Consider the following 288,358-nt stretch of genomic DNA (forward strand, 5'->3'; position numbering starts at 1 on the left):
GCCTACTACTCTAATCTGTAAAAAAAAAAAAAAACACAGCCAAATGGACAAAGATGGAGCTGTTTCTGGAAATTACAGACCTTATTATAAAATCTTGTATATTCATGGATAAAAAGGAGAATAGAACGTCAAGGCATGTTACACACCATGAAGTATTGAGTAGACTTTGCAGGGTTGAGGTATGTCCGAGAACTAAAACAAGACACAAGCTTTTAGATTTTATTTAAATCAAACTGACATAAACATAAAACCTTTGGTGAGAGGCCAATATGTGGCCAGCGCTCACACGTTTGATTATATCTACTATAAAAATGAAACAAAAATAGTTTAAATTTATAATGTTTAACAGCCAGAAGCAAACGGAAGGCCTTTGAAATAAATGCTCAATTTTACGGCACCAGCCTTTTAGAATTGTACGGGGCCCTTCCCTGTTCATATCTAGTACTGCCTAGTGAAGGCGAGACATCACTACCTGAAGCCACCAGAGTTGGCTGGGCTCGGAGCAAACACATGCAGGACCTGCTGGGGAAAGAAAAAACAGATTCCAAAACACTAAAATGGATACGCTTTTTCTTCTAGAATTAAAGATTTCCTTTCTTAAATCACCCACTCAATCACACAATATGATGCAGAAGAAAATAAAATAAGATAAATCATCCTTGGTTGTAAAAGGGCCTTTGCCAGAGCTCAAGCACACGTGATTAAACTGGTCCAATAAAATGTTGATCCATTCAGTTCTGGGATGAATACAGTGGGATAAAGAGTCAGGAGTCTGATCACAGAGATGTAACAACAAGCCACATCCAGAGAGTATATTGCACTCCATCACATCCTCGCTCCCTCAAACAGTTGTGCACAGTATGGAAAAAAACTGGAGACTGTTTAGAGTTTTTATAGTTTAGTTTTTTTTGTGGTTTATCCTTGTTTCAATTGTAAGGATTCAGGAAAACTGTAATAAGAAAAGGAAGGGGGAAGAAGTAGTAAGATGATAAAGAAAGAACTGTATCACTGGATGTAGAGTCAAGATGATACAGGTGGGTTGTATGACATGTTATCCCCACAACAGTCCACACCATAATGCAGGTGTCATCCAGGACACAGACTGTAGCTCACTTTCAAATTTTCTGGATCTTTTCCCCGACCACAACGGGGTTTTCTTTTCTTATCTTTTCAGCTGCATCAGCTTTATAGTCATAGGAGCAACTGTGCATGTCAGAGTAACGGTGTGTCCCACAGAATATATTCCCACATCGGCAATCAAAGCCTGCAAAAAAAAAAAGTTAATAGTTAAAAGTGACTTTATAAATAAATCTTATCCTAGAAAAACCCAATAAGGCAACCATGGCCTTTTGTAGATGTGAACATACTCTTAGAGGTTCAAAATACCTCAAGAGGCAACATATCTCCTTTGAGGCAAAATGGATTTAGGGTATGTTCACACGTACAAAAAAATTGGCACAGGCCTCATTTCTAAAGCTTACATTTAAAAACCACCCAAAACACTACCATGAAAAAAGGTTTAATAATGAACATTAGAGTCTTCTTACTTCCAATTGCTAGCCTCTCAATTTGAGCATGGCGGATGCAGAGATCCGAGCTAAATTAAAACCGATGTAAATTGTAGGTATAGGCTATTTTCACACTGACTTCATGTTATTTTATTTCAGGTTTCCATTACATTTGGGTGGACAGAGACCATGACATCAGCAAGAACAGTTATTTCTTAAAGGGGTACTCCGGCCCCAAGACATCTTATCCCCTACCCAAAGGATAGGGGATAAGATGTCTGATCGCGGGGGGTCCCGCTGCAGGGACCCCTGCAATCTAGCATGCAGTTCCCACCTGTTAGCACTGCTGGAAGCTCTCGGTGTTATGCCTCCCGAACACGGGGACGGAGTATCGTGATGTCACGCCCCGCCCCCTCAATGCAAGTCTATGGGAGGGGGCGTGACGGCTGTCATGCCTCCTCCCATAGACTTGCATTGAGGGGGCGGGGTTTGATGTCACACGGAGGCAGAGTCGTGATGCCAGATCGATACGCCGTCCCCGTGGTCGGGAGGCATAACACAGAGCCTCCAGCAATGCCTACAGGGTGCTGCATGCTAGATTGCGGTGGGGGGGGGGGGGTCCCCAGTGGCAGGACCCCCGCGATCAGACTTCTTATCCCCTATCGTTTAGATAGGGTATAAGATGTCTTGGGGCCGGAGTACCCTTTTAATGACAACCTGACAGCATAAAGCGGAGCTACACTCTCATTGACCACACACAATTGTGTTTAGTACAGACCTGTAAGTCCAACTTTTTTGCGGCACTCATGGCAACGGTTTGTCTTCTTGACTTTGGCCTTCTGTGGAGAGCGCTCTTGTTCTTCGGAAGAATTCTGTGCACTATCTGAAGCTGCAGCTACAGAAAACATGAATTATAATTACACAAAATGGCTCCCATCACATCTCTGCCCTGTACAAGGATAAAAATCCCGCCAAAGCAAATAATCACTTACCATCATCACTGTCTAACGTCTGTTCTGTTTCATTATGTTTTCTCTTGCCCCTTCTCGAGCCTTCTTGCAACACACTGCGCTGAACTCCCCCCTTTTCTACGCTTGAAAAACTGAAACCCTTCTCTGAGAGTCTGCAATCTGGAATATCCAATAGCAACACCTTCCATAGCTAGTTTTAAGTAAATCCCCAGTTTTCTAGCAAGAACTACACCCCAATTTTCATAGATGACACTTCTAAAAATCCTTTCTTCCCCAACACTGACTAACATGTTAATTGCACATATGTTTCAAGAGACCTCTGATTTCTAGCCCGTTTTTGAGGTTCCTGTGTTTGGGTAACATTATCATACACATCAAATCTAAAAAGGGGTTATCCAAAATGTCTTATGACCTATCCACAGTGATAAATATCTGATTCATGGGGATGTGACCTAAGAAATCTCCACAGATTACATGAACAGGGATTCCTTGTTCTTTATGCTAATGGAACAGGAGCAAACACGCTTGCCAAAGTTTTATTCACTCTGAAGAAGCTGAGAACAGTGCTCAGCTACCTTAAAGCATTCCCATATTAAGTGAAAGGAACAGCAGTCAAATATTCCCACTGTCGCTGCTTTCACTCAAGGGACCAAATACTTATGACCAGCCCTGTGACTAGGAAAACATCTTGGGATAATCCCTTTAATACTTTAGTAACATCCATAGTCAGTAAGACATTGTAACTCCATACTGAATAATGTTCAAAGGCAATTATTCAGGGAAAAGTTATATAACTGGGTAGTTGCACACTATATACGTGTGTGTATATATACATATATATATCATGCACAAGCTTATAAAAAAAAAAAAAGGACAAAGCATTTGGCACTGAAAAAGAATACAGTACTAACCTAGTGCCTTCTCCGATTCAGTAATTCTGTCATCTGGGGTTTCCCCTTGTGAAGACGAGGCTGATTCTGGTTGGGGAAGAGAACTGGCAGAAAGAAAAACACAATATGAATTTATGATAAAAAACGCAGGTGGACAACATCTATGGGGCAAGGACCAAATGTACAGTACCACCTAAACAGACCTACAATGTACTAACTGGGATAAAAGGAATACCATGAAAATAAGTGGGACGCTGGGAGTATTTCTTAGAATGTTCTACTTTGGAAATGTACTTACCTGTCTTGTGTCTGTGGAGCCACAGACTCTGTTTGTTCATCCACCTTTGAACTGACTACATGATGTGGAGCGGAAGCCTCCACCCCACTTCCCACCGACACCACTGAAGAAACAAAATTTATATATATTTGTTAATCAAAAAAGCAATATACTATACAGGGAGCTGGTACCATAAGGGTACGTCCACATGTTCATATTTTCTGCTGCAGACTTGCTGTAGCAAATTTTGTTACCCAGTGAAGTCATCGGCATCAAATCTGCCGCAGCCAAAGTACGCACGTGTGAACGAACCCTTACACAAGATTACTTCACAATTTTACCTGGAGGACTATTTCTGCCAGTGCTGCTGCTGTTCTGTCTTTGTAGAAATTCTTTGTAGCAGACGGAGCAGAGTCCATTGGTACGTGGATTACCATAGAAGCCACAGCCGTTAGAACAAAGTAGAGGAGCCTGATTATGGTTTGTCTCTTGCGCCATATTCATCCACCATGCACCTGAACACAAAGGGAACAGAAGCTGCCATTAATATATTGGAAATAGATCTAAATCACAGCGACTTGTAAAAACTTTAGTCAGACAAAATGCAATGTACATGCCCTGCTTTCTGGTTTGAAAGAGACCTGGAAACTGGTTACTGACTTGCTTACAGCTGCAGTGATACAATATTTGTCCCCTATTCGTTTCTCTTCCCATATGGTTCAGCCTGTACACTAGGATGCCTCCTAATGTGAATACAAAGTGTGTCCATAGGTTTTTACAGCTGGCCTGCGTAAAATGTATGTTGTAAAGTTCAGAGGAGATTCTTTGGGTGAAGTAGGACTCCACAATTCTCCCTCAAGCTGCAGTGCATTGCACTGCTAAGGGGCTGTATAGGCAATGTATCCCTACTGTAGTCTATATTGACATCACAGTTTCTCATCCTCCTTATGTATACTTAAGGCACTTTAACCTGTGTCAACCAATGATTACTACACAGAAGCAGACATACCACATGTGCAGCATTGGTCCAGCATGTTTATGGAATGTAGAGAGTAGGGATGCCCCGATACCGATACTGGTATCGGGGCCGATACTAGCCATTTGCATGGCATCGGGGACTCATTTAATGTCCCCGATACCTGGTGCCGCTCTGCTGCCTCATTCTTCCATCCTCCTGTCCGCATCATAGTGTTCCATGGAGGAGCATGTGACACACACATCACTCCGCCTCCTCCCCTGCGCTCACCGTAACGCTACGCAGGAAGCAGAGTGACGTGCATGTCACATGCTCCTCCATAGGATGACACGATGCGGACCGGAGGAGAACGGGGCAGCAGAGCGGCAGCACCAGCACCCAACCCGAGGAGGTGAGCTGCCTGCAAGGAGGGGGCTGTTCTACTAATGTCTAAACGGGGGAGGGCCCTGCTACTTATGTCTACAGGGGGGATGCTGTCTACAAGGGGGGCAGCTGCTAATGTCTGCAGGGGGATACTACCTACTATTAAAGACAATCTTACAGCAGAGTCACCTGCACTAACTTGAATTTATAGGTAGATAGGTCAGGAGAACCGGTTTCTACCGGTGCTCACCATGTCGTCATCGGTCTCACCGCCAATGCAAATTCCCTGTTCTGTCCAATGGAGAAGAGAGATCTTGGCTCATATTACAGCAGCCGCCTCCATTGTACACAACGAGGAACCCACAAATCAGCACGGTAAGCAGCGCCAGAAACCGGGTCACCCTGGTGTCAGATTCCCTTTAAAATACTCGTACTTGGTATCGGCAAGTACTAGAATGAAAGTATCGGTACTCGTACTCTGTCTTTAAAAAAAATGGTATTAGGACATCCCTAGTAGAGAGGTCCCAAAACTTTCTTCTGCGGGTTTTTTTTTTTTTTTTTTTTTGTAGTGTTCCTCGAAGTTACTGCAAATTTCTCTTCTTGCACTTCCTGTGGTTAGCGTCTGACAGACACTTCTCCTGTTCACTTCACATCTATCTATCTATCTATCTTTATTTTATAATTCCAGCCTGATCAAGGGTATTTAAGATGTGAAATGTAGTAAAACAATTATAAAATTTATTTATGGCTAGGAGTATTTTGGGAAATGACAAATTTTTGGGGGGCATAAAGTTCATGTAGTGAACACGTGACGGACACCCAATCCAAATCAAGCCTACAGTGGGGACATGCTGCCTGTAGTATTTGAATATTCGCTGTAAATATCACATGCAGAAATATATACATGGAATCTCATTCCGTTTTTTTTTTTTTTTTTATAAATTCAATAAAAAAAAATAGAGTACAAATCTATAAAAATACATTTGCGGGATTCCACTCTTGCACGTCAGTTGTTTGAAGAGGCTGCAGAGCCAGTGGCCCCTTCAATGTTTACTTCTGCTTGCTCTTGTGACCACCGTACTTTTAGTGAACAGGGCAACCTGCAGTATCGAACGTCCACTCTAATAGTATTAATAGCCTATGCTGAGGATGGATACATTCTCCACACTTTCTCTAAAAAGATCCATTCACACATATGGGACTCTACTAGCTTTCTAACACAGTTTCTGGCATTAGGTATTGTTCCGCAAGCAGTATTCATTATCCAGGACTACCCCCATGCCCCTGTGGCATTTCAGGTTTGCGGGATTTTGTGGGAGCCACAGTATGTTCTGTGACTGCTCATTCCCGCAAGTTTTATATCAGGTCTTGCAGAATCCCAGTCAGTCCTTTACCCTGCAGTACTATTGTAGCGCAGTTCACTGCACCCAGGCCAATTTGTTAGTACTACAATGGCAGGCCTAGGAGCCTTAACTATATCTCTGGAGGCCACTTTAATTAATCAGATCTGGTAATCAGAGCCCAGAGGGACCATAACCCATAATCTAAACACCTAAATGCTGCAGTCAATCACATGGTCTCTACAGGGTTAAAGTGCACTTTGTAAAATGAAACTCTATTCTGTAGGTCCATATGACTGCAATGATACCAATAGGTTTTGTTTTAATTAATTACTTAGAAAGTCTCTCTTGTAAAAGAAGTAGTATTCTTAAAATTGTCCTCTTGCTTTTAACGTTTACGGGGGATGTACGAGGGCTCGTTTTTTGTGCAGTGATCTTTATTTTAGTTTTTATTGGTGCCATCTTGTTTTGATGGGACTTTTTGATCGCTTTTTATTTTTTTTCTGGTATACGAAGTGACCAAAAATGTGCAATTCTGGCATTTTTTTTTTTTTACGTTTACACCATTGACCGTGTGGTTTCTTTAACCCATTGACCGTGTGGTTTCTGTGACCTTAAACAAGTCTGACCTGTGTGACTTTAAGCATTAATAACTCTGGGATGCTTTTACTTATTCTGAGAGTTTTTTCCATGACATATTCTACTTTACGTTAGTGGTGAATTTTGAATCGATACTTGCATGATTCTTTGTGAAAAATTCGAAAATTTCATGAAAATTTGGGAAAATTGCGCATTTTTCTAACTTTGAAACTCTCTGCTTGTAAGGAAAAGACATCCCAAATAAATTATATATTGATTTACATATACAATATGTCTACTTGATGTTGTCATTATAAAGTTGACATGTTTTTTTTTACTTTATGAAGACATTAGAGGGCCAGTTCAGTTTGAAGTGGATTTGAGGGGCCTTTCTGTAATAGATTACCCCATTATAAAAACTGCACCCCTCAAAGTATTCAAAATGATATTCAGAAAGTTTGACCCTTTAGGTGTTTCACAGGAATAGCAGCAAAGTGGAAGTGAAAACTAAAAAAAAATTACTAACACGATCTTGTAGCCACTTTTTTTTATTTTTATTTTTTTAGGGTTAAACGGAGAAAAAGACCCCCAAAATTTGTAACCCAATTTCTCTCAAGTAAGGAAATATCTAACATGTGGAGGTAAAGTGCTCTGTTGATCAACTAAAGGGCTCTTAAAAAGGAAGGAGCGACATTTGGCTTTTGAAAAGCAAATTTTGCTGAAATGGTTTTTGGGGAGCATGTCTCATTTAGGAAGCCCCCATGGTGCCAGAACAGAGAGAGGAAGAGGGGGGGGGGGGGGGGGGGGAAAATAAATAAAAAAACACCCCTCAGGAAATGTAACAAGGGGAACAGTGAGCCTTAATACCCCACAGATGTTTAACGTATTTACATTAAATTTAGACGTGAAAATAAAAAAATTAAGATTTTTTTTCACTAAAATGTTATTGTTGCCCCATATTCATTTTCACAAGAGGGAAGTAGGGGAAAAAAGGCCCCCACAATTTGTAACCCCAAATGTGGACGTAAAGTGCTCTGCGGGCGCACAACAGAGCTAATAACAGAAGGAGCGCAATTGGGCTTTTGGAGAGAAAACTTGGCTGGAATTGGAGCTTTGTATGTGACTTTACAAAGCCCCCATGGTGCCAGAATAGTGGACCCCCCACATGTGACCCCATTTTGGAAACTACACCCCTCAAGGAATGTAATAAGAGGTGCAGTGAGAATTTAAACCCCACTGGTGTTTGACAGATTTTTGGAACAGTAGGCTGTGCAAATGAAAACATTTTTCATTTTCACGGACCACTGTTGCAAAAATCTTTCTGACACCTATGGGGTGTAAATGCTCACTGTACCCCTTATTACATGAGGGGTGTAGTTTCGAAAATAGGAGTTACATGTGGGTGGGTTTTCTTTGGCATTTGTCAGAAATGCTGCAACTATCAGCCACCCTTGTGCAAATCACTAATTTAGGCCTCAAATGTACTTTGTGCGCTCTCACTTCTTAGCCCTGTTGTGCGCCCACAGAGCACTTTTCGTTTACATATGGGGTATTTCTGTACTCAGGAGAAATTGTGTTACAAATTTTGGGGGTCTTTTTCTCCTTTTACTTCTTGTGAAAATAAAAAATATGGGGCAACACTAGCATGTTCGTGTAGAAAATTTTATTTTATTCACACTAACCCAACTTTTCTATTTCATGAGGAGGAGAAAAAAAAAAAAAATCGTACGGTAATACCCCATGTGTGTCAATAAACTGTTGCCTTGAAATACGACAGGGCTCTGAAGAGAGCTCCATACGCATGATTAAATTAGGGGTTTTCATACCCTACGGCAGTGTTTTGCAACAGCTGGAGGCTCCCTGTTTGGGAAACAGTGCCGTACAAGGCCTTTTTTTTTTTGGGGGGGGGGGGCGAGGGAGTAACTGTTTAAGGGTGTGTTTATATGTAGTATTTTACTCTTTATTTTGTGCAAGTTTAGTACTTTACAGTACTTACACACAGTCTGGTTTACAACGAGTTTCCCGCTACAAGCTTGAGCCACGGCGGACCACCCTAGGCTATATGCCGGGGTAGCCGCTGTTAGATCATGGAACACATCACAGTAAATGTACGGTGTTGTGCGCTAAGTGAGGTTAGCAGCACAGTACATTTACCACGCTCACCCTTAAGGGGTTAATGTTATATTTTAATAGTTCTGTCATTTATACATGCGGCGATACCAAATATGTTTAGGTCTTTAAAAAAATAAAAAATATGGGGAAAGTAATTATTTAAATATGTATATGCTTCACAATGCTGTGCCTCATAAGTTAATTACTCTGAAGCGAGGGGAGCATTTGCAGCAGGCTGTCATGGATACTAAGAGTAGTTATATTCTTGACCTGACAGATTCTGCCCAGGAAGACTGTGTACAGGCCGACTATACAAATTGGAATTGACTGCTGAGCATAAGAGATTCTTTGTCCGGTAGAGGTACTTTGAGAGTGGCGAGGGGACAGGTAGACTGCTCGCCTCTATTTCTAAGAGCCCAACAATGGGTGCATATATTGGTTATTTCCAAGACTTCGGTAGCGGGAAGTGGCCGATAAGGATATTTTACAGGTGATGCTAGCCTTCTATCAGATCAACATCACCGAAAAAGATCCTCCTGATCAATAATGATAATTATTAAAACATAACCTTTATCATTCTGTACTAAAATAGGCAGTTGAACACAAAACCGTGAAAAAAGTGCAACACAGGACACGACAATGCTAAGATTCTCCAAACTTACGACGAGAGTGAGAGGGCACGGGACACACAGGCATGCCTGATGAAGAAGTCTTCCTTTGAAACACGTTGCATCATGGGTGAATAAACATTTCCTTTGCTGTGTGTCCAGCGCCCTCTCACTACTGTCATAATATTGGAGGATTTTACAATGCCGTGATTTTCATTGGGCGCGGAGCGGCTGCAGGCACCTCTAATGTTCTCTTTTCCATAGTTACACTTTGTGGAGTGTATCTATATGGGGTAAGCGTTCCCTTACTTACATCTAAATATTTTAAATGATATAACACCACGAAGAGCTGTCTCTATCTTGTTTTAGTTCTATCAGGACACTTACACCTCTAAAACAGTTTGTTCTCTTGCAGAGTTGGATGATTTTGTGAGTGGTGTCTCCTTGCCTGCTCTCTCCCCAGATCAGCGAGACAAGCTGCACTCACCTCTCACTCTGGAGAAGGACTCCGCGAATGGAAAGTCCCCGGGTATTGACTGAATCCCTAGTGAGGTATATAAGCAATTTCAGGGTGTCCTGCCGCCACAGCTTCTGCAGGTGCTAGAGTCGGAAGAATCAGGAGGTCAAATTCTGAAGCTGGCGCGGGTGCTCCCAAAATAGATTTTTGGGAGTTGTTCTCTCTTTAGTCCATGTGGACCAAACCAGCTTTATGCCAGGTAAGTCTACCGTGGACAACATTTGACGGGTATTTCTTAAAGGGGTACTCTGGTGGAATTATTATTATTTTTTTTTTTAATCAACAGGTGCCAGAAAGTGTAAATTACTTCTCTATAAAAAATATTAACCCTTCCCATACTTAGCTGCTGAATACTACGGAGGAAGTTTTATTTCTTTTTGAATTTCTTTTCTGTCTGGCCACAGTGCTCTCTGCTGAAACCTCTGTTCATGTCAGGAACTGTCCAGAGTAGGAGGAAATCCCCATAGCAAACCTCTCCTGCTCTGGACAGTTCCCTGACATGGACAGAGGTGTCAGCAGAGAGCACTGTGGTCAGACAAAAGAAATTCAAAGAAAAAAATAAAGGAAAAAAATAAACTTCCTCTGTTGTATACAGCAGCTGATAAGTACTGGAAGGGTTAAGATTTTTTAATAGAAATACATTTACAAATCTGTTTAACCTTCTAGCACGTTTATTTAAAAAAAAACAAATTATTCCACCGGAGTACCCCTTTAAACTGCAAATGACACAGGAAGATACTGGTGCTAGGACCATTTTTTCACTCTACGCTGCCAAAGCGTTTGATAGCAATGAGTGAAATTACATCTGGAGAGTTATGAGGTGTATGGGGTTCTGGTCTAGATTTCCAGCTTATGTTTGGCCGTTATATCAGGATCTGAAGGCCCGATTCAGTGAATGGTCAACTTCTGTGTCTGTTTGAGTTGTAGATGGGTACACAGCAGGGGTGCCCCATCCCCGCTACTTGTCACACTAACCATCGAACCACTTGCTTGCTTGGTACGATCATCTGTGGATATTGTGGAGTTCCGATATGGTGGCATTGAAAAGCAATTAGCACTATATGCAGATTATACGATATGGTTCCTCCGTGATACTGCACGGTCCCTGGCTCCTGTTATGCGATTGATCTCTGACTTTGGCTTCTTTTCTGGCTTACTTATTAATTGGGATAGCTTTGTTTTGATGCCCCTGGACCGTTACCTCTTATCCCTCAGATTGAAGAGTCCCATATATAGCTGGTCACTAGTTTTTAGGAGTTTTAAATATTAAGAACAGATAAACCTGTTAATGCATGATTTTGTACCCACTAACCTGTTGGTTACAACCTTTTGCACAGAGCCTGACAACTGGGGGGTCTCACGATAGTAGCAGAAGGAAGGTGCAGGAAGCAGTAGATAGTGTGCTGGGCCCCCTATTTACTAGACAGGCTGCTGAGGACCACAGTTACATATATACATAGTGATAATCCCTAAGTGTATGTGAACTTTAGAAATTGGCTGACCAACTAATCAACCGATTAACGATAATGAAAATAGTTGACAACTATTTTAATTATCCATTAGTTGCCAATTAATCGATTGTTTCAGCCCAAATGCCCATATTACCATAAAGCGCACCACATGAAAAAAGGATAGCAGCACCCCCCCCCCCCAAAAAAAAAAAAAAGTTGCAAAATTGTGTTTTTTCTCCATAGTTTTGCCACATCTGTAGGCCAGTTTGGGGACCACTGCCCCAGAGGATACGTGTCTGATAACGAGGATCAGAATTCTGGAGCCCATAAAGGAAATTAATTAAGTGATCAGGCATGCACGCTGCAGTGACTTTCACTCAGGGGACAATTGACCTCTGTCCTCAGTGAAAGTCCCAACAGACATCATCTGGATCGGCTAGTTATCCCCTGGATACAAAATAACTACTTCAGAATTAAAATAAAAACAAAAGGCTGGAACACAAAAAAATAAATAAATAAATAAATAAAATAAAAAAAGGGGGGGGGGGGTTCAACACAACAATTAATCCCTGAAGGACATTGTCGTTTTTCCTCCTCCCCTTCTATAAATCATAACACATTCAATTTTGCACCTACAGACCCATGTAAGGGCTTTTTTTCTTGCATCACCAATTTTATAACAATCTTTGAACGCTGCTAATAGCCCGGCCGCGGCGATCACCCGGGCTGGCTATTAACCATGGCTGTGGAGTCTGAGTCGGCCGAAATTTTGGGTACCTGGAGTCAGAAAACAATGCACCGACTCCTACTCAATTTAGATTGAATAAAAAATAAAAAAAGTTAAAAAATGTCCCAATTCACAAAGTTATAATTAATGACTTCTCTACTGTAAGAATAAAGACCAATGCATGCAGTGCCTCACTTAACCGCAAAACAAACACGTTAAGTGACTGAAGAAGCTCTTCATGTGCTTCACTATATGGCACACAATTAGGAGCAGCAATACTTCTACTTTCCATAGTGTTGTGTTCTGCTATTACAGGGAACCCATGGGTAACCCAGCCTCTCACTGATAAGGGATTAAGTAAATATGTTTTTTGCAGGACTAGAGACACTTGTATAAGTGAAGTGAATGGAGGGTCAATAGTTCAAGACTGAAGCTGTAAACCATTGGAAAAACTGCTGCCATTCAGATAAGGCTATAAAAACTTGTAAACTCCGATTGTTATCTTAAACTTTAAACATGACTATGGGATTCTACTAGGGAAATTATGTTTTCTAATAAATGCCCCTTCCTGGATCCTCCCACTGCCCTATCTTCAGCAGCAGATCAGCACACAAAAAAGGAGAAGGCAGCAGCTTCTGCCCAACTACCTCTCTCTGTTAGAAGAGCTTAGAAGAACTTGGTGGAACAGCTTCTTGGATTCAACTGTAAATGTTTATAAATACATTTGCATATTAATACAGAGGAGTCAGAAGTACAAAAAACTGTGGAGTCGGAACATTTATCTACCGACTCCACAGCCCTGCTATTAAACCTTTATATCGCCATTGTCTGTGGTGATCTAAAAGGGATCTTATCACAATCTCTGGTGGTCTAATGGGATGGATGCCGCGCCGCCCCCCCCCCCTCCCCCCAATACACACAACCCCAACCCCCCTCCCCCCAATACACACAACCCCAACCCCCCCAATATCTCACACACACATACCCATTTTTAAGTAAAACATGATGGAAACCAAACAAATCTGGTATTTCTATATCAGGCCGACCTAAAGAATAAAATAACATGCAAGTTTGATCACAAGATGATTGGCGTATAAAATAAAAAAATTGCAAAATTTCACATAATTTTTTTTTAGTTTTGGAGTATATGTTATGGAAAAATGAAAGGTGTCATTACAAAGTACAATCGGTGCTGCAATAACATCTCATATGGCTCTGTAGATGGAAAAATAAGAGTTTTGGCTATTATAGGGAGAGGATTAGAAACCAAAAGCGCAAAAACTAAATAAACAAATAAAGACCTTATTTACATACTATTTTGGTTAAAATTATTTTGTATACCAGGACAAGTGGATCATCATGAGGGACAAGTAGATTGTGCTTCGTTTTAGTCCCTTGGACAAGTAGCGTTATTTGAAATATCTACACCCCTGGCCGTGATCTGTAGTTTATCGGTACCATTTTTGATGGGACTTTGATAACTTTTTATTAATATTTTTATGGTACATAAAGTGACCAAAAATGCACAATTTTGGACTTTGGTATTTTTTTTTACTTGTACGCCATCAACCGTGGCTAACCTTATATTTTTTTTTAGTACGGACATTTACGCATGCAGAGATACCACATGTTTATTTTTATTACATTATTTCATTTAAAAATGGTAAAAGGGGGCGATTTAAACTTTTAATAGGGAAGAACCGAGAACCCTCCTGTCGTCCAGTAAGCTGATCGGGACATCGTGATTATGTCGCGATAGTCCCGATCAACTCCGCTGAGCTGCCGGGATACTTTTGGTTTAGTTTTAGATGCCGCAATCAACTTTGATCGCGGCGTCTAAAGGGTTAATGCAGGGCATTAACCCTGGGTCCTGGCTGCTGACAGCAGTCGGGACCCATGGGGTTTAAATAGTGCTCCGCTCGAGAGACCAGTTTAAACCTTGTTAACGGGACCAGGGTGTACAGGTACAGCCTGAGTTCTTAGGAATTTGGAGACGGGGGCATACGCCCTGCATCCCCAAGGTGTTAAAGGGGTTGTCCGTTGAAATGTTTTTGCTTTTGTCCCCATGTGCCTATAAAAATAACACTAAACTTCCCTTACTCGTAGCTTCGGGATCAGGACACCCTGTCTCCACTGACAGTCTGCTTTACCAGAGCCAAATGGAGCTGTAGAAGTGATGTCACAGCGCCGCTCTAACAATCACTGGGCGCATCAGTGTTCCTGTCTTGGCAAGTAATTGGTCAGCAGCACTAACAGTCCTCCCCCCAGCTGTAGACCCTATGCTCTGCAGCTCGGGGAAAAGCAGGGTCACTGGCTGAAGACAGGGTCCTCAGATATAGGAGCTATGAAAGAGCAGAGAAAGGAGAGTTAGTATGTGTTATTTTTTTTTATAGGCAGGCTGGGAACAGCAAGATAAAACATTTCACTTGAGGGGGGGGGGGGATAATTTTTCTTCTTTCTGGCTTCAGCTTGTAGTTTAGTTTTTTTATTTTTTGTTTAAAAGCCTAGAAAAACCTCCAAGTTTCAGTCTAACTTAATTTTTCCCCCTGAGCATAAAATGACTTGCATAAATGGTTTTCACAGGTATATTCCTACAACAGAGTTGGACAGACAGCAATGGGAAAAAAGCCCCGGCAGCTGGGAGCAATTGCCAGCTCTGTGCACCCTTCACAGCTGCTGCCAAATGCCTAAAATACTACATTGTCTATGACAGGACCCAGCTCTACTTGTTAAGGCAGAAGTGTCACAAGCAGCTGCTGTGTTCTTTCATCCTCCATTGAACATGTTTATCTGATCATATGTGCTACAGCTTCTTGACTAGAAGGAGAAAAAATAAAATTAAAAAAATTAAAGCTTATTCAGTTCTTTCCGATCTTCTAACGTCAAGTAACATGATCTCCCATCTTAAGATACAACCGAGTTAAAAAAAATCCCTTACAAGAGACAAGTGAAGAAGGTAAACACCAGCAGGTACGTTATACGTGTCACAACTTTCCATCGGATTCCATGCACATGCCATCACTTAGCGTAACAACTCCCAAACTATCCAAGTGACAAGTCATCGTGTATTCAGGTAATTGATGTTGTAACAAGGTGATGTCAATGTGAATAGGATGTCTTCATTGATGAACGGGAAGAAGCCACAGCATATTCATGAGGTGACGCACGAGAAGATGTCTCATGGACTGAATGGTACAAATCATGGCTTTCTAGAACCTTCATAGGGGAAAAAACACCAAATAACTACAGGAAACCATAAGGTTCTGTACCAGATCAAATTCTACTTCTTATTAAAGATTAAGGGTCTAGTCACATGTACCGCATCCGCTGTGTATTTGAATCTGCGCATTTGATGTTGTAAAGTATGCTGCGGATGCGAGTTATATTAAAAACAATGGTTTCTCATTTCAGCGGTGTATTTTACTAGTCTCTAGAGATGAGCGAACTTACAGTAAATTCGAATCGTCACGAACTTCTCGGCTCGGCAGTTGATGACTTTTTCTGCATAAATTAGTTCAGCTTTCAGGTGCTCCGGTGGGCTGGAAAAGGTGGATACAGTCCTAGGAAAGAGTCTCCTAGGACTGTATCCACCTTTTCCAGCCCACCGGAGCACCGGAAAGCTGAACTAATTTATGCAGGAAAAGTCATCAACTGCCGAGCGGAGAAGTTCGTGACGAATCGAATTTACTGTAAGTTCGCTCATCTCTACTAGTCTCAAGCGTTTTTCTTGAATTCATGCAATTTTGCTGTGCTGTCGGCTGTCTGGGCATGCTGGGAGTTGTAGCTTTGCAACAGCTGTATGTCCCCTGCACCAGATTATACATAGCAGTGGTCTTCAACCTGCGGACCTTCAGATGTTGCAAAACTACAACTCCCAGCATGCCCGGACAGCCGTTGGCTGTCCGAGCATGCTGGGAATAGTAGTTTTGCAACATCTGGAGGTCCGCAGGTTGAAGACCACTGAGATTATATTATAATAAATATATATATATATATCTTAAAAGTTTCAACTTGCATCCTAAGATACTACTGTCTGTGTCCTGCCTCACTATCCTTTCCGAGACTCACCCCATTTACACGCTATATGCCACATGAACACATACCCGAGTCTCAGTACACGGATCAGGAGTATCTAACTCTTAGAACCATTTCTGCTCCTGATTTGTACTGCCCCATGGATTCTTATTATGGAAATGGAACCTGACTATTTGACCTTTTACCCTACATGTCTTGTTCCTATACGATACAATTGATCTTCTGTACTGTTGCTTTGAAACAATTTTCAATAAAACTTTGACTTAAAAAAAAAAAAAAAAAAAAAAAAGCTTCAACTTGAAGGAAACAGATTCTGGTAGTGTTGGCCCATGAGGAAGTGCACTCGTTACTGCTAAAAACACCTTCTCAAAACTGTTGCAACATCCAAGCTGTCATCCTTTTCCCTTAGGTGTTAATCCACATATATAGATGTGAGAGGACACCGGCTTCATGTAAGCCACACATCCCACAATAGGGACAGTTTCCATGGACACAACAGCATCAGAGGGATTAAAAGGCAAAACAATAGGATCTGAAGAAAGCACCTGGGAGGCAAGTTTGTGGGGAAGTGGGCCCAGACGAAACATGTTCATACAGGGGGGAAAAACATGGCGGACATGTCCGGAAACATGTACTTTTTATATACGGAGTAAAGAGAACTAAATAAGAGTCAACAACAGAATCATGTCCTGTAAAGCATCAGCAGGTCACACAACATTGAGAAATCCCCTATATTCTTAGGAGGGATTCCTCATATTCACCACCAGCCCTACTTCTATTTATCCTGAGGATACAGCAATGTCACCCCAAATGTCTAGAAAAAAAATATATATATATATATATATATATATAAATGAAAAATTCCTACACTTTATTATACATCATTTAAAAAAAATACAATTAAATAAAATAAAAATATTCTCTGACTTGTTTCAGCAATGTCTTTCTTTGATAATCTCTGCCAAAGTCCTGCAGTTTTACAAGCCTGGCAATGAGACCACCAATTCCCGAATTCGGTATGCCTTAGTGTTGCCACTAGAAAAGGAGTTCTATTGTGGTTCCTAAAGCCTCAAACTTTATACGTACTACATAACAGCACAGAGGGAATTGTTTAAGAAATATAAGAAGAAATTTGAGTAAAACATAGCTGAGTGACATTAGAGAATGAAAAATAAAAATATTAAGTATTACAGATTTAATATGGTGATTAGGAAGCATCTGAGATGTGCAGGTTTAATGTAGAAACTTTAATGGGAAAACTTGAGATTCAAACCGCCTGTGTGATTCACGGAAGATTTCACTCTATACATTAAAAGTGGCAAAAGCCATTGTTAAGATCCACAGTTTGCGACAGAATTAGGCTGGGTTCACATCACGTTTTCTCCCATACGGGAGTGCGTACGGCTAAAACCTCGCGCTCCCGTATGCCTTTCTATGCGCTCCCGTATGTAATTCATTTCAATGACCCAGCCGGAGTGAAACGTTCGGTGGCTAATTTTTGTGCCGTATGCGCTTTTACAACCAGACCTAAAAACATGGTTGACCACAGTTTTAGGTCCGGGGGAAAAGCGCATACAGCGCAAAAATGAGCCGACGGAACGTTTCACTCCGTCCGGCTCATTGAAATGAATGACATACGGGAGCGCATAGAAAGGCATACGGAAGCGCAAAGTTTTAGCTCCCCCCTGCTGTATGCGCTCTCGTATGGGACAAAACGTGATGTGAACCAGCCCTTAATATGAATAACTGCGGCATGTTCCTATTTTCCATGGCGATATCGCCCAAAGCTTTAGGATGACAGTGTTATTTTACCTGTGCAAATCGTCAAGTAAAATCTGCAGCATGTCAGTGGTGTGTTCACCCTATTGTCTCTGTCAGATTTTACCCAAGTCTCTCTGGGGAGGCAGAGATGGTGTACACAGCTGTATCTATGCTTGTAGCTGCTGACAGCCGCAATCTATGCCTTATACCCTCAAGAGATTCCAATTACAGAAAGGAGAAATCCTACATGGAAAATGTGAGCACTTCAGGTGAATGTGAGGGATATATGGTAGTTAAAGGGGAGTTGACAGGCACTAAACCCAACACACAAGGGCTCTGGTGCACGAGAACAGGATTAAAATTGTGTATTACTCACCCGAATCCATGCTGCCAATCTGGAGACATAACGTAATAGCCTCCATTGCTAATATGCGCAATCCAGACCCAGCATACTCAACAACCCTGCCTCCTTCAATATGCCCACCCACCATAAATATTCATGAGACCCCCCCCCCCCCCCCCCCCCCTTCACCCAAAGATCAAAAGTAGATGCCGCACTCATTTAGGGATAGATTGATGCATTGTATAGTGTAGACTGTGTTGCATCGCACAGTGACCCAATCAAAGATGAATTTCTTGCCACTTTCGGGTTGCAACATGATCCCATATAGAGATGAGCGAATTTACAGTAAATTCGATTCGTCACGAACTTCTCAGCTCGGCAGTTGATGACTTTTCCTGCATAAATTAGTTCAGCTTTCCGGTGGGCTGGAAAAGGTGGATACAGTCCTAGGAGACTCTTTGCTAGGACTGTATCCACCTTTCCCAGCCCACCGGAGCACCTGAAAGCTGAACTAATTTATGCAGGATAAGTCATCAACTGCCGAGCCGAGAAGTTCGTGACAAATCGAATTTACTGTAAATTCGCTCATCTCTAATCCCATTCACCAACTTTAGCTGAGATGCACAAAATGAGACGGTAACCCGACCCATTTTGGACAAAGTAGTCATGTAGCTCCAGCCTAAAAATTACAAGACCAATATTATTATTGTTGGATATGACTGACAAAAAAAAAAAAAAAAACCTCATGGAGCTTTAAAAACATAAATATGATATATACATACACAAGTATATAAGAAGATTACACATTCAGAATAATAATCTCTATACAGATAAGTAAGTACACTAACAGGCCCAGAACGCGGCACCTTAGTGATGTCACATACAAGTGATCAATGACACTAATGTTACCCCCTTGGCCTTGTGCTTTAGGTGGAGACACACGCTGGCACTGTACGTCACAACAACTGGGACGGAAACTTACTGGGGCAGAATTCTACCACCATATCAGCTGCAGTAAACCAGCAAGGCCACTACACAACAAACAGACCCCGTTCATAGTCTATATCAGGGTTTCCCAACCAGGGTGCCTCCAGCTGTTGCAAAACTACAACTCCCAGCATGCCCGGACAGCCGAAGGCTGTCCGGGCATGCTGGGAGTTGTAGTTTTGCAACAGCACGAGGAACCCTGGTTGGGAAACACTGGTCTATATGCTGAAGTTGTGGCTCTGCCGAACAGCTGATCGACCTCCATCTGATGCCTTGCCGAAACAAATCCCACCAAGAGCATCATCTGCAAAGAGTTTGTATGTTTCCTCCCACACAAACCTACTAATAGGTGGATTTGGACTGTATGACCCAGTGGGGACAGGGTTCAAATTGAGTGAGGACATGCTCTAAACAGCAAAAGAACTATGTTGGTGCTCTATAAATAAAAGGAATTCTTCTTATTACTACCACCTAGTCCAGCACGGTTGCTCAGGTGTGCCCCAGCCGTTCACTGTTCCTGACTTTGTGCCATTCTAAACCCAGTGCAGCCTCAGCCTAGTTCATACGTCATCAAGATAGACATTGGAGGGAGATTTATCAACACATGTCCAGAGGAAAAGTTGCCCATAGCAACCAATCAGATCGCTTCTTTCATTTTCAACAAGGCCTCTGAAAAATTAAAGAAGGGATCTGATTGGTTGCTATGGACAACTGGACAACTTTTCCTTTGCACAGGTTTTGATAAATCTCCCCCCATTATGTAGGGCAGTAAACACAGAGACTGGGATGTAGCATTAAAGCAGTGTTTATTATTTTATAGCCCGAGCAGGTTTGTTTCTCTTTTCACGAAACCAGAAAAGCCGTCATCACTAAAATGTCACACAGGTCCAGAGGCAACGATATCCACGAACATGAAGCATCTTCTGGGCTCACAAGACGTTAGGTAGCGGAGAGGTGACAAGGCCGTACCCAGGCTGTCAATCACAGCTAAGTAGGCGCACTTACAGTTGGAGACGCTGTGACTGCTTAGCAACGCCGAACGCCCCAATACTACCGAGTCTCAAGTAGTTATCGGGCAGTGCAGCATTGCAAAGTAGTCACAGCATCCCAGACTAATCGGGCCTACTCAGCTGTGATTGACAGCCTAGGCACAGAAGTTGTCACCTCTCTGCGTCCTGATGTCTCACGAGACCAGACGACACTTATGTTCAGAGATATAGCCGCTCCTGGACCTGTTCAAGATTTTAGCGATGAGGGCTGTGATGTTGGCGGTGCCCAGGCTGTCAATAAAACATGAGTAGGCACTTTTAAAACTCATTTTGCGCAAGGATGTGAAGGAGGACATGGTGAGAAATCTTATTTCACCCCTACATAATGTGGGGCCACCAGTTAAAGGAGTAGTCTAGTCCTGAAAAACTTATCACCTATCCTAAGCATAGGGGATACGTTTCAGATAACGGGGGGGGGGGGGGGGGTCCTACTGTAATCTCCCATACGGGGCTCCGGCAGCCCATGGGAAGGGGGTGTGTTGACCACAGCACAAAGCGGCAACTGACATGCCCCCTCAATAAAACTATGGTAGAGACGGAACGCTGCCTCCAGCAATCTCCAGCTCTGCCATAGCGCTGTATTGAGGGGGAGTGTCAGCTGCCGCTTAGTGCCGTGGTTGACACATGCTATGGGGCTGGAGAGCCGGGGACCCGTACAAGAGATCGCGGGATCCTAGCAGTCAGACCCCCCCCGTTATCTGAAACGTATCCCCTATGCTTAGGATAGGTGATAAGTTTTTCAGGACTAGACTACTCCTTTAACTGGTGGCCCCAAGAAATAAGATTTCTCACCATGTCCTCCTTCACATCCTAGCACAAAATGAGTTTTAAAAGTGGCTACTCATGTTTTATTGACAGCCGGGCTACTCAGGTGAAAACCGTTTTTTTCTCTTTTAAATCAACTGGTGGCAGAAAGTTAAACATATTTGTAAATTACTTCTATTAAAAAATCTTAATCCTTCCAGTACTTATTAGCTGCTGAATGCTACAGAGGAAATTCCTTTCTTTTTGGAACACTGATGACATCACGAACACAGTGCTCTCTGCTGACATCTCTGTCCATTTTAGCAACCATGCATAGCAGATGTATGCTAAGGGCAGCATGGTGGCTCAGTGGTTAGCACTGCTGCCTTGCAGTGCTGGGGACTTGGGTTCAAATCCCACTAAGGACAACAATAAATAAAGCGTTATTATAATAACGTCAGCAGAGAGAACTGTTGTCGTGATGTCATCAGAGAGCATTCCAAAAGAATTTCCTCTGTAGTATTCAGCAGCTAATAAGTACAGGAAGGATTAAGATTTTTTAATAGAAGTGATTTACAAATATGTTTAACTTTCTGCCACCAGTTGATTTAAAAGAAAAGGTTTTCACCGGAGTACCCCTTTAAATAGGGTAAAATCTGGTGACATGTCCCCTTCAAATGAGCAGTCTGGGGAACTAAACTTATCCCCTGTCCACAGGGTAGGGGATAAGTGTCTGATCGCAGGGGGTCTGACTATTAGGACCCCCTGCAACCTCCTTGTACAGGGCATGGCTAATGACATGTCCTTAAAGAGGTACTCCAGTGGCCAGCATTCAGAAATTTTTGCGCTGCGAGGGTCGGCCATGCCCCTCGTGACATCACTGCCATGCCCCCTCAATGCAAGTCTATGGGAGGGGGTGTTGACAGCTGTCACACCCCTACCAAAGACTTGCATTGAGGGGGCTTGGCCATGATGTCATGAGGGGCGCGGTCGACCCCTGAGGCGCAAAAACAGTGTTCGGAACACTTACTTCTGAACGCTGGCCAGTGGAGTACCTCTTTAAAGCACTCTGGCCCCCACCTAAGTCGCACAAGAGCGACAGCCCGCTCAGCCAGTCACCAGCCGAGATGGGGTTCCGGGTCAGCAAGTGATTGGATGAGTGGGCTGTAACTTCTGCTCATCTTCAAGTGTGGGGGCTGGAGTGCTCAAAAGTTTGGCAAGTTCAATGCCAGGCCCCATTTAGGAGATTGCAGAGGTAGGAACATCACAATTAGACAATTATACTTTATACTATGGATAGAGGATACGTTTTGTTCCTCGGTATACCCCTTTAAGGAATAATAACAAAGCAGATGGTTGGCAGAAAAATTACCACCTGATCCTTCTAGTCTGCCCTATTCTCCTTTATTGTCAGATGAGGACAGATCGATCAGTTTGTCTCATAGGTTTATTACTACAGATTTACAAACCACAAAAAAAAATAAAAAAAAATAAAAAAAAATGTTCCCCTTATTTTGATTGTTCTCATTAAAACATTCCCTCCTGATCCCTATTTAATACTTTAACATATGTAACATTTCAATTGTTTCCTCCAGACCAGTGGTCTCCAAACTGTGGACCTCCAGATATTGCAAAACTACAGCTCTTGGCTGTCTGGGCAATGCTGGGAGTTGTAGTTTTGCAATCTGGGCTCCATGTAATTCCAACAGGGAATTACATAAGGAACATGTCCTTGTGAAGTTGCAAAACTACAACTCCCAGCATAGCCGGACAGCCAACATGTTGGGAGTTTTAGTTTTGAAAGCACGGCATAGTGTTATTCCGATAGGTCAAAGTCCACCAAACTGTGGACCTCCTGATGTTGCAAAACTACAACTCCCAACATTCCGAGACAATGATTGGCTGTCTGGGCATGCTGAGAGCTGTAGTTTTGCAATCTCTGGAGATCCACTGCACTATACAGCAGTGTTTCCCAACCAGAGTGCCTCCAGCTGTTGCAAAACTACAACTCCCAGCATGCCCGGACAGCCAACGGCTGTCCGGACATGCTGGGAGTTGTAGTTTTTCAACAGCTGGAGGCACCCTGGTTGGGAAACACTGCTATAGAGATTTAGTTAAATCTTCCCCAATGTTCAGGACCTTCCACTAGTGGTAAATTAAGGAGAATCCATTGTAATGAAACCAACGGGATTCAAGTTACGATGACTATCAGGATCCCCTCGGAGCAGAGGAACCGCCTGTGTGAATACAGGAGCTGCGGTTTCGGTGCTGTGTTGTACCCCCCCTATAGGGCGACAGGACACGACAATACAGAGGCCCTGCCCCACCTGGAGAACGGGGCAGGACACCGGGCACAATCCTGGCAGGGTCGGTGTAGACACTCACCTCACACACAGGCGGTGGAGTCAGGGTACGGGGAGAGGGGGGAGACCCCTGGGTATACAGTCCCCGGAGAGCCGCTTTATCAATGTCACCGGAGGCCCACAGCAGAGAGCGCCGCGCCCCCCGCGTCCCTGGAATTTCCGCCTTCGCACCTCCAGCTGTTGGCTCTTAGGGTGTACCGCCGGTATGGCTCCCGTTTCCTAACACAAACAACAAGACTGGGCTACGGTGAGAAGCGCTACCGGTGTCAGTCACTTCCTTCTTCTACACTTCCGGTTTTCCCTTCCACTTCCGGTGATGGTAGGCTTCTTGCTCTTCCCACTCCTTCTATGGGTGGTGACGTGCTGTGACGTCATCAAGATGGAACGTCGGCCCGCTGTGCTGCGTCGGAATCTATGGTCCCATCAGCTGTTTGTGAAGCTGCAGCTCCCGGCATGCATTGCGGCCCCCGATGGCATGCTGGGAAGTGTAGTTTGACATCAGCTGACAGATCTTTATGCCATTGAGTCTTAGCCCGCTGCCCACCCCCAGTCACATGTGTGGACATGATCGTGGGTACATAGGGTCACGGTGCTCAGCCAGCGGGGAGGAGCCCGGCACGACTGAAACGTGTTATTTTTCTGTATCCCCCCCCTTATCTGTGCCAAGATGGCGTCCATACAAGCTGCCAAGCGGGCGCTCAGGGCTCAGCTGAAGCAGAAGCTAGCGGCCCTAAGCGACCTAGAGAAGCTTCAACAGTCCCAGGCAGTGACTCGGAAGGTGTGTGCTGCACGAAACTATCGCCCGGGCAACATGGTGGGGAGTTCTGACCTCAATAGTATTATGTGAGGGAGGGGGCGACACAATTTATAGACAGGCGAACAGTGTGCTTATAAATAAAGTTTATAAAAAAAAAAAAAAAACTGCCATTGCTGTAGAAAGAGGCGGGGCACGTGCCATCCAGTCAGGCGGCAGCTTCTATTTTGTAAACTGAACGCTTATTGGTTGTTTTGGGTAACAGGCTGTTGTTACCTGTAGCAACCAAAATGGAAAGCAGACCTGGGATTGATTGTTGTGGGCAACAGAGGCTGTTTTAAAAAAAAAATTTTTATCAAGGTTTCTCTATATGTGGTCCATTGAAAAGTACACCTGTGGTCAGCTGACACTCACCGGCCACTTTATTGGGTACACCTGTTCAATCGCTTGTTATCACAAATAGCCGGTCAGTGATTTATGGTCTACTCCTTCAATATGGTTCCACAAAACCGTCGGTCTATCAGGAGGAGTGGGCTATGGAGCTTGGCTGTACCTAGGGTTGTCACCTGGCCGGTATTTTGGCCACTTGTATTTTTATATTAAAAATACTGGCAGTACATTGCCGGTATTTATCCAACCAACCCCCCTCCAACTCCTGGAATGTTGCACCATATGCTATATCTGTTTTTCAAAACCAGAGCGCATCCAGCTGTTACAAAACTACAACTCCCAGCATGCCCGGACAGCCGTTGGCTGTCAGGGCATGCTAGGAGTTGTAGTTTTGCAACAGCTGGAGGCACCCCTGGTTTGGAAACTGACCTATACTATATACTACTATATAGTCCAACATGCTGGGAGTTGTAGTTTTCGTTTGGGACAGCTGCTGAGCCACAGTACCAAAAATTGTACTGTTAAAAACTACAGATCGGGGCGCAAAAAATGGGCCCTCATACATGCCCGTATAAGGAGAAATAAAAAAGTTATAGGGGTCAAAATAGGACAAAATATCCCCCACACGTGTGTATCCGGTGATGTTACGCATATATAATTAATTATGCAAATTAGCATAGCCCAGTATGTTTTGTTTTTTTTTTGCAAGAAAGGTGGCGACCCTAGTTGTACCTCCATTGCACAGTACTGGGATAAAGATCTGCCCCTCTGCCATTAGACCAGTGTTATCCAAATAGTGTGTCTCCTGCTGTTGCAAAACTACAATCATGCCCAGACAGCCTTCAACAGGATGGGATATTTATCAATACCTGTGCAGAGTAAAGGTTGCCCATAGCAACCAATCAGATTGCTTCTTTCATTTTTCAAGGCCTTGTTAAAAATGAAAGAAGCAATTTGGTTCCTATGGGCAACTGCACCACTCTTCCTCTACACAGGTTTTGATGAATCTCCCCAACACTGTTTGGAAAACACTGAATCAAACAGCCGTTTCTGTAAAATTGTAAGAGACTAATTTCACGATTGTCTCTCGGAGGTATCGGGTTCCATTATTGTTAGTACCTAAAAATAGGATGCCGACATAAATTTGTAATGGAAGTACCCCTATTGTCGAACGGAATTGCCCATAGTGACTCAGTTTGGGTGTATCTCCTATTTTAAAGGGGTACTCCACTTTCCAGCATTCCGGCTGCGTTCGGAACTAATGTTCCAAACGCTGTGCGCGCGCGCACTGCGGTGTGGGTCACGCCCCCTTGTGACATCAGGCCACGACCCCTCAATGTAAGTCTATGTAAGGGGGTGAGGCGGCCGTTACGTACCCTCCCATAGACTTGTATTGGGGGCGTGGCCGACCCTCGCGGCGTGTGCACTGCATTCGGAAATAAACGTTCTGAACTCAGCGGGAAGGCTGGCCAGTGGAGTACCCCTTTAAGCGGACTCAGGATGGGGGCTGTTGCCTTTTGAAATAGTGCATGACTCCTTACAGCCACAAAAGTGAATGGAGTCTGCTGCTTCCGTCAACAGTATGTCGGGATCCCATTTTTGGCGGTTTGCCAATGGACATGTTTAAAAAGGGCACGTAACGTAAAGTATTTATACCTTAATCCTGCTTTTCCCACAGAGCCTCTTGTGTGTTTGAAGTGCAGCTCAGCTCCTGGTACCAAACCTCTTGTTTGGCTGGAGTGTCTGATTTTACACACTTTTGCACAAATTTCTAGGGCAGAATTTACAAAAAGTGACTATGTTAAAGGACATCTGCAACGTGATTAACACTTATCCCCTATCCACAGGATACATCTCTATGGGAGAGGCAGCATTCGTGCCTCCCCGTCTCCCCCATAGAACTGTATGGGGACAGGGAGGAGACGGGGCATCACCGTCGACCTCTAGGTCGACGCTACGTCACCATGAGCTCTAATGGCGGCGCCCCGTTAGGGAGATCGAGGGGGGTCCCAGCAGTCGGACCCCCCGTAATCAAACACTTATCCCCCCTGTGGATAGGGGATAAGTGTCATACCGCTGCAGTTGTCCTTTAAGTGTTTTTTCTCCTCCTTTATTTTGGATGGTGGTTTGGTGCCATTGCAGCAAAGTGTCCCACAGCATTTGATAACTATGGTGCAATGGCACCAAACAACTACCCCAAAAAAGGGTGGAAAAAAATCACATACCATTTTTGCCTGTGTACCGACACTTTCTTCCTTGGCATGGATTTCCACCATGACAGACCTCTTTTCACAAAAAAAAAGGCTACCTACCTACCAGGAGGGGTGAAGGACTTAAAAAGTAGACTGGTTGCTAGCTGCGGTGTGCAGTGTTATTTCACGAAGATGGAAATCTGTGATCCCCCCTACAATTACTGACTGGTTTAGGGAGGTGCTATTTTTTCTTGGTATGGAGGAGTATATGGCTGCTGCGCGATCTGGTCCTCTGACTTTTTCTACTCACTGACTACCATGGTTGGACTTTCTTGAGACTCCAGAGTATTGCATCTTCTCTTTATCAGGAGCAAGCATTCATAGGAACACTTATGTGCCCAATAATGTCCTATGTAGAAGGGATTTTAGGGTGGTTTTACACAAACAATACTTTTTGTGTTATTTTTCTTCACTTTTGATGAAAAAAATAAGTTAAAATAGCCCAATTTAAATGCCACCCAATAAAACCTGCATAAAATACACATGGAAATCATGGCATTTGCACTCTGGTCAGTGTTGGTCTCTGGTAATCTGTTCCCCGCTAATCACCAGGGACTTCAAAACTCATCAGAACCCTGCCAACTGGATGTCCTACTCCAAGGGGAAAATTCTATCAATATTTCAGTCTTGGAAAGTCCAAGGGGTTATCCAGCAAAATGTTTTTTTTGTTTGTTTGTTTTTTTTTGTTTTTAAGTGCCCAGCTGAAACCAGGCATAGTTTTTTTCTTAGATTATAACACAGCCTTAGCACTTTTATTGAAGAAAACATTTTGCTGGATAACCCCTTTATTGCTTTAAAGACCAGATCATGTTTCCTTTTTTTCATTATTTTAGTTTTTTTTTCTCCTTGACTCCTAAGAGCCATAACTTTCATTTTTCCTTTTATGAAGCTGTTTGAGGGCTTATTTTTTGTATGGCAAGCTGTAGTTTTTTAGAGGTAGATGTAGAAATGTTATACTTCTACCCTCTAGATCAGTGATTCCCAACCGGGGTGCTGCGGGATTTTGCTGTCAAAATTATTTTTTTTTTATTTCCCGGCGCGCTGACCGTGCATCCGTCCATGCATCCCCCAGTGTCCCCCTCCCCACTGCAGCCCAGTGGGTGCCTTGCCAGAGAGGGGAAGTATGCGGAAGCTGCACCGGGCTGATGTAGGGACCTGTGCCCCAGCGTCCCCCTACCCCCTGTGGCGCAGTGAATGACTGTCCTGCCGGAGCCCTGGGTTGATGCCCTGCCGGAGAGGGGAAGAACGGGGAAGAAAAAAGGGCTTGCTTATGGTACTGTACCATGTCCATCCCCTCCCCTCTCAGCCATGTCCATCCCCCCCCTCACCCATGTCCATCCCCCCCCTCACCCATGTCCGTCCCCCCCTCACCCATGTCCGTCCCCCCCTCACCCATGTCCGTCCCCCCCTCACCCATGTCCGTCCCCCCCTCACCCATGTCCGTCCCCCCCTCACCCATGTCCGTCCCCCCTCACCCATGTCCGTCCCCCCTCACCCATGTCCGTCCCCCCCTCACCCATGTCCGTCCCCCCCTCACCCATGTCCGTCCCCCCCTCACCCATGTCCGTCCCCCCTCACCCATGTCCGTCCCCCCCTCACCCATGTCCGTCCCCCCCCTCACCCATGTCCGTCCCCCCCCTCACCCATGTCCATCCCCCCTCCTTACCCATGTCCATCCTCACCCATGTCCATCCCCCTCCTTACCCATGTCCATCCCCCCTCCTCACCCATGTCCATCCCCCCTCCGCACCCATGTCCATCCTCACCCATTTCCATCCCCCCCTCACCCATGTCCATCCCCCCCTCTTCTCACCCATTTCCATCCCCCTTCTCACCCATGTCCATCCTCCCCCCTCACCCATGTTTATTCTCCTGTCACCCATGTCCACCCCCCTGTCCATCCCTGTCACCCAGGTTCACCCCAGTCTACTCCTTGTCACCCACACACCTCTACACCCCTCTGCCACCCTGTACACTCTTTTTACACCCATCTGTCACCCATATGCACTCCTCTACACCCCTCTGTCACCCATGTACACTCCTCTACACCCCTCTGTCACCCATGTACACCCCTCTGCCACCCATGTATACTCCTCTACACCCCTCTGCCACCCATGTGTCTTTTACACCCATCTGTCACTCCTCTATCACCCATGTACACCCCTCTGCCACCCATGTACACTCCTCTACACCCCTCTGTCACTTCTCCACACCCCTCTGTCACCCATGTACACCCCCGTTACCCATGTACACCCCTCTGTCACCCATGTAAACTCCTCTACACCCCTCTGCCACTCATGTACACTCCTCTGCAACCCATGTACACTCCTCTACACACCTCTGTCGCCCATGTACACCCCTCTGCCAACCATGTACACTCTTTTACACCCATTTGTCACCCCTCTATCACCCATGTACACTCCTCTACACCCCTCTGTCACCCATGTACACTCCTCTACACCCCTCTGCCACCCATGTACACTCCTCTATACCCCTCTGCCACCCATGTACACTCCTCTACACCCCTCTGCCACCACTGTAAACCCCTCTCTCACCCCCGTACACTCCTTTACACACCTGTCTCCCCTGTACACCCCTCTTTTACCCCTTTACACCTATACGCCCCTGTATTCCTCTTCATTTGTAAAAGGGGAATCTGGAGGCTAATGCGGAGCCTAATAGATTTGTTTTGCAGGTTTAACGGTGAAGAGTTGTGGCTGGAAGAAATGGTCAGGACCAGACGGAGAAGAACATGGAACAATGCTTATCAGAGAAGACGTCACATGTGAGTTGCTGTATAAAGCAGCACTTTAAACTACATACCCACTGATAAATAGATATTGGATATTGTGTATTGCGGCCTTTTTCCTTTATTTTAATTTTTTAAATTTTTTTTAATTTTGTCAACTTCTGTAGAGGTGCCACACGATTATTTTTTTTCGCGGGGTGCCAGGAGCCAAAAAAGGTTGGGAAACACTGCTCTAGATCATTCAGTCACCTGAGCATATGTACAGTACACTGCAATACTTATGTTTTGCGGTGTACTGCTATTTTGCCTTTAAAAAGGCAGCTGGCTGCCTTGACAACCAATTAAGCCGATCAGAGAACTGACTGGGGTGACAGTGACAACATCTACATTATTTGAGCACTTAGAGGTTAAGCCCTCTAGGATTGTTGCAAGATTTCAGCTCTGAAGCTTGCAAAATTGCTCATGCAGATTTTTACATACAGGCTGTAAGTAAAGAATAGTAAAGTATATTGCCCAACAAAAAGAATTCCAAAGGCACTCACCTAGTACTGTGTGACTTCTTTGTTTTATAACATAAATGCAGGATAAGGTGGCCTTATGCCGCTACAAGTGTAAGACGCCAGTGCATTAAGGTTGGTGACTAGAGATGAGCGAACTTACAGTAGATTCGATTTGTCACGAACTTCTCGGCTCGGCAGTTGATGACTTATCCTGCATAAATTAGTTCAGCTTTCAGGTCCTCCCGTGGGCCGGAAAAGGTGGATACAGTCCTAGGAGACTCTTTCCTAGGACTGAATCCACCTTTTCCAGCCCACCGGAGCACATGAAAGCTGAACTAATTTATGCAGGATAAGTCATCAACTGCCGAGCCGAGAAGTTCGTGACGAATCGAATTTACTGTAAATTCGCTCATCTCTATTGGTGACAGCTGTTTCTTTCCATTAGGAACTTGAACAGACCATGTAGAATTGATATCAGAGTCTTCCTATAGCACTGTGTTTAGTTTTTTTTCAAATAGATCTTAAGTATTTATATACATGTAGTTGTATTTCACAACACTGTTCTATTTGTATGCATTTTTCCACTCACCTGTGCTTCACGTCACTAGAAGGGGAGTGTACATAAGGAGGAGTTCATAGCTTAGAGGAAATGGTCTAAGTTCCTAGCGGAAAGAAACAGCTGTCACCTATCTTAACACACTGGTGTCTTACACTAGTAGTGGCATATGGCTGCCTTATCCTGCATTCGTGTTATAAAATAAAGAAGTCACACAGTACTCGGTGAGTGCCCTTGGAATTCTCTTTATTGGACATTATAATGTACTGCTATGCTATGCAAAAGAGCACCATCAATTCGGACTGGTGTGCATTCACACGTTCACCACAGTAAGCCACACATTAAGGCAGACCGGAGCTAAGGGGATACTTGCAGTGCCTGCACTCTCTGTTTTTTTTTTCTTAATTGTAAAATATATTGCAATTCATAAACTGTAAAGTGGGATGACCAGATAATCCTAAAACACATTTACAAAAACTATTAATACATGTGGCATGGATACAATGACTTTTATGTTTGTTAGTGGTTACCTTGTGTCACCTATAAGGCAATACAACAAAGAACATGTTGCCGAGGCCACCCACTGGGAAAATCCAACACCAACAACAAAAGCGTCAGCAACAAGAATGTATGAAACATTACAAAAGTTTATTTATTGAGAATCATATAAAAAATGCATCATAGCAATTAATAAGCACAGTGTACACAGCTGGAAGAAAAGGCAGGAACATACAGGCTCAAAGTGAAGGGTATTAGAATGAAAAGAACACTGACAAACGTTGCATAAACAGGGGACTCAAATGAAGAAATGCAGTCAATGCAGAGAGGCTAAATAAACTGAGTACAAGTGCAACAACAGTCAGAGAAAAGGACAAGTGTATATTACCACAACAGAGCCATGTAGTTACCTGCACCTACCCCAACGCACGTTTCACGCCAATGCGCTTCGTCAGGCAACGTTTGTCAGTGTTCTTTTCATTCTAATACCCTTCACTTTGAGCCTGTATGTTCCTGCCTTTTCTTCCAGCTGTGTACACTGTGCTTTTTAATTGCTATGATGCATTTTTTATATTATTCTCAATAAATAAACTTTTGTAATGTTTCATACATTCTTGTTTCTGACACTTTTGTTGTTGGTGTTGGTAGTGGTTACCTTGTGTTGAAAAAAGTTGCATTTTTTTTTCGTCTGCAAATCCAGTTCCTTCACTCATTTTTAGACCTCCATGATATGCAGTTTGCAACCTGCTCCTCGCTTCATTTTCTTCAAGTGCACATTACGTATGAGCTCTACATATTGGGGGAGATTTATTAAAACCTGTCTAGAGGAAAAGTTGCTGAGTTGCCCATAGCAACCAATCAGATCACTTCCTTCATCAAGAAGCAATGTGAAAGAAAAGGCCTCTGCAAAATGAAAGAAGCGATCTGATTGGTTGCTATGGGCAACTCAGCAACTTTTCCTCTAGACAGGTTTTGATAAATCTCCCCCATAGAGTATATTTTAGGAAAAGCTTTAATTATACATGCATATCAAACATATGCACTGGGCACCATTAACCCAACAGTGGTCAAAAAGTCTTATTGAAGAGTGTCCACCTGGCCTTTGGTTGATGTTTATTTTTTTTTTCAACTATAAAGTTGAAATCAGATTGTGCATTTCTAGACAGAGTACTAATGCACACACCAAACACATTGCTCTTAACATTATTTGTGTTACATAAAGTGCGGTATAAAGACTGACATGCAGTATTAGTTTTTTTTAAATTAGGTTTATTAGCTTATTATTATTAGGTTTATGTGCATAGTTTCTCATGATAAAATATTCTTGCAGTTACTCTCTCACCACCGCTACCAGAGCGCTAAGCGCATTGCTGTTTTTCTGAATATGTCTGATGAGATCCAGACTGGAGACATCATACGTGACATTTTCCGTCAAGACAAATCTTGCTTTATTCCACGTTACCAGCCTCGCAGTACACATATGGATATGGTGAGCCTCGGTTCACTGGAGGAAATCAACCTGTTACCAGTAACCACATGGAACGTACGCCAGCCTGGAGAAGAAGACTGCAGACAGGAGGCATTGGCCACTGGTGAGAGCCTCTGTAGGGTTATATTTTGTCAATCTACTCAGGTCACATTTGTTTTGTAGGAATAGTCTTCTGTCATGGTATACCAAATACAAGAATTATATCATTTTCATCAATTTTTTTAAACTATTGGGGTTTATGGAATTTTTAAGGTAAAAAAGCAGAGAGAGCAATGAACTACTTTGAAGGAATGAACACAAGTATAAGCCTAGAAACGCATATGCAGTTTTAAATAGCATTTTTGAGCCAAATCCAAAAGAAATAGGAACAAATAACTTGACAGTATTCTTCTGATTTCGGGGGTCCTGTCTATCCTCTATCTTTTTGGTAATAAAAACCTGTTAAAAGAGAATCGATCACTGCAACTAGATCTCTCCTTTTATAAGATAACATACTTCCTTCATACTGTATTTTCAGTTTATCCATAGCACTGTAGGGAGGAGAAATTTGAATGGAGATACAACTCATCATTGGAGTGTTAAATGATGGTGAAGAAGAAGCTTTTTCAAGTGTTCGTTGAGGGTTTCCATTGATCAATGGGGTCCCCATTGGATAGGAGACAACCATGTTTGGTGGAAAACCGTTTGAAATGACTCCAAAAAGTAAAATTAGTTTAAAACAACAGCAACTTCTACCTATAGCCCTTCTGCTAACTCAGATTTTGCAATAGCTAGGACTCCAAAGGGTGAATATCGCTGGTGAAATATATTACATTTCTGCAATTTTTCTTTATGGCTATGGACACATTTCCTAGTTTTTGATGCATTTTTATCTTATATAGAATAAAATACTGTAATTGGTTTTAATACATGTTTACAGTTTTTCTTGTGCAGGTTACACTGTAAACTGCTCAGATCTGTTCAGTCTTAATCCCAACAACTGGCTTCTTGTTGACTCAATCATCAGCCGTCTTCTCATTCTTGTGAATGGTCATCTAACCACAGATTATATCAGATTGGAGCTTAGATGTGCCTTTATTAGAAGAATGAGTATAGTCTGAATATTGAACCAACATGAGCTGGCTATAAGGATTAAGATCCATTGAAGTTGAGCAGCTTGCAGTGTATTGTAAGAAGTGTAAGCTGCAAAAATGGTGAAAATAATGTTCTAAAACCAACTTCAGAAATGTTTTATTCTGCATAAAATATATTATTCACAAAAAATATGTAAAGGTGTCCATAGCCTTTGAATTGCCACAATTATTACGAAGGCATTAGCAGCAACCTACAATGTAACCTGACATCCCTCTAGATTTCGGTATCTACAGACACCTTGCCCTTTTGCTATTATAGCTGGCTGATGCAAGCAATATTAGATAACTAAAGGTTTCAGTAAAGCCCCAGTCATAAACTCTTGAAAATGTACAACAACTACTTATATACAAACAAATTATTACAGGAGGACTGGATCTTGTGCTTGTACCAGGACTTGGATTTGACGACAAAGGTCACCGTTTGGGAAGGGGTAAAGGCTATTATGATACTTTCTTAGAGCGCTACAGTCGTCATCTTTCTGACAAACCATATACCATCGCTTTGGCTTTTCAAGAGCAGATTTGTGACTCCATCCCTGTAACGGAAAATGATTTTGAGATAGATGAAGTCATCTGCGCCTGAGACCCGGAGATGCTAAAGAAATGACGACGTGATAATTTTCCAATCTCGACAGCGTCTTGCCCTTAGATCTTTCCTTCCTCTTCATTTAACCACCGTTCAGTTGTACCTGCTATCAGAATAAAGCTATGCTCCATATTCTCGAAACCTCATTAGTCTCATCTTTTCTAATATAGCTGAAAGAGAAAGTGTGTGAACTCTTTATTTCTGCATGAATGGCTCAGAAATCTGATGTAATTTGGATAAAAGAACGTAAATATATTCAGATGGGATGTCCAAGATTCAGGCAAATTCCCCAAGCAGGAAAGATCTATAAGAATGGAAAAGTAATATGAAAATGTCTTAATTAACTTGCCATCAAAATCCTTATCTGGCAGCTGTCAATGTGGTGTATAGTCTAGGCTTCAGTAACACGAAGGGGGGGTTCACTCAGTAAGTGCTGTATCACTCCTAGCTTTTTATTCCTAAGGTTGTTTTGGTTTGACCCCTACAATTTAACACTTATGTATTAACGGGGACATTTATCATGGTTTGCTTTGGTAAGTGAGTTCTATAGGCATTTTTTTTTTTTTGCTTTGGGTTTGCTTATCATACACGCATTTATCATACTATCACAGGGGGTTGATAAATTTGGCTCACATAAGCAAAAACCAATAATCACTTTGGAATACCATTTTCTTAGCACACATAAGCAAAAAAAAAAATAAAATGTATGTGTTTTTCCTCCTAAATGTACTTACACGTTTTTTTTTTCTTTTCAGGTCCGTCTATCCTGTGGGCTACTTCAGATTTGGTGGACTAAGATGACCAGCGTTTTTTTGTTTAATATTAACAACATTTTGTAACAAGGGCTTGTGGGGGAGTGTTTTTTTTTTGGAATGTTTTTTTAAATGTGTTTTTTTTATTTACTTTACAGGCTCAGTAGTGGAAGCCGTCTTATAGACTGAGTCATATACTAAGCTGGGGCTTAGCGTTAGCCCCAAAAACAGCTAGCGCTAACCCCAGATTATTACCCCGGTAACCACCACCACAGGGGTGTTGGGAAGAGCCGGTACCAACAGGCCCAGAGCGTCAAAAATTGCGCTTCTGGGCCTAGGTGGTAACAGGCTGGCGTTATTTAGGCTGGGGAGGGCCAGTAACAATGGTCCTCGCCCACCGTGGTAACGTTAGGCTGTTGCTGTTTGTTTGGTGTCTGGCTGAGAATAAAAATACAGGGAACCCAATGTGTTTTTCTTTTATTATTAAAATTATTTATGGGGGAAAAATAAATGCATAGGGTTCCCCATATTTTCATTCTCAGCCAGATACCAACCAAGCAGCAACAGCCTGACATTACCAGGGTGGGCGAAGACCATTGTTACTGGCCCTCCCCAGACTAATACCAGCCTGTTACTGCTTAGGCCCAGGAGTGCCATATTTGACGCTCCGAGCCTGTTGGTACCGGCTCTTCCCGACACCCCTGTGGTTGTGGGTACTGGGGTAATAATTGTGGGTTAGTGCTATCTGTTTTTGGTGCTAAGCCCTGGCTTCCACTATTAAAGGGGTATTCCAGGCAAAAACATTTTTATCCCCTAACCAAAGGATAGGGGATAAGATGTCTGTTCGCGGGGGGCCCGCCGCTTGGACCCCCCGCGATTTCCCTGCAGCACCCGCATTCTATGTGAGAGCTGCGTCTCCAGTTTCGGAAACCTCCGGGTTTCCGGGACGGGGGACGTGATGTCACGCCACGCCCCCTCCATTCATGTCTATGAGAGAGGGTGTGATGGCTGTCACGCCCCCTCCCATAGACATGAATGGAGGGGGCGTGGCGTGACATCACGTCCCCAGTCCCGGAAACCCGGAGGTTTCCAAAACTGGAGACTCAGCTCCTGCATAGAATGCGGGTGCTGCAGGGAGATCGCGGGGGGTCCCAGTAGCGGGCTCCCCGCAATCAGACATCTTATCCCCTATCCTTTGGATAGGGGATAAAATGTTTTTGCCCGGAATACCCCTTTTAAGTCTGTAAAGTAAATAAAATAAAAAAAAATGTTTAAAAAACTTTTATTCCAAAAACACTCCCTCACAAGTCCTCGTTAACCATTTTATTAACATTAAACAAAAAAAACAAAAAACACTGGTCATCGTCGTAGTCCACAGGATACACGGATCTGAAATGAGGAGAAAGAAAACTAGAAAATAAATTAGTACATTTATTGTAACCCACCTGAACATTTCCCGCCTGCACCGCACAGCATGACTACAACTCCCAGCATGCCCTTACAGTAAGGACATAATGGGAGTTGTAGTCATGCAGCAGGGCTGGGGGGAGATGTGCAAGCGGTGACAAGCTTGTCACCTTCCCCCACTGCATGACTACAGCTCCAAGCATGCCCTTACAGTAAGGACATGCTGGGAGTTGTAGTCATGCGGCACAGGCAGAGGACAAGCTTGTCATCCACCCCCCCCATCTAACACACTCCCCCCGTGCCACACAACTACAATTCCCAGCATGTCCTTATAGTAAGGACATGCACGAAGTTGCAGTGATGTGTGGGGGAGGGTGACAAGCTTGTCACCCTCCTGTACATCTCCTACTTGCTTGTCCCACCGTGCCTGTGAAAACGAAAGTTGAAAAAAAGGCACAAAAAAGTCTCACCTGTAACATTTTGCACAGCTTCGCTCCCCTACCACCCGCCCACATATACCACCCACCCGCTAGCTATTGCAGGACTACAACTCTCAGCATGCCCTTACAGTGAGGACATGCTGGGATTTGTAGTCCCAACACCTTGCAGGCAGGTGGTGGATGTGAGTGGGTGCCGGGGAGCGAAGCTGTGCAAAAAGCCTCACGTGCAACTTTTTGTGCCACTTTTTAAAAAAGCTGTCATAGGCCAGGTCTGACCTTTCTGACACTTGCGACTTTGTGAAGGGAGTTTGCGACTTTTATTTGCTTACGTGCGACTTTCGCAATGATAAATCCTGGATCACTGCAAAGTAAAAACTGAAAAAGTAGGGCAGATTGGTAAAAATTGCTTAGGTGCACGTGCGACCTTTGTAAGCAAAAAAAGCTTCTTAAATCCCTTCATAAATCTCCCTCTAAGTGTTAAAGGCTGGAATACCCATTTAAGTATAAGCTCAATTTGTCATGTCTCCTAAGGGAAAGCCACCCGACAAAACAGTCATTAGATGTGTTACTTACACATGTCAGAATGTCACCCTTTTAGGCTTTAGATATCAGGGCTCCAATTCATGTGAGAGCCTCAACCTGCAGACTGAGCTACACCTTGTTTTTTAGCCCAATAACCGGCTGTCATAAGCACCTATGCTGATTTGGCCAAACTGAAAACCAGGACTGGCCTGAAAACAGACTTTAGTCATCAGCAGCAATGGTCTGCTAGGGATTCAACTATTCTTGGATTCTTCATATCTGATCCAGCTTTTCCTCGATAAGAAATGCGCTTTCTAAACAGGGTAGCTACGTCAACCAGCAGTCTAAGCTACACTTTTTTTTAAAGTCTATTAGGCTGGGTTCACATCACGTTTTTGCCATACTGTTTTCAATCTGTTTTTCTAAAGAAAACCGTATGGCAAAAAAAGGATGGAACAGTATGGAAAAAAGTAAACTGTATGAGTTTTTAAACAGTATACTGTTTTTAAAAGTGCATACAGTTCCGTCAGTTTTTATAGAAAAAAAAAACCCATACGTTTTAGAAAATGTCCATTTTTAATGGAAGGGGTCTTGGGTGAGGACTTTAGGATGCAAATGCGCATGTGCAAAGTAAAAAAAGTATACGTTTTCCCATATGGAACCGTATACATGTGCGTTTTCCATTGACGTCTATGTTAAAAAAAAAATGTATGCGGTTGCAGTACGGTTTTTAAACCGGAGACAAAATCGTGGTCAACCACTGTTTTGACTCCTGTTTAAAAACCGTACTGCAACCACATAGGTTTTTTTTAACAATGACGAGTGACGTCCTCAACGCGATGTCACCGTGCACAGTGACAGCGCAGGACGCCGCCGGAGCCAGAAGTACCCCGGGAACAGGTAATTATAACACCGGGGATGGGGGAGGCAATGGGGCAGCGGTGGTGGTTGGACTCAGGAGGACCCCAGGACAGGCCGGGGGAGAGAAGCGGGTGGCGGTCTCTGGCCCCACAAAAGCCGCTGCAGTTCATTGATTTAAAGCGCCCGCGTTAAATCATTGATCTGCAGCGGCTTCTGCCCCGGCGGGGGGGGAGGGAAGAAATAGCTGATAACTTATACCGGGATATCGGTATAAGTTATCGCCTATCGGCCTGAAAGGTACCAGATTATCGGCCCTAAAAAATCAATATCCTTATAAATTCTTCAGCATGTTTTCGTATCCATCTATGCCCCTCATGACCCATTCCAATATCTGTCATGGCTTCACAGCAGCTGTCTAAAATTGGTTGCTGTAGACAAATTTGTTATTACAGTTATCTTGCATATAAGAACAAAGCACGTCAGGATTTTCTGTCTGTCATATATGAAAAAGAAATAAAGTATTGAGGCAAATAGACGTACACTTGCGCACTATTATTAGAGCGCTATGGAAGCTATGTACATGTGAAATAGGGCCATGTGCTGGTGGCTGGAGAGTGCTACATAGTGATGTTTTCTATACACAGACGTTGCGTCAGAATTTAAAGAACTGGTATTTTACAATGACTTTGTTCAGCAGTTTGGCTGTGATCTGCTGTGCAGCAATCTATTACCAAGAGTACAGTGGTCCCTCAACATACGATGGTAATCCGTTCCAAATGGACCATCGTTTGTTGAAACCATCGTATGTTGAGGGATCCGTGCAATGTAAAGTATAGGACAGTGGTCTACAACCTGCGGACCTCCAGATGTTGCAAAACTACAACACCCAGCATGCCCGGACAGCCGTTGGCTGTCCGGGCATGCTGGGAGTTGTTGTTTTGCAACATCTGGAGATCCGCAGGTTGAAGACTACTGGTATAGGAAGTTGTACTCGCCTGTCCACGCCGCTCCGGACGTCACCGCTCGTCACCGCTGCCCTGGATGTCGCCTTCAATCGCTGTCGCCACGTCCCCGAGGTGTCCCCGACGCTTCGGCAAGGCCTCTGCTTCCCCAGCATCCTCGCTCTCTGTCGCCGCCATCACGCTGCTACGCACGCTGCTCCTATTGGATGACGGGACGGCGTGCGCAGCGACGTGATGACGACGATGGAGAGTGTCGACCATGCAGGGGATCCCGAAGAGGACGCGCCGGAGCCCCGAGGACAGGTAAGTGATCGTCAGTGGACCACACGGAGCACCGTAAATGGCTATATGGTGACAGCTGAAGCAGTCAGCGCTGCCGGATAGCCGTTTATGCGATGGCCCTGACATAAAAAAGCATTGTATGTTGATGCTGGCCTCTGAGAGGCCATCGCATATGGAAATTATCGTATGTCGGGGCCATCGTAGGTCGGGGGGGTCACAAGATTATGATATGAGCCCAATCATGACTACACTGCTGTTTAGCTCTAAAACCTATATAACAATTCGCAAAGCATCCATGACATCCTACCATGATTTTTGATGGCCAAAGTCAAAATCTTTAGTCGACGCTTCGTAGAACACCATGTTATTGGTGCACGCTACATTTGCTTTTTAATATTTTCCGCCATACAATTACATTGCACAAATTAGAATTAGAGCATTGGCAGCTGAAAGAACAGATCAGTTCACCGCAAACCACACTGCTGTAATTGGAAGGCAGATGTATAAATTAATAGAGGTTATCAGAAAGCAGGGCAGCACAACAGACTTGAGGGGAGTGCAAGCTGGATGACTCGGTCACAAGTCCCATAAATCCATATAGAAAAACAGCAGCACACCAGGAATCCGTGAATAATGTGTGGCTTTTATTCACCAAAACATCAGAGGTTGCGACGTTTCAGCCGTCTCGCACGGCCTTTGTCAAGCAGTGACTAGTACAAAATGCAAAGTATATATAGCATACAGGTGTGATTCAATTAGTGATGTGACATGTTTACAATCAAAAGAAGAAACGGTTCAGTGACAGTATGATCATAGGCTACAGGACATATGACAATCACCGCATATACAGTACAGACCAAAAGTTTGGAAACACCTTCTCATTCAGAGTTTTCTTTATTTTCATGACTATGAAAATTGTAGATTCACACTGAAGGCATCAAAACTATGAATTAACACATGTGGAATTATATACAAAACAAAAAAGTGTGAAACAACTGAAAATATGTCATATTCTAGGTTCTTCAAAGTAGCCACTTTTTGCTTTGATTACTGCTTTGCACACTCTTGGCATTGTCTTGTTGAACTTCAAGAGGTAGTCACCTGAAATGGTCTTCCAACAGTCTTGAAGGAGTTCCCAGAGATGCTTAGCACTTGTTGGCCCTTTTTGCCTTCACTCTGCGGTCCAGCTCACCCCAAACCATCTTGATTGGGTTCAGGTCCGGTGACTGTGGAGGCCAGGTCATCTGGTGCAGCACCCCATCACTCTTCTTCTTGGTCAAATAACCCTTACACAGCCTGGAGGTTTGTTTGGGGTCATTGTCCTGTTTAAAAATAAATGATGGTCCAACTAAACGCAAACCGGATGGAATAGCATGCCGCTGCAAGATGCTGTGGTAGCCATGCTGGTTCAGTATGCCTTCAATTTTGAATAAATCCCCAACAGTGTCACCAGCAAAGCACCCCCACACCATCACACCTCCTCCTCCTCCACACCAGCACACCTGTGAAGTGAAAACCATTTCTGGTAACTACCTCTTGAATCTCAACAAGAGAATGCCAAGAGTGTGCAAAGCAGTAATCAAAGCAAAAGGTGGCTACTTTGAAGAACCTAGAATATGACAGATTTTCAGTTGTTTCACACTTTTCTGTTATATATATAATTCCACATGTGTTACTTCATAGTTTTGATGCCTTCAGTGTGAATCTACAATTTTCTTAGTCATGAAAATAAAGAAAACTCTGAATGAGAAGGTCCAAACTTTTGGTCTGTACTGTACATAAGATGCCTGCCGCATATGACATTAAAACAATCGTGAAAATACATTCACACACGTGTTCTTTTGTTTACCCGATGTCATATCCGGTCTGGGCCGGAAATGGTAGAGACACCATTGCATTGTACTCCGTACAGCGTTCCCGCATGTCCCCTTGGGCGATGCAAGTGCCGAAGCTCCTCCTCCTAGGTAGGTACACTCATTATGGATATCACCTGCACTGATATTATTTACTTTATGACTGTTGCTGTGTTGTATTTTCCCGATTGTTTTAATTTCATATGCGGCAGGCATGTACCTTATTTTTCGCCTGGGGGAAAAAGCCGATGCATCTTATACGGCGAATACACCCCTATCGCGGCGGTCCCTGCGGCCATCAGCGGCCGGGACCCGCGGCTAATACAGGACATCACCGATCACGGTGATGCCCTGTATTAACCCTTCAGACGCGGCGATCAAAGCTGACCACGTCTGAAGGGAAAGTGACACTAACCCGGCTGTTCAGTCAGGCTGTTCGGGACCGCCACGATTTCACCGCGGCGGTCCCGAACAGCCCAACTGAATAGCCGGGTTAGTGCTTACAGGACACCGGGAGGGACCTTACCTGCCTCCTCGGTGTCTTCTCCGTTCAGGGATCCCCTGTATGGCCAGCACTCTCCCTCCTCGTCATCACGTCGTGGCGTACGTGCTTCGGCGTGCGTAACGACGTGATGATGGCGACGGAGAGCAAGGATACCCGGCCGGCAGCAGAGACATTCCGGAGCAACAGGGACACGGCGACAGCGATGGAGCGACATCCAGGGCAGCGGTGACGGGTCCGGAGCGGCGGGGACACGTGAGTATTACCTCCTATGCAGTGGTCTTCAATCTGTGGACCTCCAGATGTTGCAAAACTACAACTTCCAGCATGCCCGGACAGCCAACGGTTGCTTCATGTCCTGTAGCCTATGATCATACTGTCACTGAACCGTTTCTCCTTTTGATTGTAAACATGTCACGTCACTAATTGAATCACACCTGTATGCTATATATACTTTGCATTGTTTACTAGTCACTGCTTGACAAAGGCTGTGCGAGACGGCTGAAACGTCGCAACCTCTGATGTTTTGCTGAATAAAAGCCACACATTATTCACGGATTCCTGGTGTGCTGCTGTTTTTCTATATAAATTAATAGAGGATCACGTGGAAGAGGGTTCTGGTCCAATTCCTTGCACTTGTGTCTATTATTTATGCATCTGGGGCATTTCAGTTTATGTTGTTCTTTGAAGTTTTGTTAATGTTTGAACATTTCCCATATGAATTCCCTTGTGGATTGCTCTGAACGGCTTCAGAAAAGGCACTTGCCCTACAATCTGTGTTTACTGCAGGGATAAAATGAATCATATTTACTTTTTCAGGGTGATGAGAATTTTTGTTTTGAACAGGAAAAAAATATTTTCTATTTTCAAGCAACTCTATTAGCTTGAAGGATAAGTCCTATTTATCCTTCTCGTAGTATATTCCTCCCAGAAGTAACATGGTGGGTAACATAATACCAATAAGACCATCTATACCAGAGGTCTTCAACCCAGTCCTCAAAGCCCGCCAACAGTCCAGGATTTGAAATTTCCCCTGTTCCAATCTAATGGAGTAACTAAGAAACCCCGGAATGTTCATGGACCTTGAGGACTGGGTTGAGGACCACTGATCTATACTACATGTGCACATTTATCTATAGACTGTGGAAGACAGAATCACTTGAGGACCTGCTGAGTTGCACAACCATCAGCCAGTGAATTACTGACTGCGGGTCTGAGTCCTCTGTCCCTAAACACAAGGCTTCTGAACCAGTTAGGTAAACAGCAATAGTTTCATATGTTGTTGAAATTTCCATTCGTTGCCGATTTATTACTACTGTTCTTGGATAATAATGTGGTAGCTTTACCACCTGGGTGGAAAAGTTGCAGTAGGAACCGCTGACTATATTTGTGCACAGTATGAGAAAATATTATAAACCTAAGCCTTATAAAAAACAGGTAGGGCTGATTTATTCTTATAAGCTAGTTCTCCAACTTGTAGATTAAAAAGACCAAGTGTCATCTCTGCCCTCTTTTAACACTGGCATATTTAAAGGGATTATCCTACCAACAACACTTATCCCTAGAATATGAGATAAGTGCATGATTCCTAGAGCTCTAACCACTTTGACCCTGAAGAACAATGACCCAGAGTCTCCAGTCACACATGCACACTGCCGCTTTATATGTGTACATTGGGCTGTCAGAATTAGATGAGCACTGTACCCATCTATCCATTAGCTCCCATAAGCAGTGAATGGAGTGGTGGCTTGCATGCATAACTACTAAGGACCTCCATTCTTGAGATCTCTATGGGGGATTGCGGTGGCCAGACCCCAAGTGATCATACACTTTTTGCCTATACTGTGGTTGAGCAGCTCCTTTTAAATAGAAGCCAATGAACACCTGCTAAGAAATGTATGCTGTGGCCATTGGTAACCATATCTCCTTTTACAGCAGAAGCAGGAATACTTGTGATGTGTATAATTACTTGATATCATGTTTTTTATTAGTCCAAAATATGATTAAAAAAAAACAAGTGTCACGCACCATGGTTGCTCTACTTTATGTTTCTGTATTACTTACAGAAACAACGTGTTTTGTGTCTTGGCATACAAGCGGGTATGCACTGTTAGTGACAGCTGTTTCACGTTAATCTGTGCTTCTACAAACCTCGTCCCCCCCCCCCCTACTAGCATCACCACTGATACACAAACATATTGTGGCCTTATTTAGAAGGGGTGCGATTTTAGAAAAGTGCAGTAAAAAACAAATTAAAACCATACGAAAAGGTAAGCTGCTACTTATATTAGGGTTTCTAAAAAAAATGCCAAAGTCTATCCTAGTACCTGTGTCCTACCTTCATGATGTTGTAATGTCCCAGTACAGGACATGGTCCTGCACTACACTTAGGCCCTGTCAGGTTGAGTCCCTCAGTGACCTGGGGGCTCCCCTGCAGTGTCTCCCCTGCTGTTATTATAATTGTCCTTTATTGTCAAAGGATTGTAGTCAGTGTTCTAATGTATAGCTAGTCTAAGGGACTTGTGAGATGTCTGAAGGACCTGTGGAATGTCACCTGTTGTGTTATGTTGTCACATGATGTTACCCAGAGAGCACCAGCTTAACCTATGACCCGCAGCTTGACCAATGGACTTTAGTCCAGCCCCCACTATATAAAGGGGCGACCATTACAATTCACTCTCTTCTCTTACCACCTGCTACTGAGCACAGAAAACACCAGAGATCTCAGTGCTAGTGACCAGCATCTGGAAGGCCGCAAAGCTACAGTCATTCCAGTAAATCAAAAGAATATGTCTGCTGTCACTACCCATAGTAAAGTCCAGTTTAAAGTCAAGCCTCAAGATAATTATCTAAAGTCTAATACCAGTCTAATTGGTCCCAGCAAGCTGCGAGGTTATTCTGTGTTCCTGACCACCTCTGTGGTATTCTGGCCTAGCTGTGAAGAGAATACCATGTATCTAAACTCAGTAAAGCCTCCGTTAAACCATAACTGGATGTGGACTCTCCTTTCACTACCTAGCCATTGGAATAGCGGAAATACAGTTCGTTTGGTTCCGGTACCCAAAAACCACTCTGGTGTCATGAACACTAGGGGTTAACAACATCTTGCCCCAGGGGTTAATACCATCTGGCTCCACCGCTCCACTCCGTGGTCCCGCCATACACCATGGGTCACCACAGTGTGTTTTAACATGTTCAATTAAAGGACATCTATAGTGCAAAATAACTTATCCCCTATCCGAAGGATAGGGGATAAGTTATAGATCGCAGGGGGTCCGAGCGCTGGGGCCCCCCGCGATCTTCAGTACGGGGCCGTGGCAATATACAGGAAAGGGGGCGTTCCGTCCCCGAATGACGCAGCGGCCGACACGCCCCCTCCATGAATCCCATAGAGATACATGAAGGGGGAGTGTCTGCTGCGGCTTTCTGCTGGGGACGAAACTTCACTTCCGGCAGACTGCCGCGGCCCCGTCCAGGAGATCCCGGGGGGCCCCAGCGCTCGGACCCCCAGCGATCTATAACTTATCCCCTATCCTTTGGATAGGGGATAAGTTATTTTGCGCTGGAATACTACTTTAACTGCAATAAAACTTTTCCTGACTTTATTGACCATTTATGTTCTCTGAACCTTGTATGTAGCGTGCACATTGTACTACCATGTAGAAACTATTACGATCGCACAGAACTACATACCCTACAAGGCCAATTCTTTTATTGGTCGATATACAGAATTTCATACATAGAGCTTATGGGGCCCTTCCTAGTGCTAGTTAACACCACCAAACTTATTTGACCCACCCCTACCTATTTTAAGGTAAATTACCAACACATTGGCCCCTAGTTAGTAAGGGTTGGGTTGTATTTGTTGTTGGTTTAACACCTTGAGGGGCATACCTGTATGCCCTTGTCACACACCCCTTCTATGACGCGGGCTCAGGAGCTGACCCTGCATCAGCTGCCGGGACCCATGGTTAATGCCGGGGTCAAAAATTTTCTCCACAGAATTCAGAATTCTCTTTTTTTTTTTTTTGGAAACCTTAATAAATATGTAGGTTTCTTATTTGTTGCCATGCTCCTTTGGTTGGGTTTTATTTGATTTTGGTTGGTTTTGTGGGTTTTTCCTGCGCAATATGTCACACAATTGCGCAGCCATGTTGCAAACAGCGGTACCCCCCCCCCCCCCACCTGAAAAAAAAAAAAGAACCTGTTAGAAAGAGCTTGGTAAATAAGGGCCATTGGTTGCTAAAGTTGTAGTACTAGTGGCGAGGTACCTACACAGGTTCTTACCAGCTATCAGTCAAAAGGGGCGACACGCCTTCTTTACCGTGAGGACTGTGAATTTATGGAACGGTCTACCTCAGGAACTGGTCACAGCAGGAACAATTAACAGCTTTAAAACAGGGTTAGATACATTCCTGGAACAAAATAACATTAATGCTTATGCAGAATTATAAAACTACATCCCTTTCCCTTATCCCCTTACACCCTTCCCTTCAATTCCCTGGTTGGACTTGATGGACGTATGTCTTTTTTCAACCATACTAACTATGTAACTATGTAAGGAATTCAACCAACCTGAGCCTGGCATCTTCTGGGGCCTAAAAGCAACCATACTGGATGCCTCCATTGACATCACACTTGGCATGAAATGTAACATATTTATAGCATTTTTTATGAAGCTACACAAGACACAAAAAGTCTATTTCAAATATTTTTAATGAAATAGCGCCTTTCCTTATACATTCTTCCTGTGCATTAAGATGACACATTTTAATCTTTCTAAAGACTGGCATAAAGAGTTCTTCATAAATTTGCTGATGATCACATATATCTCTTATTTAGTCTTTTATTTTCTTCACGTATTTAGTATTTTATTTTCTTCACATATAGACCACAAAGATCTCTAACTTAGCTCAATATATAGCCTACCAGAGATGTCTGGCCTAAATGACAAGGCCCCTTAATAATATTCATAATATTAATAATAATTATGTATCAGTATATAATATAGAATTCATGCTAATAGTAGTATTGAGTACAATGCATATTCTTATACATTCACATTATACAATATATATATCTATATAATATAGTCAACATTTCCCAATGTCTTTGCTCTTGTAAATAATCTGACATATTTATTTGTAGATTTTCAGGAGTAAGAAAATAGCTTGCCCTTTTTATTACAGGTGAGAGTCTATGCTGCTTTTAGTATATTATGAGGAAGGAAATCTCCCACCTTGAACTCTTTGCATAACAAGAACCAGATATTGGAAAAAAAAAAGTTTGTTTTCATTCCACAGAACAGCACCATTCATGTCCACTGGCTGTGTCTGGTATTGCAGCTGAGCCAGACACTACCCATAAAAATAGAGGTGCTGATTTTTGGAAAGAAAACAGACCTTTTTTTTTTTTTTTCCGAATACTGGAGCATTCCTGATGAACCGGTCACTGACTTAAAGACTGCGCAAGCTTAAAATGTCGGTTTTGCACATTACAGTTCTGACGTCACATTCTTTCACTGTCATCACTGAATAACAATCATGTTTATCTTAACTAGGCTTATTTCCAACCAGGGAGCGGCAAATTTTGACATTGAGTCTGTAACTCTGTATGTAAATATTGAAAGCTCACTGAGGGGGCCAAATGTGGCTCTTTATGGTTCTGAACTTTTAAGAGGCAAATTATCCTAAATTCAAATAAAAAAATACATGTAATGCTAAAAGCAAGAATCGCTGTCAATGTATCGAAGAAAGGCACGAAAGATGGAATGATTGTGTATTGCTGTTCTTTTGATGCTGCATCATCTCTTTGGCTGTTCACCGTTTGTCCTCTAAATGTCTTGTTCCTTTTCTCTTATGCAGATGAATGCTGAATTCACATCTTTGAGGTCTGTGCATGTATGTCAGCTTGATGTGTCTTCTTTGTTGTGGTTTTTATACTGTCTGATGACTATCCAAGAGGATCTCTCTGGAGGGAGGAGGATTTGCCATAGTGTAATTCCTACGCCTATTATCTGAGTTCATAGAAAATGCTAGCATCATACCTTTAATGTGCACATTGTGAGTGTCCTATATATATATATTGTTCCATATCTTTTAGTTTCTACTCCACAGGGATTGATGTATATCAGTAGCTATATTTACCCATTCCTGGTCAGTATACACAGGATTCATGGGGAGTGCAAGTTGAGCAGTCTTTCTGTTTCTGGAGATTAGGACTTCATGGTGCAAATAGGTACCACAATGACTAAAATTACCGTACAGGCAGCTGCGGTGATAAGCGCCGCCATCTTACAGACCTTGGCTCGCCGGAACTCTGCTTCCTTTCTTTTCAGCAGAGAATCGTAACCCGGTGTGTAAATGTCTTCCATCCAAAACTCCAAATTATTTGGGTTCAGGGATTCCTGAGTCTGTAAGGGAAAAAAATCACAGTAGATCCCAGAAATTATAGAGGCACAGTTTGAAAAAGATTAAACTTTACCTGGCCAACAGGAAGCATTAGTATACATATCGTTCAATACATGATATTCTGATTGTATAATGTATCTATGATCTACTTTTCATCCAAAGTTGGGTTCACACATATTCTTTAAGGGTACGTTCACACGAGCGGAACCACAACGTATTTTGCGCTGCAGATCTGCCGCTGAAGGACCCCTGCATGGTGGCTTTACATGTGCCTGCTTGGAGCGGCAATACGTCGCTACAAGCAGACACACTGAGATGTGCGAGTCGCAGTGCGCATGCGCAGTATACTCGCACATTGCGGCAGCTCTCGGCCTAGCTCATGGAGCAGGGGGAGCAGCCGCGATGTGTGCGAGTACACGCGCATGAGCGGCAATTCACACATAGCAGAGTGTCTGCTTGTGACGGCGTATTGCCGCTCCGAGCAGGCACATGTGAAGCCACCATGCAGCGGTGCGGGTCCGCTGGTGTGAATGTACCCTTAGTCAGTATGTGTTTCTCATTTTATTCTGTATTTTTAACCATAACCAGGGGTGTGTAAAAAAAACATTTAAAAAGTGCAAATCCTTTGTAGTTTTTCTCTATATTGGTTCCACCCCTGTTTTTGGCTAAAAAATACTAAACTAAATAAGCTCTAAAATCTGGTTCTGTTTTTCTGTAAGTGAATATTAATCTTCTGGTTTACATCTAAAGTATGTAAACCTGAGTGAAAATCTGTCCAGACCAAATACTGTCCTAGTTCAAATATGTCTGGCAATCTGACACAGTTACCTACCATTAGAGATGAGCAAATCAAATCTGACGAATCCAAAATCGTTCCGAATTTCCTGAAAAATTTGAATCGTAATGAATCCAAATATCGCCGTGATTCAATAAAATGAATCGCTTCATACTCCATTTAGCGCGTTCCAGGCTCCAGGGCATCTAAAATGGCGGCTCCACGTGTGAGGACATGGGGCAAGGAACTCTGGGAAGGCGGGTAGGCGGGCTCACCCTGAATCACATGCCATTGCTGCGGCATGTCATTTAAGCATTTTATTACAGAGAGAGATTGTGTGTGTGTTCCACAGAGAAACAGCTTTACAGCAGCGATTCACCACAAGCCCAAATCACTGCAGAAAAGCACTGACAGGGAAGAGAGAGAGAGAGAAAGTACACTTCTGCACTGGGGTGTACAACAACTCTAGTTAGGGTGAGCATTAAAAGCCATAGTCACCTGCTTTTAGTGCATAATGATACTGTACTGGGCTGTACTACACAGCGACTCTGTACTGCAGCATTGGTGTGTACTACAACTCTCAATTTAATAGGGGCCAGTTAGGGTGAGCACTAAAAGCCATAGTCACATGCTTTTAGTGCCTAATACAGGTTGCGTAGTGGAGTGTATTGTCCTCATCTCATGAGTGTAAACTGTAAGTACACCTACGTGGTGTACATTTTTTTCCCTGTTAAACTAATCTTGACCAGTTACTGTGAAAGGCCAGTCAAAGCTACACACTTGTTTTTGTAGCCTAATACAGTTTTAGGCATAGTGGAGTGTATTGTCCTCCTCTCATAAGTGTAAACTGCATGTACACCTACGTGGTCTATGATTTATTTTCCTGTTAAGGGGGTATTCCGGGCAAATTTTTTTATCCCCTATCCAAAGGATAGGGGATAAGATGTCTGATCGCGGGGAGCCCGCTGCTGGGACCCCCCCCCCCCCCCCCGGAATCTCCCTGCAGCACCTCTGGGTTTCCGGGACTGGGGACGGGACGTGATGTCATGCCACGCCCCCTCCATTCATGTCTATGGGAGGGGTCATCATGCCCCCTTCCATATACATGAATGGACGGGGCGTGGCATGACGTCACGTCCCCAGTCCCGGAAACCCGGAGATTTCCGAAACTGGAGACGCAGCTCCCGCATAGAATGCGGGTGCTCCAGGGAGATCGCGGGGGGTCCCAGTAGCGGGCTCCCCGCAATCAGACATCTTATCCCCTATCCTTTGGATAGGGGATAAAATGTTTTTGCTCGGAATACCCCTTTAAACTAATTTGAGCCAGTTACTGTGAAAGGCCAGCCAAAGCCACACACTTGTTTTTCTAGCCTAATACAGTTGTAAGCGTAGTGGAGTGTATTGTCCTCCTCTCATAAGTGTAACATATATGCACTCAGCTGGTGTATAAGTATGTCAGTCAGAGAAGTGCAAGGACATGCACAGAGGAGTGGCAGAGGCCTAAATTCATCAGGCGCAGGCAGAGGTCACAGCAGACTAGGGGCGCGTGGCAGCAGTCGCAGAGAGAGGCCAGAGCTCCCGGTATCAGCTAGCGGTCGTGTCTCGACCAGCAACCCATCTGCCATCATTGTTTAACTTGGTCATTCACTCCCAAGTGACATCTGACACCCCCAGTCAACAGTCGATGAGTTCCTCAGACACAACCCTCAGTTGGCATGGCCCGGGAGCAGTCCCTGTCCTCCAATTGCCTCTGTCCTATGCTGTTCTCTCACCCACAGAAATATCATATGCTGTGGGTTCAGCTCCATTATTTAGTGAGGAGGATCTACTAGAGGACAGTCAGTAGTTACTGCCCAGCCAAGAATTGGAGAAGACATACGCCACTTCCTCCACTAGGCGGGCAAGTAGTGAGAGTGTCGTGGGAGGTGGTGTTGCGAGCATTCAGGCTCCTGAAGCAGACACCGTTGAGGAACCGGTGGAGGACATAAGTGACATACAGATTACAACAACTCTGCCATAAAGACAGAATAAAGGTCCCCTTTTTATCCCTCACTGAAAAAACTAAAACTTAACCCCTTAACGACCACGGATGTATATTTACGTCCGTGGCTGGCTCCCGAGATACAACGCACGGTCACGCGGTGACCGCGTTTCATATTGGGTCGGTCCCGACATGTATCTGAAGCCGGGACCCGGGCTAATAGTGCGCAGCAGCAATCGCGGTGCCGCGCATTATTAACCCTTTAGACGAAGCGTTCGAAGTTGAAAGCCGCGTCTAAAACAAAAGTAAAACCCTCCCGGCTGCTCAGTGGATCTGATCAGGGCCACCGCAGTGAAAATGCGGTGTCCCGATCAGCTAGGACGTGAGCGGAGGGTCACTCACCTTCCTCCGACACATCTGATCGGCGATTGATTGCTCCAAGCCTGAGATTCAGGCTTGAGCAATCGAGCACCGATAACATGGGGGCTATAACACCCCACCCTATGGGGGCTATAACATTGCAAAAAAAAAAAAAAGTTAATAAACGTGATTTAACCCTTTCCCTAATAAAAGTCCAAATCACCCCCTTTTCCCATAAAAAAAAACATGTAAATAAAAATAGTTATAAACATATGTGGTATTGCCACGTGTGTAAATGTCCGAACTATAAAAAAAAATATCATGAATTACACCGCAGGGTCAATGGCGTACATGCAAAAAATTCCAAAGTCCAAAATAGCGTATTTTTGGTCACTTTTTATATCATGAAAAAATTAATAAAAAGTAATCAAAAAGTCTGATCAATACAAAAATTGTAAAATGACTGATGTCACTGCAAATTAGAATTGGTGGTGCAAAAATAAGCCATCATTTGGATTTTTAAGTGCAAAATTGAAAGGGTTATGATTTTTAAAAGGTGAGGAGGAAAAAACGAAAGTGCAAAAATGGAAAAACCCGTGGTCCTTAAGGGGTTAACTTTTATTAGAAGGTGAATAATAGTGAGCTAAACAGTGATATTTTAAAAGCCCAGCACTAACTCACACCTGTCATAACATAGTCCAGGTCGCTCATTGGCGTACCGTTTGACACTATTGCCAAGCACACCTTCAGTGTGACACTCACAGTGCCCTCCCTAACATGTTTTGTCACAGACGTGATAGCCTCAGAGGTTATGGGGCAATCGACGTGCAGACACAACTCGATGATGATGAAGCCGATCGCATTTGGGAGCTGGGTGCAGAATTGGCTTCTTCATCATCATCAGGAGCATAGGGTTGCAGGTTGCCCGTGAGGCAGCAGTTGAGCCAGCAAGGTGGAAGCATGGTTGGGAGTCAACATGGTGGCAGCAGTAGGAAGTCTGGGCCAAACGTGCCTGGGGTAGACCACCTGCTTTGCGGCAGCCTACCTGCCTGGGAAGTAGTGGAACTGGGGTTCCTGGAGTCGGCGGCAGTAGCAGTCAGTCAGTGCGGACTGTTGGGGAAAATCAGCTACTCGGTGGTGTGGCAGTTTTTCATCAACCATTCAGAGGATGTAAATCTGGCCACATGCAAGATGTGTCGGCAGAAGGTGAAGCATGGCAGGGGTTCCAATGTTGGCACTATGGCCCTGTGTCAACATATGCAGCGTCACCATAAAGTGGCCTGGGAGAACCGTGGCTCCGATTCGATGGTCCAGCCTGCTGCATCACCCAGTGGTATGCCGCTCCCTGTTTCAGCCAGCCAAGGCTTTACCACCTCAGCCGAAGGGAGCTGTCTGTCATACCTGATGCTCCTGCTACTTCTACTTTGAGTGAGTCATTTCGGCAGCAATCCATCAGTGAAGCCATGTCCAAAAGACAGCATTATGCGCCCACTCATCCAACGGCAGAGAAGCTGAATGTGCTCCGGTCCTGTTGCTGCAGTCCTTCCCTTTTTTAGGTGGTGGGCTCTGCACCTTTCAGAGAACTAATGGCTTGTGCCGTGCCGAGGTGGAGAGTCCCAAGCTGTCATTTTTTTGCGAAAAAGACAGTACCAGCCCTCCACAATTATATAGAATAAAAGGTGGGCCCGTCCTTGAGCCTGTCGGTGTGGCAGCCCTGACGTGTGGAGCTGTAACTACGGTCAGGGACAATACATGTCCTTTACGGCCCATTGAGTGAATGTGGTTCCTGCACAGCCACACCAGCAACTTGGCCAGGTCACGCCGCTTCCACCTCCACCTCCACACTCTCAGTCCATTGGCTCTCATCCTCCACCGTGTCCTCAGCCTCCACTGCAAGGACAAGTCTCAGTGCCTCTCCAGCCTACTAAGTGTGCAGGGCACGGCAGAGTCACACTGTTCTTCACGTGGTTTGCCTTGGCGAACGGAGTCACACAGGGGAGGAACTGTTAAAAATGATTTGTCAAGAAATCGAATCATAGCTTTCTCCACGAAAACTGGAAATGGGAACCATGGTGACCGACAACGGGAAGAACATCTTGTCTGCGCTGCGTCATGGAAGCCTGAGCCATGCGCCCTGCATGGCACCCGTGTTCAATCTAGGAAACTTTGCATGCACTTCAGCCACTGGTACACTGCAAAGTACACCCTCCTTGAGTTGCAGCATCAGAACGGCATCCTCCAACATAGTCTGATATGCAACGTTTCCACCCGTTGGAATTCCACCCTCCATATGTTGGACCAACTCTATAAACAGAGAAAGGCCATCACCGATTTCTAGATGATCCAAGCGTAAAGGTGTACTCCCCTGTGTAACTTCAATGTCAACCAGTGGCAACTCATACGTGACACCTGCCGTTTGCTCAGGCCCTTTCAGGAAGCCACATTATTTGCCAGGATTACGGGATTCAACTGCTTCATTTCCTACAACAGATGGTGGAAAGGATGGCAGGTCAGAGCACTGTAGCCATGGCGCCTACATCTCACGGCCACATGAGCCCTGTGGAGGCTGAACTGGAAGAGGAGGAGGAGGGGGACAGTTGAGTGAGCGAAATGGGTGGTTGTTATAGTCATCTGACAGGAGAGGAGGAGCAGGAGAAGCCTGTGGAGCTACAGGGTGATGAAGAAGGCAAGAGAGAAGACTTAGACACACCATGGCAGTATGCAGTGAAGATGGAGGCAGGGAGACCCTCCGAGTCACTTGTACAAATGGCATGATGCATGCTCACTTGCTTGCGTAGTGACTGCCGAATTGTCACCATTCGGCAGCAGGATGACTTCTGGCTCTCCACCTTGTTGGACCCTCGCTACCGGCAAAAAATGGGGGCCTTTTTTATACCCACTGAGAGGGAGGACAAACTGACCTACTACAGAGACATCCTACGTAGTGAGTTGGCCAATGCCTATCTGCGCCGCAGTACCAGTTCCATCAGCAGCAGCCTGAGTCTACAGTCGCTGATAAGTAGCTTTCTTCACCTGCATAGTGAAGCAACTCATCAGCAGCAGGTTGATCTTGAGCAGGACCTGAACAAGCAGGTGGTGGCATACCTTGACATGACCCTGCCAACACACTTTGAAGATCCGCTGGACTTCTGGGCAGCCAAACTGGATTTGTGGCCGCAACTAGCACCTACACCACCAAGTATTGATGTGATACAAAGACCTCTAAAAGACAGAAGGAAACAATGTATGGTCCATTGTAACAGGTGGGGGTAAAAACTTCCCCTTTAAGGCCCTACTCTCGCCCTATTAATTCCCTTCTTGGCAAGTGTTACTTGCCCTAAAAAGGGCAGTCCCACACAGGAACCTCTTCCTATTTGCACCTAAAAATACCATTTCCCAGGGTTTTTAGGTGGAAATAGGGAGCGGTTCCTGTGTGGGGCTGCCCTTTTTAGGGCAAGTAACACTTGCCAAGAAGGGAATTAATAGGGCGAGAGTAGGGCCTTACAGGGGAAGTTTTTACCCCACCTGTTACAATGGACCATACGTTGTTCCCTTCCACCTTTTGGAGGCAAGTGTTACTCGTTCTAAAAAGGGCAGCCCCACACAGGAACCTCTCCCTATTTCCAACAAAAAAACCTAGGAAATGGCAGTGTTTTTAGGTGGAAATAGGGAGAGATTCCTGTGTGGGGCCACCCTTTTTAGGGCGAGTAACATTCGGAAAGAAGGGAATTAATAGGGAGAGAGTAGGGCCTTGTAGGGGAAGTTTTTACCTCCACCTGTTACAATGGACCATACGTTGTTCCCTTCCACCTTTTAGAGGTCTTTGTTTCACATCAATACTTGATGGTGTAGGTGGCACATGGTGTTTTTTGCACACCTTTCATTTTGTTTAATTTCAAAAAATGTTGGGGTCCATATATTTTATCCTAAGAATAATAGGATAATAAGATATTGCATATCCTCAGTACTTACTTGTGCACACCAACACTTTGACAAAAGATACAGTTTGCTTCTGCCTACCTGGTTCAGCTACTATTCTGATCCTGCCACCCACCTGATGCAACACATCTGATGCCAAGTGCTCCTTCTTTCACCCACCTTCATCACCGGGTACTGGTATTGCCACCCACCACCCCACTCACGGTCACCGGGTCACTTTCAGGGCTCCTGATGCTGCTGATGCCACCTCCAGGCTATGTCATTCTGCCACTATGTGGTCTACTCATTCTGCCGCCACCTCCAGGCTCTGTTATTCTGCCACCATATGTTCTACTCATGCTGATGCCACCTCCAGGCTGTGTCATTCTGCCACCATATGTTCTCTTCTTGTTGCTACCATTTCCAGGCTGTGTCATTCAGCCACTATATGGTCTCCTCATGCTTCCCCCACCTCCAGGCTGTGTCATTCAGCCACTTTATGGTCTCTTCATGCTTCCGCCACCTCCAGTCTGTGTCATTCAGCCACTATATGGTCTCCTCATGCTTCCGCCACCTCCAGGCTTTGTCATTCTGCCATGTGGTCTCTTCATGCTGCTGGCATATTAAATTAAAATTTTTATGTTCTTCTTCTATTTAAAATCTACAATTTACATTTAAAAAAATATCTTTAATCTTTTCAATTGTTAGGCTCTATGGTCTCGTCAGGCTGCTGCCACATCTAGACTCTGTCATTGTGCCGCCATGTGATATCCTTGTTATATTGATCTTGTAGAGGTAATTATACACTATTGGAGCTGGAATTACCGAGACTGCTGCTGCCACCTCTAGGCTTTGTCATTGTACCGCCATGTCATATCCTTATTATATTGATCTTGCAGTAGTAATTATACACTATTGGAGCTGGAATTACTGTGACTTCTTCTGCCACCTCCAGGCTGTGTCATTCTGCCCCATTTGGTCTCCACTGGCTCATGTCAGTTTTTTATAGCTATTCGACCCAAATAAATTTCTATCGAACAAAATTTTTCAGAAAATTCTGCTAATGGGGCAAATTAAATTTTTAATAAAATCCGATCATCGCTAGTCCTCATATGTTATCTCTGGAATTACCACAAGTGTTACGCCTAGCGCTCCGGGTCCCCGCTCCTCCCCGGAGCGCTCACGGCGTCTCTCTCCCTGCAGCGCCCCGGTCAGTCCCGCTGACCGGGAGCGCTGCACTGACATGGCCGTCGGGGATGCGATTCGCACAGCAGGACGCGCCCGCTCGCGAGTCGCATCCCAGGTCACTTACCCGTCCCGGTCCCCTGCTGTCATGTGCTGGCGCGCGCGGCTCCGCTCTCTAGGGCGCGCGCGCGCCAGCTCTCTGAGACTTAAAGGGCCAGTGCACCAATGATTGGTGCCTGGCCCAATTAGCTTAATTGGCTTCCATCTGTTCCCAGACTATATCTGCTCACTGCCCCTGCACTCCCTTGCCGGATCTTGTTGCCTTGTGCCAGTGAAAGCGTTTAGTGTTGTCCAAGCCTGTGTTACCTGAACTTTTGCTATCCATCTTGACTACGAACCTTGCCGCCTGCCCCGACCTTCTGCTACGTCTGACCTTGCCTCTGCCTAGTCCTTCTGTACCACGCCTTCTCAGCAGTCAGCGAGGTTGAGCCGTTGCTAGTGGATACGACCTGGTTGCTACTGCCGCAGCAAGACCATCACGCTTTGCGGCGGGCTCTGGTGAACACCAGTAGCCTCTTAGAACCGGTCCACCAGCACGGTCCACGCCAATCCCTCGCTGACACAGAGGATCCACTACCAGCAAGCCGAATCGTGACAGTAGATCCGGCCATGGATCCCGCTGAGGTGCCGCTGCCAAGTCTCGCTGACCTTACCACGGTGGTCGCTCAGCAATCGCAGCAAATTGCCCAACAAGGACAGCAGCTGTCGCAGTTGACCGCCACGTTACAGCAACTTCTGCCTCTGCTACAGCAGCAACCATCTCCTCCGCCAGCTCCTGCACCTTCTCCGCAGCGAGTGGCCGCTCCTAGCCTCCGCTTGTCCCTGCCGGACAAATTTGATGGCGACTCTAGACTCTGCCGTGGATTTTTGTCTCAATGTTCCCTGCATATGGAGATGTTGTCGGACTTGTTTCCTACAGAACGGTCTAAGGTGGCGTTCGTAGTGAGCCTTCTTTCAGGAAAGGCCTTGTCTTGGGCCACACCGCTCTGGGACCGCAATGATCCTGCCACAGCCACAGTCCAGTCCTTCTTCGCTGAAGTCCGGAGTGTCTTCGAGGAACCAGCCCGAGCTTCTTCTGCCGAGACTGCCCTGCTGAACCTGGTCCAGGGTAATTCTTCAGTGGGCGAGTACACCATCCAATTTCGTACTCTTGCTTCTGAATTATCATGGAATAATGAGGCTCTCTGCGCGACCTTTAAAAAAGGCCTATCCAGTAACATCAAGGATGTGCTGGCCGCACGAGAGATTCCTGCCAACCTGCAAGAACTTATCCATTTGGCCACCCGCATTGACATGCGTTTTTCTGAGAGACATCAGGAGCTCCGCCAGGAAAAAGACTTAGATCTCTGGGCACCTCTCCCACAGCATCCTTTGCAGTCTTCGCCTGGGCCTCCCGCCGAGGAGGCCATGCAAGTGGATCGGTCTCGCCTGACCCAGGAAGAGAGGAATCGCCGTAGGGAAGAAAATCTTTGTCTGTACTGTGCCAGTACCGAGCATTTCTTGGTGAATAAATTCTGCATCCCGGTGACCCGTCTCGTCAAGCCGCTCTACATTTCCGCGGTCAACGGAGTCAGATTGGATTGCACCGTGCGTTACCGCACAAAACCCCTCTTAATGTGCATTGGACCCCACCACGAAAGGATTGAGTTATTCGTCCTTCCCAACTGTACCTCTGAGGTCCTCCTCGGTCTGCCATGGCTCCGGCTTCATTCTCCCACCCTTGACTGGACCACCGGGGAGATCAAGAACTGGGACTCTGCCTGCCATAGGAAGTGCCTCTCCCCCCCTCCCAGTCCCGTCAGGCAAGCCTCTGTGCCTCCTCATGGCCCCGTCCTTGTGTCACCCTGCCCCGTGCCAAGCTTCGCCCTCTGCCCTCCCTCCCCATTCCCACTCCTGCTGTACTCCCTGCCTTTGAGGAAACCCTCCATTCACTCCCGGTGTCCTCGTCCCAGTTAGAGCACTTGTCGGACAAAAAAAGGGGGAGACCTAAGGGGGGGGGTACTGTTACGCCTAGCGCTCCGGGTCCCCGCTCCTCCCCGGAGCGCTCACGGTGTCTCTCTCCCTGCAGCGCCCCGGTCAGTCCCGCTGACCGGGAGCGCTGCACTGACATGGCCGTCGGGGATGCGATTCGCACAGCGGGACGCGCCCGCTCGCGATTCGCATCCCAGGTCACTTACCCGTCCCGGTCCCCTGCTGTCATGTGCTGGCGCGCGCGGCTCCGCTCTCTAGGGCGCGTGCGCGCCAGCTCTCTGAGACTTAAAGGGCCAGTGCACCAATGATTGGTGCCTGGTCCAATTAGCTTAATTGGCTTCCATCTGCTCCCAGACTATATCTGCTCAATGCCCCTGCACTCCCTTGCCGGATCTTGTTGCCTTGTGCCAGTGAAAGCGTTTAGTGTTGTCCAAGCCTGTGTTACCTGAACTTTTGCTATCCATCTTGACTACGAACCTTGCCGCCTGCCCCGACCTTCTGCTACGTCTGACCTTGCCTCTGCCTAGTCCTTCTGTACCACGCCTTCTCAGCAGTCAGTGAGGTTGAGCCGTTGCTAGTGGATACGACCTGGTTGCTACTGCCGCAGCAAGACCATCCCGCTTTGCGGCGGGCTCTGGTGAACACCAGTAGCCTCTTAGAACCGGTCCACCAGCACGGTCCACGCCAATCCCTCGCTGACACAGAGGATCCACTACCAGCAAGCCAAATCGTGACAACAAGAATCCAAAGAAACAGGTTGAAGCGAAACATTAAACCACAACTGAGTTTCATACGCAGTTTCGCAGTACCAGCCGTGTTTACTTACATGTGCATGGTTTGATATTTTTTTAACAAGCATTTCATACTGGCAGGATTTACCCAGTAACAACAAACTGACACACTACTCTAAAATTGTGCCGCTCTGCAGCCTACATAAGCTGCCGCCACCTCCAGACTGTGTCATTGTGCCGCCATATGGTCTCCTCATACTGCTGCCATCTCTAGGCTCTGTCATTGTGCCGCAATTTGATCTCCTTGTTATGTTGATCTTGTAGTTTGACAGTATTTTTTTTAAAGTAAATGCTTCGAAGGGGAGGATGGGTTGGGACAGCTGGAACCTGGCATCGTGGCAGACCGTCAGCTTGATTTTAGGATACAAGAACGACCTTTTTCACTGCAGCAACTTATAGCAGTATGCGCCCACTCATCCAAGGGCACATGGTGTTGCAGTCCCTCCCCTTTCAGGTGGATAATCAGTCATGAGCATGGGGCAGTTTGCTGAGAGGCAGGGGCTGGGACAGGCGGTAGCTGGCCTCACGGCGGACCGCCAGCTCGATTTTAAGATACAAGTACGAGCTTTTTCACTGCAGCAACTATACACTATTGGAGCTGGAATTACTGCGGCTGCTGGCTGGCACCAGACTTGCCCTCCAATGGGTCCTCAAAAAAGGATTTAAAGTCTGCTCATTCCAATTACCAGGCTCTGTCATTGTGCCGCTGTGCGGCAGTGATTCTAATTGCGACGCCTGTAATCTGCATGCCATACTAAATAACAGTATGTGTGTTAGGACAAGGCAAAGTGCTCTACACCCCTATTGAGGCTCTCTATAGCCCAGAAATAGCCGTTTTTAATAACGATTTGCCGTGATTAAATTCGGATAGAATCGAATTTCTTCGGAAAATTCTGCAAATCGTCTGAATCAAATTTTTCAAAAATTCGCTCATCTCTACCTACCATAGTATGGTCTAATTCAAAACATTACATTCAGCATTTTTCAATCTTTTGAGTCGATAGGTGCAGTTTCATGGCCTTTAGTCTGGCACTTAGCCTCATTATAACCTATGAAGGGCCAAAGAGTATTCTTGTTGCTCCCATCTGGGTGACTCCGGATCACTAGACATATGAGAACCTAGCCTTATAGCTAAAAGTTTGCTTCATTGTATCTAGTGTAGGTAATAGGTAACTTTGTTAGCTTAATAGCCTAGATTCCAGGATGATACATTTTACCTACCTTAATTTGATGGAGGAGTAACTATAAAGAAGAGAAAGATTTGTGCAGGCAGTGGATTGCATAGACTAAATAAAATGTAGCACACTTGGAGTTGTGATCGAAACTAGATGATAAAAGGTTTTCTTTATCTTGATATAAGCACAGATATTATTTGACAGCAAACAGAGATATTGGAAATCGTACACATCTGAAACATAAAATATATTAAAAAATTGCCACATTTTATTTTATGATAAAATGATTCAGGTTTGTTTACATAAAACTTGAACCCCTTCCATAGCAAACAATAGTCCAGTGATTCTCGCATTTAGTATACATGAGAAAAGTGTATGTATTACAATTTACCTGGATATCCAGTGCTGTCAGACGCCCCTTTTCTCCTGAGTTGTGTGCACATTCTTCTATAGTCCATGATGGTTGGGTTCGTTTTATCTCTGACATTTCTGTTAGATGCATGTCTGTGTAAATGGGGTTGCCTTTCATGTGGGACTTCAGAGATGATGGATAAGGATGAGGACTAAACACTTGTTCCACAATATATGAGTCCCTGCCTGGCTTTGGCATCCTGTGCAAATGAGGTATTTCATGCTGGCGATCCACCTGATACAAATGACACAATAAAGGTACAATGTAGAAATATTTATACTGTATCTTTTGCTTAAAAAACAAAAAAAGCCCATAAGATTACATTCTGAAGTTTTTTATTATTTACTAGCTGAATACCCAGCGTTGCCCGGTTTTTCCTTCCTAATCCTTGTTGGGGAGGAAAATAAACAAAGGAGGAAGCTTTTGACTTCATATGCCGTCCTCATATATTGTTGTCATATCCCAAAACCAATGTCAGACCATGTTGGAGCAGGTTTAAATATAGACTAAAGCATAGATCATGCAGTCTGTGCACAGAATTTATCAAGAGCCGTGCGCCATTTGATAAATTAGGTGCACAATAGACCGGCCTAACCCTCTGTAGTTTGGTCTATATTGATGCGGGACATAGACAACTTTGATAAATATCCCCCGTTGAGTTTTATATATATAGATTGGTTCTTTTACCTCTTTCGATTTGCGGTGCCAGTCTCTACTTGATCCTCCTTTATCCTTCTTTTCTTCCTCCGATACGCTGGATTGTTTGGGAAATCCCCAAGGTCGACATTCATGCTGGGAATTTCCCGGCTTAGACTCACTGGTAGTAATATCTTCAGTTAATGAACGGACAGACCTTTGTGAGAAAAGATTTTTTTTCATGGCTTTGACTCTGAGACTTTCCGTGGTAGCATTAGTAATGTCTGGACAACAGCAGTCAGACTTGTCCGTGTTCCCATTGTGGGATGAATTTTGATCTTGGAATGAACTTGGCGAAGCTCTTGTACTGGAAATGACATCACTATGAGGCTGACTTTCAGTCTCTAACTTTGCTTTCTCTGGGGGCTGTATTCTTTCATCTAACTTATTTAGCTTGGCCAACACTTGGGATACCTCATCACGCACACCAGAAAGCGACTCTAACTTCTTCTCTATCTCTCCAATTCTTCTGACTAACTTTCTGACACTACTTTTCAGTTCTTCTTCTTCCATAGTCTCACTCCGTGGGCCCTTGGTTGGTATTTTGTTAGCTCTACCTGAAGCATGTTCTGGAGAACTTTCAATGTCAGCTCTTGGAAGTTGAGCTAAGGAACCACAGCTATTGTAGCATGAGGATTGAGGAATGCCAGAAGATCCACAAAGACTCATATCGTCCAGGAATCTGAATATGTCACTTATGTCATCACTAATGATTTCAGAGTCCGCTTCTGACTGGTTACGAGCCCTGCCTTCTATATAGCGGCTGCAGTTGGAGGGGATGTTTGATTCCTTTCCTTTCTTTGCATCAATTTGTTCTGTCTGTGTACCAACGCTTTCAGACTTCTCTACACTGAATTGACAGGATGGAGTTTTTGTGCCCTTGTCTCTGAATCTCCTTAATGCCTCTTGTTTCTCAACATCTTGGGGCTCACAAAATTTCTTTCCATTATTTTTTAGTGCTAGATCTGGTAAGTAAGAATGATGTCTTTCTGGTACTGTAACAAAATTTGTTGTCTGTAAACTAGTGGTTGGGTAGCACATAGCTTCCTCTTTCCTATTAAAAAATGAGCGTTCAAAATCTGGTACCTCTTCAGTGTTTAAACTCCAGCTTTTTACAGGCTTTCCTATAAGGTGTTTGGGCTTGGTAATAAACCTTTTTTGATCTTGTAATCCTGAACCAGTTGTTGGACCAAAGTATGTGGAGGCCTGAAGATCATCTAAGCTTTCATGCTTTGCCCTTCGAAAGTCCTCAGAAGAGGAGTATGCTGTGTTAAGATAGTGAGAGCTGTATGGCATCTCGAAACTGTGATTGAAAAAAACTGTCTTGGGGCTTATTTTCCCTTCATTCTTTTTCATTGTGACATTCGGTGACGTTCTGAATAAGTTATGGAAATCATCCTTAAAAACATTTCTTCTCTGCCCAGAAGAAGCTGGAAGTCTGAAAGGCTCTTCACTTGGTGTAGGTGGCAGTGATTCCGGCTCAGATAATGGCTGACTGGGGAAATAGGTGCTTTGCATTTCACAGGATTGCGGTGTTACCATTGGATACGAGTCCAAAGCTTGCAATCTTTCCATAGAAGCCGCGCGCTCATTTCCCTCTTTCTTAACTCCTAGGAGGAAATTTGGCTCAGGAAGAAATGTATGACATCCTTCACACTCTTCTTTGTGGCAGCTGGAGGACCTGGTGATGGAATAGCTCCGACTGGTATCTCGTTTCTGTGCTTCTTTATGAGGGGCTTTCTCTTTGCCACTGTAAACATCCATGTCAGATTCCATGCCCTCTTTCTGTTGAGACTGCTGTTGAATGGGCAATTTTTCTTTGGCAGCTCCATCATTCATTTGTATCAAGTTAAATATAGTGACTATATCGGCAGCTGCTATGATTTTCTTGGACTGTTGATTTTCTGCTGCATTTCTCATCTTGTCTCGGAAGAGACTTGCAGGAAAGCTGGGATCTTGACAAGCAGTGTAGTACAGGAGGCTGCGCAGCTTTGCAAGTTCAGGTAGTTCATATCGGGAACATAGAGATTTACATAGGTCTTGGTAAGAGACTGAATTCTGTTTTGAGTCTAAATCTTCTAAAATCTTCACAAGAAGATAGGACGGGTCCTGGGAATCACTCATGGTGACAAGTATCTATATTCCTGCAAAGGAGAAAACAAATAAAATGATATTCCAGACAACAAATATGCAAAATCATTCTATTGGCAACCAGATTTCCCACCATGTAACTGATTAAGAGCTTCTGTTTGTGAGCTGAACAATTTGTACTTTTTCATGTATGCAAATGAGCAGAAAGTGCCCAAAGGGCAAGGCTGATCTATTTAATTGCCCAGAATTTCATCCCCTTTTGCTGATTTCATCCTCCGGCTGCACTGACTGACAGCCTGTGTGGATGGAAATGATGGGAATTTAAAGGGGTTCTCTGGTGGAAAACTATTTTTTTCAAATCAACTGGTGGCAGAAAGTTCAACAGATTTGTAAATTACTTCTAATAAAAAATCTCAATCCTTCCAATACTTATTAGCTGCTGTATACTACAGAGGAAGTTGAGTTTTTCTTTTCTGTTTGACCACAGTGCTCTCTGATGCCACCTCTGTCCATGTCAGGAGCTGTTCAGAGCAGGATAGATTTGCTATGTGGATTTGCTCCTACTCTGGACAGTTTCTGACTAGTGTTGGGCGCAAATATTGGCATTTCATTATCGTGAATATCGCAAATTCGCGAATATTGCACATATATTCGCTATAAATTCGAAATTACGAATATTCACTTTTTTCCGCATATTCGCATATTCCTTCTTTTCACTTGTGGGCCAACTAAAATTATGCAAATACACTTGTCAGAAGTTGTCAACAACATCCCTAGCAACCAATAGTAAAGTCGCCCACTCCCTCACTGTTTTCTTCATCGAATACAATAATATGCGAATATTCGCATATGCGAATATAACAAATACGCGAAATTCGCGAATATAGGACGAATATTTATCTATATATTCGCAAAATATCACAAATTTGAATATGGGTAATGCTGCTCCTCACTATTCCTGACACGGACAGAAGTGTCAGCAGAGAGAACTGTGGTCAGAGAGAAAAGAACAACTCAACTTCCTCTGTAGTATACAGCAGCTTATAAGTACTGGAAGGATTAAGATTTTAATTTACAAAACTTTTATGGACATTCAACCAACATTATTTCACCATATACAGACTGTTTAGTATCCGGACGTCCAGTAGCTGAATTTAGTAATTTACTGTATGTTTTATACGGTCAATTTTTTACATTGATTTTATCACTGCATATTTTATGTTATATTTGCCATTTATTTTTCCTCCCACAAGGGCCCTGTGTGAGGAATATAAGCAATAAAAATCTTATACATCTAATAAAATATCTGTTTAATTGAAGCACGGTCTTGAAAATATTTTTTAACTTTTTTTTTTTTTTTTTAAACTACTATCCTTGAGGTTTGGGCTATTTTTTGCACAACTAATTTACAAATCTGTTTAATATTCTGGAACCAGTTGATATGAAAAAAAGAATTTGTTTTCCACTGGAGTACTCCTTCAAGGCAACTGGCCCTGCCCTGTAGACGTTTGTTCTCAGAGGAAAGAAAGCACTGTGGCGCTACCATCACGGATCAGACTTGAAGATTAAAAGTATAAACACATTTTAAAGACACATCATATAAAAAATTTAAAAAAAAACAGGTGTACATTTGGCAAGACGTGTTTCGGGAGCTAACACTCCTTTTTTCAAGTGCAGTAAAAGCTTATACTGCAATTGAAAAAGGGAGTCCTAGCTCCTGAAATGCGTCTTGCCAGATGTATACCTCTGGATTCCAGTCATACCACTGCTGGCTAGCCACTTAGGATCACCACTGTACCCCTGATATATAAGGGTAATATGCATGAACCAAAGTCATACTCCAGGTAAGTCTTCTTTGCTGTGGGCATTTGTGACTCAATTGCATATATGAAAAAAACACAAATTTATCACCTCACAAGCAGCAGTGCCTTATAGGAGTACTCCAGCACTGCTTTTCTTTATCCTATTGTGCACGGGCTGCAAAAAAAAAAAAAAAAAAAAACTTAACTCACCTTCCCTCACTCCCCCATTGCTTCTTCTTCCTGCTTCCGTGTTCACGGATGGTCACACTGCGGTCAGCGTATTGACGGCCGCAGCAATGTCCTGTCTTGGCCGATGACAGGCTGAGCGCAGTGTAATGTAAGGAGCCTGGGCCCCGCCTTCTACCTGCTGCCCGGGCCTGTTGCATGACACTGCACTTGGCCGAGGCAGGACAACCCTGTGGCTGGCGATACGCTGACCGCAGTGTGATGAACCTTGCACACGGAAGCAGGAAGATGACCGGACCAGAGGACCCAAGACCGATAGTGGCGGAATGGAGGAAGGTGTTTTTTTTTTTGGTTTTTTTATGCATCTCGGCACAGTAGGATAAGGAAAAGCAGTGCTGGAGTACTCCTTTAATCTAAAGGTATGCCTGTGAAGGAGCTTTTAACCTCTATCTGGTACTATGATTAGCTACATAACATAAACCATGTAACAGATTCTTTTTAAAGCCTATCTCCTCAGAAACCTTAAATCCTACTCTTCAGCCAAGTCATACAGAGATCTGGTACTCTGGTGCTTTAACAGGGATCATGCAACAAGCAACAGTTAGTTGTTAGCCTTCCCTCTTCCTGAAGAATTATGGGAACAAGATGATAGTTTAATAATGGAGCTTCCAACCATTAGTGGTGAAAGCCGGGGTCCCGTTCCGGAGATCATGGGGGGTCGCAATGTTCGGACCCATTGTGATCAGGTACCTCTCCCCTATCCTATGAATAGGGGATAAGACAAAGGTTGTCCAGGCATGCTGGGAGTTGTACTGTTGCAAGGGCTGGAGGCGCACTATTAGGAAAACAGTGGCCTAGGCCCTCACATTAGAATGTGTCATTCTCAGCAGTCAGCTCATTATTAGCACAGGGATCATTACAATGACTGGTAAACACACACACACACACACACACATATATATATATACATAGATAACACAGGATCTGCCAATAGTATGACCACAGCTCTCCTACCCTGCACATTCACCTTCATATATGTCCCAGAGCATGCCCATAACACTCCCCCATAGAAATCAATAGGCTTATGGCTGCTGTAATAGAAATCTATGAACCACTGAGTAAGAATATATACAATCAGAATAAACAGATGGAAAAAAAAAGATTATGTTTCAGTATCTGGTTTTAATTAGCTAAAAATCTAGGTGCTACTTCCCCTTCAGAATGTCTTGAGTTGTATTACTAATGTAGATGGTGGAGCAATTTTGAGTTGCTATGGGATTCTACTATTTATATCTCTTGTTATCTCTCCAAGTTTAAAGAAGTGTTAAATGTAATCAAAACTACAAATCTGGAAGCCTAATTAATAGAAGACGAGAGGGAGAATAATTAACATGCACCGTGTAAGTACATAGAGGGATGCAGCTGATCCAGCATCTCTCCCATGGATAGTCTGTTTAAATTGTTTTTTTACATTGTGTGTTAAGATTTCATATGAACTTTGAATATTTTTCAGAAGAATTGTTCCATATCAGCTCACGTTCTAATTGTTTGGTAATTTTTATTATGAAAGGCAGATATCTAATTTAATGTATTACTTAAATTGTACCTGTCTTTTCAGTATAAACTGTCCTGTGTGGGTACATGAAGAGTAGCTCTATTTCTGCTCTGCAGGCCACATTTGTAATTTGCAGTTCTCTCAGAGCTGATGGGCAGAGCTCCCTCCTCCTCCTCCATAGACTTAGACAGTAACATAGGGGGAGATTTATGAACACCTGTGCAGAGGAAAAGTTGCCTATAGCAACCAATCAGATCGCTTCTTTGATTTTTAACAAGGCCTCTGCAAAATGAAAAAAAAACGATCTGATTGGTTGCTGTGGGCAACTGGGCAATTTTTCCTCTGCACAGGTTTTGATAAATCTCCCCCATAGTTTCATAGCGTCTATTAAGTTCAACCTAAAACCCTACTGTGTTGACTTGGCTTGTCTTGTAGACACAGGACAAAGCTGAGCTGATTTTTAGAGAGGAATACAGTTTCATAGGAGAGGGGAGAATTTTGATCAACGAAGCATTTTTTCCTAATAAATGCTTTAAAAAGTTTACTCCAAACATGAATGTCAGCACTGAACAGGGCCAAGACTGAAACCCACAAGTACATAAACCCCAAAAAAGAATAATTACAGTTGCTAGGAATATATCAAAGGTACCAACTGTTATGCCGAGCGCTCCGGGTCCCTGCTCCTCCCCGGAGCGCTCGCGGCGTTCACCTCCGTGCAGCCCCCGGTCAGACCCGCTGACCGGGAACGCTGCACTAGTGTCACCAGCGGGGATGCGATCCGCGTAGTGGGACGTGCCCGCCCGCGGCTCGCATCCCAAACTCACCTGCCCCGTCCTCCGTCTGCTCAGTCCCGGCACGCGCGACCCCGCTCCCTAGGGTGCGCGCGCGCCGGCTCTGTAAGATTTAAAGGGCCAGTGCGCCATTGATTGGCGTCTGGCCCAATCAGTACCTGCACCTGTGCCTTCCTCATATAAACCCACATCCCCTTCCTGTCATCGCCGGATCTTGTTGCCTAGTGCCAGTGAAAGTGTTTTGTGTGTTCCCAAGCCAGTGTTTCCAGACCCTTTGCTGTTGCCCCTGACTACGACCCTTGCTGCCTGCCCTGACCTTCTGCTACGTCCGACCTTGCTCTTGCCTTGTCCCTTGTACTGTGCCTGTCTCAGCTGTCAGCTGGGGTTGAGTCGCTATCGGGTGGAACGACCTGGGGGTTACCTGCCGCTGCAAGTCCATCCCGCTTTGTGGCGGGCTCTGGTGAAAACCAGTAACCCCTTAGACTCTGTTCCCCTGGTACGGCCCACGTCATCACCCCACTGACACAGAGGATCCACCACCAATGTCCTCGCTGCATACCTATCCGGATCCTGACACCAACATTATTATTCAATGTGCAGAAAATAAAGTAAAAAATCATAGAAAGAGGAGGTGGCACAAAGACTACACAGACAGAAATTAAGTTGGCGATGACAGGTTCTTCAACATAGAGCTAAATAAAAACAGGCATAAAAGAATTGCATAAGTAAAGTAGAACGTCATAGCAACAAAGGAATACCGGACACAAGTGCTGGTTAAGACAGAGGAACTGGACAACTACATAAAAAAGAAAAGCATGTGGCATATCAATAAAACCAAGTTAGATAGCATACACAGATACCTTACATGTGAAGAGCCAGACATCACAACATCTTTATGTACCCCTTCATACATTTCACTTTTCTTAGGAGGTGCCCCATTCCAGATTTTGGCTTACAAATACTGAAACAAAAAATACGGAGCCAAATACTGCCATGTAAAACCAGTCTTAGGCTAGCTTCAGGTTACATACTCTGAAAAAACACCAGTTGATGACAATTTATATAAATAAAAAATTAACAATACTTGATTATTCCATTTAAAAAACATACACATGCTCAGTGATGAACAGATTTCAATAGCCAGGAGAACACCAAATAATTACATAATACACTCCATAATAGGATATACTAAAGCATAATGGTAATACCTAGGACCACCACAATTAGGGGATGTTGCAATGATATAACAACCCTAGACACTAAAGAGGCAGTGGAAGGCTGCAAAAAATATAACCACTATGGGATTTGCACCCTGTACCACTCCTGCCCAATATAATTGCTCAATACAGGACTATGTATTCACATATAACAATATTGAAACTCACCCATGCCGTATAATAGAGTGTGATCCCTGACCCTGAGCACGCTTTCGCTCCTTCCTCAGGGGAATCATAGAGTGTGCTCCCGGACCCCAAGCGTGCTTTCGCTCCTTCCTTAGGGGGATCATAGAGTGTGGTCCAAGACCCCAAGCACGCTTTCGCTCCTTCCTCAGGGGGATCATAGAGTATGCTCCCGGACCCCGAGTGCGCTTTCGCTCCTTCCTCAGGGGGATCATAGAGTGTGCTCCCAGACCCCGAGCACGCTTTCCCTCCTTCCTCAGGGGGATCATAGAGTGTGCTCCCAGACCCCAAGCACGCTTTTGCTCCTTCCTTAGGGGGATCATAGAGTGTGCTCCCGGACCCCGAGAGCGCTTTTGCTCCTTCCTCAGGGGGATCGTAGAGTGTGCTCCTGGACCCCGAGCACACTTTCACTCCTTCCTCAGGGGGATCATAAAGTGTGCTCCCGGACCCCGAGCACGCTTTCGCTCCTTCCGAGCTTCAGGTTATGCTGGCTAACTGTTGAATGGCCATCGGATGGACAAGACCTGAGGCTTTGTTTGCTCCATACACCAAGCATGGGGACATTTAAAGTGCAGCAATTGAAAAGATGAATGGCACTCACCAGTCTTGTGGTATAGCAAACGTGTTGTATTCCATGAAGTGCAACATAGTAACAGGCAAGGCAAGGGAGGACTCGGACACCATCCACGCAGCGGTGATAGCTATTTTGTGCGCAAAGCGCACTTCCTCGGACCAGGAAGTGCGCTTTGCGCACGAAATAGCTATCACCGCTGCGTGGACGGTGACCAAGTCCTCCCTCGCCTTGCCTGTTACTATGTTGCACTTCATGGAATAAAACACATTTGCTATGCCACGAGACTGGTGAGTGCCATTCATCTTTTCAATTGCTGCATTCTTATAGACTGTCTTCTAAGAATTGAGCACCCCAATCCGGTTGCCTTTGACACAGGTGTACACGAACTTGCCATATAGCCACATTTATGTAGTGCAGTGTCGAACGCTATCTCTATACTGCCGGTCATTTAAAGTGGTTGTCTATCTTTTTGAATTGCATAGGTCATCAGTATTAGATCAGCGGGGGTCCAACTCACGACACTCCCAAGGATCGTCTATTTGAACATGTCATGGTGTTCAGGCTAGCACCACAGCCTGTTAAAGGGGTACTCCGGTGGAAAACTTTTTTTTTTTTAAATCAACTGGTGCCAGAAAGTTAAACAGATTTGTAAATTACTTCTATTAAAAAAATCTTAATCCTTACAGTACTTATTAGCTGCTGAATACTACAGAGGAAATCCTTTTCTTTTTGGAACACAGTGCTCTCTGCTGACATCTCTGTCATTTTTAGGAACTGTCCAGAGCAGCATATGTTTGCTATGGGGATTTTCTCCTACTCTGGACAGTACAGTGCTTAAACATGGATAAAACCAGTATATACTTACTACAATATGAAGAGGCTGCAATAGCGCTAACCGAAGATAATAGTTTAGATGATATTTGTATCATAATGTACTGGATGTTCCTTTTACACCAGTGTGTGATAATCCCACCACAGATAGTCCCTGTGTGGATAATCAGATGGTGGTCTTGCTGTGCGCTTATATTGATAATTAACTAATGACGTGCAGAATGGAATTAAGCTGACATAATCCATGTCTCTGATGCCCATTTGTACTAACTGGCTCCAGACCATTTTAAACAGGTTTTCCAGGCTTAGAAAAACATGGTCCTATCTACAGGATAGAGGATAAAAAAAAGTGTCTGATCAGGGGGGGGGGGGGGGGGATCAACCTGTTAAAGGGGTACTCTGCCCCAAGACATCTTATCCCCTATCCAAAGGATAGGGCATAAGATGTCTGATTGTGGGGGTCCCGCAGTTGGGGACCTCCACGATCTCTGTGCAGCACCGTGCAGCGTTCATTTTGAACTCTGGGTGCCGGCAGCAGGGGTCTTGACTTCACACCACGTCCCTCGTGACGTCACACCACGCCCCCTCAATGCAAGTCTATGGGAGGAGACGGGGCAGTCACCACACCCCCTCCCATAGACTTGCATTGAGGGGGCATTGTGTGACGTCACGAGGGGTGTGGTTGTGATGTCACCACCCCGCCGCCAACTCCAAGCTTTCGGAACAGAACGGAACAATGGGGCAGCGGATTACCCCTTTGAGGATGTGTGAACTGACCCTAAGGTTAGATCCACACATGGAAGATTCAGTTGAGTAACATTATTTCCCCTATACCCATTTCTGCAGTGCCAAATCTGTTGGATAGAAATAGTCTCAGAAATTTCTGCAGCTAAATCTGCCGCATGTTACTCCTTTGTACCAATCATCAAATCCATTCAGTAACAATGTAAAGCTGAATGCTGTATATTATAACTAGGCCTAGAATATGAAGAATACATTTGTCTGCTGAATGAGAGGCAGAGAATGTAATGTGTAGTTCTCTTGAAAAGACTAAGCTTTCAGGTCATAGCTTCTGCAAATCGTAAAATTCATCGGAGGCAGCCTTGTGATGTTATTGATGTCCTCCTTGTTTGGCATGACTGCTCTCTCAGCTTCCATTTACATCGAATTAATTGATTTTGACACATAGGCTCTGGTTTAGACTGGGAAAGCCATTGATTAGCATTTAGATTTCCAACCACCTGTAAATATACAGCATGTTCCTTTTAGCATTGCTTATAGTATCAGTTGTAGGTATTTAACTTCAGTTTTAACAATTGTAAGAGTATTTTATATTCTCTGTCCCTCCCCATGTATGATATCTGCACCACTGCCTCACACCTATAGTGAGAAACTTAAAGGGGTACTCTGCCCCTAGACATCTTATCCCCTATCCAAAGGAGAGGGGATATGATGTCTGATTGTGGGGGTCCCGCCACTGGGAACCCCCACGATCTCTGTGCAGCATCCAGTGTTCTAAACAGTATGTTTAGAACGATGTGTTCCCACAGCAGGGGTCGTGACATCACATCACACTCCCTCCATTCATGTAAATTAGAAGGCCGGGTGCTGCACGGAGAACATGGGGGGGGGGGTCTGCTGGGGGGTCCTAGCGGCAGGACCCCTATCCTTTGGATGTGCAAAACTAGGTAGTTAATAAAAAATTGGTTTATCTCTCCAAATTGTATCTGCCCATCCTAAAGGGGTTAACCATGATGTATGAGCCAATTTTTAACAATTGCTTCCACCTGGGGCGTAAATTAATTGTACTGTCACATACAGTCATTACATCCCGTTACCTGTCATCTCAAACTAAAGGATCTCAGTGTCTCTCAGCTGACACTGTGGAAAGTGGAGCAACTCGCTGCAGTCATATAAATAACATTGTGTAAAAGAGAGGATTTGGAATCGCTTGTATATCCCCTATGACATTTTCACTGCTCGTATTTTCATTTTTTATACTATTAATTGCATTGTGGTATGAGACATTTTGCTGACTTTTTTGTGAAACACGACCAAGTCTATTTCTAGCAAAATGTTTAGCACTTCAGCAACACTGAACGCAACACATTTGCAATCCACCAATGTAGAAAATAAGACACTATGGGGAAATTCATTAACACTGGTGTCTCATATTCCAGTCTTAATGGAAAGTGTGCTGGAGTAAGATGAAGATAAATTTATGAACACGCACTGGCCTCCTAATAAACTGCATGCATCTGTGACTGTGCATACACAACATGGCACACCAGCTCGCAATGTCTGGCATAATTCATTGCATACAGTATCTGCATATAGTTTGACTTGTTGTCTACTTCAATTTCTTTTCACTGTACATGTAGGTATTGTTGTCAAACAGCTCATCTGCAGGGGTGCTGGGTGTTAGATGCCCACTGATCCAATATTGATGGCCTATCCTAAGCATAAGCTATTAAAAATAAAATCCTATAATTCCCCTTTAAAGATTTAGGGGGTCAATTATTAAAGAGGTACTCTTGTAGAGGACGTCATATCCCCAATCCACAGGATAGGGTATAAGTGTCTGACCGCGGGGTTTGACCCTCTGCCATCTCCTGCCTGGCACTCCCTCTCTTTCCATACACAGAGCGTCCTCCGCACCATGCATGGATTACTGTTGATCATGGAGCAGTGGCCCAAATGCCCCTCCATGTGTCTCTATGGGAGATGCATGAAAGCTGTATCTTCACCACTCCCATAGAGATATGTAGAGGGGTGTATCAGCCACCGCTCCATGCGGTGATCAACAGTAATCCATGCACTGAGCAAAGGTCACTCCATGCATGTAGAGCCAGGGTGCTGGGCAGGAGCCCCCTGGTTAGACACTTATTCCCTATACTGTGGACAGAGGATAGAATGCCCCGTACCAGAGAACCCGGGCAGGAGGCTTGTGACGTCACAGCCATGCCCCTTTGTGATGTCATGGCCACGCTCCCTTAATGCAAGTCTATGGGAGGGGGCATGACGACAGTCATGCCCCCTCCCATAGACTTGCATTGAGGGGTGTGGCTGTGACATAACGAGGGGTTATGGCCGTAAGGTTAGAGCCTCTGGCGCTGCACCTGATGCTTGAAAAGAACGCCAGGTGCAGTAGGGAGCTCACGGGGGTCCCCAGCAATCAGACATCTTATCCTCTATCTTTTGGATAGGGGATAATATGTCTAGGGGCGGAGTACCCCTTTAATGGGGCAAACACTGTTGAGAACAATTAGACTAATTTGTCCATTAATAAATGACCCCCTTAGTTTGGGTACCTATCTGGATTTCTGAAGCAGTTGCTCTCTGTATAAAAGCAAAAGTTCCCTAGAAAATCCATTCAAACACTGAAGGATGTTATGATGCATAGTATGACAAAAGAAAGAAAAACAGTCCTCTAGGGTGCTTTTATACAAACTTGTTGGTATAAGTACCCTAGAAGACTGCTTTTCTTTCTTTTTATTTTGTGGGTATAGGCAAGAACAGTGACCTTAAGTTATTCTGCCCCAGGTCGGCTATGGAAAATACGGAGCTGCAGCATCTCATTGTTTTGCTGCATCATTCACACTACGGAAATTCCAGATCTCAGACTCTGCCGAAAGAATGAGCCTGTTCCAGCTTATTCTGGCGGTACCCATTGCACATTATTAGCACTCATTCCATAGTGTGAATAAGCAATAATAATAGTAATCTTCATGCATCAGCATATGCCACAATCTTTACAATTGTTGAAGGGAAAAACTTAAAATGACAAATAATCAATACAAATGAATAATCAATGAGGCAAAAGGAAAAGTAGGAAAAGAGAAACAATACCAGACCTTACAATCTTTTTGGAACTGGAGGAGTAACACAATACCAGACATTACAATCTAATTGAACAGGAGGAGTGACAAAATACCAGAGCTTACAACCCAATTTACAGGAAGAGTGACACAATAGGTACATGCTGGTAATTTTACCAAGGTGGTAGACTGCTTGCAAATATTTCCATAAACCTGTCACTCAGCCAGTGTCTGAGCTAACACGAATACAAAGGGCAGAGGGATGGGTGGATGAGAGTTGTAGTTCATTAGCTGAACAAAGTGCACAAGTGGGTTGATGGGTGGAGATGAGACTAGTGTGGTGTTCCGGTATGGGACATGGTCCTGTACCCTCCCTAAGTCTCCCCAGGAAGAGTCCCTGCAGTCCATAGGGCTCTACTGCAGGGTTTACCCCTTTGCTCACCTTCTATTGTCTCATATAAATGCATTGTATATATTGTGTATGCATTGTCAATATGTATGAAGTTTGTACAAACGTGTACAGAAGTGTTAGTCATGTAAAGCACTGTCATGTTACATACCCAGAGTTCCTTGGGTACAGGACCCACAGGCTGTGCAACCAATGGGCTTTAGTCCAGCCTCCTTAGTATATAAGGGGCTGTAGTCTCTAAACTCTCTCTCTTATCTCCTGGATTTCAGCCAAGCACAATACCTGTACTATCTAAATTCATCTCATCTAGGCCAAAGCCTAAAGAACCTGCAGCCACTTCAAAACGTGAGTTATCAAGCTCTATCTACAATTCTAGTGACTACTACTCAACTCAAGAATAATATTAGTAGTACAGTGGCCTGCATAGATATTCTCAATACTACAAGTCTCAGCAAGCCTGCGAGGTATCCTGTGTCCCGGTTGCCTCTAGAGAAACTGCATAACTGTAAAGACTGTTTCTTAAGAACTACAAGTAAAAGTTCCAGTTCTTGCATAATTTCTGCTGTGGACATTCCTTTATTGAAAACCGTTTTGGGTTGGTTGATGGCGGTTAACCTACCGGAATAACCCCATCCTGGCGTCACAAATAATCAGGGGTTAATAACACCTTACCCCACAGGGTTAATACCACCAGACCCTGCTACACTATAGTAACACCCCAGATCACCACACCAGTAATGTATGTCAAACTGGTGAAAGATGCTCAACCAACTATATACATATGACTCTTTATATTAGGTATGGAGGAGAGCCATAAATTATAAAAAGGACAAAAGAAAACCCCTAAAATTATTTTAAGATTCCATATTCATATATATTTTTTATATTAGCATGGTCTTGAAACAGGTAACCTGCTTTGCCATCACAATATAGTACATTGTTGCAAAAAGAATAGAATGAACAATTCAAATTGACCCATAAGCAATACAGTAGTGAGGTTTTCTAGAAATAAGCAGTTTTTTACTTTGATGATAAATGTTTCTCATATAATGCCCCCACCGTAAGGAAATAAAGTTTTGCACTGCTCCATAGAAATAAGTATTGACAGCACATTGTAGGATGTCAGACCGAGAACTAGACGTCTACATTCCATCAAAGTGACTTGTAGCTCTTTGAAGTTACAACCCAGAATGATTCATGTGGCTGCACGGAGCAGGAATGTTTTCTTCCATGTCACAAGTCACCTGTCACCTCAGAGAGACTATAATCACCATTGCTTCAGGTAGCTGTCAGGAAATAAAGCGTGTAATGTCAGCTGAAATGACGAGGCTCAGAGTTTATAGATACCAATATCAGAGAGCAAGGATGGAATTATATGGTTGGGGGTCCAGATAGTTAGTCATTTTATAGTTTACCAAAAACAAAGGATCATATTCCAATGTTTGATGGGTATAGTTTATTTGAGAAATAAAATAGGCGTCTCTAGAACTGGCACAATGAGTGGAAGATAAGCAATGCATGAAGGTCCAAAATGTTCATCCAAGATGGCTATTGGAAGACTAAAGGGGCAGACTGGTCTAGAAAACCCATATAACTGCGCCACTAATTCTACTTTGTAATGACATCAGTAATTCTACCCAAAAATCTACGACAAAATGGAGAAAAAAATAATTGTGTGGCAAAATTGAAGAAAAAGCACAATTTTTTAAACTTTTTGGGGGCTTCCGTTTCTACACAGTACATTTTTTGGTAAAAATGACACATTCTCTTTATTCTGTAGGTCCATACAATTAAAATGATACCCTACTTATATATGTTTGATTTTGTCGGACTTCTGGAAAAAATCATAACTACATGCAGGAAAATTAATATGTTTAAAATTGTCATCTTCTGACCCCTATAACTTTTTATTTATCCGCGTATGGGGTAGTATGAGGGCTCATTTTTTTTCTCTGTGATCTGAAGTTTTTAGCGGTACCATTTTTTGTATTGATTGGACTTTTTGATCGCTTTTATTCATTTTTTCATGATATAAAAAGTGACCAAAAATACACTATTTTGGACTTTGGAATTTTTTTACGCATACGCCATTGACCGTGCGGTTTAATTAACAATATATTTTTATAATTCGGACATTACAGCACGCACACAATACCAATATGTTTATTTTTATTTCCACAGTTTTTTTTTTTAAATGGGAAAAGGGGGGTGATTCTTACTTTTATTATGCAAGGGGTTAAATGATCTTTACCTTTTTCTTTTTTTTTCACTTTCTTTTTGCAATGTTAAAACCCCCAAAGGGGGCTATAACACTGCAAACACTGATCTTTTATATTGATCATTGTTCTCCCATTGGGATCTCAGGCACTGAGCAGTCATTCGGCGAGTGGACACACAGGAGGAAGGTAGGGGATCCTCCATGTGTCATCCAGCTGTTCGGGACACCAAGATTTCGCCGTAGCGGTCCCGAACAGCCAACTGTGCTAGCCGGGGATAATTTACTTTCACTTTAGACGCGGCGATTAGCTTTGAACGCCGCATCTAAAGAGTTAATAGCGCACGGCACTGCAATCAGTGCCACGCGCTGTTAGCCACGGGTCCTGGCCGTTGTAAGAGGCTGGGCCAGACCTACTATGATGTGGGGCAATGTCATCGCCCCACGTTATAGAAAGGGAGCGGACTCAGGGCATACAGGTACGCCCTGTGTCCTTAATGGGTTAAATGGGAACAGTCTAATTCAACAATTCTTCTGGAGTAGTGCAGCCTGTTTTCCCTTGTCCAAGAGATGCTCTATAATAGTGTTTCCCAAGTGTCAGGGTTTCTTTAGTCTTTCACAGGTGATATACCTATGGTTCTTGCATCAGGCATCGCCACATTATATCACCTATGAAAGACTAAGAAAATCCTGAAAACATGACCTGTTAGGGGTACTTGAGGACCTCGCTTGGGAAACATTACTCTATTAGATTAAGATCTGGGGACTTTGACAGTTGGGCAAGCAAGGTAAAAATGTTGCCTTTTTCCTGGAACCAATCGATGTCTATACAACCCTTGTGTCATGTTGTATTGCATTGTCCTGCTGGAATTGTCCTTCTACAGCTGCGATGAAGAGAGAAACTTGGTCGTCCCATTGTCCAAACATTTATCCACAAGTTCCAAAGTAGCCAAAGTGAGTCAAGAAATAATTTCCCACACAAATACACCACATTTAGGGCCCACACAGTGGAATATCCGCCCAGAGGAGTTCCAGGGGGCATTGTTTGCGCAACAGTCACTGACTTAATCAGTCAGCACTAGGACCGCTCAGAAATGCTCCATCTCCATAGATGGTAATGCAGTTAGGAGTGGATTCTGCAGAAAGAATGAGCATGTTTATTTTTTTCTGCAGAGTCCGAAATTTTTACTTCTGCCGCAGGATTTCGGCAGTGTACACGGTTTAGCAGAATCCTGATTAAAACAATTCTCCCATGTGAATCCTTGTACTGTAACTAGTTGTCTGCTATTATATCCTATCTGTGCCAGATAAATGGAGAACCAGCATTTACTCTTGACTGTGCCCTGCCTGTTCTCCAGAACATTTCTTGACATTCCACTCCAACTTTTTTATTTCTCCATCTTTAAAGCTTGTACATTCTTTCATCACTCTGACCATGAGCTTAACAGAACTGCCCAATTTTGAACACATCTGGCGTTCTTTAAGGGGATGTCCCACAAAGTAAAGTTGGTCAAATCAGATGTGTACTACATACATATATGCAATGGAGTGCAAATGTGCTGTTTTTATGTAAAACATCATACATCCCAATAGAGTTCTTCTCCTTCATAGATCTAATCATTTTTTGGTTTTCTCTTTGAACTGTGACCCTGCTGTTGCTAGGCAACAGTGAGGGCACTTTCCCACAGCCCCTTGCTTACATGCACAGTGGAGACCAGCTGCAATTACCTTCAGGAGACGGCATATGAACTGAGCATATGTGACCACCTTAGTGGGTCCTCAGTGGGTCGTAACCATGAACAACAGTTCTCAAAACAAAGCAGGCGCATGGGGCATTAGTAACCTTATATCTCTCAAACAATACATTTTTAGAACTGCTTGTACATTTGAAATATGGTTAATTTCACATAATATATCAGTTTAGACCTATCTATACCTATATATATATATATATATATATATATATAAAGATATATAAAAAGAGAAGACCTGACTCACTGACTCATCAACACCCAGCCTAAATCCATGGCCCTAGAAAGCAGAATTTTTTCACAGGTGTTGTTTTTAAGACATAGACGAAAAATAAGAAAGGATTTTTTCAAAATTCAACCCTTGAAGGGGTATTCCGCCCCTAGACATCTTATCCCCTATCCAAAGGATAGGGGATAAGATGTCAGATCGCCGCGGTGCCACTGCTGGGGAGCCCTGGGATTTCGCTCTGTGTGTAATGACAGGCGATACGGGGGACGGAGCAGCTTGACATCATGGCGCCGCCCCTCATGACATCACTGCCCGTCCCCTTAATGCAAGTCTATGGGAGGGGGCGTGACGACCGCCATGCCCCCTCCCATAGACTTGTATTGAAAGGGGCAGGCCGTGACATCATGAGGGGCGGAGCCGTGACGTAACGATGCTCCGGCCCCTGTACCGCCCATCATTACGTGCAGAGCGAACTCGCTCTGTGCTGTAATGATGGCGGGGTGCCGCAGCGGGGATCCCAGGGGTCCCCAGCAGCGGGACCGCGGCGATCTGACATCTTATCCCCTATCCTTTGGATAGGGGATAAGATGTCTAGGGGCGGAATACCCCTTTAAGGGGGTGAAAAATGGGTTGAAAGTGTGTATGGATGTCCATAATTTTTGAAGCTAGAAGCATGAAACTTTGTTTTTAGGCTAACAATTAGAGATAAACAAACGTGTTTTAACGTTTTCTAAAATTCCACCCCTGAAGGGGTGAAACGGGGGTTCAGAGTTTGTATGAATTAACCCCTTGCCGCAGAACGCCGGGTATACCCAGTGCTGCGGCACGGGAGGGTAATAAAGCGAGCCCAGAAGCTGATCCCGCATCATACTCGCACGGTCCTGGCTGCTATCAGCAGCCGGGACCCGTGGCTGATGCCGGTCATCACCGTTCTGGCAGATGTCTGACATTAACTGTTTAGACGCGGCGATCAAAGTTGAAAGAATTCTGGTTGTTTGGATGCCGTAGACTTTACCCAGAGCAGCCTCATTACTATAGGATCGTAAAAAGTAGATCTATGTTACCCCAAATTTAACGCGAGTGAAGCCGTGGGCAAAAGCTAGTTTATTATACTAGGACAAAATCTTTAATCATGGCAATCATTATATTCTTGCAACACTTAACATGCCTCGTTCTAAGCCTCTCATATAACTTGATCTTTCCTATTCTAATGGGGATTCACACTGAACCTAATCTACAGTATCCTATCTGAACCTTATCTGCTCACTTTATTTTATGCTGCACTCCAGCAGGGAAGCTCCAATTGTGAAAAGGCATTCCTTGTATATACTGGAATAATGCAGTATCAGCTCCGTCCGTCTCTTCTGGTTCCCGTGCTCGGAATGGTGGGTGGCGTTCCCATCCGTAGGTAAACAGCAAAATGAAAAGATGTCCAGCACCAGGAAGGCAGGTAAAATCTCTTCTTTATTGTGGCACCAATAAAAGTAGGATACACAGAACAAGTAGCCTACGCTTTCCGGGCTGTAGTGCCGTTAATCATGGCATAAAAACTTATAGTAACATCATTGTATTTATACACATAGATGGTAGATCACATGGGTGTTGCTAATTACACAAAGCTAAAAAATGCGGTATGGATTTCAACGGGAATGGGTTCTGGAGGTTATAAGACATGGATATAAGGATTAGAACATTCAATATACAAACCTATTAAATACAAAGAAAAACTGTGGCTTCATATAAGGCAGAATATAAATTATGAATTATAACTAATATGTTAGAATAAGATCCTGTCTTAAATTCAAACCACTTGGTTCCCTACTCTCTAGAAGCAATATCCAAAAGGATTCCCTGTTTAGGAGTAATCTCCTCATGTTACCTCCCCGGGTAGGCCTTCGAATTTTCTCTATACCCTGCACTTGTAGAGTGCTAGTGTCACCGGTATGAATATCCCTAAAATGTTTTGAAAGGGCAGATATGTTGTGGTTGAAATTCATTGTATTCTTGCAGTCTGAAATATGTCTACGGATTCTAACTTTCAGACTATTTGAAGTGCAACCTACATATTGTTTGTAGCATGTTGTACAGGAGGCCAAATATATCAAATACTGGGAATTGCAATTCATATAATCCCGAATTTGAAAGCACTTCCCATTAGCATAAGATTGAAATTGCTTTGTAACTTGCATGTAGTTGCATGTGGTCCAAATTTTATGTCCACATTTCCAATTTCCAGTATGTTGTAACCATGTGGATCCAGCAGATGGCCTATCTCTGGATCTGTTACTGTACATGCTGGGAGAAAGAATAGAGCCCAGTGACGGTCCCTTTCTAGAAGCCATTTTAAATTTGTCACAAAACAGGTTACCAATAATGGGATCCTGTTGTGATACTGGTAAGTATTTTCTCAAAATATTGCCTATCTTATGATATTGTTTACTGTATTGAGTGACAAAAAATGGGGGATTGTTATTATCTGTTGTTTGTTTGGTTCTTTTTGTATTTCTGATGTTACATTGTGTAATAAGTTCCTTCCGGTCAAGTTTTTGGCTCTTTCTCTAGCATCATTCAATACAAGAGTGAGTCAGATTCTCTAGAAAACGTACTGTCCTCGGTACAATTCCTTCTTAATCTGTACCATTCCCCGTAGGGAATATTTTTCAGGACATGTTGTGGATGACAAGATGATGCCTGTAATATGGAGTTACCAGCATTTTCCTTTCTGTAGGGTGCCACCACAATTTTATTGTCATTGCTGATTGAAAAACACACATCCAGAAAGGAAATTTGCGGCCTGGAGAAGGCCGAAGTGAAAGACAAATTTAAAGCATTGTTGTTAATGTATTTTACAAAATTTTCTAAATCATATGGGGGCTCATGGTCCTAATATTCCTAAATCTATCCTGCGTTCATCTGAATCCAATAAAAAGGGTAAATACCGCAAGAGAAATCGCAATGCTAAACGCAGGGTTAGTTTTTCGGATGTGGACAGTGCTCAAGAGTTGTCTTCTTCCAATGAGAACTTACCCGCAGCTATTGGATCTCACAAACATCCCACACCTGGAGGTAATAATAAAAACAGTCGGGTTTCGTCCAGGAAACATGGAAGGAGGGGCGTCAGGAAGCACAGACGCGGGCGGGTATGCCCTCCGCTCCCACACACCACACAAGTGAGTGATACAGTACTTAATCTTTCAGTTACTGTCCTTACTGCCCTTAGTAAGGGATTGAATTATGTTCCTACGTGTAACTTCAACTTGTTTTCTACTATTCTGGACGCTAACAGGTGGACTGACAAATTAACCCTTTATAGACATTTTGCTCAAATACCGGACAGTAAACACAATGATATATCAATTTCTGGTGTTGATAATATCAATGTTCCTATTCCTGCTAATACTGTTACTAATGTTGGTAATGATGTAGAGATGCTGTGTGATTTCACGGATCAGATTAATACACTTACACTCAAAGCATTAAATACTGAGTCTCTAGATTTTTGTGATCAGGGCCAACCTTTCAGTAAGTCCAATCAGGATTTTTATCCCATTTCTTCCCGGCCATCTGTCCTGGACAAGTTTCAGGAACTAGTTGAACAAGACTTGGTGAAATTACATGGTAAAATTGATAATAATAAGTCTTATGGTTCAAATTTGTCCAGAGCAGAGATGTTAGCTATTCAGGAGCTTAAAAACAATTCCAATGTTGTGATCCGCAATGCGGATAAGGGGGGCTCAATTGTTGTCCTGGATGCAGGTTTATACGAAACTTTAAGTGTGGACATGCTCCAGGGCAGCACCACTTACAGAAAACTGCAAGGAGATCCCACTAAAAGCTGCCAAATAGCCCTGAATAAATTGTTGGATGAGGGTATTTCTATGGCAGTTATTGATGTCAAAATGAAAGAATATCTGTTGGTGCAACATCCTGTCACGCCAGTCCTCCACTATCTCCCCAAGGTCCATAAAGGTGTTTTTCCACCTCCCCTCTGCCCTATTGTGGCTGGTATTGGATCCTTGGGAGAGAGACTGGGGGACTGGCTTGACAGCTACCTCCAACCTCTCACAAGAGTGACACCTACGTTTCTTAAGGACACCTCACATGCACTCAATATTATGGAACATCTCAATTGGGAATCTTCCTTCTCCTGGGCCACATGTGATGTTACAACCCTTTATCCTTCTATCCCTTGGACAGAAGGACTTTTGACATTGGCCAAACATATGGATATGCACAGTACATACTCCCCTGGTTTGAAGGAATTTATTTTATTGGCCACAGAATTTCTGTTAAAAAACAATTTTTTATGTTTAATGGCCAATTTTTCCTTCAAACCAGGGGAGCATCTATGGGAGCTAAATACTCCCCTTTGTTCGCAAATATATACATGAGCCAATGGGAGGAAAATGTTATATATGCGGACAGCAATCCATTCCAACCTCACATCAAATGGATGGGTCGATTTATTGATGACCTAATATTTGTTTGGAGGGGCACTCAAAATGATTTTGAAAATTTTGTAAAATACATTAACAACAATGCTTTAAATTTGTCTTTCACTTCGGCCTTCTCCAGGCAGCAAATTTCCTTTCTGGATGTGTGTTTTTCAATCAGCAATGACAATAAAATTGTGGTGGCACCCTACAGAAAGGAAAATGCTAGTAACTCCATATTACAGGCATCATCTTGTCATCCACAACATGTCCTGAAAAATATTCCCTACGGGGAATGGTACAGATTAAGAAGGAATTGTACCGAGGACAGTATGTTTTCTAGAGAATCTGACTCACTCTTTGATAGGTTAAACAATAGGGGATATGCATCAAATGTATTGAATGATGCTAGAGAAAGAGCCAAAAAACTTGACCGGAAGGAACTTATTACACAATGTAACACCAGAAATACAAAAAGAACCAAACAAACAACAGATAATTAAAATCCCCCATTTTTTGTAAACAATATCATAAGATAGGCAATATTATGAGAAAATACTTACCAGTATCACAACAGGATCCCATTATTGGTAACCTGTTTTGTGACAAATTTAAAATGGCTTCTAGAAAGGGACCGTCACTGGGCTCTATTCTTTCTCCCAGCATGTACAGTAACAGATCCAGAGATAGGCCATCTGCTGGATCCACATGGTTACAACATACTGGAAATTGGAAATGTGGACATAAAATTTGTACCACATGCAACTACATGCAAGTTACAAAGCAATTTCAATCTTATGCTAATGGAAAGTGTTTTCAAATTCAGGATTATATGAATTGCAATTCCCAGTATTTGATATATCTGGCCTCCTGTACAACATGCTACAAACAATATGTAGGTTGCACTTCAAATAGTCTGAAAGTCAGAATCCGTAGACATATTTCAGACTGCAAGAATACAATGAATTTCAACCACAACATATCTGCCCTTTCAAAACATTTTAGGGATATTCATGCCGGTGACACTAGCAACCTACAAGTGCAGGGTATAGAGAAAATTCGAAGTCCTACCCGGGGAGGTAACATGAGGAGATTACTCCTAAACAGGGAATTCTTTTGGATATTTCTTCTAGAGAGTGGGGAACCAAGTGGTTTGAATTTAAGACAGGATCTTATTCTAACATATTAGTTATAATTCATAATTTATATTCTGCCTTATATGAAGCCACAGGTTTTCTTTGTATTTAATAGGTTTGTATATTGAATGTTCTACCATTGTGATCTACCATCTATGCGTATAAATACAATGGTGTTACTATAAGTTTTTATGCCATGATTAAGGGCACTACAGCCCGAAACACGTAGGCTACTTGTTCTGTGTATCCTACTTTTATTGATGCCACAATAAAGAAGAGATTTACCTGCCTTCCTGGTGCTGGACATCTTTTCATTCCTTGTATATAGGTATACAGACCATCTACAAGGACCTCTTAGAGTGGTTCCAATATGTCTGAACACATTATTATCTACTAACATTCGCAATGCCATAAACACCCATCTGATGGAAATTCAACTGTTTGCCTACAGAAACAATCCTATTTTCCTATGTCATTATTTATATTATGACATACTGTTACTTTTCATTGCTTTATCTCACGGCAAGGATGTTTTGTGGACATTGAGGCTATTATTGCCCCTTTTGACAATCTTTTCAAGATAAGGTATCATATGTGTGTACATGAGAAGCCCTACTATTTCTGATTATTATATAACTCGTATATGACATTTTTTACCACTTGTCCCCCTGGAGCCTCCATCTTTAAAGGAGATATCCTATGCAGAAATATGCTTGGGCTGCCAGAATATAAAAACAACAAACGGGATCCATGGTCAACGTGTCAGACTGCGGCTCAGCTAATCACCAGCCACAGCAATGTCCCACCTAATCCCACCTAATGCATCACACTGCTGCTCAGCTAATCTCCCACCGAGGTAGGACATCAATGTGGCCGGTGATTAGCTTAAGCACAGTGGGACACGTTGACCATGGGCAACTAGGAAGAAGGCGGAGGCAGCAGAGGAATGGAGATGCGGCAGGTGAGCCCCATGTGTTGTTTTATATTCTGGCCACCTGGGTATAATGGCAGAAGATTTTTCTGCATGGGATATCTCCTTTAATTTTCAATTTGTGATGAGTGAAGGCTATTTCTGTAGATCACCCTCTGAAGTAGCAGCAGCATGGAGGACATTCTAGATCATTACTGAGCAGTGTAAGCTGTTTATTCACCACTGGGATGATGTATAACACTTATACTAGATGTTTAATCAGCTCCTCTGTATCTCTCCCTTTGTGTTACTTCGCAGCTATCTCCTAAAAATAAAATAGAAATAAGTGTCTTCTTAATTGTTTTATTTATTTTATTAAAAGCACAAAAGAGATGTTAAATATTTTTTTTTATTTGTGACACCTTTCCATTACTGTCATATATAACGGATGTAGGGGGCTACAAGCATATTTTAGGACACTTTTTTTTCTTATATTTATTATTTAGAAGAGCCTGTCTACTACTCTTGCAGTGGCACAATCATGGGAACGTTTGTAGAGTTAATTGCCGATCAACTGTACGTTTACAGTCTACGGGTGGTTGGAAAGTGAATAATGTCAGAAATGAGGAAAAATAAATAATTTTTAATGTTTTCTGAGCTTTCTGGCATTTTGTCAGGACACAGTAATGTTCTGGGTAGAGTGTTTTCTCTATAGGACTTTAAAAAAAAACACCAGTTTTTAAAAAAACTGAAAAAAATGTGTTTGTATATAGAAATTTATTTATATATATATATATATATATATATATATATCTCACTGGGCCCCTACAGATCTCAAGAACTGCAGAAAATCCTTAAGATTTCTCCTACTCACAGTGCCATTTCCGCCCATCACAATTATGGTAATTTCTCTAAACAACAGGTGTAATTCACTAACAATGGTCCCTTCAATTGTTTACTCCTTTTCCATATTAAAGAATAATTTTACATAATTTAATACAAATAATACATCATAGATATAGTGATTGATTACCTAGGCTTTCTTCTGCAAACACTTCTGGTCTATTCAGCTACAAACTGCTTCCCTAACTGTCAAAGATTGTCGCATTTATTTTTAGATCTTTAAAAAGGTTTTAAATGGGATTATGTAGATCCATTATTAGCCTCTTTTTGAAGTGTAAAGTTATAACTGCATCAGATGTGTTTTGGCCATTTTATCACAAGTGCCACATTTTTGCCCCAGTTATAATAGTGGCTACAAAAAAGGACAAAACTGCAAAACTAAACCTGCAGTTATGTCTTGGGCCTATAGGTAAATGACTACAGGAAGTCTGACTAGACAGTGGGTCTTGCCATAGGAGCATGTAAAAGTGCTACCCCCTGCTTCCCTCTAAAAAGGCTCTCTCAAGGGCTACTTATACCTCTTAATGAAAGATTGTCAACTGCTAGACATGCCTCTCTAACATATTTGGACCAAGATAGCAGATTTTGTCGACACATTGCAGCACTGTCCTGGCTCAGCCAGTGATTGGCTGTCCAACCCAGAAGCAGGCAGAAATGGTAAACAATGGGGGACTGGAAGTGCATGGAACAGGAGTTGCGGGGGACCTGGGTAGGTAAGTATGTCTTAAAGTAATTTTTTCTTCATTCTCAGGAACATCTTTTTTTCCAGCTAGAATACCCTTTTACTTAATAAAACTTATTGCCACATTATCTTAGCAAAACTACATGGATTATGGCAATAAATAGAAAAATTAGCAGTTTTCAATCCTGACTGCTTGGATTTAGCTATATGAGATCTGAGACTAATGTTTAGACTGTTTGGGGACACAACATATTCACAAGAGGCCAAATAAAGGCCCTCTTATACAGACCGATTCTTGGGTCAATGAGCGTTCGTAGAAACTCTCACAAGGGGCCAGTGATCAGTTGAAAAACTAGGAACTGCTCTTAGCATCCTTTTTGTGGCCAGTGGTTAGCTATGTTGCCTTGCAGTGTTGGGGTCCTATGTTCAAATCCCACCACAAGGACAACATCTGCATGGAGTTTGAATGTTCTCCCTGTGTTTACATGGATAGTCCAGTTTCCTCCCAGAACATATTGATAGGTGAATTTAGAATCTAGATTGTGAGCCCCAATGTGAACAGGTAGCGACTGAGTAATCACAAGCTTTGTACATTGCTGCAGAATACTGCATGTCAGGACTATGTAAACAAAAGGAATAATAATGGAATAATAATAATCATGCTTATTGGGCACACATTATCCTGTGCAAATAGGTGATGTATGTTCAACAATTATAAAGGCAAACAAGGCGCAACACGAACAGTTCAGCAATCATTTATTTGGCCCAGCCTGTGATTTATTAAGCTGTATGAATGGCTGATCATAGAGATTGGAACTTGCCATCATGCCCCCATCAGCCCAATGTGAAAGGGGTTCTCATTTGCCTTAAAGGGTTTATCCAGGAAAAAAACTTTTTTTTTATATAAATCAACTGGCTCCAGAAAGTTAAACAGATTTGTAAATTACTTCTATTAAAAAAAATCTTAATCCTTTTAGTACTTATGAGCTGCTGAAGTTAAGTTGTTTTTTTCCGTCTAAGTGCTTTCTGATGACACCTGTCTCGTGAACTGTCCAGAGTAGAAGCAAATCCCCATAGCAAACCTCTTCTACTCTGTGCAGTTCCCGAGACAAGCAGAGATGTCAGCAGAGAGCACTGTTGTCAGACAGAAAAGAATAACTCAACTTCAGCATCTGATAATTACTGGAAGGATTACGATTTTTTAATAGAAGTCATTTACAAATCTGTTTAATTTTCTGGAGCCAGTTGATATAATATAATATATATATTTAAAAAAAATTCTGTAATACCCCTTTAAATAGGTTTTCCCATAAAGCAAAGTCAGCAGAGAGCACTGTGGTCAGACAGAAAGGAAATTCGAAAAGAAAAGAACTTCCCCTGAAACATACAGCAGCTGATAACTACTGGAAGGGTTCATATTTTTAAATAGAAGTAATTTACAAATCTATTTAACTTCCTGGCACCAGTTGATTAAAAAAATATGTTTTCCAGTGGAGTACCCCTTTAACCAAGCAAAAAATGTTTTGGTACATTAGGGATTAGTAAATGTATATATCTTTGCAATAGTACATCAGAAATACTTGTATGTTCAAAATATGTTTAATTTTACAGAATAAAAAAGATATGGAGGCACTTCAGGTAAGTTGCGGGTGCTTTAATGTGAACATTAAAGCACCCGCTACTTACCTGAAGTGCCGCCGTATCTTTTATATTCTATGGATCTCTTGTCGTCTGGAAGAGCACCTGGAGCAAGCGGGGATCCGTGAGTAGCCTTGTTGAAGTGCACAAGGCCATATTGATTCCTGTGGCAGTGCCAACAAGGACTTTTGTTTCTGTGATTTGGATTGTTGAATTTTACACAATGCATCAGTTTAGACCTATTTATCTTTGGGGTAAAACCCATTAGTGAGGAATAAAGCGGCATCGTAGACAAAAATTTAGATTCAAAGTCCGGAGAAACACAACTCTAACGGTGACCACTCAATTCTATGGCGGCACTCCAATATACATTCAGTTTCGTTTTTTTCACCTATAGGATACTGTACGCAAGTCAACGATGAGGAGGTAGTCAGCCAAGCAGAAAAAATCCATGAACTTTACTGTCAAATGCCAATTCCACAACCATTGTAGTCAAGCAGAAAGCAGTATTGCAAAACTGTAGCAATTCACAGTAAAATACATGCGTACATAATTGCATTCTAAACATTCCAAACTTTTCTCATATAAAATAAATACTTGCTATTTCTTAATAACATAAAGCTGTGTCTCTATGTACATACAGTGCAGTTCATTGATTCATATAAAGCAATAAAATATGAGCTAGCCCTCATCCTCATCCATCAGTATTATGTCAGCATATCATATGTTCTATTGCACATGCACTGCCTGCAAATGCCTGCAAGTTTGATTATACAGTATATTGTGGTGGCGGGTCTTACCCTAGGGGCAGATGGCATTAACCCCTTGTATTCGTGATGCTAGGACGTGGTTTAGCCTATAACCACCCGAAGGTATACCGCCGAACCCTGGGCTAGGCACGGGGGCAATAAAGACTCCGACGCCAAGTTACGGACAATGGTAGCTTTACTGAGGGTAGACCGTTTGTTAAAGTCTATATAGTTTAGCCAGGGCCCAAGGAGGGGACCAGTGAGGCAGAGACCTTAAAGGCTTGCTGGGACTTGTGGTAGGACTGGACAATTGAATGCAGACCACGCTGACTTGACAGGTGACGGGGACTGACTTAACTTGACTCATAAAGCTGTGACTTTATCTTACTTAAATTGATGGTGGCTGCAGGACTTGAATTTGAGGCCTCCAACACTCTGGACACACACACTAGGCGACTGCACTGGACCTCAGCAGGAAGCAAGAGCTAAGAGGAGGGAAGAAGCTAGCTCCACCCAGGGCTTATATGGGGGAGACTAGCAGGGAGCCCATAGGTCACTCTTGGGATAACCTGGTCACTGGTACCTCCTGGGCAACAATCACATGACATAACTCTTAAAGGATAGGGGATAAGATGTCAGATCGCCGGGGTCCCGCTGCTGGGGACCCCGGGGATCGCCGCTGCAGCACCCCGCCATCATTACTGCGCAGAGCGAGTTCGCTCTGTGTGTAATGACGGGAGATACAGGGGCCGGAGCAGCGTGACGTCATGGCTCCGCCCCTCATGACATCACGGCCCGTCCCCTTAATGCAAGTCTATGGCAGGGGGCGTGGCGACCACCACGCCCCCTCCCATAGACTTGTATTGACGGGGACGGACCGTGACATCACGAGGGGCGGAACCGTGACGTAACGATGCTCCGGCCCCTGTATCGCTCGTCATTACATGCAGAGCGATCTCGCTCTACGCAGTAATGATGGCGGGGTGCTGCAGCAGCGATCCCCGGGGTCCCCAGCAGCGGGACCCCGGCGATCTGACATCTTATCCCCTATCCTTTGGTTAGGGGATAAGATGTCTAGGGGCGGAGTACCCCTTTAAAGATACAACAAATTTTATATTACAATACACTGCAGAACATATGTGCAGGGGGAAACAGGTGCAAGGGGCCCTGGGGACACTTAAGGAGGCTGCCTGACAGGACAGCAAGGGTACGGGGCCACATCTCCCATACTGGGCCACCGCAATAAAATACATCAGATTTATTACAGTACAGTACTTGAATGCTACATTATCCTATAAGTTGAATAAATCAAACATCCTCATCTATTGGACTACAACCTTTTGTGCTACTGACAAGAGGAAAAGTGATGCCCGGTTGGAAGTTTTTTTTCTTTCCCCTACATTAGCAAAAATATGTTCCAGGATTGTTATTTCATGAATATGTTTTTACTACAACCCCTGGCAAAAAAATACCCATAGTATTTTAATATATAGCACACATATATGTATGTGTATATATATATAGATGTGTTTGTGTGTGTGTGTGTAGAGATCAGATCAAGATCAAGTAGAGAAAAAATATCAACAAATAAAATCCCAGATAGTGCTGTGTATGGGATATATCTGTATGTATTATATAATGGTCTATATCTGTATATATCCTATTATGGTGTGTATCTGAATGTATTATGTAATGGTGTGTATCTGAATGTATTATGTAATGGTGTGTATCTGAATGTATTATGTAATGGTGTGTATCTGAATTTATCCTATAATTCTATATATGTATGTATCCCATAATGGTATGTATCTGTATGTATTATATAATGTTGTATATCTGTATGTATTATGTAATGGTCTATATCTGGATGTATTATATAATGTTGTATATCTGTATGTATTATATAATGGTCTATATCTGGATGTATTATATAATGTTGTATATCTGTATGCTTTACGGTATATAATGGTGTATATCTGGATGTATTATATAATGGTATATATCTGTATGTATTATATAATGGTGTATATCTGTATGTATTATATAATGGTGTGTATCTGTATGTATTATTGATGATATATATCTGTATGTATCCTATAATTGTGTATATGTATGTATCCTATAATGGTGTGTATCTGTATGTATCCTGTAATGGTGTGTATCTGTATGTATTATATAATGGTATATATCTGTATGTATTATATAATGGTATATATCTGTATGTATCTGTATGTATTATATAATGGTATATATCTGTATGTATTATATAATGGTGTGTATCTGTATGTATTATATAATGGTATATATCTGTATGTATTATATAATGGTGTGTATCTGTATGTATTATATAATGGTATATATCTGTATGTATTATATAATGGTGTATATCTGTATGTATTATATAATGGTATATATCTGTATGTATTATATAATGGTGTGTATCTGTATGTATTATATAATGGTGTGTATCTGTATGTATTATATAATGGTATATATCTGTATGTATTATATAATGGTATATATATGTATGTATCCTATAATTGTGTATATCTGTATGTATTATATAATGTTGTATATCTGTATGTATTATATAATGGTATATATCTGTATGTATCTGTATGTATTATATAATGGTATATATCTGTATGTATTATATAATGGTGTGTATCTGTATGTATTATATAATGGTATATATCTGTATGTATTATATAATGGTGTGTATCTGTATGTATCTGTATGTATTATATAATGGTATATATCTGTATGTATCTGTATGTATTATATAATGTTGTATATCTGTATGTATTATATAATGGTATATATCTGTATGTATCTGTATGTATTATATAATGGTATATATCTGTATGTATTATATAATGGTGTGTATCTGTATGTATTATATAATGGTATGTATCTGTATGTATTATATAATGGTGTGTATCTGTATGTATTATATAATGGTATTTATCTGGATGTATCCTAGAATCGTGTATTTGTATGTGTTCTATAATGGTATATATCTGTATGTATTATATAATGGTATATATCTGTATGTATTATATAATGGTATATATATATGTATGTATCCTATAATTGTGTATATCTGTATGTATTATATAATGTTGTATATCTGTATGTATTATATAATGGTATATATCTGGATGTATTCTAGAATCGTGTATTTGTATGTGTTCTATAATTGTGTATGGGCTCTAAACATTTTACTTGATCCAGCTTCCCCTTTGATTTTTTTTTTCTTATTACTGCAAACAATAATTTTTATTTTGCTATTAAGTCAAGTAAATCTTTATTGATTTTCAATCATGTGAAGTATTTAACATAGCCGAGATGTAGAATTTGAAATAAGAAATGGAAGAAACTGAGAAGTGATGCCAATTACAGGGATTCAGCGTCTGTATCAATGGAACCGAACATAATTACCGCTACCGTATTATGAGGTATTATGCTATAAATACATGTTCTGCATATAGCATGTACCGCCACTTATGAAGCATGTAATAGAAATGCTATTAGCATTATTATTTTCATCCTGCATGCACAACTGGCTGGTATAAAATAACTGGCGAGAGATTCATTTATGAGATTTTTTGCTTGAAATATAAATGTATGGCCTTTGTTGATGACTGCAATAGGGATACTTTCATGTTATTGATACATTTAATTACTAAATCTCAAGATGTCAGCCAGGGTATGTTCTCATTGCCACCAGCCCTGTATAATTAACTTCTGCTTAATAAACTGAAGAGCTATTATTAACATCCTAAAGGCCACCATCAGCGTTCTGCACCACAGGCTTCCACATACCCAATCTCCTTCTTATAATGGGATCATATTAGTGACAGGGTTGAGTTATTACTTAGTGTTTTACTTGTAAAGTTGGTAAGCTTAGTCTAAAATCCATGTAGAAAGTGCAAAAAAAAGGGGGGGGGGGATTTACCAATTGTTTTGGGCTAAGGTCTATGTATATTTTCACATCTATTACCGTATATACTCGAGTATAAGCCGAGTTTTGCAGCACGATTTTTCGTGCTGAAAACGCCCCCCTCGGCTTATACTCGATTGAACTCTCCGCCTGTCAATCCCTTCTCAGTGGTTTTCAACCTGCGGACCTCCAGAAGTTGCAAAACTACAACTCCCAGGATGCCCAGACAGCCATCGGCTGTCCGGGCATGCTGGGAGCTGTAGTTTTGAAACCTCTGGAGGTCCGCAGATTGAAGACCACTGCGTCCTTCGTCATCATCCAGATCCCCCCCCCCCCCCTTTAGTTTTCTACTCAACTCCCCTCGGTGGGAAGGAAGGGTGAGCCTCCCTGCGCATGAACGTCCCTGTGCGTCATCGTCAAGGTAACGTCACTAGTCCAGGGCCAGGCCTGTACCGGAGAAGAGGGCCCCCCAGTGAAAAAGGACAGCCCGGAACGACTAACCCTCCCCACTGGAAGGTCCCTGCAGCATAGATGGCCCGGACCAGCTCACCCTTTCTTCCCACCGAGGGGAGGTGAGTAGAAAACTAAAGGGGGGAGGGGGTCTGGATGATGACAAAGGCCGCAGTGGTCTTCAACCTGCAGACCTCCAGAGGTTTCAAAACTACAACTCCCAGCATGCCTGGACAGCCCATGGCTGTCCGGGCATGCTGGGAGTTGTAGTTTTGCAACATCTGGAGGTGCGCAGGTTGAAGACCACTGATGAAGGGATTGACAGGCGGTGATGATGAAGGGGGGGGATGATGACGGGGGTCTGGATGATGACAGGGGGTGATGATGACGGAGGTGTTAATGACGGGGGTCTGGATGATTACATGGGGGGATGATGTGTTTCCCACCCTAGGCTTATAGTTGAGTCAATAACTTTTCCTGGGTTTTCGGGGTGAAATTAGGGGCCTCGGCTTATATTCGGGACGGCTTATACTTGAGTATATACGGTCATTTTTTTTTAAACAATTTTTGTTAATTTCTCAAACATCTGTATCACTGTTCTTTCAACAAAAGTGACTAGCTAGGTGTTTTCCACTGGATGTGCATGCAGTAGTAATGAATTTATCATAAGATAAAAACACAGAATCACAGCGCAAAAGCACTAAAAATTCGCAAATCTACACCACCCCACTTTTTAATCTCACAGCCTTCTTTATTGTACTTTTGCAAACTATACCACACAAAATGCTAATGTTTAATAACGGAAAAAAGAGAAAAACAACTACACACAAGAACCAATGATAAATTTCCCCCATAGAACGTAAATGAAGTTCAAAAACATAGAACTCCACTTCTCTTGTTTGGATATTTAGTGTATAATATTGTAATGTCTAATATTTGTATTTGTATGCATAAAATTGTAAAGTGCTTCTTAATTTGTTGATGTTAAATATATGAAAATGTGGTGTCAGCGGAGTGCAATGCAGGGTAGATGTTATAACCCAAGGGCAGATGTTATTAACCCCTTCTTGTCATGAGGCCACTGAACCTCAGCAGGAATAGCAATGAGCTAAGAGAGAGATTGTAGCCCCTCCCATGGTTATATAGGGGGCTGTGCAAGGAGCCCATAGGTCACTTGGGGGGTCACCTGGTCACTAGTGCCTCCTGGGTAACAATCACATGGTCATAGCAATTAAAGAAACATTACACTTTTTAATGTACAGTATAACATATGTACACTGTGGGTAACACAGGAGGGGGGCCCTGGGGACATGAAGGGACACTGCCTGACAGGGCAGGAGAGGTATGGGGAAACACCATCTCCTACGGGCCACCACATAAATTATTATTATCGTGAGGGCAGCCTGACCCACCGACACCCATCAGACATAGAACATATAAATATGGCACCGGTCAAGGAGTATGATATATGTTAGGCAGCAAGTGAACAGGCAGTTCTTGTAGTTGATGGCTTTGAAGTAAGAAAAATGGGCAAGTGTAAAAGAGTGGATGTTTGACCTATTCACTCCATTATAGTCTATAAAGTGAATGAGTTGGAACAGCGAAATTTACCGCCTTGTAGCTCGTAATTGCAGGGGGTCCCAGGACTAAGACCCAGTGCAATCTAAATTATTGAATACATACTATAGAATACATACAGATACACACCCTTATAAAATACATACAGATACACACCATTATAGGATACATACAGATACTCAATTATAGAATACATACTATAGAATACATACAGATACACACCATTATAGGATACATACAGAGATACACAATTATATAGTATATACTATAGAATACATACAGATACACACCATTATAGGATACATACAGATACACAATTATAGAATACATACTATAGAATACATACAGATACACACCATTATAGGATACATACAGAGATACACAATTATATAATATATACTATAGAATACATACAGATACACACCATTATAGAATACATACTATAGAATGCATACAGATACACATTAATATAAATTACATACGTACACCTTTACAGATCGAAAAGGAAATTGTACGGATTGCTATGAGCAGTTTTCTGTTTTAATTGCAAAATACATTTGTCAGTAGGTGATCCCATGTTAGAGCACATGTAAAGTTTTGTGTCGAGAGATACAGCACGGGCTGGGTGGTACAGTTGTTGAGGTAACCGTACGATGCCCAGTGAATTCTGTGCATCAGCCCTTTTCTTATAGGACTTGTACATGGAACTCACTGAGTGTCGGTACGGTTGCCCTGGCATCGGTACCTCCCAATGTGTACAGCGTCTCTCCAGTGTCTCACTGAACTTTGCAGAAAGGTTGGGAGAGCAATGCTAGACTTGTGCTTTAAGTATTTATGAAATATCCATAGGATTTATCATTGGTCCTTGTATGTAGTTGTTTTTCTCTTTTTTTGTGTTGAATTTCGTGGTGCTGAGGGAAACTTTATTAAACATTTGCAGTTTGTGTGGTATATTTTGAAAAAGTACAATAAAGAAGGCTGTGAGTTTAAAAAGTGGGGTGGTGTAGATTTGCAAATTTTTGGTGGGTTTGCGCTGTGATTCTGTGTTTTTAGGCAGATTCCTCTTATGATAAATTCATTACTACTGCATGCACATCCAGTGGAAAACACCTAGCTAGTCATTTTTGTTGGAAGAACGGTGCTGACAGATGTTTGAGAAATTAACAAAACATTTTTAATTTATAGGATGAGCTATAAATTCTTTATAGGTCCTATGGATCCTGTGACCTGTGTTTGCCAATTACAGGTCCTATGGGTCCTGTGACCAATTCCTGGCAGCCAAATCCTCCACTGAAGTCTATGGGAGTTTCCACAGTATCCTGGGTATATGCCATACCTGCTTAAAGTGTCCCTTTCATTAAAACAAACATATCACAATAAAGTTTTGATCAGTCAGGGACCCTCACCGATCTCTAGATATAGCCAGGATAAGGGCACGTTTTTGCATCACTCCAGGCTCCCAGAGATCTCCATCTCACTACACGAAAAAAGTCCCAAAGACTTATAATGGAGCTAGTTATGTGCACTGAGACAGAAAACAGTGAGTCAGGGAGTGAAGCACAAAGCCGTGCCCTTATCCTGGCTATATCTAGAGATTGGTAGGCGTTTAAACAGTCACATTTTTGACATGGCATGTCAACGTTTTTCTTTAATGAGATGAGAATTCCCCTTTTGGTGCGTAAGGTATAGTTTAATATCCACTCCATTATATTACTGCTGCATATAGCCTCCAAGTTATACTGAGCTCTAATACCTTACTTTACCTTTGTATGCCTCTATTTCTTAACTCTATATGTGAAAAGTCTAAACCGCTTTGGCTTTGAATTTGTCCTTATGTAAAGTAGATGAATAGGTAACAATGGACTTATGTCCATTTTTATGGCTGACATGTGATCCAATAATGTGTACCCATTGAGTACCCATCTGACCATTTTGTTCTCCCTGGAGATAAACACCACTAGAGGGGTCTAGCAGCAGCATGTTTCTCTTCTCTCCCCACTCAAAGTTCAAGAATACCCAGTTAGTCTAGGTTCACATGGCCGTCCCGTCCCGCTATTCTCCTGTCATTGCTGCTAACTGGACCATACTAACAAATGGATGCAAACTGATGCAAAAGGATGTCATTTAAGTAGCATCCTTTTGCATCTTTTTTTAATCTGTTTGTATCTTTTAGGCTAGGTTCACACTACGGAATTTCCGCCTGCAATTCCGCTTTGAAATTACAGGCAGAAATTCTGCTTACTAAAATGTATAGTGTAGTGAATGGGTTTCCGTTCACAAATTCCCACTTCAGAATTTTTTAAGCGAAATTTGTGAATGGAAAATCCGCTTGAAAATTTCCACCTAAAGAATGGCGTTGCTCAGTCTTCAGGCGGAAATACTAGCGAAACACATTGCAGTCGGCGCTGAATCAGTCGGATCAATTTTATGCCCAGAGTTTCTCCAGTGTGAACCTAGCCTTATTGTCTGTTTTTATTTCTGTCTAGGTCAATGGGTCATTAATGGGATCCATTTACTGAGACAGATGTCAATGTGAACGAGCCCTTAACCCCTTAAGGACCGGGGTTTTTTCCGTTTTTGCATTTTCGTTTTTTGCTCCTTGCCTTTAAAAAATCATAACTCAATTTTGCACCTAAAAATCCATATGATGGCTTATTTTTTGCACCACCAATTCTACTTTGTAATGACGTCAGTCATTGTGCCCAAAAATCTACGGTGAAACGGGAAAAAAAATCATTGTGAGACAAAATTGAAAAAAAAAACGCCATTTTGTAACTTTTGGGGGCTTCCGTTTCTACGTAGTACATTTTTCGGTAAAAATGACACCTTACCTTTATTCTGTAGGTCCATATGATTAAAATGATACCCTACTTATACAGGTTTGAATTTGTCGCACTTCTGGAAAAAATCATAACTTCATGCAGAAAAATGTATACGTTTAAAATTGTCATCTTCTGACCCCTATAACTTTTTTATTTTTCCGTGTATGGGGCGGTATGAGGGCTCATTTTTTGCGCCGTGATCTGAAGTTTTTAACTGTACCATTTTTGCATTGATAGGACTTATTGATCGCTTTTTATTCATTTTTTCATGATATAAAAAGTGACCAAAAATGCACTATTTTGGACTTTGGAATTTTTTTGCGCGCACGCCATTGACCGCGCGGTTTAATTAACGATATATTTTTATAATTCAGACATTTCCGCACGCGGCGATACCATTTATGTTTATTTTTATTTTTATTTACACTGTGTTTTTTCTTTTATGGGAAAAGGGGGGTGATTCAAACTTTTAATAGGGAAGGGGTTAAATGATGTTTATTCACTTTTTTTTTGCACTTTTTTTTTGCAGTGTTATAGGTCCCATAGGGACCTATAACACTGCACACACTGATCTTTTACATTGATCACTGGTTTCTCATAAGAAACCAGTGATCGATGATTCTGCCGCATGACTGCTCATGCCTGGATCTCAGGCACTGAGCTGTCATTCGGCGATCGGACAGCGAGGAGGCAGGTAGGGGCCCTCCCGCTGTCCTGTCAGCTGTTCGGGATGCCGAGATTTCACCGCGGCTATCCCGAACAGCCCACTGAGCTAGCCGGCATGCTTTCGGTTTCACTTTAGACGCGGCGTTCAACTTTGAACGCCGCGTCTAAAGGGTTAATAGCGCGCGGCACAGCGATCAATGCCGCGCGCTATTAGCCGTGGCCCCGCGTTATAGATCGGGAGTGGACACATGACGTTCCAGTACGTCATGTGTCCTTAAGGGGTTAAATGGGCACTGTCAGATACAAAAAGTTTAGATATGTTGTAAAGCATGCCAATAGGTTTTGCAATTGCTTTCATTAGAACATTTCTGTATTTCATACAGAAAAAGCCATCCAAGCAACTGCCCCCCTGCCTGCTTAGACACATACTTGTCCTGCTGTGTCCATGCATCATCACCTATGTCATGGACACACTTCCTTGATTGACAGCTGTGAGCGCTGGGCTTACAGCTGGAGGAAAAATCCTCCCACTGTCAGCTTGTGTCCCGCTTCTCAGTGAGGACAAGCTGGGAGTTTTCGTTTTGCTAATGGTAGGGGAGCATACTGAGGAAGGGGGCGGAGACCTGCACAGTGAGGCCACACCCCCTTCCTTTGAGAGGAATTCAGACTAGTGAGCTAAATTAAAAGTGTAATAAAAAAATAAATAAAGGTGATAGACACATAAAAAGTAGATGTACATGGTCAGGATTAGGTACTGAGTGATATATTTAAAAAATAAATTTTTTTGTTGCATCTGACGGTTAGGCTTTAAGGCTCTGTTCACATCAGTATTGTGGAGCTCTGTTAGGGAGCTTCGTCACAACTGCTGCTTTCGGGGCTGGGACGTAGGTTGTGACACCGGTCATCAGTGGATCCCGACAGGTATCATTCAATTTGAATTGGATCTGATGGGGTTTTATTAGATGCCCGTTAGTTTTCATGATTTTAGCGGAGAAGAAAACCTGACAGGATTTTTTTCATCCAATCATTTCAATGGAATTAGCACCAAATGCTAATGTGAACATAGCCTAAACCAAGAGTGTATGTGTTTGTAGGTATAGTTGCTGCGCAAACACACTTGCATAGTTACTTCAAATCTAGTACTGAAAATACAATTAAATATCAGAAAAATTATTTTATGCACATTATGCTCATGTATTAATAATTAATATTGTGACCTTGGCACTTTTGTTAATAAGTGAATATTTGGAGCCAGTGATTTATCTGAGCCTCCCCATTATATAGCAGGTTTGACCCTTGGGCCAATTGCCCAAGCCTTGTTTGCTAACAATGCTTTACTTGCCAGCCAATTACAAAGAGCCCAACCAAACAGAGCTCAGGCCCCTCTCTCTAAGGGTATGTGCACACTGCAGAATCTCTGCTCACAGAATTCCCCAAGTGGAGATTCTATCTAGCGGCCACCACCGAAAATACCTCAGCGTTAGGACTGCGTCGTCACCTTTGACGGCTATGCAGTGCTTGTGGACTTCTGCCCAATTGTCTGCCACTGAAATTCATCAGTGTGAACGGATCTTGCCGAAGACCCATTCACACTGATGCTGCAAATGTTGATGCCCCCTGAGGAAGCCATTTTGTGAAATATACGTAGGGGTAGGTTGTGTCCTATTTCCAGATGGCATGCTTGTCAGCAAGTGTTATCTAGTCAGTACATCTTCCGTGTCTTCTTTCATTTCTTGCTATTTTCATCACTCTCTTGATTCAGTGTACATGTGGTAATATCCCTGTGTAACTATGATACTTAGTCTATGTCTTTATGTACTGTGATACACCTTATACTCTATACCATGGATGCCTTGTATGCAGTTCTGTGATTAGCACCATCTGTTTTTCTATGTCTAGGTAAAATATAGTGTCATTTCCTTAATTTTTTATTATTTTTAATATTCTGAAGTAATAAAGTATACATATTCCAAAAAGTGACTAGTGTATTATCTTTGGTGTTATAGTGGTAAACATTACCCAGTGACGGCGAGTAGCTCTGCTGTATATTACTTTGGTGTAATGATGCTAATGTTCACAGCACGTAATCCCAATCGTGGAATTCCGCTCACCGAATTCCCGAGGGAATTACGCAGTGTGAACATACCCTAAGCCTATCTTCACAGCACAGAATTCCCATCTGAAATTCCGCTTAGGATTTTTCTGATGCAGCAGTATCCCATTGCTGGCAGTGCACACCACGGAATATCAGTGGTGGATATTTTACTGCCGAAATTCTGCCACTAAAAGACCAAGCTTGCTCATTCATTAGGTGGAATCCATGTTTCAAACATTGCTGCCTATAGGAATGTCAATGTCTGTGCTATGTTCAGTCGGCTTTGGGAACACTCAGAATTTCTGGTGAGAATTTTTACGCCCAGACCATTCTCAGTTTGAACCTATCCTAAGGGTATATTTAAATTGCAGAATCTCCGCCCACAGACAGTGTGTTAGAGATTCCATCTGAGTGTCCGGTACTGAAATCCTTTGGCGCTAGGACCATGCGGACCTGCGTCATCACCACTGACGGCAGTGCAGTCCAAATATAATCCTGCCAGGAGAATGAACATGGCCTTCTGCTCTTGTATGTGCACCTTGCTGTTGCTGTGTACAGTTGGAAACAAATATTCCTTGAGTGCGGCATTTCATTGCTGGCCTCATTCCTTCAGTTATCTTATGTGAACCCATTCAAATAACCATAGAGGGAGATTTACCTCTCTAGAAAGTGTGTTTTAAAGGGGTACTCCGCCTCTAGACATCTTATCCCCTATTCAAAGGATATGATGTCTGATCTCGGCTGTGGCACCCCAGACACTTCGCTCCGTACCGGATGATTTGCAATGCGGGGAGGAGGCTCGTGATGTCACGGTCACACCCCGCTCGTGATGTCACGGTCATGCCTCCTCAATGCAAGTCTATCGGAGGGGGCGTGATAGCCATCAAGCCCCTTCCCATAGACTTGCATTGAGGGGGCATGGCCGTGACATCACGTGCCTCCAGCGCTGCACCCAATGCTCAAAAGGAATGCCGGATGGAGCAGGGAGATTGCGGGGGTCCCGACACTGGGGTCCCCCGCGATCAGACATCTTATCCCCTATCCTTTGGATAGGGGATAAGATGTCTGGGGGCAGAGTACCCCATTAAGGCTTTTATTTTTGCTTTGGTTTTGCTTACATGTGACATATTTATTATACTATTAAGGGGGGTTGATACATTTGGAGCAAAAAAATTATAAATCACTTCAGAACACCATCCTCCTTTCCTACACAAAAAGTTGAAGCTGCGCCAAAGATTTACGACTTTTGGAAAGTGCTTTCCAAAGGTAGTTTTGTAAGCCAGGTCTGGGCTGGTGTAGATTTGTGGTGTTTTGGAGGGGTTTGACACTTTTTGTGCAAAGTTCACACTTGATAAATTCGTTACCACGGAAAGTAAAAAACGGATATTTACTTTTGAAAGGTCATTTGCAGGTTTTGGTTCACAGCTAAAAAGTATTTTTTTTAAAATGCTTGGTCGCACCTGCAAAACTTCAAGCGCCCTACGTTGGAAAAAAAAAAGCTCGAAAGACAACAATAAATCTCCCCCTTACACTTTTAGACATACCCCACCATCTCTACAGGAAAAACTACTCAATAATGATTCAGTGAGAACATGCTAAAGATACATTCACACCAGTGTCTTTATTTAGATGTGTAAACCTGTAGTTTCTAGGTGTAGCATGATAACTGATGCATTTTTTATTCTTCTCCATTCTATACTGTATAGAATTTAATGTTAAAAGAAATGTAGGGAAATAAGTTTTTTGGGAGAAGCGTGTTTTTCCCTACCTGCCATTGTAGGGCTCTACAGCAGTGGTCTCCAAACTGTGGCCCTTCTGAAGTTGCAAAACTACAACTCCCAGCATGCCCACACAGCCAACGGCTGTCCGGGCATGCTGGGAGTTATAGTTTTGCAACACTAGGAGGTCCACGGTTTGGAGACCACTGCTCTACTGCAACAATACATCACATTTCTGACAATATTGTAATGGATTCCTTTGGGGGTTGCATGAATTGCAATCCGATCATGTTGTAGTTTTTGTCATAATTGCAAATCCTGTGCAACTTCATCCTCCGTAGTGTTGGGTGGGAATATTCGCATTTCAAATTTTTATTGCGAATATTGCAAATTTGCGAATATTGCTATATATTCAAAATTATAAATATTCGCTTTTTTTCGCATATTCGCATATTCCTTCACTTGTGGGGCAATTAGAATGATGAAAAATACACTTGTCAGAGGTTCTCAACAACATCCCTAGCAACCAATAGTAAAGTTGCCCACCCCTCACTGTTTTCTTCCTCGAATATGCGATTATAACGAATACGCAAAATTCGCGAATATAAGACCAATATTCGTCTATATATTTGCAAAATATCACAAATTTGAATATGGTGAACGACATATTGTGCAAATGAGATAATATTCGATATCACAATGCAATGTGTCTTTTGTTTTCTTTCTCAAACAAGGCTCAATGCTGACAATGAAGTGTAATATCGTGATTTATTGCATTCCTTTTCAGCCGTGATATCGCATAACCATGGAGCTAGATAAGGCTAGACACCAGGATTCCAAGCATACATTTTTTTTCTCTCTATAATCCTTTGCGTCACCAAAAAATAAGTATTTTTGTTAATGTGCAGATTAGGTTCAAAAGCTCAGGGAGCGTTCCCCAGCAGGGCAAGAACTCAGATTAGTCCAACATATTTCCTCCTAATCTATGAGGACAGGGGTAAAATGTACAGCCTTAAAGGGGTACTCCGGTGAAAACCTTTTTTCTTTTAAATCAACTGGTGGCAGTAAGTTAAACATATTTGTAAATTACTTCTATTAAAAAATCTTAATCCTTCCTGTACTTATTAGCTGCTGAATGCTACAGAGGAAATTCCTTTCTTTTTGGAACACTGATGACATCACGAGCACAGTGCTCTCTGCTGACATCTCTGTCCATTTTAGCAACCATGCATAGCAGATGTATGCTAAGGGCAGCATGGTGGCTCAGTGGTTAGCACTGCTGCCTTGCAGTGCTGGGGACTTGGGTTCAAATCCCACTAAGGACAACAATAAATAAAGCATTATTATTATAATAACATCAGCAGAGAGAACTGTGCTCGTGATGTCATCAGAGAACATTCCAAAAAGAAAATAATTTCCTCTATAGTATTCAGCAGCTAATAAGTACAGGAAGGATTAAGATTTTTTAATAGAAGTAATTTACAAATATGTTTAACTTTCTGCCACCAGTTGATTTAAAAGAAAAAAGGTTTTCACCGGAGTACCCCTTTAATCTCCACCTCAACACCCCTGTCCCTGCCTACTTGGAGAATCTAGCCTAGATAGTGGCCCCCAGCTGGGCAACGGTTCCTTTCTATCACGTACAAAGATGAGGGAACAGGAAGGACAGGAAACTCACGGTCAGTACCCAGGGCCGGTCCTGCCTATAGGGGGCGGTACTCTGCACGCTGCAAGATGGGGGCGGCTCCCAGCGAGCACCACCCAGTCTCTCCAGTAGTAAGGCAATAACATGAGAAGGAGGTTTGCTACAGTGTGTTCTCCCAGTAGTAAGGTGATTACAAGAGGGGGAGGATTAATACAGTGTGTCACCCCAATAATAAGGAGATTACATAAGGAGTGGGTTTGTTACAGTGTTTCACCCTAGCAAGGTGATTACATGATAAGGAGGTTTGTTACAGTGTGTCACCGCAGAAGTAAGGTGATAACATGAGGAGGAGGTTTGTTACAGTGTGTCACCCCAGTAGTAAGGTGGGGCGTGTCAAAGGGTGGAGCCAATGGGTGGGGTCAAGGGAAGGCAAAATTATCTTTCGCTTAGGGTGGAAAAAAATCCTGCACCATCCCTGTCAGTACCAGGATGTTTACTCAAGATCTTACAACCGAAAGTAAAACAGGTCCAAGGATCATGGTTCAAGAGAGTACTTATAGGTCCAAACCATAAGGCAGAAGGAGTGATCTAGGTCACCATAAAAGGTTCCAAAGCATAAAAATATCCAACTGGTAACAATGTGCGTGAGGCTTGATATGCTTGTTGGACCTGAGGTTTGTCGAAATGCGTAATCTGTCCCTTTTACTCAATAAATATCTTATTATTAAACTTGCGGTTTGTCTTACGATCCAACTTCCCATCTAGACTCATCGAGGCTCACCAAATCTGAAAGTTTTTAATAAGCCTGTGTTACCGGTCATATTTTTATTATACTTGTTGTTAGGACTACAGCCATCAACAGTTTATATGGTATGAGAGCGCATGCACTCATGTCACAGTGACATATACCTATTACGGTTGGACTGGTGACACTGGTGTTTAAAAAAAATAATAATTTGGATTATACCTTTTAAGAAAAATGTTAATAAAAGTGATGTTTTAGGTTGGGGTAATAAAAAGGGTATTTTTGATCCTGGGAAAGGGATTTGTTGGTTCACAGGAGTTTGCTAGCAAGCAAGTCCCCTCTACAGACACACAGCCAGCTTAGGCTAGGTTCACATTACATTAAAGCCTTTTTTGATACATATACACTGGAAGTATTGTATAACATAAACTACAGTGTAGACATACAGTAGTAGAATTTACCCTTAGACTCCTGTGCTTAAAGGAGTACTCCGGTAAAAAAAATTTACTTATCCCCTATCCACAGGATGGGGAGATAATTTGCTGATTGCGGGAGACCCCGACTCTCTCAGTGAAGATCGTGTGTCATCTACCAGTAGACGGCAAGGGCTCCATTCATTTTTATGGGAGCGCCGCTGATAACCGAGAGATGTACTCAGGTCTTTTCGGCGCTACTATAGGAATGAATGGAGTGTGTGATGGAGCGTGAGCTTCACTGAGTGCCAGGTCCCATCTCGGTGATCGTGGGGGGCTATTTATCCCCTACCCTGTGGGTAGTGAATAAGTTATTTCTCGCCAGAGATCTCCATTTAAAAAAAAAGGATGCCTCTGCATTAAAAAACATAGTTCACTATTCTTATCTATACAGAAAAAAATATACAAAGAACTATAATTGCAGCAGCAGAATGTAGTCAATTAAAAAATCTTTATTAATGAATCTGAACATACAAATTAAAAGCATTATAAAATTACATATAAAGAGAATGGTGGCAAAAGAAAAAAATCTAAACTGATGTCTGATGTCTGAGGCCTGGTTTATTTATTCATTGTTTGCATAAGATATTCACATTATCATTTTTTTTCTCTAATGATCTATCCATCTATTTATCTATCTCCTGCAGCTGACACCAGTAGGGAGGAATTAAAGGGCTGCAGTAACTCAAACCTCCTACATTGCCAATATTAGAATTAATGTAGTGTTCAGCTTGTAATTAACTTATATTAATAGACATAAGAGAATTCTCAATAATAAACTCTTTATTACAAGCACACTGTAACACTCACGTTTCAGTAGACTGGAACACTGATGATAGTGGATCCGCTGGACCTGTGTGGTAGATGACTCGGACCGTACCAGGGAGCAGAGTCTAGGGTGCGGCTGGTTTTCACCAGAGCCCACCGCAAAGTGGGAAGGATTTGCTGCGGCAGGCGGCACCCAGGTCGCTACCCCTGGCACAGCTTGACCACACAGGTGACGGAGGAGATACGAGGCACAAGTGGGATAAGGAGACTCGTGGTCTGAATAGCAGGAGGTCAGGGCAGGCGACACAGTAGCGTAGTCAGAAACATAGCAAATAGTCAGTAGGCAGGCGGCAAAGTATCAAGGTCAGGTCACGGAGCAAGGGTATGATACACAGCAAGGCAATATACAGGAATGCTTTCTCTAAGGCTCTAGGGCAACACAGATCTGGCAGGGAAGTGTGGGAGGTGGAGGAATTTATCAATGAGCCACAGATGTTACTTCACTAATTGGCGCACTGACCCTTTAAATCTTAAAGCTCCAGCGCGCATGCCCTATGGGTCGGGGACACGCGCACTGGAGCAGAGAGGCAGAGGTGGGGGCAGGAGAAGCACCAGGTGGGTGACGGACTGGGATTCGCATGCGGGCGCATCCAACGATGCGAATCCCAGCCCCGACGGCAGCAGCAGGTAACAGGACCATGCGCTCACGGACAGCGTGTGAGGCCGGAGCACATAACGTAGCAGTACCTCCCCCTTTGGTCTCCCCCTAGTTTTAACGATTCAAAAAACTCCTGAGAAGGTCATGGCCCAGGATATTCTCCTCAGGCTCCCAAGATCTCTCCTCAGGACCGTAACCCTCCCAGTCGACCAGAATTTTTTTTTACCTCTCATGGTTTTAGTGGCAAGAATCTCTTTAACTTTGTAGATGTACGAAGAGCCGGTAACAGGGGTGGGGACAAGATTCTTTTAAGAAAACCGGTTTATGACTGTCACGATCCCGGCTGGTAGGAGGTGGATTCTCTGTGCCAGAGAGGGATTGGCGAGGACCGTGCTAGTGGACCGGTTCTAAGTCACTACTGGTTTTCACCAGAGCCCGCCGCAAAGCGGGATGGTCTTGCTGCGGCGGTAGTGACCAGGTCGTATCCACTAGCAACGGCTCAACCTCTCTGACTGCTGAAGATAGGCGCGGTACAAGGGAGTAGACAAAGGCAAGGTCGGACGTAGCAGAAGGTCGGGGCAGGCAGCAAGGATCGTAGTCAGGGGCAACGGCAGGAGGTCTGGAACACAGGCTAGGAACAAACAAGGGAACGCTTTCACTAGGCACAAGGGCAACAAGATCCGGCAAGGGAGTGCAGGGGAAGTGAGGTATAAGTAGGGAGTGCACAGGTGGAAACTAATCAAGGTAATTGGGAAGATTGGACCAGGCACCATCATTGGTGCACTGGCCCTTTAAATCGCAGAGACCCGGCGCGCGCGCGCCCTAGGGAGCGGGGCCGCGCGCGCCGGGACAGGACCGACGGAGAGCGAGTCAGGCACGGGAGTCGGGGTGCGCATCGCGAGCGGGCGCCACCCGCATCGCGAATCGCATCCCGGCTGGAGGCGGTACCGCAGCGCACCCGGTCAGTGGATCTGACCGGGGCGCTGCAGCAACGAGGATGAGGCGAGCGCTCCGGGGAGGAACGGGGACCCGGAGCGCTCGGCGTAACAATGACAAGAGGCTTGAGGAGAGAGACGTGGAAGAAATTGGAATACGTAACGTAGCAGGTAGACGGAGTTTGTAGGAGACAGGATACATTTTTTGTAGAATCTGGAAGGGACCAAGGTAGCGAGGACCAAGCTTGTAACAGGGCATCTTGAAGCGGATGCACTTGGATGAAAGCCACACCATGTCACCAGGAGAGGTGGACGGAGGAGGTCTTCTACTCTTATCAGCTTGCACCTTCATGCATGAAGAAGCCTGGGATAACGACTTTGGGGTCTGTTGTCAGATGGTGGAGAAGTCACGGACCAGCTCATCAACAGCAGGCACACTGGAGGAAACTGGGAGAAGAAGAGGAGAACGGAGATGGAGTCCGTAGACAACAAAAAAGGGAGACAACCTCGTGGACTCGGAATCCTTATGATTATATGAGAATTCAGCCCATAGGGAGAAGGTCGACACAATCATCTTGGCGAGCTGAAACAAAATGCCGAAGATAAGTCTCTAGGATTTGATTAACCCTTTCCACCTGACCGTTGGACTGAGGGTGGTAGGCTGAGGAGAAGTCCAGATTGATGTCCAGATGGTTACAAAGGGCTTGCCAGAACTTAGAGATACTGCACAAAACAATCCGAAAAAATATGTTGAGGAACACCATGTAAACGAAAAACATACAACAAGAATTACTTTGCCAGCTGTGGGGCAGAAGGAAGACCTGGTAGAGGAATAAAATGAGCCATCTTGGAAAACCGATTTACAACGACCCAAATGACAGTGTTAAGAGATGGTGGCAAATCGGTGATGAAATCCATGGCGATATGGGACCAGGGAGTCTCCGGAATGGGTAAAGGCTGTAAGAGTCCTGCAGGTCTCTGTCGAGGAGTTTTGTCATGGGCACAAGTTTCACAGGAACGAACAAAATTAGAAACATCACGTTCAAGATGGGGCCACCAGTAGTGCCGGGAGATTAGAAGTAGAGTCTGTATACCAGGATGACCTGCTGTCAAGGAAGAATGACCCCATTTCAGTACCTTGCGTCTCAATCTGACGGGCACAAAGGATTTTCACGAGGAACTTACTGAATTTCAGCAGGAGTGTCAGGAATCAAACGGTCAGGAGGAATAATATGCCTAGGCGTGGAGTCCAAACCGATGACGTCCGAGGACCTGGAGAAAGCATCTGGAAGTGGATGAAGAAGTTGAACCTAGAAAAGAACAATGACCACCTTGCCTGGCGGGGGTTAAGGTATAGAATGTATAGAAGATTCTTATGGTTGGAGTCGATGCTGACCGGATGAGAAGAACCTTCCAATAAAAATTCCTCCAAAGCTAGCTTGATAGCAAGGAGTTCACGATCTCCAGTGGAGTAATTCCTCTCAGCAGGAGAGAAGGTCTTGGAGAAGAACCCACAAGTTACAGTCTTGCCCTTGGCGTTTTTCCGTGTAAGAACAGCACTCGCTCCAATAGATGAGGCATCAACCTCCAAAGCAAAGGGCCTCTCCGGATCTGGTTTTGTAAGCACGGGAGCAGAGGCAAACACAGACTTTAAACAGGAGAAGGTTTCTTCAGCCTATTGAGGCCAAGATTTAGGATTAGAAGTCTTGTTAATGAGAGCCACAAAAATGTGGGAGAGGACAAAAAATGTGGGATAAATTGACTATAATAGTTAGCAAACTTTAGGCTGAACTGGTTGGAGGCAAAGATTTTGACAGGATTGTTCCCAGAGAATTATTTCTCCAGTTCTCCAATCCTTTTGCAGAGAAAGGCCAAGAAGAATCTCTGAAGTACAGTGTGGCAGAACATAGAAATCAATCTTTTCTTTATGCAATACATCCACTTGCATGACGAGAGATTCTGTACGGAAGTAAACCATACAGTCCAGATTTTGTCCATTAACAAAGGAGATGAACAAGGGCTTGGCAAGCCGACTGACAGGAAGATGATACTTGTGGACCAAAGAAGCATCAATAAAGTCACCTGCTGATCCAGAATCCAAAAATGCTGTAGGACTGAAGTAAGACTTGGCTGAAGCGAAGACTTGTACTGAAATAGTTAAGCGTGGAGAGGTAGTATTTACACCCAGGGACCCTTCTCCCACGTACCCTAGGTGTGGGCGTTTCCCGGATGCTGTGGGCGATCTGTACAGTCTTTGAGGAAGTGCTCCGAGCTAGCACAATACAAGCACAATTTCTCAATGCGTTGTCATGACCTCTCCTGTTGTGTAAGATGAGAACTTTCCATTGTATAACCTCTTCGGCAAGGGGGGATTGAGGGGGGATAGTCGTGACATCACGACCCCCTCAACCCGCGCCCAGCATTCGGAACATAATATTCCAAATGCTGGGGCAGTGGAGTACCTCTTTAAGCCGTAATCACTGGGAGCACAGGGAGCATTTTACAATGCTGGAGTCATACTTATGACACTTATCTTGACACCATCACTTAGTCAGCATGCCTACCGTCAGGAAAACTGAGGAGTCGCATTAGCTATGAGATGTAATCCCCAGCCAGATTTATATCCATGTCTCCCTTTCTCCTCCATATGTTACATTGGTTCAATCTATGTATGAACATCAAAGAATAAACACAAGCATTATAATCTAATAAACTAGCAATCTATAAAAGCCTGCTAGTTCCAAATGTTCTTAGGATTCTAGTCTCATTCTATCCAGGGAAAGAGACCTTCTCTGCATAACATCATACAGCACAGAGGCTACAGTCATTACATGTGATCCATCCATATGGTTTGTCTTTTCAAGACTAATTTACCATGGCAGCACATGCAGGAAAGGGGATAAACATCCATGTAAAAGGATGTGTTAAATTGAGGCTGGTGGCATTATGTTCACCAATGTATATCTATCTGTAACGATTATACACTCATTGTGCCTCACCACATTGGTACAATCAGGACAAAAATAGCAACTAAAGTAAAATAAAAGCGCAGAGAAGAACTCTGGAAGAACTGGCCAAGCTCCAGTTCTTGCTCCGGAGGATGTCCAGTGTCTCAGCCATTACATCATCTTCCTGGCATCAGATCCAGACCGATAGACAAAGCAGCATCTTTACTGATACCGTACATAAACCAAGAAAATCAATCCTGTCACTGCTAAAATTATTAGAAACTTGTTATCCTGTATTCTCAGAAGTAACCCTAAATCACCCAAAAAGCAATGTAGACCAAATATCGACAGATCACCAAATAATTCCTCCAATACTATCCTTCATGTGAAGCGGTTTGTTTTAATATAACTCTATACTACCACATAAAAGGATGGAAAGGCCTAAAGCACACTTTAGAATGGTGCACGGGAGCCTATAATGTAGCACCCATCATACTTCATGTGGTGCCAAATCATACTCCATCATGCACCACATGTACACAACTATTCTCTTTTAAGAAAAACACCAGCAAAAATTTACTTCCATAAGTCCTACGATCTCTGACCCCTTTCAGTGAGGAGGGCGTGTTTTCAAAGTGCTGTACTTAGGTCTCTTCAGCGCTCCCATAGAAATGAATGGAACGCATGATATCTACCCCTTGAGCTCCTCAATGAGAGCCACATCCTGTTCCTGAGATCATGGGGGGGGGGGGCACATGGTCTGATCCACCGCGATCAGCTACTTATCCCCTATTCTGTGGATAGGGGATAAGTTAATTCTGGCTGGAGTTTTCCTTTAAATTTCTGACGTGAACCAAGAGCATTACATGTCCTCAGTCTCTTTTGTGCTTGCATATAATGAAATTAGAATGTAAAAAAGACAAAATGATTGAAATTTCAGTTAAAAAGCAAACAAAACTATACATATTATACATTGAAATGAATAAATAAAGATCTGTTTATCAAATGTAAGTGACAATGACTTATGCAAGGACTAAAGTGTGAGTGCAGCCTTAAAATTCACAATAACTATGAGTAAGACCAATAATATTTGACTAGAATGGGTGGACGAGACCCACCAAGACTCAGTATTATATTGTGCTAAGTAGCATATGGGTCATGAATTTTTAGACTTAAAAAAAAAAAATAATACTTAGAAAAGTTAAATCAATGTGGTTTAGATTGAGCATTACGAATTAAACTTAGTTACGGGCTGGTTAGTGGCATGGTCACAGTATGGTGTTGAGTGCCCTCAACAGACATTACATTGGCCGAAGGCAAGGTTCTTATTTTTCCTGCTTCATGTTGTTCTGGTCACTTAAGCAAAACCTAGTGTTATATCATGCCAGAATGCAAGAATAATCTTTGACTTAAAGTGTACCTGTCATTTGGAAAAAACGTTTTATATAATGTAGATGCTTCCATTATGTGTGTTTGTAATATACTTTGGTTAAACAATGTGTATATTTTTGGGTAGAAAAATGCTGTCCCTGCTGCTATTGCCTGTGTGTCTCTTTGCGGAGACAAAATACAGGAAGTGTAGGCAGGACATGCAGGGCTCTGTGAAGGCGCCTGGCTTGTCAATCAGCCTCCTGTGTGAGCCGGGCTTGTCACAGAGCCTCACTGAACAGAGCCTTACTTGTCCTCAGTGTACAGAGCCCTGCTTGCCTTCAGTGTACAGAGCCCCGCTTGTCCTCAATGTACAGAGCCTTGCTTGTCCTCAGTGCACAGAGCCCTGCTTGTCCTGAGTGTACAGAGCACTGCTTGTCCTCAGTGCACAGAGCCCTGCTTGTCCTCAGTGTACAGAGTCCTGTTTGTCCTCACTGTACAGTGCCCTGCTTGTCCTCAGTGTACAGTTCCCTGCTTGTCCTCAGTGTACAGAGTCCTGCTTGCCCTCAGTGTACAGAGCCCTGCTTGTCCTCAGTACATAGAGCCTGCTTGTTCTCAATGTATAGAGCCCCACTTGTCCTCAATGTACAGAGCCCCGCTTGTCCTCAATGTACAGAGCCCTGCTTGTCCTCAGTGTACAGAGTCCTGCTTGTCCTCAGTGAGCAGAGTCCTGCTTGTCCTCAGTGTACAGAGCCCTGCTTGTCCTCAGTGTACAGAGCCCTGCTTGTCCTCAATGTAGAGATCCCTGCTTGTCCTCAGTGTACAGATCCCTGCTTATCCTCAGTGCATAGAGCGCTACTTGTTCTGTGTACAGAGCCCTGCTTGTCCTCAGTGCACAGAGCCCTGCTTGTCCTCCTTGTCCTCAGTGTACAGAGCCCTGCTTGTCCTCAGTGTACAGAACCCTGCTTGTCCTCAGTGTGCAGAGCCCTGTTTGTCCTCAGTGTACAGAACCCTGCTTGTCCTCAGTGTACAGAGCACTGCTTGTCCTCAGCGTTCAGAGACTCACTTGTCCTCAGTGTACAGAGCCCTGCCTGTCCTCAATGCACAGAGCCCTGCTTGTCCTCAGTGTACAGAGCCCTGCTTGTCCTGCCCACACTTGTCCTGCCCACACTTCCTTTCCCAGCCGAGACACAGGCAATAGCTGCAGGAACTAGCCAGGATTTTTTCACCCTAAAATATACACATTTTTTTTTACCAAAGTATTTTGCAAATATACATATAATGTTATTATTATAAAACGTAAAGCTGGCATACATACACATTAGATCGTTGTTGGTCAAATACTTATTTAGCCAACAATTCTCACTCCCAATCCCAAATTTCCTTATCTTCCCTAGCATCAGCCATCAGGGGACAGTTGGGAGGCCTGCATATACTTTACATGCAAAACAGTGAGTTTAGCTGATTTTATCTAGTGTTGCATTTGCAACTTTATTCATGTCGAACACAAAAATATTTTAGACCATTTAAACTCTAAAATAGGGTTATTGCAGGAGAACATTCATGACTGTTGAAACTGGGAAAGGCTGAAGCTTAGAAAATGAGAGTTGTACTCCGTGGGCAGGCTGTTACACAATCATTGCTCTGTTACAATGGATTTCACTGAGCTGACTTCTGAACAGTTCAGCCGTGGCGGTAATGCAATTTTGATATTGACATACCTGCATCTAATCAAGTGAACTTCAATACCAGTCTTCAGGGATCCCCCCAACATTTGGCCTTTTGCAGGGTTGTGATGACGTGAGCTGAGCGCACAGGCCTGAACTGCTCACTAAATTGGCTACTTAGAATTCTTTGTGCATATCGACCTTGAAGGGATTTATATGCAGTGAAAGATCCAAGATTGTTGCGTAATCAGATTTTAATAAAACATGCAACAAGAACGGTAAGCAATTAACCTTAACTTGCATTTCTCTATAGACATGGGGCTACATTGTATGGGAGTTTTGATTGAACATGACAATCTTTATGGCATTCATTACATTACCTTTGTATTTTATCAGATGATTCTTGTTGGTTTGGTGACCTGTGAAAATTTTTGGCCAACAGTTGATTAATGAATGATTGGTTCAGAATTAAGATGGCTTGTTCTACTTAGGATTCTTAGAATTCAAACAAGTTTTTAAATGGGCACTGTCAGATATAAAAATGTTTTTTTATATGTTGTACATCTTGGCAAAACATTAACCTTTTCTAATCTGAAACACAGCACTAAGGGTCCCCATATCATATAGAACATAATCCTGTCTAGCTGCAGCATCATCTTTGTCTATGAGTCATGGACAAAGTCCAAAAAGTGAGGGTGGGACTGGCACTCCTCTATTCTCACTCCTGTCCTATCAGACTGCAGCAGGGAGGAGGGGGTTACAGAACAACCTTCAGTGATTGGATGAAGAGACCCAGCAGTCAGGGAGGAAGATGTGGGATATGACACGTACTCTTTAAGGGGGGGTTTATAAACAGACTCTAAAAATATTTATATTGACCCATTGTGTACTGTTTTTCCATTTTTGTATTTATTTTTATTTTGCTCAGATTTTAGCTGCCCAAAGAAATCTTTGGGAAGACGACGGAAAAGGAATAGTAGTGGGACAGAGACAGGAAGAAACTCAGATACATTTAAAAGCACTAGTGAGAGTTATATCTCAGCCCAGTGCTGGATTCACATCTTCCACTGCTCAATACTGCTCTATACTGTCCTCCTTGCTGCTGCGGCTGCTGCTAAGGATGTGCTATAGAGTAATAGAGGAGCCTACCCTATTCTGCATTAGTGCACTCCACATGCACACACACATACTGTAACAGCTAATCATGAAGACTTATGAAGGTTTGACCAGTGGCTTAACTTAAATATTTTGGGCCCCAATGCAAAATCTGTAACACGGCCACTAAGTAAAATGTTTCATTTATAGTAAAGGCCTTCTCATATGGGGAGGAGATACTTTTCGGGCTCCCTTAGGTTCCTGGGTCCAGGTTCAACACCCCTTCTGCACCCACTAAAGTTACACCAATATGCTTGACATGCAAAGACATTATCGTAGAAATATAATGAAAAATGGCTGCAAAGATGTATGGGGGCCAGTTCCTCATTCTTTTTAAGTAAAGCAACCATACATGTTTTGTCTCTTAGATGCAATCCTAGGGCCAAAGTGGCAATTACGTGAGGGTGCCCATGCTAGTTGGGCTCAGGGCTAAATAATCTCTCAAGGGCAATTGCTAAATCAATCATTAAATTTCAATACCTAACCTAAAAGACTCCACTAGGGTTATATGTCATTAAAGTAGCAATTATGAACCTACATAGATTTTTATGCTAATATAATGGCAATTTCTATCCTTCAAAAGGTCATCACTCTGGGATTCCTAAGATCAAATGTTCAACTGGTTTCAAAGAACGTGCTGTGCTTGGAACTAAAATTCACTGCAGTTCACTTCAAAGTCCCTAGTGACCTTATGTTCTATAAGGATTGGAAAATCATGCAAATTATTTTGTATGTTGCGTGTAATAGATCCAGTGATTAGCAGACAAACAAGCAATCACTAGTTTGTTGGCTGATCGCATAGTTTTGGCAGGTTAAAATAAGCCGCACATATCCCGGTGTATTTAGGGATGTGCAGCAGACAAATGATAAAAGAAGATGGCCACATGAATTATTTAGCCATCATTTGTGCAGCCCTGCCTGCTTGATAGTTGAGCCATGCAAAGGCTCTTTAAATGAGCGCCAATCTATCAGGTCATCACTTGTTTCTGTGAAAGGATTGACCAATCTAAAAGGTCCTTACGATTTACTTCCAATTCTCTGCAAATCTCCCACTTACTGCACTGGAAGTGGTAAAATCTGCTGTGAAAATCTGCCACAAATCTGCCACATAATAATACAAAGAAATGGTTGAAAAAGTCAGCATCATGTGGACAAACCTTGTGAAATGCACAATACTATAAATTAGACCTCACAAAAGAATGATACCAAATTCCATTAAATATATGTCTTTATTCGAATCAATTAAAATAAGTGAATAACAAAAATAAGTGACCCCACATAAATCCCGTAAAAACTATAACATACATGCACAAGACATTTAAAATACATAGGAGGGGAAACAGGAGTGACCAGCCCATTAATAAATTAGGGACCTATTAAAGAGGTATCCACAATATTGCACTATAACTCTATATTCCAATGTGAGGATGTGGTGTCAATAGAAATACAGGCTAAAAATTGGAGAATGCAGTACAAATAACACAATATATATATATATATATATATATATATATATATATATATATATATATATATATATATAAATGTCAATTTTAATGCTACTCCAAACCAAAGCCACCATACAGATCATTGCACATATCCCCATAGGTAAACACAGACTCACATGTGCTCCGTGCCCAGCCAGTCACTTGCGTTCCCCCGCATTATCCTCCGATGCGCTTCGCTATCCTACTTTGTCCAGGAGCGGTGAGATGGGGGTGCAAGAGCAACTATTTATATCCCTGTAAATGACCACTTACTTGCTTGTTTGGCGTGAACTATTGGGCGCTCTGTGCGCATCCGCCGGAAGTGACCGCCGGCAGAAGTGCGCAACCGCCATGTCAGCGAAGACGAAGGCTTGTGGCGTCACTGAGCAGGTTAAGACACACCCCGAAGCGCGTCATCCCCGAGGATGGGGTGTGTGTCTCGGCCTGCTCAGTGACGCCGCATGCCTGCGGCCTCACTGATGTGGCGGTCACTCACTTCCATCGGCGGTCACTTCCGGTGCACAGAATGCCCGATAGTTTGCGCCAAACAAGCAAGTAAGTGGTCATTTACAGGGATATAAATAGTCCCTCTCACACCCAAACCTCACCGCTCCTGGACAAAGCAGGATAGCGAAACACATTGGAGGGTGAGGCGGCCGGGCATGGAGCACATGTAAGTTTGTGTTTACCTATAGGGATATGTGCAATCATCTGTATGGTGGCTTTGGTTTGGAGTAGCAATGAAATAGACATATATATATATATATATATATATATATATATATATATATATATATATTGTGTTATTTGTACTAGATTCTTCAATTTTTAGCCTGTATTTCTTCTATTGACACCACATCCTCACATTGGAATAGTGCAATATTGTGGATACCTCTTTAGTAGGTCCCTAATTTATTAATGGGCTGGTCACTCCTGTTTCCCCTCCTATGTATTTTAAATGTCTTGTGCATGTATGTTATAGTTTTTATGGGATTTATGTGCGTTTACTTATTTCAATTGATTTGAATAAGGACATATTAATGGCATTTTGGTATCATTCTTTTGTAAAGTGAGGTCTCACACAGAGGATGGGTCTCACACAGAGGTTGGTTTAATAATATAATTTTGGTTGCTATATTTGTAGGCTTATAAACCTTGTGAAAGATCATGCGCTCGATCACATCTGTAATCGGTTGCAGATTTTGTTTTACCTGCAAAAATCTACAGATAAGATCTTCAGAAATTCTTTCCTATGAGGATTGATTCTTTGAGTAGACATAGATGAATTAATATCCCACTAACCATTGACAAAGTGCATCAGCAGTGCTTACCACCATTGGCTTGTAAGGGACCTGGTAGCCCCTTACCAAATGATATGGTTAACATGTTAATTGCCATTGAAGTGGGAACTTTTATATGATTCTAATACCCAAGTTATCCTTCTTCTTAGGGCCCACGTTTATATCCATGAGCAATGACATTGCTAACTATTCATAGCAGTCGCCATCCTGTGTATATATGTATATATCCTTAGATGTTTATGAAGAGCAACACTTTAAACATACAATGTACTGCGATGCAGCAAAGGATAGGAAGCAGCACACAATAAATGAATATAATTACTATACATACTGTAGAACGGGACCCTCTAAACAGTCATTCCAGCAAGCAAACAGACCCAAACAGGCAGGTGTCACAGTTCAGTAGTTTCAGGTTTATTGTAATAATTCAGTATATCTGTATCCAACATACCATCAGGTTCAGGATTCCAACACACACACCAGATTTGGAGTATGGGAGTGACTTTATCTCCAAAATCTTCTATCACAAATCTGGTCCCAAACTCCAGTCTTATGTCACTAAGGAAAGAAGCCTCAGTATTACATAGTTCCCATCCGCCATTTTACCAGCTGCTTGTTTATATACATACCGCACAAAGCACAGGTCTCCCTATGCCACACATTATACCACATGCTACACTAAAATTCCTGCACAGATAAAAAAAATAAGTCAAACAAGAAAGCATTGCAGATTGATAGGGCATGGGATTTGGGAAAGACACTGTCGGGAAAATAGCAGTAAATCTGGGTCAATGTATTTGTAGTGTAGGTTGTCTAAAAGATGGACAATGTAACACTGCTTACAGGGACCCCATAGAGCTAAACGAGGTCGACACATGAGAATTACTTTATTTATTCACAGACAGAAGCCATCATTAAAATGCAGCTTTTTTCCTTAAAATCCAATGCCAATTTTCTATGCACTGTAACATTCTTGAACATAAATTCCTGGAAGAGCTCCAAAAGCATCAGTTTGTCTTTTCTGTGTAATCTTGCAGCAGAAAGTAACAACGTAACGCAAGAATAAGCCACATTACAGCGGGAGAATCTGCAAGCATTTGCATATAACAGAGTTCCTCTCATGAAATTATGCATTTTTCTACCTAAGGAATTACAGAGCCGACTTCTCAACGTAGGTTTTGTTTAATCCACACAAAATTGAGTTTTCTCTCTATTATAGTCTTTCTCTTGGTCATTGTCTGATGAAACCCATTTTCTTCTTTTATTTTTATTGCTTCGGAACCACTAAATAACATTTAAACTGCTGTAAGAGTAGTAACACAAGTTGCATATATGCTGCAGATTTTCTGCAGCAGAAAATGTGCCAAAGGCCGAAGTGGATCCAGCTGGAAGAGGAAAGATCAAGGGAGGTGTTATACTTCTCCCTTCCAGTTTAATCCACTTCTGCCTATGACAACATGTGTTTCTATTTTAATAGGGAGTTCATTGCAAAAAAATGCAGGACCAGGCAACATTGCTGTCACTCATCAGCAGGGCTACAGAACTAACTAGGTGTGTAATAGAGGTCACAAATAGAGTTGTAATACATATCTAGTAGCGCTGAGTTTGCCATTTAGCACGATTTAATATAATATGATGTGTGACGTGGTTTTACATGGCCCTGCTGTTAATACCTGCCCCATTAAGGGGAATATATTCATTTTCTTCTTATCTGGCTTTATTTTTGTAGATTTTTGTAGATTTTTTCTTTTTTCTGCACCTGATAGTTGGTACATCTGAAAGAACATATGTTCATTCAGTTCACAGACCATAGTCTCACTGCTCTTACAGTAAAGAATCTCCTTCTGTGTTGGTGTAGAGTTTGTTTTTGTAGATGTAGAGATAACCACCTTGTTTTAGTCCGTGGTATCAATAGATCATGGAAAAGATCTCTGTATTGATCTCTGATATTTTTTGAGACAGTGACAGGAATTGTCATTGGTATGCTTCCCCAAGGTACTTGATGCGTGGATATCAGATTTCAGGAAGGATCTCACATTAGTGAGGCTAAGTGAGATCTGGGAAATCCAGAAATTGTTAAATTCCTGGTGAGGCTTATCTTACTAGGATAAGTCCCGTATTGTGCCTATATTTTTATGTGGTAAAAAGGCATGTTTGGTAGTTGGGGGGCCTTTTATTTGCTTCCCGGACTACTCTAGGTTTTCAGACTAGCCCAGATCAGCACAGGTGCTGAAGACAGCTAATCGGCTTCAAAACTAAAAACTACAACTGTGAGCAAACTATACAGAGGGGGAAACTACCTACAGGGGGTCCTACATACATGGGGGCCTATATACAGGAGGAAAACTGCCCATTGAAGGTCCTATATACAGGAGGCAAGCTGGGGACCTATACATTGGGAAAACTACTTACTGTTGGCACCTACCTAATGGCAGAGACTACATACTGGGGGAACCTGTCAACTTACTGGGGCAACCTACCTAAGTATTAGGCAGGCCTACTTACCCCTAATGCCCAACCGATGTGCCTTACCACTTTACCGTCTGACAGGTACTGCAGAGTTGTGGATGGCAGAAATCATGACCGACATCGATCAGAGAAGACGTCACCTTTGAGTCTGCACTGTAATCACTTATAGAAACTATTAATAATCACTTCAGAAACTATTTATACCTGGTATCTACCACTGTATGGGGGATATTGGTCTGAGTATACTCCTATTTAGTTGAGTAACAGTATGGTCATAATATGTGGTCAAGGTGTGGCAGAATTATTTTCTATAGGGAGGGTGTGCCATCTATTGGTAGATGGCACACGCTCCTCACTGAGAGAGCCGGGGTCCTGTCCCCGAGAACTCCCCTGAGTAAATATTTGATGGAGTTCTCCTTTAACCTCTTTAAGACTACAGTTTTTTTTTCCATTTTTGCACTTAATTTTTTCTTCCTCACCTTCTAAAAATCCTAACGTTTTCAATTTTCCACCTACAGAGGGCTTGTTATTTTGCGACACCAATTTTAAGAGTCAAACCATGAAGCTTTATTGTATCACATAAGAAAACATACAATATAGCATGTTATATGGGAAATAAAATAAACAGTGGCAAACATAGCCAAAACATAAAAAACAGACAGGTACATAATACAGGTAAGATGACACAGGAAGGTATGCCGGTAATATGGATGTATCAATAATTTCGGTTCACATAAGCGAAAATAAGCAATGGTGGTCCGTCCCTAGAATTAAAAAGGAGACATCACAAAAAGGAGACATAGTCCCCTCCCTACTTCAATACATTGAGAGGCAGTGACGAAGTGCTTGACAATGGGTAAAGGAAATCCATGGTTCCCACATCCCTTCAAACATTGTGACAGTATCATCCCTGATAACGGACAACTTTTCATTAAGCATGATAAGATTAACCCTATCTATTACTCTTGTGTAGTCTACAACTGACTGTTTCCATTGTGAAGCAATATAACTGTGAGCTGCCAGTATGACAAATTGTGTAAAACGAAAGGTTTTATATGGTGTCCTACTCGACTTAGAACCAAGGAGACAAAAAGCAGGAGTGCGAGTGATATGAGACGTGATGAGAGCAGCCAATAAATCTAGGATATGCGTCCAGAAACCAACCACTGTCGAGCAGCTCCACCAAACATGATACATGGTTCCCCGTTGACCACAACCACGGAAGCATAGTGGGGAAACCTCTGGGTATATAGAGTGAATCAGTGAGGGGACCATGTATGAACGATGTAGGACCCTCAATGCTTTCTCCATGAGCGATACTTGTCAGCTACACTTACCCAGTGCCACGCATCCATCTCTCCATTGAGATAGAGAAATGGAGGTATGCATGTCTGCCTCCCAATCTTCCATAAACTTACATTTTTGGTCCTGAGGGGTCGGGGGGGGGGGCATTCAAATGGGCATAAAGCATATAGAGAAGGCCAGGTGTGAGGGTCCTGGAGGGATAGATCTGGAGGTATGGGTGTGATAAAAAGAGAGTATTTAATTAGCTATAAACACCTGCCTATTGAATCATACCTAGTTCGAAGAGAAGTTAATGAGTGGAGGACTCTGCCATAAGTAAGGTCGTGTAACCGAATACGTTTCTTCTCTATCCACCACAGGTATAGGGACCAGGAAAGGCCAGGGGGCCAGGTATAAACAGTAGATTCACAGACTATCCCTAAGTGTGGACTCCTATCACATCAGTGGATTATACAAACCATCCACCGGTTTCACTGTGAACTGTGTAATGCTTCATTTCCCCTGCGGAGGTGCTGCAGAAAAATTGAACACATGCAATCAGATTTTCCCTACAGATTACAGCTGTAAAACATCATTCATCTAGACGGTAAATTCAACGTATCTTTTCCCAGGTAAGGAATACAGTAATATTAATTCACTAGAGAATGAGAAGTATGCCATGCTCGGGTCACATTGGTGTCAAGACTTGACGTTCTAATAGATCTGGGTACAGGAGCTCTATGTATGTATCCTTAATCCTTATAGATTTAACGGTATTTCTCATGTGTCCAGTTAGAGAATCAAAAACGCTGTGGGCAGAGCTGGAAACCGATGTATTTAGGCGCTCTCCAGGGCAAGTAAATAATTTTAACTGAAAAAGTTTATTAAACATAAAATGTATACGGATAACGCATTTCGAGGGGTGGGACCCCCTCTTCGTCAGGTCCAGTGATTGCATAGTACGAGCAATGACGGATATGTAGTTTTGCAAACATCTGGAGGGCCACAGTTTGGAAACCACTGGTCTATAGGGTTGCAGTGGCCGTGTTTAAGCTATACAGTAGCCAACAGCGGGACACCTTATCAGTTCTCGGCTATATGTTTTTTTTGTCATGATGTGCCATGGTGATACCAACATGGTGAAATGCGTTGAGACAATGGAACAATAACTTCCTGAATTATTCTACTATTTTGTAGCTAGTGTGCTGTGAGAAAAGACACCACTTGAGACACATCAGTGTTACGCAGCTAGTGCAATATTAACCTAGTGCTAGTATTAGGGGAATAGGGGAAAGGCAGGAGGAAACGTTTTATTGTATTATTGTGTATAGAAATAAATTGTCCGCTGGAAAAGCTGGCTTGCAGAACGTGACAATGCGTGATTATATGTTCTGTGCCGGCACAAGTTTTATAATGATCTGCTGTTTTTTGACGGGTAAATTTAGAAGAGATGGATACTCATATTGAGGTCATTGATCAATGCCAGTGAGAAGCAAACACACGTCTACCAAAGCCAGTGACTAAGCCAGTGTTTCCTAACCAGTGTGCCTCCAGCTGTTGCAAAACTAAAATTCCCAGCATGCCTGAGGGAAAGTATTACCTAAGCCCTACTTCTACCATGAACATTGGAATACCATGAAATGTCACCATCAACGCAATATATATATATATATATATATATATATATATATATATATATATCTCCATTCTTTTAGGGAATGCAATACAAACTAGTGCACATGTAAAATGTGAACTATAGTGGATTCCAGGTATAGGGGTTGTATGTATTGAATCCTTAGCTATACGCCCTATTAAAGGGGTTATCCAGGAAAAAACAGATTTGTAAATTACTTCTATTAAAAAATCCTAATCCTTTCAGTACTTATGAGCTTCTGAAGTTAAGGTTGTTCTTTTCTGTCTAAGTGCTCTCTGATGACACGTGTCTCGGGGACCGCCCAGTTTAGAAGCAGATCCCCATAGCAAACCTCTTTTAAACTGGGCGGTTCCCGAGACACGTGTCATCAGAGAGCACTTAGACAGAAGAGAACAACCTTAACTTCAGAAGCTCATAAGTACTGAAAGGATTAAGATTTTTTTAATAGAAGTAATTTACAAATCTGTTTAACTTTCTGGAGCCAGTTGATATATAAAAAAAATTTTTTCCCTGGATAACCCCTTTAACCCCTTAACGACGAAGGACGTAAATGTACATCCTGGTGATGCGGTACTTAACGCACCAGGACGTACATTTATGTCTTAAGCATAACCGCGGGCATCAGAGCGATGCCCGGATCATGCGCGGCAGGTCCTGGCTGTTGATCGCAGCCAGGGACATGCCGGTAATGGCGGACACCCGTAATCCCGCGGATGTCCGCCATTAACCCCTCAGATGCCGATACATACAGATCATGGCATCTGCAGCATCGCGGTCACTTACTTGGATGATCGGATCACCTGCAGCGCTGCCGCGGCGATCCGATCATCCAGAATGGCAGACGGAGGTCCCCTCACCTGCCTCCACTGTCTTCCGGGAGTCTTCTGCTCTGATCTGCCTTCCCGCAGACCAGAGCAGAAGATGACCGATAACCCTGATCAGTGCTATGTCCTATACTTAGCACTGAACAGGATTAGCAATCGAGTGATTGCTATAAATAGTCCCCTATGGGGACTATTATAGTGTAAAAATAAAAGTAAAAAAAGTAAAAGAATAAAGTAAAAAAAATTTGAAAAACCCCCTCCTCCAATAAAAACGTAAATTGACCCATTTTCCCTATTTCAGCCCCAAAAAGAGTTAAAAAAATATTTTATATACATATTTGGTATCACCGTGTGCGTAAATATCTGAAATATTAAAATAAAATGTTAATGATACCGTACGGTGAACGGCGTGAGCGTAAAAAAATAAGTCCAAAATAGCTGCTTTTTTATAACATTTTATTCCCAAAAAAATAATAAAAAATGTATTAAAAGTTTTATATAAGCAAATATGGTATCAATAAAAAGTAATGATCATGGTGCAAAAAATGAGCACTCATACCGCCGCTTATACGGAAAAATGAAAAAGTTATAGGTCTTCAAAATAGGGGGATATTAAACGTACTAATTTGGTTAAAAAGTTTGTGATTTTTTTTTTAAGCGCAAGAGTAATAGAAAAGTAAGTTATCATGGGTATCATTTTAATCGTATTGACCCAAAAAATAAAGAACACGTGTCACTTTTACGGTAAATTGTATGGCGTGAAAACGAAACCTTCCAAAATTGGCAAAATTGCGGTTTTCTTTTTTATTTCCCCACACAAATAGTATTTTTTTGGTTGCGCCATACATTTTATGGTAAAGTGAGTGATGGCATTACAACGAACAACTGGTCGCACAAAAAAAAAAGCCCTCATACTAGTCTGTGGATGAAAATATAAAAGAGTTATGATTTTTTGAAGGCGAGGAGGAAAAAATGAAAACGTAAAAATAAAGTTTTCTGCGTAATTAAGGCCCAAATGGGCTGCGTCCTTAAGGGGTTAAACCATGGTGAGCAAATGGAGGAGGTCCTCTGAGGACCATAGCCAGTAGCAATGTGAGTGTTTTTAGCCAACAGGCAGATTGTCTAACACTGGTCTATATTTGCTGCATATAAGACAAAGAAGGCTGAAATACTAGAAAACAAATATTTATTTCTGCCTCTATTGTCTTCTATGTGGCAAATATGCCGGTTCACAGTATGGACACCAGTCTTAACTATTCTAGCTTTGGCTAAGTTCCCACGTTCGTTATGCTCCGGTAAAGGGAGGTCCGCCGCTCAGTTTGTCAGAAGGACGGGAGTTGTTTTATCTGCTCAACTCCCTTAAAATACTGGACACCCAATGGACCCCATTCCAGTAAATGGGATCCAACAGGGCCCAGTCGTTTAAGCTGTGTTTGGCACACCAATTAAAAAAGAGCCAAACGGACTCATACATACAAACCATGGCACATCATCTATGAATCCAATATACTATTTGTACATTTAAAAAAAAAAATTGGAACACAGAGAAAACCCATATAGGCAATGGATAAAAAAGCATGCAAACTGCCTCATAGATAGGGTCCACACATGGTATTTTGATTGAAATCTATACCAAAGCACAGGAAAAGGTTCAAATATTTCCCTATGTCCATTTTAGTACTGGTTTGGGCTAAATATACTGGCCAAAATAGTATGTTCACACCCAACTATATACCTTCAGTGGGGCTCGGTGCAATATTCAATAACCACTGACACCCTTAAAAGGTAAACAAGCAGCGATACCTGTTTTCTCAGATAGGGTTGTCTAAAACTGTCATTTTTTATTACTTTAATATGTCTTTTTAGCCCTACCACTGAGTTTACCACTATATTTATTGTGTAATAGTTTTTTTTTTATTTTATGGATAGATTGTTTTTTGCACTAAGACACCAAGATTTCTAGATGCATTTTCTAGGCTTGCCAAGATATTTGATCCAAGCACAACACATAGTCAACTATGCAAAATAACATTCTAGATATTCTAATTTTACTAAGTACTGGAAAGGGGTAACCCAGCAAGGGCATCAAATGATATGGCCCTATAAAGACATAATATACAGATAAATGTTACAGCAAAAATATGACCAAGTCTACAGAAGGATGGATAAGAACAATAGAACTATTGCTACTCTAGGGCAATCTGCATGAAGCAGAGCCATGTGCATTAGCCTGTATCGCAACAAGCACAGATGCCATGCATCGTGCTGAGGTGCTCCTTTTTTAGTTATTGCTTAATGTTATGATATTATAACTTGCTAATATGGCATACAATAGAGTTTGCCACAATTTTCCTGTCAGATCTATACAGAATCTTACAGAAAATTCCAGAAGTATAGGTATAGTAAGGAATAGTACAGTAGGACCCCATTAAAGCCCCGAAAATTTTATGGAGCTTAAGGTAGGGATGTGTGTAAGTGGGTAAATAACTGGCTCAGTGATAGGAAACAGAGGGTGGTTATTAATGGTAGTTATTCTGATTGGGTGACTGTTACTAGTGGGGTACCACAGGGGTCAGTCTTGGGTCCTGTTCTATTTAATATATTCACTAATGACCTCGTAGAGGGGTTGAATAATAAAGTAGCAACCTTTGCAGATGATACTAAACTCTGTAAAAAGGTTAACACAATAGAGGACAGTGCACTGTTACAAATGTATCTGGATAGGTTGGAAGCTTGGGCTGGGAAGTGGCAGATGAGGTTCAACACTGATAAATGTAAGGTAATGCACATGGGGAAGAAAAATCCGGGCTGGGATTATATATTAAATAGGAGAACACTTGGGACGACTGATGTGGAAAAGGACTTGGGAGTCATAGTTAACAGTAAATTTAGCTGTAGTGACCAGTGTCGGGCAGCTGCTGCCAAGGCAAATAAAATCATAGGGTGCATCAATAGGGGCATAGATGCCCACGACAAGGAAATAATTCTACCGCTGTACAAATCACTAGTCAAACCACACATAGAATACTGTGTACAGTACTGGGCACCAGTGTACAAGAAAGATATAGTGGCGCTGGAGAGGGTTCAGAGACAGGCAACCAGGGTAATAAGGGGAATGGGAGGACTACAGTACCCAGAAAGATTATCAGAATTAGGGTTATTTAGTTTAGAAAAAAGAAGGCTTAGGGGTGACCTAATAAATATGTATAAATATATCAGGGGACAGTACAGAGATCTCTGCCATGATCTATTCATACCCCAGACTGTATCTATAACAAGGGGGCATCCTCTACGTTTAGAGGAAAGAAGGTTTCTACACCGGCACAGACGGAGGTTCTTTAGTGTAAGAGACTGTGGAATTCTCTGCCAGAGGAGGTGGTCATGGTTAACTCGGTAAAAGAGTTCAAAAGGGGTCTGGATGCATTTTTGGAGAATAACAACATTACAGGATATGGATTCTAGATCTATAGGGACAGAAGGTTGACCCAGGGATTTATTCTGATGCCATATTTGGAGTCGGGAAGGGATTTTTACCCCTAGTATGAGGGTTTTTTGCCTTCCTCTGGATCAACTCAGTAGGGACTCATTAGGGATATAGGCTGAACTTGATGGACTCACCCTTATGAACTATGTTACTAAATGTTCATGTGCACGAGGAGCTGTTTTAAGACCAGATTCGTGCACTGTGGTTGCATTGCAGTTTCCACTTATAATTTTTTAGGCGCAACAAGGAATGGACCCAAACAAGAACAAAGAAGGAAAATGTTACATTACTTTCTTTGGTCTTCTTTATCCTTGGAGAATTACCCAGTTTTCCATAAAACACAGAAGCATAAGTCTTGACATGGCAGTGTGAAGCTAGCCCTAGGCACCATTTTAATGGGGGGCTTTGGCACTATGGTTGTAAACTTAGCCCTGGAAAAAAATCCCCTTAGTCAAAGTATAAGGCTGTGTTCACACTGCTTTTTTTTTGTTTATGTATAACATATACTATTGAAAGTGATACAATGTATGCATTAAAAGGATGAAAAAAATGGATTCCTCTGTATGCTCCGTTTCCCATTGACTTACATTATAACAAGAAAAAAAACACATTGCAATGTATCCTTTTTTTTTTTTGCAGTGTAGTCAACTTTGCTTTTGTATATAACAAAATTAAACATCACAAAATGGAAAAGCACAAAGCGCAGTGTGAGCCTAGCCTTACTAATATTAATAAAGTATTGATCTGTTGTGTTGATTTTGACCTGTATCTGTGTCCAAACTTAACTTTTGGTACAGTATAGCAGATTTTCTCCATTGCTTGTCTATAATAGAGATCAGACAGTCTTTTATATTGTATTAGTGCTTGTATTGCATGCTAGACACAAAAATCACAATGTCCCCAAATGTATAAACACAAGCTTCATGACTTCTTAATGAATGACCTTCCTCATGTTTAAGGTAAATGCTACAAGGGTGGGAAGAAGAAAGATAACTGCAAATGAATAGACCCCCAAGTGTTTCCTCCAGCTAATCTGCTGAGCCTTGTCCCCCTCCCTCCTGGGATTGGCAGCATTCCCTCCCTTGGCCCTTTCCCTGATCTCCCGCCACTTACCTGTAGCTCAGTGCTGGACGTTGATTAGGCAAGAACTGGTAGATTGTGTTTGTTTGTGAGTGACTATTGTATAGCTGTGCAGTGTGAATACAGCTCTATGCACAGAGCAGTGCCTGTTATTTTAACTCTGTTCAGTTTGGCTGTGTCATAATATTTGCAACGTGTGCGTTAATGTGATCTTTCCTGCAGGGAGATGCCTATGTGTGGTGCTATAGGTAAACAGTGATTTGTGCGTGTCAGCGACAATAGCTGGCTCTCAATTTTTTTTCTTTTAGAAACTGACTGTAAATGTGTCTAAAAAAAAAGAAAAGAAACGTGTTTGTCGGTTCATGTCATGACGAGTATATGTCTATATATAAATCACAGTGCAGACATATACTGGATGTCGTGGACGGATTGCAGTTGTAGATGTGGATTGCTCAGCAAATGTTGATGTGGATAAATGAACATATCGCGCTTAGTTCAGGAGTAACGTGTGTGCCTGTGTATGTATGGTAGTGCCTTTATTAGCGGATGTCTTGTTTCCTGGAGAAGCAGTGTTGTGTCTGGTAGCATGTGTGTGCGGATGCTGGCACTGGTGCTGCTGCCATGTCTCTTCTCTTCTATGTGGTCCAGTCTTCAGACTCCGGCATCCTCAGTCCAGGGAGCAGTGTCTTTTCCTCACATCCTCAGCTGCACGAATGAAGGAAGGTGTCCGGCAGACACAAAGCTTTGTAGACACCAGCCCAATGCTGCACAGTTGACTGCTGCAGAAGTCCTTGCTGCTCATTCTCGCAGGCATCCAGCAGCACCCGGCTGCACTGCTTTCCTGTCACACCATCCCCCTTTCTCCCATTCCATTTTACATTAGTGTCTCTGGGTCTATCCTGCAGCCTGATTTGTTGCTCTTCTTTATCTTCCCTTCCTTCTCATTCTAACCTTCCACCTCCCAACATCTCATACCCCTCCTCTTATTTATCATCCCAGACTGGATTTCAAGGGGCACCCATATAATATCTTAAGATTCTGAATGAAGGGTTCTGTTGTGGTCCCTCCTTTTTTTCCCCCTGAAAGGGAGGAGGAAAAAGTGTATGTATCCCTTGTGGCTTATGAGATAGATTGCTGCTGCTGTGTACCTTTAGATCTGACACGAGTACACAGGGTCTCTTCTATCGCAGCTTACTGCAGTGTGAGATGAATTAAATAGTATAAAGACAGAATAGTGTAAGGACAACCCCCAGCCTGTAACCACGATGAGGGCACCATAGGTCCTCCTGTGTATGATGCTCTATGTGCATCCCAAATATTGCACAGCATTCAATTAGCATTAATTACAGCTCCCGGGCCCTAGTTGTCTTGCCGGTCAGGTTTGTAGAGAGAGAACATACATACCCCTGATGATTCTTGACTTGGATGTAGGAAGATAGGAAAGGGGAAGAATGAACCCCCCATTGCTTATGTACTCAACCTTATCAAATGGGTAGAATCAATAATTGAAATACAGCTCCACCACCATAAAACAAAAGAGGACGGCCGCCGTGGGCATATCAACTTAATTACACTGGCAAACCTTGAACTTCACAAGAACCTAGATCTACTGTGGGTGGTGTATGAATGTTCTAGATTTCTTTTAGTGATGTTTTACATTGGCTTCCTGTTTTCCACTGGAGGTTTCCATTTCTATTATTTGTTTTTAGTTAAAAAGTTTTGGAATAGAAGCCTCTGTCCCAATTTTGAAACCAAGAGATATACGTTGCTGTGGCTTGTAAGATTTAGAGCATTGTTGGAAGGGCTGTGGAGAAGTCTTCAAATGGAAAAAAAAGAAATGTAAAAAAAAGGCATGATATGTGTTACGCCGAGCGCTCCGGGTCCCCGCTCCTCCCCGGAGCGCTCGCTTCTCTCTCGCTACCGCAGCGCTCCGGGCAGCTCCACTGACCCGGTGCGCTGCGATACCGTCTCCAGCCGGGATGCGATTCGCGATGCGGGTAGCGCCCGCTCGCGATGCACATCCCGGCTCCCGTACCTGACTCGCTCTCCGTCTGTCCTGTCCCGGCGCGCGCGGCCCCGCTCCCTAGGGCGCGCGCGCGCCGGGTCTCTGCGATTTAAAGGGCCACTGCGCCGCTGATTGGCGCAGTGGTTCCAATTAGTGTGTTCACCTGTGCACTCCCTATTTATACCTCACTTCCCCTTCACTCCCTCGCCGGATCTTGTTGCCATTGTGCCAGTGAAAGCGTTTCCTTGTGTGTTCCTAGCCTGTGTTCCAGACCTCCTGCCGTTGCCCCTGACTACGATTCTTGCTGCCTGCCCCGACCTTCTGCTACGTCCGACCTTGCTTCTGTCTACTCCCTTGTACCGCGCCTATCTTCAGCAGTCAGAGAGGTTGAGCCGTTGCTAGTGGATACGACCTGGTCACTACCGCCGCAGCAAGACCATCCCGCTTTGCGGCGGGCTCTGGTGAAAACCAGTAGTGACTTAGAACCGATCCACTAGCACGGTCCACGCCAATCCCTCTCTGGCACAGAGGATCCACTACCTGCCAGCCGGCATCGTGACAGTAGATCCGGCCATGGATCCCGCTGAAGTTCCTCTGCCAGTTGTCGCCGACCTCACCACGGTGGTCGCCCAGCAGTCACAACAGATAGCGCAACAAGGCCAACAGCTGTCTCAACTGACCGTGATGCTACAGCAGCTACTACCACAGCTTCAGCAATCATCTCCTCCGCCAGCTCCTGCACCTCCTCCGCAGCGAGTGGCCGCTTCTGGTCTACGACTATCCTTGCCGGATAAATTTGATGGGGACTCTAAATTCTGCCGTGGCTTTCTTTCCCAATGTTCCCTGCACTTGGAGATGATGTCGGACCAGTTCCCTACTGAGAGGTCTAAGGTGGCTTTCGTAGTCAGCCTTCTGTCTGGAAAAGCTCTGTCATGGGCCACACCGCTCTGGGACCGCAATGACCCCGTCACTGCCTCTATACACTCCTTCTTCTCAGAAATTCGAAGTGTCTTTGAGGAACCTGCCCGAGCCTCTTCTGCTGAGACTGCCCTGTTGAACCTGGTCCAGGGTAATTCTTCCGTTGGCGAGTACGCCGTACAATTCCGTACTCTTGCTTCAGAATTATCCTGGAATAATGAGGCCCTCTGCGCGACCTTTAAAAAAGGCCTATCCAGCAACATTAAAGATGTTCTGGCCGCACGAGAAATCCCTGCTAATCTACATGAACTCATCCATCTTGCCACTCGCATTGACATGCGTTTTTCCGAAAGGCGTCAGGAGCTCCGCCAGGATATGGACTTTGTTCGCACAAGACGTTTTTTCTCCCCGGCTCCTCTCTCCTCTGGTCCCCTGCAATCCGTTTCTGTGCCTCCCGCCGTGGAGGCTATGCAGGTCGACCGGTCTCGCCTGACACCTCAAGAGAGGACACGACGCCGCATGGAGAATCTCTGTCTGTACTGTGCCAGTACCGAACACTTCCTGAAGGATTGTCCTATCCGTCCTCCCCGCCTGGAAAGACGTACGCTGACTCCGCACAAAGGTGAGACAGTCCTTGATGTCTACTCTGCTTCTCCACGTCTTACTGTGCCTGTGCGGATATCTGCCTCTGCCTTCTCCTTCTCTACTATGGCCTTCTTGGATTCCGGATCTGCAGGAAATTTTATTTTGGCCTCTCTCGTCAACAGGTTCAACATCCCAGTGACCAGTCTCGCCAGACCCCTCTACATCAATTGTGTAAACAATGAAAGATTGGATTGTTCCATACGTTTCCGCACGGAGCCCCTTCTAATGTGCATCGGACCTCATCACGAGAAGATTGAATTTTTGGTCCTCCCCAATTGCACTTCCGAAATCCTCCTTGGACTACCCTGGCTTCAACTCCATTCCCCAACCCTGGATTGGTCCACTGGGGAGATCAAGAGTTGGGGGCCCTCTTGTTTCAAGAACTGCCTAAAACCGGTTCCCAGTACCCCTTGCCGTGACTCTGTGGTTCCCCCTGTAACCGGTCTCCCTAAGGCCTATATGGACTTTGCGGATGTTTTTTGCAAAAAACAAGCTGAGACTCTACCTCCTCACAGGCCTTATGATTGTCCTATTGACCTCCTCCCGGGCACTACTCCACCCCGGGGCAGAATCTATCCTCTGTCCGCCCCAGAGACTCTTGCTATGTCGGAGTACATCCAGGAAAATTTAAAAAAAGGCTTTATCCGTAAATCCTCCTCTCCTGCCGGAGCCGGATTTTTCTTTGTGTCCAAAAAAGATGGCTCTCTACGCCCTTGCATTGACTACCGCGGTCTTAATAAAATCACGATAAAGAACCGCTACCCTCTACCCCTCATCTCTGAACTCTTTGATCGCCTCCAAGGTGCCCACATCTTTACCAAACTGGACTTAAGAGGTGCTTATAATCTCATCCGCATCAGAGAGGGGGATGAATGGAAAACGGCATTTAACACTAGAGATGGACACTTTGAGTATCTGGTCATGCCCTTTGGCCTGTGCAACGCCCCTGCCGTCTTCCAAGACTTTGTTAATGAAATTTTTCGTGATCTCTTATACTCCTGTGTTGTTGTATATCTGGACGATATCCTGATTTTTTCTGCCAATCTAGAAGAACACCGCCAGCATGTCCGTATGGTTCTTCAGAGACTTCGTGACAATCAACTTTATGCCAAGATAGAGAAATGTCTGTTTGAATGCCAATCTCTTCCTTTCCTAGGATACTTGGTCTCTGGCCAGGGACTACAAATGGATCCAGACAAACTCTCTGCCGTCTTAGATTGGCCACGCCCCTCCGGACTCCGTGCTATCCAACGTTTTTTGGGGTTCGCCAATTATTACAGGCAATTTATTCCACATTTTTCTACCGTTGTGGCCCCTATCGTGGCTTTAACCAAAAAAAATGCCAATCCCAAGTCTTGGCCTCCTCAAGCGGAAGACGCCTTTAAACGGCTCAAGTCTGCCTTTTCTTCGGCTCCCGTGCTCTCCAGACCTGACCCATCTAAACCCTTCCTATTGGAGGTTGATGCCTCCTCTGTAGGAGCTGGAGCGGTCCTTCTACAAAAAAATTCTTCCGGGCATGCTGTTACTTGTGGTTTTTTTTCTAGGACCTTCTCTCCGGCGGAGAGGAACTACTCCATCGGGGATCGAGAGCTTCTAGCCATTAAATTAGCACTTGAGGAATGGAGGCATCTGCTGGAGGGATCAAGATTTCCTGTTATTATTTACACCGATCACAAGAACCTCTCCTATCTCCAGTCTGCCCAACGGCTGAATCCTCGCCAGGCCAGGTGGTCTCTGTTCTTTGCCCGATTTAATTTTGAAATTCACTTTCGGCCTGCCGATAAGAACATTAGGGCCGATGCTCTCTCTCGTTCCTCGGATGCCTCGGAAGTCGAACTCTCTCCGCAACACATCATTCCTCCTGACTGCCTGATCTCCACTTCTCCAGCCTCCATCAGGCAAACTCCTCCAGGAAAGACCTTCGTCTCTCCACGCCAACGCCTCGGAATCCTCAAATGGGGTCACTCCTCCCATCTCGCAGGTCATACAGGCATCAAGAAATCTGTGCAACTCATCTCTCGCTTCTATTGGTGGCCGACTCTGGAGACGGATGTCGTGGACTTTGTGCGAGCCTGCACTGTCTGTGCTCGGGATAAGACTCCTCGCCAGAAGCCCGCTGGTTTTCTTCATCCTCTGCCTGTCCCCGAACAGCCTTGGTCTCTGATTGGTATGGATTTTATTACAGACCTACCCCCATCCCGTGGCAACACTGTTGTTTGGGTGGTCGTTGATCGATTCTCCAAGATGGCACATTTCATCCCTCTTCCTGGTCTTCCTTCAGCGCCTCAGTTGGCTAAACAATTTTTTGTACACATTTTTCGTCTTCACGGGTTGCCCACACAAATAGTCTCGGATAGAGGCGTCCAATTCGTGTCAAAATTCTGGAGGGCTCTCTGTAAACAACTCAAGATTAAATTAAACTTTTCTTCTGCATATCATCCTCAATCCAATGGACAAGTAGAAAGAATTAACCAGGTCTTGGGTGATTATTTACGACATTTTGTTTCCTCCCGCCAGGATGATTGGGCAGATCTTCTACCATGGGCCGAATTCTCGTATAACTTTAGAGTCTCTGAATCTTCCTCCAAATCCCCATTTTTCGTGGTGTACGGCCGTCACCCTCTTCCCCCCCTCCCTACTCCCTTGCCCTCTGGTTTGCCCGCGGTAGATGAAGTGACTCGTGATCTTTCCACCATATGGAAAGAGACCCAAGTTTCTCTTTTACAGGCTTCATCTCGCATGAAAAAGTTTGCCGACAAGAAAAGAAGAGCTCCCCCCATTTTTGCTCCCGGAGACAAGGTATGGCTCTCCGCTAAATATGTCCGCTTTCGTGTCCCCAGTTACAAACTGGGTCCACGCTATCTTGGTCCCTTCAAAGTCTTGTGCCAAATTAATCCTGTCTCTTACAAACTTCTTCTTCCTCCTTCTCTCCGTATTCCTAATGCCTTTCATGTCTCTCTTCTTAAACCACTCATCATCAACCGTTTCTCTCCCAAATTAGTTTCTCCCACTCCTGTCTCCGGTTCTTCTGACGTCTTCTCAGTGAAAGAGATACTGGCCTCCAAGACGGTCAGAGGAAAAAAGTTCTTTTTGGTGGATTGGGAGGGCTGTGGACCTGAAGAGAGATCCTGGGAACCTGAGGACAACATCCTAGACAAAAGTCTGCTCCTCAGGTTCTCAGGCTCTAAGAAGAGGGGGAGACCCAAGGGGGGGGGTACTGTTACGCCGAGCGCTCCGGGTCCCCGCTCCTCCCCGGAGCGCTCGCTTCTCTCTCGCTACCGCAGCGCTCCGGGCAGCTCCACTGACCCGGTGCGCTGCGATACCGTCTCCAGCCGGGATGCGATTCGCGATGCGGGTAGCGCCCGCTCGCGATGCACATCCCGGCTCTCGTACCTGACTCGCTCTCCGTCTGTCCTGTCCCGGCGCGCGCGGCCCCGCTCCCTAGGGCGCGCGCGCGCCGGGTCTCTGCGATTTAAAGGGCCACTGCGCCGCTGATTGGCGCAGTGGTTCCAATTAGTGTGTTCACCTGTGCACTCCCTATTTATACCTCACTTCCCCTTCACTCCCTCGCCGGATCTTGTTGCCATTGTGCCAGTGAAAGCGTTTCCTTGTGTGTTCCTAGCCTGTGTTCCAGACCTCCTGCCGTTGCCCCTGACTACGATTCTTGCTGCCTGCCCCGACCTTCTGCTACGTCCGACCTTGCTTCTGTCTACTCCCTTGTACCGCGCCTATCTTCAGCAGTCAGAGAGGTTGAGCCGTTGCTAGTGGATACGACCTGGTCACTACCGCCGCAGCAAGACCATCCCGCTTTGCGGCGTGCTCTGGTGAAAACCAGTAGTGACTTAGAACCGATCCACTAGCACGGTCCACGCCAATCCCTCTCTGGCACAGAGGATCCACTACCTGCCAGCCGGCATCGTGACAATATGTTTAATGCAACAGAGCTATGCATAGAGTGTTTTTGGACTTTGTGAAAGCATTTGACACTGTCCCACATGGATAACAAATAGATTTTGAAAATGTAACATGTACCTGGATTAATAACTGGCTTAACCCCTTAAGGACCAAGCCCATTTTCACCTTTAAGGACCAGGCCAATTTTATTTTTGCGTCTTCGTTTTTTCCTCCTCGCCTTCTAAAATCCATAACTCTTTTATATTTCCATCTACAGACCCATATAAGGGCTTGTTTTTTGCGTGACCAATTGTAATTTGGAATGAAACCTCTCATTTTACCATAAAATGTACGGCGAACATAAAAAAATATTTTTTAGGGAGGAAATTTAAATGAAAACCACAATTTTGCACATTTTGGAGGGTTTCATTTTCACACTGTACAATTTATGGTAAAAATGACATGTGTTCTTTATTCTGTGGGTCAATACGATTAAAATGATTCCCATGGATAGATACTTTTATATTTTTGTACCGCTTAAAAAAAATCTTAAACTTTTTGTACAAAATCAATAATCTAAAAGTGCCCTATTTTGACCACCTATAACTTTTTAATTTTTCCGTATATAGGGCGGTATGAGGGCTCATTTTTGTGCCGTCGTCAGGACTTTTTATTGATACCACATTTGCATATATAAATCTTTTATATAATTTTTTATTATTTTTTTGGGAATAAAATGTGACAAAAAAGCTGCATTTTTGGAAATTTTTTACATTTTTTTACGTTTACACCGTTCATTCATTAACATTATATTTTGATATTTTGGACATTTACGCACGCGGCGATACCAAATATGTTTATAAAAAAAATATAAATTAACGATATTTAGTGGTAAAATGGTGAAAAAAGGACAATTTTCATTTTTATTGGGGAGGGGATTTTTCACTTCTTTTTACTTTTTATTTTTACATTTTTCAACTTTTTATGTCTCCATAGGGGACTATCTATAGCAATCATTTGATTGCTAATACTGTTCAGTGCTATGCATAGGACATAACACTGATCAGTATTATTGGCTATCTCCTGCTCTGGCCTGCTCGATCTCCGTCCGCCGTTACAGATGATCGGATCACCGCAGCAGCGCTGCGGGTGATCCGATCATCTATTTTAACATCTATTTTAATTTCTGTACCCCAAATTTCAGTACTGGGTCCACTTTTATTTAAAGGGTACTCCAGCATTTAAAAACCTATCCCCTATGCTCTGGAACCCCTACAATCTCCATAATGGGGGTCCTGAATCTGCCCTCTGTATGAAGCGTGGGGTTGGCATATGCTCTATACATTCTCTAATGGAGCGTCAGAAATGCACAAGCTCTGTATTCCTTTATCTACAGCGCTGTCTTAGAGATTGCATGGAGCACATGCAGACCCCTCACTCCATGCAGCGGGTAAATTCAGTGCCCTCATTCTGGAGATTACAGGTGCCCCAGAAGTCAGGCCCCCTGCAATCAGACACTTATCACCTATACTGTGAATAGGGATAGTTTTATAACACTGGATTACCCCTTTAACTTATTTTTTTATGATACAGAAGAGGAGATAAACAGCACGGGTTCTATTTTTGTAGATGACATCAAACTATATATCACAGTACAGTCTATGGAAGATGTGCAAGTTGAACTAGACACTAGCCCCCCTCCCCGTCCCAGGACATGGGACAGGGACATAATATTACCGCTTCATAAAGCATCAGTGTAGCCTCATCCAGAATATGCTGTTCAGTTCTGGGCACCAGTTCATAGAAAGGATGCCCTGAAGCTGGAAAAACTTATTAGAAGGGCAGCTAAATGAATATGAATAATTATACTTGTGTGGAGTTCTTTAAAGCCACAGTCAGGAATTTGAAGGTATAAGAAGAATGGAACTTATGTTAATTTAAGTCAGAAAGAACGTGTAGCCCTGCAGGTTTAAAAAAATGATAATACAGTTGTTATAAAACCAGCAGATAAGGGGGGGGGGATTATTAGGCTGAGAGGGGGGAGATCCATCGTTGGTAATACACTGCATAACAATCAGGAAAAAATTCTCCTGGCCGCACTATTGTTTCGACATTGGTTCAATTACCTGCTAGCTATCAGAATATATAAAGTCATGGACGTAAATGTTGGCATCCCTGAATTTTTTCAGGAAAATTAAGTATTTCTCACAGAAAAGGATTTCAGTAACACATGTTTTGCTATACACATGTTTATTCCCTTTGTGTGTATTGGAACTAAACCAAAAAAGGTAGGAAAAAAAGCAATTTGGACACAATGTCACACCAAACTCCAAAAATGGGCTGGACAAAATTATTGGCACTTTTAACTTAATATTTGGTTGCACACCCTTTAGAAAAAATAACTGAAATCAGTTGCATCCTATAACCATCAATAAGTTTTGGAATCTTGAACCACTCTTCCTTTGCAGACTGCTCCAGGTCTATCCTATTGGAAGGGCGCCTTTTCAGGTAATGGATCAAGGATAAGGAACACAGTATGCTTTCACTAGGGCACAAGGCAACAAAGATCCGGCCCAGGGCAGGGGGAGGTGCACACACTTATAGGGAAGGAACAGGTGAAGACACTAATTAAGGCGAACTGGCCCCTTAAATCACAGAGCTCTTGCGCGCGCCTTATGAGGTGGGGGCACGCGCGCTGGGACTGAGAACACGGAAGACCAGGGAGGTGAGTGACGAGCTGGAACCGGCATGCGGGCGTGTCACGCGATGCGAATCCCAGCCCAGCCGGCAGCAAGGACATGAGAGGAGAGAGCTCATGGCCAGCGTGTCTGGCCAGAGCGCTGACGTTACATTTGTGGTGTCATCATCCTGCCCAGAAAAGATTGGCACAAAACCTGGATATGGATTATGGAGTTTGTGCTGATGTGTATTTATTTTTTTGATTTGACAGGACCTTCTATGTGCAGTGCCCTGGTATTGTGATGGTGAAAATGTTGCACCCTTTTTTGCTCATTTGTGCATGAAGCTCTGGGAGGGGAGGACCCTGTTTATTGAACAATATCCATTTAAAGGGGTACTCTGGTGAAAACATTTTTTAAAGTCAACTGGTGCCAGAAAGTTAAACATATTTGTAAATCACTTCTATTTAAAAATCTTAATCCTTCCAGTACTTATCAGCTGTTGTATACTACAGAGGAAGCTGTATAGTTCTTTCCAGTCTGACCACAGTGCTCTCTGTTGACACCTCTGGACGTGTTATGAACTGTCCAGAGCAGGAGAGGTTTGCTATGGTGATTTGCTTCTACTCTGCACAGTTACTGATACGGACAGAGGTGCACTACAAAGAAGAGAGCACTACAAAGAACTACACAACTTCCTCTGGAGCTTACAGCAGCTGATAAGTGCTGGAAGGAGTAAGAATTTTAAATAGAAGTAATTTACAAATCTGTATAACTTTCTTGCACCAGTTGATTTTAAAAACAGATTTGTTTTCCACTGTAGTCCCCCTTTAAGTCCAATATGGTGCTATATAGAAGATGCAAAAGAAGAACTTTCTACCTCCTTTTTTTTATATGTCACTCATAGATAATACAACCAAAAGTTTCCTTTTCAAATCCAATCTAGGGGAATTTGTGTACTAGACATTACTATGTGATGTCGGGTGAGGGTAATGTGTGAATTAACCTTTTCCTGATGCCAGGTCGTGGTTGACCTATACACCCTCTGAGGTAGACCAGCTTCTCCTTTTTCCAGACATGGGGCAAATAATCACTCGGATGCAAGCTTACGGATAATTGGTTTACTTTACTGAGGTTGGAAAATGGTACAATCCATTAGAGCTCAGATTAGCATGAAGGAGATGCAGGGTGAACTTTGGGAAGCTTATCGGCTTGCTGGATCTTATAGTTGATTGTGCTGTATATGACTGACTTGACTTGTATGCAGCCCATGCTAGACTATAGTTACTTGGACTTGACTAATGTGACTTGAATTGATCCTCGGACTGTAGTGCTTACCACAAGGCTTTGACATTCACCTGGGTACTGGGGTTAACTGGTAGTAGATGCGTGGTTGCTGGACTAGGCCTCAGTCCTCCTTCAGAATCACCTCACAGACAGACTCCACACTTCTCTCAACTGTACCTCAGCATTGCACTGCACTCTGAACTCTGGTTACACTATACATGGAGCAGGTTTTGCATTCCCATTGGGCAGATAAGTCACATGGTTCACCCCTGTATACTCCCCTAACAACAAGGTTCATGACAACAGATTTCTTAAAGTAACAAGTGCATAGAAAATACTAATACATTAACCATTGCATAGCTTTGTATAATAATGTGAAATATAGAGAGTCCTGAGGAGTGTGGGCCCAAGACGGACATTGAAGTAGCATTTGCCACACAGGACGGGCAGGAGTACAGAAGAACACGTGATTCTGTACTGGGTCACCACAACCCCCCCCCCCCCCCTCTAGAGAAATCTGTCCTCGGTGTAACGTCCTTGAGGGCAGATGGCCTAATGGGCCTTGGTTAGAAGGAACAAAATAGTTCCTGGGGCATTAGTAAAAAACGTCCTGCACAGGGCAACTTACATTTTTCCTGGATCATTAATCAGAATGTCCTTCACAGGGATGTAAATAGTTGTAAGAGCTCATGTGGCCTTTATACGAATGTCCTTACATACTCCAGGTCAAGAAGAAAGTAACTGTTATTGTAACTGTTTGTTGTAATGGTACTGACAATAGCATATACAGTAGGGATCAAAAGTTTGGGCACACCAGGTAAAAATTAGTATTAATGTGCATAAAGAAGCCAAGGAAAGATGTAAAAATCTCCAAAAGGCATCAAATTACAGATTAGGCATTCTTATAATATGTCAACAAAAGTTAGATTTTATTTCCATCATTTACAATTTCAAAATAACAGAAAACTAAAAAATGGCATCTGCAAAAGTTTGGGCACCCTGCAGAGTTAATATCTTGTACTGCCCCCTTTGGCAAGTATCACAGCTTGCAAACACTTTTTGTAGCCAGTTAAGAGTCTTTCAATTCTTGTTTGAGGTAGCTTTGCCCATTCTTCCTTACAAAAGTCTTTCAGTTCTTTGAGATTTCTTGACTGTCTGTCACGCACTGCTCTTTTAAGGTCTATCCATAGATTTTCAATTATGTTGAGGTCAGGAGATTGTGAAGGCCATGGCAAAACCTTCAGTTTACGCCTCTTGATGTAATCCTCCGTGGATTTGGAGGAGTGTTTAGGATCATTATCCATTTGTAGAAGCCATCCTCTCTTTAACTTCCGCTTTTTCACAGATGGCTTCAAGTTAGCATCCAAAATTTGCTGAAATTTTATTGAATCAATTTTTCCTTCTACTCGTGAGATGTTCCCTGTGCCACTGGCTGCCATACAACCCCAAATCATGATTGAACCACCCCCATGCTTAACAGTTGGACAGAGGTTCTTTTCATTAAATTCTGTTCCCCTTCTTCTCCAAACGTACCTTTGCTCATTCCGGCCAAAAAGTTCAAGTTTAGCCTCATCAGTCCACAGAACTGGTTTTCAAAATGCATCAGGCTTGTCTATATGTTCATTTGCAAAGTTCAAACGCAGATTTTTGTGGTGAGGACGTAGAAGAGGTTTTCTTCTGATGACTCTTCCATGAAGACCATATTTGTACAAGTATCTCTTTATAGTGGAATAGTGTACCACAACTCCAGTGTCTGCCAGATCTTTCTGGAGGGATTGTGCAGTCAAACGTGGGTTTTGAATTGTTTTTCTCACAATCCTGCGAGCTGTTCTGTCTGATATTTTTCTTGGTCTTCCAGATCTTGCTTTAACTTCCACTGTTCCTGATGACTGCCATTTCTTAATTACATTCCGAACAGAGAATATTGACATCTGAAGATGTTTTGCTATCTTCCTTTAGCCTTCTCCAGCTTTGTGAGCGTCAACTATTTTCAGTTTCAGATTTCTAGACAACTGCTTAGAAGAACCCATGGTACTGATTGTTGGGGCAAGGTCAGATGAGTCTGGGCATTTAAAACCTTTGAGATTGACATCACCTGGTCTGCCCAGATGATGATTGAGAACAATTCATGACACTGGCAGGTCTCAGCTTTGCAAAGGGAGCAGTGCATGCTATAAATTCTGCAGGGTGCCCAAACTTTTGCAGATGCCATTTTTTTTGTTTTCTGTTATTTTGAAAGTGTAAATGATGGAAAAATAAGAATGTCTAATCTGTAATTTGATGCTTTTTGGATATTTTTTCCATCTTTCCTTGGCTTCTTTATGCACATTAATACCATTTTTTTCCTGGGGTGCCCAAACTTTTGACCCCCACTGTACATATATTAAACCATATATAAGCATTTTTCTTTTGTATGAAATGACTATACATATTTCTGATCGAGCTGCCAGAGTCTTTCTTCCCAGAAGCCTGTGCTAAGGGGCCCATCGGCTTTTTGCTTGTTCTCCCCGATACATTGACTTCACTTAAGGTGCTATTTTAACTTAGCAAAAGAAAACAAAGTGATCCAGCACTTGGAAAAACAGCAGACTTTATTTTTCAAATCCTCTTAAAATAGTATAAGACTGCTACACTTTACATGTTCTGAGGGATCTTGACGTGTTTCGAGCGCATGCACTCTTTGTCAAAAGATACATGCTCTACTTCCTGGAGCCTAGATATAGGCAAATTCCAGGTTGGTTAAATCTGTTAAAATGACAGGCTGCTAGAGAAAAAGCACACCTTCAACGTGTCATATGAGAGAGAGAGATATATATCAATACATTCAATATGTTCGGTTCCATTCAATAAACGGTATATAGCAACAAAAAATGTGTATCTTATGATGCGTTGAAGCATATATTAACTGCTTTACTAATTTTTGCTTTGTATGTGCATGTAAGGAAATTAACGCACAATAAAATCGCATTGTCTGAATCATATTCACGCACAATCGAATGGAAGCGACAAAACAACCCATGTTGTTGCACTACATAAACCAGAGTTGAGAATTGACATTTTGAAATAAAAAATGGCATTTTGAAATAAAGGAGAAGGGAGAAAACCGATTGGTTAAGAATGTTAATAGATTTTAACTTACCAGGTGCTATCTGTGGCCACTTAGAGAACCCCGTGCACAGTGGACAGGAAAAACAATTAATACTGACATTATACTTTTCAGCATTGATATGGACTGGAGTATATACATACTGACTATGAGATAACAGTTCTGACTTAACCCCTTAAGGACGCAGCCCTTTTTCACCTTAAAGGGGTACTCTGCCCCTAGACATCTTATCCCCTATCCTATCCGCTGCTGGGGACCCCTGGGATCCCCGCCGCGGCACCGCGCTATCATTACTGCACAGAGCGAGTTCGCTCTGTGCGTAATGACGGGCGATACGGGGGACGGAGCAGCGTGACGTCATGGCTTCGCCCCTCGTGACATCACGGTCCGTCCCCTTAATGCAAGTCTATGGGAGGGGGCGTGACGACCGCCACGCCCCCTCCCTTAGATTTGTATTCAAAGGGGCGGACCGTGATGTCACGAGGGGTGGAGCCATGATGTAACGATGCTCCGGCCCCTGTACTGCCCATCATTACGTGCAGAGCAAACTCGCTCTGCGCAGTAATGATAGCGCGGTGCCGCAGCGGGGATCCCAGGGGTCCCCAGCAGCGGGACCGCGGCGATCTGACATCTTATCCCCTATCCTTTGGATAGGGGATAAGATGTCTTGGGGCGGAGTACCCCTTTAAGGACTGAGCCCTTTTTCGCAATTATGACCCCCGTCACTTTACGAATTAATAACGCGAAAACGCTTTTACCGAATATTCTGATTCTGAGATAGTTTTTTCGTGACATATTCTACTTTATTTTGGTGGTAAATTTTCGGCGTCAATTGCATCCTTTTTTGGTGAAAAATCCCCAAATTTCATGAAAATTTTGAAAATTTAGCATTTTTCGAACTTTGAAGCTCTCTAATTGTAAGGAAAATGGATATTCCAAATAAATTTTATTTTTCTTCACAAATACAATATGTCCACTTTATATTGGCATCATAAAATGGACATATTTTAGCTTTTTGATAAAATTAGAGGGCTTCAAAGTAGAGCAGCAATTTAAAAAAATTTCATGAAAATTGCTAAATCTGAAGGGACAGATGTTACAGAACTACAACTCCCAGCATGCCTGGGCAGTCGAGGCATGCTGAGAGTTGTACTTTGGCAACATTTGGAGGGCTACTTTTTGGGCACCACTGTAACAGTGGTCTCCAAACTGTGACCCTCCAGATGTTGCAAGACTACAACTCCCAGCATGCCCCGACAGTTGCAGTTTGTCCCCCCTAGTGGTTGCCACAGTAAAGATCGTTTTACTTTCACTTTCAATTATCCCCCCACTGTCGATTCCCTACCTAAGCAAAGATCCAGCAGGCTCCAGCGAAGATCCCAGGTCCCCAGGCATCTTCTCCTGCAGGTACGGCCTCCATCTTCTTCCCATATCCCCTCGACATCCAGGGGCGGGCAGAACGGGGGGTCACCAGAGACCCGATCAGCCCGGAATTGGAGAAAATCGCATGTCTGTATTGACATGCGATTTTCTCCGATCGCCGACATGGGGGGGTCTCAGGACCCCCCTGGGCGATGTGCCAGGGTGCCTGCTGAATGGATACGCCCTCGGTCCTTAAGGACTCGGAATGCAGGGCGTTTCCATACGCCCTGTGTCCTGAAGAGGTTAAGACACATTTTTACTACTGTACATTAACTCACTTTCTGTACACAATATGTAATATATACATTTCTGACTATTATACAATGTACTTTTTTTTCCTTTTCTGACTGTACATGATATTGGTTTAGAATGAATACCAAAGTCCTAAAAAAATACACCATACACTCCCATGTGCCCCAATGGCACCCATAGGGGAGTGTGTACTAATCCTGTCAAGGACAGGGGAACTCCATGAATGAATGTATACAGAGAAATTGGAGTTATAACACCACCTTAAGTATAAACGTATAAATCTTTATTGAAAATGTTTTACATAAAAAACATATAGATGCAAAAAAGTGAAGTATTGCAATGGAAATCCAACACAAAAATATCTGGCGCAGAGTAAGAATAATACATACAAATGAGTACATAGAAATTGTCCACACCCTGTATATAGCAATCTATGGAATAATACAGTTTAGCCACTGTGGGCTATCCATACAAATGCTGCATAATAATGTATCAGGATTAGCTAGTAATATAACCCAGAGCTGGTATATAGCCAGGTCTGAGAGTGCATAGTGAAATACAATGATATTGAGGACAACATGTCTAAGTATTCAGTAAGAATCAATATGTAACCTACCCATGTGGGATAATGAACTCTGCAACCGACCCCTACGATCGTTTCGGTTTCCCTTTTTCAAGAGGTACTGACTATGTGAGTGGTGTGGTGGTTTATATGTGTTGCCATAATGATGTAAATTACCTACAGCGGTGTGGAGATTCCATCGGCGCCTGCGCCATGTCCCGCCGGAACAAAAGGCTGGCCCCACTTCCGGCGTCTACGTCCATCTGCACAGGACCGAGAAACAGTGTTCCCGGGCATGCGCACTGGACTCCAGTCGCTTCGGAGGGCCGCGTCACTGGCGAAGAACACGGCGCAGGCGCACTGGACATCGCACCGCTGAGAAGAATGTCCTAAGTAATCACTGCATTCACCATGCACTCGCTTACATACCTGGAGGATCAGAAAAATATACAAGTGAGAAAAAGACATAAAATAACATAATCACAAAATCATATTAGTGTATCAAAAATACAGAGTACAAGAAAAGCTGGTTATAAACAATCAAGTGCAAAAAATATATAAAAAAATATGTAAAAGAAAGGGGGGATAAAAAATATATTAATATAAGTTGTATTTTATAATGTGTGATGGTGAATATAAAATGTGATACACATGAGGATCCAAACTGTGATCATATAATAATCTAAGTGTCTCAACCACTAAAATATATGTAGCTGACTAGTGAAAAATATATTATAATAATATATCTTTCCCGACAGTAGACGAATCATTTAGAAACAAATGGGAGGAATATGCGAACCATTGCTCCAAGGGATTTATGCAATTACTTATTGAGAATAACTCCCAAACCCTACAAACAATGGAGCAGGAAATTGAAGGGATACAGAATGAAATTAAAAACCATCTCCCTAATAACCAACTGGAAAAACTTAATGGTGAATTGGAAAATCTTTTTGAGAAATGGGGCAAGGAGATTAAAGAGAACAAAACTAAGAAACTTCAGCGAGATAATCAAGACTTTATAAGAAACAGAGTCTATAGATGGCATCCTAACCGTGATCGTTCTCGCTCAAGATCAAGGGGTAGATCCCTTTCCGTTACATCATCTACATCAGGAGATGATCCCCATAGGTTCAGAGAGACTAAGGTGCAGAATGGTTCACATGCACCTTCTGGTCCCCGGGGAAGATCTGCACAGAAAAGGAAAAAATCACCAACACCAAATCAGGAGAAAAAAACCCGAAATAGTATGGAGGTGATTAATTTATCTAAACATATATTGTCAGACAAGCATTGTGAAGTTCTAAAAAAAGGCTTGACCTTTTCACCCACTAATAATTTTGATTTTTTTGTAGCTGTAAAGGATCTTCACCTTTACTCTCGTAAATTATTATTGAAAAAACTGCACGCCAAGAGAGAGAACCCTGACTTTTCGCCACAGGAGAGAGAGGCGTTACAAGCTCTAGAGGACCTACTTCAGGAACAGACAGATACTGATCCAGGTAGGCAGATTGACACAATATTACCGAAAACTAAAACGTTTCCCCCTTTGTCCTTATGTCCGGCAATAGATATCTTCACCAAAATGGTGGTGGAGGAGTTTAAACAAATTTCTACTAGACGTCATAGAGATAATCTGACTCAAGCTCAGCGCAAGGCGCTGCAGGAGTTGCAAAAACTTGATGATGTAGTCTACAAGCCGGCGGACAAGGGGGGGAATGTGGTAGTGTGGCCTATTGCCCTATACGAACGGGAAGCATTCCGCCAATTAAAAGATAAAACCACATATCAAAAACTCACTAGTAATCCTGTAGTGTCATACGGACAAGAACTTAGAAGTATCTTAGAAATGGCGGTAGATAGAGGGATTATCTCTAAAAGACAGATGGATGCCTTGATACCAATATACCCCCAGATACCCACCCTTTATCTGCTACCTAAAATCCACAAAAATCCCCTGGATCCTCCTGGCCGTCCCATAGTGTCAGGAATAGAAGGGATTTGTGATCTTACCTGTAAATTTATTGATATTTATCTTAAACCTTTGGTGGAGAGTCTGCCATCTTATGTACGGGACACTATGGACGTGCTCAGGAGGATCGATGGGATTTTTGTGGAAGATGATGTGCTGATTGTTACCGCAGATGTGGAATCACTATATACTTGTATAGCTCACAGTGATGGACTCAAGGCTGTTGGATTCTATCTAGAGTCCAGCAATATTCCAACTGATTTGAGCACTTTGATTTTGGAGTTGTTGGAGTTTGTTTTAACTCATAATTTTTTTATTTTCAAAAATTATTTTTACCTGCAGAGGCGTGGCACTGCCATGGGCGCGGCCTGCGCCCCATCGTACGCTAACCTCTTCCTGGGTTTCTGGGAGAGGGAGGTGTTTCAGTGCGGTGGGGCGCAGGGCGTTGCCCATGTGCAGTGCTGGCTCCGCTATATTGATGACGTGCTATTTTTGTGGCATGGTTCAGCAGAATCGTTAAAGGATTTTATGATTGATTTGAATAATAACTCCATTAACCTCAAGCTAACATATACTTACAGCTCCACTTCTGCAAATTTTCTGGATATTCAACTTCAACGTCAACCTGATGGACATCTGGCAACAGATATTTACAGAAAAGAGACTGCTACGAACTCTTTATTACATGCTAGTTCATCTCATATACCATCTACAATTAATGCAGTACCAATTGGGCAATTTCTACGCCTGAAACGGACCTGCTCGAGCACTGAAAAATTTGAAGCACAATGTTGTGAGCTGAGTAAAAGGTTTGAGGAAAGAGGGTACAGTAAAAGATCTATCAAAAAAGCGTACAGGAGAGCAAGATATACCCCTAGGGAAGAGTTATTGGTTACAAAGAAACACAAACAGCAAAGTAGTGGGAGCGAACAAACACGCTTTATTTCCACATATAATTGTCAATGGCAACAAATGCGGGAAGCAATACATAGACATATCGGGATCCTTAAGATGGACCCCGTTTTAGCCACTAAAGTGACAGATAGGGTACCAATGACTGCCCGACGCAGCCGTAACTTAAAAGATCTTCTGGTGAAGAGTCACTATACACCAAAAGTCTCTCACCCTCTCTCCACAACAGCACCCAGGGTGGGATGCTATCCCTGTGGTGATTGCTTAGCTTGTAACAACTCAAATATAGTAAGAGCTAAAACTTTTTCTTCAACTAACGGTAACCGTGAATATACCATCCGACAATATGTCTCGTGCAGCAGCACACACGTGATTTACTATGCTACCTGTGAATGTCAGAAGGTGTACATAGGGTTAACATCTCGACAACTACGTATCCGTGTGCGCGAGCATGTACGTGACATATTGTCGGCTAGGAACTGCATTGATTTGTCCATCTTAAAAACGATACCAAGACACTTTAAAGAAAAACATAATTGTGACCCAAATGGGTTAAAAATAAAAGGTATAGAAAAAATTCAAGGTAATATTCGTGGTGGTAATTTGAAAAAATTTTTGGCGCAAAAGGAGTGCCGCTGGATCATTATGCTGGATACGATGGTCCCTAATGGACTCAATGAGCAATTGAGCTTTTCCCCTTTTTTATAGCATAAGAATTATTATTATTATTCTTAGATATTGAGACTCTATAGCAGCATCTCTCTCCCAGTGGTAGATGGTCTTGTTTGTACTCTCTTGGCTTGCAGTTTAAAATCTCCATATCTATTAGTCATAGTAAATTTATGGCTGATTCAATTCCCTAGATAGGGTATACTGGGGGGGTGAACTCTCTACTTTTTAATTTCTCTCCCTCCTCATGTGGTTTAAATCTTTTTGATTCAACCCCACACTCTGTATACCCCAGGATACTATTGGGGTGTTACGCATTTCAGCACGGGATCTATTGTGCAGCGTCCCTTACTTTAAATATATAGGTATACTATATCCGTCCGTCTCCAATATTGTTTTTAATATAGTTTTTACCATGTGTGTTCAATTTTAACAGTTTGTTTGTTAACACAACATTCTTGAGTTTATTTTCTAGGACCCATTTCACATGGTTCTACATGGTGTCTTGGTTTGGTTTAGATGTTGGCAGTACTGTATTACCCATTTGGTCCATAAGGAACCATCAGTGGATATGAAAATATTATATTCCCTGCATCCACCCTCTTTTTCGCTTGCAGCTTGGTGTATTCACGGTACACATTCATTTCACCAATTATTATAATATATTTTTCACTAGTCAGCTACATATATTTTAGTGGTTGAGACACTTAGATTATTATATGATCACAGTTTGGATCCTCATGTGTATCACATTTTATATTCACCATCACACATTATAAAATACAACTTATATTAATATATTTTTTATCCCCCCTTTCTTTTACATATTTTTTTATATATTTTTTGCACTTGATTGTTTATAACCAGCTTTTCTTGTACTCTGTATTTTTGATACACTAATATGATTTTGTGATTATGTTATTTTATGTCTTTTTCTCACTTGTATATTTTTCTGATCCTCCAGGCATGTAAGCGAGTGCATGGTGAATGCAGTGATTACTTAGGACATTCTTCTCAGCGGTGCGATGTCCAGTGCGCCTGCGCCGTGTTCTTCGCCAGTGACGCGGCCCTCCGAAGCGACTGGAGTCCAGTGCGCATGCCCGGGAACACTGTTTCTCGGTCCTGCGCAGATGGACGTAGACGCCGGAAGTGGGGCCAGCCTTTTGTTCCGGCAGGACATGGCGCAGGCGCCGATGGAATCTCCACACCGCTGTAGGTAATTTACATCATTATGGCAACACATATAAACCACCACACCACTCACATAGTCAGTACCTCTTGAAAAAGGGAAACCGAAACGATCGTAGGGGTCGGTTGCAGAGTTCATTATCCCACATGGGTAGGTTACATATTGATTCTTACTGAATACTTAGACATGTTGTCCTCAATATCATTGTATTTCACTATGCACTCTAAGACCTGGCTATATACCAGCTCTGGGTTATATTACTAGCTAATCCTGATACATTATTATGCAGCATTTGTATGGATAGCCCACAGTGGCTAAACTGTATTATTCCATAGATTGCTATATACAGGGTGTGGACAATTTCTATGTACTCATTTGTATGTATTATTCTTACTCTGCGCCAGATATTTTTGTGTTGGATTTCCATTGCAATACTTCACTTTTTTGCATCTATATGTTTTTTATGTAAAACATTTTCAATAAAGATTTATACGTTTATACTTAAGGTGGTGTTATAACTCCAATTTCTCTGTATACATGATATTGGTTTAGTATCTGTACCAATTTTTTGCAGGCTATACAATCCTATTGTAATGCTATATACATTTTGTTACTAGTAATATGTGCAAATTTTTGCTACAAAGTATCGCTATTCTTGGTCAGGATACCTTCGGCACGACCAATCCTGCTGAAAGAAAGAAAGACATAAGGCACAGGATAGGGGGGCATGAACATTTTTATATATACATTTTTTACAGTTCTAGCCCATTAGTACCTCTTACATCATCATCACCATCACATACATTTTTTTTTCCATTAGGGCCATATTAACAGTTCTACATCATCATCTTTTGCCCTGTGATTTAATGTAGCACCCTATAAAAGTTCTGGGTAATATAGTCTTTAGAAGTTCACGGGTGAAGCAGGGTACATACTTACGAATATGGTTGCGGTTAGAGTTATTGGCATGGTTGCCAGGCACATTTGCTTGGACGGTTGCAAAAACTATAAAAACAGAAACAAAACAACGCTCAACTTTTTACTGGACTGTCCATAAGACACAAATAGAATAGTAGGTACTTTTCGCCGTAAAGGTTTACAGACAGGAAGCTTTCCATCCCAGCCTTGCCAGTCTCCAGTCTTCTTGGGCTTGGACATGAAGCGGGGCCCTCTGGACTGAACCCCCTCCATTGGGTTGACTGTGGTGTTCCACACCACCCGTGACAGACTAGAGTGTGAGATGGTGGGGCTCACAGTAACCACCATCTGTACTACGGCGGCTTGTGCCTCTGGAGGACAAATTTTCAGTGCCTGATGAGACGGCCAAACCTCCTCCTCAGCAGGAGTAGACCAAGGCACTTTAGTCGATGCTCGTTGGGGGGGGGCAAACCTCCTCAATGCCAGGAGTAGACGGGGCACATCTGTAGACGATTTCTTCTTCTTCTTGGAGCTGAATGCATACTTGAATGCCAGGACAGGCATCTCAGGCAAGAATTTCTCTTCCTCAACATGACCTTTTATCTTTGGGGACAGCAGACCAAATGGATCGGAGTTCCAATCCTCCATTGGGAAGCACACAAAAGGAAGCTGGGTAGGATGTTTGTGCCAAGTCACTGCTGCCGCCCATTCTCCGGGAGCACTTTGAACTGGAGTATATTCTACAATCTCCCCGCTCTATAAGGAGTGTAGATGTGTTGGGAGATAGTCCCTCTTTACAACTCGTTGGTTAACCAGGATGGTGCCGCCATGGTGACAATCCATAAACGTGCCAAACCCCCTGACTTGGTCAAACGTGATCACTGTGGCTCTCCTGGCCTGCGTTGTTCTAACATTCTTTCCAGGTGTTTGGTGTCCCTCTGTTGCACTTGGCGCACCTCATAAAGCAATTCTTTGGGATCATACTCCTGCCTCCTCTTCTCCCTCATTTCCTCGACTATGGCAGCCATTCAGGCCTCTTGTTCAGTTCTTGATAACAGGGCTGCTGGAACTTGGGGGTGCTCCTTCCCGGGCAGAAGGTGCTGGTGCATGTACCGGATGATTTTTGGCTCATCGCCGAATACCGAACTGAGTAGTGGGGTGACTGAGGCTGTGTTGTGGGCAGCGGGACCTGGGGTGTGGACTCTGGGCTTGACAAAGTAGAGGGAGTAGAAAAACCAGCTTCTTCCGGGGTACTCACATCAGACTCCTCTGTGTAGATCTCCACCCAGGATCCCCAGGTCACAGACGACGATCCCCTCAATGACGCCGGCGTTCCGCATTCTGGTGTAGCTGGCCACTGGTTGGCGCTTTCCGGTAGGGGAATTTGAAGGCATCGGTCCTCCAGGTAGAGTTTCTGTAGACAATCCGCCAGCTCCTGGAACACATGGGCAGCGGCCGCTGCTATTTCTCTGGCGCAAGCAAGATGGCTGCCGTCCGTAAACACGTGAGCAGTGCACCCTCTTCAGCCGCCCCCAGGCAACAGGAGCCGGCTCTTTAGGTTCCACCTCAGGTTCGGCATGGAGTCCTGGCTTCAATGCCCAGGGACGGGGCGCAAACTTTCGCAGGCATTCTTCGCATGTTTTTCTCTGACTCCATTAACCCTTGCTGGTACCGGACATTTTGGATAACGAAATATGGCTTCTGTTTGCACTTTGCACATGACGGACACAGACTTTGAACTTTCACAGTGGCAGACAATAAACTTTTCTCCTCCCCCTCTATGTTTCAAGCGCCTCTTCACATAAGCATTTTCACAGACAAAGTCCCATACAATATTGGCGGAATTTCTGTTGGACAGACGTGCATTTTTCTGCAATATGGACACAGTTCAGACTGGGGGGGGGGGGGGGGGGCGGTATTTGCATAAGGCACACACCCGTATCCTGTTTGTAGGATGCCAAAAGTTGTGATGTCAGGTGAGGGTAATGTGCAGGGGCAGACTGACCGGCTGGTCCGAGGGCCCTCCTTGTCCGTGGTCCGAGGGCTCTGCTGGGTAAAAGGCCCGCTGCCGCCGCTACTGTGTATCCAGGACGCTCATTCCGGATTCACAGCAGACAGCGCTGCTTTCTACTGTTTGTGCAGCTCATGCACATACAACAGAAAGCATCCTCTCTGTGAGACGTGACCAATGCTGCATATACCTATTGTGGGGGAACTCTGCTGAGTGTACCTAATGTGGGTGAACTCTGCTGACTACCTAATGTGGGGAAACTCCACTGACGGTACCTACTGTAGGGGGAACTCTACTGACTCTGCCAACTGTAACTACTGTGGGGGACAATGCTGCCTGTACCTATTGTGGGGGACAGTGCTACCTATATCTATTGGGTAAAGGGCCTGCTGCCGCTGCTACTGTGGGTCCAGGGCACATACAGGGGAGCAAACTTTGTTTTTATTCCCCTTCCTGGGGTTGGGGGGGGGGACAATGCTGCCTGCACCTACTGTGGGGGACAATGCTGCCTGTACCTATTGTGGAGGACAATGCTGCCTGTACTTATTGTGGGGGACAATTCTGCCTTTAACCTATTGTGGGGGACAATGCTGCCTGTACCTATTGTGGGGGACAATTCTGCCTGTACCTACTGTGGTGGACAATGTTGCCTGTACCTATTGTGGGGGGCAATGCTGCCTGCTGGTGCCTATTGTGGGGGACAATGCTGCCTGCTTGTACCTATTGTGGGGGATAATGCTGCCTGTATCTACTTTGGGGGACAATGCTGCCTGTACCTACTGTGGGGATAAGCTGCTGCTTGTACTTGCTGTGGGGGAACGCTGCTGCCTGTACCTGCTGTGGGGGAATGCAGCTGCCTGTACCTATTGTGGGGGACTAACTTCTATGTTCCTGCCTAGCTAATATGGGGACAAACTACCAAACTAATTAGGGGGTTACATACTACCTACATTGGGGGTTTTCATACAGGGGCCAGCTATCTGGGGGACTTACTGGCTATCTAACTACCTATTTATGTACATACCTGTCCTTCATACATGGCTGCCTAACTACCTAGCTATCCACCTACCTACCTGGCTAGTCACCTCCCTACATATCTGGCTTCCTGATTTACCTACCTACCTGGCTACCTACTTACTTATCCTTTTACTGTGCAGGACACTAAGGAGGGCTTTATAACAGTTAGGGGCCTATAGATGGGGAGATTATGGAGGGGAGGGGAGGGCACTGGAAAAATGCAGAGTCTAACATGTTTGTCCTGCAGATGTTAGGAGATGGACATGGCAGTCTGATCCGGATGGACAAGAAAAGGAAAGAGGACACCGCTGATCAGAAAAGATGTAATTGTTAATCCCTAGATGTAACTGTAATCACTGTAATACACTATGGTATACAGATCCCGTGTACAGCTGATATCAACTGCCATATGGTCCTGTATATAATCACTTACATGATATACAGATATCTGTACAGCTGGTATCTACCACTACATGGGCTCTGTATATAATCACTTATATAGTATACAGATCCTGTATATTATACTGGTCTGTGTATAGTGGTTTTACTTGGTACAATATTGCGGTATTATCCAGTTATTGTGTAATAATTTCCTCTTTGTATACTGGTATTATTGGTAATGGAAAATAATGTTTTCTACGATAAAGTGTTTCATAAACATATATATATATATATATATATATATATATATATATATATACACACACATACACACACATATATATACATTTTAGTTTATTTTGTGTGTAGGGGTGGTGGAGGGATTTGGGTGGAATAGGGGCATGGCAGAAGGGTGACCAGTGGCGGAGCCTCGCATGGGGCCCTTGCTATTTTTGGTCCGGGGGCCCTGAGTGTTGTCAGTCCGCCTCTGGTAATGTGTGAATTAACCTTTTTGTGACGCCAGGGCGTAGTTGACCTATACACCACCCGAGGTAGAATAGCTTCTCCTGTGCCAGGCACGGGGCATTTTAATCACTCCGACACAAGCTTACGGATAACTGGCTTGCTTTACTGAGGTTAAAAAGATGGTACAATCCGTTACAGAGAAAAGGAATAGAAGATAGGGTCCGGCTCCTGGGTAGAAGTATCCAATAAAACTTAACCTTTAATGGCAACTATTAAAACATGGAAATTCCCCACTGGGTGGCAAGTGACATGTCACTTAAAAAAAAGGGGGGGGGTGAAACGCCGACGCATTTCGAGCAGTTGCAGTTCAGATTAGCATGAAGGAGATGCAGGGTGAACTTTGGGAAGCATATCGGCTTGCTGGGACTTATAGTTGATTGTGCTGTATATGACTGACTTGACTTGTATGCAGCCCACACTAGACTTTAGTTACTTGGACTTGACTTAAAATGATCCCCGGACTGTAGTGCTTACCGCAAGGCTTTGACTTTCACCTGGGCAGTGGGGTTAACTGGTAGTAGATGCGTGGTTGCTGGACTAGGCCTCAGGCCTACTTCAGAATCACCTCACAGACAGACTCCACACTTCTCTCAGCTGTACCTCAGCATTGCACTGCACTCTGGACTCTGGTTACACTATATATGGAGCAGGTTTTGAGCATTCCCATTGGGCAGTAGTGTTGAGCGGCATAGGTCGTATTGGAATTCGCGAATATATGGACGAATATTCGTCATATATTCGCTAAATTCGCATATTCGTAATATTCACATTTTTTTCACATATGTGAAAATGTATGAACTTTATAGCAAGTTTACTAGTGTAACTTGATAGAAGCAGCAGAAGGGAGCAATATTCGCGAATATTCGCCCGGCGGTCTCACACAGTAGTATTAGAGCCTTCTTTAGACCACACAAGCTGGAAGCAGAGAGGGATGATCACTGTGATGTGTACTGTGAAAAAAAAAAAGCAAATATTCGTAATTTCGAATATATAGTGCTATATTTTCAAATATTCGCGAATATGCGATATTCGCGAATAAAATTCGAATTGCGAATATTCGCGAGCAACACTATTGGGCAGATAAGTCACATGGTTGACCTCTGCGTACTCCACTAACAACAAGGTTCATGACAACAGATTTCTTAAAGTAACAAGAGCATAGAAAATACCAATACATTAACCATTGCATAGATTTGTATAATACTGTGAAATATAGAGAGTCCCGAGGAGTGCGGACCCAAGACGGACATTGAAGCAGAATCTGTTACGCAGGATGGGCAGGAATACAGAAAAACACGGGATTCTGTACTGGGTCACCACAATTATAGTTAAGATTGGAAAGAAGTTAAAAACTAAGGGGGAGGTTTATCATCTACAGTGTTTTGGTGTGCCATGCAATGAGCTGGTGTATATTTCTGTGACTTTAGGTGTCACAAGTTGGCCATAAAGTCACTGCGAGGATGGTGCATCCCTAGCATGCCCCTTCTACTGTAATTTTTGAGAAAACATTGCCATTTCTGTGCAAAAATTTGCTACTTTTGAGGATTTGTGCCACTGGCACAGCTTCATACAGTTGGTCAAAAAAGTATTTACTCAGCCACCAAGTTCTCCCACTGCAATTTTCATTACACATGACCGGGTCCATCTGAAGTTTGCGAGAGAGCATTTGGATGATCCAGAAGAGGATTGGGAGAATGTCATATGGTCAGATGAAACCAAACTAGAACTTTTTGGTAAAAATTCAACTCGTGTTTGTAGGAGAAAGAATGCTGAGTTGCATCCAAAGAACAGTATACCTACTGTGAAGCATGGGTGTGAAAACATCATGCTTTGGGGATGTTTTTCTGGAAAGGGACCAGGACGACTGATCCATGTAAAGGAAAGGAACGGGGCCTTATATCGTGAGATTTTGAGTTAAAACCTCCTTTCATCAGCAAGGGCTTTGAATATGAAACGTGGCTGGGTCTTTCAGCATGACAATGATCCCAAACACACCGCCCGGGCAACGAAGGAGTGGCTTTGTAAGAAGCATTTCATGGTCCTGGAGTGGCCTAGCCAGTCTCCACATCTCAACCCCATAGAAAACCTTTGGAGGGAGTTGAAAGTCTCTGTTGCCCAGCGACAGCCCCAAAACATCACTGCTCTAGAGGAGATCTGCATGGAGGAATGGGCCAAAATACCAGCAACAATGTGTGAAAACCTTGTGAAGGCTTACAGAAAATGTTTGACCTCTGTCATTGCCAACAAAGGGTATATAACAAAGTATTGAGATGAACTTTTGTTATCGACCAAACACTTATTTTCCACCATAATTTGCAAATAAATTCTTTAAAAATCAGGCAATGTAACATAATAACATAGTTCATAAGGTTGACAAAAGACCAGAGTCCATCAAGTTCAATCTATGACCCTAATGAGTTCCTACTGAGTTGATCCAGAGGAAGGCAAAAAACCCTCATACTAGAGTTAAAAATTCCTTCCCGACTCCCGACGTCAGAATAAATCCCTGGATCAACGTTCTGTCCCTATAAATCTAGTATACATAACCGGTGATGTTATTATTCTCCAAGAATGCATCCAGGCCTCTTTTTAACTCTATTACAGAGTTCACCATGACCACCTCCTCTGGCAGAGAATTCCACAGTCTCACTGTTCTTACAGTAAAGAACCCCCATCTGTGCTGGTGTAGAAACCTTCTTTCCTCTAAACGTAGAGGATGCCCCCTTGTCATAGATACAGTCCTGGGTATAAATAGATCATGGGAGAGATCTCTGTACTTTCCCCTGATATATTTATAGTTACTAACCTATAGTTATTAGGTAGCCCCTAAGCCTTCTTTTTTCTAAACTAAATAACCCTAATTCTAATAATTTTTCTGGGTACTGTAGTCCTCCCATTCCCCGTATTACCCTGGTTGCCCGTCTTTGAACCCTCTCCAGCTGGACTATATCTTTTTTGTACACTGGTTCCCAGTACTGTACATAGTATTCTATGTTTGGTCTGACTAGTGATTTGTACAGCGATAGAATTATTTCCTTGTTGTAGGCATCTATGCCCCTATTGATGCACCCCATGATTTTATTTGCCTTGGCCGCAGCTGCCCGACACTGGTCACCACAGCTAAATTTACTGTTAACTATGACTCCCAAGTCCTTTTCCACGTTAGTCATCCCAAGTGTGCTCCCATTTAATACATAATCCCAGCCTGGATTTTTCCTCCCCATGTGCATTACCTTACATTTATCAGTGTTGAACCTCATCTGTCATTTCCCAGCCCAAGCCTCCAACCTATTCAGATGCATTTTTGTAACAGTGCACTGTCCTCTATTGTGTTTACCGCTTTACAGAGTTTAGCATCATTTGAAAAGATTGCTACTTTACTATTCAACCCCTCTACAAGGTAATTAATGAATATATTAAATAGAACAGGACCAAAGACTGACCCCTGTGGTTCCCCACTAGTAACAGTCACCCAATCAGAATAAGTACCATTAATAATCACCCTGTTTCCTATCACTGAGCCAGTTACTTACCCACTTGCACACATTCTCCCCAGCCCCATCCTTTTCATTTTATGCACCAATTTTTGATGTGGCACCGTATCAAATGCTTTGGAAAAATCCAGATATACGACATCCAGGGATTCCCCCTGGACCAGTCTGGAGCTCACCTCCTCATAAAAGCTGATCAGGTTAGTTTGACAGGACCGATCCCTCATAAAGCCATGCTGATATGGAGTCATACATTTATTTTTATCAAGATACTACAAAATAGCATCTCTTAGAAAACCCTCAACAACTTACATACAACAGAGGTTAAACTAACAGGTCTATAATTCCCAGGGTCACCTTTTGACCCCTTTTTAAATATTGGTACCACATTTGCCATGCGCCAGTCCTGGGGAACAGTCCCTGTGACTATAGAGTCCCTGAATATTAAAAATAGGGGTCTTTCTATTACATTACTTAATTCCTTTAGAACACGGGGGTGAATGCCATCTGGATTTTATGGATTTTTTTTCTCATTCTGTCTCTCATAGTTGAGGTATACCTATGATGAAAATAATAGGCCTCTTTCATCTTTTTAAGTGGGAGAACTTGCACAATTGATGGCTGACTAAATACTTTTTTGCCCCACTGTATATGTCACGTAAATGGTTATATTCAATCTGATAATTATCATTATCACCCCTGGATTAACAACTGTTATTATACTTATTACAATAATCTCTATATATAAAACTCAACGTGTGTGTGTGTGTGTATGTATGTATGTGTGTATGTATGTGTGTATGTTCCAGCATCACGTCCAAACGGCTAAAGATATTAACATGAAACTTGGCACACATGTTACTTATATGTCAACAACAAACATAGGATAGATGACTTAACCCTTACCCATCCCGATTTGCCAGCGGCGGCGTTTATGTCAATGGGAAATATATGTTACTGCATAACTTCCAAACGGCTGGAGATATTTCCATAATACTTGGTCACATGTTGCTTCTTTGTCCACTTGAAATATAGGATAGTTAATTTAACCATTAACTACCCCAATTTGTGAGGGTCAGGGCTTTTGTTTAAAGTCCCATGCAAATCAATGGGAAATGTATGTTTCCACATAACTTCCGTACAGCTGGAGATATTTCAATACCTGGTACACATATTACAGGTCAGGATAGGAGGTCAAGATAGGAGGTCGGGATAGGAGGACGGGATAGGAGGTCGGGATAGGAGGACGGGATAGGAGGACGGGATAGGAGGACGGGATAGGAGGTCGGGATAGGAGGACGGGATAGGAGGTCGGGATAGGAGGTCGGGGTAGGAAGTCGGGATAGGAGGTCGAGATATGAGGTTGGGATAGATGGATTGGATAGGAGGACGGGATATGTGATTGGGATAGGAGATTGGGATAGGAGGTCAGGATAGGAGGTCGAGATAGGAGGTCGAGATAGGAGCAGGGGATATGAGGATGGGATAGGAGGTCAGGATAGGAGGTCGAGATAGGAGGTTGGGATAGATGGATTGGATAGGAGGACGGGATAGGAGGTAGGCATTGGAGGTCGGGAGAGGAGGTCTGGATAGGAGGTCTGGATAGGAGGTTGAGATAGGAGGTCGGGATAGGAGGTCGAGATAGGAGGTCGAGATAAGGATAGGAGGTAGGCATAGGAGGTCGAGATAGGAGGTCGAGATAGGATGACGGGATAGGAGGACAGGATAAGAGGACGGGATAGGAGGTCGGGATAGGAGGTCAGAATAGGAGGTCGGGATAGGAGCTCGGGATAGGAGGTCAAGATAGGACGTCAAGATAGGAGGTCAAAATAGGAGGATGGGAAAAGAGGACGGGATAGGAGATTGAGATAGGAGGTTGAGATAGGAGGAAAGGATAGGAGGTCGGGATAGGAGGACGAGATAGGAGAACGGGATAGGACGGGATAGGACGGGATGGGAGGACGAGATAGGAGGTCGAGATAGGAGGACGGGATAGGAGGACGGGATAGGAGGACGGGATAGGAGGTCGGGATAGGAGGACGGGATAGTAGGACGGGATAGGAGGACGGGATAGGAGGACAGGATAGTTGGTTGGGATATGACAACAATATATGAGGACGGGATATGAAGTCAAAAGCTTCCTCCTTTGTTTATTTTCCTTCCCAACAAGGATTAGGAAGGAAAAAACGGGCAACGCCGGGTACTCAGCTAGTATATATATATAAAACTCAACGTGTGTGTGTGTGTATATATGTTCCACAAAAACTTCCAAACGGCTAAAGATATTAACATGAAACTTGGCAAACATGTTACTTATATGTCAACAACAAACATAGGATAGGTGATTTAACCCTTACTCACCCCCATTTGCCAGGGGCGGAGTTTATCTTTAAAGTCCTATACAAGTCTATGGAAAATATATGTTACTGCATAACTTCCAAACGGCTGGAGATATTTCGATAATACTTGGTTACATGTTACTTATATGTCCACTTAAAATATAGGACAGTTAATTTAACCCTTAACTACCCCCATTTGTGAGGGTCGGGGTTTTTGTTTAAAGTCCCATGCAAATCAATGGGAAATGTATGTTCTCACATAACTTCTGTACAGCTGGAGATATTTCAATACCTGGTACACATATTACAGGTCGGGATATGAGGACGGGATGGGAGGTCGAGATAGGAGGTCAAGATAGGAGGACGGGATGGTCGGAATAGGAGGACGGGATATGAGGACGGGATATGAGGATGGGATATGAGGACGGCATAGGAGGTGGAGATAGGAGGACTGGATAGGAGGTCGAGATAGGAGGTCGGGATAGGAGGCCGGGATAGGAGGACGGGATAGGAGGTTGAGATAGGAGGTGGAGATAGGAGGTCAAGATAGGAGGTCGGGATTGGAGGCCGGGATAGGAGGTCAAGATAGGAGGACGGGATAGGAGGTTGAGATAGGAGGTCGGCATAAGAGGTGGAGATAGGAGGACGGGATAGGGGGTTGAGATAGGAGGACGGGATAGGAGGTCGAGATAGGAGGACGGGATAGGAGGACGGGATAGGAGGTCGAGATAGGAGGACGGGATAGGAGGACGGGATAGGAGGTCGAGATAGGAGGACGGGATAGGAGGTCGGGATAGGAGGTCGAGATAGGAGGACGGAATAGGAGGTCGAGATAGGAGGTCGAGATAGGAGGATAGGATAGGAGGATGGGATAGGAGGACGGGATAGGAGGAAGGAATAGGAGGACGGGATAGGAGGTCGGGATAGGAGGTCGGGTATGAGGACGGGATATGGGGTTGGGATATGACAAGAATATATGGGGATGGGATTTGAAGTCAAAAGCTTCCTCCTTTGTTGATTTTCCTCCCCAACAAGGATGAGGAAGGAAAAACCGGGCAACGCCGGGTACTTAGATAGTTATATATTTATATATAATATTTATTTATTATAGTAATACTTATTAAATAATAAAGGGCAAATACAGAGGGTCAGGAAGAAGTGTACAGAAGAGGAGAATTTTGAAAAACAGACAAAAATGTTTATTAGAAAATGTAACCAGAAAAACCTTCTTTTGGGCAACAAAGAAAAGATATGAAGGTTATATAAATTATTCTTAGCGTAAGAATCCAAATTATTCAATTTCTGCATTTAAACCTCTAGGGATAACAGTGTCAAATTGGTAAATAATTCTTGATTCAGAATGTGACATCTTTTGAATGTGGTCCCCTCCTCTCCTTTTATATCAAAAAGTACTAATATTATATATAGTAGGGCCACCTCCGCGTGGTGGATGGGGTACACGTTTTGATCTAAAAGGTATATAATTAATTGATATATATATATAACAAGAAAAACCGAACAGTTTTTCTTATAACAAGAAAAATAACTGTGATAAGGGCTTCTAGTCCTAGGTGTTGGTGTCCTGCTTCCCAAGGCATGACTCCTGGCCTTATGATCCAATAATATCCAAAAAAAGAAGAGATGCAGCACTTGGCTTGATAAAAATCTGATTGTAAAGCGTTGCATTGTAATACTAATGGGTAAAAAAAGAGCCACTTCATTTCACTGAACTGGAGTGCCACATCTCTTTTTTTGGGATATTAATTAATTAATATATATGGGCACAGTAGGTAATTTGGGGGCATAGTATGTAATTAATTAATATCTGGGGGCACAGTATATATCTTATCCATATCGGGTGGCACCTTATATATCTAAACTAAACCTGGGGCACAGTTTATATATAATGGGGGGCACATCTGAGGGCATAGAATATCAATAATCCATTTCTGGGGAACAGTATGTATATAGTCCATATCTGTGGGCCAATATATATCTGGGGGCACAATATGTATAGTCCATATCTAGGGACACTGTATATAAATAATCCATATTTGATTATATATATCTGGGGGCACAATATGTATAGACCATATCTAGGGACACTGGGGGAGATTTATAAAAACCTGCCCAGAGGAAAAGTTGCTGAGTTGCCCATAGCAACCAATCAGATCGATTCTTTCATTTTCAAAAGGGCCTCTGAAAAATGAAAGAAGCTGTCTGATTGGTTGTTATGGGCAACTCAGCAACTTTTCCTCTGGACAGGTTTTGATAAATTTCCCTCACTGTATATAAATAATCCATATTTGATGGCTCAGTATATCATTTTATTTATGGGCATACTATATAATAAATTCACTTATGAGACACAGAGCGGCATTTATCAAAAGTGAACTTGGTTTTTGTTCACTTTAGATAAAAAAAAGTTGCGGGCAAATTTATCAAATGGCACAGGGACGTTGATGAATTCTCGCTGAACTGCTCTGTTTAAATGTCGCAGAGCAATGGCGGGAAAAGTGGCATCCGTGCGACAATTGTATTAAAAGTTGCACTGACCTTAATACAATTGTCGCATACAGACATATAGGGCAGGGTTGAAATGCCCTGTGATTTCTTCTAAATATTGTACGTGTCGCACATACTAAATTAGTTACCACTGCACAAAGTGATTAAATCAGATCACTTTGTGGTAATAAAAAACGTTCTTAATGAAATGTCACAGGAAAAGTCGCACGGAACCAGCTTGTAAATTTCCTGTGACAAATTTAGACGAAAAAATTTGTCTAAATTGCTTGATAAATTCTCTTCACGGTTTATAATTATTTTGTTAGGGGGCACAGTATATAATAAATGTATTTTAGGGGCACAGTGTATTATAATAGATTTTCGAAGGCACAGTGTGTTTTCAATTTCAGCAGTATGGTTTGTATTGTAAAGAATTTCTGCGGTGAAACAGTTTCAGGTGCTAGAGTATGTGGCAGTATTGTATTCAGAACCACACACTGAATATAATACTACCACACACTTTGTACCCAAATATAATCCCGCCACACACTGTACTCTCTGAATAAAATACTACTTCACACTTTGCCCTGTGAATTTAAAGGGGTACTCCTGTGAAAACCTTTTTTCTTTTAAATCAACTGGTGCCAGAAAGTTAAACATATTTGTAAATTACTTCTACTAAAAAATCTTAATCCTTCCAGTACTTATTAGCTGCTGAATGCTACAGAGGAAATTCCTTTCTGTTTGGAACACTGATGACATCACGAGCACAGTGCTCTCTGCTGACATCTCTGTCCATTTTAGCAACCATGCATAGCAGATGCATAGCAGATGTATGCTAAGGGAAGCATGGTGGCTTAGTGGTTAACACTGCTGCCTTGCAGTGCTGGGGCCTTGGGTTCAATTCCCACTAAGGACAACAATAAATAAATAAAGACTTATTATTATTATAATAACATCAGCAGAGAGTACTGTGCTCGTGATGTCATCAGAGAGCACTCCAAAAAGAAAAGAATTTCCTCTGTAGTATTCAGCAGCTAATAAGTACAGGAAGGATTAAGATTTTTTAAAAGAAGTAATTTACAAATCTGTTTAACTTTCCGGAGACAGTTGATTTAAAAGAAAAAAGGTTTTCACCGGAGTACCCCTTTAACCTTGCCCTTGACCTTTAAATAAAGGTCTGTCACCCCAGACGTGTGACACAGTTGCCAGGGACTAACAATAGCTTACAGGTGTCCCATGTACATAAGCCTAACAAAAAATATATATTTATCTATAGATAATTGTTATCTACCCATACGTAACAACCAATGAGATAAAATGGTAATCTTGGAATAATAAACACTAAAATAAAATAAAAAACTAAGAAAACAAAATTACTAACAACTGAAGTGATTTGAAAAAAATGCTTAAAAAAACACAACAAATGTAAATTTAAATCAGCATATAAAAATTTAAAAAACTATTTGAATTGCTCCCAATGAAAAAAGAGAAAGGTTTGCGTCATCAAGTGCCAAACTAAATGGTGGGCCATTTATATGGATACACCTTAGTAAAATGGGAATGGTTGGTGATATTAACTTCCTGTTTGTGGCACATTAGTATATGTGAGGGGGGGGGGAACTTTTCAAGATGGGTGGTGACCAAGGTGGCCATTTTGAAGTCAGCCATTTTGAATCCAACTTTTGTTTTTTCAATAGGAAAATGGTCATGTGACACATCAAACTTATTGGGAATTTCACAAGAAAAACAATGATGTGATTGGTTTTAGCGTAACTTTATTCTTTCATGAGTTATTTACAAGTTTCTGACCACTTATAAAATGTGTTCAATGTGCTGCCCATTGTGTTGAATTGTCAATGCCACCCTCTTCTCCCACTCTTCACACACTGATAGCAACACCGCAGCAGAAATGCTAGCACATGCTTCCAGTATCCGTAGTTTCAGGTGCTGCACATCTCGTATCTTCACAGCATTGACAATTTCCTTCAGATGACCCCAAAGATAAAAGTCTAAAGTGGTCAGATCGGGAGACCTTGGGGGCCATTCAACTGGCCCACGAAGACCATTCCACTTTCCAGGAAACTGTTCATCTAGGAATGCTCGGACCTGACACCCATAATGGGGTGGTTCACCATCTTGCAGGAAAAACTCAGGGAACGTGCCAGCTTCAGTGCATAAAGAGGGAAACACATCATCATGTAGCAATTTCACATATCCAGTGGCCTTGAGGTTTCCATTGATGAAGAATGGCTCCACTATCTTTGCACCCCATATACCACACCATATCATCAATTTTTGTCTTCCAACAGTCCTGGAGGGATCTATCCAATGTGGGTTAGTGTCAGACCAATAGCGGTGGTTTTGTTTGTTAACTTCACCATTCACATAAAAGTTTGCCTCATAACTGAACAAAATCTTCTGCGTAAACTGAGGGTCCTGTTCCAATTTTTGTTTTGCCCATTCTGCAGCACCTGAAACTACGGATGTTGGAAGCCTGTGCTAGCATTTCTCCTGCGGTGTTGCTATCAGTGTGTGAAGAGTGGGAGAAGAGGGTTGCATTAACAATCCAACACAATGGGCAGCACATTGAACACATTTTATAAGTGGTCAGAAACTTGTAAATAACTCATGAAAGAATAAAGTTACGTTAAAACCAAGCACATCGTTGTTTTTCTTGTGAAATTCTCAATAAGTTTGATGTGTCACATGACCCTCTTCCTATTGAAAAAACAAAAGTTGGATTCAAAATGTCTGACTTCAAAATGGCCACCATGGTCACCACCCATCTTGAAAAGTTTCCCCCCTCACATATACTAATGTGCCACAAACAGGAAGTTAATATCACCAACCATTCCCATTTTAGTAAGGTGTATCCATATAAATGGCCCACCCTGTAGACTGCATCCTTAAAGGGGTTATCTGACCAGTTATGAAAAAAATAAAGCTACCGTGTCCATGTGGTGTTCAGTAGAAAAAAATAAAAAAACATTTGTAGGTGACCCCCATATCTGTTGTATCCTGGTGCGAAACACCCTTGTCTTCCTGCCCTGTCAGGTGAATGTCAGCTTATGTGTCCACTTCTGGCCCACAGCTCCATGTTAAAATGTATTTTGAAACCTGTCTTTACTGTAGTTTCATTGTCTAATGTAATTGCATTCCTATGTAATGTAAGGAGTTAATGTTATCTCTGGAGCAGTATGGGTAAAAAACAACATGAGCAATACAGCCAATCAGGGCCTCCTGCCCTTCTCCATCCTGGTCTGTGCTGACGGGAGGAGTTTAGTCTGAGGAGAGTTACTTGAGAGTTGGTAGAGATCAAGGCAAGACCTCTGCAGTGTGTCCTGTCCCTCACCGCATGGAGACAGGGCCCAAAGACCCAGTTGAACAATTCCATCTCTGAGCAACATCCCTCTTCACTAGCATCCTGCCGACATGGTTATCAGTCTAAGCTTTGGGGAGAATAGAAGAGTCTCGCAGGCCCCATATCAAACTACAGATAAAGGGGTGAAGATCCTCCGGCCACTCCTGTCCACTAAAGTCCACCCTGGCAGTTAGCACCCACATTTGACTGCAAACTGTGAAGCAGCGCAAGGCAGTGATACTCAGCTTCCAAGTCAAGTCTAGTCTTATTCAGTCATGTCTAAGTCAGTCAAATCAAATCATGTAAAGGCTAGCTAAGTCAAGTCTGTCCAAGTTAAGTCCAGCCAAGTAAAAGTATTTCAGACAGAAAAGAGTACAAGTTCCAGAATGCCCATTAATGCAACTGTTATTTTCTTACTGTCTCCTTCAGTCAAATTGCACTACTACTGAACTGATCTGTTTGTACAATCTGTCTGCAATTGTTGAAGTAAAGTTTCAAGTGGTTTCCCTAACCTGGCATTGGAGGTATTCTTTACCCAGCCCTTAGCACCGGCACTGCTTTACCTTGGAGTGTAGTAGGTTAACACTCCTGGCATCACAAACATTCATATGGTCACATCACCTTACAGCATGGGTGTCAAACATGCGGCCCGGCATCCCTGTGTCCCGAAAAATCTTTTCAGAACACAAGGATGCCCCGGTTACCTCTCTGTGGCCCCGGGTAAACTTTAAAAATGCAGGGGCCGCCATGTGTGCACCCATAGAAGAGCAGAGCGGAGCAGCGAGGAGGAGGCACGCGCATGGTAAGTCACCAGCAGCACGTCATGTTCAGTGCTCCGACCACCGCTCCTCTCCGGTCCCGGGACCTACTGCTATGGCCCATAGGCCATAGCAGTAGATCGTGGGGAACTGTACTGCGCCTAATGTGGGGAACTATACTGCACCTAATGTGGGGAACTATACTGCATCTAATGTGGGGGAACTATTCTGCCAACCTAATGTGGGGAACTATGCTGCCAACCTAATGTTGGGAACTATACTGCACCTAATGTGGGAGAACTGTACTGACAACCTAATGTGGAGGACAATACTGCACCTAATGTGGGGAACTATACTGCATCTAATGTGGGGAACTATACTGCACCTAATGTGGGGGAACTGTACTGCACCTAATGTGGGGGAACTGTACTGCACCTAATGTGGGGGAACTACTGCACCTAATGTGGGGGAACTATACTGCACCTAATGTGGGGGAACTGTACTGCACAGTCTTGTGCAGGGGGCAGGGTCTTGTGCAGGGGGCAGGGTCTTGTGCAGGGGGGCATGGAGTGTTGTACAAAAGGAGCAAGGGGGCCTTGTGAAGGGGGGTCATGGGGTGTTGTGAAGGGGGTCATGAGGTGTTGTGCAGGGGGGCGTAGGGTCTTGTGTAGAGTGGGCATGGGGTCTTGTGATGGGGGCATAGGGTATTGTGCAGAGGGGGACATGGGGTCTTGTGCAGGGGGGTATGAGATGTTGTGCAGGGGGGCATGGGTTGTTGTGCAAAGGGGACATGGGGTGTTGTGCAGGGAGGGCATGTTTTTTTTTTTTTTTGTGCGGTCCACATAAACTTTTTTTGGCCCATGTTAGCCTTTGAGTTTGACATGCTTGCCTTACAGTCAACATACAGGCCATCAACCCAATACCACATATCCTTATTCCCTGATCAGCAAATGCTCCTCACCTCCTGTTCAGCAGTGCCGCTGTATACTACAGTTCCCAGCATGTCTTTGTTTCTCCTAGCAAACTGGCCACTCTGCCCATTTTTCATCCACTACAATCAACTAGGTGCTGACTGGTGCTGTTTGAGCTGTCAATCACAGCTTTGCCTGTCCCCAATACAGCCAACACACGGGGAGATAAATGTCCAGATCACTTCTTTCATTTTTCACAGGCCATTTAGAAAATGTGTCTGCAGTCACAGGCCACACAGTGAGACCCGACAGCTACAGCGCCACAAAGCAGTAACATGGTTGTCTCACATCCCCGACTTTCCTATGCCTGTAACAAGCCCCATTCTGCATTTTAGAGCAGGGGGCTGAATTACTTGCAGAACAACAAGCCACGTCCTCTGTGAAGAGAAAAGTCATGTGATCCTTGTCTTGGCTGGGGGGTGAGTAGAGAGATAAGCGAAGACCAAGTGGAAGGCAGACTGGGACTTTTACAGCACTTCCTGCATATAAGGGACTATGGAAAGTGGGAAAATGGCTCTGAAACAGTTAATCATCAAACAGTCTATTACAAAAGCAATTTACTATAAAAGAGGGGACAAAAGTATCCAGATTACCCCTTCAAGAAGTTTGAAAAATTATTTTGGGCCTGTGAGAATGATGCTCCCTGTGTGAGCTATGTGCCTGGTATCACTTGGATAATGAATTGAGCTATTGGGCTGAGTCAGACCCCTTTAGCCCTAGAAGTCTGTGCGTCAGGGCTAGGAAAGTCGTATAGAAGAAGAAATATGTTGCCGCCTTAGGCCTTGGACTGTGTAGTAACTATGCCTGGGTGCAGAGGGTAATAATCCATCATACTGACAGGAGCTGTTCGCAGCCTATGGGTTAAATAGGAAAACAAGCAGTGTGCTACGGTGGTAAGTGTGAACGGGGAGGGGAGGATCTACTCTAATTAGCATAGTGTTTAATTATAACCATTTGTCATCTTTATTTTAGGATTATTTCCTCTTTTATGCAGATAGTTTAACCTTTATAAATATTAAAATAAAAACTCTCACTTTTAATGCCATTTCTATAGTGGTGATAGATTTGACCTTCTTTATAGACTTAGACGCAGTATATTTATCCTATAGAATATAACAGCAATGCCATTTAGCTGTAACCTTTGTTTTAGGGAACTGTAACATTTCGTATTCCCCTTTTAGTATACATAGATTTTTGTGTGAGAGGAGCTTTAATGTTCTGAGGATTACATCCCACATCATGCTGTCAGGTCCTGTAATTCTTATTCATAGTAAATGCAAAGGAGTTGTAATTTCCCACCAGTTCTTATGGTCTACTGCATTGCTACAATGACAACCATGAGAGTGTCACTCAGCTTTTTACAGATAACTAGAAGGGTCTCATCAAGATAACCCTACTCCAATAAAGCTGTCCAAGCATGGAAAAATTTGTATTTCATGGCACCTATTCAAAGCAATAGGCAACTTACTTATTGCCCCCCTGCTCTGGCTTACAGAGGGAAGTCTAGTGGAAGAATAGCTTGAGAGAAAGACTAGACAGAGGGGATATAATAGAAACTTTAAGAAACATAAAAGGAATCAACACGATAAAGGATGAGGGGATATTTAAATGAGGAAAACTACCACAAGAAGACATAGTTTTACATTAGAGGGGTAAAGATTTATGTAGTAATATCAGGAAGTATTACTTTACTGAGAGAGTAGTGGATGCATGGAATAGCCTTCCTGCAGAAGTGGTCTCTGTAAATACAGTGAAGGAGTTTAAGCATGCATGGGATAGGCATAAGGCTATCCTTCATATAAGATAGGGCCAGGGACTATACATAGTATTCAGATTATTGGGCAGACTACCCTATATACTCGAGTATAAGCCGAGTTTTTCAGCACGATTTTACGTGCTGAAAACACCCCCCTCGGCTTATACTCGAGTGAGCTCTCCGCCCTCAGTGGTCTTCTACCTGTGGACCTCCAGAGGTTTCAAACCTACAACCCCCAGCAAGCCCGGGCAGCCATCGGCTGTCCGGGCTTGCTGGGAGTTGTAGTTTTGAAACCTCTGGAGGTCCACAGGTTGAAGACCACTGCGGCCCTCTACATCATCCAGCCCCCCCCCCCCCCCCCCTCACCCCCTTTAGTTCTGTACTCACCTCCGCTCGCCGGGACGTTAGGGTGCGCTGGTCCGGTGCTGCAGGACTGTCCGGTGGGGAGGTCGTCTGGATACTCGTTCCGGGCCGCCATCTTCACCTCTTCTCCGCGCTTCGGGCCCGGCCCCGGAATAGTCACGTTGCCTTGACAACGACGCAGAGGGACGTTCATTACCAACTGTTACGCCGAGCGCTCCGGGTCCCCTCTCCTCCCCGGAGCGCTCGCAACACCCTCGCTACTGCAGCGCCCTGGTCAGATCTACTGACCGGGTGCGCTGCGATACCGCCCCCAGCCGGGATGCGATTCGCGATGCGGGTGGCGCCCGCTCGCGATGCGCACCCCGGCTCCCGTACCTGACTCGATCTCCGTCGGTCCTGTCCCGGCGCGCGCGGCCCCGCTCCCTAGGGCGCGCGCGCCGGGTCTCTGCGATTTAAAGGGCCACTGCGCCACTGATTGCCGCAGTTGGTCTAATTAGTGTGTTCACCTGTGCACTCCCTATGTATACCTCACTTCCCCTGCACTCCCTCGCCGGATCTTGTTGCCATTGTGCCAGTGAAAGCGTTTCCTTGTGTGTTCCTAGCCTGTGTTCCAGACCTCCTGCCGTTGCCCCTGACTACGATCCTTGCTGCCTGCCCCGACCTTCTGCTACGTCCGACCTTGCTCTTGTCTACTCCCTTGTACCGCGCCTATCTTCAGCAGTCAGAGAGGTTGAGCCGTTGCTAGTGGATACGACCTGGTTACTACCGCCGCTGCAAGACCATCCCGCTTTGCGGCGGGCTCTGGTGAAAACCAGTAGTAACTTAGAACCGGTCCACTAGCACGGTCCACGCCAATCCCTCTCTGGCACAGAGGATCCACCTCCTGCCAGCCGAACCGTGACAGTAGATCCGGCCATGGATCCCGCTGAAGTTCCACTGCCAGTTGTCGCCGACCTCACCACGGTGGTCGCCCAGCAGTCGCAACAGATAGCGCAACAAGGCCACCAGCTGTCTCAACTGACCGTGATGCTACAGCAGCTACTACCACAGCTTCAGCAATCATCTCCTCCGCCAGCTCCTGCACCTCCTCCGCAGCGAGTGGCCGCTTCCGGCCTACGACTATCCTTGCCGGATAAATTTGATGGGGACTCTAAGTTTTGCCGTGGCTTTCTTTCACAATGTTCCCTGCACTTGGAGATGATGTCGGACCAGTTTCCTACTGAAAGGTCTAAGGTGGCTTTCGTAGTCAGCCTTCTGTCTGGGAAAGCTCTGTCATGGGCCACACCGCCATGGGACCGCAATGACCCTGTCACTGCCTCTGTACACTCCTTCTTCTCGGAAATTCGAAGTGTCTTTGAGGAACCTGCCGAGCCTCTTCTGCTGAGACTGCCCTGCTGAACCTGGTCCAGGGTAATTCTTCCGTTGGCGAGTACGCCATCCAATTCCGTACTCTTGCTTCCGAATTATCCTGGAATAATGAGGCCCTCTGCGCGACCTTTAAAAAAGGCCTATCCAGCAACATTAAAGATGTTCTGGCTGCACGAGAAATTCCTGCTAACCTGCATGAACTCATTCATCTAGCCACTCGCATTGACATGCGTTTTTCCGAAAGGCGTCAGGAGCTCAGCCAGGATATGGACTTTATTCGCACGAGGCGTTTTTTCTCCCCGGCTCCTCTCTCCTCTGGTCCTCTGCAATCCGTTCCTGTGCCTCCCGCCGTGGAGGCTATGCAAGTTGACCGGTCTCGCTTGACACCTCAAGAGAGGACACGACGCCGCATGGAGAATCTTTGCCTGTACTGTGCCGGTACCGAACACATCCTGAAGGATTGTCCTATCCGTCCTCTCCGCCTGGAAAGACGTACGCTGACTCCGCACAAGGGTGAGACAGTTCTTGATGTCAACTCTGCTTCTCCACGCCTTACTGTGACTGTGCGGATATCTGCCTCTACCTTCTCCTTCTCTACTATGGCCTTCTTGGATTCCGGATCTGCAGGAAAATTTATTTTCGCCTCTCTCATCAACAGGTTCAACATCCCGGTGACCAGTCTCGCCAGACCCCTCTACATCAATTGTGTTAACAATGAAAGATTGGACTGTACCGTGCGTTACCGCACGGAGCCCCTCCTAATGTGCATCGGACCTCATCACGAAAAAATTGAGTTTTTGGTCCTCTCCAATTGCACTTCCGAAATTCTCCTTGGACTACCGTGGCTTCAACGCCATTCCCCAACCCTTGATTGGTCCACAGGAGAGATCAAGAGCTGGGGTACTTCTTGTTTCAAGGACTGTCTTAAACCGGTTCCCAGTACTCCCTGCCGTGACCCTGTGGTTCCCCCTGTAACCGGTCTTCCTAAGGCTTATATGGACTATGCTGACGTATTTTGCAAAAAGCAAGCTGAGACTTTACCTCCTCACAGGCCTTATGACTGTCCTATTGACCTCCTCCCGGGCACTACTCCACCCCGGGGCAGAATTTATCCTCTGTCCGCCCCAGAGACTCTTGCTATGTCTGAATACATCCAGGAAAATTTAAAAAAGGGGTTTATCGGCAAACCCTCCTCTCCTGCCGGAGCTGGATTTTTCTTTGTGTCCAAAAAAGATGGCTCCCTACGTCCTTGCATTGATTACCGCGGACTTAATAAAATCACGGTAAAGAACCGCTACCCTCTACCTCTTATCTCTGAACTCTTTGATCGCCTTCAAGGTGCCCACATCTTTCCCAAACTGGACTTAAGAGGTGCATACAATCTCATCCGCATCAGGGAGGGGGACGAATGGAAAACTGCATTTAACACCAGAGATGGACACTTTGAGTATCTGTTCATGCCCTTTGGCCTGTGCAACGCCCCTGCCGTCTTCCAAGACTTTGTTAATGAAATTTTTCGTGATCTCTTATATTCCTGTGTTGTTGTGTATCTGGACGATATTCTGATTTTTTCTGCCAACTTAGAAGAACATCGCCAGCATGTCCGCATGGTTCTTCAGAGACTTCGAGACAATCAACTCTATGCCAAAATGGAGAAATGTCTGTTTGAATGTCAATCTCTTCCTTTCCTAGGATACTTGGTCTCTGGCCAGGGACTACAAATGGACCCAGATAACCTCTCTGCCGTCTTAGATTGGCCACGCCCCTCCGGACTCCGTGCTATCCAACGTTTTTTGGGGTTCGCCAATTATTACAGACAATTTATTCCACATTTTTCCACTATTGTGGCTCCTATCGTGGCTTTAACCAAGAAGAATGCCAATCCTAAGTCCTGGTCTCCCCAAGCGGAAGACGCATTTAAACGGCTCAAGTCTGCCTTTTCTTCTGCTCCCGTGCTCTCCAGACCTGACCCATCTAAACCCTTCCTATTGGAGGTTGATGCCTCCTCAGTGGGAGCTGGAGCGGTCCTTCTACAAAAAAATTCTTCCGGGCATGCTGTTACTTGTGGTTTTTTTTCTAGGACCTTCTCTCCGGCGGAGAGGAACTACTCCATCGGGGATCGAGAACTACTGGCCATTAAATTGGCACTTGAGGAATGGAGGCATCTGCTGGAGGGATCAAAATTTCCAGTTATCATTTACACCGATCACAAGAATCTCTCCTATCTCCAGTCTGCCCAACGGCTGAATCCTCGCCAGGCCAGGTGGTCGTTGTTCTTTGCCCGTTTTAACTTTGAAATTCATTTTCGCCCTGCCGACAAGAACATTAGGGCCGATGCTCTCTCTCGTTCCTCGGATGCCTCGGAAGTAGAGGTCTCTCCGCAACACATCATTCCTCCTGACTGTCTGATCTCCACTTCTCCAGCCTCCATCAGGCAAACTCCTCCAGGGAAGACCTTCGTTTCTCCACGCCAACGTCTCGGGATTCTCAAATGGGGTCACTCCTCCCACCTCGCAGGCCATGCGGGCATCAAAAAGTCCTTGCAACTCATCTCTCGTTTCTAGTGGTGGCCGACTCTGGAGACGGATGTTGTTGATTTTGTGCGGGCCTGTACTGTCTGTGCCCGGGATAAGACTCCTCGCCAGAAGCCTGCTGGTCTCCTTCACCCTCTGCCTGTCCCCGAACAGCCTTGGTCTCTGATTGGTATGGACTTTATTACAGACCTACCCCCATCCCGTGGCAACACTGTTGTTTGGGTGGTCGTTGATCGATTTTCCAAGATGGCACATTTTATTCCTCTTCCTGGTCTTCCTTCAGCGCCTCAGTTGGCAAAACAATTTTTTGTACACATTTTTCGTCTTCACGGTTTGCCCACGCAGATCGTCTCGGATAGAGGCGTCCAATTCGTGTCAAAATTCTGGAGGGCTCTCTGTAAACAACTCAAGATTAAATTAAACTTCTCTTCTGCTTATCATCCTCAATCCAATGGGCAAGTAGAAAGAATTAACCAGGTCCTGGGTGACTATTTACGGCATTTTGTTTCCTCCCGCCAGGATGACTGGGCAGATCTTCTACCTTGGGCCGAATTCTCGTACAACTTCAGAGTCTCTGAATCTTCTGCTAAATCCCCATTTTTCGTGGTGTACGGCCGTCACCCTCTTCCCCCCCTCCCTATTCCCTTGCCCTCTGGTTTGCCCGCTGTGGATGAAGTGACTCGTGATCTTTCCACCATATGGAAAGAGACCCAAAATTATCTTTTACAGGCTTCATCTCGCATGAAAAAGTTTGCCGATAAGAAAAGAAGAGCTCCCCCCATTTTTGCTCCCGGAGACAAGGTATGGCTCTCCGCTAAATATGTCCGCTTTCGTGTCCCCAGTTACAAACTGGGACCACGCTATCTGGGTCCTTTCAAAGTCTTGTGCCAAATTAATCCTGTCTCTTACAAACTTCTTCTTCCTCCTTCTCTTCGTATTCCCAATGCCTTTCATGTCTCTCTCCTTAAACCACTCATCATCAACCGTTTCTCTCCCAAACTTGTTTCTCCCACTCCTGTTTCCGGTTCTTCTGACATCTTCTCCGTGAAGGAGATACTGGCCTCCAAGACGGTCAGAGGGAAAAAATTTTTTTTGGTTGATTGGGAGGGCTGTGGTCCTGAAGAGAGATCCTGGGAACCTGAGGACAACATCCTAGACAAAAGTCTGGTCCTCAGGTTCTCAGGCTCCAAGAAGAGGGGGAGACCCAAGGGGGGGGGTACTGTTACGCCGAGCGCTCCGGGTCCCCGCTCCTCCCCGGAGCGCTCGCAACACCCTCGCTACTGCAGCGCCCCGGTCAGATCTACTGACCGGGTGCGCTGCGATACCGCCCCCAGCCGGGATGCGATTCGCGATGCGGGTGGCGCCCGCTCGCGATGCGCACCCCGGCTCCCGTACCTGACTCGCTCTCCGTCGGTCCTGTCCCGGCGCGCGCGGCCCCGCTCCCTAGGGTGCGCGCACCGGGTCTCTGCGATTTAAAGGGCCACTGCGCCACTGATTGCCGCAGTTGGTCTAATTAGTGTGTTCACCTGTGCACTCCCTATGTATACCTCACTTCCCCTGCACTCCCTCGCCGGATCTTGTTGCCATTGTGCCAGTGAAAGCGTTTCCTTGTGTGTTCCTAGCCTGTGTTCCAGACCTCCTGCCGTTGCCCCTGACTACGATCCTTGCTGCCTGCCCCGACCTTCTGCTACGTCCGACCTTGCTCTTGTCTACTCCCTTGTACCGCGCCTATCTTCAGCAGTCAGAGAGGTTGAGCCGTTGCTAGTGGATACGACCTGGTTACTACCGCCGCTGCAAGACCATCCCGCTTTGCGGCGGGCTCTGGTGAAAACCAGTAGTAACTTAGAACCGGTCCACTAGCACGGTCCACGCCAATCCCTCTCTGGCACAGAGGATCCACCTCCTGCCAGCCGAACCGTGACACCAACGTCCCTCTGCGTCATCGTCATGGCAACGCCTCTATTCCGGGCTCGAAGCGCGGAGAAGAGGCCCCCCGGTGAAGATGGCAGTCTGGAACGACTATCCCACCGGACGACCTCCCCGCCGGACAGTCCTGCAGCACCGGACCAGCGGAGCACCGTCCCGCCGAGCGGAGGTGAGTACAGAACTAAAGGGGGTGAGAGGGGGGGGCTGGATGATGTCGAAGGCCGCAGTGGTCTTCAACCTGCGGACCTCCAGAGGTTTCAAAACTACAACTTCCAGCAAGCCCGGACAGCCGATGGCTGCCCGGGCTTGCTGGGAGTTGTAGTTTTGAAACATCTGGAGGTCCGCAGGTTGAAGACCACTGTAACAGACATTAACAAGCGGTGATGATGAAGGGGGGGGGTGATGATGATGACATGTGGGGATGATGTCAAGGGGATGATGAAGGGGGGGTGTGGGATGATGACAAGGGGATGATGAAGGGGGGGTGTAGATTATGACAAGGGGATGATGAAGGGGGGGTTTGGGATGATGACAGGGGGATGATGAAGGGGAGGTGTGGGATGATGACAAGAGGATGATGACAAGGGGATGATGAAGGGGGGTGGGGATGATGACAAGGGGATGATGACAAGGGGATGATGAAGGGGGTGTGGGATAATGACAAGGGGATGATGAAGGGGGGGTGGGATGATGACAAGGGGATGATGAAGGGGGGGGTGGGATGATGACAGGCGGTGATGATGAAGGGGGGATGATGACAGGCGGTGATGATGAAGGGGGGATGATGACAGGGTGATGATGATGAGGGTGTTAATGACAGGGGTCTGGATGATGACAGGGAGGATGATGTATTTCCCACCCTAGGCTTATACTCGAGTCAATAACTTTTCCTGGGATTTTGGGGTGAAATTAGGGGCCTCGGCTTATATTCGGCTTGGCTTATACTCGAGTATATACGGTATATGGGCTAAATGGTTCTTATCCTCCGAAACATTCTATATACAAGTAGGGTCACAATCAGATCTATAAGTTACATTCAGGACTGACGTGGATAGAATTGTGAGAGGACAGACAGACAGATTGGTAAGGTAAATGTACCTTAGAAATAAAATGTGAACATATTAATAAGCATGGAAATGGGCACTTGGAACATTTTCTTGGAAACTTTAATATATCTAATCAAATATAACTGCAAAATGTTCACCCATTTCTAAAATATAACTTTTATTTAATTAATTAAATAATTAATGAATTAATTATTTAATTATAAGGTACAATATTCCTCCCTATGGAGACACTATTGCTGGTGTGTGGAGCTTCAAAGGCCATTAGCCCTCCTCTGGGCATTATAAGAAGAGGGAAAATGCAAAGCAGCTCAATCACACCACCTTGAGAAATATTGTGCCTAGTCAACAGGCCTCTCACAAGATAAGCTCGAACACCCTGCTCTGTAAAGACAAGGGACAACAATCCCAAAACAGCACTCTCTGCAGAGGGGTCCTCATTCCTTCTGGGTAAATATCAGATCAGTTCCTAAAACGACGTATCTGGAGTAAAAAAAATTATGTTTAGGGAAAGCTACCTGAAAAGGTGATGTGATTGAGCTGCTTTGCATCTTTCCTCTTTCCATTTAAATTAATTAAAAATGGAAACATCCAAAACTTCCTAACATGTGCTTGACACCCTATGGATGTATCAGGTACCTGCAGTGATTATCCACTTAAATAGAGGGCTCTTTCCATTCAGCAGTGCAGTATAATAAACCACATTTGCTGTTTTCTTGAGTCATACAATCACGAGCAAGTGTAAAGACACAAGATGTCACCTCTGTGCTCTCTCCTGTTTGATAGCACTCCTCTGTGCTCTCTCCTATCTGATAGTACTCCTCTGTGCTCTCTCCTGTCTGTTAGTACTCCTCTGTGCTCTCTCCTGTCTGATAGCACTCCTCTGTGCTCTCTCCTGGTTTGATAGTACTCCTCTGTCCTTTCTCCTGTTTGATAGCACTCCTCTGTGCTCTCTCCTATCTGATAGGACTCCACTGTGCTCTCTCCAGTCTGATTTAACTCCTCTGTGCTCTCTCCTGTCTGATAGTACTCCTCTGTGCTCTCTCCTGTTTGATAGCACTCCTCTGTGCTCTCTCCTGTCTGATAGTACTCCTCTGTCCTTTTTCCTGTTTAATAGCACTCCTCTGTGCTCCCTCCTGTCTGATAGCACTCCTCTGTGCTCTCTCCTGTCCGATAGTACTCCTCTGTGCTCTCTCCTGTCCAATAGTACTCCCCTGTGCTCTCTCCTATCCGGTAGGACTCCTCTGTACTCTCTCTTGTCTGATAATACTCCTCAGTGCTCTCTCCTGTCTGATAGTACTCCTCTGTGCTCTCTCCTGTTTGATAGCACTCCTCTGTGCTCTCTCCTGTCTGATAGTACTCCTCTGTCCTTTCTCCTGTTTGATAGCACTCCTCTGTGCTCTCTTCTGTCTGATAGGACTCCTCTGTGCTCTCCTGTCTGATAGCACTCCTCTGTGCTCTCTCCTGTCCGATAGTACTCCTCCGTGCTCTCTCCTGTCCGATAGTACTCCCCTGTGCTCTCTCCTATCCGATAGGACTCCTCTGTACTCTCTCTTGTCTGATAATATTCTTCTGTGCTCTCTCCTGTCTGATAGTTCTCCTCTGTGCTCTCTCCTGTCTGATACTTCTCTGGTCTCGCTCCTGTCTGATAGTACTCCTCTGTGCTCTCTCCTGTCTGATAGCACTCCTTTGTGCACTCTCCTGTCGGATATGACTCCTCTGTACTCTCTCCTGTCTGATAATACTCCTCTGTGCTCTCTCCTGTCTGATAGCACTCCTCTGTGCTCTCTTCTGTCTGATAGAACTCCTCTGTGCTCTCTTCTGTCTGATAGGACTCCTCTGTGCTCTCCTGTCTGATAGCACTCCTCTGTGCTCTCTCCTGTCCGATAGTACTCCTCCGTGCTCTCTCCTGTCCAATAGTACTCCCCTGTGCTCTCTCCTATCCGATAGGACTCCTCTGTACTCTCTCTTGTCTGATAATACTCCTCAGTGCTCTCTCCTGTCTGATAATATTCTTCTGTGCTCTCTCCTGTCTGATAGTTCTCCTCTGTGCTCTCTCCTGTCTGATACTTCTCTGGTCTCGCTCCTGTCTGATAGTACTCCTCTGTGCTCTCTCCTGTCTGATAGCACTCCTTTGTGCACTCTCCTGTCGGATATGACTCCTCTGTACTCTCTCCTGTCTGATAATACTCCTCTGTGCTCTCTCCTGTCTGATAGCACTCCTCTGTGCTCTCTTCTGTCTGATAGAACTCCTCTGTGCTCTCTTCTGTCTGATAGCACTCCTCTGTGCTCTCTCCTATCTCATAATACTCCTCTGTGCTCTCTCCTATCTCATAATACTCCTCTGTGCTCTCTAATGTCTGATAGCACTCCTCTGTGCTCTTTCCTGTCTCATAATACTCCTCTGTGCTCTTTCCTGTCTGAAAGCACTCCTCTGTGCTCTCTCCTGTCTCATAATACTCATCTGTGCTCTCTCCTGTCTGATAGCACTCCTCTGTGCTCTCTCCTGTCTCATAATACTCCTCTGTGCTCTTTCCTGTCTGATATCACTCCTTTGTGCTCTCTTCTGTCTGATATGACTCCTCTGTGTTCTCTTCTGTCTGATAGCACTCCTCTGTACTCTCTTCTGTCTGATAGGACTCCTCTGTGCTCTCTCCTGTTTGATAGGACTCCTCTGTGCTCTCTCCTGTCTGATAGTACTCCTCTGTGATCTCTCCTTTCCTATCAGACACAGAGGAGTGCTAGCCCACCCTCACTTACTGGACTTTGTCCATGATTGTGCTTCAGCTTGGATAAAGCCATGATTTTATAAGCCATGATTTCTATAAAAATAAAATACAATTTTCAACAGCACTAAATATTTTTTGTTTATTGTCGGGTATGCTCTATTAAACAAGGTTTTAATTAGGGATGAGCGAATTGAATCTTTGGAATCTGAATTCGTTATGAATTTCAGGAAAAATTTGATTCATAACAAATCTGAATATCGCCGCAATTCAATTAAATGGATCACTTCATTAACCCCTTAACGACCACGGATGTAAATGTACGTCCTGGTTTGGCGGTACTCCGCGCACCAGGACGTACATTTACATCCTGTGTATGACCGCGAGCATCGGAGCGTTGCTGGCGTCACACACGGCAGCTTCCAACTGCTATCAGCAGCCGGATACCCGCCGGTAATGGCCGACATCCGCGATTGCGCGGATGTCCGCCATTAACCCCTCAGATGCCGTGATCTGTACAGATCACGGCATCTGTGGCAATGCGCATGATAAAATAGAGGATCGGATCGCCCGTAGCACTGCCACGGCAATCAGATCCTCTGTAATGGCGGATGGAGGTCCCCTCACCTGCCTCTGTCCATCTCCCAGCGTCTCCTGAGATTGAGCAGACCAGAGCAGGAGATAGCCGATAATACTGATCAGTGCTATGTCCTATGCATAGCACTGACCAGTATTAGCAATCAAATGATTGCTATAGATAGTTCCCTATGGGGACATAAAAAGTGTGAAAAAAAAGTTGAAAAATGTAAAAATAAAAAGTAAAAAAAAGTGAAAAATCCCCTCCCCCAATAAAAATGAAAATTGTCAGTTTTTCCCATTTTACCCCCAAAAAGTGTAAAAAAAAATGTATTTTTATAAACATGTTTGATATTGCCGCGCGCGTAAATGTCAGAACTATCAAAATATAATGTTAATGATCCCGTACGGTGAACGGTGTAAACATAAAAAAATTTAAAAAGTCAAAAAAAATGCTGCTTTTTTGGCACACTTTATTCAAATTTTTTTTTATAATGTGGTATCGATAAAAAGTACAGATGAGCTCTCATACCGCTCTATATATGCAAAAATGAAAACGTTATAGGTGGTCAAAATAGGGCGATTTTAGATTACTAATTTTGTACAAAAAGTTTTAGATTTTTTTTAAGCGGTACAAAAATATAAAAGTATCTAGCCATGGGTATCATTTTAATGGTATTGACCCACAGAATGAATAACACATGTAATTTTTACCGTAAATTGTACATTGTGAAAACGAAAAATAATTACGCAAAACTACCCTTGGGGTAGTAAGGGGTCAATGACCAGAAAAAACACTAAACCCCAAGGCCAAAGCCCGGGGTGAAAAACCCCTATTGCTTACCCCTAAAAATTAACTTTTATTCAATACAGATAAAAATTCCCAAAACTGAAAAATGTTAAAACTGATGCCAGGTGTGCCTAATATTAGTAATGTCAGAAAAAAGAGAATAGTGTCCACTATTTCTCCATAGAATTAGCCCTGCAGTGGCTAGTCATATGAGAGGTCACACACTGGTATCGCTTAAAAAACAGAACTCTATTGCCGCCTCTACATGTTTCGCCGCCTCCGCGGCTTTTTCAAGAGGCAATGGCGACAATGGTGTTCTGTTTTTTAAGCGATACCAGTGTGTAACCTCTCATATGACTAGCCACTGCAGGGCTAATTCTATGGAGAAATAGTGGACACTATTCTCTTTATTCTGACATTACTAATATTAGGCACACCTGGCATCAGTTTTAACATTTTTCAGTTTTGGGAATTTTTATCTGTATTGAATAAAAGTTAATTTTTAGGGGTAAGCAATAGGGGTTTTTCACCCCGGGCTTTGGCCTTGGGGTTTAGTGTTTTTTCCTGTGAAACGAAACCCTCCAAAATGTGCAAAATTGGGGTTTTCATTAAAATTTCCTCCCTAAAAAATATTTTTTTGGGTTCGCCATACATTTTATGCTAAAATGAGTCTGTAGATGGAAATATAAAAGAGTTATGGATTTTAGAAGGTGAGGAGGAAAAAACAAAATGCTAAAATAAAATTTGACTGGCCCTTAACTCCTTGGGGACGAAGGGCATATGCATACGCCCTCACGTCCCGTCACTTAAGGACGGAGGGCGTATCCATACGCCCTCCGTATTTCCGATCACCGCAGCTTGCCGGGTGGTGATCGGACCGGGATGACTGCTGATATCTATCAGCAGGCATCCCGTGGCAACGCCTAGGGGGGTCCTGAGACCCCCCCCATGTCGGCGATCGCAGCAAATTGCAGGTCAATTCAGACCTGCGATTTCCCGCGATCCAGGCAAATCGGGTCACTGGTGACCCAATCTCCCGGAAAATAAGCGTGATCGGAGCTGTCAGAGACAGCCTAAAGGATAGGAGCGAGGTGGCACCCCCTCCTATCCCCTGCCACCCCCTCCTTTCCCCTGCCATTGGTCGGTCAGGCTGACCACCAATGGCAGGAGGGGGCTGGGGGAGTTAAAGTTCATTTCCCCCTCTCTGCCCACCGATCAGAAGTCGGTACAGAGCGGGGGAAGACGGGAGGAGAGGGGGGAGCTTCGGAGGCTGCGGAGGCAGCATCACGGAGCAGCGGCTGCAGCAGGAGGAGCGGCGGCCGGAAAGTGCGGCGGAGAAGGCTGAAGTGAAGATCACGATAAGTAAAAGCTGAAAAACTACAACTCCCAGCATGCCCACACAGACAAAGGCTGTGTAGTGGTCTCTAAACTGTGGTCCTCCAGATGTTGCAAAACTACAACTTTCAGCATGCACCGACTGGGCATGCTGGGAGTTGTAGTTTTGCAACATCTGAAGTGGCACAGTTTGGAGACCACTATATTGTGGTATCTAAACTGTAGCCCTCCAGATGTTGCAAAACTACAATTCCCAGCATGGCCAGACAGTCAGGGATGCTGGGCATGTAGTTCTGCAATATCTGGCCCTTCAGATGTTGCAGAACTACAACTCCCAGCATGCCTGGACAGTCTAGGCATGCTTGGAGTTGTAAATTTGCAACATCTGGAGGGCTACAGTTTGGAGACCACTACTTAGCGGTCTCCAAACTGTTCTTCCCCAGTTGTTGCATAACTACAACTCCTAGCATGCCCAGACTGTCCAGGCATGCTGGGAGTTGTAGTTCTGCAACATCTGAAGGGCCAGATATTGCAGAACTACACGCCCAGCATCCCTGACTGTCTGGCCGTGCTGGGAATTGTAGTTTTGCAACAGCTGCAGGCATACTGGTTGGGAAACACTGAGCTAGAGTCTGTTTCCTAACTCAGTGATTCCAACCCGTGTGCCTCCAGCTGTTGCAAAACTACAACTCCCAGAGTGCACTGACAGACTGTACATGCTGGGAGTTGTAGTATTGCAACAGCTGGTGGCACATGGGTTGGAATCACTGAGCTAGAGTCTGTTTTCTAACTCAGTGGTTCCCCACCAGTGTGCCTACAGCTGTTGTAAAACTACAACTCCCAGCATGTACGGTCTGTCAGTGCATTCTGGGAGTTGTCATTTTGCCACAGCTGAAGGTTTGGGGAGCCCCCCCCCCATGTGAATGTACAGGGTACATTCACATGGGCGGGTTTACAGTGGGTTGTAGTGTAGTGTAGTGTACCCTAAAAACACTACACTACACTACACTAACAAATAATAGTAAAACACTACACATACATCCCCTTACACGTCGCCCCCCCCCCTCCCCCCAATAAAAATGAAAAACGTCTCATACGGCAGTGTTTCCTAAACGGCGCCTCCAGCTGTTGAAAAACCACAACTCCTAGTGTTGCCGGACAGCCATAGACTGTCCTGTCAGGCTGGGAGTCTTGCAACAGCTGGAGGCACCCTGTTTGGGAAACACTGCTGTAGGGTTTTGGTGGAGACAAGCCCCATCCTTGTAACCGGGTCCACCCCTATTGCAAATTCCTAATTTAGGCCTCAAATGCGCATGGCGCTCTCTCACTTCAGAGCCCTGGCGTATTTCAAGGCAACAGTTTTGGGCCACATATGGGGTGGAAGGGAACAACGTATGGTCTATTGTAACAGGTGGGGGTAAAAACTTCCCCTGTAAGGCCCTACTCTCGCCCTATTAATTCCCTTCTTGGCAAGTGTTACTCGCCCTAAAAAGGGTGGCCCCACACAGGAACCTCTCCCTATTTCCACCTAAAAACACTGCCATTTCCCAGGGTTTTTAGTTGGAAATAGGGAGAGTTTCCTGTGTAGGGCCACCCTTTTTAGGGCGAGTAACACTTGCCAAGAAGGGAATTAATAGTGCGAGAGTAGGGCCTTACAGGGGAAGTTTTTACCCCCACCTGTTACAATGGACCATACGTTGTTCCCTTCCCCCTTTTAGAGGTCTTTGCATCACATCAATACTGTAACGCCTTCTACCTGCAGCGCCCCGGGCAGTCCCGCTGTCCGGGAGCACTGCTCTGGTGTCCCCGGCGGGATGCGATCCGCGTGGCGGGACATGCCCACCCGCGGGTCACATCCCGATCCTCTCACCTGCCCGTCCTTCTTCGGCTCCATCCCGGCGCGCGCAGCCCCGCTCTCTAGGCGTGGGAGAGGCGTTACTAGGTGTGAATTCCTCCTCTCCATGTCTGATTATACCAGTACAGATTTCCTTGCCCACTAAGTCTTCCTTCTCTGCTGAGGCCTTTCTGGACTCTGGTTCTACGGGAAATTTCATTGAAGCCTCATTGATCAATAAATTCAACATTCCGGTGATCCGTTTCCTCAAACCATTCTACATTTCCTCCGTTAATGGTCAAAATCTGGACTGTACCGTACGCTATCGCACTCAACCCTTGCGCATGGGTATTGGTGTCCTCCATCTCGAGGACATAGAATTTTTTGTACTTCCTAACTGTACCTCGGAAGTCTTACTTGGCCTGCTGTGCCTACAGCGCCACACACCTACCCTAGACTGGTCCTCTGGGGACATTAAAAGTTGGGGTCCTTCTTGTCACAAGCAATGCCTGAAGTCTCTACCCATCTGTCAAGTTTCTGTCACTACACCTCTGCCAGGCTTACCTAAGGCCTACCAGGACTTCTCCGATGTGTTCAGTAAAAAGCTAGCAGAAGTATTACCAACACGCATACCCTTTGACTGTCCTATTGACTTGCTCCCTGGTACTACTCCACCCCGTGGCAGAATTTTTCCTCTTTCCGCTCCAGAAACGCAGGCCATGTCTGAATATATACGAGAAAACCTTGAGAAGGGTTTTATCAGAAAATCTTCATCTCCTGCAGGAGCAGGCTTCTTTTTCGTCGCCAAAAAGGATGGATCCCTACGGCCTTGCATTGACTACCGCGGTCTTAACAAAATTACAGTAAAAAAACTTTATCCTCTGCCTCTCATCTCAGAACTATTTGATCGCCTGCGGGGAGCAAAGATTTTTACCAAACTCGTTCTTAGGGGTGCCTATAATCTCATCCGTATTAGAGAAGGTGAGGAATGGAAAACCGCGTTCAATACTAGAGATGGTCACTTTGAGTACCTTGTCATGCCCTTTGGACTTTGCAACGCCCCTGCAGTCTTTCAGGACTTTGTCAACGAGATTTTTCGGGACATTCTGTATTCCTGTGTGGTAGTCTATCTTGATGATATCCTCATATTTTCCTCCAACCTAGAGAAACAAGTGCTCCAGCGTCTACGCAAAAACCATCTTTATGCCAAAATTGAAAAATGCCTCTTTGAGCATAGCAGTCTACCCTTCCTGGGATACATAGTGTCTGGTCAGGGCCTTCAAATGGACCCTGACAAGCTATCTGCGGTTTTAGATTGGCCACGCCCCACTGGTCTACGAGCTATCCAACGTTTTCTCGGATTTGCTCATTATTACCGTCAATTTATTCACCACTTCTCCACCATCGTTGCTCCTATTGCAGCATTAACCAAGAAAAATTCTAATCCGAAATCCTGGCCGCCGCAGGCAGAGGAAGCCTTTAACCACCTCAAGACCACCTTTGCCTCTGCTCCTGTACTGTCCAGGCCTGATCCGTTGAAGCCCTTTACCCTCGAAGTTGATGCCTCATCTGTCGGAGCTGGTGCTATCTTAATTTAAAAAACCTGCGTTTTTTTCTCTAAAACTTTTTCTCCTGCAGAGAAAAATTACTCGATTGGTGACCGAGAACTCTTGGCCATCAAGTTGGCACTTGAGGAGTGGAGACATCTCTTGGAAGGATCCATTCACCCCATAATCATCTATACGGACCATAAAAACTTGTCCTATCTTCAATCTGCACAGCGATTGAATCCACGCCAAGCTAGATGGTCGTTGTTTTTTGCTCGCTTCAGTTTTGAAATACATTTTCGTCCTGCTGACAAAAATGACAGGGCTGATGCTCTATCACGTTCCACCGATGTCTCCGAATCTGAATCTCTTCCTCTACACATTATTCCTCCTGAGTGCCTTATCTCCTCTGCTCCTACCACCCTTGTGCAAATCCCTCCTGGAAAGACCTTCGTACCTCCACGCCTTCGGCTCAAAATCCTTAAATGGTGTCACTCATCTCATTTGGCCGGACATGCTGGTTTCAAGAAGTCTGTGCAGTTAATTTCCAGACACTATTGGTGATCTTCCCTGGAGAAGAACCTGACTGATTTTGTTCGGGCTTGTACTGTTTGTGCCCGTGACAAAACCCCACGCCAGAAACCTGCAGGTCTTCTTCTTCCTCTGCCTGTGCCTGAACAGCCATGGTCCCATATAGCCATGGACTTCATTACTGACCTTCCATTTTCTCACGGCAACACAGTCATTTGGGTGGTCGTTGATCGTTTTTTTAAAATGGCTCATTTTGTCCCTGTGCCAGGACTGCCCACTGCGCCTCAATTGGCTAAACAATTTTTCCTTCATATTTTTCGCCTCCATGGGCTTCCCACACACATCGTCTCTGACAGAGGCTTGCAATTTGTTTCCAAATTCTGGAGAGCCCTATGTAGTCAATTAAAAATCAAATTTCTCTTCTGCTTACCACCCTCAATCTAACAGTCAAGTGGAAAGAGTTAGTCAAATTCTCGGTGACTACTTGCGTAATTTTGTCTCCGCCCATCAAGATGACTGGGTGGACCTTTTGCCCTGGGCCAAATTTTCATACAATTTTAAAGATTCTGAGTCTTCTTCCAAGTCCCCATTTTTTGTGGTGTACGGCCGTCACCCGATTACCCTCCCCCCCCCCCTTCCCTATTCCCTCTTCCTCTGGAGTTCCTGCTGTGGATAACTTGACTCAAGGTTTTTTCTCCATCTGGAGTGAGACTCGTAATTCTCTTTTGCTGGCCTCATCTCGCATGAAGAAACATGCCGATAAAAAGAGAAGACCTCCTCCTGTTTTTGCCCCGGGTGACAAAGTGTGGCTTTCAGCTAGGTACATTCGTTTCCGGGTGCCTAGCTACAAGCTAGGTCCTCGGTTTTTTGGACCTTTCAAAATAAAAAAACAAATCAATTCTGTCTCCGACCAACTTCATCTTCCCCTTTGTCTTCGTATTCCCAATTCTTTCCATGTTTCTCTTCTCAAACCTCTCGTACTTAACCGTTATTCTCCCAAGGTCACTGTTCCTGCTCCGGTTTCTGGCTACTCTGATGTCTTCTCTGTCAAGGAGATCCTCGCCTCCAAGGTCGTCCAAGGTAAAAGATTTTTTTTAATTGATTCGGAGAATTTTGGTTCTGAAGAGAGGTCCCGGGAACCTGAGGTTAACATTCTTAATAAAGACCTCTTCCGCAGATTCCTGGGCTCCAAAAGAAGGGGGAGACCTAAGGGGGGGGGTACTGTAACACCGAGCGCTCTGGGTCCCTGTCCCTCCCCGGAGCGCTCGCAGCGTTCTTCTGCCTGCAGCGCCCCGGGCAGTCCCGCTGTCCGGGAGCGCTGCTCTGGTGTCCCCGGCGGGGATGCGATCCGCGTGGCGGGATGTGCCCGCCCGTGGGTCGCATCCTGATCCTCTCACCTGCCCCGTCCTCCTTCGGCTCCATCCCGGCACGCACGGCCCCGCTCTCTAGGGTGCGCGCGCGCGCCAGCTCTAAGAAATTTAAAGGGCCAGTGCACCACTAATTGGTGCCTGGCCCAATCAGTGTAATTACCTCCAAACACTACATAAACCCACTTCCCCTTCCTATTCTTGCCGGATCTTGTTGCCCTAGTGCCCTGAGAAAGAGTTTAGTGTGTATCCCTAGCCTGTGTATCCAGACCCTTGCTGTTGCCCCTGACTACGAACCTTGCCGCCTGCCTTGACCTTCTGCTACGTCTGACCTAGCCTTGCCTTGTCCTTGTGTACCGCTCCTGTCTCAGCTGTCAGTGAGGTTGAGTCGTTATCGGGTGGAACGACCTAGGGTTTACCTGCCGCAGCAAGTCCATCCCGCTTTGCGTCGGGCTCTGGTGAAAACCAGTAACCTCTTAGATTCCGTTCCCCTGGTACGGACCACGCCATCACCTCACTGACACAGAGGATCCACTCACGTGTCCTCCCCGCATACCAGTCCGGACCCTGACAAATACTTGGTGGTGTAGGTTGTACATGGTGTTTTTTGCACACCTTTCCTTTTGTTAGATTTTAAATAAAATGTAGGTCCATATATTTTATCCTAAGAATAATATTAAAAGTTAAGTTTTACGTAATGCATATCCTCAATACTTACTTGTGCACACCAACACTTTGAAAAAAGAGACCGTTTTCTTCTGCCTACCAGCCTCAGCTACTATTCTGATCCTGCCACCCACCTGATGCCACACATCTGATACCAAGTTCTCCTTCTTTCACCCACCTTCATCACTGGGTACTGGTATTAACACCCACCACCCCACTCTACCAAAGTGTACCAAAGTGCACGGTAGCGCCGACGTGTGGAGCTGTAACTACTGTCAGGGACAATACATGCCCTTTATAGCCCACTGGGTAAATGTGGTTCCTGCATAGTCACAACAGCAATTTGGACAGGTCACGCTGCTTCCGCCTCCACGCTCTCAGGCCGTTGGTCCTGCGACAGTGTGCAACTCCGCCTCCTCATCCTCCACTGTGTCCTCAGCCTTCAATGCACAGACAAGTCTCAGTGCCCATCCAGCATACCATGTGTGCAGGGCACGGCTGTGTCACGCTGTTCTTCACATGGCTTGCTTTGGAAAATGGAGTCACACAGGGGAGGAACTACTAAAAGTGATTCTTCAAGAAATCAAATCATGGCTTACTCCACGAAAACTGGAAATGGGAACCATGGTGAACAATAACGGGAAGAACATCTTGTCTGTGGAATAATGTGGCTTTGAGGAAGCCACATTATAAGTCCATCACCAGTATTACGGGATGAACAAGTTCATTCCACTGCTTTATTTCCTACAACACTTGTTGGAAATGATGGCTGGTCAAGGCACTGGAGACGTGGTGCCTACATCTCACGGCCACATGAGCCCTGTGGGGGCTGAACTGGAAGAGGAGGAGGGGGATGGGAACAGTGAGCACAGGCAAGGTTTTGCGAAATGGGTGCTTTTATAGTCATCTGACAGAAGAGGAGGAGCAGGAGCAGGCTGTGATGCTACAGGATGATGAGGAAGACAAGACAGAGGACCCAGACACACTGTGGCCATGTGGTCTCATCATGCTGCTGGCACATTAACTGAAATTTTTTAGGTTGATCTATCTGAAATCTTCAAATAAAAAAAAATATCTTTAATCTTTTCAACTGTGAGGCCCTACGGTCTCGTTAGGCTGTTGCCACCTCCAGGCTGGGTCATTCTGCCACTATATGGTCTCCTCTTGCTGACGCCAATTCCAGGCTGTGTCAATCTGCCACATTATGGTCATCTCATGCTGCTGCCACCTCCAGGATGTGTCATTGTGCCACCATATGGTCTCCTCATGCTGTTGGCACAATAAATAAAACTTTTTACATTTTTATCTATATAAAATCTTCAATCAAAATTTTACAAAATATCTTTATTCTTTTCTATTGTGAGGCCCCATGGTGTCGTCTGGCTGCTGCCTCCTCTAGGCTTTGTCATTGTGCCATGTGACTCCTTGTTATATTGGGTTTTGTGGTCATACAGTATTAGTTTAAACTAAATGCTTCAGGCACCCGGGACATTAAACTTGTGAATCTGAGAGGCTGGAACAGGTGGTAGCCCGCCTTGCGGCGGACCGCCAGCTCAATGCTCACCAGAATGGGTCCTCAAAAAAGGATTTAAAAAAATGTAAATAAATTAAAATTAAATTAAATAAAAATGAGATTAATCTCTTCAATTTTAACGCCATATGGTCACCCGACCTTGCTGCCACATCTTGATGCTCTGCGGCAGTGATTCAAATAGCGATGCCTGTAACCTGCATGTCATACTGAATAACAGTATTATTTCACTAACACAGCACACTCCCTATGCGTGTTACGACAAGGCAAAGTGTTCTATACCTCTATTGGGGCTCTCTGTAGCCCAGAAATATCCGTTTTTAATAGCAATTCGCCACGAATAAATTCGGACTGATCGGCTAATCAGCTGAATAGAATTTTTAAATTCGCTCATCTCTAGTTTTAATATATATCCCTCCTTGCCCTACTAGTTCCATATTCTAATCCCAAAACACATTTTAGTATTTGTAAGTTTTTTCACACCTACCCTTACTATTAATCCAACACAATAAATCATATTTTATCACAGTATCATTATGTATCAAGCCATATGGTGACTTTGTGATTTTCTGAGGACTGACATTCTTTTTATTTATATTCTATAGTTTTTACCCTTTTTGGGTTTGTGCTGTTACAGTTACCCTCCAATTTTTAGTTGTGAGCTGCACATAATTTTTTTTCTTACCTCTTACTCCCGCCTACCAAATGTACAGTACATAGAGTTATAGAAGTGCAGGATCTCCTCTATGTGTGTGCAGTGGCACACAGGTGGCGGATCCGCAGTGTAAAAAATACGCTGCAGATCTGTTATGTGTGACCCTACCCTAAAGGGGTATTCCAAGCTTTACAAAATATATTTGACCTGGGGCACAGAATTCAAGTGCAAATAAAGAAAGACTATGCCCACCCCTTTGCCTACTCCTGGTTAAGCACCTCTGCCATTCTGGAGTCCACACCAGAAGTGATCCAAAGATATCCCCATACACTCAGCATCAGACGGCACAGCCAATCACCAGCTTCAGCAGTGACATGCACTGGTTCGTTTGCGTGACTGCTTGGGCCAATAACTGGCTGCTGTGTCCTATGCTGAGTGTATAACAAAATATTTGAAACTCTTTCACCAGCAACTCCAGAGTGGGGGTGGTGGCACAGGTCTGGGAGTAAGCATAGTGAGTATACAGTCATGGCCGTAAATGTTGGCACCCCTGAAATTTTTCAAGAAAGTGAAGTATTTCTCACAGAAAAGGATTGCAGTAACACATGTTTTGCTATACACATGTTTATTCCCTTTGTGTGTATTGGAACTAAACCAAAAAATGGAGGAAAAAGAGCAAATTGGACATAATGTCACACCAAACTCCAAAAATGGGCTGGACAAAATTATTGCTACTCTTAACTTAATATTTGGTTGCACACCCTTTGGAAAAAATAACTGAAATCAGTTGCTTCCTATAGCCGTCAATAAGCTTCTTACACCACTCAGCCTGAATGTTGGACCACTCTTCCTTTGCAAACTGCTCCAGGTCTCTCTTATTGGAAGGCCGCCTTTTCCCAACAAGATCTCTCCACAGGTGTTCAATGGGATTTAGATCTGGACTCATTGATGGCCACTTCAGAACTCTACAGCGCTTTGTTGCCATCCATTTCTGGGTGCTTTCTGACATATGTTTGGGGTCATTGTCCTGCTGGAAGACCCAAGATCTCGGACGCAAACCCAGCTTGCTGACACTGGGCTTTACAGTGCGACACAAAATCCGTTGGTAATCCTCAGATTTCACGATGCCTTGCACACATTCAAGGCACCCAGTGCCAGAGGCAGCAAAACAACCCCAAAACATCATTGAAACTCCACCCTATTCCACTGTAGGTACTGTGTTCTTTTCTTTGTAGGCCTCATTTCATTTTTGGTAAACAGTAGAATGATGTGCTTTACCAAAAAGCTTTATCTTGGTCTCATCTGTCCACAAGACGTTTTCCCAGAAGGATTTTGGCTTGCTCAAGTTCATTTTGGCAAAATGTAATCTTGCTTTTTAATGTCTCTGTGTGAGTAGTTGGGTCCTCCTGGGTCTCCTGCCATAGCGTTTCATTTCATTTAAATGTCGATGGATAGTTTGCATTGACATTGATGCTCCCTGAGCCTGCAGGACAGCTTGAATATCTTTGGAACTTGTTTGGGGCTGCTTATCCACCATCCGGACTATCCTGCGTTGACACCTTTCATCAATTTTTCTCTTCCGTCAATCCCCAGGGAGATTAGCTACAGTGCCATGGGTTGCAAATGTGATAGCCTGGGGAAGTAGGGTATATGGGATGTAGCTGTGTTGTGACTGAAGGGTGTCTGGTTAACCCTTGCTATTCGTGATGCCAGGGTGAGGGCTCCTCTGTAACGCTTGTCCTACCGCCACCCTTCCCAAGAGCAATAGGGAGGTATAGAATAATTGAATGTCCACAACCGGAGAGTTTGCTGAAAACAGTTGGAACTTTTACTGAAGATTTTATGCAACTTCACAACAGGAACAGTCTCTACAAATGCAAGTTCTCTTGGAGATTGACAAAGGTTGGGACCTTAAGCAATTTTGAGTCTTTAGATTGATATGCGCTGTTCCACTGGATTTAGGGGAATTAGTTGCGGTCCAGTAGTCACGCTAGCTTAACCCCTTAAGGACCAAGGACGTACCGGTACGTCCTTGGTCCTGCTCTTCTGATATAACGCGGGGTTACACAGTAACCCCGCGTCATATCACGGCAGGCCCGGCGTCATAGTGAAGCCGGGACCCGCCTCTAATAGCGCGCAGCGCCGATCGCGGCGCCGCGCGCTATTAACCCTTTAGCCGCGCGCTCAGAGCTGAGCCGCGCGGCTAAAAGTGAAAGTGAAAGTTCCCGGCTAGCTCAGTCGGGCTGTTCGGGATAGCCGTGGCTAATCGCGGCATCCCGAACAGCTGACAGGACAGCGGGAGGGCCCCTACCTGCCTCCTCGCTGTCCGATCGCCGAATGACTGCTCAGTGCCTGAGATCCAGGCATGAGCAGTCATGCGGCAGAATCGTTGATAACTGGTTTCTTATGAGAAACCAGTGATCAACATAGAAGATCAGTGTGTGCAGTGTTATAGGTCCCTATGGGACCTATAACACTGCAAAAAAAAAGTGAAAAAAAAAGTGAATAAAGATCATTTAACTCCTCCCCTATTAAAAGTTTGAATCACCCCCCTTTTCCAATAATAAAAAAAACACAGTGTAAATAAAAATAAAAATAAACATATATGGTATCACCGCGTGCGTAAATGTCCGAATTATAGAAATATATCATTAATTAAACCGCTCGGTCAATGGCGTGCGCGCAAAAAAATTCCAAAGTCCAAAATAGTGCATTTTTGGTCACTTCAAAATGAATAAAAAGCGATCAATAAGTCATATCAATGCAAAAATGGTACCGTTAAAAACTTCAGATCACGGCGCAAAAAATTAGCCCTCATACCGCCCCATACACGGAAAAATAAAAAAGTTATAGGGGTCAGAAGATGACAATTTTAAACGTATTAATTTTCCTGCATGTAGTTATGATTTTTTCCAGAAGTCCGACAAAATCAAACCTATATAAGTAGGGTATCATTTTAATCGTATGGACCTACAGAATAAATATCAGGTGTCATTTTTACCCCAAAAGTTAAAAACAGCGTTTTTTTTTTCAATTTTGTCCCACAATGATTTTTTTTCCCGCTTCACCGTAGATTTTTGGGCAAAATGACTGATGTCATTACAAAGTAGAATTGGTGGCGCACAAAATAAGCCATCATATGGATTTTTAGGTGCAAATTTGAAAGAGTTATGATTTTTTAAAGGCAAGGAGCAAAAAACGAAAATGCAAAAACGGAAAACCCCCCGGTCCTTAAGGGGTTAAGCGGGGATTAGGTTAGAACTCACGGATTAGGTTCAGCTGAGGCCGGTAGATTTTCAGGCCTAGCGTGTTTTTGAAAGTTGCGCAGATCCGTCCTGCTAGTCCGGCATCCACGAGAGCAGCAACCCAAGAGAGCGATAATTGGCTACAGCTCCCTTATATGGGCAGGGGCTGGACTAGTGCTAATTGGTCCAATACTGATGTCAATCACCTTCACACAGGATTATGGGTAACATGTGACCCAAGGACCTCCAAAGGTCCTCTAACATACCATAGAGGATTTAACACAGTCACATGACCGAAGGTCCTGCAACGCTAGCAAGGTAAGTATACTATACATTATATTAAATATACATTATTATTAAATATATACATATATAGACATTACAGAGTTAGAGTAGAGGAGAGGCGACTAGGGGCTGTCCCATCTCGGGGACCCTACCTGAGCGTAGTTACTCTGACTTTGGGGACCACCATACAAGGTATGGTATGCAGTACGGTACCGGGACACCCCACAAACTTCTTGATAATGTTGCGCAGTGTGGACAAAGGCAAATCTAGATCTCTGGAGATGGACTTGTAACCTTGAGATTGTTGATGTTTTTCCACAATTTTGGTTCTCAAGTCCTCAGACAGTTCTCTTCTCCTCTTTCTATTGTCCATGCTTAGTGTGGCACACAGACACACAATGCAAAGAATAAGTGGACTTCTCTACTTTTTATCTGCTTTCAAGTGTGAATTTTATATTGCCCACACCTGTTACTTGCCCCAGGTGAGTTTAAAGGAGCATCACATGCTTGAAACAATCTTATTTTTCCACAATTTTGAAAGGGTGCAAAATAATTTTGTCCAGCCCATTTATAGAGTTTGGTGTGACATTACGTCCAATTTGTTTTTTTTTTCCTCCCTGCAATCCTTTTCTGTGAGAAATACTTCACTTTCTTGAAAAATATCAGGGGTGCCATGGCTGACAAATGAGGTTAAAAGAGCAATAAACAACAAAAAAATAGCCTTCAAAAAATACAAATCTGATGGGTAAGCTATAACATTTAAACAGTACAAGGAGCTTAATAAAATCTGTAAAAATTTAATAAAAACAGCAAAAATTCAAAATGAGAGACAGGTGGCCAAAGAAAGCAAAACTAATCCTAAATATTTTTTTAGATATATAAATACAAAAAAACCAAGGACAGAGCATGTAGGACCCCTTAATAATGATAATGGGGAGGTTGTCACGGGCGATCAAGAGAAGGCGGAGCTACTGAATGGGTTCTTTAGTTCTGTATATACTATGGAAGAAGGAGCTGACATTGGCCAGGTCAGTGCTGGTAACACATCATATAATGTATTGAACTGGCTTAATGTAGAGATGGTACAAGGTAAGTTAAGTAAAGTAAATGTAAGCAAATCTCCAGGGCCGGATGGACTACACCCAAGAGTTCTTAGAGAGGTAAGTTCAGTAATATCTGTACCCTTGTTCATGATATTTAGAGATTCTCTGGTGTCTGGTATTGTGCCAAGGGACTGGCGCAAGGCTAATGTGGTACCAATCTTCAAGAAGGGCTCTAGGTCTTCGCCAGGCAATTATAGACCGGTAAGTCTAACGTGCATTGTGGGTAAATTGTTTGAAGGACTTATAAGGGATTACATACAGGAATACATAGGGGATAATAGTATTATAAGGGATAGCCAGCATGGGTTTACTAAGGATAGAAGTTGTCAAACCAATCTAATTTGCTTTTATGAAGAGGTGAGTAGAAGCCTTGGTCAAAGGAATGGCTGTGGATATAGTGTTTCTGGATTTTGCTAAAGCGTTTGATACTGTCCCTCACAGACGTCTGACAGGTAAGTTAAGGTCCTTGGGCTTGGAAACTTTAGTTTGTAACTGGATTGAACACTGGCTCATGGATCGTACCCAGAGAGTGGTGGTCAATGATTCGTACTCTGATTGGTCCCCGGTTATTAGTGGTGTACCCCAAGGTTCAGTACTGGGCCCGCTGCTGTTTAATTTATTTATCAATGATATAGAGGATGGTATTAACAGCTCTGTTTCTATCTTTGCAGATGACACCAAGCTTTGTAGCACGGTACAGTCTATAGAGGATGAGTATAGGTTACAAGATGACTTGGATAGACTAAGTGTCTGGGCATCCACTTGGCAAATGAGGTTCAATGTGGATAAATGTAAAGTTATGCATCTGGGTACTAATATCCTGCATGCGTCGTATGTCTTAGGGGGGATTAAATTGGCAGAGTCACTGGTAGAGAAGGATCTGAGTGTACTTGTAGATCACAGACTACAGAATAGCATGCAATGTCAGGCTGCTGCTTCCAAAGCCGGCAGGATATTGTCATGTATCAAAAGAGGCATGGACTCAAGGGACAGGGACATAATACTCCCCCTTTATAAAGCATTGGTACGGCCTCACCTGGAATATGCTGTTCAGTTTTGGTTGCCTGTTCATAAAAGGGACACTGCGGAGTTGGAAAGGGTGCAGAGACGCGCGACTAAACTAATATGGGGCATGGAACATCTTAGCTATGAGGAGCGATTAAAGAAGTTACAATTGTTTAGTCTTGAGAAGAGACGTTTAAGGGGGGATATGATAAACGTATATAAGTATATAAATGGCCAATACAAAAAATATGGAGAAAAACTGTTCCAGGTTAAACCCCCCCAAAGGACGAGGGGGCACTCCCTCCGTCTGGAGAAGAAAAGGTTTAGTCTAAAGGGGCGACACGCCTTCTTTACCGTGAGGACTGTGAATTTATGGAACGGTCTACCTCAGGAACTGGTCACAGCAGGAACAATTAACAGCTTTAAAACAGGGTTAGATACATTCCTGGAACAAAATAACATTAATGCTTATGCAGAATTATAAAACTACATCTCTTTCCCTTATCCCCTTACACCCTTCCCTTCAATCCCCTGGTTGGACTTGATGGACGTATGTCTTTTTTCAACCATACTAACTATGTAACTATGTAACTATGTGCCAACATTTACGGACATGATTGTAGTTGTTTTTTTCTTTTCTTTTTATATGCCCCTCCATTCCCTGCCTCTGGGCAAATTTGTATGAACTCCAGAAAATCTCTTTAAGCACTCCTGCATGTTGCCATTATAATAGTGTATCCACTTAGTCTATATTAGCACTAGATAGGGTTCTGTTTGAACAAATGGATGCCTGCACTTTGCAGTACTAGGGTACCAGTTAATAGATTTGTTACTGTTGTGCTACTGAGATTAATGTTGCATTGAGGAAATTACCCATGACCTTTTAAACAGCCTCTCAGCAAATGTATTTTGGATGGTGTATTGAGATAAATTATTTTCTCTGCAAACGTTTGTAAATTGCCAGCACCATTGTATTATAAAGCAAACCAACAGTTAGTGTAATTTAGACAATTTAGACTTTATTACACAAATCTCTGTGAGATTCCACAACACCCCGTTATCACTTTGGAAAACATCCCATTAGTAATAAATCAGTAGGGTCTGCCAGCTAAGACCACAATCGAATTCTCTGTATTTTGCAAACAGCTTCACTTATTTACATATGTCATAAAAAGGTGATCTGGGGTTTTGAGGACAGTTCCTGATCAGTTAGCCAATCTTTAAAAATATGTGGCTTTTGAAGTTCTATGAAAATATATGGTAAGCTCTGTGCCTTTTCTATGTGCCTCTAATGTGTTATGTTATGCGCTCCGGCCGCACACGCTGGCCGTGAGCACATGGTCCCGTTACCTGCTGCCGGTGGGGCTGGGACTTGCATCGCGGGACACACCCGTCACTCACCTGGTGCTTCTCCTGCCCCCGCCTCAGCCTCGCTGCTCCGGCGCGCGTGTCCCCGTCCTCTAGGTTGCCCACATGCTGGAGCTTTAAGATTCAAAGGGCCAGTGCGCTCATTAGTGTAATTCACCTGTGCCTCATTAATAAATTCCTCAACCCTCCTCTTTTCCCTGCCAGAACTTTGTTGCCTTGAGCCTGAGAGAAAGCATTCCTGTTATTGCCTTGCTGTGTATCTGTTCCTTTGCTCCGTGACCTGACCTTGCTCCTTGCCGCCTGCCTACTGACCATTTGCTACATTCCTGACTACGCTACTGTGCCACTTGCCCTGAGCTTCTGCTATCCTGACTACGAGCTGTCTTATCCCTCCTGTGCCTCACATCTCCTCAGCCGCCTGTGTGGTCGAGCCGTGCCAGGGATAGCGACCTGGGTGCCGCCTGCCGCAGCAAGTCCATCCCGCTTTGCGGCGGGCACTGGTGAAAACCAGCATGATGAGGTCTTGTGTCCACAATCAAAAAAGGACTAAAAAAGCAGGATTAAAGATGCCCTTGCAGCACGTGATCCTCCATCCTCTTTGACTGAACTTATCCACTTGGCCACTCGCATGTGCGTTTTGTTGAGAAACAGGAGGAACTGAGCTTTGAGAGGGAACCTGCTCAAACAAGGAGATATCCTCGTGTAGCACCCATGTTTCAACGTCCACCTCTTCTGTTTCCAGCGCCTCTTGCCGAAGAGGCTATGCAAGTGGATCGTTCTCGTCTTATGCAACAGGAGAGGTCACGACAACATAGTGAGAATTTGTGCTTGTATTGTGCTAGCCCAGAGCACTTCCTCAAGGACTGTACAGCTCACCCACAGCATCCGGGAAACGCTCGCACCTAGGGTTTGTGGGAGAGGCATCCCTGGGTGTGAATACTACCTCTCCATGCTTAACTATTTCTGCACAAGTCTTCGCTTCAGCCAAGTCTTCCTTCAGTGCTACAGCATTTTTGGATTCTGGATCAGCAGGTGACTTTATTGATGCTTCTTTGGTCCACAAGTATCATCTTCCTTTTACTCGGCTTGCCAAGCCCTTGTTCATCTCCTCTGTTAATGGACAAAATCTGGACTGTATGGTAAACTTCCGTACTGAATCTTTCGTCATTCAAGTGGGAGTATAGCACAAAGAAAAGATTGAATTCTATATTCTGCCACACTGTACTTCAGAGATTCCTCTTGGCCTTCCTTGGCTGCAACGCCATTCTCTAACTGGATTGGAGAACTGGAGAGATTATTTGTTGGGGACAATCCTGTCAAAATCTTTGCCTCCGATCAGTTCAGTTTAAAATAGTTTTTCGTCCTCAACATTTATTGGAAGGTTCTTCTCATCCGGTCAGCAGGGCCGGCATCAGGAATTTCGGGGCCCCATAAAGTCATAGTGTCTGGCTAGCTACTCCGACCATAAGAATGTCCTATACCTTCAGTCTGCTCAGCGTTTGAACCCCCGCCAGGCAAGGTGGTCACTGTTCTTTTACAGGTTCAACTTCTTCATTCACTTCCGTCCAGCAGACAAGAACATCAGGGCTGATACTTTCTCCAGGTCCTCTGACGTCATTGGTTTGAACTCCACGCCAAGGCATATTATTCCTCCTGACCATTTGATTCCTGCCGCTCCTGCATAGATTCAGCAAGTTCCTCAGGGAAAATCCTTTGTGCCCGCAAGATTTAGATGCAAGGTCCTGAAATGGGGCCATTCTTCCTTGACAGCAGGACATCCTGGAATACATAAGACTCTACTTCTTATCTCCCGGTACTACTGGTGGCTCCATCTTGAACGTGATGTTTCTGATTTTGTTCGTTCCGGTGAAACTTGTGCCCGTGACAAAACTCCTCGACAGAGACCTGCAGGACTCTTACAGCCTTTACCCATTCCAGAGACTCCCTGTTCCCATATCGCCATGGATTTCATCACTGATTTGCCTCTATCTCATAATAACCCTGTCATCTGGGTCTTTGTAGATCGGTTTTCCAAGATGGCTCATTTCATTCCTCTACCAGGTCTTCCTTCTGCCCCGCAGCTGGCGAAGTACTTCTTGTTGCATGTCTTTCATTTACATGGTCTTCCTCAGTTTATCGTTTCGGATCGAGGTGTGCAGTTTGTCTCTAAGTTCTGGCGAGCCCTTTGTAACTGTCTGGACATCAATCTGGACTTCTCCTAGGCCTACCACCCTCAGACCAACGGTCAGGTGGAGAGGGTTAATCAAATCCTAGAGACTTATCTTCAGCATTTTGTTTCAGCTCGCCAAGACGATTGGGTCGACCTTCTTCCCTGAATTCTCATAGAATCATATGGATTCCGAGTCCACGAGGTCGTCTCCCTTTTTTGTTGTCTACGGACTCCATCTCCGTCCTCCTCTTCCTCTCCCAGTTTCCTCCGGTGTGACTGCTGTTGATGAGCTGGTCCGTGACTTCTCTACCATCTGGCAACAGAACTGACAGTCATTATCCCAGGCTTCTTCACGCATGAAGGCGCAAGCGGACAAAAGTAGAAGACCTCCTCCGTCCTTCTCTCCTGGTGACTTCAAGATTCCCTGTTACAAGCTCGGTCCTCACTACCTTGGTCCCTTCCAGATTCTACAAAAAATCAACCATGTCTCCTACAAACTCCGTCTACCTGCTACGTTACGTATTCCCAATTCCTAACACGTCTCTCTCCTCAAGCCTCTTGTCATAAACCGGTTTGCTCAGAAGAATCTTGTCCCCACACCTGTCTCTAACTCTTCTGACATCTTCAGAGTTAAAGAGATTCTTGCTACAAAAACTGTGAGAGGTAAAAAATATTTTTTGGTTGACTGGGAGGGTTACGGTCCTTAGGAGAGATATTGGGAGCCTGAGGAGAATATCCTGAACTATGACCTTCTCAGGAGTTTTCTGACTCGTAAAAGGAGGGGGAGACCAAAGGGGGGGGGTACTGTTATGTTATGTGCTCTGACCGCACACACTGGCCGTGAGCACATGGTCCCCGTTACCTGCTGCTGCCATCACTCACCTGGTGCTTCTCCTGCCCACGCCTCTGCCTCTCTGCTCCGACGCGCATTTCCCCAGGGCGCGTTTGTGCCGGAGCTTTAACCTCTTAAGGACTCAGGGCATACCTGTACGCCCTGAGCCCGGTCCCGGTGTGAAAAACGGGGTCACGCCGTGACCCCGCATCACACCGGGTCGGTCCCGGCTGCTAACGATAGCCGGGACCCTGGGCTAACAGTGTGCGGCACCGATCGTTGTGCCGCGCGCTGTTAACCCTTCAGGCGCGGCGATCAGCTGGGACGCAGGCGGAGGTCTCCTTACCTCTCTCTCCGCGGCGTCTGATCGGGGCTTGAGCAATCGAACCCCTATCTCGCTGATCCGTGCAAAGCTATGGCTTTGCAGGGATCAGCATAAGAGATCAGTGTGTGCAGTGTTATAGGTCCCTATGGGAGCTATAGCACTGCAAAAAAAAGTGAAAAAAAAGAGTCATTTAACCCCTTCCCTAATAAAAGTTTGAATCACCCCCTTTTCCCATAAAAAAAAAAACTGTGTAAATAAAAATAAAAATTAACATATGTGGTATCGCCGCGTGTGTAAATGTCCGAACTATAAAATTACATCATTAATTAAACCGCACGGTCAATGGCGTACGCGCAAAAAAATTCCAAAGTCCAAAATAGCGTATTTTTGGTCACTTTTTATATCATAAAAAATGAATAAAAAGCAATCAAAAATTCCGATCAACACAAAAATGGTACCGATAAAAACTTCAGAACACGGTGCAAAAAATGAGCCCTCATACCAGCCCGTACGTAGAAAAATAAAAAAGTTACAGGGGTCAGAAGATGACAATTTTAAACATATTGTTACGCCGAGCGCTCCGGGTCCCCGCTCCTCCCCGGAGCGCTCGCTACACTCTCCCCGCTGCAGCGCTCCGGTCAGATCCACTGACCCGGGGCGCTGCGATTCCACTTCCAGCCGGGATGCGATTCGCGATGCGGGTAGCGCCCGCTCGCGATGCGCACCCCGGCTCCCGTACCTGACTCGCTCTCCCTCGGTCCTGTCCCGGCGCGCGCGGCCCCGCTCCCTAGGGCGCGCGCGCGCCGGGTCTTTGCGATTTAAAGGGCCACTGCGCCGCTGATTGGCGCAGTGATCCCAATTAGTGTGTTCACCTGTGCACTTCCCTATATCACCTCACTTCCCCTGCACTCCCTTGCCGGATCTTGTTGCCATCGTGCCAGTGAAAGCGTTTCCTTGTGTGTTCCTAGCCTGTGTTCCAGACCTCCTGCCGTTGCCCCTGACTACGATCCTTGCTGCCTGCCCCGACCTTCTGCTACGTCCGACCTTGCTTCTGTCTACTCCCTTGTACCGCGCCTATCTTCAGCAGCCAGAGAGGTGAGCCGTTGCTAGTGGATACGACCTGGTCACTACCGCCGCAGCAAGACCATCCCGCTTTGCGGCGGGCTCTGGTGAAAACCAGTAGTGACTTAGAACCGATCCACTAGCACGGTCCACGCCAATCCCTCTCTGGCACAGAGGATCCACTACCTGCCAGCCGGCATCGTGACAGTAGATCCGGCCATGGATCCCGCTGAAGTTCCTCTGCCAGTTGTCGCTGACCTTACCACGGTGGTCGCCCAGCAGTCACAACAGATAGCGCAACAAGGCCAACAGCTGTCTCAACTCACCGTTATGCTACAACAGTTACTACCACAGCTTCAGCAGTCATCTCCTCCGCCAGCTCCTGCACCTCCTCCGCAGCGAGTGGCCGCTCCTGGTCTACGCCTATCCTTGCCGGATAAATTTGATGGGGACTCTAAGTTTTGCCGTGGCTTTCTTTCCCAATGTTCCCTGCATCTGGAGATGATGTCGGACCAGTTTCCCACTGAAAGGTCTAAGGTGGCTTTCGTAGTCAGCCTTCTGTCTGGAAAAGCCCTGTCTTGGGCCACACCGCTCTGGGACCGCAATGACCCCGTCACTGCCTCTGTACACTCCTTCTTCTCGGAAATCCGAAGTGTCTTTGAGGAACCTGCCCGAGCCTCTTCTGCTGAGACTGCCCTGTTGAACCTGGTCCAGGGTAATTCTTCCGTTGGCGAGTATGCCGTACAATTCCGTACTCTTGCTTCAGAATTATCCTGGAATAATGAGGCCCTCTGCGCGACCTTTAAAAAAGGCCTATCCAGCAACATTAAAGATGTTCTGGCCGCACGAGAAATTCCTGCTAATCTACATGAACTCATTCACCTAGCCACTCGCATTGACATGCGTTTTTCCGAAAGGCGTCAGGAGCTCCGCCAAGATATGGACTCTGTTCGCACGAGGCGTTTCTTCTCCTCGGCTCCTCTCTCCTCTGGTCCCCTGCAATCCGTTCCTGTGCCTCCCGCCGTGGAGGCTATGCAGGTCGACCGGTCTCGCCTGACACCTCAAGAGAGGACACGACGCCGCATGGAGAACCTCTGCCTGTACTGTGCTAGTACCGAACACTTCCTGAGAGATTGTCCTATCCGTCCTCCCCGCCTGGAAAGACGTACGCTGACTCCGCACAAAGGTGAGACAGTCCTTGATGTCTACTCTGCTTCTCCACGTCTTACTGTGCCTGTGCGGATGTCTGCCTCTGCCTTCTCCTTCTCTACTGTGGCCTTCTTGGACTCTGGATCTGCAGGAAATTTTATTTTGGCCTCTCTCGTCAACAGGTTCAACATCCCAGTGACCAGTCTCGCCAGACCCCTTTACATCAATTGTGTAAACAATGAAAGATTGGACTGTACCATACGTTTCCGCACGGAGCCCCTTCTAATGAGCATCGGATCTCATCACGAGAGGATTGAAATTTTGGTCCTCCCCAATTGCACCTCGGAAATTCTCCTTGGACTTCCCTGGCTTCAACTTCATTCCCCAACCCTGGATTGGTCCACTGGGGAGATCAAGAGTTGGGGGCCCTCTTGTTCCAAGGACTGTCTAAAACCGGTTCCCAGTAACCCTTGCCGTGACCCTGTGGTTCCTCCAGTAACCGGTCTCCCTAAGGCCTATATGGACTTCGCGGATGTTTTCTGCAAAAAACAAGCTGAAACTCTACCTCCTCCCGGGCACTACTCCACCCCGGGGCAGAATTTATCCTCTCTCTGCCCCAGAGACTCTTGCCATGTCTGAATACATCCAGGAAAATTTAAAAAAGGGCTTTATCCGTAAATCCTCCTCTCCTGCCGGAGCCGGATTTTTCTTTGTGTCCAAAAAAGATGGCTCCCTACGTCCTTGCATTGACTACCGCGGTCTTAATAAAATCACGGTTAAGAACCGCTACCCCCTACCCCTCATCTCTGAACTCTTTGATCGCCTCCAAGGTGCCCACATCTTTACTAAACTGGACTTAAGAGGTGCCTATAACCTCATCCGCATCAGAGAGGGGGATGAGTGGAAAACGGCATTTAACACCAGAGATGGACACTTTGAGTATCTGGTCATGCCCTTTGGCCTGTGCAACGCCCCTGCTGTCTTCCAAGACTTTGTTAATGAAATTTTTCGTGATCTGTTATACTCCTGTGTTGTTGTATATCTGGACGATATCCTAATTTTTTCTGCCAATCTAGAAGAACACCGCCAGCATGTCCGTATGGTTCTTCAGAGACTTCGTGACAATCAACTCTATGCCAAAATTGAGAAATGTCTGTTTGAATGCCAATCTCTTCCTTTTCTAGGATATTTGGTCTCTGGCCAGGGACTACAAATGGATCCAGACAAACTCTCTGCCGTCTTAGATTGGCCACGCCCCTCCGGACTCCGTGCTATCCAACGCTTTTTGGGGTTCGCCAATTATTACAGGCAATTTATTCCACATTTTTCTACCGTTGTGGCTCCTATCGTGGCTTTAACCAAAAAAAATGCCGATCCCAAGTCTTGGCCTCCTCAAGCGGAAGACGCCTTTAAACGACTCAAGTCTGCCTTTTCTTCGGCTCCCGTGCTCTCCAGACCTGACCCTTCCAAACCTTTCCTATTGGAGGTTGATGCCTCCTCAGTGGGAGCTGGAGCTGTTCTTCTACAAAAAAATTCTTCCGGGCATGCTGTCACTTGTGGGTTTTTTTCTAGGACCTTCTCTCCGGCGGAGAGGAACTACTCCATCGGGGATCGAGAGCTTCTAGCCATCAAATTAGCACTTGAGGAATGGAGGCATCTGCTGGAGGGATCAAGATTTCCAGTTATTATTTACACCGACCACAAGAACCTCTCCTACCTCCAGTCTGCCCAACGGCTGAATCCTCGCCAGGCCCGGTGGTCTCTGTTCTTTGCCCGATTTAATTTTGAGATTCACTTTCGGCCTGCCGATAAGAACATTAGGGCCGATGCTCTCTCTCGTTCCTCGGATGCCTCAGAAGTTGAACTCTCTCCGCAACACATCATTCCACCTGACTGCCTGATCTCCACTTCTCCAGCCTTCATCAGACAAACTCCTCCAGGAAAGACCTTTGTTTCTCCACGCCAACGCCTCGGAATCCTCAAATGGGGTCACTCCTCCCATCTCGCAGGTCATGTGGGCATCAAGAAATCTGTGCAACTCATCTCCCGCTTCTATTGGTGGCCGACTCTGGAGACGGATGTTGTGGACTTTGTGCGAGCCTGCACTATCTGTGCCCGGGATAAGACTCCTCGCCAGAAGCCCGCTGGTCTTCTTCATCCCCTGCCTGTCCCCGAACAGCCTTGGTCTCTGATTGGTATGGATTTTATTACTGATTTACCCCCTTCCCGTGGCAACACTGTTATTTGGGTGGTCGTTGATCGATTCTCCAAAATGGCACATTTCATCCCTCTTCCTGGTCTTCCTTCAGCGCCTCAGTTGGCTAAACAATTTTTTGTACACATTTTTCGTCTTCACGGGTTGCCTACGCAGATCGTCTCGGATAGAGGCGTCCAATTCGTGTCTAAATTCTGGAGGGCTCTCTGTAAACAACTCAAGATTAAATTAAATTTTTCTTCTGCATATCATCCCCAGTCCAATGGACAAGTAGAAAGAATTAACCAGGTCTTGGGTGATTATTTGCGACATTTTGTTTCCTCCCGCCAGGATGACTGGGCAGATCTCCTTCCATGGGCCGAATTCTCGTATAACTTCAGAGTCTCTGAATCTTCCTCCAAATCCCCATTTTTCGTGGTGTACGGCCGTCACCCTCTTCCCCCCCTCCCTACCCCCTTGCCCTCTGGTCTGCCCGCTGTGGATGAAATTTCTCGTGACCTTTCCATCATATGGAGAGAGACCCAAAATTCTCTCTTACAGGCTTCATCACGCATGAAGAAGTTCGCGGATAAGAAAAGAAGAGCCCCTCCCATTTTTTCCCCTGGAGACAAGGTATGGCTCTCCGCTAAATATGTCCGCTTCCGTGTCCCTAGCTACAAGTTGGGACCACGCTATCTTGGTCCTTTCAAAATTTTGTGTCAGATTAATCCTGTCTCTTACAAACTTCTTCTTCCTCCTTCTCTTCGTATCCCTAATGCCTTTCACGTTTCTCTTCTTAAACCACTCATCCTCAACCGTTTTTCTCCCAAATCTGTTCCTCCCACTCCTGTTTCCGGCTCCTCGGACATCTTCTCTGTCAAAGAGATCTTAGCTTCTAAAAAGGTCAGAGGGAAAACTTTTTTTTAGTGGATTGGGAGGGTTGTGGTCCTGAAGAGAGATCCTGGGAACCTGAGGACAACATCCTAGACAAAAGTCTGCTCCTCAGGTTCTCAGGCTCTAAGAAGAGGGGGAGACCCAAGGGGGGGGGTACTGTTACGCCGAGCGCTCCGGGTCCCCGCTCCTCCCCGGAGCGCTCGCTACACTCTCCCCGCTGCAGCGCTCCGGTCAGATCCACTGACCCGGGGCGCTGCGATTCCACTTCCAGCCGGGATGCGATTCGCGATGCGGGTAGCGCCCGCTCGCGATCCGCACCCCGGCTCCCGTACCTGACTCGCTCTCCCTCGGTCCTGTCCCGGCGCGCGCGGCCCCGCTCCCTAGGGCGCGCGCGCGCCGGGTCTTTGCGATTTAAAGGGCCACTGCGCCGCTGATTGGCGCAGTGATCCCAATTAGTGTGTTCACCTGTGCACTTCCCTATATCACCTCACTTCCCCTGCACTCCCTTGCCGGATCTTGTTGCCATCGTGCCAGTGAAAGCGTTTCCTTGTGTGTTCCTAGCCTGTGTTCCAGACCTCCTGCCGTTGCCCCTGACTACGATCCTTGCTGCCTGCCCCGACCTTCTGCTACGTCCGACCTTGCTTCTGTCTACTCCCTTGTACCGCGCCTATCTTCAGCAGCCAGAGAGGTGAGCCGTTGCTAGTGGATACGACCTGGTCACTACCGCCGCAGCAAGACCATCCCGCTTTGCGGCGGGCTCTGGTGAAAACCAGTAGTGACTTAGAACCGATCCACTAGCACGGTCCACGCCAATCCCTCTCTGGCACAGAGGATCCACTACCTGCCAGCCGGCATCGTGACACATATAAATTTTCCTTCATGTAGTTATGATTTTTTTCAGAAGTGCGACAAAATCAAACCTATATAAGTAGGGTATCATTTTAACCGTGTGAACCTACAGAATAAAGATAAGGTGTAATTTTGACCAAAAAATGCACTACGTAGAAACTGAAGCCCCCAAAATTAGAAAATGAAATTTTTTCTTCAATTTTGTCGCACAATGATTTTTTTTTCCGTTTCGCCGTGGATTTTTTTGGTAAAATGACTAATTTCAATGCAAAGTAGAATTGGTGGTGCAAAAAATAAGCCATCATATGGATTTTTAGGTGCAAAATTGAAAGAGTTATGATTTTTAGAAGGTGATGAGGAAAAAATGAAAATGCAAAATCGGAAAAACGCTGAGTCCTTAAGGGGTTAAGATTTAAAGGGCCAGTGCACTCATAAGTGTAATTCACCTGTGGCTCATTGATAAATTCCTCCACCCTCCTTACTTCCCTGATGGATCTTTGTTGCCTTGATTCTGAGAGAAAGCATTCCTCTTATTACCTTGCTGTGTATCTGATCCATGACCTGACCTTTCTCCTTGCCACCTGCCTACTGGCCATTTGCTACGTTCCTGACTACGCTACTGTGCTGTCTGCCCGGACCTTCTGCTATCCTGACTATGAGATGTCTTATCGCTGCTGTGCCTCGCATCTCCTCAGTCGCCTGTGTGGTCAAGCCGTGCCAGGGCTAGCGACCTGGGTGCCGCCTGCCGCAGCAAGTCCATTCTGCTTTGAAGCGGGCTCTGGTGAAAACCATTGGCACCTTAGACTCCGCTCCCTGGTACGGTCTAAGTCATCTGCCACACAGGTCCAGCAGATCCCCATCCACCGGGCTTCATGTCTTCTGAAACATGAGTGTTGCATAATGCCATGTTCTACTCTAGTCTTGTTATAGTTTTTCCTCCTGGTTCTTGGTTTTTCCTTGTGTTTGTATTTTAAAGCTTTTGTTGTGAATCTTAGTTGGCCATTTGTTTAGCTTCTGTTTAGTTTCTGCCATTTATAGTTTTTCCTCTGGATACTAGTACCTGCTTATATTTAAGCTTGGGAAAATTAGTCCAGGGTTCATAGAGAGATTTTTGCAGGGACAGTAAGACTTAGTGAGTCTTGTGTTAAGCTAGCCATACACATAACATAACTGCCAGCCAAATACACATTCGTCTGAGCATTTATGTGTCTCAAGTAGAGAAGGTAGGCCCCTTCCAAGTGTGTAAGACAATTGCTTATCCTTAAAACTAAAACATTGAGTTGTTGAAATTTAGCATTTCTGATCCTTCTTTCTCTTCACGTCTGTCAGGGAAGAGTCAGGAGGCCACCATAAACATTTGATGGTCGGCCCGTCCCATTGAAATCAGCAGGCTTGGCAGACACATATCTAATGTGTATGGAGGCCTTTATGGTACAGATCAGGGAAGGATCTAGGTAAAGATTAGGACAAGCGACTTAGGATCAGTCTTTTATATTTCACCCTGTTTGTCATCTACAGTACTTCCTTCCTGACTGCCATCATCATCATTTCCTCATCTCTGGTTCCTGTCATCTATTAGTAAGTTGATATTTATGTCCTTAAAGCGTACCTATCAGATCCCACAGAAAAAACAAAACTGTTGTATGTCACTCAGTACCTCATCCTGATCATGTACATGTAATTTTTATGTCTCTGTCACACATACTTCACTATATAATAGCATATTACAGCTGCTCAATGTCTTTTCCATCTTATCAAAGGGAGGGACGTGTCTCTCTTGTTGCACTGTGATGACTCCTCCCTCTCCCTCACTCTGCCTACAGCTTTTGCAAAACTACATCTCCCAGCATGTCAAGACATCTTTTGACTGTCCAGGCATGCTCGAAGTTGTTGTTTTGCAACAGCTGGAGGCATATGTTTGGCAAAACTTTGTGGTACAGCAGTGTTGCTGTAGGCTGTGTTCCTCCTGCAGCCTTGTCAATCCGCCATCTTGTGTCCATGACCCTTGGACACACTTATGCTGCTGTGGGACTCATCTGTGTCCCAGGAGGAATGGGCGCCCCTAGTGGTGGGATTTTCAAAGGCGGTTTTGTTTAATAAAAGGAGAATTTTTTTAAGTATATTAGAAAAACTATTGTTTTACCAAGATGTACAACATAAACGTATATAAGTATATAAATGGCCCATACAAAAAATATGGAGAAAAACTGTTCCAGGTTAAACCCCCCCAAAGGACGAGGGGGCACTCCCTCCGTCTGGAGAAGAAAAGGTTTAGTCTAAAGGGGCGACACGCCTTCTTTACCGTGAGGACTGTGAATTTATGGAACGGTCTACCTCAGGAACTGGTCACAGCAGGAACAATTAACAGCTTTAAAACAGGGTTAGATACATTCCTGGAACAAAATAACATTAATGCTTATGCAGAATTATAAAACTACATCCCTTCACTTCAATTCCCTGGTTGGACTTGATGGACGTATGTCTTTTTTCAACCATAATAAATATGTAATATGAAAACTTTTTATATCTGACAGTGCCCATTTAAGCCATGGAGACAGAGCCCACCGGTCTTGATTGATCCCTCTCTGTATGGGAATAGGGAAAGATTGATCAATACAGAAGCTGCTAAAGACCACCTCACTGACTCATGGTTCAAACAGCATGAAAGTGATATCAAGCTTCCTTGTTAAAGTCACCCCGTATTGTTTAGTGCCCCAGTGTAAAGAATCCCATTGTAATAACATTCCCTATATGTGATGTGATCCTAGCCTAATAATTATTTTTTTAGTAGAATTTCTCTTTAGATGATTTTGTAGCCTTTGCGTTCTGCATAATAGTTCATGTGTTCTGTGACTTGGAGATGTGATGAATACATGTGACTCACTTGTCCCTGCAGATTACTAGCATCATACTAATCCAGTACCTTCATGCCACATTATTCACTATTTTGCAGTTTTGCTAAAACTTCAGCATTTGCGGTAACAGTTGTCATAGCAATCTATTGTGCTGAAACCTTGACGGCACTCGCCTGATTTTATTCTAAGGTGGAATGGCATAGCTAGCAATGACATTATTTTCTACCATTCTAAGGCATAGAGTTGGTTTCATTTAAAAATATTCTGCTCTGTTGAACCAACTAAGAAAGAGATTTCTCTCGTTATGTAACAGGCTGCAGCGGACCTGCTAATCCATCCATATAGTGCGTCTATCAGTATTACTCATTCTGCCCATAGAAGTCTGTAATAGGATTAAGAACAGAATCCATGCCAGTGAACTCATTTCTTCACTTAGCGAAATTATCACATAACATTTAGAACAAATAAGGAACAAGAGCACTTACACTTTTTTCTTGGGGCATTCGATCAATGAAGGAAAGCATCAAATTGAATTCAAGGAATCAGGGTTATTTTTATATTCTGCCATTCACAAACCTGAAAGGAGTAACAACATAATCTACAGAGAAATAAATGTCTGATCGGATAATATTACTACAACAAGCAAGTAAAGCTCCATTTAATTGTCAAAGAAGCAGCTCTAATACTGTGGCTCTATTCCCATGCTGTGATAAAGGGTTTTACAGTTCCAGCAAATAAATGTCATTCTTTATGTAACCAAAATGTGCAGTATGCTCAATGCATCAGTTCTTTATGGTTGTCAAGATCTCTGCTTGCTGTTAACTTTCAGTGAATGAAAATCTATCATGGTCATGTGACACATAGGGGGTGGCTTATTACACAACAGAACTTTTATACATGTAGCATTACTTTCCATGGGGAAACTATGATCAATAGGGATCTGACCCCCCCAATCATGAGAACTGTGGCCTCGAGTGCCCATGTTTGAGTGGAGCAGTGATCTAATATGCACACTGCCACTTCAATTAAAGGGGTACTCTGTTGTCCCAGCATTCAGAACATTTTGTTCTGAATGCTTTGAGTGGGCGGCGGGGGCTCGTGATGTCATGGCCACGCCCCTCATGGCATCACACCATGCCACCTCAATGCAGGTCTAAGGGAGGAGGTGTAGAGGTATGGTCATGATGTCATAACCCCAGCTGCCCTCACCTAGCGTTCTAAACAAACGCAGGATGCTGCACAGAGATTGTGGGGGTCCCAGCGGCGGAACCACCGTGATCATGCATCTTATCCCCTATCCTTTGGATAGGAGATAAGATGCCTAAGGGCAGAGTACCCCTTTAAGCTCTATGGAACTGCTAGATAGCTAAATTAGCAAAGCTCTGTTCTTTGCTATTTTTGCCAGTCCTGTACAGTTTGAATGGTTATAGACTGTGGATAAATTGGAATCTTGGGATAACCCTTTAGGTAACAGCACATGGTCCCCACAAATCAACCTTGGGAAATTTTAGTTTGATGTCTCTAAAGGTTTTGTAACATTAACCCTTAAAGAATTCCAGTCATTTCATTTGACTTTTTAACATAAGCTGCCCTGTGTGTGTACATGAGGAACAGCACTATTTTAAGTTGTAGATGGTATTTCTGCTCTGGAGGCTTCATCTGTAATTTGCAGTTCTCCCAGGGCTTGTGGGTGGAGCTCCCTCCTCCCCCTCCATAGACTTGTATTGCTTGTCTTGCAGACACAGGATAAAGCTTAGTTGATATTCAGATAAAAAGATTTGAGCAGCAAAGGGGGGGGGGGGGGGGCTGGTCAATTAACAAAACAAAGAAGCACTTTTGTGTAGTGAGATATTTTACAAAGTATTTTTTATTTGCTTGTACTATTCATCCATGCAGAGGTGGTTCAAATGACGGGGCCTATTTAAAGGGGTACTCCGGTGCTTAGACATCTTATCCCCTATCCAAAGGATAGGGCATAAGATGCCTGATCGCGGGAGTCCCGCTGCTGGGGACCCCCGTGATCTTGCACGCGGCACCCCGTTTATAATCAGTCCCCGGAGCGTGTTCGCTCCGGGTCTGATTACCGGCGACCACAGGGCCGACGGCGTGTGACGTCACGCCTCCGCCCCCGTGTGACGTCACGCTCCGCCCCTCAATGCAAGCCTATGTGAGGGGCGTGATAGCTGTCACGCCCCCTCCCATAGACTTGCTTGAGGGGAGGAGCGTGAGGTCACACGGGGCGGAGGCGTGACGTCACACGCCGCCGGCCCCGTGATCGACAGTAATCAGACCCGGACCGAACACGCTCCGGGGACTGATTATAAACGGGGTGCCGCGTGCAAGATCCCAGGGGTCTCCAGCAGCCGGACTCCCGCGATCAGGCATCTTATCCCCTATCCTTTGGATAGGGGATAAGATGTCTAAGCACCGGAATACCCCTTTAAAACATTATATGATGAAGATATACAGTTTTATTGTTTTCAATGTATTTTATGTTTTGGCTCTACATCTTTTCTAAATATTTCCTTCTTGTTGGGGGGATAGAAGTGTGAGACCTGATCTTCTGTTCCTGCTGTCCTGTCCTTAGTCTTTAACCTCTCAAGGTTTTATGGCAACATGGCTCTTATAGTTATATGGGATGCCAGAAGCTGACATTGTCATTGTGGATGTCAGTAGCTGACATTGTTACCTGCACGTAGAGGATTAATCTGTTCCCATACATGTACATTGGTCCCTCAAGTTACAATATTAATTGGTTCCAGGACGACCATTGTATGTTGAAACCATTGTATGTTGAGACCATAACTTTATGGAAACCTGGAAATTGGTTCTGAAGCCCCAAAATGTCCTCCAAAAATAGGAAAAAGTGAGGATTAAAGAAAAATAAGTAGATAACTAATATAGATAAAGCAAATCCTTACATATAAAAGTAAGAAAGATCTGCTGGGAGCTGTAATCACTGTCTATGTAGAGGACAGGAGCTTATTCAGGGTCCTGTACAGTACACACAGTGTCCTATAAAAAAAAGTAAAATGTCACTAGTGTCCAAAGAAGCATCTATCCCTGGCGCAGGTTAAGAGTAGTACAGAACATGTAATACCTCGCTGCACTGTAGGGGGCGCTACCAGACAGGAATTCAGTGCATATGCTTCAGAAACACAGGTGTTTTACCAGTGAAATGCTCATTCTGATTGATCAGATCTTCCGGCCATTGACATGTTTCGCAGATCTGGACTGTCTGTAGCATTGTATGTTGAGTATGTTGAGAAAAGACCATTGTATGTTGAGGCCATTGTAAGTTGAGGGATCACTGTACACCCAGTAGGGGTAGAGGGATCTGGCTTGATGCCCTCTCTCTCGGGGCAAGTAATGTCAAACTAGGATCATAATGTAAAAAAAAAATAAGACCTCACACAGCTCTGTAGACGGAAAAATAAAAAAATGTAAAGGTTAGAAAATGGCAATGCAAACATTTTTAAAAATTGAGAATAAAATAACAAAAATAGCATGTCAGTTTTGCCGTATGGTGAATGATCTAAAAACATACCCAAAAAAGTTTTTAGGTTTTTTTCCTTCCATCAAAGCTGTGATGAAAATGGGAAGGGTATGAAAACTTGCTTCCCTAGATGAAGGCGCTTGCTCCAGGAGAGGTACTGAGCAATTTTTATTTTATCTTAGCAACGCGTTTCGATCCTGAACTAGGATCTTCATCAGGCATACATAACTTACAAACCACAATAAAATGTATACATGTTGTAGTAAACGCTTCCAGGTGACAGGTAAAAACGTGTGCAAAAATTCCGATGAATGAGAAAGTGCCGTGTGCAAAACCACATGTAAACATATTGCACTCAAATCCAAGGTAATTAATAAAATAAGAAGATAAGTATCACTATACAAAGCACATTTAAATAGTGTTGAAAATGCTGTATCTCTATCTCTGAAATTATGCAAAACTTCTTTATCCAGAAATTACAGCTATTTTAAGAATGGTCAGTAGATGGCAGTAGAGATCCATATTATGTATTGCAAAAAAGCTTTATGAGGTGGCCAGTAGGTGGCAACAATTACTAAAAAGGATGGATGGTAACAAACGGACGTAGTTAAAGAGTGAAGATTGTGGCCCCTTTCACACTACAAAATTCTCCGTTTTTAAACATCCGTATGAAGTTCCGTCTGAAAATCAGCAGAAAACGGCAGTTACAAAATCCTATACGGCCGTTAGAAAATCCCATTATAGTCTATGGGATTTTTCTAATATCCGTTTTAACCCGTTATAGTCCGTTATTAATAAGGGACGTTATTTTGTGACGGGTGATAGTAACGGCAGAAATAGTTCATGAACTATTTCTTCTGTTACTATCTTCCATCACAAAATAACAGCCGTTATTAATAACGGGCTATAATGGGTTAAAACCGCTATTAGAAAAATCCCATAGAATATAATGGGAATTTCTAACGGCCGTATAGGATTATGTTACTGCCGTTTTCTGCTGATTTTCAGACGGAACTTTGTACGGATGTTTAAAAACGGAGAATTGTGTAGTGTGAATGAAGCCTAATGCAATATGACACATGCTATCTACCCTCGGGCTGTGAACAAAATGAGAATTGGACTGGCAAAGAAATCATAGTAAGTAATAATTAGGCGCAATTATAAAAATGCAGTTTCCTAAGAGCAACTTCAATGATAGAAATACAGTTTCATGGGAGCAACTTCAGTAGATGATGAAATATAGTGCTAGCATGATTGATGTTATTTACTGTATTCTGAAGTAATATAAAGGCAACTAACAATAAATGATGATTATGGTACTCACAAAAATGTGAAGTATATTGTGACCTTCAGCTGTACAGAATAATGGAAATGGGGAAATCCTCAGCATGTGAAATAGGGAAATCCTCGCAAGTCTCAATGCTCGCATGAATGATGTTATATGCTGTATTCTGAATTATTTCCCAAACAAAAGGAGCTATTTGACACAAATGTGAGTACAAAATATATATAAATCTTTATTATTGCACAACAGCAAGATATCTAATAAAATTAATTTAAAAAGACAGGGAGAAATACACAACAAAATGGCGGCAGCCTTTGAGTATGATGTATACATTGTAGACCAAGTGGGACTTTGTACAGAGAAGAAATGGGCATAATACTAATATGTAAACATATAGCAGTGGTATGTACAAGAAGTCGCAAATTCCAGCAGCAATATAACTGTAAGGTAAGTATATAACAGTAGTCAGTGCAATACTTATATCAACTGGCTAGCAAAGATGACAAAAAGTAAAGTGCAAAATGCAAACTATAATGCCAGGTGTGCTGCTGCCTATATCAGCCCATACAAAATAGAGTAAGGTGCAGTAGATACCAACCACGTAGAGCTTAGAGAGTCAGGAAGTCCCAGGATGCCGCCACCTGTTTACTAGGGGGATTTTCTCCTGCTCTGGACAGTTCCTAAAATGGACAGCAGAGGTCAGCAAAGAGCACTGTGCTCGTGACAGAAGAGAAATCCAAAAAATCCAAAAAGAAAAGCATTTCCTCTGTAGTATACAGCCAATAGTAAGTAAGATTTTTTAATAGAATTAATTTACAAATTTGTTTAACTTTCTGGCACCAGTTGATTTTAAACGAAAAAACTTTTTCAAACGGAGAAATTATGCACACCTCTTTTGGTCCAATTCTTTAGCTCTATTAAAAGCATTAGTAATAATTTGTTGAGGATATTTTTTATTTTTAAAACATTCTTTTAAAATCCGAGATTGTGCATAAAAGTCTTCATCCTTAGTGCAGTTTTTTCTCATACTCCGATATTGACTGTATGGGATATTTTGAGGCCATTTTTTATAGTGTCCACTTAAAAAGTCAAGGTAACTATTGGCATCCAATGATTTAAAATGATTAGAAGTAAAAAAAAAAATGAATACTGATCATAGTAAATGCTCAAATCTAAAAAAAGTAATTTTGTCAGGATTGACTTCCATAGTGAAGAAAATACCCCAATTATTGTTATTTAAAGATTGTAGGAGTACAGCCTCCGATCCCACTGGACCATCCCAGACAAAAAAACAAGTCATCAAAAAAACACTGGTATAAAATGTGTGGAGCTAGTAGTGGGTTGGTCCAGATGTATTCATACTCAAATACCGTCATATAAAGATTAGCGAAAGAAAGAGCCACTTTGCCCCCATCGCTGTTCTGATTTCCTGATGAGATATTTTTTTATTATATGTAAAATAGTTATGTTGTAAAATAAATCTCAGGCAATTTTACAAAAAAATCTCTGTTTTGGGAGGTAAGAGTGGTATCTTTGTCCAGATATTCTCGGACACACTTGAGACCCCTAGTATGGTCAATGTTACTAGCGCAACACCTCAGGGTAAGGAGCCTAATTTTATTACTGCTTCATTATACCCTAGCGGTCCTCACGAGGGGCGTTCCCTGCGGTCTTTTTTGTTTCTTTCATTTTATCAAAGCTGTGATGGGCAGGCATTAATTATGATAGGGACATATTTTCTTCAGCAGGGACAGATAGGGTTTAGGAAACCTGCCTGTGCAACAGATTATATTTAAAGACCTGAAGAACTATGTTTTTCTTAAATCATTTTACTAACTGCTGATTAGTTGTGTCTTAATAGGGTTTAGGTCAAGTGTTATCAAGGTTTCAGTAAAGCTTTCTGTACTAGTAGGCACGCTCCCTCCCATAGACGTGAATAGAGGGGGCGTGGCATAATGTCTCAAACATGGAAGCCCCAAGCTTTCATGTTCAGAACGCAGTGGTGCCTACCCGGAGATTGCAGGGGCGGGGGGGTCCGGATAGGAGGTCGAGATATGAGGTCAGGATATGAGGACGGGATATGAAGTCAAGATAAGAGGACGGGATAGGAGGTCAGGATATAAGGTCGGGATATGAGGTCGGGATATGAGGACGGGATATGAGGACAAGATATGAAGACAGGATATGAGGACAGGATATGAGGACGGGATATGAGGATGGGATATGATGACAGGATAGGAGGTCGAGATATGAGGTCGAGATATGAGGTTGAGATATGAGGACGAGATAGGAGGTCGGGATAGGAGGTCGAGATATGAGGTTGGGATATGAGGTTGAGATATGAGGACGGGATATGAGGACGGGATAGGAGGTAGGGATAGAAGGGTGGGATATGAGGATGAGATAGGAGGTCGGAATAGGAGGACGGGATAGGAGGACAGGATAGGAGGTCGGGATAGGAGGTCGAGATATGAGGACGGCATATGGGGTTGGCATATGACAACAATATATGCGGAGGGGATATGAAGTCAAAAGCTTCCTCTGTTGATTTTCCTCCACAACAAGGATTTGGAAGGAAAAACCAAGAAACGCCGGGTACTCAGCTAGTATATATATAAAACTCAATGTGTGTGTATGTGTGTATGTATGTGTGTATGTTCCAGCATCACTTCCAAATGGCTAAAGATATGAATAAGAAACTATACACACATGTTACTTATATGTCAACAACAAACATAGGATAGGTGATTAAACCCTTACCCACTCCCATTTGCAAGAGTCAGGGTTTTTGTTTAAAGTCCAATACAAGTCTATGGGAAAAACAGTATATGTATTATGCATAACTTTCATTCAGCTGAAGATATTTCGATAATACTCGGTCACATGTTACTTATATATCCACTAAAATGTAGGATATTTAATTTAACCCTAACCTACCGTCATTTGCAACGGTCGGATTTTTTTTAAAGTCCAATACATATCTATGGAAAATGTATGTTCCAGCATAACTTCTGTACGGCTGGAGATATTTCTATAATACTTGGTCACATGTTACTTATATGTCAAATAAAAATATATAATAGTTATATTAACCATACCCTACCCTATGCAAGTATATAGGACTTCTGGTACCTTACTCCACAAGCTCCGCTCTACATCTCCTGGTGAATGTGTCAGTCTGGCTGGCCAACCACACCCTCCTCCCATTCCATGCCCCATCTTGAAAATACACACCCACCCTTTAAGCCACACCCCTTTAATTTTCACCTTACAATATCTTCATCCCAACTCAGATTGTGATGAAGAAATTGTAAAATGAGGGAGATGAGGATTAGAAATGAGGATAAGATATGAGGATGGGATATGAGGACGAGATGTGGGGATGGGATACGGGGAAGGGATATGAGGTCTGGATATGAGGTCGGATATTGGGACGGGATATGTGCACAGGATATAAGGATGTCATATGAGGTCGGGATATGGGAACAGGATATGGGGACGGGATATATGGATGGGATATAAGGACTGAAAATGAGGTCGGGATATGAGGTGGGATATAAGGACTGGATAAGAGGTCGGGATATGAGGAGGGAATATGGGGTCAGGATTTGAGGATGGGATATGAGAAAAAACGTGTTCTCCTTTGTTGCTTTTCCTCCCCCACAAGGTTTAGGTAGGAAAAACCGGGCAGCGCTGGGTACTCAGCTACTCTATATATAAAAAACTCAGGGGGAGATTTATCAAAACCTGTGCAGAGGAAAAGTTGACCAGTTGCCCATAGCAACCAATCAGATTGCTTCTTTCATTTTGTAGAGGCCTTGTTAAAAATGAAAGAAGCAATCTGATTGGTTGTTATGGGCAACTGGTCAACTTTTCCTCTGCACAAGTTTTGATAAATCTCCCCCTCAGTGTCTATATGTACAGTGGGGCAAAAAAGTATTTAGTCAGCCACCAATTGTGCAAGTTCTCCACTTAAAAAGATGAAAGAGGCCTGCAATTTCCATTATAGTGCAAGAAAAAGACACACCAAAAAGGTGGGGGAGAATAATAAGTGTGTGATAACAAAAATCAATAATGTACCACTGTAACACCCTCCCTAAACGTATTAAACACGTAACTGTGACTCAGAACTAAACATAACAAAAAGAAAGCAAAACAGCTCCAAAAAGAGTCACTTGGAGGAAAAAGTAAAAACAAATTTTATTGGTATGCACTAAAATTAGATACACACAAAGAGGAAAACAATGCATCACAAAAAACGGCACCACCGGATATCCTGCAGGGGAGATGGTGGTGGGGGGGTATTGCACATAAATCCGTAATCAAGTAGTACATATAAATATATATATAAGCACCATTATGAGTAAAAGTAACATGTATACAAACAGTATGAAAAGTACAACACTGCAAGTCAATAAGGTGCTATATGTTACGGTGTATAGACAATCTATACATCAGAATTGAAATATATAATAGTGCAAATAATGCTAGCAAGATACCCACAACAGCTGTAGTAGTCACTAAAAAGCTGCAGGAACCGGGGTGCTGCCACTCCAACGCGCGTTTCGGCACACTGACCTTCGTCCATCATAGGTATACCTCAACTATGAGAGACATAATGAGAAAAAAAAATCCATAAAATCACATTGTCTGATTTTGAAAGAATTTATTTGCTAATTATGGTGGAAAATAAGTATTTTGTAAGTAACAAAAGTTCATCTCAATACTTTGTTATATACCCTTTGTTGGCAATGACAGAGGTCAAACATTTTCTGTAAGTCACAAGATTTTCACACACTGTTGCTGGTATTTTGGCCCATTCCTCCATGCAGATCTTCTCTAGAGCAGCAATGTTTTGAGGCTTTCGCTGGGCAACATGGACTTTCAATTCCCTCTAAAGGTTTTCTATGGGGTTGTGATGTGGAGACTGGCTAGGCCACTCCAGGACCTTGAAATGCTTTTTATGAAGCCACTCCTTCGTTGCCCGGGCAATGTTTTTGGGATCATTGTATTACTGAAAGAACCAGCCACATTTTATCTTCAATGCCCTTGCTGATGGAAGGAGGTTTTAATTCCAAATCTCACGACTCATGGCGCCATTCATTCTTTCCTTTACACTGATCAGTTGTCCTGGTACCTTAGCAGCAAAACAGCCCCAAAGCATGATGTTTCCACCCCCCATGCTTCACAGTAGGCATGATGTTCTTTGGATGCAACTCAGCATTCTTTCTTTTCCAAATACGTCGAGTTGAGTTTTTACCAAAAATTTTCTACAATGGTTTAATATGACCATATGACATTCTCCCAATACTCTTCTGGATCATCCAAATGCTCTCTAGCAAACTTCAGAAGGGCCGGTACATGTACTGGGTAAAGCAGGGGGGCACGTCTGGCACTGCAAGATTTGAGTCCCTGGCGGCGTAGTATGTTACTGATGGTAGCCTTTGTTACTTTGGTCCCAGCTCCCTGCAGGTCATTCACTAGGTCCTCCTGTGTGGTTCTGGGATTTTAGCTCACCGTTCTTGTGATAATTTTGACACCACGGGGTAAGATCTTTCGTGGCGCCCCAGATTGACTATCAGTGGTCTTGTATGTCTTCCATTTTCTAATAATTGCTCCTACAGTTTATTTCTTCACACCAAGCTGCTTGCCTATTGCAGATTAAGTCTTCCCAGACTTGTGCAGGTCTACAATTTTGTTTCTGATGTCCTTCGACAGCTCTTTGGTCTTGGCCATAGTGGAGTTTGGAGTGTGACTTTTTGAGGTTGTGGACAGGCGTCTTTTATACTGATAACAAGTTCAAACAGGTGCCATTAATACAGGTAATGAGTGGAGGACAGAGAAGACTCTTAAAGAAGAAATTACAGGTCTGTGAGAGCCAGAAATCTTGCTTGTTTGTAGGTGACCAAATACTTATTTTCCACCATAATTTGCAAATAAATTCTTTAAAAATCAGACAATGTGATGTAATGGATTTTTTTTCTCCTTATGTCCGTCACACAGTTAAGGTATTCCTATGATGAAAATGGCAGGCCTCTCATCTTTTTAAGTGGGAGAACTTGCACAAATGGTGGCTGACTAAATACTTTTTTGCCCCACTCTATGTGTATATGTTCCAGCATCACTTCCAAATGGCTGAAGATATTTCAATAAAACTTGATACATGTGTTACTAATATGTCAACTACAAACATAGGATAGCTAAATTAACCCTAACTCACCCCCTTGCGAGGGTCTGGGTTTTTGTTAAGTCTATGGGAAATGTATGTTCCAGTATAACTTCCAAATGACTGGAGATATTTTGATGAAACAGTCATATAAAAATATATGATAGTTAAATGAACCCTATCCTATCCCCTTACGTGAAGGATGTTTTTTTTGTCTTAAGTCCCATGCAAGTATATAGGACTTCCAGTACCTTACTCCACAAGCTCCGCTCTGCATCTCCTGGTGAGTTTGTCAGTCCGGCCATACCCCTACAACATGCCACACCCCATCGTGCAAAGCCACACCCACCATTTAAGCCACATCCTTTAATTTTCTACCCTTTTTGTGCATTGGTCCAGCTTGCAAGTCATGCCCACTTCCACAAAACCATGCCTCCTTCTATCCTGAGGTCAGGATATGAGGACGGGATATAAGGATGAGCTAAGAGGGCGGGAGATGAGGTCAGGATATGAGATCGGGATATGAGGGCGAGATATGATGAGGAGATATGAGGTGGGATATGAGGTCGGGATATAAGGACAGGATATGAGGATGGGATATGAGGTTGGGATGGTGAGGTCGGGATATTAGGATGGTATATGAGGTCGGGATATGAGAATGGGATATGAGGTCAGGATAGGAGGATGGGATATGAGGTTGGGATATGAGGACAAGTACTTCCTCCTATGTTGCTTTTCCTCCCCTACAAGAATTAGGTAAGAAAAACCGGGAAATGCCGGGTACTCAGCTAGTATATCAATACAACAGAGTGGTAAAATGAAATGAAAGGGAAATGTAATTCCAAAATAGGAGAAAAAAGGACTGGAACGGCACCAAAAGTAATTTTTGAGAGAATCACATAGAATCCAAAGACTGGTCACAATCCTCTAAATCAAGGTATTCATTTTAGTCTAAGTACTAACAAAAAATTACACCATAGTTGGGGGAGAGGGAGATATGGCGGAGTACAGGGGAGAGTGGGTAAAATCAACCCAGGGGAGTCAAAGGGAAGCCTGCTTATCAGCACGAGATGTATTATACACAAGTAATTTTTCCATTCTATGTATCCTATTAATTTTAGCAAATCATTCAGTGGTTGTCGGAGCTCTATCTAGCGGCCATCAATAAAAAATGGAAACGTGATTTGCTAATACGAGGGACACTCCTTGGAGTTATAGATAGGAGCAGAGGGGCAGGATCATTTGAGAGAGATTTCCTAGTGATTGTATGAATTAGGTTTAGGACCTTCACCCAGAATACCTGAATTAAAGGGCAGGACCACCAAACATGTAACATAGTACCTATATCCCGATTACAGTGACAGCAGTGTGCTGAAGATTGAGGGTACATCTTATGGAGTAGATAGGGCACTCTGTACCATCTTGACAATATTTTATAATTGGTCTCCTGAATATCCCCAGAGAGCAACATTTTATGAATCAAAGCAAAAGACGTAGACCAACTCCCTTTCCCAGCCCGACATAAAGATCAAAGGTGGTTCAGTAGGAGAATCAAAAAGGAGAGTATAAATCAATGAGATGGGTTTGATTGTATTACTGGAAGAGATACATAAAGCCTCAAAAGCCGTCAATTCCCGGGAGAAGGAAAGAAGCAACCCCTGTGCAATTACAAAATGTCAAGCTGAGCATATTCCAGAAACTGTCTAGTTGTATGAGCACCTGAAGGTATTAATTCAGATAACAGCTTGAATAAGGAGCCTGACATGACAGTGTGAGCAACTAGGGGAGTCGTGGCTGACTGACCCAGGAAAGAGGTTACTCCCAATCCCGGTGGAAACAGTTTATTGGCAAACAGGTGCATCAAGGGACCACTTTTGGGGAGAAGTGAGGATCTAGTTAAAAAGGTCCGGCAAACTGCTCGCAGTGAGCAGGCCACAGGCAGATGAGTAGGAGACGAAACAGGGAGCATTGATAAAGGTAGCCAGGGAAAGGTTGTAAAAGAGTATGCTAGGGTCAATGACTCCAAAGATACCCAAGGTTTACTAGTAGCTACATGGTATCCATCCAGCAATCTCGCTAGCACAGATGTCAAATAATAGGATAAACAATCTTGGAGGCCTAGTCTCCCATTCAATTTTCATCTAATTAAATGCTTTTGGGCTAAACGGGAGGTTTTTGAGACCAGATGAAGGAAGAAAAGGAGGAATTAAGAGAAATGAAAAAAGAGCACGGTAGATAAACTGGCAACGTTTGGAACAGATATAATAACCTAGGGAGAATATTCATCTTTAAATATTAATGGGACTTTGTGATCACTTTTTACTCCTTTTTTTATGTAAAGTGACCAAAAAGCAGCAATCCTGATGTTTGGTATTTTTTTATGTTTATGCCATGCGCAATTTCATTAACATTATGATTTAACAGTTTGGACATTTCCGAATGCGGCAAAAGCAAACATTTTTTATTTGTTTTTTATATTTTCATTTTTACAATGGTGGGTTATTTGGATTTTTTTAGGGGAGGGGCTTTTATACTCAATGCTTTGATTGCCAAAGCTGATCATTGCTAGGCTATTGCATAGCAATGATCAGTAAGATCTGTACTCTACTTGTACAGTCTGCTTAGACTATACAAGTATTGTTGTGGGGTAGACGATTGGAGACTTGATGGGTGCGGGACCTGTAAAGTTACCCTCTAGATGCCAGGATGGCTATTGATCACAGCATCAAGAGGATTAAACTACCAGAATGAGCCTTAAGTCTGATCTTGGCAGTTGCCAGCAGATGTCAGGAGTGCAGGAATTTCAACAAATAAGGTTTGTGCTTGATTCCGCTTGGAAATTCTGCTGTGTGAATGGGGCTTAACACTACAAAAGCAGACTGATTTACAGCGTGGGCCATTTATATGGATACACCTTAATAAAATGGGAATGGTTGGTGATATTAACTTCCTGTTTGTGGCACATTAGTATATGTGAGGGTGAAAACTTTTCAAGATGGGTGGTGACCATTGTGGCCATTTTGAAGTCAGCCATTTTGAATCCAACTTTTGTTTTTTCAATAGGAAGAGGGTCATATGACACATCAAACTTTTTGGGAATTTCACAAGAAAAACAATGATGTGCTTGGTTTTAACATAACTTTATTCTTTCATGAGTTATTTACAAGTTTCTGACCACTTATAAAATGTGTCCAATGTGCTGCCCATTGTGTTGGATTGTCAATGCAACCCTCTTCTCCCACTCTTCACACACTGATAGCAACACCGCAGGAGAAATGCTAGCACAGGCTTCCAGTATTTGTAGTTTCAGGTGCTGCACATCTTGTATCTTCACAGCATAGACAATTGCCTTCAGATGACCCCAAAGATAAAAGTCTAAGCGGGTCAGATCAGGAGACCTTGAGACCTATTGAAAAAACAAAAGTTTGATTCAAAATGGCCGCCATGGTCACCACCCATCTTGAAAAGTTTCCCCCCCCCCCTCACATATACTAAGGTGCCACAAACAGGAAGTTAATATCACCAACCATTCCCATTTTATTAAGGTGTATCCATATAAATGGCCCACCCTGTATTTTATCTTCCCCTGTGTAGCAGCTAAAAGATAGGACATTTAAATGAAGCCTATATAGACGGGTTTCTCATATTCTGTTTGGTAGACAAATCAACAATATAAAAAAAATCTGTGAAAAGTTCTCCATAGCCTTTAAGGGCCATTTGACCCAATATGGTTGTGACTGGCATTTGTTCACCACAAAATGAATGCTATAGTTTTTATTTGGTGTGCCAGATCCATGATATATTCCTTATATTATACTGCCAAATACACAGCTGAGAAACAATGAATCCCTATGCTTTTCCAGTTTACTACATATAGAAATGGATCACTAAAGCAAAAATGCGTCATTTGTAAGAAACACTCAGCCTGCCCAAACACTGCAACTAGTCAAAGTCTTAGAAGTAATGTTTTTCCCCATGGCAGTTCCATTTACAATGGTTTGAAGTAATACACAAATCAATACTCTGCTGTTTTTTATGCAGGCCATTTATTTCTACCATGAGGAGAACAAATCTGCCCTTTCTAAATGAAGCTTGTGGTTTCACCCATTATAAATGATTTCACTTCTGTCAGGTTTGTTTATTATGCTGCTTAATTGATAGATAATTTTCTAATCTGTAATGACCTCCTCTTCATGAAGGAAGCGAAGTGACATGTAGGTTTCCATTACTCATAGCATGGAATTTCACATTGTGATCTATAGTGCATGATGGAGTATGTCTCTGCTTACATCTTTCTACATCAAGCTATGTAAAGCATTAGACTTATACTAAAGACATAAAACACACAATTGGTACCAGCCTTAACTACTGTATATGTTATAGAAATGTATAAATAGCCATTCCCTAATACAATTATAATAATGAACATTCTGCCTTTATTTTACTTTTACAACTTCACCTAGCTGGACGCGAGTACTTTCTTCTGTCACTGTTGCAACCCACAGAGGCTTTCACCCTCAAGGTTTTCTGGCCTTAGGACAATATGGGTAGCATTGGTCGAAGGGATCTCTGTGGCTGGTATTGTTACAGGGGTTTCTGGTGCCATCTTTTGGAGATAGCATTCCTGCATGTTAAAGCCTGATCCCTTTTAATGTCTAGACTCCACCCTATGGACAGTATTTGCGTATACAAAAAAAAGTTTTAGTAAAACAGATTTTTTGGAACAGTCAGAAATTCTACAACTGTCTTTTAAATTTAAAGGGTATCCACCGTTTATTTTATGAGATTCTTTAAATAAAGTCAAGGTTAAAAATCAATATGATCTCACGACCCCAAAAATATCTCTAGTCCCTGATTCCATGAGTGTAGATCAGACTATATAATTGTGGAGTGAATAAAATCAAAAGTATTCTCACAAAAAATTGGTCGATGAACAATCCTGTTCTAAAAGGAGGAACTAACACTTACAGAATACCTAGACGTGTACGCAATCTTCTAGCTCCTAGTAAATTAAGATAAGTTAAGTTCTCTGTACCTACTGTACCTAAAAAACAAAGTAGGTGTTACATCCAGCACTCTGGCCAGACACGCTGGCCATGAGCGCATCCTCCCTCTCTCTTCCCCAGCACACGGGGCTGGGATTCGCATCGCGGGACGCACCCGCATGCGAGTCTCAGCCCGTCACTCACCTCCGTGCTCATATCCTTCCTCTGTCCTCCCTCAGTGCCGCAGCGCGTGCCCCCGCCTCCTAAGGCGCGCATGCGGAGGCTCTCTGATTTGATGGGCCAGTGCACCAGTAATTATGTTTTGCACCTGCACCATTTTTTATAAATATATGCACCTCCCATTACTCCCTGATGGATCTTTGTTTGCCTTAGTGCCTGAGAGAAAGCTTATCTGTGTCTTGCCTTTCTGTGTTCCTGACCCCCCCTCCTGTTCCTCGCATCACCTCAGCCGCCTGTGTAATCGAGTCGTGCCAAGGGCAGCAACCTGGGTGCCAGCTGCCGCAGCAAGACCATCCTGCTTTGCAGCGGTCTCTGGTGAAAACCAGTGGCACCTTAGACTACGCTCCCTGGCACGGCCTGCGTCATCTGCCACACAGGTCCAGTGGATCCACTATCTCCGTGTGTCTCTGCCAACTGCCGTGAGTCTTTACAGTTGGCACCATAATGTGTAATAAAAATAGATGTACGTGTTGTGCCATGATCGGGCCAGGTGCCAATTCTTTCTCTTCTAATACACTTTTAGAGACCTTTTAGATTAGGGAATTAAAGAGCTGGAATAACAGCTTTGCGGTTTATTTACTATCCTGCGAATGTCAAGTATAATATGTGTGTGTCGCACTGTTCAGACAATGCAGTCCCACATGAACAAACACTGTTCTAATGTTAAGAATGAGTTTATGCTTCACATCATGTCACTGTTAAACATAACAAAAATCCAAACTAATTACAACATTACAACTTATCATTATGGAGACTGTCCCCACAGACTTTCCAAATAGATTCCAAAAAGGAATTCATCGTAAATATTTTTTCTTTTTGGATTTACAATTTATCGGGAATCTTTTTGGATTTACAAACTGTCAGTTCACTTTGTTTTAGCTGGCTTTTGGGATATATATTTACTATGTTTACTATTATAATGTTTGGGTAAATAAATTATATATATCTATACCGTATTTATCGGCGTATAACACGCACTTTTTAGGCTAAAATTTTTAGCCTAAAGTCTGTGTGCGTGTTATACGCCGATACACCCCCAGGAAAGGCAGGGGGAGAGAGGCCGTCGCTGCCCGCTTCTCTCCCCCTGCCTTTCCTGGGGTCTAGAGCGCTGCTGTCGGCCCTTTTCCCCCCCTGGTTATCGGCGCCGCTGCCCGTTCTGTCCCCCTGACTATCGGTGCCGGCGCCGATAGCCAGGGAGAGAGAAGCGGCGCCGACAGCCAGGGGGAGAGAAGGGGCAGCGGCACCCATTGCCGGCGCCGCTGCCCCGTTGCCTCCCCCCATCCCCGGTGGCATAATTACCTGAGTCGGGTCCGCGCTGCTCCAGGCCTCCGTCGTGTGTCCCCGGCGTCATTGCTATGCGCTGAACGGCGCGGCGCATGACGTCAGAGCGCCGCGCCGTGCATAGCAACGACGCTGGGGACGCACGACGGAGGCCTGGAGCAGCGCGGACCCGACTCAGGTAATTATGCCACCGGGGATGGGGGGAGGCAACGGGGCAGCGGCGCCGGCAATGGGTGCCGCTGCCCCTTCTCTCCCCCGGGCAGCGGCGCCGATAACCAGGGGGTGAAAAGGGCCGACAGCAGCGCTCTAGACCCCAGGAAAGGCAGGGGGAGAGAAGCGGGCAGCGACGGCCTCTCTCCCCCTGCCTTTCCTGGGGGTGTATCGGGGTATACACGCGCACACACGCACCCTCATTTTATCATGGATATTTGGGTAAAAAACTTTTTTTACCCAAATATCCTTGGTAAAATGAGGGTGCGTGTTATAGGCCGGTGCGTGGTATACCCCGATAAATACGGTATATATATATATATATATATATATATATATATATTATGTGTAATTGTACAATTAGATTTACTGATATACCTATACATATGTTTTTTATTCTTATATTGCTGTTGTATGCGCTATGTGCTGCTACCTTATTACCTTTTTTACCTGATGTGTCTGAGGAAGCCGCCTTTAGCTGCAAAACGTGTTTCATTCTAGGAAATAAAGCCTTTTTTTATTTTCCCAGATTTCTGTGTGGAAGCTCTCTCGCCATTTCCTGTCATTCCCTGGAAAAAAACCTGCTTTGATAAAACATGACTGAGGATTATGAGCCAAGCCAGAATGTCCTCAAAAAGGCAGAGTTACCCATCTGCAGATGGCTGTTTCAGGATTTTTGCCCCTCGTCAGTAAAGAGTAGGATGAACAGGGTGCTGACTGTCACCGTTACTAGAAATCGTAACTGTCTCTGTTGTAAAAGGCCTTATGGTAAACGCCTTCAAGGCAATTCGGTGTTTGTCTCTGTTGGGATTTCCTGATAGATAATAGATAATTTTTTATCTGTGCTTTTTGGTGATAAAAAAAACACCTATCCTCCATGATGCAGTTTTTGTGTGTTTTTTCTCCCCTAAAATAGTGTTTATTAGTGTACGTGTTGTTGTTATATGGCATTTTTTTTCATGTGATCCAAATTATTTCCTGTCAAATTCATAATAATATTTTGAATGTAAAGATTTACCAAGAGCTTGCAGGTCTACATATTCAATAGACTGTAACACTAACACCATATAGAAGACCATTGTAAACTATGGAGAAAAACAGACGAAGCAAACCCCCAAAGGTATTAAACTGACATAAAAATGGTTATTACTGCTGGTGGTTTGGATAACAGACTGGCCTGTATGTGGAGAAATCTGATTTGTACTGTGTCTTTCCATTATGTTGAAGAAACAGGGGACTACTTCATATCAGCTGGCTCACGGTAATGTGACAGTGCGGTCATTTTCCTCCGTCCCACAGGGCATATTATTCATTGGTGGAGACTAAAAAAAGAAGCTGATCACCAGCCTCACTCCAGTACATGGACTGTTCTGACTTCCATTACAAGCATAAGTCTAAGGCTACCACTTCCACGGCCTTACGATACAGCATCTATATTGACAGTGGAAGCAGTATATGTCACAGCACAGCAGCATACATCACTGTGACTGCCACCTGGGTAGGAGGCCAATATAAATGTCAGTGTTTGACTGATGAAGATTACATAGTTAGTATGGTTTAAAAAAAGACACATGTCCATCAAGTTCAACCAGGAAGGTAAAAGGGATGTGATTCTATATTTCTGCATATGCATTAATGTTGTTTTGTTCTAGGAGTATCTCTAAGGCTAGGTTTCCACACAGGTTTTTATCTGCCGTTTTTTTTTTTTGTAAAATTGCCACCGCAGTTTATGAGCCAAAGCCAGAAGTGTATTCAAAAGGAATGGGGAAAATAAAGGAAGGACTAATACTTTTTCATCTTGCTGGATCCACTTATGACTTTGGCTAAAAAAAACTGCAGTGGCAGTTTAAAAAAAAAAAAAAGCTAGAAAAACCTGTGTGGAAACCTAGCCTAACCTGTTTTGAAGCTTTAATCTGTTCCTGCTGTGACCAGTTACCTAGGTAGACTGTTCCATAAATTCACAGTTGTTATGGTAAAGAAGGATTGTCGCCTCTGGAAACTAAACCTTTTTTTCTACAAATGGAGGGAGTGCCCCCTTGTTTTTTGACAGGGTTCTACCTAATCTATTTTATCTCATCTCAAGACTAAACAAATTTAATTCTTTTAATCTTTCCTCATAGCAAAACTGAAAAGCATCTTCCAGGTGATGCCGGACCAATGCATTATAAGGCTATGTTCACACCTCGGAATGTCCGCATGGAAAATCTCATAATATGCCGGCACTAGGACTACACAGGAATGCGCCATCTCATAGATGGCAAGGCATTCCGTGCAGAGTACACAGTTAGGATGAACAGGTCAATTATTTCTGCCGACACGGAATTCAGAATTTTCACACCAGAAACATCTGGCGCAGAAAATCCTCCGTGTGCACAGCACAGCAGAATCCTATTGAATTTAATGGGACTCTGCTGCAGCAGAATCTTACTGTAGAATTCCAATGTGAACATGGCCTAAAGTGGTAGTATTATGTCCCTGTCCCAGGAGTCCATGTCTCTTTTGATAAATGACAATATCCTGCTGGCCTTAGAAGTAGCAGCCTTAGATTGCATGCTATTCTGTAGTCTATGATCTACAAGTACACCCAGATCCTTCTCTACCAGTGACTCTCCCAGTTTAACCCCACCTAAGACTTATGCATTCAGCTTTTTATGTACTCAGATTCATGACTTTACATTTATCCACATTAAAATTTGCCAAGTGGATGCCCAGACACTGCCTTAGTTGGCTTATAACTTATGCATGTCTTCCATAGACTGTACCATGCCACAAAGATTGGTGTCAGCAAAGATAGAAACAGAGCATCCTGCATGTCATTTATAAATAAATTAAACAAGAGCAGGCCCAGTACTGAACCTTGGGGTACACCACTAATAACCGGGGACCAATCAGAGTACGAATTATTGACCACCACTCTCTGAGTGCGATCCTTAAGCCAGTTTTCAATCCAGTTAAAAACTAAAATTTCTAAACATAAAGACCTTAATTTACCTATCACACGTCTATGGGGGACAGTGTCAAACACTTTTGCTAAATCAAAAACACTAAAAAAAAAAAAACAGTACCTATCATGATCTTGTTGTATTTTATAATCCTCCCAGTTCACTGCCCCCATCATGATAAACAACCCCCTGCCTTTATTTTTATTATTTTTTGTTTTCTACCTTGATATTGCTCTGTATTTTCTGCTCAGATTCACAGACTGGGAAGGGGCGTTCCCCAGCAGGCGTGACATCATCTGAAGCCATACAGGGGAGAACTTCCTCCCTCACTGCCCAGAGCAGTTCAGTGTGTATGTGGGGGGGGGGGGTCCATTTGTGCTCTCCAGAATTCCAGCAGAGAAGAGAGGAGCAAGTGTTCCATCAGGCCTTTCCCAGGAGTGTGGCAGCCAGCTGGGAAGGGCCTTCCTGCATGGAGCCCTGGGAGTCCTGGGCCTCCACCTTCCGTTCCAGGTCAGCATGGGGTGGAGAGCAAACTACGACAGCCATTGTTCCTGCCAGAGGGAGAAGATCAAGCAGAATCTGCAGCAATGCAGGCTCTGCTTCCCAGGCAACGGTTACAAGCCAGAGATCCAGCAGTAGAAGGAAGGCAAGGAAAAAGAGTGGGGAGATGGGGGCTGAGCAAGGAGCATAGATTGGGTAGAGAGGACCTGTGTTTGGCTCAAAATCTGGCGAGTACTGGGTCCAAGAGAAATAAGCCAGAGCTGAAGAAAAGAATTACAGACCTGAAGGCGGAGATCGTAAAGCTGGAGGAGAGGAGGGCAGAGATCCTGGAGGGAAGCAATCTCTTCCAGGAGAAGCTGGAGAACGAGGACCGGTTTGCTGCCATGAAATCCCCAGATAAGGTGAAGGTGTAGGTGGATGATGGAGAGAGTAGAGGTGGTGAAGAAAGTGAGGATGGTGGTAAAGGTGTAAAGGAGGTCGAGGAAAAGTTGGAGGAAAGTGTACAGATTGTAGCGGAAGATGCTGTTCCTGTTCCTACTCCATGTGACACCAAGACCACCCAGGACCGCTACATTGACCCGGCCCAGGTGGCGCCACCATTAAGTGAGAGCGAGGAGGATGATGTGGAGAATGAAGCTGGGAATTATTGAGGGCGATTGTGATGCTGGAGTCCAAAGCCCACCTCCAGCATTTTACCTTTAGAGATGATCTGTGTGAGGATGTGGCAGTAAAGAGGAAAGCAAAGAAGCAAAAGACCAAGGAAACAGTTCAGTACGTGTTTCTTCCTTTCCAGCAGTCTGGGCCAGCTGCGAAACTGGTTCAGGCTGCGTGGCCCTCGAGACTACCAGACCCCGTTTCTGTGGTGGAATGGAGCCAGCCTGGGAGGTACAGCCTGGTGTCAGAGATGGCTGCGGACGCAATAGATGTGAAGCCCATCTGTCCTGCCGGTAGGGAAGGGCAGGATGGGCTTATGGTTGGCAGCTCTGGTGCTGCGGGACTGCCCCAGGGTGGCAGGGGCGTGTCTGAGCACCAGATACAAGTTATGTTGTCGCTTGCTTGGGGAGCGGTTCCCCGAGTGCTGCATGTTCTTCGGACGCTGTGAGGCATTCCTCTGTGAGGGGGGTTTATGGGTGCCGGCGGAGAGCGTTGGGTCTGTGTGCTCGGGGGGGGGGGGGGGGTCCTCAGAGTACTGCATGTTCTGCAGAGGCTGTGGGCACTCCTCTGTGAGGGGGGGGGGAGTGTCCGGGGGCCAGGATCATCCGCAGAGCCCGTGCATTCGGGCAAAGCAAGTGCTGGTGCTGCAGGAATTCCCTGCATGTCAGAGAGTGTAGGAGGAGCTGGGGTGCACTCGGAGGGGCATCCCCAGACTTCTAAAGTGACATCAGCCATGGAGGAAAAGTCACCAGCGTCGACATCAGCAGCTAAGCCTGCAAAAAAGATCATACTATAGCCGGCAGTACTACAGGTCCCAGCCAGCTCAGAATGTGTTAGGCATGATACTAAGGGTGCAAGTTGAAAGAATGATGGGTGTATTAGTGTTGTGGATGAGAGGAGTGTATGTGGGAGTGTCAGTGGAGTGAATGATGGTGGGAGAAGTAGTGGTATGAATGGGAAGTCTGGTATGGATGGAAAAAAAGATGATGGGAGTAGTGGTGTGAATGGTGGTTCTGGGTCTGGTCTGGCTGCCCCCCCTGGTAGTGACTGCTCCTAGGAGTTATGCTAATGTTGCTGCCGGGGGTTCGGGGAGGGGGGTCCCCGTCTCTGTCTGGTCTGGGAGGTTACTTGCAGCAGCGCCACCTCCTGGATAGAGAGGCACGGTTTGGGGGCTTTCCGAGAGCGGAATGGGGAGTTGGTCTGGTCCCTCCTGACAACCAGGCAGGACAATAACCATAGGAATGTGGTCCATCTGATTTGGAGGGGCAAGGGTAAGTGCCCACATCGCGCTAAAGTGGTTGAGCTCCTCCTTCAGATGGAATACAGGGCGAGTGACATCTTTGCCCTGAATCACCCCTACGGTTCTTCCGAGTTTGACATCAGTTTCGTTTGGCCAGAGGGTCTTGAACTCTTCTGGACAAACTACGAAGTGGCAAAGAGCGAGCCCGGCTGGCGGGTTTCACCATAAAGGCGATTTCCTGTCAGAACTCATTTAAGTAAGTGACCGTTTTGACTCCTAATGAGTCACTTTCTTGTTATGACATCATAACCTGGCTCGGACGGTTTTGGGATGTGACGGACATGCCCAAGAAAAACTTGGATGAGCACAGGATCTGGTCCGGGCCTGGAAGTTTTCCATCAAACTCTAGCGTTCAGGGAGTACGGTTGCCCACATTCCATCAACAGCCTTCCTTGGACATGATAGGATCCAGATCTTCTACCAGGGGAAGCCTAAGGTCTGTCACAGGTGTGGTAGCCCCACCCATTTTAGCGCAGCCTGTACTGTGCAGGTCTGCGCTTTGTGTGGTGGGGTGAGTCATCTGGCCGCATCCTGTAGGCAGATCCGGTGCCACCTGTGTGGTGTCCTTGGGCACACTTTTAGCCGTTGTCCTAGCATCTTCGCCCGTGTGATGGCTGCTTTGGTCAGCAAGAGCTGTGAAGTTGCCTTGCCTGGGGAGGGTACGGGCAGGGATGGGTGCGCAACAGGGAAAGTGAGGAGGAAAAAGGACCCCTTTAGTAGGGATCTGGAGAGTGCCCAGGTGACGGGGGTAGCTCTGGCCCCTGCTCCTGAAGCTGGCCCTGTAACTGCTGAAGCCCTGGATGAGAACATGCTGAATGAGGAGATCAGGAGGCTTTACAGACAGGAAGGCAATATGGCTGACCCTTCCGATTCCTCCCACTATGAAAGTGTGGATGAGGAGAGTGGGGAGAGGCCCAAAAAGAAAGACAAGGGCAAAAGGAAAGGGATAAAGAAGTGGTCTGAGCCCTCTGTTCCTTGTACTGCAGGCCAGGTCCAAAATGGAAGCCTGACTGCCCCTCCATCTGATTGACCTGTCAAACCGGTACCTCGTCCTCGATACCATTGCCTCCCCCTCCTTGGAGGGGGAAGGTAAGGGGAGGTGCCTAGGGAGAAAAAGCCAATGGGGGGAACTGGTCCTGGTCCAGTTGAACCTCCTTCATCGGAGGGCAGGGCTACACCGGGGCTGGACAGAGACGGGGATCAAATGGGTCAATCTGAGTTGAAAAAAAAGGTCTAAGAGCGGTCCAGCCTTCTCATCTTCTTAGGGGGATGAGGGGACTAAAAAGAAAAGGAAGCAAAAGTAAAGGGTGTGGCTGTTACGCCTAGCGCTCCGGGTCCCCGCTCCTCCCCGGAGCGCTCACGGCGTCTTTCTCCCTGCAGCTCCCCGGTCAGTCCCGCTGACCGGGAGCGCTGCTCTGTCATGGCCGTTGGGGATGCGATTCGCACAGCGGGACGCGCCCGCTCGCGAATCGCATCCCAGGTCACTTACCCGTTCCCGTCCCCTGCTGTCATGTGCTGGCGCGCGCGGCTCCGCTCTCTAGGGCGCGCGCGCGCCAGCTCCCTGAGACTTAAAGGGCCAGTGCACCAATGATTGGTGCCTGGCCCAATTAGCTTAATTGGCTTCCACCTGGTCCCTGACTATATCTATCCTCCTCCCATGCACTTCCTTGCCGGATCTTGTTGCCCTTGTGCCTAGTGAAAGCGTTTTGTGTGTTTAAAGCCTGTGTACCAGAACTTCTGCTATCTCCCCTGACTACGAACCTTGCCGCCTGCCCCCGACCTTCTGCTACGTCCGACTTTGCTTCTGCCTACTCCCTTGTACCGCGCCTATCTTCAGCAGCCAGAGAGGTGAGCCGTTGCTAGTGGATACGACCTGGTCACTACCGCCGCAGCAAGACCATCCCGCTTTGCGGCGGGCTCTGGTGAAAACCAGTAGTGTCTTAGAACCGGTCCACTAGCACGGTCCTCGCCATCCCTCTCTGGCACAGAGGATCCACTACCTGCCAGCCGGCATCGTGACAGTAGATCCGGCCATGGATCCCGCTGAAGTTCCTCTGCCAGTTGTCGCTGACCTCCCTACGCTGGTCGCCCAGCAAGCTCGTCAGATCGCCCAACAAGATCACCAGCTGTCGTACTTGACCACCATGACACAGCAACTCCAGTCACAACTACAGCAAGTACAGTCACAGCTACAGCAGCAACAACCATCTCCTCCGCCAGCTCCTGCACCCCTTCCGCAGCGAGTGGCCACTCCTAGCCTCCGCCTGTCCTTGCCGGACAAATTTAATGGGGACTCTAAGTTTTGCCGTGGCTTTCTTTCGCAATGTTCCCTGCACATGGAGATGATGTCGGACCAGTTCCCTACTGAAAGGTCTAAGGTGGCTTTCGTAGTCAGCCTTCTGTCTGGAAAAGCTCTGTCATGGGCCACACCGCTCTGGGACCGCAATGACCCTGTCACTGCCTCTGTACACTCCTTCTTCTCGGAAATTCGAAGTGTCTTTGAGGAACCTGCCCGAGCCTCTTCTGCTGAGACTGCCCTGCTGAACCTGGTCCAGGGTAATTCCTCCGTTGGCGAGTACGCCATACAATTCCGTACTCTTGCCTCTGAACTATCCTGGAATAATGAGGCTCTCTGCGCGACCTTTAAAAAAGGCCTATCCAGCAACATTAAAGATGTTCTGGCCGCACGAGAGACTCCTGCTAACCTGCATGAACTCATTCATCTAGCCACTCGCATTGACATGCGTTTTTCTGAGAGGCATCAAGAGCTCCGCCAGGAAAAAGACTTAGATCTCTGGACACCTCTCCCACAGTCTCCACTGCAATCTGCGCCTAGGCCTCCCGCCGAGGAGGCCATGCAAGTGGATCGGTCTCGCCTGACCCTGGAAGAGAGGAATCGCCGTAAGGAAGAGAATCTTTGTCTGTACTGTGCCAGTACTGAACATTTTTTGGTGGATTGCCCAATCCGTCCTCCACGTCTGGGAAACGCACGCTCGCACCCAGCTCTCGTGGGTGTGGCGTCTCTTGATGCTAAGTCGGCTTCTCCACGTCTCACGGTGCCTGTTCGGATTTCTACTTCAGCCAGCTCTTCCCTCTCAGCCGTGGCCTGCCTGGACTCTGGAGCTTCTGGGAATTTTATTCGGGAGTCCTTAGTGAATAAATTCCGCATTCCGGTGACCCGTCTTGTCAAGCCACTCCACGTTTCCGCGGTCAACGGAGCCAGGTTGGATTGCACCGTGCGTTTCCGCACGGAGCCCCTCCTAATGTGCATCGGACCTCATCACGAGGAAATTGTATTTTTGGTCCTTCCTAATTGCACTTCTGAAGTTCTCCTTGGACTACCCTGGCTTCAACACCATTCCCCAACCCTGGATTGGTCCACTGGGGAGATCAAGAGTTGGGGCCCCTCTTGTTCCAAGGACTGCCTTCAACCGGTTCCCAGTACTCCCTGCCGTGACCCTGTGGTTCCTCCTGTATCCGGTCCCCCTAAGGTCATTAAGGACTCTGCCTGCCACAGGAAATGCCTCTCCCCCCCTCCCAGTCCCATCAGGCAAGCCCCTGTGTCCCCGCATGGCCCTCGTCCTGGTGTCACACTGCCCCGTGCCAGGTCTCGCCCTCTGCCCTCTCTCCCCATTCCTACTCCTGCTGTTCTGCCTGCCGTTGAGGAATCCCTCCATCCTTTCCCGGTGTCCTCATCCCAGGGGAGGCAGTTACCGGATAAAGAGAAGGGGAGACCTAAGGGGGGGGGTACTGTTACGCCTAGCGCTCCGGGTCCCCGCTCCTCCCCGGAGCGCTCACGGCGTCTTTCTCCCTGCAGCTCCCCGGTCAGTCCCGCTGACCGGGAGCGCTGCTCTGTCATGGCCATTGGGGATGCGATTCGCACAGCGGGACGCGCCCGCTCGCGAATCGCATCCCAGGTCACTTACCCGTTCCCGTCCCCTGCTGTCATGTGCTGGCGCGCGCGGCTCCGCTCTCTAGGGCGCGCGCGCGCCAGCTCCCTGAGACTTAAAGGGCCAGTGCACCAATGATTGGTGCCTGGCCCAATTAGCTTAATTGGCTTCCACCTGGTCCCTGACTATATCTATCCTCCTCCCATGCACTTCCTTGCCGGATCTTGTTGCCCTTGTGCCTAGTGAAAGCGTTTTGTGTGTTTAAAGCCTGTGTACCAGAACTTCTGCTATCTCCCCTGACTACGAACCTTGCCGCCTGCCCCCGACCTTCTGCTACGTCCGACTTTGCTTCTGCCTACTCCCTTGTACCGCGCCTATCTTCAGCAGCCAGAGAGGTGAGCCGTTGCTAGTGGATACGACCTGGTCACTACCGCCGCAGCAAGACCATCCCGCTTTGCGGCGGGCTCTGGTGAAAACCAGTAGTGTCTTAGAACCGGTCCACTAGCACGGTCCTCGCCATCCCTCTCTGGCACAGAGGATCCACTACCTGCCAGCCGGCATCGTGACAGTGGCCATCTAATTTAATCACCCTGTATGGTGGCACAAACCCCATTGATGCTGGCATCCATTAATTGTGCCAGCATAAAGTCAGATAAGGCTAGATTTGCAGCCTTTGATTTTCTCAACCATATTTAAAGGGGGTACTCCCATGGAAAACTTTATTTATTTTTTTAAATCAACTGGTGCCAGAAAGTTAAACAGATTTGTAAATGACTTCTATGGAAAAAAAAATCTTAATCCTTTCAATACATTTTATGGGCTGTATACTACAGAGGAAATGCTTTTCTTTTTGGACTTCTCTGATGTCATGACCACAGTGCTCTCTGCTGACCTCTGCAGTTCATTTCAGGAACTGTCCAGAGCAGCATATGTTTGCTATGCGAATTTTCTCCTGTTCTGGACAGTTCCAAAAATGGACTGCAGAGGTCAGCAGAGAGCACTGTGGTCATGAAATCAGAGAAATCCAAAAAGAAAAGCATTTCCTCTGTAGCATATAGCCCCTAAAAATTACTGGAAGAATTAAGATTTTTTAATAGAAGTAATTTACAAATCTGTTTAACTTTCTGGCACCAGTTGATTTAAAAAAAAAACATTTTCCACGGGAGTACCCCTTTAAGCCAACATTTTCTTTTTACAGGAGACCAGGTTGTCAGATCTAGCCTCTCTGGTTAAAGCCAGAAGAGAGTGGAGGTGCGGTCCCTCCCACTGGTCTCGTGTGGCTGAGCCGTATAGTGGGGTGGCGGTCCTTTTTACCGCTGCTGTTGAATGCCGACGCGTTATTGAATTAGAAATGGGGAGGTGCCTTAGATGTCTTCATGAAGGTACAAGAGCTCCGGCTCTTGTGTCCCACAAACCAGGTGGGACTGTAAGGATTTCTTTATGAAGATTAAGCCCTTTCTTTTTATGAGTCAGCAAGTGATAATGTCACGAGGTCCCAAGATAGGAGAGGCTCCAATGGTCTGCTGACTTACGACTGAGTGGCCCTCAATAATATAGTTAGGGAAGCCAGCCCAGAGGATGTCCACATCCGGAGCCCCTCAGGCCACGTGGTTTTCACCTTTCATTGAGGTAGCAGCAGGTCTAGGATAGACAGGTTTTATTTAAAGGAGGACGTCGTCTCTTCTGCAGTGTCCTTGGTTGAGGTGGAGTTTTCCAACCACTTTATGATTTTGTTTTCCCTGAATGTTTCAGAGACCCCCCGGATGGGTAAAGGTTGTTGGAAGTTGAATTTGTCCCTCCTGGAGGAAGCAGAAGTGAGACAGTACTTTGAGGATTTTCTTCAGAATCAGGTACCTCTACTGGGCCTATGTAGTAGTAAGTCAAAGTGGTGGGAGATATTCAAGAAGAGGGTTGAGGGGTTCTTCCACCAGCTCTTGAGCCTCAGGTCCCTGAATAGGTATCGCCTGTATCAGGGTCTGAGTAGGAAACTCGAACTTCTCGTCTCGGCTGGAGGTAACCAAGACGATATTTAAAGAGTGAAGTCCTTGCTGATGTGGTCTCAGTACGATAGGCACGCATTGTTACGCCGAGCGCTCCGGGTCCCAGCTCCTCCCCGGAGTGCTCACAGCGTTCTCCTGTTCGCGGCGCTCCGGTCAGACCTGCTGACCGGGTGTGCTGCGATAATGTACTCAGCCGGGATGCGATTCGCGATGCGGGACGCGCCCGCTCACGATGCGCATCCCGACCCGCTTACCAGACTCGTTCCCCGTCTGTGCTGTCCCGGCGCGCGCGGCCCCGCTCCCTAGGGCGCGCGCGCCGGGTCTTTGCGATTTAAAGGGCCGGTGCGCCACTGATTGGCGCATGGGTTTTAATCAGTACCTTCACCTGTGCACTTCCCTATTTATACCTCACTTCCCCTGCACTTCCTTGCCGGATCTTGTTGCCATTGTGCCAGTGAAAGCGTTTCCTTGTGTGTTCCTAGCCTGTGTTCCAGACCGTTGCCCCTGACTACGATCCTTGCTGCCTGCCCTGACCTTCTGCTACGTCCGACCCTGCTCTTGTCTACTCCCTTGTACCGTGCTTATCTCAGCAGTCAGAGAGGTTGAGCCTTTGCCGGTGGATACGACCTGGTGTTACGCCGAGCGCTCCGGGTCCCCGCTCCTCCCCGGAGCGCTCACGGCGTCTCTCTCCCTGCAGCGCCCCGGTCAGTCCCGCTGACCGGGAGCGCTGCACTGACATGGCCGTCGGGGATGCGATTCGCACAGCGGGACGCGCCCGCTCGCGAATCGCATCCCAAGTCACTTACCCGTCCCGGTCCCCTGCTGTCATGTGCTGGCGCGCGCGGCTCCGCTCTCTAGGGCGCGCGCGCGCCAGCTCTCTGAGACTTGAAGGGCCAGTGCACCAATGATTGGTGCCTGGCCCAATTAGCTTAATTGGCTTCCACCTGCTCCCTGGCTATATCACATCACTTCCCCTGCACTCCCTTGCCGGATCTTGTTGCCTCGTGCCAGTGAAAGCGTTTAGTGTTGTCCAAAGCCTGTGTTACCTGAACTCCTGCTATCCATCTTGACTACGAACCTTGCCGCCTGCCCCGACCTTCTGCTACGTCTGACCTTGCCTCTGCCTAGTCCTTCTGTCCCACGCCTTCTCAGCAGTCAGCGAGGTTGAGCCGTTGCTAGTGGATACGACCTGGTTGCTACTGCCGCAGCAAGACCATCCCGCTTTGCGGCGGGCTCTGGTGAACACCAGTAGCCTCTTAGAACCGGTCCACCAGCACGGTCCACGCCAATCCCTCGCTGACACAGAGGATCCACAATCTGTAAGCCGAATCGTGACACCTGGTTGCTACCGCCGCTGCAAGACCATTCCGCTTTGCGGCGGGTCTGGTGAAAACCAGTAGCAACTTAGAACCGGTCCACCGACACGGTCCACGCCAATCCCTCTCTTGCACAGAGGATCCACCTCCAGCCAGCCGAATCGAGACACGCATCTTTGGTTTTTGAGAGGAATTAGTGGAAGTACTGCTCGCCAGACCCTTACAGAAACTGCAAGATGTCAGTGAATAGTAAAGTCATTTCAGGACTGATTGATAGTATCTCTGAATCGGTCCAGATCAGGGATCTTGTAGGTTATCAGATCCTTCTACTCGCACCTCTTGGGAAGGAAGGATCTAGATCGGGATGTGATGTCGAGTTTCCTGGCTGAAACCATTCCTGAGACAGCGGTAGAACCCTTTCTTGGCGTTTTGGCAGAAGAAATCAGGGAAGAGGAAGTGAGACTGGCGATCAAGGGGCTTGCCCCTAAGAAGTCGCCAGGTCCGGATGGCTTAACATCTGAGTGGTACAGGACCTTTAAGAAGTCTTTAACTCCCCTCTTGACTGAGGTATTCAATGAGTGTCTCTCCTCGGGCACTCTGCCGAAGTCAATGAGGAGGTCAGCCCTGATTCTTCTCTCAAAGGGTAAAGATCCCAGCCATATTGAGAAGTGGAGGCCCATAGCTCTTCTCAATATGCACAGGAAGCTTCTGGCCAAGATACTGTTTAATCAGCTAGTGAAGTTTGCACCCCAGCTCCTTTTGGAGGACCAGCACGGCACTGTTCCAGGCCGAAGCACCTTAAGTGCTATTCTCGGTGTCCGGGAGGCAGTGGAGTGGAGTAATGCAGGTCTCTGGAAGGGGTACTTGCTGTCCCTGGATCAGGCCAAAGCATTTGATCGGGTGAACCATGAGTACCTCTGGTCCATCGTCCTGAGATATGGCTTACCGAGTACTTTTGTTAATTGGCTTAGAACTTTATATGCAGGGGCAGAGAGTTTCCCACTGGTGAATGGTTGGTCTGGCCGCTCTTTTGAGGTGGGGTCCAGAGTCCGTCAGGGTTGTCCTTTGGGCACGCTTTTATACGTGTTCGCGATCAATCCCTTCATCAGAAGGGTAGATTGTGGGCCGTTGGCGGGAGCCGGGATGGATCTGGGGGAGCTGGATGTCGCCCAGAGAGTAGTAACGTACCCTCATGATGTCACCATTTTCATGTCCTTGAGAGAGGAGGTTGATGTGGTGATGTTGGAGGTGGACCAGTCTAAGATCAACCTGGATAAGTGTGAGAGTCCCTGGCTGGGAGGGGGGGATCCCACGTTTGATCTCCCGGACACCCTTTCAGGGCCCAAGATTCAGCAAAAATTCTGGGCACCACATTTTGTAAGGATGATTATCCCACCAAAAACTGGGATGGAAAGCTCCAGGATGCCACTCAGAGGGTGAACCAGTGGAAGGGTTGGTCACCTGATCAAATCATACCTGCTCCCCTTGTTTATCTATCTGGGCAGTGTATGTATCTTGCCAGAGGCTTACTATGCAAGGATCTACAGCCTGTTTTTCCAACTGTTATGGGGGAACAGGTGGAACCTAGTCAAGAGGGGGGTTAAGTACCGCCCGAGGAGACTAGGGGGTTTATCTATGGTAAACCCGGTGGTGTTCTTAACGAACATCTTCTTGAAAGCTAACAAACCTCTGGAAAGAGAAGGCTCCTCCGTGTGTATTCTCCTGCAGGGAAGGGTTTTGGTGTTTCTTCCAGGAATGGGAGAGAGAAGGGTGAGTGAAGGACCTCCGTACGCCCCATGGATATCTCCCGGCTTTTGCTACCCCTACAATGAAGGCGGGACGTCGGTGGGGTCTGGGAGTGTGGGAGATCAGGACACAGTCAACGAAGTTCCTTGATAAACGAGTTCTGTTGACCCACTTCCAGAAGCATCTGGCGCTCAGGGACTGCCCAGGTCAGGATCTGAGGGTGGGGTTGTATCTTTTAAACATGGGAAGGATCCCCCAGAAGTTATGGGACTTGGCCTGGCACTGCTTTCAGGGGAAGCTATCTGTGAGTGACAACCTGAAGTACAGGAGCTCTGATGACCGGGGATGTCCCCGAGAAGAGTGCGGGGACACGCTGGAAAGCATGGATCACTTCCTGCTTCATTGTCCCTTTAATATAGGGGTCCACAACCGCCTGGGCGCTTCCATCGGCTGGGGTCAATTTACCGGCCTTACTCATCCATAGTGGGCTTATGGGGCATTTAGGACCCTGGGTGGCCAAGAAGAGGCACTTTATTCTTAGTTATCTTAGTGGTTAGGTACCACATGTGGAACGCACAGTGTTTAGTGTTGACCCAACAGAAAATCCTCTCCGAGGTGGAGGTCTGTAGGAATATAACCGATGACCTCAGGAAGATCAGGTCTTTGGAGTATGGCAGTCTTGGTACCAGTAGGGCTTTTCTCCTATAGAGAGGGTTTTCTTTTGATGTGCCCTAGGTACTAGGCCCTTAAGGTAAAGTACCTTAATTTTGTACATATTTTAGGGTGAGTATAGAGTCAGTTTCAGGAAGGGATAGTGATAGGGTTAAAAGGTAAGATTGATAGGGAAAGGAATTTAAATAATATTTTATCAGGATTGCCATCCTTCTTCCTGGTGGTGGGCTATGCATGTCACCTTAGCCTTTTCGTTTTGTTTTCTGTGGATAGATTGTAAAGGGCTTGCAGACAACCAAACTTGGGCCTTGTGGTTTTTTTTGTGTACTATATTGTTGATATTGTTGTGTTGTAGATAGTGTGTATATATGGTTCTGTATATATTGTTATGTTTATTATTAGGTGGGTAGGCGTGTATTTTAGGTTGAGTGAGGGTTTTGGGGGGTGGTGGTGGTATGGGTCAGTTATGGACAAAAAGTGGACAAACAGTGATCTATGGACTCTGACCCATGTCAAGAGGGGGTGGCGGGTGATGGGATAGTTCAGCATAGGTTTCCATTCTGTTCTTATCTCTTTTATATATTTATTTCTCCATATATATTTTGTAGGTTCTTATTTGTAAGTATTTATGTATAAGTATTTATAAGTATTTTTGAGTATTTTGTACATTGTTATGGTTATTTTGGGCAGTTGGACCAGTTTTCAGTTAGATATCCAAAAATGTGTGTGTCCTAGTGTGGATTTAGTTTTTCTCCAAGTTGGAATTATTTTAAGTTAAGGCAGTTAGCCATATTTTTCTTTTGTTATTGGGGAAAAAAATAAATAAAAAGTTTTTCTCTTACAAGTTGGATTATCTTTAGTTATAATACAATACAAGAATTTAGGTGCACTACTGTGGTAGATGTAAACAATGACATTGGCTAACCCCCAAAACTGATGTTAAAATTGAGACATTCGCCAGTATATCCTTATATGGAGGACACACCAGAGCCCGCACACCAAACGCCAAGTTTTCTCAAGTGGCTCGGGACCTAACACTAACCTATCTGTGCATGATAAGCAAAACCAGGGGCCAGTGGGCAATTACAGCAGCATTAGGTCAGACTTACAGCCTGCTCCCAGGTTACCTCCAGTTTGGGTGGGCACACATACAATGGGAGGATGGAGGCAGACTATAAGCCCCACCTAAGTTGGCTGATATGCTGCCGGCCACACATGTGGACCTTAATGCTGCCTTCATAGTGATTTTAACATCAGTGTTGAGGGATAGCCAATGTCATTGTATACATCCACCACAGTAGTGCACCCATATTCCTGTATTGTATTCTAATTGTTACACATCCACACCGTTTATCTGGTGTAGGATTCTATTGTGGCACTTGTAGTCCGCTGCAGGCATCCTCCATTGTATGCATTTTTATGCTGGGGATCGCCCTTAGCAACGGACTACAAGGGCAGGATCTGCTCCCCCAGTATAAATGCACAACCGCATTTGGGGTTGAGCACCTCCAGCCATTTGAGACCACGTTTTTTGTTGTTTGTTTAAATTTTATACTTGGAGGTGTGTAAACTCCAAAATTAATGCGCCTTGAATATCTTCAAGGCAGCATTAAGGTAGCACCTGTGAGGCCAGGCACCCATATTAGCCAACTCAGGTGGGGCTTGCAGCTTGCCTCCCTCCTCCCATTGCATGTGTGCTCAGTCATGCTGGAGGGTATCTGGGAGGAAGTTGTGAGTCGACCGAATGCTGCCGTGATTGCCCACTGGCCCCTGTTTTGCTTATCAAGCACAGGTAGGATTAGCGTAGGTCTCGCACCATCTTGAGAAACCTTGGCGTTGGTGTGCGGGCTTTGGTGTGTCCTTCATATAAGGATACACTGGCGAATGTCTCAATTTTAACATCAGTGTTGAGGGATAGCCAATGTCATTGTATACATCCACCACAGTAGTGCACCCATATTTCTGTATTGTATTCTAATTGTTACACATCCACACCGTCTATCTGGTGGAGGATTCTATTGTGGCACTTGTAGTCCGCTGCAGGCATCCTCCATTGTATGCATTTTTATGCTGGGGATCGCCCTTAGCAACGGACTACAAGGGCAGGATCTGCTCCCCCAGTATAAATGCACAACCGCATTTGGGGTTGAGCACCTCCAGCCATTTGAGACCACGTTTTTTGTTGTTTCTTTTCTCCTATAGAGAGGGTTTTCTTTTGATGTGCCCTAGGTACTAGGCCCTTAAGGTAAAGTACCTTATTTTTGTTCATATTTTAGGGTGAGTATAGAGTCAGTTTCAGGAAGGGATAGTGATAGGGTTAAAAGGTAAGATTGATAGGGAAAGGAATTTAAATTATATTTTATCAGGATTGCCATCCTTCTTCCTGGTGGTGGGCTATGCATGTCACCTTAGCCTTTTCATTTTGTTTTCTGTGGATAGATTGTAAAGGGCTTGCAGACAACCAAACTTGGGCCTTGTGGTTTTTTTTTGTGTACTATATTGTTGATATTGATGTGTTGTAGATAGTGTGTATATATGGTTCTGTATATATTGTTATGTTTATTATTAGGTGGGTAGGCGTGTATTTTAGGTTGAGAGGGTTTTGGGGGGTGGTGGTGGTCTGGTATGGGTCAGTTATGGACAAAAAGTGGACAAACAGTGATCTATGGACTCTGACCCATGTCCAGAGGGGGTGGCGGGTGATGGGATAGTTCAGCATAGGTTTCTATTCTGTTCTTATCTCTTTTATATATTTATTTCTCCATATATATTTTGTAGGTTCTTATTTGTAAGTATTTATGTATAAGTATTTATAAGTATTTTTGAGTATTTTGTACATTGTTATGGTTATTTTGGGCAGTTGGACCAGTTTTCAGTTAGATATCCAAAAACGTGTGTGTCCTAGTGTGGATTTAGTTTTTCTCCAAGTTGGAATTATTTTAAGTTAAGGCAGTTAGCCATATTTTTCTTTTGTTATTGGGGAAAAAAATAAATAAAAAGTTTTTCTTTTACAAGTTGGATTATCTTTAGTTATAATACAATACAAGAATTTAGGTGCACTACTGTGGTAGATGTAAACAATGACATTGGCTATCCCTCAACACTGATGTTAAAATTGAGACATTCGCCAGTATATCCTTATATGAAGGACACACCAGAGCCTGCACACCAAATGCCAAGCTTTCTCAAGTGGCTCGGGACCTAACACTAACCTGTGCATGATAAGCAAAACCAGGGGCCATTGGGCAATTACAGCAGCATTAGGTCAGACTTACAGCCTGCTCCCAGGTTACCTCCAGTTTGGGTGGGCACACATACAATGGGAGGATGGAGGCAGACATACAACCCCACCTAAATTGGCTGATATGCTGCCGGCCACACATGTGGACCTTAATGCTGCCTTCATAGTGATCAAGGCGCATTAAATGTGGAGTTTATACACCTCCTAGTATAAGATTTAAACAACAACAAAGACGTGGTCTCAAATGGCAGGAGGTGCTCAACCCCAAATGCAGTTGTGCATTTATGCTGGGGGAGCAGATCCTGCCCTTGTGGTCTGTTGCTATGGGTGATCTGCAGCATAAAAATGCATACAATGCAATAGACTACAAGTGCCAAAATGACATCCTACACCAGATAAACGGTGTGGATGTGTAATAATTAGAATAATACAATACAAGAATTTAGGTGCACTACTGTGGTAGATGTAAACAATGACATTAGCTAACCCTCAAAACTGATGTTAAAATTGAGACATTAGCCAATGAGGGTTAGCCAATGTCATTGTTTACATCTACCACAGTAGTGCACCTTAATTCTTGTATTGTATTATTCTAACTGTTACACATCCACATCTGGTGTAGGATGCCATTGTGGCACTTGTAGTCTGCTGCAGGCATCCCCCATTGTATGCATTTGTATGCTGGGCATTGCCCCTAGCAACAGACCACAGGGGCAGGATCTGCTCCCCCAGCATAAATGCACAACTGCATTTGGGGTTGAGCACCTCCTGCCATTTGAGACCATGTCTTTGTTGTTGTTTATATCTTTAGTTATGGCAGTTAGCCATATTTTTATTTTGTTTTAAAAAATATATGTTTTGGTTTGTTGCAAGGTAAGGAGGTAAGGAATAAGGCTATATATGTGAGGTTATGTTTCCTAGTTTGGTTACTTTTAGTTTTGATTACGGCGAGTAGAGATGAGTGAATTTTCGAAAAAGTTTGATTTGGACCAAATTTATTTGCGGCGAATCGTTATTAAAAACAGCTATTTCTGGCCTACAGAGAGGCTCAATAGTGGACTAGAACACTTTGCCTTGTCCTAACATGCATAGGGAGTGTTAGTGAAATAATACTGTTATTCAGTATGACATGCAGATTACAGACATCGCTATTAGAATCACTGCTGCAGAGCGTCTAGATGTGGCAGATTTTTTATTTAATTTTTATTTAATTTAATTAGAATTTATTCTAATTTTTAGAGTACCCATTCTGGTGATCATTGAGCTGGTGGTCGGTCCTCTGCCAGGCGAGATACCACCTGTTCCAGCCCCTGCCTCTCAGTGCCTCCCTGGCTGTGAAAGTGGGAATGTATCATTTAATCAGTTAAGGTTCATTGTTATCTTCTGTAGCACCCCGCAACGATCGCGGGGTGCTGCTAGTTACCTGGGCAGCCAAGGGGTCTTTACAAGGACCCCCAGGTCTGCCCCGGGATGTCCTGATATGCTGCCTGCTAGTGTAAAACTGGCAAGCAGCATATAACTGCAATGCTTTGGAATACTAAGTATAAAGTGTAAAAAAAAATAATATAAAATAAATAAAAGTGTAAATTAAAAGTGTATACAAATAAGTGTAAAAAAGTGTAACAAAATGTTTTTAAAAAATGTAAAAAAGTGTAAGAAAAATTAAATAAAAAATACAAATACATTTATTAAATTAATATAATGAAAAATAAAAATGCATAATGTGTAGGATCACACGGCGCACATCCGCAGCATATTACATGTTGCGGATGCCCACCAGCAGTTACAATAATGAGCTCCCTGCTGCGGCTAGGTAGCTTTGTGTGTTCACTCATAGCAGTGGATGTCCCACCGGCAGTCATGAGCGGACACACTGAGCTACCCATCCACAGCGGGAATCTTGCCCTTGTGACTGTTGGGGGGCAATCGCAGTGTGACATATGCTACGCTCTATGTGACTTTATACTGCGTTTCAGCAGCATTTTAGAGGTATCCGTCAGCATCACGTAAAAAAAGTGATGCTGACGTATACTGTAGCATCCCTTTTTTGACATGACAATGGACACCTATACTGCAGAAATGCAGTATGAATGGGGACTATTCATATAATGATGCCCAGAAAGCCAAAGGAGGCTCTTCTCCTTCTTGGTTCTTTGAGTATTTCTTCCATTTCAAAAGCGACTTACCAAAATGATATCCCACAGAAAAATAATTTGTGGGGGAAAAAAGCTAATTGCTACTGACACTGACTTTGAAATAATTCTAGCCACACAATAAGGGCTCAAAGTACTCACTTTTGCGCTAGGTGAATACTTTAGGGAGTGTAGTTTCAAAAATGGAGGCACTTCTGGGGGTGCAGTATTGTTCTGATAGCTAGAATGCTTTGCAAGATGAAGTGCGGCCTATAATTTGTAGAATGATATCCTGAAAGCCGAATGGTGCTCCTCTCTTTTGGGTCCCACCATGTGGCCATGCAACCAAATATGGCCTAAGCGGGGGTATCACCGAACACTGGACGAACAACGTAATAAAATATAGGGCGCATTTTCTACTTTTCAGATGCAATGTACAAAAAATATGCACCCACAAATGATGCATTTGTAAAAAAAAAAAAAATGCTGCGCGGATCAGATCAGCCAAGATGGCGGACGGAGGTTCCCTCACCTGCCTCCGTCCGTCTCCCAGAGTCTCCTGCACTGATCTGCCTTCCAGCAGACCAGAGCAGACGATCGCCGATAATACTGATCAGTGCTATGTCCTATGCATAGCACTGAACAGTATTTAGCAATCTAATGATTGATATAAATAGTCCCCTATGGGGACTAAAAAAGTTTTTAAAAAAGTGAAAAAAATTTGAAAAAGCCCCTCCCCAATAAAGTTTTAAATCACCCCTTTTCATGTGGAAACCTTAGTAAATATGTTGGGTTTTTGTGAAAATGTCGGGCACACGCCCCTTTTTGGAAAACACGCCCCCTTTTCCCAGCGTTCATGCCCCTTTTTGGGTTTTCTTTGCAAAATGGAGAGTTAGTCTGGGTTTTTTCAATTCTGGCACAAATTCTGGTGCAAAATCTGGCGCACAACTCGACAAAATATGTCGGGTTTGCAATACTAAATGAGGGCCAATTTCTCTTTTTAACATAGATTATAAGATTCTTAGGAAGGTTCTTTCTAAAAGGTTGAACAAGGTTATATTGTCCATTTACACCCTGATCAGGGTCAGAGTTTATACCCTGCACATCGACCACTAATAATATATGGGGGGTGCAAGTAGCTGTTCAAACCAGTATGGCTCATGATAGGGATTCAACCTTGGTCTCATTAGACGTGGCCAAGGCTTCTGACTCAGTCAACAGGCTGTATCATCTCTCTGTTCTGCAACAGTCCAAATTTAGAAGAGGTTTCATATGCTGGATTTCTATTTTGTATCAAACCCGTAGGGCACCGATTTCTGTTAATGTAATGTGTTCTTCCACCTTCCAACTGGGTAGGTGGTACTTGTCAGGGGTGTCTTCTGTTGCTGCTCCTTTTTGCGGTGATAGTGGACCCCATGACTGTTCCCGTTCACCAGGATACTTTAATTAAAGGCATAAGCAGGAATTGTAGGGAAGGCAGCATCAAGCTATATGCCGACAATTTGGTTCTGATTATGGACAACCCACTTGCCTCACTTCCACAGGCAATTTCTCTTCTGATTGCTTTGGCAGTTTTTCCAGAGTCCGGATTTAGTTGGTCTTTATGCCATTTCTTCCTACCTCTTAGCCTGGCAACTATTTGTGGCCGTCAGGAAGTAAAGAAATTTAAATACCTTAGCTTGCTTATGTGAGAGATAAGTTTAAGCTCTTTACCTTTCTCAGTTCCCGGTATTATTAGCCGGACTTCCATATATATTACCTGTGGAAAAATTTTGTCTTATCCGAATCTAAGTGGATGTGGAGCTACTTTTCTAACTCTGAACATCATCTGGCTCACTATTTGAATGTTACCTCTCTCAGGCCTATTTCAATACCCCCTCTACTAGAGGTAGAGTCCTCTTCCCAGAACATAAATTTGCTCTTCAAGTATGGAAAGGTACAACATGCCTTTACTGACTTTATGTCTGACATGCCCATATGGCATAATTGTGATTTCCCTCATTTAATGAAGGACATTAATCCCCAGTTTTGGTTAACTCATGGAATGTGTACTTAAGTTAGGCCTATTCTTATAACCCTGTTAAATAATTTTCCCAACTACAATAGGAGTATGATCTTCCTAAGGTATCCTTTCATGAATACTTACAATTGCGTCATGCACTTTATAGCCAGTTTTCCCAGCCCAGACCTCAAATTTAAGATTATCGCCTTATTGGTGTGTTGAGATCTTAAAGCCCTAGAGGCCTAATGTCTGCACTATATACTCATTTGATAGTGGTAAACATTCTAGCATTCCCATAGCAGCTGAGACATATTTGAAGGCTCATATCTCTGATTTATCCTCTGAGGATTACCAAGAGTTTCTTTCTTCTCATACGTTAGTGTCAACAATTAAATGATTCAACTGTAAATCATACATAGTAGCTAAATCCCATCTATTAGGCTTCACCGCATGGATAGAATATCAACAGATGTCACTGCTGTCATTATCCTGAAGCAGATTTTGGCATGTCATGTGGAGCTGCCCATACATACATACCTTAGGGCAGGATGTCACCACATTGTGGTCTTCAGTTCTGAATATCCCTGTACAATTAAATCTGCTGTCCTGTCTCTGGGATTTTACCTGAGAAGAAAGGCAGCATCTCATAAGAGTGTCCCTGAGGGAATCTTTGCTTCTTGCCCGATAATTGGAGATTTTCCTACCCTTGGTGACGGAAAATATGGATTTTATAACAAACAGGAGGCGAGCATTATGAAGTTCTCTCTTTACTGCAGAAAGTTAGCAGTTAATATTAAAACGTTTTAACAATAATAATAAGAAAAAAAAACTAGATACAATGGTGCAATCAAACATGTTATATAATAACAGACAATAAGAGTGTTTCCTATATTAAAAAAGGAGCTGTAACTGAGGTAACTTCCTCTTTCTTTACAATAAATTTTAATGAATTAAAGTCTCAAATGTAATAATTTGTTAAGTCAATAGAAGATAGTCCATGAACTGGAGTAGAAGTCATTAATAATTCCGGAACTCTGGTAGGTAAGTAGAGTTGATGATTCAAAACAGGAACGACAGGAACGTTGTCAGGAGAGAAGGTCGCATCTGAATGGAACTAATATGCTGAAAAGAAGCACAAGAAAACATAAGGGTCACCAAGGGTAGGAAAATCTCCAATTTTATAGCAAGACAGGAGGCCTCGCATTATGCAAGTTTAAAGCTATAACTGTACACAATAAACTATATGATATAATTAATTACAATCAAGAAGAGACATGGAGACGTGAGTCTCAGGTCTGAAATAAAAGGTTTTAAAGGTGTTGTAAAAGAAATACCAGATTGTGCAATTTTTTGGGAAACTGCACCTCTAGTAGAGTGTGCACGGAAAGTAGACACATCAATATTAGCAAAGATAATACATTGTCTGACGAATCTTGCAAGAGTAGTAGAAGAAACAGGTAAGTGAGGTTTATAAAACACTGAGATAAGAATAATAAGGTTAGGTCTCCCAATATTACAAAAAAAACTGAATTGACTAGAAGGGAACCTGTAAAACATAGCTTTTAATATGCACATCATCTAAAAATGTACAAAAGTAGTATCAAAAAGTAGAAAAATAGAAAATAGAAAAAAATTGTAATAATAATATTAACAGGCCGCCATCAGAATCCTGCCATATACGTGTATCAAAGCAAAGCGCATCATCTCTCCAGTAGTAAGGCTAAGTTACTGTTACGCAACCACTAACACCTCACAGAGTCACAGGAGAGACAGCCCGCTATGCAGATAACACAGACAAATCATTATTCACAATACAATAACCATTATTGAACAATGCTGTAAGAAAATATATTGCATATTGAACCGCTGATTATCTAGCTACTGAGGATAGTGACCAAAATAGGATTCCAGTACTCTCTATCAAAGGATAAATGAATCAAGATGTCTAGTCCACCAATGTATGCGAACTATAGATAACAAGTCCGCTGTTCACAGTTAGCGCAACCGCGCCTCCAAACAGGTAACTATCCTTCAAATAGAATACACATCAGTATTACTAGAATAATTTCACGGTGATCACAGTCCACTAGATCATACACTCCAAGGTATCCGGTTCAATGCGGTATTAAATTGTCCTCGCAGAAAAGCGCACCTAGTCCCTCCGGATCTTGGCAGATCGTATCAGCGGTGTGCATAGATAGCCACTCCCAGTGATGTGGCACACCCCTGATTGGAGCCTCAGACCGCGGGAACAGGTGAATGCAGGTATATCAGTTTGTAGCGTGTGTTAGTTTAGCACGGCCGCCATCAGAGCCGCATGCGAGGTGCGAAAAGTGCACTGTAAGACAGTAAAGGAGACCAAGCTTATGAAAGGTCCCTGAGGATATTGAGCGATTGAAACGCGTTGGACCCCTTAAGGATGCAATATGATATGAAGGAGCCGTCAGTCGTCATGTACCAACATGCAGATGTCCGGGCGTGAATCAAGCATCTATGGATACAGCTAAGTGTATTTGCAAGCATATCAGTATATCTGCATAACTAACTGGGGACATTGGAAACCACCTAATGTGGGAATAGTCTAAATGCACTCCTAAGTATCCATCTGGAGATTAAGCCATATATAATATATTGCAACCTATATTCAGATACCTAGTATACTATCACACCTAAATATACTCACAGCACTATCTCTGGAGCTACTGATGGACAGCAACATATGCCTTAGTGTGCAGTCTGTGAGTGAATAAACCGCATAGTGTGAATGTACACCTAAGATATCTATGGACTGAATACTGGCATACTAGGAGATCAGGCTCCTGTGCTGCAAATTGCCTATGCTTATGTGGACATAGCCCTATGTTGAGAAATCTACAGACATGCTGAATTTAAATTGCACAGTGTGAACTGGCTAAATTATGCATCTGATGGGGCCATTTAAGAATTTCCACATTACAATACTGTGCATATATACTACTTGAATGCTGTGACAATATACATCAACAATTATATGTGGACAACATTAGTCCTATCTGGAGTAATCTGTAGACACGCTGAATATAAGCTCAAATCGCACAGTGTGAACCAGCTGCTTTATTCATCTGACGGGGACATTTAAGAATTTCCACACTATAATACCGTGCATATACACTATTTGAATGCTGTGACAATATACATCAATACTGTATGCTGGTCAAACGTCTGTGACAATAACCATTTTTTCTGCGAGGACAATTTAATACCGCATTGAACCGGATATCTTGGAGTGTATGATCTAGTGGACTGTGATCACCGTGAAATTATTCTAGTAATACTGATGTGTATTCTATTTGAAGGATAGTTACCTGTTTGGAGGCGCGGTTGCGCTAAGTGTGAACAGCGGACTTGTTATCTATAGTTCGCATACATTGGTGGACTAGACATCTTGATTCATTTATCCTTTGATACAGAGTACTGGAATCCTATAAAGGTCACTATCCTCAGTAGCTAGATAATCAGCGGTTCAATATGCAATATATTTTCTTACAGCATTGTTCAATAATGGTTATTGTATTGTGAATAATGATTTGTCTGTGTTATCTGCATAGCGGGCTGTCTCTCCTGTGACTCTGTGAGGTGTTAGTGGTTGCGTAACAGTAACTTAGCCTTAATACTGGAGAGATGATGCTCTTTGCTTAGATACACTTATATGGCAGAATACTGATGGCGGCCTGTTAATATTATTATTACAATTTTTTTCTATTGTCTATTTTTCTACTTTTTGATACTACTTTTGTACATTTTTAGATGTGCATATTAAAAGCTATGTTTTAGAGGGTCCCTTCTAGTCAATTCAGTTTTTAAGCGAGGTTTATAGTAAGTGTGGCAGTGTGGCAAGGAAAGGGTGTATTTCCTTGGCTCACCCTGCAGAAGCTCTCACCTGCTTCTTAAGTAATGAGGCAGGAGGGAAGGGAGGTGTATATGAGATGGAGACTCAGTGTAATGGGGGCTCTTCCTAGGAGACAGCATGTGGGCTGTAGGGAAGAGACAGAGCCTGCTGAGGAGTACACAGCCCGAGCTATGAGAGGCTCAAAGAGACTGCCATGAATTGTGAGTAGAAGGTTGCAGGGGACATAAGTTTAACCGGCTGAGGGAAGCTCAGCGGTTGTTAGTCAGGACAAGCTGATCTGTTTAGTCAGTGACCAGATGGTCTAGGATTTTGTATTGTTCCTGCTTATTGTTTATTTTTTTCCCTGCAACCTGTCTAATAAAACTGGCAAGGTGCCAGATTTGCATCATAAGTGTTTGTTTGCTGGTTTATTGAGAAGAAACGCATCCTGTGGCGTGGTCCAGGACGATCCCAGAGCAAATCCCCAAGACGGATCGTCACATTTTGGTGGAGGATGTGGGCACGCCGTTGCTAAGGGCAACCCGTTGCCAAGGGCAACCAACAAGCGAGTTGGAGAGGTGCTGTTGCTAGGAGCAACCCCCTGCAAGATTGCAAGTCGGAGGAGCCCAGCAGAGGAGTTCAAGCACAGTTTGGTGTCTGTGGAGGAGCGTTGCTAGGGGCAATGGATCGAGAATTTTTTTTCAAGAAAATGGGACAACCTCGAAAGGCTGTTGCTGGGAGCAACCGACGTGGGCCACAACCGATGGTCGCCAAGACGAAGCCGAGGTCCCGTGAGTTGTCGGTGGGCGGAATCCCACTGTGGGTGGACTTGGATTGTTGCCAGACTGTATCTCGGATTATGCCAGAAATAATTCCATTTGTGAAGTCCCGCCCGGAGCCCGGTAAAACTGTTCAAATTACCTTTGATACATGTTTTGGGACAGTAAGCCATATGATGGAGGTATGTACGGAACTTACAGTGGAAATTGTACTGGGCAGAGACTTTCCGTATTTCTGGCAGCTGTGGGATGCTGAGAGTGCACCTGAGAGTTCGCACACAAAGGTTCCGGAAGTAGTGAGGACTGAAGGGTCTCTACTGGACTGTGTGAATGGTGCTGTATATTGTGAACCCATGCAGACTGATAATGTTTTTCTTGAAACTCTTATGTTAATGTGTTCTGATGTAAAGAGTTCTATTCCCACCTCTCGCAGGACAAAAGAAAACCTGTGTGAGCTGGAAATAGAAGATAAAAAGATGACGGTTTTGTTAGATCCAAAATGTATAATAAGTCCTGTAAAGACCAGCTGCAGAAAGCCAGACCCCGCTATAGTGTCCATACAAGCCGGTATTTGGGGTTATAAAACCTTAGAGTATGAAGTAGTGCTGGGGAAGGATTTTCCGTTTTTTCAGCAGTTGTGGGAAGATAGTCAGGTGACCAGAGCAGGAACACCTGATAGGCTCACAACACTTGGTTTTCACCACATAGCAGGGGACAGTAACTCAGCTGAGGACAGGGAGTGTCAGCAGACCCTAGGTATATGTCAGGTGGGAGTGTGCCAGACCACTAGGGGAGCTGAAGAACAGTCCGCGAGTCAAGTTAAAGTGGTGACTGGAATAGAAGCTCCAGATATGGCTGTGGAAAAAACATAACTCCAGAAAAGAGTACCAGTGGAGCTGGGGGCTGCACTTACGGTCACAGACAGAGTCCTAAGTGAAGGAGACTGTGACAAGACAAAAGAAAAGTCTGCCAAGAAGCCGAGAGACAGTTCAGAGGAACTGATCAGGAATCTCCCTGACTCGCTGGTGCCAATAGCCATTGAAGTTGTTGCTAGGGGCAACAAACTTACCGCCAAGGGATTGCCGGTCCGACGGGAGTGTTTAGCGAGAGTCTCCAGAGTTGCCAACGTGGTGGGAGAGGAAGAGTGCCAGGCGTCAGTGGCACCTGTTGTGGATGATGATAATAATGAGGCACAAGTGGCCGCAACCCCGGAAAAGGGGGAGACTTCATCTAGAGATGGAGAAGAGCTGGGTCGAGTGTCTGACAGAGGACCAGAGGATGTCTCAAGGTCTAACAGCGAGAGTGAGGAGACCGCTGTCAGTAAAAGGTCTCGGAAAAGACGAGCTGGCCTTGGGGGAAAAAACTGGAGCAGATCCACAATCTGGAAGAAACCCTGCAGATGGTTTCTGTGAAGTTGTTGGAGAAAGAAAAAGAGGTACAGCGCTTGACAGAGGAGAGGGACAAATCACTTGCTGACTTTAAAAAAGAGCAAGAAGTGAGGCTTCAGCTGGAAAAAGTCATGGAGCATCACAGAAGTGAGTTTGTGGCTCTGCAGGATGAACTGTCCAGCTCCCAGGGTCTTGTGACCAGCAAGGAGAGTGAAGTGCAGAGTCTGGCCAAGCGGATGTCATTCCAGGAGGAAGAAGTGAGTCTTCTACATGGTGCATATCAGGCTCCGCAGAGTGATCACAAGGCTAGCCTGGTAGCCATGGAAAAAATAGAAAAAGAGAAGAATGAAATGAAGATGGAAGCTGATGATCTTGCCAGCAATCTGGAGAGTGTCTCTAAAGCGAAGAGACAACTTGAGGAGGAAGTCAAGGTGAAGAATGCCCTTGCACATGCTCTTCAATCTGCTCGTCATGACAATGTCTTGCTCCGTGAGCAGTTTGAGGAGGCCCTGGAACAAGTTGAGACTCTGCAACATGAAAACAAGAACTTGCAACAGGAGATCTCAGATCTATCTCAACAGATTGGTGAGAGTGGAAAATCTATCAATGAGTTAGTGAAGTCCAAGAAACAGTTGCTGGACAGTGGGAAGGTGATCTCCGCACAACTCAAGAGTGAGCAGCTGAGCTATATAAAGCTGGAAGATGACATGAAGATCTTAAAAGAGAGCCTGGAAGCGCAGAACAAAACGTGCAGAAGGTCCCACGTAGTTGCCTTGGTTTTGCTGGGAGCGCAACTGTACGAGCAGGTGGCTGTGCTGGCGGACAATGAACAATTGAGGAAACAATTGCTGTCTTCGGAAGATATTGTCAGGGACTTGACGGTTACTTGATAGTGAGAGGATGAAGTCCGCTAAGCTCCAGTGTAAGCTGCAAAAATGTGAGAAAAAGGAAGAGGACCAGGAAGTCCGAAAAGTGAGCAGAGACCAAGATATGGCGGAATTGGCTCAAGAAAGGCTTCTGGGGCCGAAGTTACAGGATACAGTTATGCTTTCTCTGATTGCGAAAAAGTCCTCTAAAGCTAAGATTGAGGTGAAGTCCTGTAAGAAGTCTCCTGAAGCTAGGACGGAGCTGAAACCTGGTGGGAAATCCTCTGAAGTGAAGACTAAGGAGAAGAGAGGTGGGAAATCCTCTGAACCTGAGCAGACCAAAAATTCTGAAGGTAATGCTGAGGCAGAGAAATCCTCTGAAGCAGAAGCTAAACCAGAGTCAACCTCAAAAGCTGTGAGTAAAGAGAATGGCACAACTGAAGCTACAGGTGAAGAGGAGAGTAAGCCTGAAGAAGCGGTAGTAGTAGAAGCTGATTCTACACAAGAATCTGAAGGAGCCAAAGACTCTGAAGCCAAACCTGAGGAAGCTGGTGCCCCAGAAGAGAAAGCTGGATGCGATGAGGTGAAACCATGTGAGAAATCCACTGAAGACAAGACTGAGGTGAAACCAGGTGGGAAGTTCTCTAAAGTTGAAACTGAGATGGACCCGTGTCAGAGGTCCTCTGACGGTACAGAGAACAAGACAGTGGTTGGTGAAGCCACTGAGGCCGAAAGATTCTCTAAAGCAGAGGCAGAGGTCCGGCAAGCAAGAAGAAGACAAAGGTTAGAAGCATCGGTCCTCTCACTCCTTAATTTCAAGAACCCTGCCCACACCAGGGTGAAGAACCTGGTACTGGAGAGGTGTGACCGAGAGACTTGCAATTGGTGGCTGGTAAAAGTCCGGAAGAAAAAAGTAAAGGACTTCAGATACTGTGGGACAAAAGTTGTCCAAGAGAAAGGAAAGGCAGATGGTTTCTGCCTTTCAAATACATGTGCTCCTTCCCGGTGGTCTGAGCAAAGGGGGGGGGGGGATATGTGGCAGTGTGGCAAGGAAAGGGTGTATTTCCTTGGCTCACCCTGCAGAAGCTCTCACCTGCTTCTTAAGTAATGAGGCAGGAGGGAAGGGAGGTGTATATGAGATGGAGACTCAGTGTAATGGGGGCTCTTCCTAGGAGACAGCATGTGGGATGTAGGGAAGAGACAGAGCCTGCTGAGGAGTACACAGCCCGAGCTATGAGAGGCTCAAAGAGACTGCCATGAATTGTGAGTAGAAGGTTGCAGGGGACATAAGTTTAACCGGCTGAGGGAAGCTCAGCGGTTGTTAGTCAGGACAAGCTGATCTGTTTAGTCAGTGACCAGACGGTCTAGGATTTTGTTTTGTTCCTACTTTTTGTTTATTTCTTTCCCTGCAACCTGTCTAATAAAACTGGCAAGGTGCCAGATTTGCATCATAAGTGTTTGTTTGCTGGTTTATTGAGAAGAAACGCATCCTGTGGCGTGGTCCAGTACGATCCCAGAGCAAATCCCCAAGACGGATCGTCACATAAGAAATAAGGAGTTGAGAGTGAGAAGGGTGACAGAGATTAATTTTATCTGCATAGGATTTAAAACATTTATCCAAACATAGTTTATCATGATGAGGAAAGGAAGGGTAAAAGATTCTTTGTAAGTCTGTTTTAGTGCGTCTATTAAAGGGGTACTCCGGTGGAAAACTTTTTTTTATAAAAATAAACTGATGCCAAAAAGTTAAACATATTTGTAAATTGCTTCTATTAAAAAATCTTAATCCTTCCAGTACTTATTAGCTGCTGAATACCACAGAAGAAATTATATAAGCTGCTGACATCACAGGCACAGTGCTCTCTGCTGACCTCTCTGTCCATTTTAAGAACAGTCCAGAGTAGGAGAAAATCCCCATAGCAAACATGTGCTGCTCTGGACAGTTCCTAAAATGGACAGATGTCAGCAGAGAGCACTGTGCTCGTGATTCAGCAGAGAGCACTGTGTTCCAAAAAGAAAAGAATTTCCTTTGTAGTATTCGGCAGCTAATAAGTACTGGAAGGATTAAGATTTGTAGTATTCAGCAGCTAATAAGTACTGGAAGGATTAAGATTTCTTTTAATGGAAGTGATTTACAAATCTGTTTAAATTTCTGGCACCAGTTGATTTAAAAAAAAAAAAAGTTTTCCACCGGAGTACCCCTTTAATGTCGAATAAAACACCTTGAGGTGAGTAACGTCGAGGAGATATATCTAATGCTCTGACGTCAGATACTATCTTAATAGAGATAAGACATAACAAGGTAGTGAGTTTAAAAGATAATAATTTAATGGAAAGATTATCATTATCATCCCAGGATGAAGAGGGTTGAAGAAGTAAATTAACATCCCATGTAGAATAATATTTTGGAAGAGGAGGACATTTAAAATGTATACCTGTGAGAAGTTTGCAAACTAGAGGATGTTTGCCAATAGGGATGGAATCGATAGGAGAGTTATAAAAAGACATGGCCGAACGATATAAATTTAAGGTCCGGTAAGCTTTATCGGAATCAAAAGAAGCAGACAAATAGTTTAAGATTTGATATATAGGTGCTTTTACGGGATCCATATCCCATTGTATGCACCAATCAGACCAGAGTTTCCCTGCTGAACGGTAGGCGGTTCTTGTACCTGGAGCACAAGCCTCTGAAAGGATATTTTTAGTTCACTGAGAAAGTTCTGACTCAGGCTTGAATGGCCCGATATTAGCCAAGGAACTAGAAGAAGTTGTGATAAGATGAGAGGATGATGATTCCCCAAGGCATCCAATGGAAGATGTGGAAGGGATGGAAGGATTCTTTGATCATCTATGGACATACTCAAAATTTGGGGAAACCAGGATTGAGTTGGTCAATAAGGAGTTATCAGGACTATGGTTGATATTTGGATCGAAACTTGAAACAAGACTCTGGGAATAAGGATGAATGGTGGAAACGCATAAAGTCTTTGAGGTGGAGGAGAGCGTCCACTCCTAATGCTTCCAGATCTGGACGCCAGCTGAATAATAGAGGAAGCTGATGATTGAGGCGGGAAGCAAACAGGTCCAGATGAAGGGGACCCCAAAGAAGATTGCTTTGTTCAAAGACAATCAGATCTAGTCTTCAATCGCTGACATTGATTAAATAGCGAGAATTCCAGTCTGCAATTGTGTTGGACAGACCCGGAAGGTACTCTGCTTTCAAAATAATATTTCTGTTTAGACAAAAATACTAAAGGTCTTTGGTGATATCCGTTAGAAGTTCTGATTTTGTGCCTCCCAAACGATTTATATATTGAACAGCAGGAATATTGTCTGTATCTGGATTGGAATGAAAGATTGTTTTGCCATTCCAGTCTTGGATATGTCTTTCTTTGACTTCGGAAGAACGTTGGATTTCGTCTGAATATTTCCGCCTTTCTCTCAAGTGTTGAATCTTCAACCGTTGGAGAGCTCTGTAATGAAGTGGAGCCGGAAAATTTGCCTGGATGGAGGCCAAAAGGAGACCCACAATTCGAGCTATAGAAAACCCTCAGTAGGAACAGAGGATTGAGAGAAGAGGCTAGATGGGTTAATTGTGGGTCTAGCTTTAGTAATATAGACCTTTTCCTCTCTGTACAAATTGCTTCATTATATTGCCAAAGAGGCAGATAGCCCGTTGAGCCCAACCTCTAAGGGTGGATGCATCTATTGGATTGCCCGTGGTAGCAGCTTCTTCAGATATGTCTAGGATTTTTGTAAGCGGACCTAAAAGGTCTAAATATTTGTCTTGGCATAAGGTGGTGAATACCCTTTTAGGGTTTTTCCCGGTTTCTGAATGTATTTTCCAAGAATTGGGTCTAATTTGGGTGTCTGTGCTGCATTCATGGAGAGTCCCGTAGTTTACTTCTGGACTTTTTGTCAAGACCCTTGCATATCCAGTGAGAAATAAAATTGCCAAGTTGGGCAATGATGCGAGGGCCTCAGTATCAGAGATGGCAACCCTAGTGGATACTGGTCTCCCTAACAGCCGGGGGAACAGCTCAACTAGTAGTGTGGGGGATGGTAACACAGGTAGGCCAAGACAGTTAGTTGTGGTAGGGGACTCTATAATCAGGAAGACGGATAGAATAATTTGTCGCCAAGACCACCTCAACCGAATGGTTTGCTGTCTCCCTGGTGCCAGGGTTCGGCATGTGGTGGAAAGGGTGGACAAATTACTAGGGGGGGCTGGGGATGACCCAGCTGTCGTGGTCCATGTGGGAACCAACGACAGAATACATGGTAGGTGGAGGTCCTTGAAGAATAATTACAAGGAACTAGGTGCCAAGCTGAAGGGAAGGACCTCTAAGGTTGTGTTCTCTGGAATACTTCCTGTGCCATGCGCATCGCAGGAAAGACAGCGGGAGCTTAGGGAGTTAAATGCATGGCTTAAGTCGTGGTGTGAGGGGGAAGGGTTTGGGTTTTTAGAGCACTGGGCTGACTTTTCATTGGGGTACAAACTCTATTCTACGGATAATTTGCACCTGAATGGAAGGGGGTCTTCTGTGCTGGGGGAGAGAATCCTGGAAGGGGTGGCTGAGTATTTAAACTAGGTGAGTGGGGGGAGGATAATAAAGCAAAGAAAGCAGACAGTGGGATGGATAGGTTAGAGAGGGGTCAGGACATAATGGCGGGTGGAGAGGAGTCCTGTGGGGGGAGGTTAAGAACAGTGGATAAGGAGATTCATGCGTTACAAACCAGCTGTAAAAATAAATGTAGCCCGAAAAATTGTAATCCCAATAATTCAAAAAATTCCATTAGCCCCAATAACTCAATAACTACAATAAGCCCCATTAACTCAAAAAATACTGTTAGCCCCAATAACTTAAATAACAACGTTAGACGCAATAACGCAAAAAATCCCATTAGCCCCAATAACTTAAATAACGTTAGACCCAATAACTCAAAAAATCCCATTAGCCCCAATAACTTAAATAGTACAATTAGCCCTTATAACTCAAAAAATGACATTAACCCCAATAACTCTGAAAATCCCATTAGTGAGACTATATGTGTAAAACTTAATGGAAATGTAAAGTGTATGTTCACAAATGCCAGAAGCCTAGCAAATAAAATGGGGGAGCTTGAGGCCTTGATACTGGAGGAACATATTGATATAGTTGGGGTCACTGAGACATGGCTGGACTCCTCGCATGACTGGGCTGTTAATCTGCAGGGGTTTACATTGTTTCGCAAGGATAGAATGAACAGAAAAGGTGGTGGAGTCTGTCTGTATGTAAGAAGTGGTATGAAAGTCAATGTGAACGATGCCATAGTGTGTGATGATTCTGAGGAGGTGGAATCACTGTGGGTAGAATTACAAAAGGAGGGAAATACTGAAAAAATAATATTTGGGGTAATCTACAGACCCCCTAATATCACTGAAGAGATAGAAGTTCGGCTTTACAAACAAATAGAGAGGGCCGCCCGGGCAGGTACAGTGGTAATAATGGGAGATTTTAACTATCCAGATATAGATTGGGGCCGGGGGTTGGCTAAAACTACAAAGGGGAGAAAATTCCTAAATTTATTGCAGGATAATTTTATGGGCCAGTTTGTGGAGGAACCAACAAGAAGTGATGCCTTGTTGGATCTGATCATTTCCAACAACGCAGAGCTGGTTGGTAATGTAACTGTGCGGGAAAACCTTGGTAATAGCGACCACAATATAGTTACTTTTGACTTAAAATGTAGAAAACAAAGACAGACGGGGAAAGCAAAAACATATAACTTTAAAAAGGCAAATTTCCCTGGGTTGAGGGCTGCACTACAGGACATAGACTGGGGGGAGGTGTTCTCAAATGCTGATGCAGAAGGTAAATGGGACATCTTTAAATCGACTCTAAATAACTATACAGCTAAATATATACCAAAGGGGAACAAATATAAACGATTAAAACTAAATCCTACATGGCTGACAAATGAGGTTAAAAGAGCAATAAACAACAAAAAAATAGCCTTCAAAAAATACAAATCTGATGGGTCAGCTTAATAAAATCTGTAAAAATGTAATAAAAATAGCAAAAATTCAAAATGAGAGACAGGTGGCCGAAGAAAGCAAAACTAATCCTAAATATTTTTTTAGATATATAAATACAAAAAAACCAAGGGCAGAGCATGTAGGACCCCTTAATAATGATAATGGGGAGGTTGTCACGTGCGATCAAGAGAAGGCGGAGCTACTGAATGGGTTCTTTAGTTCTGTATATACTATGGAAGAAGGAGCTGACATTGGCCAGGTCAGTGCTGGTAACACATCATATAATGTATTGAACTGGCTTAATGTAGAGATGGTACAAGGTAAGTTAAGTAAAGTAAATGTAAGCAAATCTCCAGGGCCGGATGGACTACACCCAAGAGTTCTTAGAGAGGTAAGTTCAGTAATATCTGTACCCTTGTTCATGATATTTAGAGATTCTCTGGTGTCTGGTATTGTGCCAAGGGACTGGCGCAAGGCTAATGTGGTACCAATCTTCAAGAAGGGCTCTAGGTCTTCGCCAGGCAATTATAGACCGGTAAGTCTAACGTGCATTGTGGGTAAATTGTTTGAAGGACTTATAAGGGATTACATACAGGAATACATAGGGGATAATAGTATTATAAGTGATAGCCAGCATGGGTTTACTAAGGATAGAAGTTGTCAAACCAATCTAATTTGCTTTTATGAAGAGGTGAGTAGAAGCCTTGACAGAGGAATGGCTGTGGATATAGTGTTTCTGGATTTTGCCAAAGCGTTTGATACTGTCCCTCATAGACGTCTGACAGGTAAGTTAAGGTCCTTGGGCTTGGAAACTTTAGTTTGTAACTGGATTGAACACTGGCTCATGGATCGTACCCAGAGAGTGGTGGTCAATGATTCGTACTCTGATTGGTCCCCGGTTATTAGTGGTGTACCCCAAGGTTCAGTACTGGGCCCGCTGCTGTTTAATTTTATTTATCAATGATATAGAGAATGGTATTAACAGCTCTGTTTCTATCTTTGCAGATGACACCAAGCTTTGTAGCACGGTACAGTCTATAGAGGATGTGCATAAGTTACAAGATGACTTGGATAGACTAAGTGTCTGGGCATCCACTTGGCAAATGAGGTTCAATGTGGATAAATGTAAAGTTATGCATCTGGGTACTAATAACATGCATGCGTCGTATGTCTTAGGGGGGATTAAACTGGCAGAGTCACTGGTAGAGAAGGATCTGGGTGTACTTGTAGATCACAGACTACAGAATAGCATGCAATGTCAGGCTGCTGCTTCCAAAGCCGGCAGGATATTGTCATGTATCAAAAGAGGCATGGACTCGAGGGACAGGGACATAATACTCCCCCTTTATAAAGCATTGGTACGGCCTCACCTGGAATATGCTGTTCAGTTTTGGTCGCCTGTTCATAAAAGGGACACTGCGGAGTTGGAAAGGGTGCAGAGACGCGCGACTAAACTAATATGGGGCATGGAACATCTTAGCTATGAGGAGCGATTAAAGGAGTTACAATTGTTTAGTCTTGAGAAGAGACGTTTAAGGGGGGATATGATAAACGTATATAAGTATATAAATGGCCCATACAAAAAATATGGAGAAAAACTGTTCCAGGTTAAACCCCCCCAAAGGACGAGGGGGCACTCCCTCCGTCTGGAGAAGAAAAGGTTTAGTCTAAAGGGACGGCACGCCTTCTTTACCGTGAGGACTGTGAATTTATGGAACGGTCTACCTCAGGAACTGGTCACAGCAGGAACAATTAACAGCTTTAAAGCAGGGTTAGATACATTCCTGGAACAAAATAACATTAATGCTTATGTAGAATTATAAAACTACATCCCTTTCCCTTATCCCCTTACATCCTTCCCTTCAATCCCCTGGTTGGACTTGATGGACGTATGTCTTTTTTCAACCATACTAACTATGTAACTATGTTCCACTTGGGGATTTGGGGTCCATTCTCCAGAGCCAGGATGTTTGATAAGTGCTGGGTCAAAGAAAGTTTCTCCAAGGCTGTCTAATACAGCCAAACCTGAAAATAAGGTATCATCATAAGTAACATCACTGCCCTCTGATTCATTCGTTAGATAGGAGGGATCATTTGAGTCTGAATTATCAGAATAGTCATCATCACCATCAACTTCTGAGTAATTTAGGTTAGAGTCTTCAATGTAGGAGTCAGGTTTTGAATGTTTAGAAACTTTATTAACCCAAAAATCATGTAACTCCTCTCGGGTAAAGGGTAAGGGATGCAACATAGGGGCATCTGCAAAATGGCTGCGATGTGTATGGGAGCAGTCATAATTTTCCGGACCCATTTCAATAACATTAGTTTTTCTTTGTTTAACCTGTTGGGGATGGAGGGCGTATGGATACGCCCTCGAGTCCCTGTACTTAAGGACGAAGGGTGTACCTGTACGCCCTCTGCATTTCCGATCACCGCTGCTCGCCGGGCGGGGATCAGACCGGGATGACTGCTATCTTTCAGCAGGCATCCCGTGGCAATGCCTAGGGGGGTCCTGAGACCCCCCCCCCATGTCGGCGGTTGCGGCAAATCGCAGGTCAATTCAGACCTGCGATTTGCCGCGATCCGGGCCAATTGGGTCACTGACCCGATCGCCCGGAAAATAAGAATGATCGGAGCTGTCAGAGACAGCTCCGACCATCCTAAAGGATAGGAGCGAGGTGGCAGTGTTGCCACCCCCTCCTATCCCCTGCCATTGATCGATCAGGCTGACAACCAATGGCAGGAGGGGGGCGGGGGGGTTAGAGTTCATTTCCCCCGCTCTGCCCACCAATCAAAGTGTTAAAAATCAAATTTTTCATTTTCACGTACCACTTTAACGAAAGTTCGTCAATCACCTGTGGGGTGTTAAGGCTCACTGTACCCCTTGTTACGTGCCTTGAGGGGTGTAGTTTCCAAAATAGTATGCCATGTGTTTTTTTTTTTTTTTTTTTTTTTTTGCTGTTCTGGCAGCATGGGTGATTTCTAAATGTGACATGCCCCTAAAAAAACATAATCCAAAATCCCATTGTTGCTCCTTCCCTTCTAAGCCCTCTACTGCGCCTGCCGAACACTTGACATACACATATGATGTATTTACTTACTCGAGAGAAATTGGGTTACAAATTTTGAGGGCTTTTTCTCCAATTACCCCTTGTAAAAATTCAAAAACTGGGTCTACAAGAACATGCGAGTGTAAAAAATGAAGATTTTGAATTTTCTCCTTCACTTTGCCGCTATTCCTGTGAAACACCTAAAGGGTTAACAAACTTTCTGAATGTAATTTTGAATACTTTGAGGGGTGCAGTTTTTATAATGGGGTCATTTATGGGGTATTTCTAATATGAATTTCGATTTTGAAAATTTTGTGAAAAATTGGAAAATTGCTGCTGAACTTTGAAACTTTCTGATGTCTTCCAAAAGTAAAAACATGTCAACTGTAATGCTGAGCGCTCCGTCCTCTGCTCCTGGACTGGAGCACTCACTGCGTTTGTCCCCGCGGAGTGCCCCGGTCAGACTCTCTGACCGGGGACACTCCGCTTCTGTCACCAGCAGGGACGCGGTCCGCACTGCGGGCTGTCCCCGCGCACGGCCCGCATCCCATCCTTAATTACCGGCACTCGCTCTGGCTCTCTCCTCGGCTCCCCTGTCATGTGGTTCCCGGCGCGCGCGTCCCTGCACTATAGGGCGCGCGCGGGTCGGCTGTGTAAAATTTAAAGGGCCAATGCACCATTGATTGGTGCCTGGCCCAATACAATGTCCTCTGCTCCTATAAATGTACCCTGCCCCTTCCTGCCCTTGCCGGATCTTTGTGTTGCCTTAGTGCCCAAGAGAAAGCGTTCTTTTTGTATTCCTTGCCAATTGCTGAACCCGTTGCTAACGACTACCGCCTCCGAACCTGTGCTGCCTGCCCTGACCTTTTGCTACGTCTGACTATGCCTCTGCCTGTCCCTTCTGTGCTTCGCCTGTCTCAGCAGTCAGTGAGGTTGAGCCGCTACCAGAGGACACGACCTGGTAGTTACCGCCGCAGCAAGACCATCCTGCTTTGCGGCGGGCTCTGGTGAATACCAGTAACTACTTGGAAACGATCCTCCGGTACGGTCAACGCCAATCCCTCACTGACACAGAGGATCCACTACCAGTACCGCTTCCTGCTACCAGTCCGGATCCTTACATCAACTTTATGATGAAAATATAAAATAGATATATTGTATATATGAATCAATATATAATTTATTTGGAATGTCTGGTTTCCCTTACAAGCAGAGAGCTTCAAAGTTAGAAAAATGCAAAATTTTCAATTTTTTCATATCATTTTTGCATTTTTCACCAAGAAATGATGCAAGTATCGACACAAATTTACCACTTACATAAAGTAGAATATGTCATGAAAAAAAAATCTCGGAATCAGAATGAAAAGTAAAAGCATCCCAGAGTTATTAATGCTTAAAGTGACAGTGGTCAAAATTGCAAAAAATGCTCCTGTCCTTAGGGTTATAATGGGCTCCGACCCCAAGGGGTTAAAAGAAATGTGGTCGGTATCATTTGTATGCCTCTTTTTTACAAAGACTTTTCTTATGTGATATAGTTTTGGATGCTGAAACGTAGCACTATTTTTGTAACACTGGGAATGGAATAAACCACCTTCTCTTTTTTTGAAAAACTCCTGTGTGCTGTGGAATCATTGGATGTTAGATAGATAGATAGATAGATAGATAGATAACTAGATAGATTGACAGATAAGCAGGATGACAGACAGATAGACAGACAGGCAGGATGGCAGACAGATAGGAGATAGATGTCAGATGTAAGAACAATGCAAGTTAAAAGATGAGCAGTCGACTCCATGTCTGCATGTTTTTCAAATGGTCAGTAGATGGCAGGGTTTCCATTCAAATCAAAGCAAACAGTTTTTTTCTTATAGCGCCATATAACCGAGATACGGATATTTTGTTTATATGTGCTTCTGCAAAAAGATTTTAAAAGACAGCAAACATTCCCAGATTTTTTTCTATCTTTTGGTTGGATCACCTCTGCAGTCATTTTTGATCCATGCAAAGTTAGAGTACAGCGACCGTTCAGGATCTCCATCGCTAAGGCTAGATTTTCACAAAGGTTTTTTTCTGGCGTTATTTGGAAAACTACCACTGCAGTTATTGAGCCAAAGTCAGAAGTGTATTGAAAAGAAATAGGAAATTTAAAGTAAGGACTAATACTTCTCCTTCCCCATGGATCCAATTCTGACTTTGGCGCAAAAACTGCAGTGGCAGCTTTCAATAAAAAACAAGTAAAAAAAAACCTGTGTGGAAGCCTAGCCTTGGGCTCATTTTTCATAGTATATGTCCAGAAATTACCTGATATTCATCTTTTACTCACTGATGGTTTAGTAATCCTGTTATTTATAACCATTTTGCATTATACAGTACGGCAGTACTGCAGTATAAGAGCCCTATAGCATCACCCTAGGACAGGGGTAGGCAACCTTTTGGTAGTGCTGTGCCCAAATGTTCAGGTCAGGCTATGTTTCAGCGACCTGTCTTCACCTTTATCAAGCACAAGAGGCGAGGAAACCTAGCCTGCTCTGAAACACTGCTTGAAATAGTATAAACAGCACTGAATTCTGCACTTTCTACTTTGGTGAGCTAAGATTTTCCTTGGATATAAGCAGGTAGCTATGCAGGTAGGTAAGTAGATATGGGGTAAGTTCACAGGTAGATAGCAAGGTAGATAAAAGGGGTAGCTATGTATGTATGTTGGTAGGTACCTGGGTAGATAGGTAGGTAGCAAGTAGGTAGCTAGGTAATTAGGTTGCTATGTAGGTAAGTAACTATGTAGGTGGGTAGCCAGGTGGCTAAGTAGGTGAGTATATAGCCAGGAAATGAATAAGGTAGGTAGCCAGGTAGGGAGCCAGTGCTCCTCCACATCCAAATCATCACCCTCTCCCGTCACCTGCACCACCCTCCACCCCATCACCTGCACCCCCTCCCTGTCAGCTACACCATCTCCCCCCTACCTGTCACCTGCACCCCTCCCCCCCTTAGCAATTCACAGAAGCGGCAATTCAATATCAGCAACTGACCAACTGATTATTGCCCAGGGCGGTGGGCTGACCACCTAATTAGAAACAATACACTGAAACAAATATATTGCCCTTAGGCAAAATAATAAAATACAATACTTCATTGGTAATTGCTATTAAAAAGGTACCAGACAGGTAATATTGGTAACCATACAAAACAAACAAAATCTCACACGTGGCTATAGATGTGATAATGTGATGGTGTGAAGTAAAAGGTGTTGATGAAGTAACGATAGGGTTGGGTTATGATGTTATTTCAAAATTCTCAGATGGAAAAAAGGGATATAGGAAAAGTGGCCACTCTATACACTTCAGACCCCCTTGATACTGTCCCTGCCTTTTGAGGGACCCATCTCCTTAATAGTCCTGGTCTCTTAGCAGAAAAACAGCCCCAAAGCATGATGTTTCCTCCCCCATGCTTCTCAGTAGGTATGGTGTTCTTTGGATGCAACTCAGCATTCTTTCTCCTCCAAACACGATGAGTTGAGTTTTTACCAAAAAGTTCTACTTTGGGTTCATCTGACCATATGATATTCTCCCAATACTCTTCTGGATCATCCAATTGCTCTCTAGCGAACTTCAGATGGGCCCGGACATTTACTGGCTTAAATGGGCGCTGTCAGATGCAAAAACTTTTGATAGGTTTTGCAATTGCTTTCATTAGAAAATTTTCTGTATTTCATACTGAAAAAGCCAGTCAAACAACTGCTTGGACACATACTAGTCCTGCTGTGTCCATGCATCATCACCTATGTCATGGACACATTTCCTTGATTGACAGCTGTGAGTGCAGGGCTCACAGCTGGAGGAAAAATCCTCTCACTGTCAGCTTTTGTCCCCCTACTGTCAGTGAGGAAAGCTGGGAGTTGTAGTTTTGGCAATGCTAAGGGAGATGTAAGCAGACGGCATACTGAGGGAGGGGGTGGAGACCTGCACATTGAGGCCACACCCCTCCCTTTGAGAGGAATTCAGACTAGTGAGCTAAATTAAAAGTGTAATAAAAAATAAATAAAAGTGCTAGACACATAAAAATTAGATGTACATGGTCAGCATTAGGTAATGAGTGATATATATATATATATATAAAAAAAAATTCTTGGATCTAACGGGTATGCTTTAACCTCTTCAGGACCCAGGGCATATGGATACGCCCTGGCGTTTTCCGGTCCCTGCGGCACGCGGGGCAGAGATCGGAAGCGGATGCCTGCTGAAATGCTTCAGCTGGCATCCAGGGCAAACGCCGAGGGGGGCCATGTCTGCCCCCCATGTCGGCGATCACCGCAAATCGCGGTGGAAATCGCCCCTGTGATCTGCGGCGATACCGGACTGATCGGGTCTCTGGGACCCAACCGCCCGGTAATTTTGCATGATCCCAGATGTCACAGACAGCCAGGACCATGCTGAAGTATAGGAGCGAGGTGGCAATCCTGCCACCTCCTCCGAGCCCCTGCGATTCTTCGGTTAGCTAACCGACCAATCGCAGGGGGGGGGGGCGGTTACTTCCTCCCGCCCTGCCCGGCCCCTGGAAGTCCGGAGAGAACGAGAGGAAGACCGGAGGATGCGGCGGGGGATGGGGGAGTGCTGGGGCTCGGCCCCAGTACTTACCTCTTCCCTGAAGACCCGGATCCCGACGGCGGCGGTGTCGACAGGTGAGTGGATCTTCGGCGGCATTGCGGGACCTTTGCAGCAGTCCAGACCGCCGTAAAGCGATCTGGACTGCTCCATCTGGTCCCCTTACACTACAACTCCCAGCATGCCCAGACAGCCCTTGGCGTCTGGGCATGCTGGAAGTTGCAGTTTTGCAACATCTGGAGGTCCACAGTTTGGAGACCACTGTGCCCTTCCAGATGTTGCAAAACTACACATCCTCAGTATGCCCTTACTGTCCAGGCATGCTGGGAGTTGTAGTTCTGTAACATCTGGCCCTTCAGATGTTGCAGAACTACAACTCCCAGCATGCCTGGACAGTTTTGGCATACTGGGAGTTGTAGTTTTGCAACATCTGGAAGGGCACAGATTGGGAACCACTGTATTAGTGATCTGCAAACTGTAGTCCTCCAGATGTTGCAAAACTACAACTCCAAGCATGCTGGGAGTTGTAGTTCGGCAACATCTGGCTCTAAACTGGTTGGGAAACATTGTCTGTTTCCTAACTCAGTGTTTCCCAACCCGTGTGCCTCCAGCTGTTGCAAAACTATAACTACCAGCATGCACTGATAGACTGTGCATGCTGGGAGTTGTAGTTTTGCAACAGCTGGAGATTCCCCCCCTGTGAATGTACAGGGTACAATCACATGGGCAGGGGGTTTACAGTGAGTATCAGGCTGCAAGTTTGCGATGCAGCAAATTTTGTGCGGCAGCTCAAACTCGCAGCGGGAAATTCGCTGTAATCCCCCGTCCGTGTGACTGTACCATAAAAACACTACACTACACTACACTAACACAAAATAAAATAAAAAGTAAAAAACACTACATATACACATACCCCTACACAGCCCCCCTCCCCTCCCCAATAAAAATGAAAAACGGTACGCCACTGTTTCCAAAATGGAGCCTCCAGCTGTTGCAAAACAACAACTCACAGTATTGCCGGACAGCCGTTGACTGTCCAAGCATGCTGGGTGTTTTGCAACAGCTGGAGGCACCCTGTTTGGGAATCACTGGCGTAGAATACCCCTATGTCCACCCCTATGTAAATCCCTAATTCAGGCCTCAAATGCATATGGCGCTCTCTCACTTTGGAGCCCTGTCGTATTTCAAGGCAACAGTTTAGGGCCACATATGGGGTATTGCCGTACTCGGGAGAAATTGCCTAACAAATTGTGGGGGGCTTTTTCTCCTTTTACCCCTTATGAAAAGGTGAAGTTGGGGTCTACACCAGCATGTTAGTGTAAAAAAAATATTTTTTTACACTAACATGCTGGTGTTGCCCTATACTTTTAATTTTAACAAGAGGTAAAAGGGGAAAAAAGACCCTCAAAATTTGTAATGCAATTTCTCCCGACTACGGAGATACCCCATATGTGGGCGCAAAGTGCTCTGGGGGCGCACAACAAGGCCCAGAAGGGAGAGTGCACCATGTACATTTGAGGTGATTTGCACAGGGGTGGCTGATTGTTACAGCGGTTTTGACAAACGCAAAAAAAAAAAACAGCCCACATGTGACCCCATTTCGGAAACTACACCCATCACGGAATGTAATGAGGGGTGCAGTGAGAATTTACACCCCACTGGTGTCTGACAGATCTTTGGAACAGTGGGCTGTGCAAATTAAAAATTTTGTACAGCCCACTGTTCCAAAGATCTGACAGACAAGAGTGGGGGGTAAATGCTCACTGTACCCCTTGTTACGTTCCTTTTTTTTTTTACGTAAGCAAAAGTCGTGAAACCCCTGTGGGGTATTAAGGCTCACTTTATTCCTTGTTATGTTCCTCAAGGGGTCTAGTTTCCAAAATGGTATGCCATGTGTTTTTTTTTTTTTTTTGCTGTCCTGGCATCATAGGGGCTTCCTAAGTGCAACACGCCCCCGAGCAAAATTTGCTCTCAAAAAGCCAAATATGACTCCTTCTCTTCTGAGCATTGTAGTTCGCCCGTAGTGCACTTCAGGTCAACTTATGGGGATCCTCCATACTCAGAAGAGATGAGGTTACAAATTTTGGGGGGTATTTTCTGCTATTAACCCTTGCAAAAATGTGAAATTTGGGGGGAAACACACATTTTAGTGATTTTTTTTTTTTTTTTTTACATATGCAATAGTCGTGAAACACCTGTGGGGTATTAAGGCTCACTGAATTCCTTGTTACGTTCCTCAAGGGGTCTTGTTTCCAAAATGGTATGGCATGTGGTTTATTTTTGCTGTTCTGGCACCATAGGGGCTTCCTAAATGCAACATGCGCTCCAAAAACCATTTCAGAAAAATGTACTCTCCAAAATCCCCTTGTCGCTCCTTCGCTTCTGAGCCCTCTACTGCGCCCGCCAAACACTTTACATAGACATATGAGGTATGTGCTTACTCAAGAGAAATTGGGCTACAAATATAAGTATACATTTTCTCCTTTTACCTCTTGTAAAAATTCAAAAATTGGGTCTACAAGAAAATGCGAGTGTAAAAAATGAAGATTGTGAATTTTCTCCTTCACTTTGCTGCTATTCCTGTGAAACACCTAAAGGGTTAAAACGCTGACTGAATGTCATTTTGAATATTTTGGGGGGTGCAGTTTTTATAATGGGGTCATTTGTGGGGTATTTCTAAGATGAAGACCCTTGAAATCCACTTCAAACCTGAACTGGTCCCTGAAAAATTTAGAACTGCTGCTGAACTTTTGTTACGCCTAGCGCTCCGGGTCCCCGCTCCTCCCCGGAGCGCTCACAGCGTCTCACTCCCCGCAGCGCCCCGGTCAGTCCCGCTGACCGGGAGCGCTGCACTGTCATGGCCGTCGGGGATGCGATTCGCACAGCGGGACGCGCCCGCTCGCGAATCGCATCCCAGGTCACTTACCCGTCCCGGTCCCCTGCTGTCATGTGCTGGCGCACGCGGCTCCGCTCTCTAGGGCGCGCGCGCGCCAGTTCTCTGAGACTTAAAGGGCCAGTGCACCAATGATTGGTGCCTGGCCCAATTAGCTTAATTGGCTTCCACCTGCTCCCAGACTATATCTGCTCACTGCCCCTGCACTCCCTTGCCGGATCTTGTTGCCATTGTGCCAGTGAAAGCGTTTCCTTGTGTGTTCCTAGCCTGTGTTCCAGACCTCCTGCCGTTGCCCCTGACTACGATCCTTGCTGCCTGCCCCGACCTTCTGCTACGTCCGACCTTGCTCTTGTCTACTCCCTTGTACCGCGCCTATCTTCAGCAGTCAGAGAGGTTGAGCCGTTGCTAGTGGATACGACCTGGTTACTACCGCCGCTGCAAGACCATCCCGCTTTGCGGCGGGCTCTGGTGAATACCAGTAGTAACTTAGAACCGGTCCACTAGCACGGTCCACGCCAATCCCTCTCTTGCACAGAGGATCCACCTCCTGCCAGCCGAATCGTGACAGTAGATCCGGCCATGGATCCCGCTGAGGTGCCGCTGCCAAGTCTCGCTGACCTTCCCACGGTGGTCGCTCAGCAATCGCAGCAGATTGCCCAACAAGGACAGCAGCTGTCGCAGTTGACCGCCATGTTACAGCAACTTCTGCCTCTGCTACAGCAGCAATCATCTCCTCCGCCAGCTCCTGCACCTCCTCCGCAGCGAGTGGCCGCTCCTAGCCTCCGCTTGTCCCTGCCGGACAAATTTGATGGGGACTCTAGACTCTGCCGTGGATTTTTGTCTCAGTGTTCCCTGCATATGGAGATGTTGTCGGACTTGTTTCCTACTGAACGGTCTAAGGTGGCGTTCGTAGTGAGCCTTCTTTCAGGAAAGGCCTTGTCTTGGGCCACACCGCTCTGGGACCGCAATGATCCTGCCACAGCCACAGTCCAGTCCTTCTTCGCTGAAGTCCGTAGTGTCTTCGAGGAGCCAGCCCGAGCTTCTTCTGCCGAGACTGCCCTGTTGAACCTGGTCCAGGGTAATTCTTCAGTGGGCGAGTACGCCATCCAATTTCGTACTCTTGCTTCCGAATTATCATGGAATAACGAGGCTCTCTGCGCGACCTTTAAAAAAGGCCTATCCAGTCGCATCAAGGATGTGCTGGCCGCACGAGAGATTCCTGCCAACCTGCAAGAACTTATCCATTTGGCCACCCGCATTGACATGCGTTTTTCTGAGAGACATCAAGAGCTCCGCCAGGAAAAAGACTTAGATCTCTGGGCACCTCTCCCACAGCATCCTTTGCAGTCTACGCCTGGGCCTCCCGCCGAGGAGGCCATGCAAGTGGATCGGTCTCGCCTGACCCAGGAAGAGAGGAATCGCCGTAGGGAAGAAAATCTTTGTCTGTACTGTGCCAGTACCGAGCATTTCTTGGTGGATTGCCCTATCCGTCCTCCACGTCTGGGAAACGCATACACGCACCCAGCTCACGTGGGTGTGGCGTCTCTTGGTTCTAAGTCTGCTTCTCCACGTCTCACGGTGCCCGTGCGGATTTCTCTTTCAGCCAACTCCTCCCTCTCAGCCGTGGCCTGCTTGGACTCTGGTGCCTCTGGGAATTTTATTTTGGAGTCTTTTGTGAATAAATTCCGCATCCCGGTGACCCGTCTCGTCAAGCCGCTCTACATTTCCGCGGTCAACGGAGTCAGATTGGATTGCACCGTGCGTTACCGCACAGAACCCCTCCTGATGTGTATTGGACCCCACCACGAAAGGATTGAGTTATTCGTCCTTCCCAACTGTACCTCTGAGGTCCTCCTCGGTCTGCCATGGCTCCGGCTTCATTCTCCCACCCTTGATTGGACCACCGGGGAGATCAAGAACTGGGACTCTGCCTGCCATAGGAAGTGCCTCTTCCCCCCTCCCAGTCCCGTCAGGCAAGCCTCAGTGTCTCCTCATGGCCCCCGTCCTGGTGACACACTGCCCCGTGCCAGGCTTCGCCCTCTGCCCTCCCTCCCCATTCCCACTCCTGCTGTACTGCCTGCCATTGAGGAAACCCTCCATTCTTTCCCGGTGTCCTCATCCCAGGGGAAGCAGTTACCGGACAAAGAAAAGGGGAGACCTAAAGGGGGGGGTACTGTTACGCCTAGCGCTCCGGGTCCCCGCTCCTCCCCGGAGCGCTCACGGCGTCTCTCTCCCCGCAGCGCCCCGGTCAGTCCCGCTGACCGGGAGCGCTGCACTGTCATGGCCGTCGGGGATGCGATTCGCACAGCGGGACGCGCCCGCTCGCGAATCGCATCCCAGGTCACTTACCCGTCCCGGTCCCCTGCTGTCATGTGCTGGCGCACGCGGCTCCGCTCTCTAGGGCGCGCGCGCGCCAGTTCTCTGAGACTTAAAGGGCCAGTGCACCAATGATTGGTGCCTGGCCCAATTAGCTTAATTGGCTTCCACCTGCTCCCAGACTATATCTGCTCACTGCCCCTGCACTCCCTTGCCGGATCTTGTTGCCATTGTGCCAGTGAAAGCGTTTCCTTGTGTGTTCCTAGCCTGTGTTCCAGACCTCCTGCCGTTGCCCCTGACTACGATCCTTGCTGCCTGCCCCGACCTTCTGCTACGTCCGACCTTGCTCTTGTCTACTCCCTTGTACCGCGCCTATCTTCAGCAGTCAGAGAGGTTGAGCCGTTGCTAGTGGATACAACCTGGTTACTACCGCCGCTGCAAGACCATCCCGCTTTGCGGCGGGCTCTGGTGAATACCAGTAGTAACTTAGAACCGGTCCACTAGCACGGTCCACGCCAATCCCTCTCTTGCACAGAGGATCCACCTCCTGCCAGCCGAATCGTGACAACTTTGAAGCCCTCTGGTGTTTCCAAAAGTAAAAACTTGTCAATTTTATGATGCAAACATAAAGTGGACATATTGTATATGTGAATAAAAAAAAATGTATTTGGAATATCCTTTTTCCTTACAAGCAGAGAGCTTTAAAGATAGAAAAATGCAACATTTTCAAATTTTTCATCAAATTTTGGGATTTTTCACCAAAAAATGTTACCACTATGTTAAAGTAGAATATGTCAAGAAAAAATAACCTCGGAATCAGAATGATAACTAAAAGCATTCCAGAGTTACTAATGTTTAAAGTGACAGTGGTCAGATGTGCAAAAAATGGCCGGGTCCTAAGGTGTAAAATGGCTGGGTCCTTGAGGGGTTAAGCAGGGGATCACTGGCATTGCATGATTTGAGTCCCTGGCGGCGTAGTGTGTTACTAATGGTAGCCTTTGTTACTTTGGTCCCAGCTCTCTGCAGGTCATTCACTAGGTTCCCCTGTGTGGTTCTGGGATTTTTGCTCACCGTTCTTGTGATCATTTGGCACCACAGGGTGAGATCTTGCGTGGAGTCCCAGATCGAGGGAGATTATCAGTGGTCTTGTATGTCTTCCATTTTCTAATAATTGCTCCCACAGTTGATTTCTTTACACCAAGCTGCTTGCCTATTGCAGATTCAATCATCCCAGCCTGGTGCAGGTCTACAATTTTGTTTCTGGTGTCCTTTGACAGCTCTTTGGTCTTGGCCATAGTGGATTTTGGAGTGTGACTCTGGTTGTGTACAGGTGTCTTTTATACTGATAACAAGTTTAAACAGGAGCCATTAATACAGGTAATGAGTGGAGGACAGAGGAGACTCTTAAAGAAGAAGTTACAGGTCTGTGGGAGCCGGAAATCTTGCTTATTTGTAGGTGACCAAATACTTATTTTCCACCATAATTTGAAAATAAATTCTTCAAAAATCAGACAATGTGATGTAATGGATTTTTTTTCCTCATTATATCTCTCATAGTTGCGGTATACCTATGATGAAAATTACAGGCCTCTCTCATCTTTTTAAGTGGGAGAACTTGCACAATTGGTGGCTGACTAAATACTTTTTTGCCTCACTGTATTTTCCTCAGATTGCCTTTGTAGAATGCCTTTCATGAGGATTTAGACTTGAACTATAAAGGTGACTTTGTATCCCTCATTCAGGATAGATTTACAAGATACTTCTTCGGTTAATTTTGCTTACATAGACAGTGTAATGAACAGAACCCGGGCCCCCATCAGGAATTTCTGGGCCCTATACAGCAAAAGATTTAAGCCCACCCTAGGTACACATACTATATTACCAATATCTTGTACCTCTTGTATCTTTCTTTTTCTGTAACATCTGTTTTTTTTTTTGTTTTTTTTTGCCACCACTCAGCCCTTTGGTTCAGTGGGCCGATTATAACAGGGATTACCAGATTTGTGAAGATAGAAAGGTGGAAAAGGGGACTTTTTTGGCAGAGGATTTATTTATTTATTTATATAGCGCCTACAGATTCCGCAGCGCTAGAGGATGCATTAAACCATACACCAGATTCCGAAATTAACCTTGACCCAAAATAAATAACCAAATAAATTCAGGTAACCGATTCTAAGATAAAACGAGATCCCATGCCAGACCCAAAAATGAACTGAGACCCTGTACTAGACCGTAAGCCAAAAATAATCTCAGACCAGGTACCAAAAATAATCTAAATCAGATTTTAGACCTGACACAAAACAAATCTATATCCCTCCTTTAGACCTCTGTCCATGCCTCTACATAAATTCAGATCAGGGGTCCTGGGGGGGGGGGGGGGTTGTAACAGGTTGATCCCTCATAGAGAAAGTCATTTGTACTAATATATGATTGGTGGACTTTTTTCTTATTTCTTAGAATTAAACTTCTCTCTGTGCCTCCTGTGGCACTGTCTAAGCAGCTATCTGCAGTCCCCTGTAAGAGGAGCTCAATTCATACAAATTCATACAGATGTTCACAGCTCTAAGATAAAGTAAATTTTCAGTAAACCCCCTATTAGTGGTTGTATACAGCTAGAAATATACATGTATACACTCAGAAAACACTTCTGTTTAAATATAAAACAAAATGAATATGCAATAATTTTGGATTTAAAAAGTAAATGGTGTCATGGGTCCTGGTGCAAAGGTTTAGCTTGGGTCCCCCCAGGCATCCTCTATTTACTGCTATGACCATAGTCTGCCTGTAACTTTCAGCTATGTTGCTGGTAATAATGAGGGGCATTTACTAAGGGGTTTAGTCATTTTTTTCTGACTATTTTTGGCGCAAAATTGTCGCAATTGCGCCTACCCTATAAATTGTGCGACTTTCCCTAGCAAGAGCTAGAAAGTCAAATTTTTTTTTCCCGCTTAATTTACGCAAGTTTTCAGTTTTTACTTGCAGTGGTCAGGAATTTATTAACTGAGACAGTCACAGTTGCGCTATAAACTGTTGCAACGGCCGTAAAAATTGACTAAATTTACTCCAGCTCCAACATGAAGCAGGAAAAGCTACTGCCGCACGGGCTCCGACATACTTTCTCCCCGCTACCCTCACTGCGCTACCGGGACACTACAGTGATTTACATCCCACCCCTCTCACCTGCCAGCGCCACACAACTCCCATCTGTCTGCTGTTGCAAGACTACAAGTCCCAGCATGCCCTTACAGTGAGGACACGCTGGGAGTTGTAGTCTTGTAGCAGCGGGAGCTGAGCGGCGCGGGCGGGAGACAAGAGGGGGGGGTAGCGGGGAGGCCGTATGAGGAGCCTGTAATGTCAGCCCGGGCCATAGGCTTTGGCTGTCAGGGCATGCTGGGTGTTGTAGTTTTGCAACAGCTGGAGGGCTACAGTTTGCAGACCACTGGTGTGTGGTCTGTAATTTGTAGTCCTCCAGCTGTTGCAAAACTAAACAGCTGAAGGGGACCGGCGAAAACGTTCACTTATCCTTCCGAGGCTCCAGCGACGATCGCTGACGGAGATCGTCGCGCGGCACTGTCGCGGCGGCAGTGTCGCGCGGCAGTGTCGTGCAGCGCTGGATCCTACGGAAGCCGGTAAGTTGCGCAAGCTTCCCAACCAGGGTGCCTCCAAATGTTGCAAGACTACAACTCCCAGCATGCCTGGACACCCTTTGGCTGTCCAGGCATGCTGGGAGTTGTAGTTTTGCAACAGCTGGAGGCACCCTTGTTGCGAAACACTGGCCTAAAACAATGTTTCCCAACCAGGGTGCCTCCAGATGTTGCAAGACTACAACTCCCAGCATGCCTGGACAGCCATTGGCTGTCCAGGCATGCTGGGAGTTGTAGTTTTGCAACAGCTGGAGGGCCACAGTTTGCAGACCACTGGTTTGTGGTCTGTAAACTGTAGTCCTCCAGCTGTTGCAAAACTAAACAGCTGAAGGGGACCGGCGAAGACGTTCACTTACCCTTCCGAGGCTCCAGCGACGATCGCTGACGGAGATCGTTGCGCGGCACTGTCGTGCAGTGTCGCGCGGCAGTGTCATGCAGCGCTGGATCCTACGGAAGCCGGTAAGTTGCGCAAGCTTCCCAACCAGGGTGCCTCCAGATGTTGCAAGACTGTCCAGGCATGCTGGGACTTGTAGTTTTGCAACATCTGGAGGCACCTTGGTTGGGAAACACTCTTTTAGGCCAGTGTTTCCCAACCAGGTTGCCTACAGATGTTGCAAGACTACAACTCCCAGCATGCCTGGACAGCCTTTGACTGTCCAGGCATGCTGGGGCTTGTAGTTTTGCAACATCTGGAGGCACCCTGGTTGGGAAACACTGGCCTAAAACAGTGTTTCCCAACCAGGGTGCCTCCAGATGTTGCAAAACTACAAGTCCCAGGTTGGGAAACACTGTGCCCGGCCTCCGCCCCACCTTACTGTAAGGGCATTCTGGGAGTTGTAGTCCTGCAGCTGGGGGCAGGGGACAAGCTTGTCACTTGCCCACACATCTCCAGCACCACACAACTACAACTCCCAGCATGTCCTTACTGTAAGGGCATGCTGGCAGTTGTAGTCGTGCGGGGCGGGAGATGTGTGAGCAGGTGATAATAAATGTACTAACCCATTTTTTTTGTTTTCTTCTCATTTCAGATCCGTGTATCCTGTGGACTCCTTCGGATTCGGTGGACTACTTCGATGACCAGCGTTTTTCTTTGTTTGATTTTAATAAAATGGTTAACGAGGGCTTGTGGGGGAGTGTTTTTTGTAATGCCTGGACAGTCAAAGGGTCCCCCCTATTTTTATTCTCAGCCAAATACCAACCAAACAGTAACAGCCTGACGTTACCAGGGTGGGCGAGGACCATTGTTACTGGCCCTCCCCAACCTAAATAACGCCAGCCTGTTCCCGCCTAGGCCCAGGAGCGCCATTTTTGACGCTCCGGGCCTGTTGTTACCGGCTCTTCCCGGCACCCCTGTGGTGTTGGGTACCGGGATAATAATTGTGGGTTAGCGCTAGCTGTTTTTGTGGCTAACGCTAAGCCCGGCTTAGTAATGGACTCAGTCTATAAGACAGCTTCCACTACTAAGCCTGTCTAGTAAAGTAAAATAAAAAAAAACACAACAGGTTTAAAAAAAAATTTATTACAAAAAAACACTCCCCCACAAGCCCTCGTTAAGTAGTCCACCGAATACGAAGGAGTCCACAGGATACACGGATCTCTAGAAGAAGTAACCAAAAAAAAAAAGTGTAAGTACATTTAGGGAGAAAAAAACTGTGTTAAAAAAATGTAATAAACACACACACACACACACTAAACACCGTTTACCACTTCTGAGCCATGACTACAATTTACAGTGATCCCTCAACTTACAATGGCCTCAACATACAATAGTTTCAACATACAATGGTCTTTTCTGGACCATCGTAAGTTGAAACCAGACTCAACATACAATGCTACAGACAGTCCAGATCTGTGAAACGTGTCAATGGCTGGAAGAACCAACCAATCAAAATGGGCATTCACTGGTAAAACCCCTGTATTACTGAAGTGTATGCACTGACTGGTGTCTGGTATTACATGTTCTGTACACTTTACCTGAATCAGGGTTAGCTGCTCTTTTGGACACCAGGTGAGGGCGACTCCATTACTTGTCTGGGACATTGCCTGTACTGTACAGGACCCCTGAAGACGCTCCTGTCCTCTACATAGACCAGTGTTTCCCAATCAGGGTGGCCCCATCTTTTGCAAAACTACAACTCCCAGCATGCCCGGACAGCCTTTGGCTGTCCAGGCATGCTGGGAGTTATAGTTTTGCAACAGCTGGAGGCTCCCTGCTTGGGAAACACTGACATAGACAGTAATTTACAGCTCCCAGCAGATCTTTATTACTTTTATATGTAAGGATTTGCTTTATCTATATTAGTTATCTACTTATTTTTCTTTGTCACTTTTTCCTATTTCTGATGACATTTTGGTGCCTTTAGAACCAATTACCACGTTTCCATAGAGTTATGGTCTCAACATACAATGGTTTCAACTTACAATGGTTTTCCTGGAACCAATTAATATTGTAACTTGAGGGACCACTGTAGTTATTGAATTATTTAGATGTGGTGAAAAAGCTAAAAAAAAACTCAAAAACAAAAGATCCAGAAGGAAACCTAGCAGCGAAACCTATTCGGACAGCAGGAAAAAGGAACAGACTATTTTTTCTACTACATCAAGTAAATTTCCCACTTTTGCCTATGTGTGCCAAATTTATTAATGCCTTGCAACAATTTAGTAAATTTGTCGCACATAGTCAAAAATGAAGTAGAAAAAAACAGGGTAAAAACCAGACTACATAGTAAAAGATTAGTAAATGCCCCTCATTGTCTCTAAGGCTTTGTAGCTAGTGATCGGAGCAATTAGGGGCCTGGGTACTTTTCTCTATAAGTCTAGCTATACAGAGCAGCATTACCCCCTTAAGGACCCAGCCAATTTTCGCTGTAGGACCCGGCCACTTTTTGCACATCTGACCACTGTCACTAAGCATTTATAACTCTGGGATGCTTTTACCTTTCATTCTAATTCCGAGATTGTTTTTTTCGTGACATATTCTACTTTATGTTAGTGGTAAAATGTTGTCACTACTTGCATAATAAAAATTTGATGAAAACATTGAAAATTTTGCATTTTTTTTACTTTGAAGCTCTCTGCTAATAAGGAAAATGAATATTCCAAATATATTATATATTGATTTAAATATACAATATGTCTACTTTATGTTTGCATCATAAAGTTGACATGTTTTTACTTTTGAAAGCCATCAGAGGGCTTCAAAGTATAGCAGCATTTTTCCAATTTTTCACAAAATTTTCAAAATCGAAATTTTTCAGGGACCAGTTCAGTTTTGAAGTGGATTTGAAGGGCTTTCTTCTTAGAAATACCCAATAAATGACCCCATTATAAAAACTTCACCCCTCAAAGTATTCAAAATGACATTCAAAAGGTTTGTTAACCCTTTATGTGTTTCACAGGAATAGCAGCAAATTGAAGGAGAAAATTCAAAATCTTCATTTTTACACCGGCATGTTCTTGTAGACCCAGTTATTGAATTTTTACAAGGGGTAAAAGGAGAGAAATCTTCCTAAAATGCATAACCCAATTTCTCTCGAGTAAGAAAATACCTCATATGTGTATGTCAAGTGTTCGGCAGGCGCAGTAGAAGTCTCAGAAGGGAAGGAGCGACAGTGGGATTTTGGAGAGTGAGTTTTTCTGAAATGGTTTTTGGGGGCCTGTCACATTTAGGAAGCCCCTATGGTTCCAGAACAGCAATAAAAAACCCACATGGCATACTATTTTGGAACCTACACCCCTCAAGGCACTTAACAAGGGGTCCAGTGAGCCTTAACACCCCACAGGTGTTTGACGACTTTTCGTTAAAGTTGGATGTGTAAATGATTTATTTTTTCACTAAAATGCTAGTTTTCCCTGAAATGTAAAATTTTTATAATAGGACAAAATGCCCCCCAAAATGTGTAACCCCATCTCTTCTTAATATGGAAATACCCCATGTGTGAACGTCAAGTGCTCTGCTGGCGCACTACAATGCTCAGAAGAGAAGGATTCACATTTGGCTTTTGAAAAGCAAATTTTGCTGAAATGGTTTTTGGGGGGCATGTCACATTTAAGAAGCCCCTATGGTGCCAGAACAGCAAAAAAAAAAACACATGGCATACTATTTTGTAAACTACACTCCTCAAGGCATGTAACAAGGGGTCCAGTGAGCCTTAACACCCCACAGGTGTTTGACGACTTTTCGTTAAAGTTGGATGTGTAAATTATTATAATTTTTTTCACTAAAATGCTAGTTTTCCCTCAAATTTTTAATTTTTACAAGGAAAAATAGGACAAAACGCCCCCCAAAATGTGTAACCCCATCTCTTCTGAGTATGGAAATACCCCATGTTAGGACGTAAAATGCTCTCTGGCGAACTACAATGCTCAGAAGAGAAGGAGTCACATTTGGCCTTTGAAAAGCAAATTTAGCTGAAATGGTTTTTGGGGGGCATGTCCCATTTAGGAAGCCCCTATGGTGCCAGGACAGCAAAAAAAAAAAAAAACACATGGTGCTATTTTGGAAACTACACCCCTCAAGGCACGTAACAAGGGGTCCAGTGAGCCTTAACACCCCACAGGTGTAAGTTGGATGTGTAAATTATTATTTTTTCACTAAAATGCTAGTTTTCCCTCAAATGTAAAAATGATAATAGGACAAAATGCCCCCCAAAATTTGTAACCCCATTTCTTCTGAGTACGGAAATACCCTATGTGTGGACGTCAAGTGCTCTGCTGGCGAACTACAATGCTCAGAAGAGAAGGAGCGCCATTGAGCTTTTTGAAAGAGAATTTGTTTGGAATGGAAGTCGGGGGCCATGTGCATTTACAAAGCCCCCCATGTGCCAGAACAGTGGACCCCCAACATGTAACCCAATTTTGGAAACTACACCTCTAACAGAATTTAATAAAGGGTGCAGTGAGTATTTACATTCCACTGGCGTTTGGCAGATCTTTGGAACAGTGGGCTATGCAAATGAAAAATTAAATTTTTCCTTTTCACGGATCACTGTTCCAAAAATCTGTCAGACACCTGTGGGCCTAAATGCTCACTGTACCCCTTATTACATTACGTGAGGGGTGTAGTTTCCAAAATGGGGTCACATGTGGGAGGGGTCCATTCTTCTGGCATTATGGGGGCTTTGTAAACACACGTGGCCTTCAATTCCGGACAAATTTTCTCTTCAAAATCCCAATGGCGCTCCTTCTCTTCTGAGCATTGTAGTTCCCCCGCAGAGCACTTTACATCCACATATGGGGTATGTTCTTTGGGGCTTTTTTCCTATTTTCCCTTGTGAAAATGAAATTTAGGGTAACACCAGCATTTTAGTGAAAATTATTATTTTTTTCATTTTCCCATCCTTAAATGAAAATTCGTCAAACACCTGTGGGGTGTTAAGGCTCACTATACACCTTCTTACGTTCCGTGAGGGGTGTAGTTTCCAAAATGGAGTCACATGTGGGTATTTATTTTTTTGCATTTATGTCAGAACCGCTGTAAAATCAGACACCCCTGTGCAAATCACCAATTTAAGCCTCAAATGTACATGGTGCACTCTCACTCCTGAGCCTCGCTGTGCGCCCGTAGAGCATTTTACGTCCACATATGGGGTATTTCCGTATTCAGGAGAAATTGTGTTACAAATTTTGGGGGTCTTTTGTTGCTTTTACCACTTGTGAAAACAAAAAGTATGGGGCAACACCAGCATGTTAGTGTAAAAAAAAATTTTTTTTACACTAACAGGCTGGTGTAGCCCCCAACTTTTCCTTTTCATCAGGGGTAAAAGGAGAAAAAGCCCCCCAAAATTTGTAGTGTAATTTCTCCCGAGTAGGGAGATACCCCATATGTGGCCCTAAACTGTTTCCTTGAAATACAACAGGGCTCTGAAGTGAGAGAGCGCCATGCGCATTTGAGGACTACATAGGGATTGCATAGAGGCGGACATAAGGATATTCTACGCCAGTGATTCCCAAACAGGGTGTCTCCAGCTGTTGCTAAACTCCCAGCATGCTTTGACAGTCAGTGGCTTTCCGGAAATGCTGGGAGTTGTTGTTTTGCAACAGCTGGAGGCTCCGTTTGGGAAACACTGCCATACAATATGTTTTTCATTTTTATTGGGGGGGGGGGGCAGTGTAAGGGGGTGTACATGTTGTGTTTTACCCTTTATTATGTGTTAGTGTAGTGTAGTGTTTTGTATGGGTACATTCGCACTGGCGGGTTATGGCGGGAAAAATTTGCGAAAGCTCAAACTTCAAGCAGGAAACTTACTGTAAACCTGCCCGTGTGAATGTACCCTGTACATTCACATGGGGGGGGGGGGGGGCAAACCTCCAACAGTTTCAAAATTACAACTCCCAGCATGTACTGACAGACCGTGCATGCTGGGAGTTGTAGTTTTGCAACAGCTGGAGGAACACTGGTTGGAAAACCTTAAGTTAGGTTCTGTTACCTAACTCAGTATTTTCCAACCAGTGTGTCTCCAGCTGTTGCAAAACTACAACTCCCAGCATGTACAGATTGCCGAGGGGCAGGCTGGGAGATGTAGTTATGCAACAGCTGGAGGTTCCCAGCTATTTGCTGTTTGGGCATGCTGGGATTTGCAGTTTTGCAACACCTGGAGGGCTAGAGTTTAGAGACCACTGCACAGTGATCTCCAAACTGTGGTCCTCCAGATGTTGCAAAACTACAAATCCCAGCATGCACAGACACAAAACTGCTATGTGGGCATGCTAGGAGTTGTAGTTTTGCAAGATCTAGAGGGCTACAGTTTGAAGATCACTGTGCAGTGGTCTCTAAATTGTAGACCTCCAGCTGTTGCAAAACTACAACTCCCAGCATGCCCAAACAGCTGTCTGGGCATGCTGGTAGTTGTAATTTTGCAACATCTGGAAGGCTATAGTTTAGAGACCCCTTTATAGTGGTCTCAGACTGTAGCCTTCCAGATGTTGCTAGGCAACTCACCGGCTTCCGTAGGATCCAGGGAGCCAGCCGCACAACATCGCCGCCCGTCGATCACCATTACCCTCAGCCTCCGCAGATCGGTTAGTGACCTTCGGTGCTGGTCCCTGTCGGTTTCTCCGTCCTGCCCCGCCTATTGTGGGTGCAGAACTGGGAAACCGAAAGTAACCCCCCCCCCCCACCCCCGATCTGCTATTGGTCATCGCGTCTATACGACCAAAAGCATGGATAGGAGGGGTAGCACCCCTGCCACCTCACTCCTATCCATTCAGGGGGCATTTGCGCGGGGTGCCTGCTGATCGATAACAGCAGTCACCACGGTCCCCGCCCGGCCCGTACCTGTACGCCCTGGGTCCTTAAGACCCAGGTACAGAAGGCATATCCATACGCCCTGGGTCCTGTACTGGTTAAGTAGGTGTACAGTGTCCTAATATTAAATTATAAAGCAGCAAAATACAGAGCACAAGCTCTACATGGTGTGTTGAATACAAGCAGTATAATGAAATGTAAAGGAAAACTATTACTACCCTGATAATCAAATATACCAATTGTCAAGTCTGGGTAAAACACATTACTAAAGTGTAAAATGTTTTAAAGGGGTTCTCCGGTGCTTAAACATCTTATCCCCTATCCAAAGGATAGGGGATAAGATGCCTGATCGCGGGAGTCCCGGAGCTGGGGACGCCCGTGATCATGCACGCGGCACCCCGTTTATAATCAGTCCCCGAAGCGTGTTCGCTCCATGTCTGATTACGGACGACTACAGGGCAAGCGGCGTGTGATGTCACACCTGCGCCCCCGTGCGACGTCACGCTCCGCCCCTCAATGCAAGCATACGGGAGGGGGCGTGATAGCGAGCGCCCCCCGCCCTGTAGTCGCCCGTAATCAGACCCGGAGCGAACACGCTCCGGGGACTGATTATAAACGGGGTGCCGCGTGCATGATCACGGGCGTCCCCAGCTGCGGGACTCCCGCGATCAGGCATCTTATCCCCTATCCTTCGGATAGGGGATAAGATGTTTAAGCACCGGAGAACCCCTTTAAACTACAGCTCCCAGAGCTGATCAGACATAGTCAGAGTCAGAATAAACATTCACATCCA

The 288,358-nt window shown here is 44.3% G+C and overlaps 3 protein-coding genes across 7 annotated transcripts; 1 reads left to right on the forward strand and 2 right to left on the reverse strand.

Moving 5' to 3' along the window:
- Positions 1-205: 205 nt before the first annotated feature.
- Positions 206-23,920, reverse strand: LOC130368234 (AN1-type zinc finger protein 6-like). Of its 2 annotated transcripts, XM_056571550.1 has the most exons (7): positions 23,624-23,920; positions 3,988-4,161; positions 3,668-3,770; positions 3,391-3,473; positions 2,501-2,638; positions 2,287-2,403; positions 206-1,264 (listed from the first exon to the last, which is right to left on the reverse strand). In XM_056571550.1, exons 2-7 carry the CDS (start codon positions 4,148-4,150, stop codon positions 1,116-1,118), a joined length of 753 nt encoding a protein of 250 aa, XP_056427525.1. In that variant the 5' UTR covers positions 4,151-4,161; positions 23,624-23,920; the 3' UTR covers positions 206-1,115. The 2 variants fall into 2 exon arrangements, with proteins under 2 accessions (XP_056427525.1, XP_056427526.1); XM_056571551.1 differs by lacking the exon at positions 2,501-2,638.
- A 24-nt stretch (positions 23,921-23,944) lies between these two features.
- Positions 23,945-34,664, forward strand: MTHFS (methenyltetrahydrofolate synthetase). Of its 4 annotated transcripts, XM_056571554.1 has the most exons (4): positions 24,355-24,379; positions 29,693-29,782; positions 32,631-32,892; positions 34,288-34,664. In XM_056571554.1, exons 2-4 carry the CDS (start codon positions 29,750-29,752, stop codon positions 34,503-34,505), a joined length of 513 nt encoding a protein of 170 aa, XP_056427529.1. In that variant the 5' UTR covers positions 24,355-24,379; positions 29,693-29,749; the 3' UTR covers positions 34,506-34,664. The 4 variants fall into 4 exon arrangements, with proteins under 4 accessions (XP_056427527.1, XP_056427529.1, XP_056427531.1 ...); XM_056571552.1 differs by lacking the exon at positions 29,693-29,782 and having other exon boundaries at positions 23,945-24,379; XM_056571556.1 differs by lacking the exons at positions 24,355-24,379; positions 29,693-29,782 and adding an exon at positions 24,632-24,784.
- Positions 34,665-46,787: 12,123 nt separating this feature from the next.
- Positions 46,788-130,283, reverse strand: MINAR1 (membrane integral NOTCH2 associated receptor 1). The gene is made up of 4 exons (XM_056571557.1): positions 129,177-130,283; positions 61,815-63,967; positions 61,107-61,361; positions 46,788-48,501 (listed from the first exon to the last, which is right to left on the reverse strand). Exons 2-4 carry the CDS (start codon positions 63,945-63,947, stop codon positions 48,304-48,306), a joined length of 2,586 nt encoding a protein of 861 aa, XP_056427532.1. The 5' UTR covers positions 63,948-63,967; positions 129,177-130,283; the 3' UTR covers positions 46,788-48,303.
- Between the last annotated feature and the right edge of the window lie 158,075 nt (positions 130,284-288,358).

The sequence above is a fragment of the Hyla sarda genome, chromosome 4 (genome assembly GCF_029499605.1).
Source record: "Hyla sarda isolate aHylSar1 chromosome 4, aHylSar1.hap1, whole genome shotgun sequence".
NCBI lineage: Eukaryota > Metazoa > Chordata > Amphibia > Anura > Hylidae > Hyla > Hyla sarda.

Excerpts from the sequence above, each read along its gene's own strand:
- LOC130368234 (XM_056571550.1), bottom strand. The coding sequence starts at position 4,150 with ATGAATATGGCGCAAGAGACAAACCATAATCAGGCTCCTCTACTTTGT. Across the intron at positions 3,771-3,987 it reads TGGCAGAAATAGTCCTCCAG|TGGTGTCGGTGGGAAGTGGG; the intron begins GTAAAATTGTGA and ends TTGTTTCTTCAG. Across the intron at positions 2,639-3,390 it reads TGAATCGGAGAAGGCACTAG|ATTGCAGACTCTCAGAGAAG; the intron begins GTTAGTACTGTA and ends TGGATATTCCAG.
- MTHFS (XM_056571552.1), top strand. The coding sequence starts at position 24,269 with ATGGCGTCCATACAAGCTGCCAAGCGGGCGCTCAGGGCTCAGCTGAAG. Across the intron at positions 24,380-32,630 it reads CCCAGGCAGTGACTCGGAAG|TTACTCTCTCACCACCGCTA; the intron begins GTGTGTGCTGCA and ends ATATTCTTGCAG. Across the intron at positions 32,893-34,287 it reads ACAGGAGGCATTGGCCACTG|GAGGACTGGATCTTGTGCTT; the intron begins GTGAGAGCCTCT and ends AAATTATTACAG.
- MINAR1 (XM_056571557.1), bottom strand. The coding sequence starts at position 63,947 with ATGAGTGATTCCCAGGACCCGTCCTATCTTCTTGTGAAGATTTTAGAA. Across the intron at positions 61,362-61,814 it reads GGCACCGCAAATCGAAAGAG|GTGGATCGCCAGCATGAAAT; the intron begins GTAAAAGAACCA and ends CATTTGTATCAG. Across the intron at positions 48,502-61,106 it reads TGACAGCACTGGATATCCAG|ACTCAGGAATCCCTGAACCC; the intron begins GTAAATTGTAAT and ends TTTCCCTTACAG.